Below are 243,793 nucleotides of genomic sequence, written 5' to 3'. Positions count from 1 at the left end.
GCTTCTCCCTCAGCACTGCTGCTTCACCTTGCACTTTTGTGTTATGGAGATGGCTTCTTTCCTAAACCCTCATGGACCCACCTCTAGTAGCTTCAAACTTTTCTTCTGCAGCTTCCCCACCTCTCTCAGCCTTCATAGAATTGAAGAGAGTTAGGGCCTTCCTCTGGATTAGACTTTAGCTGAAGGGAATGTTACGGCTGGTTTGATAGTCTCCCCAGAACACTCAAACCTTCTCCATATCAGCAATAAGGCTGCTTCACTTTCTTATCATTCTGGTACTCACTAGAGTAGCATTTTTAGTTTCCTTCAAGAACTTTTCTTTTGCATTCACAACTTGGCTGTTTGGTGCAAGGGGCCTAGCTTTTGGCCTAACTTGGCTTCCAACATGCCCTCCTCACCAAGCTTAATCATTTCTAGCTTTTGATTAAAGTAAGACAGGTGAGATCTTCCTTTCACTTGAACACTTAGAGGCTACTATAGGGTTATTAATTGGCCCAATTTCAATATTGTTCTGTCTCAGGGAATGGGGAGGCCAAGAAGAAAGAGAGAGGGGAGGGGAGGGCAGGACAGTGGAGGGGAGGGAAGGGGAGGGGAGAAGAGAGAAGACAGAAGAGGAGAGGAGAGGAGACAAGAGAAGATAAGAGAGGAGAAGAGACGGGAAGAGAGAAGACAGGAGATAAGACGAGAGGAGAAGCAGCCCGTGAGTGGAGCTGTCTGAATACACACATTTATCAATCAAGTTTGCCATCTGTTATGGGCGTGGTTCCGTGGTTCCCCCAATTACTATAGTAACGTGAAAGACCACTGATCATTGATCATCATCACACAGATAAAATAATGGTGGGAAATGTGAAATATTGCGAGAATTACCAAAATGTGACAAAGTGAGCACATGCTGTTGGAAAAATGGCACGGGGCCCGCGAAGTCCCTGCCCGCTGTCCCCGCAAGGTGGCGCCTTGGACGCCGGCGCATAGCCCGCGAGAGGCGCAGGAAGCCCGGGGCCCAGGAAGGCAAGGCCCGGCCTGGCCGCCCGCAGCCCTAGGGCTTCGCCGCTCCCGAAGGCCCTGAGCTCCGTTCTAGTTGTTCAGACGGGACGAGGGGCGGTGGAAGACATAATGAGAACCAGAATTTGACAAAGAAATGGCAAAATAAAGGAAAACTCACACAGGACTTCGGAAGAGAGGAAATCTTCACCGGGAAGTTTTGATGGAAAGGAACCTGCATCCACAGTGCCGACGACTTCTGCAGAGGGGAGCGTCCCGAGGAGGAAGCGGACACGATTGCCTGTGGTGCCACATTAAAGAGGCCTCAAGACACCTGCGGCCACCTGGCATTCAATCCAGACCCCCAGTACATTTAAGAAGCACAGTCGTGAACCAGAAAATCAGACTCTGGAAGTGGCTCTGCTTTTCTGGAATCCTCCAGCTGAAGGAGGATGTGATTTGTCAAGATACCCGCCCTGCAGACCTCGAATCCGCAGAGAGCAGCCCCGAGCCCCAGCCAAGCTTGCAGGACGACTTTGAAACGCGCCCTGGCACCCACCAAAGTTACACGCGTGGACTGCAGAGTGCAGGACGACTTCGATTTGAAGCTTCACTGAACCCTTGAGAGACTCATGGGTCATGAGCTAACTGCGCCACCTGTGGCCACCAAGAGAAACAGCTCCTCCCAGGTCTGATGGAAGGCTGATCAGGTAGGTGCCTACACGTGTGCGCACTTGCACCTGGAGGCTTCTTTCATCATCTCACAATAAACTGTTAGTCTAGCTTTATTTTCTTAAGGAACATTAATTTTATGGATAGTGAGTGTATTTTGCATGTTTTAAATTGTAAATGGGGCTAAATCCAAGGAAGCTCAAACTTAAAGCAGGCTTGTGGCAAACTTTGCTTAATCCCCGACCATGCTCCAAGGCAAACTGACAAGTATACTGAAATGGGTTTTCCACAAGTATTTTAAGTTGCCACTTGTCAGATGGGTTGTTTTGGATTTAACCATGTAATTCATGGGACCAACTGAGAGTAATCTTTCTTTACAGGTGTCTGGCAAACAGTGTCAGAGTCAGACACCTTTACTATCTTTATGGAAACTTAATTTTTGGCCTTTTATCAGTATGTCAGACAGTGCTCTGAACAAACATGTTAAGTTGAGCTGTTAAACTGATGGGTTTTATGAAAGTTTACATTCTTTATTTGGTACCTGTGTTACAGTAGGTAGCTAGTCAGTCATGAGCAGGACAAGAGAGGGCCCTCCCCCGGCACACACACCAGGAATGTCAGGCGACCATCACGTGATGCTCAGGAGGTTGTTAACTGTCTCTCTAAATAATAATTAGTCACAGCCAGGGCCAGGGAAAGGCAGTTTCCCAATAGATAGAAAAACCTGAGCCTAGTGATCACCGGCTTCCTGATAAGATCTCAGGAGTTGGCAATTGGGCTCAAGCATGTTTATTAAGAGACAAAATGGTGGAATTTAACTGGCATATGACCTCCAAAGGACATTCAACTAGTAAGGGAAGAATGCCTCAAGTGAACATGCGTACAACTCCAATAAACACAATGCACATGCTCACCTCCCAAGTGCTGGCAGGCCACTGCGCATGTGGACAGCACACCCCAAGGGTGAAGAGATGCAAGACGCAGGAAGTATGCCAACATAGAAAATCCCAAGTCAAAGGTCTAACAGCATACTTGATCTCTCCAGTTGTCCACTTGGCCTTCTTCCAAGTGTACTTTACTTCCTTTTATTCCTGTGCTAAAGCTTTTTAATAAATTTCACTCCCACTCTAAAACTTGCCTCAGTCTGTCCTTCTGCCTCATGCCCCTCAGTCGAACTATTTCTTCTGAGGAGGCAAGAATTGAGGCTGCTGAAGACCCATATGGATTTGCTGCTGCTAACATGCTTTGATGCTGTATGACTTGGGTATGTTCTGCTGCTAACATTTGTAAATAGAGCTAGATGCATTCTTTAGCTATAATACTCCAAGAGTTAATGCAGCAGAGCGATTTGTAAAGAACCTTTTTTAACAATCAGTGGATTTACTACATAAAATTGCTGCAAATTATGTGTACAGATTTTTTGTTCAAATATTCCACTGTAAACTTATTAAGACTATTATGTTTCTACTGCTTTTGTATTGAATGATATTGCAAAAATACAAAGAAAACAACCTTCTCTTTTAAAAAAAGAAAGAAAAATGGTACTGATGGACTTGCTCAATGAAGTGTTGCCAAAAATCTTCCACTTGTAAAAAAAATGCAATCTCTGTGAAGGGTAATAAAGCAAAGCACGATTAAACGAGGTGTGCTTGGATAGGGAGATCTCAGCAGCCTTTTGGGGTCATTATTTAAAAATCACAAATCCTCAATAATTATGGGAATGTGCTTGACATTTAGACTGAAGAGAACAAATGGTGAAATAAATAAATTTACTTAGCAAGGAGTGGAGGAAGGAAGGTATGTCATCTAGAGAACTGGTGATTCATGGATAAAAATACAATCATTGAACACATAAAGGAGAGCTATGACTTAGCAAGAGAGTTTGTTCCGATGTATGATGCTAATTTCAAACTTTAAACAGCTTGAAAAGGGAGAATGACTAAAATGAGAGGCTCAACTGATTCAGAGATAAAGAATATAAAATCAATAGCTTTGAGAAGGATCTACATTTGTCTTCCTCTCTGCAGACCTGCTAACATTGCAAGAATACTTTTTGTCTCTTTCAAAGTCAAGTATGCTGTCCTTACTAAGATGCCCACTTCTACCAACTCATGGTGCTTATCTTTCCTGAGGTTTCCCATATAAATAGTAAGAGAAAAAGAGCGGCTGACTTTCTACTCTCCTATCCAATTAATTTCTTCACTCATGAAATAAGTATTTATTGAGAATTCATATTTCTCCAAATTTGTATCTTGTTTTCTCTTCTCTGAAATGTGTTTAAGTTTTTACCGTGTTACCTGTCTTCACTTTCATTGCAACTTGCTAGGGATATCCTAAGGATAATGATAAACTATTATTCTAAGAAACATTGCCTCTTCTCTTTCTCTTCTGCATTCATGTTTCACCATAGACACACAGATAAAAAGAGATGTAATTACCCCTTATGACTCGTGTGCTTAGATTTATTGGTTTATTACATTATCAGTATGTGCTATATCAAGAATAGTTATTATATCAAATACAATCATATAGACAGTAGTTTACAAATAACCTTCACAACCTATAGTTCAAGTTATTTTTATAACAACCAAAAAAAATAAAACCAATAGATGGAAGAAGTATTATAATCCTCTGAGGGAGCAACTGAGGCCTAAATATGTTAAGAGCTAAAAAAAAAAAAAAAGCATTAACTTATAGATACATTCCAATCTATTTTGGTTATTTTAGTTTGAAAATTCCTAAAGAATAAAAACTTTATCTTTGAATGATGTATATATTTATTCATATAATTATCAGATATCAATTATTCATAATCGTAATTATTTATAGTAGTGATACATAAAGGTGACAAAATCTTAAGGGTTTCAGTGGTTGATGAGAAAGAAATTTGTTCAAGGTCTTTAGATTTAACAAAGACTAGGATGATGCAAAACAAGTAGCTGCAAAATAAACTTATCCTACAATATATGATAAAGAAAAGATACTCAGAACAACAGTTGTAAAGAAAAGCTATTAAGCTATGCTTTAAAAAAAAAAAAAAAAAAAGACACCCAAAACATGGCAGGGAATTAGATTTTTTATCATCCTTCCAATGAAGGTCTTTAGATTTAACAAAGACTAGGATGATGCAAAACAAGTAGTTGCAAAATAAACTTATCCTACAATATATGATAAAGAAAAGATACTCAGAACAACAGTTGTAAAGAAAAGCTATTAAGCTGTGCTTTAAAAAAAAAAAAAAAAAAGACACCCAAAACATGGCAGGGAATTAGATTTTTTATCATCCTTCCTATGAAGATAAGTCATTTTGCAGGAACATCTACATCACAAAAAATCAAAACATCTCTATGGATCAAAGTCAACAATGTTAGCATTTTGTAGCTCCTGAGGCAATGTAAGAAGTATAACTATTAACAAACTTCATCCAATTGGATGACAGACTCAAATAACTCATCTTGGGAGAGACGTTCATGCCTTTTATCTCAATCCCTGAATCATGGACTGTCAACCCCTCTTATAACCTTCAAGAGCTTGAGACGTTAGCCTGAAAAAGAATAGAAATATAAATAAATAAAATTTAAAAATAAATACACCATACAAATACTTTTATAAACAAGTGAACCGATCAGTTTTGCAATCATTGCAATGTTGGTTTCATTTCTTTATTTTTTGGTGTTTAAGACATTTAAGAAAACCTTAATTTTTTGAATGCCTATTTCTTTACTTGAACATTTATTTAATGCCCAAGAGAACTCCTGTGTGAGGAAAAGAATGTTCACTATTTGTACTTTGTCTAAAATCAAATTTATAAACCTTCAGGCAATTGACATCTCCAAATATTCACACATTACTAAGATAACATTAATTAAAACTTCATAAATTTAGCAAACTAAATTTCCATGTGTAAATATTGATAGTAAACAACATTTTTTCACTGAGCTGAAAGTTCAAGTATAATATGTTAGATTTCATAAATTACATTATAATTGTCAATATTTTTGCAGGTAGTTCAAATTATGGAAATGTTCCTTTTGAGCAACACTGGAGATCCTAGAATATGAAAATTTTAGGTCATGGTTATTTTTCTTTAAAATCTGTGTAAAATTTACAAATTTAAGCAATTTTTAGCTGCGCACAGTGGCATGAGCCTTTAGTTCCAGCTGCCCAGAAGGCTAACGTGGGAGAATCACTTGAGCCCAGGAGTTGAAGGCTGCAGTGAGCTCTGATTGTGCCACTGCACTCTAGCCTGGGTGAGAGCAAGACCTGTCTCTAAATATATTTTTTTTTAATCTAAGCCTTGGCAATGAAATCAAACAACTCAACAAATGGGATTGCATAAAACTAAAAAGCTTCTTCACAACAAAAGAAACAATAGAGCAAAGAGGCAACCCACAGATGGAGAAAATATTTGCAAATTATACATCAGATAAGGTGTTAATATCCAAAATATACAAGGAACTCAAACTACTCAAAAACAAGAAAACAGACTCCAATTTTAAAATAGGCAAGAGACTCAGATGTCTCTCAAAAGAAGACGTACAAATGGCCAACAGATAAATTAAAAAATGCTTAACATCTCTAATCATCAGAGAAATGCAAATTAACACAAAATGAGATATCATTTGACACCTATTAAATTCGCTATTACCAAAACAAGTGTTGGTGAGGATGTGGAGAGAAAGAAACTCTGATATGCAGGTATTGTAAATTAGTATAGCCATTTTGGACAACAATATGGAGGTTCCTCAAAAAACTAAAAATAAAACCTCCATATGATCCAGCAAGCCCACTAGTGGGTATACACTCAAAGGAATTGAAATCAGTATGCTGAAGAGATGTCTGCACTCCCATGTTTATTGCAGCATTTTTACAATAGCTAAGATATGGAAACAACCTGAGCATCCAACAATGAATGTACAGATTTTGTAAATGTGTTATATCTACATGATGGAATACTATCCAGCTTTTAAATCTCAGGAAATTCTGTCATTTGAAGCAGCATGGATGAAGCTAGGGGACATTATGTTAAGTGAAGTAAGCCAGGCACAGGGAGACAAATATTGAATGAGCTTACTCCATCTCTCTCTCTCTCTCTCTCTCTCTCTCTCTCTCTCTCTCTATATATATATATATATATATATATATATATATAAAATATATATGTGTGTGTTTGTGTACATACATATATTTACACACACACACATATATATGTATGTATGTATGCATATATTAAATAAAATGACATTTCTTCCTTCTGCTGGAAATACAAATGACATTAGCCTGACTGGTGGCCAATCAATAAAACAGTCTTCACCATGGCTGGTTGACAACTGGTGGCAGCTGCAGAGCACCCATCCAAAGAGGCCATAATTTCCTATGAGGTGAGAGTAGATGAGAGATTTAAACGATCATTAAAGTAATATTTTAGACACATACCCAAACTCCTATCCGTAGCTAAGCAGCAAGAGTAGGCCACTTGAGTTCAAAATTAAATCATAAAGGGTATATATGGTTTAGTTGGAGAAAAATGATAATCATAGAACTGAATCACAAGCTTTATGGTTCACAGATCATTACTGGGGGTTTCTTTGTTCTAGGAAGTAGAGATATAAGTGGCTCATCTGGGAATGAATAAAGATATGACCTTGAAGGTTTCTTTGGGTGTCTTAAACTTCGTTTCATTGCCAAAAAATATATATATAGAGAGAGAGAGAGAGAAACCATCAGCTCAGGGTGTTGGGATTTTCCTAATTGTTGCTGGTTTGCAGTTATTACTGATGCCTCCAAGACTACCAAATTTCTAGATTCAATCAGGCTTGCTATGATTCATCTTTGGGAAGGAATTCAATAAGACATTGCAAGTCCAGAAAACAGAAGTGGAGAAAACTCTTCTGGAGCTTCTCTCAAATTTCCCAGAGTCAGTCCTTTAAATAGGCTCCTGATTTTAGACCAGAAGTGAGATAATTATTACCTAACATTTATTATTGACACTTTCTCAAGAGTACTTGCATAGACTTTTGCTCTGGCAAAGCATAATCTTACTGGATAACAATGCATTTGGAAGCAAGAAGCCTAAGATCAATTCCCGGTTGTGCCACTGATTAACTGTGCTGCCATTGGTGGCATTTAGTTTCTTACTGAAAGGCTCTAGAGCATTCATTAAGCTTTATTTATTGAGGACCCACATGGCAGAGAGCCCAAAACCAGAAGCTGTGTTAGTATCTGTTGGTGATGTAAATCGTAGTATGTGTACTTAGTAGAGAGCACTACAGAATACAGAATTACCTTATGAATTAGCTTATATCTGAGAAGAATGTTTTATCAGATGGTCTTTACAGGAAACTGAGGTCATTGCAGTAATATTTGTGAAAACCGTGTTTTTCTGGTTTCTGAATGTGAAGCTTTCACATCCAGGGACTTGCTGACCTGGAGGATTTGTCCTTCCCAGGGTTAGCTAATTTCCAGAGATAGAAAATGTTTGCACCTTTCATATGCAAACCAACCAATTCAGAGCCTGCGTTACCAACCACCTTCTTTCTTTGGTTCTTATACTCTGTGACACTGAATCCCTTTCCTAATCACCGCTGGGCCAGGTACCAGGCAACTAGGGACAGCCCCATTGCCCCAGACCTTGCTAAAATTATTCAAAATAGTTAATTCTAAACCTGCTCACTCTGTCTTGCCTGTTCCTTCTGGAGACAACCACAATAAAGGCCCTTTCCCACATTTCCCTCTCATTCCCTCTGCTTTCTGACCACCCCGGTGCTGCTTCCCTAAAGGTCTTGCTTCTGTTTTCTAGGAATATGTGAGTATTAAAAATGTCTTCCTTTTTCTAGTTCCCTTGGAAGGGTGAGAGGGTGAGAGTGGGTGAGAGATGAAAGACTACCTAATGGGTACAATGTACATTATTTGAATGATGGTTACATGAAAAGCCCAGACTTTACTACTACATAATATATCCATGTAACAAAACTGCACCCCTTACATTTATACAAATGAAAAATTAAAATTAAAATTTCTTTCATCACAACAAAACTTTCTGTGTCTGTGTAGGATATAATAAATTCCTCTTCAAAGGAATAGCCAGTAAATTGTTAAGTACAATGAGTTCTGAGATCCTCTCCAAAGAACTAATGTATCAGTATGTTCAGCTCTCTTGTTCTTTGTTCTTCATTTTAAAGTTTAACTTCCTCGTTCTTTATGTCTGCTTGCCCCTGGTTTCAGTAAACAACCCCTCCTAGCCTCTGTCACCTGCTCTGACCTTAGTCATCCTTGGTCACCTGCTCTGCTCTTAGTCACCCTGAGTCACCTGTTCTGTAACTGTCCTTCCCGCCAAACTACTCACCCTGCCACTCTGGCTTGTGCCCCTGCTCTTTTTAAAACAGCCAATCGGAATTAGCTTAGACTATGTGGTCCAATCCTAGCCAATAGGGGAACAAAGTGGCAGTAGGGGGTACCTGCGTTGAGGATAAGAATCCGTTTTCTTCCCTTGTTCAGCTGTGCTCTCACCATTGCTCCATCCGTGAGACACACCCTTCTATAGAAGTAAAATTGCCTTGCTGAGAAAATAAAATTTATGTTTGAGTCCTATTTCTTGTGTGGCACCGAAAATTTATTTCCAACATCTGTATACACTACCGGAGAAAGATACCTACAGGAATGTCTTCTCTGTACCCCTCTATTGATGTAAATCTTGAGCCTTTTAACATATAACTGAGACATAAGGAATAGCATGTGTAGTAGGTTAGTGGGGCCCTAGACAAGTTGAGCTGTGGAAATAATCTTGTCAATGCAAAGGAGAAAATGCCTCAGTAAATCAAAGTATTGATTGTATATACAGCCCTGAACAGAGACCTAAAACATCGGGCCTTAATTAAGAAAGAGGTTTATATTTCTTACATTACCAGAAATCTTGGAAGAGGAAATCCAGAGCTGACCCAGTTCCTCAATATTCAGGTTCCTACTATTTTTCTGTTCCATCATCCTTAGCTTTTAGCTTTCATCCTTATGGCCACAAAATAACTGCTGCCTCTCCAGGTGTTATGTCTGTGTGATCCAGGAAGAAAAACGAGGGAAGGAAAAGGGCAAAGGGCTTTGCTAGCTGAGTCTGACCATTTCCACAGACACTCAGACTTTTCCACAAACCTCACCCCATTGATTTCTGCTTATGTCTGTTTGACTAAACTGTCAAACAGACATAAGGCTACTTGATCACAGGAGCCTATAAATTAGATTTTAAAATGCCAAAGCTGCATATATGATTCCTCCTGTGCAAACTGGGGTTTTGTTATCAAGGAAGAATGAGAGAAAAATGGAATCTGGTAGGCAAACTGCACTTCTGCTACAATTTTTAACAAAAGTAAGGTTAAGGGGCTTCAGGGTAGGCTCAGGCAACAGCAAACTGCACTTCTGCTACAATTTTTAACAAAAGTGAGGTTAAGAGGTTTCAGGGTAGGCTCAGGCAACAGCAGCAGCATAGCCACCTGCCTCTTCATGGATCAAAACAAAGGACAAAAAGTGAATTTATATGCAAGCTGCACTTTCAGCATAACCTAAAGACAGAATGTCCAAACTTCAAAATAATTATGAATAGAGAACAATCAGATCTCAGAACACAATTTCTCATTCCCTCACCACACCCTAGCCCTTGGGGCAAACAAAAGCAACCCCAGAGAACTGCAGGGAAGGCAACATAGGCAAGCTTGTGAAGGATCCTGAGTTTGATTTAACACCAGAAAGTCTAGGTCCACCCTAGTCTGAGATCAGAGCATGGACTTCAGGAAGGAACTTGGAAGTCTGCGCAATTTAAAGGGGACAATTGTTGAAACCCAAAAGTTCTGAGAAAGAAAAAAAGAAACAAAAAAGAAAATAAAAAATAAAAATAAAAATAAAAAAACACTCTGGCATTAGGTAGGAAGAGTTAAAAAAGAAAAGATGGAAATTTCAGGTTCCTGCAAGATAAAAGGGAAACATAAAAGCAGAAGATTCACAACTCTCTCTATCCCAGCAAATCAAACCAAAATATCCTGCCAAAGACCCAGACTTTGCAATGTATCAGGAAGAGCCACAGACAAAACCCCTCAGACACTGAGTTAAAGAAGGAAGGGGTTTATTCAGCCGGGAGCATCAGCAAGACTCCTGTCTCAAGAGCTGAGCTCCCCAAGTGAGCAATTCCTGTCCCTTTTAAGGGCTCACAACTCTAAGGGGGTCCACGTGAGAGGGTCATGATCAATTTGAGCAAGCAGTGGGTATGTGACTGGGGGCTGCATGCACTGGTAATTAGAATGGAACAGAACAGGACAGGGATCTTTACAGTGCTTTTCCATACAATGTCTGTAACGTATAGATAACATAACCGATTAGGTCAGGGGTTGATCTTTAACTACCAGGCCCAGGGTATGGTGCTGCACTATCTGCCTGTGGATTTCATTTCTGCCTTTTAGTTTTCACTTCTTCTTTCTTTGGAGGCAGAAATTGGGCATAAGGCAATATGAGGGGTGGTCTCCTCCCTTAGCAATACCAACATAAGATGATGCCATTAAACCAAAAAGTTTGAAAACGTCTTCATACCATAAAAATTAACAAATGGAAAGTAAAGTCCATATGCAGCTATAACAAAAGCTAGGAAATGGAATTTCGATTATATCAACTGAGAAAAATTCTCCTCTGATAAAATGAGAATAGGCTCAAATTAAAAGTTAATAGAATAGATTCAAAAGTTAATAAGGGGCATTGAAGAAAAGTAGGCAAACTATGAGGAGAATAAGAAAGGCATACGTGAAGAAGAAAAAAGGGCCAGAAGAAGAGTAACAGACATGGAAGACAGGCCAATAATAATAATAATAATAATAATAATAATAATAATAATAATTTTTGTGTTATCAGAGTTCCTGAAGAACAGAATAATGAGACAGAGCCAATATCTAAAACTATAATTCAGGATAACTTTATACGGTGGGAAAAGACCTATGTCTACACGTTCTGAGAGATCACTAAGTACCAGGAAAAATTTACCCAGAAGGATCATACTCCAAAGCAAAGCCCAGTAAAACTATTAGATTTCAAAAAAGAGGCCGGGCGTGGTGGCTCAAGCCTGTAATCCCAGCACTTTGGGAGGCCGAGACGGGTGGATCACAAGGTCAGGAGATCGAGACCATCCTGGCTGACACGGTGAAACCCCGTCTCTATTAAAAAATACAAAAAAAACTAGCCGGGCAAGGTGGCGGGCGCCTGTAGTCCCAGCTACTCGGGAGGCTGAGGCAGGAGAATGGCATAAACCCAGGAGGCGGAGCTTGCAGGGAGCTGAGATCTGGCCACTGCACTCCAGCCTGGGCGACACAGCGAGACTCCACCTCAAAAAAAAATAAAATTAAATTTAAAAAAATATATTTTTCAAAAAAAAAGAAAGAAAGAAAGAAAGAAACTCTCAAGCCTCCAGGAAAAAAATATCAAATAACTTACAAAGTTATTTGTTATAAGTTATAACAAATATATATATAAGTTATAAGAATTAGACTAGCATCAGGCATTTCAAAACCAACATATAAAGCAAGGCAATGCTTTTTGTTTTGTTTTGTTTTGAGACAGAGTTTTGCTCTCATTGCCCAGGTTGGAGTGCAATGGCATGATCTTGGCTCTTTGCAGCCTCTGCCTCCTGGGTTTAAGCAATTCTCCTGCCTCAGCCTCCCGAGTAGCTGGTAGGACTGTGATGACAACCCCAAGCCACAAAACCAGCAAGTTTTTATTAGGGTTTTTAAAAGGGGAGGGGGTGTACGAACAGGGAGTAAGTCACAAAGATCACATGCTTCAAAGGGCAATAAAGATCACAAGGCAAGGCAAAATTAGAATTACTGATGAGGGTCTATGTCTCGCTGTGCACACATTGCCTTGATAAACATCTTAACAGGAAACAGGGTTCAAGAGCAGAGAACCGGTCTGACTAGAATTTACCAGGCTGGAATTTCCCAATCCTAGTAAGCCTGAGGGTACTGCAGGAGACCAGGGTGCATTTCAGTCCTTATGTCAACCGCAGAAGACAGACAATCCCAGAGCAGCTGTCTATAGACCTACCCCCAGGAATGCATTCCTTCCCCAGGGTTACTCCTTGCTGGGAAAAGAATTCAGTGATATTTCTCCTACTTGCACATCCATCTATAGGCTTTATGCAAGAAGAAAAATATGGCTCTATTCTGCCCAACCCCACAGGCAGTCAGGCCTTATGGTTATCTTCCCTTGTTCCCTGAAAATTGCTGTTATTCTGTTCTATATCGGGGTGCACTGATTTCATATTGTTCAAACACACATGTTCTACAATCAATTTGTACAATAGTGGTCCAGAGGTGACGTACATTTTCAGCTTATGAAGATAACAGGATTAAGAGATTAAAGACAGGCATAATAAATTATAAGAGTATTATTAGGGAAGTGATAAATGTCCATGAAATCTTCACAATTTATGTTCAGAGATTGCAGTAAAGACAGGCATAATAAATGATAAAAGTATTAATTTTGGGAATTGATAAATGTCCATGAAATCTTCACAATTTATGTTCTTCTTCCTCAGTTCCAGCCAGTCCCTCTGTTTGGGGCCCTGACTTCCTGCAACACCCCGTCAAATTGCTTTCCCTTATATTGTTTGTCTCTAAATGGTTATTGTGACCTCCTTAATCATATTGTTCTTTCAATAGGCTAATGTCTCCCTTGAACTTTTATTTACACTGCTCATATGTGATAGCCTCAAGGACACTTCTGCTTGCTGTGGGCAGCCCTGGTTGAATGAAGCAAGTGCTCAGCTTCAAATCTGTGGATGCTTTGGGTTTCCTCTGGATTCCTGCTCCAGCCTCTCTTTGTCCAGACACTTTCTTCAGTTCTCGTTTGTTCCATTCCCTGCAGGTGCAGGGTCTCTGCCCTGTTGCTCTAAACAAGTCCAAGCCAGAGTTCCAGCTCTGGACTCACCTGTCTGGCAAGGGAGGAAAGACAAGAATAAATATTCTTTGCTGTCATGAGCTCTGTAGATGGTAGTGATATAAATACGCTTGATAATCGTATACAAAAAAAGACAAAAATGAGATTCATACTGACGTTGGGGGGTTGGTAAGGGTGTGATGATGATGTGACCCTACAAGATGAGGGAACTACAGGGTGAGGAAGTGAAGTTGACATTTAATCAAGAATGTTCCTCCATTCTGATCAGCAGCTAGGGTTGAGGCTTATGGTTTTCAGTTTAATGTAGCTGTGCTTTCAGTAGGCTCTACCCTCTCCCAGTAGACCTCCAGGCAGAGGGGCGCAGGAACTATCTTGTGAGAGCTGACTGTTACAGTTCAGGAATTTTGCAATCTGGTGGTCAAACACAGCCATTATTCAAGCTTAAATTATATGCCATTATTGTATAAATTATATAAAAATTATATATTGAAAACAAAGGTAATAAATACTCAAAAGCCATCAATTCCTAATTGTCTTACTACACTTTGCTGCTGTTCTTGAGGTTATTTTGTGCCTGTCTGGGGGAAATATCACATAATCATGTACTGCTGCATGTCTCTCCCAACTCCACATTCAGTGGCGTCAGCCATGAAATCAGCTGTGGCTGGAGTTTTTACACTGTGGAATTACAAATATTGAAAGTCAGGGCTTGATTTATTATCTTTTTGATTGTGTAAACTTAAGAAATGGTTGAACCATGGAATGCTATGTAGTCATAAAAAGAATGAAATTATGTCCTTTGCAGCAACATGGATGCAGCTGGAGTCCATTATCCTAGGCAAATTAATGCAAGAACAGAAAACCACTACTGCATGTAACTTGTAATTGGGAGCAGACATGAGTTACACATGGACATAAAGATGGAAACAATAAACAATGGGGACTATGAGAAGGGAGAGAGAGAGGGGGACAAGGGCTGAAAAACTACCTATAGGGCATTATGTTCACCATCTGTGTGACAGGATCATTCGTATCCCAAACCTAAGCATCAGGCAACATGCCCATGTAACAAACCTGCATGTGTACCTTCGGAATCTAAAATAAAAGTTGAAATTATTTTTTACGAAGATGTTGAAGAAAAATGTTAATGCAGATTAAACATGTGTCTACAGTTGTTACAATGTGAATAATACAAACACCAAGAGAAAAACTATTATTTGATTCAGTACAAGGAAGTCACTCACATCATTGGTGAATGAGTGAAGCTCCAACATACATTTTCATTATCTTTATTTTGCCTTACTTATTAAAGTAAATGAAAACATCAACCAATGCTCATGGTGGAACTACACTCAAAGATACAGTTATAAGATATTTAGCAGCATACAGCTGTCAGGAGGCCATAATTCACTCTAAAAATGCAGTTCTGATTAGCCAGCACTGCCCTCTGTGGAAGGGAGGGAGCTTTTGTTTATTGTACAAAATCTTAAAAATGTATTGATAAGCAAAAATAAAGTAAAAAGCCCCTGTAATTTCTCTACCAAGAGATAACATGACACATATGCATATGCTTTTTTTAAACAAATATCGAATTATAGCTATAAAGGGAAGACTTTTTAAAATCGTGTGTGTGTGTGTGCGCGCGTGCGCGCGCGTGTGTAAAAGCGTTTGGAGAGCATCTTTCCATGTTATTCAGTTTTCTCCTAAAATCTCATTTGTAATTATTCCATAAAAGGCTGTTGTACTGATTATAACTTATTTCACCAGTCCTCAGTGATTGAACATTTGGTTCGTTCCCAATTTGTGGCAATTAAAACTACAGCCTTAGGAAAATAAATAAATGAAACAAGTGACAAATAAAAAAGACAACCCTACAAAGCACTTCTTTGCAGCTAAATAATGCATCCTTTGTTTTCCTTAGGAGAAATTTCTAGGAAAAAGGTACACGCATGACTAGGCCTTTTCCCCCTCTTTTCCCCTTTTCTTTCTTTAGGGAATGCCATCCCAGTCCTATACTAAGTCTTTAAAAGACCTTCCCTGATAAACTGGAAGCTCCATGTGGGCAGGGACTGTGTCTGCAAATTCATCCCTCTAGCTTCAACCTGTGGCCCAGTGCCTGATGTGGGGACATATTTAATGCATATTTGCTGAATGTAAGAAGGAAAGAGGAAGGGTTGATGTATTAGTTTGCCAGGGCTAACATAACACAGTATCACAGACCAGGTGGTTTCAACAGCAGAAATTTATTTCCTCACAGTTCTAAAGGCTGTGGTCAAGGTGTCAACAGGCTGGTTTCTTCCAGGTTTCAGGTTTCTTCTGTCCTGGACTTGTAGATGACCAGTTTCTCCCTCTGTCTTCACATGGTCGTTCCTCTGTGTCTATGTCCTTATCTCTTCTTCTTAATAAGGATGCCAATCATACTGGATTAAGACCCATCCTAATGGCCTCCTCATGTTAACTTAATTGCCCTTGGAAGATTCCTTTTCCAAATACAGTCACATTTTGACAGGACTTGAACATATGAATTTTGCAGGGGATGTATTGCCATGTGGGGTTGTGGTAAGTAGAGCCAAAAAGGATGGATGTCTTTGGAGACCAAAGACATAGAATTGTATTCACATTGAGGTCATCTCTTTTCAGAATTTACTGATTGGATGCTTTCCTCGCAATTGATTCAAAATTATGAGCTTTTAGTGTACTTTAAAACAGTGGTTCCCCTAGCATGTGGGGTAACTCAGGGGAGGCAAAATTTTACCTCTACCCTCTTAGAGATTTTTTCAGTTGTGGGGTACTGAGAAGTAAATTGACATAAGACAGATCAACAGGAGAAAAGCATACAAATTTATTTAATCCATGTTTTATGTGGCACAGGAGCCCTCATAAGAAAATGAAGGCCCAAAGATGCAGTTAGGGTTGAACACTTACATACTGAATGGAACAAAGAGTAGTAAATTATGAAAATGAGAGAAAGCAAGGGGCTTGGGCTAGGTTAGTTACTTGGGTGAAATGGCCAGGAAGATAAGGGTTAGTGAAATTAGATTTGTGCTATAGTTTGGATATGGTTTGTTTTCACCAAATCTCATGTTGAAATTTGGTCCCCAGTGTTGGAGGTGGAGCCTGATGGGAGGTGTTTTGGTCACAGGGGTGAGTCTCTTGTAAATAGATTAATGCCCTCCCTGAAAGGTGGTTGGGGCGGTACAAGTTAGTTCTCACTCGATTAATATCCACAAGAGCTGGCTGTTAGAAGGAGCCAGGCACTTTCCCCTTCTCTCTTGCTTCCTCTCTCACCATGTGATCTCTGCACATGCCAGTTCCCCTTCACCTTCCAGCATGAGTGGAAGCAGCCTGAGGGCCTCACCAGAAGGAGATGCTGGCATCATGTTTCTTCTACAGTCTGCAGAATCAAGAGCCAAATAAACCTCTTTCTTTATAAATTACTCAGCTTCAAGCATTCCTTTATAGCAACTCAGAATGGGCTAAGACTGTACAGATTTCCTTCAGCCTCAACTTCTTATCCTTGAAGATAAGAATAATGCTTCCCTTCTGTCATAGGGAGGATGTCTTTCACATGGGAATTTCATCTCCTGCTTTTAAGAAACTGAAGAAAGGTCAGAGTGATCTTCTTGCACCTGCTTTTGTTCAAGTGCCTTTAACTCAAAATAATCAATATGCCAGAGCAAGATATTTTGGGGTGTCATGCTTTTAACTCCTTCGGTAATTGTAAGAAATCTATGAGTCCATAGGTGTATTGGATTTTATCTGTAAATTAGTATTAAATAATACAACCTGCACATAATGAAAACCACAAGTTAAAAAATATAAGCAGATGCTCTTATAAGTATTACCATCCAAATTCATTTAAAAGCAGTATCGAGACACTTCTGGTTTCTAGTTCAATATGAAAAGAGCTTGGAAGTCATCATTCTCATCCTCACAACAAGAAACAAGCTGAACAAACCAAAAAATCAACAATTCTTCTGACCAGGCACGGTGGCTCATGCCTGTAATTCCAGCACTTTGGGAGGCTAAGGTGTGGAGGTCACTTGAGCCCAGGAGTTTAAGATCACCCTAGGCAGCACAGTGAGACCCCATCTCGATTTAACAATAATAATAAATAATAAAAATAAATGACAAAACAAAACAATTCTTCTTAGATCCATCAGAGAATTGAGGTCACAGGGCAAATCATCTCCCAGAAAATTTGCAAGACAGGAGGATGTAGAGAATCACAACTTACCAAGAACAGAAGCCCAGGAATAAAAGGCCAGCACTGGAGGCAATACCAGTAGGAACACAAACGGCAATTGACAAATTGCTGGAGCCTCAATGTGAATGAGCTTGGGAGTTAAAAACTCTGGGGGACCCAGTCTTAGGAGGGTTCCCACACTTTTCTTGAGTCTTACCTCCAAGAGTCTCATCAAACTCTCAGGGGAAGGTCAGAGAAAAACTTCCCCTCATGTGTGGGTGAGGGAACTACTTTTTAAAAATTTTATCTTTTAATTTTTATTTATTTATTTATTTTGAGGCCAGGTTATGAGACTGTTTTTGTATTTTTGGTAAAGACAGGATTTTGCCATGTTGCCCAATAAGGCTGGTCTTGAACTCCTGGCCTCAAGAAGGGATCCTCCTGCCTCAGTCTCCCAAAGTGCTGGGATTACAGGCATGAGCCATCACATACAACCGCATGGGGGAACTATTTTGCAATATACTAGAGGCTTTGTTCTCTTTAACAAAAGCTTGACTTCAAGGGAAACTATTTTACCAGGGCCTAGCCTAATTGGGTTTTGCCAGAGCCTAATCAACCCGGGGAAGAAAAATACTCAACTCCAATCTTCTAGGCTCCTCTAAGGGAGGAGCATGGGGGAGAGCTAAGAAGCACTTGTAAATGTCACAGCCCAGGGGCACAGGCTCACCACAAGCTGAGACTTAATCAAAGGACTGTAGAACGTGTCCCCCACCCCACACCTCACTACCACATCAATCAGGCTCCTATAAGATAATCAAGGGTTTACAGCTAAAAACAATGTTGAATGTATAGTAGCTTATTGCTAGGTATTTTCATAATGTGGGATTCTGCCACTATCATATGGAGGTTCAGTAAATCATTTTAGTGTAAAAAAATACTTAGAGATTCTGAAACCACTGTTCTAAAATAAAGCTACCTAATTGCACCCGAGGATAATGTCAGGTCTTAAAGAGAGAAAAATGGAAACAATCTGTAGTGAATTTAGTGCAGATAATAAAGCTTCAAATACAAATCAGGTGATGTTTATGGAGGACAAACTATAAAGATCCAGGGAAAGATGACTCATCTTTATTGAATATCTATCATGTTTAAAGTGTGTCTTCAAAGAAATCAAGCTTCATGCTAGATTTGAGTCAAAAACAAGCCAAAGTCACTTCTTCACTCTAAAAATCAATAGCTGCTGGGAGGAAAAGGGATTCAATGTTTTTTTTCTTCACCTGGAGCTTTTCAATGTACATAAAGAGGACGGAAAAATAAATAAAAATATGCAAACAAAAACCTACCACCCCCACAACATGGGTGATATAATTTACAACTAAGAATTACTCAAACATAAACTTTATGTGCTCCACTGCATTTCTTACCAAAAATGTCATTAATGACTTCCAGTCAGCTAAGGTTAAAGGTTACCCAACAGAAATTTAAAGACAATCTTAGTAAAAACAAGTTAGCAACAGAAGGAAGTTTATCTTTGATATCTAAACAGGACATAATTAAATTTAGTCTTAATGAGACCTGGCTCTTGGTTTAGTTCCTTTCCTTTTCAGTCCAAAGAAAGGCCAATCCTGGCCAAATAAAATATGTGTGGGTCTAGAGGCAGCTTCCATTCTGTGCAAGACTCTTTTTACTTATACATTCCCTTCTTCACTAAGGCTAGGCGAATTTTGGATCATTTTTATTATATCTGATAAATGAGAAATTTATTTTCTAATTCTACAGAGACATTATTTCATGTAATCCAAGATTACATGTATTATTAATATCTTTTTATAGTTAGGGACATGGAGACTCAAAAGCCTAAAAAGACTTGTGCAAGGTCAGATTATTAATAAACGTCACAACCAGAAACCAAACTCAATGTAATCTCTCTCTGAGTTTCTGCTAGTTCCCACTAATATGGACAAGACAGGGAAACACTGGGTAGAAGAGGGCGGTTCCCTGGCAAAAGCCCCACCCTTAAGCCTGGAGACCTGCAGCCCTAAATGGGAACAGGCATTTCTGTTTTCCTGCCCAAAAGTGACCTTTTGGTCTGCCACCACACCCCCCATCCTATACGCATATAAACCCCGAACTCCAAGCTCCAGGAGCAGATAAGCAGACGAGAAGACAAGCAGATAAACAGCAGAACAACGTGGCACAGAAAGAGAGAAGAGGAGCACCTGAACGCTGAGAGGAGTTCAGCTAGGGGTGGTCAGAGAGGAGTTTGGCTCCTGGATGGCCAAACTCCATGGTAAGATTATCTTCCTACTCCATCCCCACTTCTGGTTCCACATCCATCCCCCTGAGAGCCACCTTTACCACAATAAAACCCCTGCATTCATCCTTCAAGTCCTTGTGCGACCTGATTCTTCCAGGATGCTGGACAAGAGTTTGGGATACAGAAAGCTGTCACACTGGCCCTCTGTCCTTACAGAAAGGCGGAGGGTCCACTGAGCTGGTTAACACTCAAGCTACCCGTGGACAGAAAGGCTAAAAGGGCACACTGTAACACACGCCCACTTGGGTTCCTGCACTTGTCCAGCTGCCTGCTCCCCATCCCGTAAGGGGTTTGAGCAGTGATGGTGACCAAATAGACAAGCCACAACCCTGTCAAACATCAGGCGAAGGGGTTTGGGGAACTCCTATTTCACCACCATGCTGCTTCCAGAATGACCAAGAAATGATCCAAGAGCTTAGAAAATATGGATTAGCACTTTTTCACCTTCTTACATGAAAAGAAAGTTAAATAAAATGTAAGCCTGACCATATGAATGGGAAATAACCAAATGCGTGGAATGAGCTCTTTCTATTAGTGGGATTAGTAAAAGGTTCCTAAAAGGGGCCACTGGAAGTGAATCAGCGAGACCTGGAATGATGAATGTGTGACTAAAAACCACCATTTGTTCAACACTGGGAAATGTGAACACTGCTGCCTAAGGAGTTTGTATTCAATAAAATGCTCTCTAAAGAAATAGTTTTAAAGTCGGTCCTCGGGACAGATGATTACTTTAAAGCAGAGCCCACAGCCCTCATCCAGACCACAAAATGGGAGAGGGGCTTTGCCAGGTTGCAGAAGCCTGCTGACTCCAGCCACCAGGTGGGCAGGGCTGCAGGCCAGATAGCGGGGGAGCTCCAAAAGGTGGGTCAGGAGCTACAGAAGTGCCCCTTATTATCCAAAATCCAGGATATTCTGGCTGTACAGTCTTTGAGGACACCCATGCTTGTTTTTGTCCATCTATGGGGTAGTGGTTTGGGGAAAGGGGATGACAAGGCAGTACTGAGTATAGCTGACAAAATCCCAATCCCCTCCAGCTCACAGACTTTTGCACTTGTATTGCCTTCTATGCCCGCTATTAGGGTAACCTCCCAGGTGAAACCGTCCTTACAGCTTATCCATAGCCAGGTAGGGAGGCCGTAGAGTTGCTTAGGCAACTGGGTTTTCCACAAGGCAGAGCGCATTGACATTTAAAATTTTTCTGTTTTGAGATAATCTTAAACTTTACAGAAAAGATGCAAAATTAAGAAACAGTTACCAATATATATCTTTCACTGACCTTCCCTTAAGGTTAACGTCTTACCGTCTAACCATAGGACAATTAGCAAAACCTGGAAATTAACATTGTTACAATACTGTTAACTATACTGTGGACCTTTTTAAAATTTTATTGGGTTTCCTACTAATATCCTTTTTCTGGTCCAGAATCCAAGTCAGCATCCCATGCTGCATGTGGTTTTCATTTCTTCTTAGTCTTCAATCCATGACAGTTTCTAAATTTTTCTTTGTCATTCATGACTTTGACACTTTTGAAGGTTACCGTTCAGTACCTCAATTTAGGTTTGCCTAGCATTTTCTCATGATTAGATCAAACTAAAACATTTCTGGCACAAATATTACAAAGTGGTGTGACCTTCCTTCTTGGTGCATCACATCAGTGGGTACGTGAGAATATGTCTTCTTATTGGTGATATTCACCTTGATTCTTGGTAAAGGTAGTGTCTGCTGTGTTTCTTTGTTGTGAAGTTATGGTATTTCCCTTAGAAACTAAGAAATATCGTGTGGTAAAGACTTTGAAACTCTGCAACTATTCTGTTTCTCATCAAATTTTCACCCACTAATTTTAGCATCCATCAATGGATCTTGCCTGCAACAATTATTACGGTAGAGCTCGCTCCATGGTGAGTTTCCAGTTTCTGCGTTCCTTGTACATTTATTAATTGGAATTCTTTCTTAAGGATGAATTGTCTCCCTTTATTTATATTTTACTCATTCAATTATTTATTTATGTCAGTATGGACTCATGGATATTTAACTTTTTTCTGAGGCCTACAATGAAATACTATCATTGTTTATTTTAGTCCTTGAATTAGCACGGCTTTGGCCATTAGTTGCCTCCTGTGTCCTTTTGACATGCCTCCATTATTTTTTGAGCAGTTTCTTGCTTGAATTTTACAGTTTGCCTCTTTTCAGCATATGCTCCTCAATGTGGTGGCCTTGAAGTCCCATCTGTCCTGACCAAGAAGCTGGCTTACCAAGAGTGATCACCACCAAGGGTCCCTCAACTTCACAGTGTATCCGACCATCATATTCCCTGGGCCCACCTCCTGAGACTCTGATTTAGCGAGTCTGATGTGGGCTTATATCTACATTCTGTAAATAAACACACAAAAAACTCATTAGGTGCTGATCCTAAAGCTCATCCATGTTTGGCAATCACTGTCCTCCATCATGGGCTATGGGAGTATGAACCTTATTGGCCTCTAATATGCTACTCAAAGTGTGATCCGTGGACCAGCAGCATCAGCATCACCTGGGAACATGTTAGGCTGGGCACGGTGGCTCACTCCTGTAATCCCAACACTTTGGGAGGTCGAGGCGGGTGAATCACCTGAGGTCAGGAGTTTGAGACCAGCCTGACCAACATGGTGAAACCCCACCTCTACTAAAAATACAAAATTAGCCAGATGTGGTGGCGCATGCCTGTAATCCCAGCTACTTGGGAGGCTGAGGCAGAAGAATTGCTTGAACCCAGAAGGTGGAGGTTACAGTGAACCGAGATTGTGCCATTGCACTCCAGCCTGGGTAACATGAGCGAAACTCCGTCTCAAAAAAAAAAAAAAAAAAAAAGGAAACACAAGGTTTGGGTCTCTCTGACTTGAAGCAAAATCTCTGGGGACAGAACCTAAGAATCAACATTTTAATGAGCTCTTTAGGGAATTCTTATGTATGCTAGTGTGAGGAGCACTGAAACGTGCTATGTTGTAATTACTAAAAACCACAGGCAGGCTAACAAAATTCATCCCTCCAGTCTAAACTCTACCTGAAGCAACTACATCAAGTTGACTGCTCTTTTTGCCTTGGATGTGTTTACCTAAAAATTCCCATAATTCAACATTCTCCTTTTCTTGGGTATCATCCAAACAGTTCCAAACAGATTACTTGGTTCCTCTATAAGGATGTCAAATTACAAGGAAAAAAAGTGGATTTTTGTTTGCAAAGAGTAATATAAATATTCCACCACAGAGCACCATTTCCTTTTTCTTTTCATTTCTAGTGTCCTTCTCACAGATGAAACAATGCCAAAAAATTGAAACAAAACAAAATAGCAAATATGTTAATTAAGTTGTCATCTAATTTAAACTCCTTTTGTATGAGAATCACTCTTCAACAGACATATATAAGAAGTCTTTTTTTCTGTTGTGTCTTTATTTATTTTGCATACTATTATCTATCCACAGCAAACCCTGCAGTAAATTACAATAATCCAGTTGGGGCAGTGCACACTGTGCAATTATGCTATCTGATTTAGTATTTTAAAAGATGTTATTTGCTTCATTGTTAAAGGTACATGTTTATAAAGAAAAGACAAGACAGAAATGAGTATGTTGGCTAAGTTTACCCACAGTAGCCTGACTCAATCAACCAGTCAGTGAAATGCTTTAAAAATCAGGTTTTTGGTGTGATATATGACCAATCATATACATTATTTTATTACTGCATGATCAAACTGATTTATTCAATCATGTATCCAACAAACACCCATTCTGCCAGGTACTGTGCTGAATCTAGGGGAAATAAAGATGAATAAAAGAGTCTAACACAGAAGGTTGCAGTGACCACTGCTCCAGTCTCTATGGCTATGATGACAACACGTTACTTGCCCTGTCCTCTAGACATAGTCTAAGTTGTTCTCTCTTGGAGCACCATGGGCACAACCATTCTCTTTCAGTAGTGGAGTTATACAGTGCCTCAAATAGATGTAAACATGTATTAAGAGCTCAATAAAGCAATAGTTTTAGGCCGGGCACAGTGGCTCACGCCTGTAATCCCAGCACTTTAGGAGGCCAAGGCAGGTGGATCACTTGAGGTCAGGAGTTTGAGACCAGCCTGGCCAACATGCTGAAACCCCATCTCTACTAAAAATACAGAAATTAGCTGGGTGTGGTGGTGGGCACCTGTAGTTCCAACTACTCCAGGAGAACCGCCTGAAACCAGGAGGCGGAGGGTTTCAGTGAGCCGAGATTGTGCCATTCTACTCCAGCCTGGGCAACAGAATGAGACTGCATCTCAAAAAAAAAAAAAAAAAAAAAAAATTTGCCTATTTTGTGCTGTGTACTTTGCTAAGCCTTTTAAGTGTTTATCCAATGTCATCAGTGCAGTGCTGGTAAATGGATTTCTGGGGGAAAGGGCCTGATATACAGTTTTTGCTGATTTCTGTAGGGTAAATACTCTCATCGCAGCTAATTTCAAGATACCCAGTGTTTAAAAATTGGCTTATCAAATCCTGAAAATGTAACCATTGAGTCTGCCCATGGTATGAGCTAGCTCCAGCACACCACCGAATGTAATCCTCACAACAAGCCTATGTAGTGGATGTTAGTATTACTACTGTCATAGCAATGTTATCTGTGTTTTACAGATAAGAAAACCAAGGGCACAAAAAAGTTAAGTAATTTGTTTAGGGTCATACAGCAAACAGTAAAGTTAGGATGTAAACCTGGGCATTGTGAGGCTAAAGCTAGTATTATACTGACTGACATTATACTCCTTATGTGTAATAAGTATGGAATAAGATGAAAAGTTATTAAACTTCTTATCTGCATTTTCCAGATGATTCAAAAGCAGTCCTTCACATTGGAAAAGGAAGCCATTGCTCCTTTGGCCGTGAGACCTTTTCCTTCTCAAATTCAAGTTATATTTATCCTGTGGCTCAGCGCTAACCCATTCATTGAAGAGTTTGCTTTTCACTTTAAACTGTTCTTATTATCCATATAGGCAAACATTTTCCATGAGGACGAATAGTAATCACAACTCTCATTTACTGAGTACTTGAAATGTGCTAGGCACTCTATACTCTGTGTGTTTCATTTTATTTAATCCTCACAACCACCCTGTAAAGTAGGCACTATTACCATTCCCATGGTACACACAGGAAACTAAGGCACAGAGGAGGTTAAAAAAAAAAAAAAAAAAAAAAGGCCCAAGCCACACAACTAATGACCATCAGAGCCAGGATTTAAGCCCCAGGCATATGTTTTTAGAGCCTGAACTCTTTAACTATTATGTTATCCTAGTCAGTCCTGAAACACTACAGACAGAGGTGCTGGCTGATTTTATGTCCCAGCAGCCCAACTCCTTGTTATATTCCTTGAAGTTCTTTTCTGGTACATTTTTAAAGTCTCTCTTCCTGTCCTGCCCCTGGTCACCTCTCCTTTCTTACCTACAGCAGGTGTTTGCTGTGACCAGAAGAGCTGGATGCCTCCTCATGCCCTCGCGGCATCTCCAAGTCTGCTTTGCTGTAAACCTGTCACGCCCTTTGATGTTAACCATTCTCGGAAGATGGCACTCATAGAACTCAGTAATGGGAACTGAAGCTTCAAGTTTCATATAATGGGGGCAACACATGAGTCACTGTGGGTGGCTAGCCCACCCCTGACATTTGTGGGGCCTGGGGGCAGCAATGTTAATGGAGGCCCACATACCATTTGTCTAAATATTTAGAATTATAAATCAAGCTATTAAACTGTTAAACCAAATCTACTCTGTTCTTCATAATGCTTCAGGGAGCCAGGCTGGAATTCAGAATTATTGAACTCCTCAGAGTTTCTCATGGTGGGTCAGGGAGAACTGGCCCTTAATCAAAGGCCTGTTCCATTTTCTCCCCACCCTCAGCTCTGTCCTTGCACACATGAATGTGGACATCCCAGCCCATACATCCAAGCTAGGTCCCCCTCCCCAGCAAGCAGCTGCCCCTTGGCCACCCCTTGAGTCTAGGGGTGCAAACACTGGAGATGTGGCCTGTCCCCAGGAAGATGGACCTAAGGAGGAGGTCTGCTTAGGCCTGGATGTGCACTCCAGGTATTTGGGAAGGAGATTCCAGGGCCCAGGGGCTGGAAGGGATGCCTTGAGGCTAAAAGAGGACTCAGCATAGCCGAGGCTCAAGTCCACACCTGACTCCTATAGATCTAGGCTTGGGAATGATGGTGAGTATGCTGTTCCTGGAGTACAACTTTGAACCTGTGGGTGTTAAGTTTGAATGACTCAAGTATTTGATAAATAGATGAAAGGAGGTGAAGTAGTAATCTAATATCTATAAAACTGCCACCATTATGAGGTGACAGCTATGTGGCAATGGCTAACAGTCACCTTTTCAGCCCCAATGTCCATAACACCAATGTGAGAGCTAATGCAGTATCACCATTTGGCTAATGGCTTATAACAAACATGATATTCCAAAAAGAGCTGCAGTTTAATTGAAGGGAAGACTCCCAGCACTTTCTTATATACAATCTGAGTTTACTGAGTGCTACCTCTGTCCAAAGCTCCTCTTGAATAGGCAAATTTAGGGATAATCTTATTTTAGTTCACTGAGTATGAAAACGGTTGATGTCCTAAGAGAAAAGATTTGACACTTAAATTTCCTAAATCTCAGCAGAGAAGGAGGAGGAGAAAAAGAAAGAAGAGAAGGAGGAGGACTGGGAGGAGGAGGAGAAGGAGGAGGAGTGGGAGGAGTGGGAGGAGGAGAAAGAGGAGAAGAAAGCCAGTACCTTGGCACAAAGTGCCTGAGGGAGGGAGCCCAAGATCATGGGGCACACTTGAGGATGGGACCGGCCACCCTGTCAGGAGGTCTCTGTGAACACACTAGGCCCAGCTCATTCTCTCACTGGCTTAGAAGCTCTCAAACTTCCCAGCACATCAGACTCACCTGGAGGGCTTGTTAAAAGGCAACAGAGCGTTGGGTCCCGTGCCAAGAGTTTCTGATTCAGTAGGTCTGGGGTGGGGTCCGAGATCCTGCATTTTAGCAAGTTCCCAGGAGATGCTGATGCTGCTAGTCCAGGGACACCACTTTGAGAAGCTCTGCCTTAGGGTTTTCACAGCCACTCCTACACCATACTCACAGCTCAGCTTCCTCTATAACTGCACCCCCTACCACCTTCCTAATTACATAATTGATATTCCATCTTCACACCAAGTACCCACATAAGAGATTAAACTCAACAGTGTAAGCCATTTGCACAACAAAAAAGAAAAAGCACATGCAGTTTCCCAAGGTATTGGTAAATTCCAAAAGTCTTAACATTAATAACATATCCTTTTTTTTCCTACAGTCAGACAAACAACACCATAGACACTCCATTCAACTCTGTATTCTTCCCCAATAGCAGACATCAAAACATCAAAACAGAGGTGTTTTGTGGAAATCTAATCTCCAAAAATACTGATTTTCTTTTTTTTTTTTTTTTTTTGAGACGGAGTCTCTCTCTGTCGCCCAGGCTGGAGTGCAGTGGCCGGATCTTAGCTCACTGCAAGCTCCGCCTCCCGGGTTCACGCCATTCTCCTGCCTCAGCCTCCCGGGTAGCTGGGACTACAGGCGCCCACAACCGCGCCCGGCTAATTTTTTGTATTTTTAGTAGAGACGGGGTTTCACCGTGGTCTCGATCTCCTGACCTTGTGATCCGCCCGCCTCGGCCTCCCAAAGTGCTGGGATTACAGGCGTGAGCCACCGCGCCCGGCCAATACTGATTTTCATAATTGGCCTAAACCACTCAAACATCTCTAACTTTCTTTTGGATTTGTTACTTATGATGTTATTGTTGGGGCTTAGAAAATAATGGCCCAAATGAAGGGCTCACCAGCAGCCTCAGAAGCAAAGGTTTTCTCTGATCTTCTGCCCGCCCCGCCGCCCATCTCTCAGTCCCACTCTCTCCCAAGGCCAGCCATAGAAACGAGAATTCTTCTTCCCCAAGGCAGGTCGTAGCAACCAGAATACCTTTTCCCAAAAGCCAGCCATAAAACCTAAAAATATTACTCTAATTTTTCCTTTGCCTTTTTGTATAAAAACCGGCCATAAAGAAATGATCTGGGCCAGGCACAGCGGCTCAAGCCTGTAATCCCAGCACTTTGGGAGGCCGAGACGGGCGGATCACAAGGTCAGGAGATCGAGACCATTCTGGCTAACACGGTGAAACCCCGTCTCTACTAAAAAACACAAAAAACTAGCCGGGGGAGGTGGCGAGCGCCTGTAGTCCCAGCTAGTCGGGAGGCTGAGGCGGGAGAATGGCGTGAACCTGGGAGGTGGAGCTTGCAGTGAGCCAAGATCATGCCACTGCACTCCAGCCTGGGTGACAGAGCAGGACTCTATCTCCAAAAAAAAAAAAATGGACAATTTACCAGATGCAGCACCTTACACCTGTAATCCCAGCACTTTGGGAGGCTGAAGTGGGAAGATCACTTGAGGTCAGGAGTTTAGGATTAAGCCTGGGCAACATAGAAAGATCCCATCTCCACGAAAAGGAAAAAATAATTAGCCAGGTGTGGTGGCGATTCGTGCCTATAGTACCAGCAACTTGGGAGGCTAAGGTGAGAGGATTGCTTGAGCCCAGGAAGTTGAGGCTACAGTGAGTTATGATGCCATTACACTCCAGCCTGGGAAACAGAGCAAGACTCTGTCTCAAATGAAGAAAGAGAAAGAAAGAGAAAGAAAGAGAGAGGAGAGGAGAGGAAGGAAGGGAGGGAGGGAGGGAGGGAGGGAGGGAGGGGAGGAAGGAAGGGAGGGAGGGAGGGAGGGAGGGAGGGAGGGAGGGAGGGAATGAAGGAAGGAAGGAAGGAAGGAAGGAAGGAAGGAAGGAGAAAAAAAAGAGAAGAGAAGAGAGAGAGAAAGAAAGAAAAAAGAAAGAAAGAGAAAGAAAGAAAGAGAAAAAGAAAGAAAGAAAGAAAGAAAGAAAGAAAAAGAAAGAAAGAAAGAAAGAAAAGAAAAAAGAAAAGGAAAAGAAAAGGGAAAGAGAAAAAGAAAGAGAAAAAGAAAGAGAAAGAAAATAAGGGAGGGAGGGAAGGAAGGAAGGAAGGAAGGAAGGAAGGAAGGAAGGAAGGAAGGAAGGAAGGAAGGAAGGAAGGAAGGAAGGAAGGAAGGAAGGAAAGAAGGGAGGGAGAGCTTCCCCTGTATATTTGGATCTTCATTCTCAGGGCTCCTGTGTATCCATGTGAAATAAATTTGCATGCCCTTTCTCCTATTAATCAATCAGCCTCATGTCAGTGATTTTCAGCAAACCTTTAGAGGGCCCTTGGCCCCTACATTATCTAAACTCTTCCTATTTCTATTTTGAACATATTATCACCTCTAACAAAAGCAGGTTACCTCTCCATGTAAAAGACCAATGCCTCATTGCGGTTGGCTGTGAGCAGAAGGCCACATGCTCCAAGCACATTCCTGTGGTATTTAAGCAAAACACCCTGAACAAACAAAGAAAGCAAAGAGCTGCCAGCTATTACATTTCCAAACAATTGTTTGGGTCTGTAAACATACTATCAATCAATCAAATCTCATATATATATATATATATATATATATATATATATATATTTTTTTTTTTTTTTTCCTCTCAGTCTTTGAGGCTTCTGTGTAGCCATTTGCCTTTGCTGACCTCATCTGCCAATGAGCAGGCTGAGTTCTCAGGCAGTTTTGCCTGGGGTATCACTTTTCAGGACCAGAAAGGAGGGCCCAAAGTTAGACATAGTGTCTAAACTCATATTAAACCTAAATACATACTTATGAATAAATATAAGACATCTTTTCCAGTGAGTCTCAATTTCCGTTCACAGTGTGCTAGGTAGATACTGCCCATAACTTAACTATACTAAAATGTTTACATTCTCCAGTCAGTAGCCTTCTATCCGTTGTCAAGGGGAAAATCAAACAGGATGAAGTTTAAAGACAAAAAATATTTCCTGGCAGTAGCCCATGGCCTCTATCACATTGTCCATTTGGAATATTTCTTCGGCTTTCTGGTTTGTCCACCAATTTCCATAATCCAGTCCTACCTCCTTTGTCCTCACATTTGTTTCGCCTGCCACGTAGTGATCTGTTGCTGAGGCAAATGTCACTGCTGACTCAGCCAGTGTCGATTGCTATGTCCTGTCTATGTAGACTAAAACCACAGTGATTGCGGTCATTCCTGACACGTCTCCCCTAAAGCCCACATAAAGGTTGGAGTCCCTTAGGGCAAAAGTGTGATGACAGTATTAGATCCCTCATCCATTTTGCTGAGGTGTTTTTTTGTTTGTTTGTTTTTGTTTTTTTTTTGAGAGCAAGAACTCTTGCCCAAAAGATGATGTTAATCCCTTCCTGAAGGTGGATCCCTCATGACCTAATGTCCCTTAAAAATACCACCATTTCTCAACACTGTTGCACTGGAGACCAAGCCTCAAAATGAGTTTTGGTGGCGGCAACCATATTCAAACCACAGCATATAGCACATTTAAGTTAGCATCACTTATTTTGGGAATGAAAATAATTCTACATCATTTACTGAACAAAAATCAGCATATTTTGTGGTTTTATGTTAGCTGCTTTTAATTGCAAAGAATAGAGAACTCCAGTTGTCTCTGATTAGGAGACATTATAAATCCTATTATAAATCACCTTGTAGTAATAAGGAAACGGGGATCTCAGACACGTGGCTAAGACACATGGGGACCTAGAAAAATCAAATGCCCAAACTTCACAGGAAGAAAAGAGACTCCATTAGCCAGAAACTTTGGAGAGTGAGCACACAGGTCATTCAGGATACAGGTGGCTCCTGAATTCATGTGACTGTGTAGCTCCCTCCACGGCTGCCTACATAGTGTTTAAGGCCAGTGCAAAATGAAAATGTGAGGCCTTTTTCTCCAAAAGCGGAAACATTTGCCATTAAATATACTTGGCTAGGCATGGTGGCTCATGCCTATAATCCTGCTTTTGGAGCAAAAGGCCTCACATTTTGGGAGACCAAAGTGAGAGGGTCACTTGAGCTCAGGAGTTTGAGACCAGTCTGTGCAGCATAGTGAGACGCCATCTCTATTTTTAAAAAATTAAAAAATGAAAAATTTTTTAAAAAGGTGTTAAAATGTTTTTTCTTTTCTTGTGCAGTTTCTCTCTCACCTTGTCATGAAGTTTTTATGTGCTATTTGATGCCATTCCAACTTAAAATCATAGATTATCAGCATTTTTACCTTCATCTTTATATGGTGTGATGCCAGTTTTAAATGCAAATATAAGAGTGTTTAATTTATATGTAGAATCATTTAAATTATGCAATTTGTGGCCGGGCATGGTGGCTCACGCCTGTAATCCCAGCACTTTGGGAGGCTGAGGTGGTTGTATCATGAGGTCAGGAGATCGAGACCATCCTGGCTATCACGGTGAAACTCCGTCTCTACTAAAAATACAAAAAATTAGCTGGGCGTGGTGGTGGTCGCTTGTAGTCCCAGCTACTCGGGAGGCTGAGGCGGGAGAATGGCGTGAACCTGGGAGGCGGAGCTTGCAGTGAGCCGAGATGCGCCACTGCACTCCAGCCTGGGTGACAGAGCGAGACTCTGTCTCAAAACAAAAACAAAAACAAAAAAAACAAAAACAAAAAATAAATATATAAATAAATAAATAAATTATGCAATGTGTATTTCCCCGTTCCTCTCTGCATATGTATTTCACTCTTACCAGAACAGTAGAAATACTGCACAAAACCAACTCAACTATCTGTATTTCGCTTCTTGATATATGTACATGTATTCTGCCAAGACTCTCCACCTTTGGCTTACTGCTAAGTAAGGAAGGACCGAAAGGGAAAGGACTAGGAGTTGCCCCATCTTTTCCCCTTTCCTTCAATGTCATTTTCAGTGTAAGTGATTGACTAATCCAGGGAAGTGACATGAATAAGAAAGATTCTTTGGTCATTTGTGTTCCTTAAAATGCACTGTATTCTTTCTGCTTTCACAGCAAGTTCTGGTTTTGATGCAAAGTATGGCTTCTTGGGGTAGTGACTGCCCTACTTACTCCATTGTAGATATAACTCCTTCACCTTGCATTCACTCTGAGTCTCACTGCCCCTCCATGGGTCCCCTGGAATTCTGTGCTCAATTCTTGCACTGTGAATTTTGTGTGCAAAAGGGTGGCAAGACATAGCAGACATGCCTATTGTGCCTGTCTTAGAGATTAAATTAATAAACATTTCAAGACAGTGACAGCAGAGGATTAAATCCAGTGCTGGGTTGTGTTTGTGGTCTGGTGTTCAGGAAGCTGGTCCTGGCCCCCTCAGTGGAGAACATGGTGATTCATATTCACCATTAATGTGGCCTGGATGTCTGCTTGTACTGATCTTACTGCTACCACTGACTTCCTTGCTCTCTATTTGGTATGTATTTTTTTTCAAACTGTTATTGTGGTAAAATATATATTACATAAAATTTACAATCATAACCATTTTTAAGTGTATATATCAGTGATATTAAATGGACTCGTAATGTTGTGGAATGATCATATTTGGTGTGTGTTTTCACATAGTCCTAACTTCAAATCATTCATGATCTTTCATGGCCCTTTTCTCTGTATTTCTGCTAACTTCTTCTGATACTGACTGACCAAGTCTCTCCTCATTTCCACCTAACCTACTGACAGAGACACAGATGGTCCTTCTCTGTGTGGAGACTTTCGTGCTAGGCCATCCCTGGGATGGGAGAGGGGCAAGAATGGGTTGGGAAGAGGAAGAGGAGAGAATTAAAAGCACATGAGTAGAATTCAGGAACTTTAAGTGATTTCATCCATCCACAAAAAACAGGTTTTTGTTTACAAATGAATGACTGTAGAAACTAACTAAAAGCATCAATGGTAATAAAAATACAGTTTTTTTGGCATATTATAGCTAAAGAAGTTGTATTAATAAGATTTAAGTATAGATATTTGCTAGTTTTATGCTACATATTATACTGAATATGAGCTCTTTTACGGATAAACACCATTATATAGATTTTACCTGTATGATTAATTCCACCAAAGAAATATTTTCTACATGTTACTATGTCAGCTGAAATTCAGTTAATAATTTTCAAAAACAGTTTTTTCCTCCCACTGACTTCACAGGAAGGAGGATTTTGTCTTTGGAAATGTATGTCAGCAAGAAGATAAAATGGCAGTTAAAGTTTCATTTTAGTTTGTTTTCTTCACTTGTTTATTTTTGGCTTTGTAGTAACGAGTGGCATCACCTAAGACAACTCACTCATGATAATAAAATGCCATTTTCTTCACGAGTTAATTTTTTAAATAAAAGTGCCATCTCTGACCACGGCAGCAGTCCATGGTGTTTCTTTCTTGGGCCCATACTTGGGAAGGCTGGTTGACCACCAGTTGCTTGCATGACTGTTTCTATCCAAGTAGCAATTATGAAAATCAACCAAACATGAAGGAATTTATTTCTTTAGCTTAATATTGATTTTTATCAGCTTTCTCCCTACTCCATTTAAAAAAAATAAATGCAGGTGGGGCACAGTGGCTCACGCCTGTAATCCCAGAACTTTGGGAGGCTGAGGTGGGTGGATCACCTGAGGTCAGGAGTTTGAGACCAGCCTGGCCAACATGGTGAAACGCCATCTCTACTAAAAATACAAGAAAATTAGCCAGGCGTGGTGGTGTGTGCCTATAGTCCCAGCTACTTGGGAGGCTGAGGCACGAGAATTGCTTGAACCTGGGTGGTGGAGGTTGCAGTGAGCCAACATCGTGCCACTGCACTCTAGCCTGGACGACAGAGAGATTCCATCTCAATAAAAAAAAATAAAATAAAAAAATAAATGCAGCCTATTGATGTAGAAGTAGAAAAGAGAGCAGATCAGAATGAAAGCACTAAGTTATGTATTTACTTAATCAAATCAACTAAACAGTGTTGACTTAAATGTCAATCTATAGAAAAATGGATTAAAATGGGAGAAAACAAAAAATTATTAATTATTGATTATACTATTTCTAAATATCCTAAGGATGATAAAGAATCCTGTAGACCCAAGAGTCCCAACATTTATTGATTCTTGATAAAAGAATAATTTTAAATGCGATAAGGTGTATCAGGTACAGGGCCGACTGAGGCTGTTTGGTAGGCATTAAAGGAATATTCAGTGAAGGGAAATAGGCAGAATAAGTGACCTCTGTGGATGTTCAGCAGGAAGCATGTGAAATGTTCTGAACAGTGAAGGGTCCTCCATCAGATCGTGCGTTCCAGAACACAGCACCAAACTGCTAGCATCAGGAAGCTGCTCCGGAACAGGTCAAAGTGGGAACTAAGGAATACTTGGAAACATGAACCATTTTTTAAAAGTTATCTACAAAGCTGCCTTACACAGAAATCACTTGAGTCAGTTCTAATGCAGATTCATTAACCCATTCTAGACTCTTCTTTCTCATAAGTGTTATTGAAATCCTGCAATAACATAAACTGTTATATAAACAGCTTATGTATTATAAACTGAGCCAGGGATTCTGGGAAAGTTAAGGTCTGGAGTGGGAAGGACACTTACTGTTTACCTGTTGGTACAGTTTGGGTTTTTTTCTATGTGCTATTTTGTTTGCATTGGAGGGTGGAGGGTAACAGATTGACATTGTCTGGATGTTTGTCCCTTCCAAACCTCATGTTAAAATTTGATCCCCAGTGACAGAGGTAGGGCCTGGTGGCAGATGTATGGACCATGGGGTAGATCCCTCATTAATGTCTTTGCGCCATCCTTATGGTAATGAATGAGTTCTTGCTCTTTTTTTTTTTTTTTTTTTTTTTGAGACGGAGTCTTGCTCTGTCACCCAGGCTGGAGTGCAGTGGCACGATCTCAGCTCACTGCAACCTCTGCCTCCCAGGTTCAAGCGATTCTCCTGTCTCAACCTCCTGAGTAGCTGGGGTTGCAGGTGCCCACCACCAGGCCCAGCTAATTTTTGTATTTTTAGTAGAGACGGGGGTTTCACCATGTTGACCAGGCTGGTCTTGAACTCCTGACCTCAGGTGATCCACCCACCTCAGGGTCCCAAAGTGCTGGAATTACAGGCATGAGCCACCGCGCCCTGCTGAGTTCTTGCTCTTTAAGTCACCTCGAGAATATGATTGTTTAAAAGAGCCTGACACCTTCCTCCCCTCTCTCTGCCGCCCTCTCTCGTCATGTAATGTGGGTTCCCTTCGCCTTCCTCCGGGGGTGAAAACAGGCTGAGGCCCTCACCAGAAGCAGATGCTAGTGCCATGCTTCCTGTATAGCCTGCAGAACCATGAGCCGAATAAATCCCCTTTCTTTATAAATTGCCCAGCCCCAGGCATTCCTTTATAGCAAAGCAAAACAGATGATGACACAGACTTTCTGTAGATATGTCTCATTTGTGTTCACAGGATTCTAATTTGTGGAAGTGACTGTGTGCTGACAGGGAGAGGCCAATGCCACTGAAAGAAGAATTTATTCCTTACACCTCCCAAGAGAAGAGGCCAAACCACGCCATGTGGGGCCACAAGGGAAACATCAGTTTTGGTTAGGAGGCAGAAAGGAGCCAGGGGAGCGCCTAGGTCACAGCTTTTACTGGGTTTCCACAGGAAAGCCAAGGCAAGGCGGGGGAAACAGTTTAGGATTGGCTAGTGTGAATAATTCTGGTGGGCTTTGAGCTATTGGGGTGGTGCCAGGTTGACCAGTAACTGCCCCTGGAATGATGTGGGGAAGAGGAAACATTGGGTTGGTGCCAGGTTGACCAGTAACTGCCCCTGGAATGATGTGGGGAAGAGGAAACATTGGGTTGGTGTGTGAGGTTAAAGAGAGCGGTTGGCTTGCATATGAAAGGCATACCCCCAAGTCATTTGTTCACTATGTTTAGGAATTAGCCCTGGGAGGGACAGTCTCTCCCAGAGTCTGTAAGGCCACCAAATGCCAGAGCATCAAGAATACAAAAAATAGAAAAATAGTTAATACAGGCCAGGTGCAGTGGCTCACACCTGTAATCCCGGCACTTTGGGAGGCCAAGGCAGGTAAATCACTTGAGACCAGGAGTTCGAGACTAGCCTGGCTAACATGGCAAAACTTCATCTCTACTAAAAATACATAAATTAGCCAGGTGTGGTGGTGTGCACCTGTAATCCCAGCTACTCAGGAGGTGGAGGCAGGAGAATCACTTGAACCCGGGAAGAGGAGGTTGCACTGAGCCAAGATCACGCCACTGCGCTCCCGCCTGGGCAACAGAGCAAGACTCCGTCTCACCCCCGCCCCATGGCCAAAAAAGTTAATACAATTGGCCGTGTGATAAATAGATGCCAAATAGACAAATACAGACTCTAAGAAAGTATGGTAAGAATAAAAGTATGGGAATGAAATGCATTTCTATATAATTAAATTTTACTGTGAAATAAATACGCAGTCATGTAAATCCCACTGTTTCTATAGTATATAGAAACATATAGATAGTATAGCATGTGTTCAGATAAATACTAGATGTATATATTGAACAATGCAGTGATATTGTAGACTTAAACACATATAGTGAGATTTCACTATTTCTAATGAAACAGAGTTATGCAAGTATACATTTTAGGTTGTGCTTGATTTTGCGGGGGAAGCAGGGAGTATTTTAAAAAATCAGTTTTCAGGCCGGGCGCGGTGGCTCAAGCCTGTAATCCCAGCACTTTGGGAGGCCGAGACGGGCGGATCACTAGATCAGGAGATCGAGACCATCCTGGCTAACACGGTGAAACCCCGTCTCTACTAAAAAATACAAAAAACTAGCCGGGCGAGGTGGCGGGCGCCTGTAGTCCCAGCTACTCAGGAGGCTGAGACAGGAGAATGGCCCGAACCCGGGAGGCGGAGCTTGCAGTGAGCTGAGATCCGGCCACTGCACTCCAGCCTGGGCGACAGAGCGAGACTCCGTCTCAAAAAAAAAAAAAAATTAGTTTTCAATAGAAATTTTATTCCAATGGAATAAAGAATGTTGACATTCTGATCAGAGCTCCTTCATGAAATGCAATTACAATGACTATTCATTACAATGCACTAATACACTGCAGTTACTTCATACAAAGAGGGTAAAGTTTCCTTAGCATTTTTATAAATTATATATTTTCTTTTTGAAAAGAATAAAAAAACTTATTTTTTTTTTCATTTTAAGAATAGATTGCCTTAATCAAGAGACTAGAAGGTAGGATTGAGGAATTCTTTGTACCTGAACATGAAAAAGGAAACATGTTCAAAGTTCACTGCAACAATGATTGTATTAACAAATGAGTGGAAACAATCCAAAAGTCTCTCAGTAAAGGAATTTATAAAATACTATCCAGACGTTAAAATAAATACATTACGGCTGGGCATGGTGGTTCATGCCTGTCATCCCAGCACTCTGGGAGGCCAAGGCAGGCAGATCACTTCAGGTCAGGAATTTGAGACCAGCCTAGTCAACATGGTGAAAACCTGTCTCTACTAAAAATACAAAAATTAGCTGGGCATGATGGTGCATGCCTGTAATCCCAGCTGCTCAGTAGGCTGAGGCAGGGGAATCTCTTGAACCTGGGAGGCAGAATTTGCAGTGAGCCGAGATTGCGCCACTGCACTCCAGCCTGGGCGACAGAGCGAGACTCGGCCTCCAAAAAAATATAGTAATAATAAAATAAATAGAACTACATCTGTATCTTCTAACATAGCAAGAACTAAAAACATAATGTTGAATGACAGTTGCAGAAATATCATAGACTTGGCCAGGCACGTTGGCTCATGCCTATAATCCCAGCACTTTGGCACGCTAAGGCGGGCAGATCACCTGAGGTCTCAGGAGTTCGAGACCAGTCTGGCCAACATAGTGAAACCCCATCTCTACTAAAAATACAAAAATTAGCCAGGGCTGTTGGAGTGTGCCTATAATCCCAGCTACTTGGGAGACTGAAGCAGGAGAGTTGCTTGAACCCGGGAGGCGGAGGTTGCAGTGAGCTGAGATTGTGCCACTGCACTCCAGCCTGGACCACAGAGCAAGGCTCCATCTTAAAAAAAAAAAAAAAAATCACAGACTAAAGATGTCATACAGGCAAAATTTTAAAATACATAAAACAATATTGGGAGGGTGAGATATGAGAAAGGAAAGAGAAGTAGGGAAATTTCATTTGTCATAATAATTTTATTATTAAATAAATTAAGCTAATACATAAAATGAAACTTTTATTATATTTTTATTATTAAAAAGAAGAGAAAATTGAATTGAAGTAAATATAAAATGTCGATATTTGTTCATCTGCCAGGCTGGCTTATAGGAGTTTGTTAATATATTGTGCTTTTCAAAAAATTTTAATTAAAAAAACCACAAGCAAAACATAAAAACAGATTGGCTTTAGCTACAAAAAATGGAGAAGGCCGGGTGCGGTGGCTCAAGCCTGTAATCCCTGCACTTTGGGAGGCCGAGACGGGCGGATCACGAGGTCAGGAGATCGAGACCATCCTGGCTAACATGGTGAAACCCCGTCTCTACTAAAAAAAATACAAAAAACTAGCCGGGCGCGGTGGCGGGCGCCTGTAATCCCGGCTACTCGGGAGGCTGAGGCAGGAGAATCACTTGAACCCGGGAGGCGGAGCTTGCAGTGAGCTGAGATCTGGCCACTGCACTCTGGCCTGGGCGACAGAGCGAGACTCCGTCTCAAAAAAAAAAAAAAAAAAAAAAAAAAGGAGAAATGCTCTTAGCATTATAAATTATCAGAATTAGCAGTGCATACAATAATTTGGAAAGTTAATGAGCATTTCTAGAAAATGATCAGTTTTGATTTTGATCAATTGGAACTGTCAAAAAAATGGACCAAAAAAAAAAAAAAAAAAAACCAAAAGAAAGAAAATCAACAAATACAAAATATTAAACAGGGCCAGGCTCATTGGTTCACACTTGTAATCCCAGTGCTTTGGAAGGCCATGGCGGAAGGATCACTTGGGACCAGGAGTTTAAGACCAGCCTGGGCAGCATAGTGAGACCCTATCTCTAAAAAAAAAAAAAAAAGTTGTTTTAATTAGCCAAGCATGGTGGTGCATGCCTATAGTCCCAGCCACTTGGGAAGCTGAGACAGGAGGATCGCTTGAGCCCAGGAGTGTGAGGCTGGTGTGAGCTATGATTGCCCCACTGCACTCCAGCCTGGGCAACAGGGTGAGACTTTGTCTATAAAACAACAACAAAAAAGAAAAAATATTAAATAAAAACGTATACTATATTTGTTTTTTGTTTGTTTTTGTTTTTGTTTTTGTTTTTGTTTTGAGACGGAGTCTCGCTCTGTCGTCCAGGCTGGAGTGCAATGGCCAGATCTCAGCTCACTGCAAGCTCCGCCTCCCGGGTTCCCGCCATTCTCCTGCCTCAGCCTCCCGAGTAGCCGGGACTACAGGCGTCCGCCACTGCGCCCGGCTAGTTTTTTTTTTGTTTGTTTGTTTTTTTGTTTTGTTTTTTTTTGAGACGGAGTCTCGCTCTGTCGCCCAGGCTGGAGTGCAGTGGCCGGATCTCAGCTCACTGCAAGCTCCGCCTCCCGGGTTTACGCCATTCTCCTGCCTCAGCCTCCCGAGTAGCTGGGACTACAGGCGCCCGCCACCTCGCCCGGCTAGTTTTTTGTATTTTTTAGTAGAGACGGGGTTTCACCATGTTAGCCAGGATGGTCTCGATCTCCTGACCTCATGATCCGCCCGTCTCGGCCTCCCAAAGTGCTGGGATTACAGGCTTGAGCCACCGCACCCGGCCTACTATATTTCTTTGAATCAAACCATCTTTTTTTTTTTTTTTTTGAGATGGAGTCTCGCTGTGTCACCCAGGCTGGAGTGTAGCAGTGCAATCTCAGCTCACTGCAACCTCCTTCCTCCCGGGTTCAAGCAATTCTCCTGCCTCAGCCTCCCGAGTAGCTGGGACTACAGGCGCATGCCATCACACCCAGCTAATTTTTTGTATTTTTAGTATAGATGGGGTTTCACCATTTTGGTCAGGATGGTCTCGATCTCCTAACCTCGTGATCTACCCGCCTCGGCCTCCCAAAGTGCTGGGATTACAGGTGTCAGCCACTGTGCCCAGCCAAAACCATCTATTAAAATTATATTAAATTAAAGTCTAAGTAAAGCAATTTCAGAAAAGAAGGGGAAAGGTAGGCTGTGTCAGAAGTGTATTCGTATACAAATATCAGAAAGTCCTACCATAGGAGTTGCATAGACAAAGGATGATTTAACTCATGCTACAAGCCAAGAGACAGCTGGGTTGATATTGACAGCTAACCAATGCTACCAGTCATAGAGGTTCTTTGAGTTTTCCTGTCCTTACATCTTTAGGATGTACACCTTTGTCCCCATGTGTGTTACCTCAGAATACTGTCTACATTCTAGGCAAGCAAAGAAGGAAAGGGAGGAGAGAATGACTTTCTATGGGACCTTTTTACTCAAGAAACAAAAATCACCCCTAGGGAATTTTGTCTCCATCTCATTATTTATAACCTTACCACATGGCTAACTTCTGCTGCAAGAGTCTGAGAAAAGGAATATTTTAGCTGAGTATATTGCTGTCCCAAGCAAAACTGGGAGGCCAGTCCACAATGGTGGATGTTAAGTGCACATGCACAAGCAGAGAAGGAAAGTTCTGTTAGTGAAAAAGAAAGGGAATGAACACTGAATCATAATTAGGAGAGTCGGCTATAAGAGAGGACTGTGTCTTCTAGTAAACAACACAACAATCAGTACACATCTGGCACAAGCCAAACTAACTGTGGAATAGAATGACATAGGATGGGATGGGATGGAATGAAATAGAAAAGTCAAAATAGACACGCTTATATGGTAATTTGTTATTGGATAGAGGTAGCTCCACAAAACAGCAAGAAAGGGATGCATTAATAGATGGCATTTGGAAAATTGGCCTATTGTATATACAAACATAAAGCTGAAACTTTGTCACCCTGTATATAAAGATGATTTCCACATGGATCAAAGACCTAAATGTGAAAGGTAAAGCTATGAAGTGAATACAGAATATGTAGGAGAGTATTTTTTGAGTACTTGGGGATGGAGAAGGACTTCTTAAGATTCCACAAGAGGGTGGCCGAGCGCAGTGGCTCATGCCTATAATCCCAGCACTTTGGAAAGCCAAGGTGGGAGGATCACTTGAGGTCAGGAGTTCAAAATCAGCCTGGCCAACATGGCAAAACCCCATCTCTATCAAAAAAATACAAAAATTAGCCAGGTATGGTGGCATGCACCTGTATTCCCAGCTACTCAGGAGGCTGAGGCACGAGAATTTCTTGAACCTGGGAGGTGGAGGTTGCAGTGAACAGAGGTTGTGCCACTGTACTCCAGGCTGAAAGACAGAATGAGGCCCTGCCTCAAAAAAAAAAAAAAAATTCCATGAGAGGGTAAAAAATAGGTGGACATGACCATATGAATATCAAGGATCATCATTCAATGAAGGACATGGTAGATAAGCCTTACAGTTGGATGATCATTTGGTAGAAGATAGAGCTCTCTGTGATGATGAAATGTTTTCTGTCTGTATTCTCCAATATGGTAGTCACTATCCACACTGGATTATGGAGCACTTGAAATGGGGATAGTGCAACTGAACAACTGAATTTTTAGTTTTAATTCATTTGAATTTAAATAGCCATCTGTGCCTAGTGGTTACCATATGGAGCAGTGCAGAACTAGGGTATTTGAGGGACTCTAGCAGATCAATAAGAAACACAAGACTGTCCAATATAAAAATAGGTCAAGAATATAAATAGGTTGACAGAAGGGAAGCCCAAGTACATAGTTTTTAGGAAAAGATCCAAAATCACAAGTAAATAGCAAAATACAAATTAAAACCGTAAGATAGTACTGATAAAATTGGAAAGTCATATGATCCCAAGTGTTAGTGAGGATGTGGGGAAGAGCAACCCTCACTTACTACTGAAGGTTGAGGAGTAGATTTGTGCAGCCATTTTGGAATTAAGTGGGTATATATCAGATAACCAATCAATCCTTCTCACTTTCCCTAGAACAACTCACACACAGATTGTTGAGGAGGTGAATGTGAAACAGAATATTTCCCTTCACCCCGTCACAGGACCAGCCAAGGGGTTGGCTTGTTTACTCAGCCCACAGCTTTCAAACCTTCATGGAAGGGGAAGCTCACAGGTAAAAGGGTGCAGAGGTCGGGATGAGCACTTCTGGCCAACCGGCAGGAGCAGAACTCCATGCAGGCCTGCAGCAGCATCTAGGGGTTGCCTGTGACCCCTGACGCCCCAGAGGGAGTGTTACATTGTGTTCGCTTAGCTTTGCCATCTGCAGATGGCTGTTTCATAGCTCAGTGTGACAGCCCTCTGTATCCCAAGCTCTTGTTTGGTGTCCAGGAAGAATCAGGTCACAAGAACAAATTGAAGGATGGTGAATGTGGAGGATTTTATTGAGTGGTGGCAGGGGCTCCCAGCAGGATAGGGAGCTGGAAAGGGGATGGATTGGGAAGATGGTATTCCCCTGGAGTTCGGCCATCCCCAGCTGAAATCCTCTCTGAGATCTCACTGTCAAGTCATCCCTCTGAAGTCAAGCTGCTTCTCTCTGACGTCCACCTGCTGCTTCTATTCTTCCTTTTTCTGCTGCTCTGCCACTCCACCAGTGCGGCCTGTGGGGTTTTTATGGGTACAGGATGGGAGCAGGGGAAGGGCCAGGGTGGTTTTGGAAAAGGCAACATTCAGGCAGGAAAACAGGAATGCATATTCTCACTTTGGGCCATGGGTCCAGGCTTGAGGGTGTGGCCCTCACTGGGGACCACCCTCTTCTACCCAGTATTTCCCTGCCTCCTGTCCATATCATATGTACAAAGGTGAAAGGTGCCCATCACTTTTTTTTTTTTTTTGAGCCAGGGGTCTTGCTCTGTTGCCCAGGCTAGAGTGCAGTGGCATGATGAAGGCTCACTGCAGCCTCAACCTCCTCAAGTCTCCAGCAATATTTCCACCTTAGACTCCTGAGTAGCTGGGACCAGAGGCATGTACCACCACACCTGGCTAATTTATTTTTTGTAGGGATTGGGTCTCCCTATGTTGCCCAGGATGGTCTTGAACTCCTGGGCTCAAGAAGTCCTCCCACATCAGCCTCCCAAAGTGCTGGGATTACAGGCATGAGCCACCATGGCCCACAACATTAAGACAGTAGAGATTTAGAGGCGATGTAAGTTTATCGTGGGTGGGAATGGAGATGTTAAATCTGATGGAGGTATATACTATGGAATACTCTGTTACAGTCAGAAATAATGAACCAGAGCTACATACAACAACATGAAGAGGGCTGGGAAATGTAGTGTTAGGTGAGAAAGGTAAGAAACAGAGTGAGGTGTGATAGTATGATCCTATCAACACGGGTTTTCAACATCAATTCACCCAGAAATAGTAATATATTCTTCAAAGATGTTTGTATAACCAAGGCCATATATCAAACACATTACTCTTACTTGGTACCTACCGACAATTTTGCACCACGAAGTAGAGGGTGAAAGTGAAGTAAGGGGCAGGGATCGGGGGAAGAGAAAAGGCTACTGTAAACAGGAGTGATGATAATATGCCATAAAGGAAAGGAAATAATTATCTTAACCCTTAAACATGTTATACAACTGAAATGGGTTCTACTAGCCTGGCACCATGAGACCAGACATCCACACAGAGGTTTGCAGCAGGAGAAAGGAAGGTGTTTTACTGGCAGGGTGCCAAGCAAGGAGGCTCAGGTAGCTAAGCTAACGCTTAAACTTTGACCTATGACTAGCAGGCAAGGGTTTGTAAAGCAGGGGTAAATTTCAGGAAAGCAGAAGCTATAGGCAAAATAATAAATCAATGATTTATGGCCATGACCATAAATCAAAACCATAAATCAAGGTTACACATTGGTTTTGACCTTAAAGTGCAGGATATCTTGAAGCAGGGGCTTACAGGTCATAGATACATTCAAAGACTTTCTGATTTGCAATTGGTTTGAGAAGCTTTAAGAATTTGGGGTCATGGCCGGGCGCGGTGGCTCAAGCCTGTAATCCCAGCACTTTGGGAGGCCGAGGCGGGCGGATCACAAGGTCAGGAGATCGAGACCACAGTGAAACCCCGTCTCTACTAAAAATACAAAAAAAAAATTAGCCGGGCGTGGTGGCGGGCGCCTGTAGTCCCAGCTACTCAGGAGGCTGAGGCAGGAGAATGGCGGGAACCCGGGAGGCGGAGCTTGCAGTGAGCCGAGATCGCGCCACTGCACTCCAGCCTGGGCAACAGCGTGAGACTCCGTCTCAAAAAAAAAAAAAAAAAAAAAAAAAAAAAAAAAAAAAAAAAAAAAAGAATTTGGGGTCAGCAGAAAAGAATGTTAGGTCAGCTCACAGGTGTGACTTTCTTCACCCCCTGCAGGAAGAAATTTAGACCAAAAGATGGTGGTCAGAGTTTCAAGCCCCAGATCTCCCTTATCTGAGGCCTATGTGCAGGTAGATGTGCAGGCAGATCTGTTTGGTGAGGGTTCAGTTTCTGAAAAACAACTCAGAGACATATGTTACAATGTTATCTTTGGTTTGTATAGGGGAACCAAATGTCCCTTGATTCTAGTTTCCTTGGCTCTTGCTTTAGGCTATTACCTTCTTGCTCATCAAGTTGCTTATTTACTTCTCAGGGCTAACTAGGTGCCTGGAACTTGAAGGAACTCAAGATTTTCCTTAATTCCCATGCTTGGGGGGGGGCCCACAGGCCTCTAAGGAGGTCCTTACTCCATCTCACATCTGATGTCCAAGAGAAGGGAGAACAAAATATGGTCTAGTATGTGAATTTCCTAAATCTTTTAATGACTATGTATGGCTTTCTTGATACTGTGCATATTTTTTGAGCTAAATAGAAGCATGTTCTGTGTTCTGTTGCCTCTCTTATGTCAGTGCTTCCTTTAAACATAAGCATGTTTATAATTCATCATATTGGGCTCTGCTCATTTCTATAAACTCCACCAGCTGCTGTTGCTTTGGCACAACAGAGTATTTTATGTTCCTCTGAAGTATTTCCCTGACGAATATAATGCTTTGTGAAACCTGTATTGCAGAAAATGCCTGAATGTTGAATTGAAACCATGAGAACTGAAGAGTGAATGGGCCAAGATCAGAGCTTGTGACAATCCACAGGTGGCCCTGGGTGCAGGTTTAGATACTATTCTTTCAGACAATGTTCTCAGCCCTGTGCATCACTCAATCCTCTACATCTGAAATGATTTGCATAACCATGTTGCTGGGCCTGGGACGAAATTCCTATGGCAGTGTTGCTTTTTCAGATTCTCATTCTCTCCCCTCTTTTTTTCTCTCTCTTTTAGAATTCTGCAGGAATGGAATGGATTTGTGTGGGGTTTTCTTTTCTGTAGAAATTCATGTTGTATGTCTTTTATAAGTGTTCCGACCTGAGAAAGAAAGGGTTTGAATACCGTTGTATTTTAGTGTGCCTTCTATAAGACATTTCAACAATCTCTAAATTAGTTTATCTCCTTGTTTTTTATTTCTTAAATAAATTAATGACCTACCCCAAAAGAAGGTGTGACAGTAATTTCTTTTCTCTCTCTCTCTCTTTTTTTTTTTTTTTTTTTTTTTTAGTGCCGTGGCATGATCATAGCTCCCTGCAGCCTCAACCTCCAGGGTTCAAGCAATCCTCCCACCTCAGCCTACTGGGAAGCTGGGACTACAGGAATGCACAACCACATTGGGCTAATTTTTTTATTTTTAGTAGAGACAGGGTCTCACCATGTTGCCCAAGCTGGCCTCAAACCCCTGGGCTCAAGTGATCCTCCTGCCTCAGCCTCCTAAAGTGTTGGGATTACAGGTGTGAGCCACTGCACCCTGCAACACGTTAATTTCAAACCTATATCTTTTTTTTTTTTTTTTTTGAGACGGAGTCTCGCTCTGTCGCCCAGGCTGGAGTGCAGTGGCCGGATTTCAGCTCACTGCAAGCTCCGCCTCCTGGGTTCACGCCATTCTCCTGCCTCAGCCTTCGACAAACCTATATCTTTAAAATAATGGATATTAGTGTCTATATGGATTGCCAAACTACAGAGAGAAGAACAGTTATTTTGTTTCATTATTTATAAAGCTTCCCTCTTCTCCAAAATAACTATGGCTGTTGAATGCTGGCAATACCAATATGTCAACAGAAATTTTAAGTCTATAAATTCCTTTTTATTTATTGCCCCCATTATTACTAATGTCCCTCTACCTTCAAAAGAAAAATCAAATTGAAAAGTAGCACATCTCTGACTTAGGCTATTGAAAACTTTTAACTACTTACATTTCAGATAATAAATGAGCCTCAGCAACTAATCAAACTCAGAATCCAAAAAATAAGTACACTCAGTTTCTTAACTATAAATTATTTTGACCCAAGCCAAATATATTTTTTATCTTCCAGAGATATTATAATCTCCCAAGCCAAGGAAAGAAAAAAATGTTAGGAAGAATCCAATACATGACTGTGTTTTCAAAGATTTTGAAAGATTTCTAGGTAATATTTTTACCTGCTGCAGACTCACTACCTTCAGACGTCAGTTACCACACTTGCATGGGAGGAGGATCTTTGTGATGTTTTTATGGGAGGAGGATCTTTCTGATGTTTATATTGGTTTTCTCTTTTTTTGTCACTGATTCATTCATGTCATTAAGCACATATATGTATATATGATATATATGACATATATAGATACATATACATAAAATATATCTATATATTTTTTGCTATGTGCCAGGCATTGTTCGAGGCTCTGGGAATGCAATGCCCAAGAGCCTTTATACCTCAAATCCAGAGAGGGGAAACAGACAATTAAGAAATGTAAATAAGGTGTCGTAAGTGCTCCACTAAGACAAATAGAAAGTACTATGGGAGTTCATAGCAGAGGCACCAGATTAGGATTAGACCAGACTAAATGTTCAAGGCAGGCTTACTGGATAAAGGAATATTTACACAGAGCCCCAAAAGATGAGTCAGATTCAGTCCTTGGAAAACAAGGGCATAAGAAAAATATGTTCCAATCGTAGAGAGGTAGAGCAGGGACTAGCAGGAGATAAGGTTGAAGGCAGAAAGTTACAAACAGAAGCATGATATGATTAGATGAACATTCCAGGAACATCACTCTGCCTGGAGAAAGGACACACAGGACAATTACATCTGTCAGGAAACCAAACAAAGGCTGAAATACAATAATGCAGTAAGTATAGAAAGAGAATTTACACAAAATTCTCTTTCTATCCTTCAAAAGGCAAATTCACAGGTCAATTAACTGTTAGAGTGGGGACAGGGGAGAGTGGCTGATCACAACCCTTGAATTTCAGACATACTAGTGAAGTTATATGGTGGGCTACTGTATTAGTTAGATTCATTGATGCTAACAGCTGTTATGACTCAAAATCTCAGTGGCTTAGCACAACAAATGTTTATGTTTATTTCTCTGTCACCTCACAGTCCAAAGCTGAGCTGGGAGAAGGTGGGTTCTGCTCCACACAGTCATTCATATCTCCATGTTTTGTCCCTGGATTTAAGCATTCAAAAGACATTATCAGGCTTCTGTCCCTCCCCCTTTTATTTTTTACTTATTTATTTAATTTTTTGAGACAGAGTTTCACTCTTGTTGCCCAGGCTGGAGTACAAGGGCATGATCTCGGCTCAGTGCAACCTCTGCCTCCCGGGTTCAAGCGATTCTCCTGCCTCAGCCTCCCGAGTAGCTGGGATTACAGATGCACACCACCACGCCCAGCTAATTTTTTATTTTTAGTAGAGACAAGGTTTCTCCATGTTGGTCAGGCTGGCCTTGAACTCCTGACCTCAGGTGATCTGCCCACCTCGGCCTCCCAAAGTGCTAGGATTACGGGCATGAGCTACCTACTGCACCTGGCCCTGCCCTTTCCTTTTTATTCTCAGCTCTGCCTTCCTTTTCACTGGTTTACCCCTCTCCTTATGGTGGCAAGGATGGGACCCCAGCATGTCCACTCAAATGATCTCTAGTGCAGCAGTTCCCAATCTTTTTGGCACCAGGGACTGGTTTCGTGGAAGACAATTTTTCCATGGATGGTGGTTGGGGGATGGTTTTGGGATGAAACTGTTCCACCTCAGTTCATCAGGCATTGGATTTTCATAAGGAACACAAAACCTAGATCCCTCGCATGCACAGTTCACAATGGGGTTCACCCTTCTATGAGAAGCTAACGCCACCACTAAACTGACAGGAGGCAGAGCTTAGGCAGTAATGCTCACCTCCTGCTAGGCAGCCAGGTTCGTTACAGGCCCTAGAGTGGTACCAGTATGTGGCCCCGGGGGCTGGGGAACTCCTGCTCTAGTGTATCATCTCAGGAGATAAGCTTTCCCCAACCATTCTCTTAGCATGTCTAATAATCCCTGCAAAAGGATTCTGGACTTCCTTGGGTCAGATAACCACCCAGGGCCAGTCACAGTCCAACTGGATGAAGAACTTTGATTGGCCAGCCTGAGTCACACCCCAGAGGCAGAGGAGACCTGATGATTGGTAGCTCCATCAGATGTGGGAGGAGGAGTTCCTGAGAGGAACAAAGAAAGAAAGACTCTAATACCAGAAGGCAGGGATAAGTAGCTGCAAAAACAACAGCCATCACCAAAGCTATATAAGCTTTAATTTCTCATCAAATTTTGGTTTAGGATCTTAGCAGAACTGACGGGTAGAAAATCAACCTATGCAATTTTAATTTAGGAGTGCCCAATGAGCAACCCGCTGTGCTATTATGCTATGAAGTATGATGACTAAACATTTCCATTGTGTAAGTCTAGAATGTCACATTTTTTTCATATCTATATGTTCATTGGTGTTTTATCTTTGAAACGACATGGTTTTTACTCCAGTCTTTAGCCTGTATTGAGGTTTATGGGTCTCCTGGGGAAAAGCTAAGTTTAGTGTAGAATTTGTTCTGTCTTCAATCACAAGGGAAAAACAACCTGCCCAAGCAAATCCTGTGGGAACATGATTTATGAGTGCATGCTTAGGTGTTTTATTACTACATATCATACCTTTTGTTAGTGCTTCTATTAATATTGCCAGTCACGAGCCATAAAATTGACTCTGAGTGCATCCACAAGCTTTTATAAACCTCTTTCTGAATCATTGGTTTTTCTGTAAAACATAGAACATTTTGGTAAAAAACAAAAAGTGGCAATTCACTTGGTTTTGGCTTAGCACTTGCATTTTCTAGGAGTGGAATCATAGCTGCTCAGAACTGTGGGAGCTCTCAGAAGTCATCTCACCTCATTCTCTATTTCTCTGTGACTGGAGGGTAGGCACTCTGTACACTTAGTGGAATGAATGTCTCCACTGTGGCATCACACTGCTGTTAAGCTTATTACCTCACAACAGCCCAGGTTTTCATGTGATTGTTTTATTTGCTTTTGAGACAAATTCTTTTTTTTTTTTTTTTAAACAGTCTCACTCTGTCGCCCAGGCTGGAGTGCAGTGGCATGATTTTGGCTCACTGCAACCTCCACCTCCTGGGTTCAAGCAATTCTCCTGCAATTCTCCTATATAATTATATATTATATACAAAATATATATAATGTATATATTTATATAAAAATATATTTATATGAAGGGCAGTTTATTAAGAATTAACTCACATGATCACAAGGTCCCACAACAGGCCATCTGCAAGCTGAGGGGCAAGGAAAGTCAGTCCGAGTCCCAAAACTGAAGAATTTGGAGTCCAGTGCTCGAGGGCAGGAAGCATCCAGCACAGGAGAAAGATGTGGGCTGAGAGGCTAAGCCAATCTAGTCTTTTCACATTTTTCTGTCTGCTTTATATTCTAGCCACACTGACAGCTGATTAGATGGTGCCCACCCAGATTAAGTGTGGGTCCGCCTTTTCCAGCCCACCGACTCAAATGTTAATCTCCTTTGGCGACACCCTCACAGACACACCCAGGATCAATACTTTGCATCCTTCAATCCAATCAAGTTGACACTCAGTATTAACCATCACACATGCCCAGCGAATTTTTGTATTTTTAGTAGAGATGGGGTTTTGCCATGTTGGCCAGGCTGGTCTTGAACTCCTGGTTTCAAGTGATCTGCCTGCCTTGGCTTCCCAAAGTCCTGGGATTATAGGAGTGAGCCACTGTGCCCAGCCGACACGTTCTAAACATCAGAAATGTGCTCTAGTTTTTTTTTCCTTTGAGCCTGTATTAGGCCATTCTTGCATTACCACAAAGAAGTACCTAGACTGGGTAGTTTATAAATAAAAGACATGTAATTGGCTCATGGTTCTGCAGGCTGTACAGGAAGCACTGTGGCATGTGCTTCTGGGGAGGCCTCCAGAAACTTTTACTTATGGTGGAAGGCAAAGGGAGCGCAGGCACTTCACATGGTGGAAGCAAGAACAAGAGTGTGAGGTGGGGAGTGCCACACACTTTTAAATGACCAGATCTCGTGAGAACTCACCCACTATCATGAAGACAGCACCAAGGAGATGGTGTTACACTATTCATAAGAAATCCAGCCCCTGATCCAGTCACCTCCCACCAGGTCCCACTTCCAATACTGGGGATTATAATTCAACATGAGATTCGAGTGGGGAGACAGAGCTAAACCATATCAGAGCCCCACAGAATGAGCCTGCATAGGATGACAGGTCTCACTTTCAGATTACCCTAGGTTCCCTGAGGCTTTTCTTCCCCAGACTTCATATCCTCAGTTCTGTCCAGCTTCCCTCAAATGCCATCGTTTCCACAGCCACACCTATCTTGACCATTTTCCTGTGGCCATGTTCCAGTCCTCTTTGGGCACAGTTGTTCACTGTATTATAAATCTACCTGCCCTTCTGTCTTCTGGTTCCCATTCTTACATCTTATTCATGATATTTCAGAAGACTGTCCAATTATTTGCTGAAGTCCAGATACCTATTTCAACAGCCTTTGTCTGACCAAGACAAACTATCAAAAACATAAATGAGTTTTGTCTTGCTTGTTTGACACAGGGTCTCACTCCAGACTGGAGTGCAGTGATGTGATCTCGGCTCACCGCAACCTCTGCCTGCCAGGCTCAAGTGCTTCTCCTGCCTCAGCCTCCTGAGTAGCTAGGATTACAGGTGCACACCACTACCACCTAGCTAATTTTTGTATTTTTAGTAGAGACGGGGTTTTGCCATGTTGGTCAGGCTGGTCTCGAACTCCTGACCTCAAGTGATCCACCCACCTGGGCCTCCCGAAGTGCTGGGATTACAGGTGTGAGCCACCATGCCTGGCCTGAGATCAGTTTTGTCTGGAATGTTCTTCATGTAGAACATTAAGTTTGCCCATCTACAATTTGCAGCATCCTCTTTCTTCCTTCCTTAAATGAAATTGAGACTTTTCCCTGACTTTGATCATCTGATCCTTTTTCCTTTTTCATGAGCCATCAAAGGCTATTATAAGCTTTCATGGATCTCATCACAGATCCTGTCAATATCCCTGGGTGTAATTGTGGCGGGATAATATTTTGAGATATTACCTGAGAAATCCCTCTCTAAATTTTTTACTCTTTGCCTTTTATTCATTTAGTCAATGCATTCATTGCCTCAGGCAAAGACTGTTACAGCAGAAAACCAAAGAGCTGCTAAAATTTCTGAAGCTTACACCTTTAGATGTTTAAAAAAAAGAAAAGAAAAGGAAAAAAAGCTAGGCCTAGAGATAATTCAGGTCATAAAAATTAAATGGGAGAAAATGAGTTATCGGCAGAGTGTCTGCTTTTCCTGGTCCTCTGCTTCTCTTCAGCTCCACCCCTGGTCCACTGAGCTATGGAAATTTGTTCAGACTATGGGAAGAGAGAAATCAAGACAGTTGGAAATCCAAGAACAGGAGAGAATGTGGGCACCCCTGGTGAATAAGGCAAAGCTTGAGGGTCTTCTCCTGCCCAGCAGCAAAATGAGTGCAAATGTCCACGTGATATATCCCGGCAGCCCAAGAAAACCTCACAAGGCCCTGCTCTCCCTAGTGCAGTTGGGGGCAGGGGGTGGCAGAATGATTTCCGGTAAGCCTGAGAGTAGCATACAAGTGGTGAAAGTCATGCAAAGATAAGGGCTTAAAACAGAAATGGATGAGTACCAGCAAGAAAAATCTGCGTTACTTCTTATAGGGGATACTGCAGCACTTCATCCAGAGTTGCTCCGTATGGTCGATGTACCTAACTCCAAGCTGCTGGGGATATTGGCTGCAGACCATAATTTCTTTACCCAAAGTCACACCCTTCCCAGTGCTCACTGATGCAGGAATAAAACGGCCCACTTCTCTAGCCTCAATGTGGGACAACTCTGAAAAGCCACCCCAACTCTGGAACTTCCAGAAGGATCAGCTGGGACCTCAGTTGCAGCCACACTGTAGGAAAGCTTCTTGCTTTGGTCAGTCCTGCCTGCCCCAACTTCTTCCAGGTTATTTTCTAAGAACTCTCCCAAACAAATTTTCTCAGCTCTCCGCTTAATTTTGTTGCCAGGGAATTCATCTAAGGTATCTGCTCACCTGAGCCGACAGCTTGAAGATTGCATAATTCTGCTCCAAACTTTTCCAGGTGCAGAGATAAATTATTTTACAGAATCGTGGTTTGCACTATTGTTCTTTTCTTCTTCATTCATCTTTGGCTTCAGTTCTCACACATCAATTTTACTTCTACTCTTTCCTACCAGATGATTATGAAAGTGAAGCAAAGTAGGAATGGAATGTTTTAATCTTTATTGCTTGTTGCCATCACTGTCCAAACATTGGACCAATGTATATTCTTGCCACCAACTTTTGGGTAAACTAAAAAGGACCCCTTGTTTTCGTCTTTAGCATGTTTCAAAATATCTCCTTTTAAAATTTTAACTTTTCTTTTTCAATCTTATACACTTCAATAGTTGTATATCCTAAGATGAATGATGACTTCAGGGTCCTAAGCCAGTTTATAAAGGCCTCCTTTGTATAATAAGTCCTACCTACATAGTCTATCATCTCACTATAGAATGTAGGGGTAGTTGGATGCTTTTACTTGCAGACTTGGAAGCCTCCACTAAAATTGACCGAGTCTCATTTACTGTCCTGTTACATTGCAATAGCCTAAATAACTGTGATCAAATGACTGTTTAAATCGTGACGTATCTATTATAACGGAAAACTACATAACCCCTAAAAGTGTTGAGGGTGATTTATGGGTTCTAACATGAAATATGCTTTGTAAGTAAAGGAATAGGTTATTGCCAAATAGTTTTCAGCAAAGTTTTTAAATAAAGTTATGTGTTTAATGTGTATAAATATATGTTTGCATATATATAGAAAATGTTAGAAATAATGCACAAAAATATTCAGTCATTACATCTGGGGCATGGAACTATAGAAGTTGAGAGGTTCAGAGGATGCTATGGTTTGAATGTTTGTTCCCGTCTTAACTCATGTGTTGAAAGCTTAATCCCCAATGCAACAGCACTGGGCAATGGGGCTTAATGGGAGGTGTTTAGGTAATGAGGAATCGCCCTCGTGAATAGGTTAATGCCATCAGAAAAATGGCCTGCAGGAGTTGATCAGCTCTCTCTTGATCTTCTGCCATGTGAGGATATGATGGTCCTCCCCTCCAGATGACACAGTATTCTAGGTGCCAAGAAATCTTGGAAGCAGAGAGACCAGGTCCTAACCTGCCAGTGGCTTGTTCTTGGACTTTTCATCCTCCAGAACTGTGAGAGAATAAATTTTCATTCTTTATAGATTACTCAGTGAAATCCTGTTATAGTAGCACAAAATGGACTGAGAATGCGTTTTAATACAAATTATTTCATTTAATAAGAATCTTTTTATCTTTAATAAAACATTATTTAATAATTTTTATCTATTCAATTTTCTTAAGTATTGAATTTTAAAATAATTGGCCAGGCGCAGTGGTTCATGCCTGTAATCTTAGCACTTTGGGAGGCCGAGGTGGGCGGATCACTTGAGGTCAGGAGTTTGAAACCAGCCTGGCCAAGATGGTGAAAACCCATCCCTACTAAAAATACAAAAAAATTAGCCATGCATGGTGGCAGATGCCTGTAATCCTAGCCACTCAGGACGCTGAGGCAGGAGAATCGCTTGAACCCAGGAGGCAGAGGTTGCAGTGAGGTGAGATCACACTACTGCACTCCAGCCTGGGTGACAGAGTGAGACTGTGTCCCTAAATAAACAAACAAACCAATCATTTTTATAAATTACAAAGACAGAAAAAGAACATCTTATTGGGAAAGCATACTGTATGCCATGTTCTGTTTTTCTATTGTTTTGAAGTTGACTTTCCAAGACACTACCCTGAAAGAAAACATGCATTCCACTGTCAGTCCAACCACTAGCCAATTTAGATGCAGAAGTATGCTATTCAAGAGGGAGCATTATTTTATTGCTTTTTAAATTAACCTAATTTAAAAATACTCCTAAATTAAAAAATAACCTATCACATGTAAGTAAATTATGTAGCATAAGATGATGAACCTCTATGAACTTATTTCTCACAAAACCTTCAACTTGAACAATACCATTCATTCACCTATGTGCTTTTCCCTATCCCATTCATGCAACCATTAGCCTGAGTTTTGCATTTATCATCCCCTCACCTTTCAAAAAATGTAGGTTTTCATAGGCCTGAGCACTGTTTTGTTTGGGTTTTTTTAGTTTATGGAGATATTATACAGTATCAGTCTCTCGGGAGTTCTTTTCCACTCGAAATTATGTTCCTAAGATTCATATTCATGTGTGGAGCTATAGTTCATTAACTGCTGTATATTATTTCGCTGGATAAATACAATATACCAAAACTTACTTATTCCATGTCATTGGGTTTCAAGAGTATTTCCAGTTGTTTTTGTTATTAGCATTCCAAATACGTGCAACTTTTCCTAGAATGTATTTCTAGGAGTAGAGTTTTAGGTCACAAGTTATGTCAATGTGTAATTTTACAAAAAACTGCTAAATTGGTTTTCAAAGTTATTTTATAAATTTGCACATGCATTATAATGTATGAGAGTTCACATTGATTCATATTCTCCCATTTGGCTTTCTTAGACCTTTCCTCTAAGGGATATAAAATAGTAGTACCTCAATGTGGTCTTAATTTTTACTTCCTTGATTACTAAGCAGGTTCAGCACTTACATGAGATTTCACTTTCCGGTTTTCTTCTATAAAGTGCCTGTTCGTAGCTGCGTCCCCACAGTGCTGCTTCTACTGTAGGCACTCCCTAAATGTTTGTTGACTGAGTAGATTTTCATGTAGCAAAATAAGACTTAGGATATGGACTTGCTAATTTAAGATGTAAAGATGTTCTTTTTTACAAGGTACCACAAGCTCTACTTCCCTAACCTTGTAACTTAGTAAGTCTCATTACATAGCCAATTTAGTGTAACTGATAACCGATTCTCTTGCATAATTGTTTCAAAAAGTGTTCACATAATTATTGTAAAGATGATTTTGCATAAGATATTAGTTATCCTTGGTGAAGCAGTATTTTGCTTCTATTTTTTTTTTTTGAGATGGACTTTTATTCTTATTGCCCAGGCTGGAGTGCAATGGTGCAATCTCAGCTCACTGCAACCTCTGCCTCCCGGGTTCAAACGATTCTCCTGCCTCAACCTCCCAAGTAGCTGGAATTACAGGCGTGTGCCACCACACCCGGTTAACTTCGTATTTTTAGTAGAGACCAGGTTTCTCCATGTTGGTCAGGCTGGTCTTGAACTCCCGACCTCAGGTGATCCATCCGCCTTGGCCTCCCAGAGTGCTGGGATTACAGGCATAAGCCACTACGCCCGGCCTCTACTATTTAATTTTAATGGCAGTAGAGAAGTTCTAAATTTTGTTCTAGTCACTGAATAACTCAGTGCTGTTTTCAGAACACTAAGCTTTTTTTTCAGAAAAACATGAAATATTGAACCCAAAGTTGGCAGTGATGCAAGATTTCTCTCAGCCCCTTTGCCAGACTCCTAGCAGGGGCACCCTGTCTGCTTGGCCTACTGTGCTCAGACTCTTGTGGGAGGGAGCACATGAGTGGGCAAGTGTGGGATCCAGGCGGCCACTCCACCCACATAGGAGCAAACTCTCTGCAGGGTCTGTAGCCAGACAAGGCAAAGTTATGTCCAAGAAAAAGTGTAAACAGCTATTCCTGAACGTTCATCACTGTTATGTACTAATACTTAACAGACATGTCATGAGGCATCAAATTTATGAAAAATTAATACAACTTAAAATTCAGAAAAACGTTATCTGTTACCTTAATTTTTATGAAATCTTTTTGTAAGTGTTTCTGAATTAGAAATAGATGATTGTTACAGGATCTCTGGGGTGTCAATTTTTTCTGGCCAGAGACCTCTATGGCCATGGTGCCTGAATTCTTGTTCTCCATCCAGGAAGAATGAGGTATGCAGACAAGTGGAGGGTGAAGAAGAGTTTTATTGTGTTAGAATAGCTCAGAGGAGTGGGTGGCTCCTCTCTGTAGGCAGATTATTCCATTGGGTGTTCAGTTCTCAGCCGAGAGGCAGCCCTGGAAAGGGTGGCTCCTCTCTGCAGGCAAGTCATTCGGATGCCTGCAGGTCTCTGAAGCTCTCAGCAGAGGGTAGCTCCTCTCTGCAGCTGGTCGCCCATCATCTCCAGCTATGGGTAGAGTACTTCCTCTCTGTAGCTGGTCATCCCGTCATCCTCTGCCCTGCTCTGGCTGAGCCCAGGGCTTTTATGGACCTCAGAGGGGAGGAAGTACGTGCTGATTGGTCCATAGGCAGCCATGAGCAGCACGGAAGAGCATGAGTCCCCACTCCTGTGGGAGGGACTGGCAGCCACTGGCAGCCTGGACCCCAGTCTTCAGGCCCTCCCTGGCCAGAAGGTGGGGACTTACTGGGGACCCACCCCTTCCATTCAGGACTCTGAACAGACACCCCTGAACCTGCAGGGCTAGGGGTTGGTGGGAGTGGGGGAGCCTTCCTGGGATCCCTGAGGGTGCAGGCTACAGAGATTCCCGGGTTCTACACCTGGGAGGGCGGTCACAGCTGCACCCGGGAGCTCCCACCCCATCAACTTGGAAGGGGCAGGGCTCCTGCTTATCCACAGCTCCTCCCTGCTTCCTGGAGCAGGAGACCCAGGTCTGAAGCTGTGGGTGCGGCAGCTGCAGCTGCACCCAGGAGGGCAGATCCTGCCTGTTTCCGGCTCCCTCAAGAACACAGGGAGGCTTGGATCCACGGCTGTAGTTTGGGAAGGCCAGGAGGGCAGGGCTCCTGCCTGCTCCGTAGAGCAGGAGGCCTGGGTCTACAGCTGCGGTTTGGGCGGCCACAGCAGCACCGGAAATTCCTGTCCCAACTCAGGAGGAGGAGGGATTCCCCTGGCTCCATGGCGTACGCAGCCCCAGCCACACTTCCCTGCTGCAGCCAGCATGATGGCAGCAGCCATTGGCATCATTATTACACATTTTTAAGTGGGTAGGTATTCCACAGAAATATGATTTTTAAAACCACCCTTCAGATAGTCCAGATAGGAGACTATCTGATAGGGAATAAGGAAAAAAGTCAAAGGTGGGCATGGTGGTAAACCCATAAGCTCAGATACTTAGGATGCTGAGGTGGAAGGATTGTTTGAGCTCTGGTGTTTGAGGCTGCAGTGAGCCATCATTGTGCCACTGCACTCCAGCCTGGGTGACAGTGAGACTCCACCTCTTAAAAAAAAAGGAATTAGCAGCAAAAAAGGTCAAATAAGGATTTTACTATTTGTCTTCTCCAGCATTTCTTCTTAAGTCATGGAGGTGTACTGCTCAGATTTCCCCTCAAGAATGAATGTCCAGTTTAGCTGTAAAAAATGCAAATTAGCTGATAAGCTCCATATGTCAGTTCCTTCAGGCTGTGCTTCAGCTTTCAACTCAAGGCCACACCCCTCTAGGGAAGTTCCTACCAATGACTGAGCAGGGCCAGGGTACCCTCCGCCATTTCTGCCCTGAGTGGGTATCCTCACGGGCAATCTTTGCTCCTGAGCTCCTCATGTTAGTCAAGACTCAGCTCTGCATCATGGTCTGAGGTTCTCTATGCCCAATACTGCTTCCTCCACAATTCACTTCTAAATTGTTTTGTTACCCTCCAATAAACCTTTTACATTCCTGTCTCAGCATCTGCTTCCCAGAGTACCCAAATGACACAACTTTTCTGCAGCAAAGGCTTTAATTAAAACACTAGCTGTGCCGGGCACCGTGGCTCATGCCTGTAATCCCAGCATTTTGGGAGCCCGAGGCAGGCAGATCACCTGAGGTCATGAGTTCAAGACCAGCCTGGCTAACATGGTGAAAACCCGTCTCTACTAAAAATAGAAAAATTAGCCAGGTGTGGTGGCACACCCCTGTAATCCCAGCTACTAGGGGGCTGAGGAAGGAGAACCGCTCAAACCCGGGAGGCAGAGGTTGCAGTGGTCTGAGATCACGCCATTGCACTCCAGCCTGAACAATAAGAGCGAAACTCTGTCTCCAAACAAAACAAAACAAAACAAAAACAAAACATTACTGGTAGCATTTTCTTTTACTGACATGCATGTGTAGCATGTATTTGGCTAAACACACAGAAAAACTATTAGCACATTTTAAATTGAATTTTGGATAGAGTGGTGACTGGACTTAGGAGAACACAGTGTTCCTATCACCTACGTCCATGGGTTTGAGAAATTTATGCTTAGCTTGAAAACGCTTTTTTTAAAAAACAAAAATCCTTCTAATCAATGTAGAAAACCTCTTGACATTGTTAGTTTATGGCAGTGATACTAATTACTATCATATATTGAGTATTATACGCAGGAAATGTGCTAAGCGTTGTACATACATTAGGCTCACTTAGTTCTAGAGGCTTATGTCTAAACAATATTAACTCATGAATTAGTTAATTGCTCGTAAGAGTTTCAGCTTTAGCCAGGAAGTACATTAGCGTTGGATCTGGGAATTGCTATCTTGGCTGTATAATGAAAATATTCAAATGTTAATGTATAATGGTGGATCTTGGGAATAGAAATGGTCTTTACTAGCTTAGGCCAAAAAAGTATGTACCATAGGAATAATTATGAATTTTCCAACAACATTACATATTTAGAGAAATGCTCTTCTCTGTGAGAAAACACCTTTTAACATTGTGGCTTGGATAATTATGATTTGCTAAATACGTGTTTGATTTATTCCATTTCTAGCCATGTATTTCTTACGAATTCTGACTCACTGATTTATAAGATGAGATACAAAAAAGCATTATTCTTACATCAGGGAGTATCAAAGATGGGAGAAGGTGCCTGAGGGGAGTCAGCACTATCAGATCCCAACATGGGGACCACTGGCTATTTTGAATATATGTGAATTTTGTCAAATGCTTCTATGTCAGTTGATATTATCATATGATTTCTCTTCTTCAGCCTGTTTCTATGATTACACTAATTGATTTATGAATCTTGAACCATCCTTGCTTACAAGGGATAAATCACATTTGGTCATGACATGTACTTCTTGTTACACATTAATGGATTTAATATTTTTGGGGGAGTTTTGCCTCTAAGTTCATGAGAAATATTAATCTGTAGTTTTTTTTTTTATATTGTGTTTGGTTTTGGCATCATGGTAAAACTAGTCTTATAAAATGAGTTGTGAAGTGTTTCCCTCCTGTTCTATTTCCTGGAAAAGACTGTGTAAAACTAACAATTTTTTTTTTTAATATACTGAATGTATGAAACTGATAACTTTTTTTTTTTTAATGTTTGATAGAATTCTTCAGTGAAACCATGTGGGTCTGGAGATTCCCTTTTTGAAGTTTTAAAATTACAAATTCAATTTATTTAGTGGTTAAAGGACTATGCACATTTTTTCATCCTGATTGATTTTTGGTACTTTTGAGGTTTTTGCTCCTGGTTTTATTTAAGGAAAAGATGAAAATAGTCAATGAGAGAATCACATAAAATATGAAGTTCTTACTAGTAATTTGAGAAGAAGTTGATAGAATGCAAAGTATTTTATACTCAGGATTTGACTATCAACTTGTTCATGAATTGAAACCATTGCTGAATGTGATGCTGAGGATTTTTTCCCCTTCTATAACCCGAAGTCTCTGATTTTATTGACTTTATATGCTACCAAAACCCCAAGATCCAAACAAATATTTCACTTAAAATCACACATAAATTCTACAAAATAAAAACCCTCCTTTGCCACTGAAGTAAAACTTTAGATACATGTTTTGCTATTTTTACAGCTGTATTAATCAAATAAGGAAAACAGAAACTAAGAATTTTAGAGGCTGAGTGCAGTGGCTCATGCCTGTAATCCCAGCACTATGGGAGGCCAGGGAGGGCGGATCACCCGAGGTCAGGAGTTTGAGACCAGCCTGGCCAACATGGTGAAACCCCATCTGTACTGAAAATACAAAAAGTAGCCGGGCATGGTGACAGGCGCCTGTAATCCCAGCTACTTGGGAGGCTGAGGCAGGAGAATCGCTTGAACCCGAGAGGCAGAGGTTACAGTGAGCCGAGACTGCACCACTGTACTCCAGCCTGGGCAACAGAGTGAGACTCCATCTCAAAGAAAAAAGACAAAAATTAAATAGAGATAATTTGATGTAGGAAACTGAATATACAGATAATACAAAACTGAGAAACCAAAAGGTGATTATGAGGTAACCCAAAGATGAATAACCACAGGAAAATAATTTTTCAGCCCAACCCAGAGCTGGAGAACAAAAGAAAAGACGTGTTTCAAAAACCTAGACGCAGGGAGGAGCCCCCCCATCATGCTGGCTTGTTCTGGCCCTGCAAGCTCAGATCCCACGCTCAGAGCTCTGAGAGGCATCATAGGGGCAGACAGTGCCTAAACATACTGGATACCTATTTTTCAAATAGTGACTGCAGAACAAGAGGGACGATTCAAGCAGTAGATACATTTTGGAGAAGATAAACCAAGAAGAGCCACTGTTGAGTGAACATAAACCTGAAATCCTGTATTATAGAATTAACAGCGAAGGATATACTAGATGAACAAGCTAGAATATTACAGACTAAAAGTGATACTGGCTGGGTGCAGTGGCTCACACCTGTAACCCCAGCACCTTGGGAGGCTGAGGCAGGCAGATCACTTGAGGTCAGGAGTTTGAGACCAGCAGACCAACATGGTGAAACCCTGTCTCTACTAAAAATACAAAAATTAGCCAGGCGTGGTGGTGGGCACTTGTAGTCCCAGCAACTTGGGAGGCTGAGGCATGAGAATCATTTGAACCTAGGAGGCGGAGGTTGCAGTAAGCTGAGATCACACCACTGCACTCCAGCATAGGGCCCATCTATTGCATTTGCCAGATGGATAATTCAGTTTACTTTTGGGACAATACTGCAAGTACAAACAGCAGGATAATCACGCATTCCAATGATGATGTGCACTTAAGGATACACGCATGTCCGTTTTAGAAACTTAGTGTCTGCATTTCCTTCCTTAGAGCATTTCCTTCGACTTCTTTGGGTTGTTTGGACTCTAATATAATTTCTTCTGTGTGGTCTTTATTTTATTGAGTGCAGCGGACACCTCTGTGCCTACAGCAGTAATACTCCAATTGAAATAAATCAAATTCACTTCACTTAGAATGCACCTGAGAAAAGTTAATCAAAAAAGCATAAAATTTTCTTTACAGTAAGTAAAATTTCAGATTGTGTTTAATATGATACTTAACAGAAAGAAGTCCAGTTGTTTATACTGATGAGGAGGAAAAGCTGTCTTCTACCTTAAATATACCTGACCAATGTACAGCAGTGCTCCCCTTGCAAAGACAAACCAGACAATCTCCAATTAGAATGTGCCTAATTTCCACTAAGAATCATTTTCTGGAAGTTGAGTGTCCTTGTCATAGACAGCATTCACACAGAATACCATCCTAACTTTCTCTTTGAATTGGAATCAAGTGCTGCTATCTGCTGATTGGAAACTAAAAGTGCATTTAGGGTGCTATTTCAAAAGTGTCCATTATTAACTATCTCCTTAGAAAATAAAGCTTCTAAGTCAAGCATATTTTTAGTTTTGCATAGTGGAGTAAGTTTATCTTCACTGATTTGGGACTTTATAATGATTTTCCATTACAGAAATTCAGAAATATACAATTTAATGTGGTTTATGAAAATACCCAATTACCAACATCCTGAGTGGCTGTTAAATGATAGGGGAAAGAAAAGACAAATTCAATTCCAGGACCTACAAAAGCCCATCTGCGGATGGTGGATGTCTTAGTCTTTTCCATTTCAGTGCCTTTCATAATGCTTAGTATGCAGTAGGCACTCAAAAAATACATGTTCAGTGAACGAACAATCATATAGTGGGTAGCTTTGAATTTTTTCTCAGAGGGTCTAGGTGGCTCACACAAAAATGAGTGACATATGATGCAGGAGAACATGAAGGATTTTAATCAGAAGAAAATGGAGTAAGAAGAGATACAATTCAAAAAAATAAAAGATAGTTTGGAGGTGGTAAAATGGCCACCGGTAAATCCACAGATTTGGTTTCACATAGACTTACAGCACAGTGAATGACAAACAGTTGTACAATTTAACATGATGGAAATGTAAAATTTCTTGCACAATTACTGGAGGTTCTTTCATATTCCCATTAATACTAACTTCTTCTGAGTTTACGGACATTGCAAATAACATTAGTCAAAATACCCCAGAATCTTGCGGGTGGAAGAGTAGGCTATATAATCACCCAGAATCAGAAGGAAAATGTTATAAAATAAAACGACCTTTCTTTCCTTCTGTATGTTTGTGTATTTTTCTTTGATCAATGCCCAAGAAGTAGCTGACTCCTCTTGCTATGTATTTCCATTTCCTAAATAGACTTTAGTTCCAGCAATATCATTACCATTCAGTTTCTTTTCTCCTATCTCATGCTATATGTTTGTTATAGATTGTAAATTCCCCACAGGGTATGATGGTCTTGAGTTTTCAGCCTTCTCTTCTACTTACGTTTTTGCATCAAGAGTCTCAATGTCAGTTGAGTCAAGTATTAACTAAAACTGTTATTTAAAAATCTTTATTATTCAGATTTTTACCTTATACTACAAAAACTGCACACTATCTGATAGTGCTTGGATAACTACAGTCTAACACTGAAACACAGCTCCTTTTAAAAATATCATTTCTAAGGCCAGGCGCGGTGGCTCACGCCTGTAATCCCAGCACTTTGGGAGGCCGAGGCGGGTGGATCACGAGGTCAGGAGATCGAGACCATACTGGCTAACACGGTAAAACCCCGCCTCTACTAAAAATACAAAAAATTAGCTGGGCGTGCCGGCAGGCGCCCGTAGTCCTAGCTACTCAGGAGGCTGAGGCAGGAGAATGGCGGGAACCCGAGAGGCGGAGCTTGCAGTGAGCCGAGATAGCGTCACTGCACTCCAGCCTGGGAGACAGCGAGACTTCGTCTCAAAAAAACACAAATATATATATATATGTGTGTGTATATATATATCATTTCTAGATCACAGCCCAGGAAATGTCTTAGAGTGTAAGTATACACTGGATATGGTGTACTGCTCTGAAATGGAAACTGTAGGTTTCAGATGCCAGTTATCAATGCTACGCTGCTCCTAGAGTTCCCCTACCCCCTGCTCCCTTCTGGCCCCCTTCTGGCCCTCATCCTTGGTATTGCTGAGCCTATTCCCCTAGGACCGGCTCTGCTACAACCAGATACAGCGTCAGCCTCCACTCTGAGTTTGGCCAACCTCCTTCCTAGTACCATTGTTCGGATTCACCGTCACGTTACTATCCCACTCCATTCTAGTAGTTACAAAGAACAGAGCTTGGCATGATACAACAACCTGTAGTTGTAGTGGCTGCCAAGGCAATGACAGTTGGCTTGTCTCAGGGTAACAGCAAGTCTTATTTTGGTTTGAGGCAGGCCCTGGAGTGACAAGACAACTGGAGGCATGTTGAAGCCATCATCCTTGGCTAGCTCAAACTACATCTTAGAGAATACCGGGAGTTTTTATGAAGAACTGTATATGAAACTTAGCCAATTACATTTTCACAATTGTTTGATTCTATATATATTTAAAAAAATCAATGCATTTACTATTTCAAATTTTTGTTTTAGAAGCAATCTCACTCTGTAACCCAGGCTGGAGTGCAGTGGCACAATCATAGCTCACTGCAGCCTGGAACTCCTAGGTTCCAGAAATTCTCTCACCTCAGCCTCTGGAGTAGTTGGGCTTATAGGCGCGAGCCACCATGTCTGGCTCACTATTTTGGATTTCAATTTGGGACTCAAAATATAAGCATGTTGATGTTAGTCTTTGGCTGGTTTAAAACATTCCTTTGAAGACAATATGCCTGAGGGCTAATTTAGACACAAACTGTTTCTAAAGGCTTACTCTTTTATATTTCCACCCTTATATAATTATACCACTGTAGAGAAAGATCCCAGGAATAAGACCCCAAAGCATGCTACAAAAGTGGCATGATAGAGAAACTACCACTATTTAAGGGGTGCAGGGTTTCCTTTTAAGGTGGTAAAAATGTTTTGGAACTAGATAGAAGTGGTGATTGCACATTGTGGATGTACTGAACGCCACTGAATTACACTTTAAAATGGTCATGTGAACTTCAACATGAAAAAGGTTTTTAAAAAAAGGAAAGAAAAAAGAAACTACCACCATTCTCACTGCTACCATAGAGCACTATAAGCAAGGAATTTGACTTTACTGCAGCCATTAACACCAGCACCGATGCCACTTCTGTATCAGGAACTTGACCTGGCAACCACGAAAGGTCCTCTGAAAGCCAGATGATATATATGGCAAAACTCATGACGGCATATGGGCAACTGAACAGAACTTGTGCTTCATGTTGCTGAGTGCAGATGTGGTTGCCAAGAGTTTGATTAAGTTCTGAGAGACAGGAGATCTTGGCATACTTTACCTTCCAGAGGATGCAGGCAAATTGGCTTTGCTAAAGCACCCAGTGTCTGCTTATGATCATTATACTCTTATCAATACTTCCCAGGTCTCCAGAATTAGGACACTCATTTGTTATTAAATTAGCTGTATATTTCTCCCAGGGATCATATTCTCATGAAGCATGATCAACCAATGACCCATTTAGCCATAGGACTATGCTATCCAAGAGAGGACCCAGTGATGCCACCATTGGAGGTATCTACAAAATTAAATGGTTTTAGATCTATAATAGTACAGAGTTTTAAGGTCACACAAAGTATATACAAAATCTGGCTCATGGAGTTTGGGAAGAATAGTGATTGGACTGCAGAAATTATGTATCTATCAGGTTTGGGGGAGGGGGAGTTGTGGGGGTGGCAGTTAGTGAATATCAGCATGCTGACCTTTCCAAACAGGTGGTAAATGTCTTTCCACAGATCCTGCCTCTATGCTGGTCAGAAAGAAGTAAAGCAGGTGAATGCATTTTCCAATAATTAATATTAGCATAAATGGGGCAAACATGAAAATGAAAATCTAAAGAAACCCATTCAGCACAGCTTTCATGAGCTCCGTACCGACTCAGGATTTACAGAGAGGCTGAGCGCAGTGGTTCATGCCTGCAATCCCAACGCTTTGGGAGCCCAAGGCATGAGGATCACTTGAGCTCAGGAATTCGAGACCAGCCTGGCCAACATGGTGAAACCCTGTCTCTACTAAGAATACAAAAATTAGCTGGGCATGGTGGCGGGCACCTGTAATCCCAGCTACTCGGAGGCTGAGGCAGGAGAATTGCTTGAACCCAGGAAGCGGAGGTTGCAGTGAGCTGAGATCACACCTCTACACTGTGGAGCAGAGGAGCAAGACTCTGCCTCAAAAAAAAAAATAAATAAATAAATAAAAAATAAAGATTTACAGTGTAGACCAAACCTGGGCAGTCTAGTTAGTTCCACTCACACATCTTTAAGCTCAGAGGCTCCTGAATGCATATGTGTCCTACCCAGAGGCCTCCAGTGTCCTTGACTGTTCACAGTGGAATAGAAAGAGGCATTATGGTATTTGGTTCTATCTCTTGTGCCTCTTGTTGACTGGATTCTCACTTAGAAATAAAGGCTGACACAACCCAATGGATGGGCTGGGGTAAGATGCCAAGGAGAGTAATATAGGTGTGTGACTAACTAAATGGGCCAACCAAGCCCTGTGCCTCCTTCTTAAAATGGTGAGTCTATAGAGGGAGAAGTTTTCTCTGAGAGCCTCAGGAATGTTAAGCCTGTCATCTACAAACATATCTTTGGGGCTGAGATCTTGAACCTTATAATTGCTTAATAAGCCATTTACCGCCTGCCATTTGGAAAATAAGAAAGAAAAAGGCAGAGATCAATACCCCTAATGATACTTGGATAAGAACATACCCAATATAAAGCTCCAAAATAATCTCAAAACTAGAAAAGTAGTCTGCGCACATCATATTGTGGCACAAAACAGTAACACTCAAGCAGCCCTGGACTGGGCCAGTGAAATTTTACTGCTGACCCTTCCAAGTAGTCTAAATGGAAAGGGTTAGACAAGAGGGCAAAGTCAAGTTAATGGCAGCCTGATATTGCATTGGACATACTGCCACTTCCTCAATTATGGACACCACATCAAAGACCAAGTGAATAAGGTGGAACTATGTTATTTAGTAAAACTCCAAAGGCCATGATTTTTCTGAACTGGAGATTCAAATGGTGAAATGTATTAGCAATGAACATTGGAAAGGAAACACATCTTTTAAAAAAAATTTTAAATTAGAAAAAAAAAAAAAGGAAATACTTAGGTTTAAGTCTAACAAAATATGCACGGGATCTGTAAGCTGAAAACTACAAAACACCAACGAAAGAAATCAAAGGCAACCTATGTAAATGAAGATATACACTATGTTTGGCTGGGTACCGTGACTCACGCCTGTAAATCCCAGCGCTTTGGGAGGCCAAGGCAGGTGGATCACTTGAGATGGCGACACCTTGTCTCTACTAAAAATACAAAAATTAGTCAGACGTGATGGCGCTCACCTGTAATCCCAGCTACTAGGGGAGGCTGAGGCAGGAGAATTGCTTGAACTCAGAGGCGGAGGTTGCAGTAAGCCGAGATCACGCTACTGAACTCCAGCCTGGGCAACAGAGGAAGACTCTGTCCCCACCCCCGCAAAAAAAGATATATACCACGTTCATAAGTTGAAAAGCTCACTATTGTTAAATTCTCCTCAAATTGGTCTAGAAATTTAACACATCACAATCCAAATCTCAGAACTTTTTTAGATATGTTAACATCCTTGCCCATCAGTAGTGTCAGGAGCATCCACCTTACCAGCCAAATTGTAAGCGGAGTCTCCTTCGCTAAATCCTCAGCAGTCACCTATACAGGACATTCATGTATTAGATTATGTGAAATGACTATAGTCATCTGCTAAATTAACGCAAAACATTAATAATGAAGTTTTATCAAGGCCTTCCATTCACAGGCATAAGAGATCTTACCAAGTGACTTTGATGTTACCCGCCTAGATCTAACCCTAGAGACTAGATCCACATCGACATTCACCAGAGAAAATCACTTGAGCCTTGCCCTAAGGGGCCACAGTAAGTCCTATCTATCCGCTACCACTGCTGTAAAGTGCCAGAGCTTTCAGTCTTGGGTCCATGCTTCCCACTGCCAGAGACTTCACTTATTGTCTGGAACAGACAACGTTAGTGAAGCTCTCATTAACCACTGAAGTTTACCGTCGTCTTCCATGACCTTCCCCATGAAATGGATACAAAGATAAGCATTATACATGGATATCACTTCCTTGCATTAGCCAATTTTCAGGATTTCCACTAGTTATATGCTCACTGGGTAAGGTCCTTAAAATTCAGATTTCACAAAGATTATGGGTTTTCAATTTCGAGGTCATGGACACATCCACCAAGTACCCTGGACATCAGGAATAGATCCTTCTTAAGTACTCTAAGAACCAGATTAGCAGATCTGTCTCTCCATTTGCTCTGCAACTGGTCTCAACTTTCCAGTTGGCCCTTTGGGCTGCTAAAAGCAGTTTATCTCACAACCTTTAGTCCTTTGCTACTCAAAGTGTGGCTCACAGACCAGCAGCATTAATACCACCAGGAAACTTGTTAGAAATGCAGAATCTCAGGCCCCACTCCAGACCTGCTGAACCAGAATCCACATTTTCTCAAGATGTCCAGGTGATTCGCATCAGAAGCATTGCTTACAAAGATTTAACCTTACTTTCCATTGGTTAAGCGAGTCCTTATTAAGCCAGCCCTGATCCAAGAGCAATAATCAAGTTCAGCTGTGCACCACAGCAAATGAGGCATCACCTGATGGTTCTTAATTGGTGGTTGTTTCTATTTGTTGCTTTTGTTTGTCACTGAGAGTTGGTTTTAAGATGAAAGGGATCTTCTTCTCCAAAGGAAGATTTGCCATACCAAAGCAGGAAAGGCAACAGTTTACCAAACAAAAAAACCCTAGGCCCTTTTATAAGCCTAATAATGTTTACCCAAACACAGAAACATCAGATGTTTGTTTCCTCCATGTTCCAAAATAATAGGCCAGAGTTAGAAAGGGGAATCCATAGGCAGGTAACTTTTTGTTAACACCTTGCAAATGGTGACCCTTGGACATATAACTCAACAAATTTTCCATGGCAGGCCCATGGATCCAACCCCATAGATAATTCCAGTATATCTGTCTTACATCTGCCACTATACAAGATTTATTGTAACTGGATATAATGGCTTATATAAGTGAGTTAAGCACTTTTAATTACAACCATCCCCCGCAAAAAACCTGAATTTCCTGTCTCTGTTGATGTGTTCATGTTTTTCCTCCTCTCATCTGTAGAGAGGTAAATTACATAGATTTTTAGACATTAAAACATCCTCCTGTTCCTGGGATTCTCCTTTTGCTCAATACAATATTTTTATGCACTGCTACATTCAATGTGCCAATATTTCATTGGCAATTTTTCCATCTATGTTCATAAACAAGATTGGTCTATTAATATTTCATAGTCTTTGCTCAAGTGTAGTTTTGAGATTTTACTAACTTTGAAATGGGTTGGGTAGCTTTCTCTCATTTCAAAGTTTCTGTAAGATAGGAATTATCAGTTTCTTGATGTTTTGGTAACATTCATCTTTCAAAAATTGCCTTTTGGCGAGGTGGACTTGTGATTACTGATTTCATTTCCTTAGTGGTTGATTTAAATTGTCAAAATCTTAGATGGATCTTATACTGTTTTCCTAGAAATATATCCATTTCTTCTCCACTTACAAAATTTTTATCATAAAGTTAACGGTACTCTTATGATTATTTTAAATCTCTATTGGTAGTTATGACCTTTAAAAAAAAATTGAAATACTGAATATTTGGGCCTTTTCCTTTCCTGACTGGAGGTTTATCAGAAGGGTCCCTTCTGCTGCAGCCTGCAAAGCCTCCATCAAGGGACACCCACCAGCTGGCTGCTGTTTACCTACCCCAGCTAACCCAGTGGGTATTAGTCTGTCCCCACACTGCTATAAAGAACTGCCTGAGACGGGGTAATTTATAATAAAAAGAGGATTGACTCACAGTTCCGCATGGCTGGGGAAGCCTCCAGAAACTCACAATCATGGCGGAAGGCACCTCTTCACAGGGCAGCAGGAAGAATGAATGCAGGAGGAACTACCAAATACTTATAAAACCATTAGATCTCATGAGAATTCACAATCACGAGAACAGCATGGGGGAAACCACCCCCATGATCCAATTACTTTCATCTGGTCTCTCCCTTAACATGTGGAGATTATAATTCAAGATGAGATGTGTGCGGTGGGGACAGAAAGCCTAACCACTATCAGCGTGTTTGCTTGTTTACTTCTATTTTAAACTTTAAAATAAACCCGTAACTTCAGCAGTGCTGTTTTGCTACTCCTCTTAAATTCTCTCATTTTCTTGTGTATTTCATCCTTTTGCTAGTTTTGCACTGGTTACTACTCAGTTTCTTTATTGTACTGAGTCATTTTTAAGTATCATTTTGAGAATGGAGAAAAAAAATGTTATTAAGTTCATTATTCCTTATGTATTTACTGAGCACACAATTGTTATAGAAGGCAAAAATAATTTAGGTAAACAGGGTAAAGCGAGTCCCCAGCAGAAAACTTTCTTTTTAACAAACAGCAGCTCAAAAACAGCTCCCTTTTTAACCTCATGCAGTTAACCCCAGTAAAACAGTGGCCCTTAATAAGCACATTCCTTTCCCTTTAGGGGCACTAAGATAAGGAAGCTAAAAGCAGACTAGGGGGGATGCCTGCAGCTGCAAGATGTATGGGAACAGACATAGAAACTCTCCCTTCCAGATAAGCAGGACAAAGAAACACAGACTAAGAGTCTAAGAGCCTACGTGGTCAGGGACTGGGATAAGAGCTGATAAAAAGCTCTGCTCTGCACAGATAGCACACCTGGTCCCAACTAAAGTGTCCTCCGGCCCTAGGAGAATAAGACATCCCCTCCTCATGAGCTCCCTCCTCGCTAGCCCATTTATAAAAACCCTGACATTTTTACTACAACTTGGCAACCTGCTCCCGACCCCTCTCTCTAACAGAGAGCTGTTCTTTCCTTTTGCCTATTAAACCGCTCCAAACTGTGTGTCTGCGACCTCCATCTCCTTGGCCGTGAGACCAAGAACCTTGGTATTTACCCCAGACGAGGCTGCTTCACAATTACAGGTGCCTACTACATACTGGGCATTATGGAGATACTGAGAGTAGAGTACAGTTTTGGACAAATAATTTCACACCATACTGTATTTTCATGCAATACTGTAACTGTAGAACTGTGTATTAAGTGTTTTCATACAGTACTATAACTGTTATATTCTGAATCCCATAATGAGAGACATCTAAGTACAAAACCATGGCAAGAATACTGTGGCTTTTTATATTTGAGTCAAACTTAAAAGTGTCCTGGCTTCATAAACTGTTTCCAAAAAAAACCTTCTCAGCATTTTTAACTTATAAGTAGATGGCAACACTTTAATCAAAACAACAAAATTTCTGATATTATCTGTGACAAACGCAGGAAGTGTACTTCCACTCTCAAAAAATACCCTGAATGAACATAACCCTCACGTGGAAGTTTATTTTACTGGGGTGAAACTACATTTTTGCTAAATAATCTCTAATTTAACAAAGTAAAAGATAGCTGTCACAATTCTCAATATAAACAACAGCTTTTCCAAGTCAACCAAAAAGAGTAGAGTTTTGCACCAAAAACTGACAATCTTGTCTTTTGCTATTAAAAACCTACGGTTAGCAATTGCTAAAGAACTGTGGAGACTTTAGAAAGAGGGGGGTGGTACATATGTTCAATTCTTTTTTCCAAACATGTCAATAGAACAGAAGGCGCAGTACTTTATGAATGCCAGAACTAAGCAAACTAGTGATTTGCTTTTTTTAACATGGAAAAAATCCTTCACACAGTATTAATTATATTATTTTTCAAGTGCATTGGGTTTGACTGTAAGAAAATTAATTATTGGGGCCAAAAATTAATCAGACATGATTAAAAGTTCCTCCAGCAAAAGTCATGTTTGCAAACTACCTAACTCAACCATGATTACCCATATGTAGATACTTCACACTTACATCACAATTAAAGACATAAACTGAAATTGGTTGGCTGTTTTTTGGCTTCCTCTGATTAGTCATTCACAGGGCAACAGTGTGACCTTAAAACTAACAGTTTCCCCAGCTCTTTACCTCTGGAGTTCTGTTACGGAACTTGTTGGCTTCAACAATGAAGGGAAATTGTGGTGCCTATATCCCATCAGTTAGAAATAGGATAGGAATTCATAGGAGTTTAGTTCTGCCATTCAGCTGATACAAGCAGAGGGTAATAATGCTGGTTAAATTAAGACTTTGTTTTTTTTTTTTTTTAACAGTTATACTGTGGAAAGTTATTCAAATTTCAAATTTATTTACAGTGTTTGAAAAGCACACAACAGAAGATCTTCATTTATGCAACAAGTCAATCATCTGTGGTATGTATGGAAAATAAAAATCTAGGGTAAGTCAAACATACAAACTCTACCTCTTGCTTTCTCCATTAGAATATACACATTGGAAATCTAAGTTCCAAACAGTTCCTCTCTACTGAAGATAGTGAAATTTAGTGCAAGCCCCCTAACTATCAATTTTTTGGATGCTTACAAAATGTTGAGCCTTGATGGTGGAAGAGGATTCTATTTAAAAGAGATGATCATATTTTTAAAAGGCTAAATTGACTCAGTTTATTTTCAAAATAAGGGTTGATCCATGTTTTCAGTTTATTGTCGTACAGAAAACATTTTATAAAATAATAAGGTAGACTTCCACTCCAACATATTCACGTAAAAACATCACAGTGCAAGAAAGTGATCACAATTAAGCATGAAGACATCAAAAGCCCGCCAGTATTTTAACTACAGAGCAGAATATTCTTGCTGTCCCTTCCTAGAAAATGTTGGCACATTCATTAACTGCTCAGGTTACAAAAATCACTTCGTGTCCACTTCTTGTCCTTCAATATATTTTCATAACTACACTGTGTTACATTAATGCTGGTGGACAAAATAGCTCCTGTAAAATCTAAAAACCTTTCAGGTAGCACAAGGATTTAAAACCAACTAGGAGAAAGCTCTCCCAGAATATTTTTGTATGTAATTTTCTGTCCATTACCACAATAACAGAGTAAAAAGATGTTTTACCTTAAGAAATAAGCTAAAGGAAAAACTTTAATTTTTCCTTTAAAACATTTCTTAGCTTTTAAATAGAGAGAAAAAGTTCTAATTTTCTTGAGGGAGGAGAATATTTCATAAGTAAAAACATCAAATGTTGTACAAATGTTTCATTTAGGAAACAAATACTTAGATTCAAAGGATTCTAAAACATTTCATCATTATAAGAAAAGTGTAATTTAAAGCTAAAAAATTGTAATACATCAAACTAATATAAATTACTCATTAACATGTTCTATCGTATTTCACAAAATCCATAATTAAGGAATAGTGGGTTAGGTGAGACATTTTCCCCAACATTTGGTCAGATTAGCTAAGAAATTCTGGGCAAAGGATGCCTACTCTGAATCAGGATCTTGGCCTCTTAAATGAGGGCACTGGACTAACTGCCTATTCACTAACTGCCTCTAATCCACACATTTATCACAATTGTTCATCTTACATAATCCTTCCAAGGATGAAGTGTTTCAACTCAATGGATTTTCCAGACAAAGCTCTCCCGTTTAAGTGGCAAAACTCTTCTTTGAACTTTAAAATTTTTACTTTAAAATGTTATGTCCACTGTATTTTCCTGCCACCTTAAAAGATGTTGAGGGGTAACTAACAACAAGTCTCTAAATGACACAGTCTCCTGGACTTGCCAGCTGATGACAGGATCTGCAGATACACCTCAGGGTCTGCTCCGACTCTGAGCAACTCTGGGCTACACTGAGTGAGAAAGACAATGATACCACCTACACTGCATCGCTTTGTTTCAAAGACCAATAGAGTTATAATATATCAAAGTGTTTGTAAAGTACAAATTACCATACGAATGCAAAGGACTGCTCTAATAAACCTAAGCAAACTTCTCCCTGATAACGAAATTTGGATAGTTTTAGAAAATATATGTTGTTTGTCAAGACTTGTGCAATAGGCCACGTGTAGTGGTTCACGCCTGTAATCCCAGCACTTTCAGACTCAGGCAGGAGGATTTCTTGAGCTCAGGAGTTCAACACTAGCCTGGGAACATACCGAGATCTCATCTCTACAAGAAATAAAAAAAATTAGCTGGGTGTGGTAATGCACAACTGTAGTTCCAGCTATATAGGAGGCTGAGGTAGAAGGATTACTTGAGCCCAGAAGATTGAGGCTGCAGTGAGCCTTGATCATGCCACTGCACTCCATCCTGGGCAAAAGAGCGAGACCCTGTCTCAAAAAAAAAAAAAAAAAGAAAAAGAGAAAGAAAAAAGACTTGAGCAATGATGGCTCTGATGCTTTGGTTACCTGGCATTTTGTTCTTCTGCTTCTAATTATGCTTCTAATTGCACCAGGTGTGGGATTCAGTTTCTGTCTTCTCGAGTCTATAAATCTGGCTTTAAATAGGTGGAAACCAAAACCTACAGATCTGTTACTTTAGTAAATGCTGTGTCATCACTACTTACTTTGAAAGAGTGGTTCCCAACCTAGGGTAGGCATCAGACTCACCTAGGAAGCATTTTTAAAAGTGAGATTTCTAGGCTCTAGTCCTAGGGATTCTGATTCAGTACATCTGGAGTAGGATGCAGAAAAACTCCCATTTTTTTCCAAAAGCTTTCTAGGTAATCTCAACAAGCAATCAGTTCAGTTTTGGAGACATATTACTTTGCCCTCAATTTCTTCTCTATTTTAGTAGCTGCTAGTATGTTTGTTTTCAGTATAAAAATTTCTCCTTGCATTAATCACAAGTACACTTAGAACAGACGGCCCATGATTTTGGCATAGATCCACAGAGAGATAGTCATTACACTTCTTTACAATAAAATTTAAAAATGATGAATTAACCTCATAGCTAAGACAATGCACATAGACGCCGAATGGTGGCTGGTTCTGTGATTACAGGGCAACTGTTTTCTGCTTTACTTGTAGTCAGTCACTGATAAACATGAAGACCATATTACTACCGAATAAAGATGGCAGAACTCCTCCAAATAACAGGAAGATGGCTAACCAGCTAATCACTATTATTTAGAAAATGTTTCTAGCAAACAAAGTATTTTTTTAAAAAAAAAACTAGTTTCCTATAGAAACCCAAAGATTTCCACACTTCTGAAGTCTACCACAAAGCAAAAAGTTGACCAAAACTACAGTTGTTTAAAAATATGTTCAATTACTGTGAAATATAAGTGTAAAATAGGTGTGATTTCATCCTTTAGGAGGTTTAATGGGCACAAATGGAATTCAGTTTCCATTTATTCTACTCAAATAGTTTTGTGAAAACGACAAATGAAGTATTTGGTATAATATAGTTCTGAACACCATACCTTCCAAATTTAATACAAAAGCCACATTTGGATTTTCCGGATGTCCCAAGTGTGTCTAGGCACTGCGGAACGTCGTCATGTCTTTGGGTTCTCTGCTGGGGACGCACCAGTCATCAGCCTCGTGGTTGGTGTTGTAATGCTTCCAGGCAGCTTTGTTATACACTGGGAGTCTTTCTATTGAGTCTGTTGACAAAGCCTGAAAAAAAAAAAAAAAACCTAAGACCTATTAAGTCTGGCATTTTTTAGAATTCATTATTTGAGAAAATAGAGAATGGTAAAAAGGTTATGACAAATTAGATAACATTCTATTAATATCTTATTAATCCTTATACCACCTAACTATACTTTTAAATGGTATGTATATTTGAAACATCTTATTTATTAAATCTATGGCACTGACTGATGTGCAGGTTGACTGAGTTTGTTGCTTACAGTAGTTCCCAGCCATCCTGGAAGCTCCTGTATTGAAATTTTACACAAACATGACCCAGATCAGAGTTGGCAAACTGAAGAAGTTGGTTAAATGTAAAAACATACAAATTGATATATGTATCTTAATATATGTACATAAAATTAATGAACTCTATTTTAATTATTTACTAGAAGAAATAGTTTTTGTTTTTTTTTTTCAGTATAGTCACTGTGCTTTAAAAAAACTCATCACAAGCCAGGCACAGCGGCTTATGCCTATAACCCCAGTGCTTTGGGAAGCTTACACAGGAAGATTGCTTGAGCCCAGGAGTTGGAGACCAGCCTGGGCAACATAGCAAGATCCTGTCTCTACACAAAATAAAAATATCAGCTAGACATGGTGGCACATGAGTGTAGTCCTAACTACTTGGGAGACTGAGAGAGGAGGATCACTTGAAGCCCAGGGGTTCAAGGCTGTAGTGAACTGTGACTGTACCACTGCACTCTGGCCTGGCAACACAGCAAGACATTGTCTCTATAAATACATAAAAATTTAAAAACTCATTATAACATTATTAATAAATATAAATCTATGTCTAAGGCATCTTGGCTTTTTTGTGAACTTTTCTTGGCCCTGGGTTTGAACCTGCATCTTCTGCAGCCTCCAATTTCAGTCACTGTGCACAAGATTGCTGCATCATGCATTATTTCATGTTTTCAATATATTATTACCATTAATTCTCCATTGTATTTCCTGAAAGTCACTGGAACCTGAGGTAAACTACATTTCTGGTTATCTTCTTCAAGTTAGGATTTTTCAGTAGTATTTCCACCCCAGGCCAAAGGCATTTCCTAAGATGCAGAACATCCTGAACCAGAAAATCTCATTCTGATAATGCTAAAGTCTTTTTTTTTTTTTTTGAGATGGAGTCTCGCTCTGTCGCCCAGGCTGGAGTGCAGTGGCGCAATCCCCACTCACTGCAAGCTCCGCCCCCCGGGTTCACGCCATTCTCCTGCCTCAGCCTTCCGTGTAGCTGGGACTACAGGCACCCGCCATCGCGCCTGGCTAATTTTTTGTATTTTTAGTAGAGACGGGATTTCACAGTGTGAGCCAGGATGGTCTCGATCTCCTGACCTCGTGATCCGCCTGCTTCGGCCTCCCAAAGTGCTGGGATTACAGGCGTGAGCCACTGCGCCTGGCACTAAAGTCTTTGATGTTGACAATTTTAATGATTCTCTAAGACTTCTTGTCTTCTATTTTCTCTAAGGTAGAACTAAAAACCTTTCACCTCCATATTCTCTCTAAATATTCCAGAATTTCTTGATCTATAGGCTAGATCAAGCTTGTCCAATCCATGGCCCACAGGCTGCATGCAGCCCGAGAAGGCTTTGAATGAAGCTCAACACATTTGTAAACTTTCTTAAAACATTATGAGATTTTTTTTTTTGCAATTTTTTTTTAAGTTCATCAGCTATCGTTAGTGTATTTTATGTGTGGCCCAAAACAGTTGTTCTTCCAATATGGCCCAGGGAAGCCATAAGATTGGACACTCCTGGGCTAGATCAAAATGTTATATTTTGTCATAAAACTACTGCATTGGGCCAGGCACAGTGTCCATGCCTATAATCCCAGCACTTTGGGAGGCCAATGCAAGTGATCACCTGAGGTCAGGAGTTCAAGATCAGCCTGGCCAACATGGTGAAACCCCATCTTTACTAAAAATACAAACATTAGGCGCCTGTAGTCCCAGCTACTTGGGAGGCTGAGGCAGAGCAGCTTGAACCCGGGAGGCGGAGGTTGCAGTAAGCCAGGATCATGCCACTGCACTCCAGCTTAGGTGACAGAGCAAGACTCTGTCCAAAAAAAAAAAAAATTGCATTGATGTTGCCCTTTTTCCTCACAATCGACATGGTTAAAAAAACAAACAAAAAATACCATCTGGAAAGAATTTAGTCTTTTCAGATTTTTCCAATATAAATTCTTCAACATTTTCTATAAAATAGATGCCATCTAGTGGCCAGAACAAGAAACTAGAGTCACTAAATCAGGCATGAACAGTCACCAGTTAGCTGAAGAAGGGGAACGATGGAACCTAGTGTTTTTCCAACCATGTAAAAATGTATGGATCCCTCCTTAATGCATTGAACACTCCAGGCAAGCAAACTAAGTGCTTCTGTGTCCATCGGGTAAGCTATATGCTTACCAAGAGTCACTTGTGCTTGTTCCCAAATCTGTTTGTACAGTTCTGTCATTATAATTACAAAATCTATTACATTAGCAAAGAATAAAAAAGGGAATGTTTCTTTGAAAACTAAGATGAATGTTTTGGAAAGACTCCTGAAGGAAAGTCACATAAAACTTGCTGTCAAATCAGTCAGGAGGTATCTGTAAAGGACAGCATAAAAGTCCAAAAAGAGTATGCACTTGTTTGTTTAAAGAAACTAAAATGATGCACTGTCAGTACAGCTTTTGCAAAAAAGACAATGTGACACTCCTATCTGCAGACCCATATACAGAGAAAAGGCCCTGGCAGTACATCAAAAGTTTGGTATATCAATGTTCATTCATGTGTTTTATGTTAAAATTAAACTTGTATGATATATAACTTATGATTCTCTACTTTAACCCAATTTTTTTCCTATTAATAGCCAGAGTCCTGATCACTCCAGGATACAAATCTCTTTCCCCATAGTTGAGGGGATCATCTATCAAAATTGGTGAGAACCCAGGCAAAAAACCATAATCTTTTTTCTATGTAAACAGCATGTGGTAAATTTCATTACAGTTAAGTATGGGCATCTATTTTTATCATCAAAAGAAATATTAAATCAAGAAGACTACAGCTATTACCTTAATGTAGATAACTGCATCTGTCCCGTAACCCTCTAGGGAATACAACTTCAGGTCTCCTTGGAAGTATTGTGCGTAAAGACGTGATATGGGCAATCCATAACCAAAACCAGCCTGTTTGATGAGAAAAACAAAATTCTATTCAGAGAGCCACACACTGAAATACTTTTCTAATTAAGATAGATGCCACTGAGGCTTTCAGAGCCTACATCTGAGAGAGGCATTATATTTAATATAATTAATATTTAAGCATTAATGATTAAGCTGAGGTTTACTCAAGTACTGTATCACCTAACTTCCCTCTGGTCATTTAAAACTCTTTATTCTTTCCATAAAATGACTTGTAGTTGGTCTGGAAAAAGCATATTGCTTTTCCTTGCTGCCTGCTTGATTGTATTGTGTTCGGAATTGGTTCCTTCCGGTGGGTTCTTGGTCTGCGGACTTCTCCAGGAGAGGGGAGAAGAGCAGCATAAGTAGCTGGCAGAGGCAGGGAAAGACCAGCAGAAAGAGAGAAAGAGACAGAAAGTCAGAGAGAGAGAGAAAGGAAGAGAGAGACAAACAAGGAGTCAGAGAGAAAGAAAGAAAGAGACAAAGTCAAAGAGACAGAGAGGAGGAGACAGAGACAAAGAGGAAGTCAGAGAGAAAGACACAGAAAGTCAAAGAGAGAGGAAGAGACAAAGACAGAGTCAGAAAGAGACAAAGAAGTCAAAGAGAAAGAGATAGTAGCAAAGAAAAAACAGTATACCCTATTCCTTTACAAGCCAGGGTAAATTTAAAACCTATAATTGATAATTGAAGGTCTTCTCTGTAACCCTGTAATACTCCAATACCACCTTGTTGTCCATGTAAACAAGGGCATAGCCTGAAAGCACCGAGGCCACTGACAACCCATAGCTTTCCTATCAAAAATCCTTAACCCAGCGGGTTTCCTAACAGGGGATCTAAATCTGAAGGTCCGACCACACAAAGGAGGAACTCCCTTCAGGACAGGACGATAGATGTTTCCTCCCAGGCGATTAAGGGAAAAAGACACAATGGGTATTCAGTAAGTGATAAGGAAACTCTTGTAGAAGCAGAGTTAGGAAAATTGCCTAATATTCGGTCTGCTCAAATGTGAGCGCTTAAGGTAGTTACAGAATCAGGAAGGAGCCATCTATACCAATTTTAAGTTAATATGGACTGAACGAGATCTTATTAATAGGAAAGAATAATTGAAATCCCAAACTTACAAGGTTTCAATAAAAGTAAAGTTTGCTAAAAGCTAACAGTGTAACATATATTATCCTAACTTCTAATCTCATGGAAATCAGACCCTATCAGTGCTCCTCAAAGCTCAAGTCCCTCAGCGCAGGGCCATACAACTAATACCCCTACTTACAGGGTTAGAAATGGCCACTGCTACAGGAACCGGAATATCCAGTTTATCTACTTCATTATCCTACTACCACAAACACTCAAAGGATTTCTCAGACAGTTTGCAAGAAATAACAAAATCTATCCTTACTCTACAATCCCAAATACTCTCTTTAGCAGCAGTGACTCTCCAAAACCACCGAGGCCTAGACCTCCTCACTGCTGAGAACGGAGGACTCCGCACCTTCTTAGGGGAAGAGTGTTGTTTTTACACTAACCAGTCAGGCATAGACCGAGATGTCACCCGGTGTTTACAGGAAAAGTATTCTGAAATCAGACAACGCCTTTCAAACTCTTATATCAACCTCTGGCATTGGGCAACATGGTTTCTCCCCTTTCTAGGTCCTGTGACAGCCATCTTGCTATTACTCACCTTCAGGCCCTGTATTTTTAACTTCCTTGTCAAATTTGTTTCCTCTAGAATCAAGGCCATCAAGCTACAGATGGTCTTACAAATGGAACCCCAAATGAGCTCAACTAACAACTTCTACCGAGGACCCCTGGACTGACCCACTGGCCCTTTCACTAACCTAAAGAGCTCCCCGCTGGAGGCCACTACACTGCAGGGCCCCTTCTTCGTCCCTGTCCAGCAGGAAGTAGCTACAGCAGTCATTGCCCAATTCCCAACAGCAGTTAGAGTGTCCTGTTTAGAGGGGGGGATTGAGAGGTGAAGCTGGCTGGGCTTCTGGGTTCACTGATGGAATTACCCCATGTGCTATCACCATCCGAAAGTAGGCTGCCATGTTCCTACTACAATCCCTGTCAGGGTTGGAGGGCAGACCTGAAAGACGGGGTGAAAGTAAACCCTTCCAGCATGGGCAGTGGCAAAAAGTGGCTGGCTTGTTAAAGATTCGGAAAGATCAAAACTGAGTGAAGGATGAGAAGGAGGTCTGGAAGAGAGATGTGTGGATGTTCCTCTCTGGACTTACAGTGTAAAGCTAGCCTATCCATGCAAAGACCCACCAGAAGGTATCCACAGGGAAGAAGCTTTTAGTAACCAGGTGGACAAGAAAGCCACTCCTGTGGGCATCTGCTGGCCTTTTGCCAGCTACCCTACTGCCTGCTGACTGGGACCATCTACAAAGTGAGGTCAGCAGAAAGGAGGCTCTGCAAGAAATTAGTAATAGTCTTAGCCTTGTTAAGGACATGCAGATGTATGGGGGAGCCTGTTCAGGTCAAGCCTCCTGTTTTCTTAAAAATTCACATACATTTTATATCCTAAAATAACAAACACTTACATGGCATTTACCATGAGCCAGGCACTATAAAGAGCATTTTTACATATATCAACTCACTGAATTCTCACAATAACTCCGTTTTTCTAACTGGGGAAACTTTGGCCTTCAGAGGTCAATAATTTTCCCAAGGCTGCACATCTAAGATGCAGCAGTATCAGAAATGGAATCAAAGAGTTTAGATCCAGAGTCTGGACTAGCTCACTATGCCACTCTCTACAAAAATTCTACAATATTCGTTTACTACAAAAACAGCAGCTCCTGTCTCTCCCTCTACTTTTTAGCATAAAACTAGACTTATGAAAAGATGCTCATGTTTATCATTTGACACTGTCTGTCTGCCCCTTGATATATGGATGCCAACTCCTGGAAGCCATGTATCTCAACTGGAAAAGGACATTACTAGAGCAAGCATTTCAACTATACTACAGCTGTAGCCATAGAATTTGTGGTATGCATCTGGTAAAACTGAGAGGTGAAGTTGGCTGGGCTTCTGGATTGGGTGGGGACTTGGGGAACTTTTCTGTTTAGCTAAGGATTGTATATGCACCAATCAGCACTCTGTGTCTAGCTAAAGGTTTGTAAACGCACCAATCAGCACTCTGACAAAATGAACCAATCAGCTCTCTGTAAAACAGACCAATCAGCTCTCTGTAAAATGGACCAATTAGCTCTCTGTAAAATGGACCAACCAGCAGGATGTGGGTGGGGCCAAATAAGGGAATAAAAGCAGGCCACCCAAGCCAGCAACAGCAACCCACTGGGGTCCCCTTCCACGTTGTGGAAGCTTTGTTCTTTGCTCCTCACAATAAATCTTGCTGCTGCTCACTCTCCGGGTCCGCACTACCTTTATGAGCTGTAACACTCACTGCACAGGTCTGCAGCTTCACTCCTGAAGCCAGCGAGACCACGAACCCACCAGGAGAACAAACAACTCCCGACGCACTGCCTTTATGAGCTGTAACACTCACCACGAAGGTCTGCAGTTTCACTGCTAAAGCCAGTGAGACCATGAACCCACCGGGAGGAAGAAACTCTGGACACATCTGAACATCTGAAGAAACAACCTCTGGACACACCATCTTTAAGAACTGTAACACTCACCACGAGGGTCTGCGGCTTCACTCTTAAAGTCAGTGAGACCAAGAACCCACCAATTCCGGACACAAAACTATCAGAATAAAGTCCTAGTAACTTCCTAGGAAGGGGTCTAAAATAGATCTTGTACTATATCCCATCATGTTACAGCATAATTCTACTGGAAATGTCAGAGAAGTTTCCAAGCCAAGAAGAGTAGAGCTCTTCTAGAATTACAGACAAAATTTTGGCAACATACTTTCTGTGGGGGAGTTAGAACATAAAGATAAGGATGGAATCAATTCAAAAGTTGATCCTATTAAACCTGCAAATAGGTGGAACTAAGATTAATAAAAACACCATCAAAGAAATTATAATTTAAGCCCTCAGGTTGGTGACTGAACAGATCAGAATTTTAGTCTTATTTTTCAGTCTAGGATATGAGATCATTCTAATGACAAATACTTGAGAAAAAAGTAAACACTAAAAAGTAATTCAGTGTTGACCAAATACTGCTAAAACCAGTAATTTATTCCCCACATTAGAAATAATGTGGTTAACCACATTCTGAAAAAGGGTTTTACACAGGAAAACTACTGCTATGTCATGATCAAACGTTGTAACAAGAACTCCAGATCTCTGTCTCGTGCCCATTTCAGTTGGAAAAAAAAAAGTGTTCTGAAGGTTGTTTAAATGTAGGGGAAAGTGTACATTTCTAAGAGCTTCTTTCTTCCTTGTGGAGTACCCTACATGACGGCTTAACTTACTTATTTGGCAGCTAGAGCATGTGGAAGGCAATTGACAGAAACACACTTCACTATTTCTTGATAACATACCAGGGGCACCGCGCGGGAAGTCTCAACACGAGGTCTCGGTGCAGTTGAATACATGTAGTTGAAGAGTCTGTCAATTTTCCTCAGAGGAACACCACCTCCTCGGTCACTCATCTAAGATAAGAAAAGGATCATGCTCTATGCCCAAGTCCTCAAAACAGCAAAACATCAACACATACTCATAGCATCACAGTTTAACTGCTGGTGGGAGAGTGCTGCGTTTTTTGTTTTGTTTTGTTTTGTTTTTGAGATGGAGCCTTGCTCTGTCACCCAGGCTGGAGTGCGGTGGCACGAGCTCAGCTCACTGCAACCTCTGCCTCCCAGGTTCGTGCCATTCTCCTGCCTCAGCCTCCAGAGTAGCTGGAACTACAGTCGCCTGCCACCATGCCCGGCTAATTTTTTTGTTTTTGTTTTTTTTAGTCAAGACAGGGTTTCACCATGTTAGCCAGGATGGACTTGATTTCCTGACCTCATGATCCACCCGCCTCGGCCTCCCAAAGTGCTGGGATCACAGGCATGAACCACCACACCTGGCCTGAGCACTGCTTTTGAAAATGAATACAACACAATCCAAGTTGCCAATATAAGCATTTCCCTCGCTGCTGAACCCAACCCAACTCCTCTAATATGTGAAACTCTAATACATAAACTCCATCATAATACTGCTGTGGCTTTGTATATTGCCGGGAGTCTCATTAACAGTGCATTATAGCACAGAACTGGACACAAGTTAACCCTATCTTGTATGTAACTATAATTTGTTATTCCTTTCTGGTTGGCAGCGTGGTGACTAGAATCAAACATGCACACCTGTAATCCAGCACTTTGGGAGGCAGAGGCAGGTGAATCACTTGAAGTCAGGAGTTCAAGACCAGTTTGGCCGACAGAGCGAAATCCCATCTCTACTAAAAATATAACAATTAGCCAGGTGGCACATGCCTGTAGTCCCAGCTACTTGGGAGGCTGAGGCAGAAGAATTGCTTGAACCCAGGAGATGGAGGTCACAGTGAGCCAAGAGCACACCACTGTACTCTAGCCTGGGCTACAGAGCAAGACTCCTTCTCAAAATAAATAAATAAATAAATAAATAAATAAAAATAATAAAAATGCAGGTATTAGGCTGGACATGGTGATTCATGCTTGTAATCTCAGCACTTTGGGAGACTGAGACAAGAGAATCACTTGAAGCCAGGAGTTTGAGATCAGCCTGCACAACAGAGTTAAGACCCCATCGCTACAAAAAATTTTCTAAAATTAGCTGGGCATGGTGGCATATAATTGTGATCTCAGCTACTTGGGAGGCTGAGGAAGGAGGATCACTTGAGCCCAGGAGGTGGAGGCTATAGTGAGCTATGATTGCACCACTGCACTCCAGCCTGGGTGACAGAGTGAGCCACTGTCTCTAAATTAAAAAAAAAAAAAAAAAGAAAAAATGCATATATTGGCTGGGTGTGGTGGCTCACACATATAATCCCAATACTTTGGGAGGCCATAACAGGGGGATCACTTGGGCCCAGCAGTTCCAGACCAGCCTGTGCAATATAGTGAGACTCCATCTCTACAAAGAAACAAAACAAAACAAAAACAAAAACAAAAAAACTTTTAAATTAGCCAGATGTGGTAGTGCATGCCTGTAATCCCAACTACTTGGGAGGCTGAGGCAGGAGGATCACTTGAGCCCAGGACTTTGAGGCTGTAGTGAGCTATGATCTCATCACTGTACTCCAACCTGGGTGACAGAATAAAACCCTGCCTCTATTTAAAAAAAAAAAAAATGCATGTACCTTTCACACAACGTCACTTCCAGAAATTTATCCTAATAAGCAGAAAAGCATGCAAAGCATGTATGAGAACATCCACCATAGCTCTATGCAGAATACCTAAAACTAAACAACCTAAATAGGGGATTAGTTAAGGAAAAGAAAGTACATTCTAAAATAGGATATTGTTAACCATTAATTAGATATTATACAGAACTCTACATACTGGCTTAAGAGATCTTGTTAAGCAGGAAAAAAAAAAACCCAGTTACAAAGAAGCATTTATAATACTTTGTAAAAATTCTACTATAAAAAGGTCTGAAATGATATATAATTTTATTGTCTGTAGAATGAGTAATTTTCTCTTCTTGTTTGGGGTTTTCAGAGTCTGAATTTTCTTCACAATTACTTTAACAGGAAAAAAACAGTATAATTTTCATTTTCAGGGAGAAAAAAACAGAACCGCTACTTTGTGTTTGCCTCTACAAGCAATTTTACAGCCTAGAACCCCAAAACACTTTCTGATGTGTTTGTAAGGCATGTAGGTCTTTACATTTTTATATCATTTTTCAACTCAAATAAACAGTATGGCAAATCAAATTTAGTAATTTATTTACGTATAATTTTTGTTTTCCTTCAAAGTTAACATGGACTTATTTTCCTAGCTAGTATCCAGCTTATATTCTCATCTACTATAGCCATTTTCCTTTGTCACAGAATCTGAATTGATTTTACTGCCTATAACAATACAGTTGTCATACACAAATCTGCTTTTATGTGTATATAAAATAGTAGTGAATAATATGTATTAAAAGTCAATAGGCTGAATGGCTTATAGTTAAGTTCTTATATATTTAAAAATTTTTTACAGTATGTATATATTACCTTTATAATGGTAATTATAGAGATATTTTGATTTTTATAACTAAAAAATCTGCCTTGAAATCCCATTTAAAAATCTGCCTCTAATACATCTAAAATTAAGTAATTACACTATCAAAGTATACAAGGACTTTATTAGGAATTTGTGGCTGGGTGTGGTGGCTTACGCCTATAAACCCAGCACTTTGGGAGGCCAAGGCAGGCAAATCACTTGAGGTCAGGAGTTCAAGACCAGCCTGGCCAACATGGCAAAACCCTGTCTCAACTGAAAATACAAAATTATCCAGGCATCATGGTGCACGCCTGTAATCTCAGCTACTTGGGAGGCTGAGGCACAAGAATCTCTTGAATCCAGGAGGAGGCTGCAGTGAGCCAAGGTTGTGCCACTATACTCTAGCCTGGGTGACACGGCGAGACTCTGCTCAGTTTAAAAAAAGAAAAAAAAAAAACTTTTATGTAGCATGATGCTTGAAATTGCTATTGGCCCTATAAAGCAATTTATTTTAGTAAGATGAATAAAGAGCTCTGGGTATTTTGAGAAATTCAACAATTTGTTAATTATTCATCCTTTAATGATATGCTCTGCTTCACATTTGCTAGTAACATGAATAAGAAGTATGCACATTCTATAAATACATGAAGGGAGTAAAGAACGTATTAGAATAGATATTGAGATAAAAAGGTAGACTTGAGTAAATTATTTTCTGGTTTTCCTTAACCTTTTGGCCAGGGAGACTGTAACAACAACCTGGCAAGTACAAAATTAGGAGCCATTTCCAGCCTCAGGCTGCATGGGAAAATAACAGGGGCTAAGCAGACAGGACAGAGAGGATGTGAGAAGCATCATCTTGCTAGAGGTAAAGGGGCAAACTAAGCCACAGGAATAGAGTTAGAAACTACAGTCAAAGCAGTACTTTGCTTTGCAGTCAACAATACAATAAACCGGAGCCAGTGGATTTTAAAGTAGGCGAAAGAGTTTCCAAAAGAGCAGTAATAGATTGGAGGATCCAAGTTCTTCAGGAAAAGGAAGGGAGGGAATAATGGTAGAGACAGACATTAAGTCTGTATATATTCAAGGCAAGAAGAATGGAACCTTTGATGACAAATGTATTGAAAGAGAGATGTGAAAACTAACACGAAACCCTATTAAGATAATGAGATAAGTATTGTCAACAGGAAGGCCAAGGAAGAGAAGTTCGCCAATTATTTTTAAAGTTTTCTCTTCAGCGCACAAAATCACCACATGTCAATGTCATCTAACCAAGAGCTGCCATCCCTAACTTCCTGTTCCTAGTAACACTAGGCTCGCTAGGTTAATTCATGTGAATTCCAGGCCCAGACGAAATGAACCACTACTGACTAGATGACAGCTCTAAAGCCAGGACATTCAACCAACCGTGTATTCACCCAGAGTTCCTAAAGTTTCTCAGCCAACAGCGTTTTCACTGTTAAGTTTGTAAAATTATCAACAGTAAATGAACCAAGACATTTAAATTTTAATTTAAATGACATGTAGGCCGGGCACTGTGGCTCACACCTGTAATCCCAGCACTTTGGGAGGCTGAGGCGGGCAGATCACTTGAGTTCAGGAGTTCAAGACCAGCCTGGCCAACATGGTGAAACTCCGTCTCTACTAAAAATACAAAAATTAGTCAGGTGTGGTGGCGCACGCCTGTAAATCCCTGCTACTCAGGAGGCTGAGACAGGAGAATTGCTTGAACCCGGGAAAGAGAGGTCGCAGTGAGCCGAGATTCTGCCACTGCACTCCAGCCCGGGTGACAGAGTAAGACTCCATCTATAAAAAAAAAGACATGTGGCTGTAACACATAGGTTATTTATAGATTATATATTAAACACAGAATTGAAAGAGCAGCTAGGGCTGAAAGACAGAAACGACAACTTTTGTATAGGTTTTTAGCAGAAGGATAAAAGGTAAAAAAAGTCAATTAATTTGAATAAGCTAAAAAAAAAAAATGGGAAAGAAAAAAAACCAAGCCTTGATTCTGAAAGTCTAGGGTAAGTAATGGGGATAAAAGCTCGAATGAAGAAAAAGCAAGAATTTAACATGTAAAGAGAGACTGCAAGAGGAGATGCCTTCATGTGACCTTGGATGTGAGGGGAGAAACAACAGGTGAAGGCAGAGCCTAATACAGACAGCACTTCTAGAACAGTCTTTTTGAGACCTTTACAAGCCTTTCTGTTTTATTTTAAACAGCTTTATTCAAACATAAGTAACATAGCAGGCTTCTAGAACAGTCTTTTTGAGACCGTTACAAGCGTATTTTATTTTAAACAGCTTTATTCAGATATAATTTACATAGCAGACTGGACGCAGTGGCTGATGCCTATAATCCCAGCACTTTGGGAGGCAGAGGCAGACAGATCACTTGAGGTCAGCAGCTCGAGACCAGCCTGGCCAACATGGCAAAACCCCATCGTTACTAAAAATACAATAATTAGTCGGGTGTGGTGGCAGGCGCCTGTAGTCCCAGCCACTAGGGAGGCTGAGGCAGGAGAATCGCTTGAACCTGGGAGGCTTGCAGCGAGCTGAGATCATGCCACTGCACTCCAGCCTGGGCAACAGAGGGAGACTGCATCTCAAAAAAGATAAAAATAATTTACATACCATCTAATTTATGCACTTAAAGTATATAATTGAATGATTTTTAACATAGTCATAGATATGTGCAACCATTACCACAGTCAATTTTAGAATATATTCATCACCTCCAAAAGAAACCCTGGCTCCTTTAGTGGCCATATCCCTAGGCAACCACTAATCTACTTTCTGTCCCTATATATTTGCCAATTCTGGATATTTCATGTAAATAAAATCATATAATATGTGGCCTTTTGTGATTGGCTTCTTTCACTTAGCATAATGTCTTCAATGTTATAACAACCAGTTTGTAGCATATATGAGTATTTCAGTGCTTTGTGGCCAAATAATATTCCACTGTATGGGCACACCACATTTTGTTTATCCATTCATTAGCTGATAGATATTTGGGTTGTTTATACCTGTACACTATTGTGAATAGTGCCACTATAAGTATTTGTGTATAAGTTTTTGCCTAAATATTCTCAATCCTTTGAGGTATAGTCATAGGAGTGGGATTGCCGGGTCATTATGAATTTTTCTTTCCATCATAAAGACAGATTACCTAAGCGAAGCCCATCCACCAGCACATAAGTAATCTCTTCTGAGAGTCTAAGAACTCAGTAAACCTTGATCCATGCAATGATAGATATTAGCAATAGAAATCAGCTGCAGACCAAAATGCTAAATAAAGCACTACTAATAGAAACAGAAAAAGGTATAAGAAAGAACATGCTGCAGCACAACTCAAGCCCCAAACCAGAAGACCAGTGGGTCTTCTTTTCTTTTTTTTTTTTGAGACAGAGTCTCGCTCTGTCACCCAGGCTGGAGTGCAGTGGCCAGATCTCTGGTCACTGCAAGCTCCGCCTCCCGGGTTCACGCCATTCTCCTGCCTCAGCCTCTGGAGTAGCTGGGACTACAGGGCCGCCACCTCGCCTGGCTAGTTTTTTATATTTTTAGTAGAGACGGGGTTTCCCCGGGTTAGCCAGGATGGTCTCGATCTCCTGACCTCGTGATCCACCCGTCTCGGCCTCCCAAAGTGCTGGGATTACAGGCTTGAGCCACCGTGCCCGGCCAGTGGGTCTTTTCTTGACTATATAAACCTTAATGGGCAAGTAGCTGACACATAAATAACCAAAAAATAGACACATTAGCATCTGAGCTTAAAAAAAACAAAAGTGATACATTCATATTGTTTTTACAGCAAACAGATGGCATTGCCATTTATTATTTGTGCCTAGCCCTTTAAAATGAACAACCAGGAGAGAAACAGACAAAAAGAAACTCAGGAAATGGACAATGCAGGGTGCAGAGGCAAATTAGTTTAGAAAAAAAAAAAAAAAATATATATATATATATAAAAAATATCCTCAGAGCAATAAAATAAAACTAGAGCAGAATTCTAAAAAGGGATTAATTTTAAAAATAAGAGTTCTTGGAAATTTGTAAGATAACAGAAGTAAGAATTCAATAGAAGGGCTGGGAATTTGAAGTCAAGGAAATCTCACAGAATAGAATAAAAAGTTGAAGCAATGAAAAACAGGAGGAAAAAAGATTAAAAACAGGTAATGATGTCATGAAGCCCAACATCCTCCTAATATGACTATCAGAAAGAGACTAAACACACAGTGAAAAGGAAAATATCAAGAAAATAATGGGAAGTTCAAAGACCATAGCCCAATAAATAAGAAAAGGCCCACAACAAGTCACATCACTGAAATTTCAGAACACAGCTTAAAAAAAAAAAAAAAAAAAGATGTTATAAAGTCCAGTTAAACAAAAGTAGACACCTAAAACTGGTCACATAAAAAGAGGAATTGTAATAAACGTTGTCTTCTCAAAAAGAACAGCAGGAGTGACATCAGCAAAAATAGGAGAGAAAGAACCTGCAAAAGTGTCTCCTCTATCAAAGCATCAAAAAAAAAAATGAGGGGGGGTGGTGGCACAAAAATCATGAAGAATCAACTTTGACAGAATTCTGGAAATTAACTAAAGGCATGCAGCAATCTGGGGAACATTTATTAAAGTAAAACAACTGAATCCCTAAAAGAACAGTAAGCATTTTAACTTGTTCCTATCCTGCTCCCCCTCCCTCCAATAAATATGCAATCAGAGTGAAACCAGCAGCCTGGTAGCCGCTGGGAATACTATTTATTTGACCTGACTCTGAGCTCCCCAGTACAAAAGTCTTTCACCCCACCCCCATCCCTGGAAACATCTGTCAAAAACAATTAGCAGTAACTGATTAATTTGAGGGCTGTAGGAGGCACGGACAACAGCTAGGGCAAAGAATAAGGCTAAACAAAAAGCTTGACAGGAAGGTCTAGGGAATGAGATAGCCATAGGAGCTTTGAAAAACTCAGCTATCTCCTGGGAATCTGAAAGGCCATACTCATGCCCAGGGTCATGCTCAGGAAAGACATGAGAAGACCCTAAGCTCTCACCTCTAACTGCTCTATGCAAGCAGGACCTAAAGGTTAAGGCACAGTTGTCAACTGCCTGGCTGACAGTTGAAGATATTCTCCTAAACACTTCTCCTATACACACACAGAGTCCCCCGGCAAAGACTGGGAAACTTACTGATTCCACGTATTTGAGGAAATCTCAGTCCAGTCATTAGCTGACCACTAAGCTAAATGAGCAGAGACTTCAGAGACCACACACAACAAATAACTCAAACTTAACAGAATTAACTCCAAAAAAAAAAAAAAAAAAATTACAAAACAATCACAAAAACAACCTTGGGGAGAGGGCAGTACCTGATCTCCAGAGCTGTCAAAATATATTATTTTAAATGTCTAGTTTTCTACAAAAATAACAAGATATGAAAAGAAACAAAAAAGTATTGCCCATACATAGGCAAGGAAAAATCAAGTCAATAAACTATACCTGAGTCAGTAAAGTCAGACTCTGTAAACAAACACTAAAGAACTAAAGTATGAGGATGTCTCAAAATAGAAAATTTTAAATGATACAACAATAAAAGATATGGCAATAAAAATGATATGCATCAAGATTTGGCAAAGGTGAAAAAACATGATAGACATTATATAAGATAACTAAGTTGAAATTCTGGAGTTCAGAAGTACAATAAATGAAATGAAAATTTCACTAGAGGGGTTCAACAGCGTATTTGAGCATGTGAAAGAAAAGAATCAGTGATAGTGAAGACAGGTCAATTGAAATTATCCAGTCTGAGAAACAGAAAGAGAAATGACTCATCACATATTTGCAATATTCAATAAGATTGTAACAGCTGATTTCTCATCTAAAATCATGGAGGCTGGAAGGCAGTGAGGTAACATATTCCAAAGTGCTGAAAGAAAAAGACTATCAACAAGAATTCTACAACCAGCAAAACTATCCTTCAAAAATGAAGGAGAAATTAAGACATTTCCTGATAAGCAAAAACTGAGAGAGATCATCACTGGTAGACATACGCTATCAAGAAATACCAAAGGGAATCCTTCAGGCTGAAACAAAAGGATACTAGACAATACATTGAATCCATGTGAAGAAATAAACAGTACCAGGAAAAGTAATTACAAAAGTAAGTATTAAGGATAATATGAGTATATTTTTTGTTTGTAACTCTTTTTGTGTCCTATCTGATTTAAAAGACAATTGCATAGAATAATTATACATCTCTGTAGACAGGCCCACAATGTACAAAAATGTACGTTATATGACAATAACAGCACAAAGGATGGGTGGGGAGGGGCAAAGGCCTATTTAGGAGAAAAGTCATTGTGTATTATTTAAAGTAAATTGGTATTAATCTGAACTAGATATTAAATTAAGGTGTTTATTGTAATTCCCAGGATAATCACTTAAAAAACTCAAAGAAATACAGTAACAAAAACAAGAACGAAATTAAAACAATGTAATACAAAGTATCATTTTAACAAAAGACAGTAATAATGAATAAAAAATGATATGACATATATTGAAGACAAAACGGCAAACATAAACCAAAATTACTGTTAATTACCTTAATAGTAATTACATTAAATGTAATTGATCTGACATTCCAATTAAAAGGTGGACATTGGCAGAATGGTTTTAAATTCTAACTATATGCTAAAAAGAGACACATTTTAGACTGAAAGGCACAAAGAGGTTTAAATTAAAAGTCTGGAAAGATACACTATGAAAACAAAAACAAAAAGAGTTGGGATGGTTACACTAACTTCAAACAAAATATACTTTAAAGCAAAAATTGTTACAAGAGACAAAATAGAAGATTTTTTAATGATATAAGGTTAATAAACAAAAAAGATATAATTAAAAACATGTATGTACTCAACAGAGCTCCAAAATACATGAAGCAAAATTGATAGAACTGAAGGGAGAAATAGACAATTCAACAATAATTGGAGACTTCAATACTCCACTTTCAACAATGGATCTAACAATTACAAGATTAACAAGGAAAGACAAGCTTGTACAACACTACAAACCAACCAAACCTAATAGCTATCTGTAGAACATTCAACAGCAGCAGAATGAACACTTCTCAAGTACACATGGAACATTCTCCAGGATAGACCCTATGTTAGGCCATAAAATGAATCTCAATAGATGTATACTTGAAATCATACAAAGTATGTTTCCAATCACAACAGAATGAAATTTAAATGATTAAGAGAAAACATGGGAAATTCACAAGGATGTGGCAATTAAAACCACCCACTCCTATTAACCAATGGAAAAAATCCAAATGGAAACTAGAGAATACTTTGAGATGAATGAAAATGAAAACAAAACATTAAAAACTTGTAAGATACAGACAAAGCAGTGCTTAGAGTAAAATTTACAGTTGTAAAATGTCTCAAATGAATAACCAAAACTTCCACCTTTAGAAACTAGAAAAACAGGAGCAAAATAACACCAAAGCAAGCAGAAGGAAGGAAATTATAATAAAGCCTAGAGTGCAACTAATGAAATACAGAATAGAAAAATGGAGAAAACCAATGACATTAAAAATTGGTTCTTTAGAAAGATTAACAAAATTGATAAATATTTAGCTATATTGACTAAGAAAAAAAAAAAGAAGACTCAAATTTATAAAACCAGGAACGAAAGTGGGGACATCACTATCAATCTTACAAAAATAAAAAGGATTATTAGGGAATACTACGAACAATTGTGTGTAATAATTAGATAACCTAAATGAAATGGACAAATTACAATAAAAATACAAACTATTGACACAGCTCAGGAAGAAATGGACAATTTGAATAGATAGCAAATATATTATTTATATTTATTTTATTATTATTATTTGACACAGAGTCTTGATCTGTCGTCCAGGCTACAGTGCAATGGCACAATCTCAGCTCACCGCAAACTCTGCCTCCCGGGTTCAAGTGATTCTCCTGCCTCAGCCTCCCAAGTAGCTGGGATTACAGGCACACACCACTGTGCCTGGCTGATTTTTGTATTTTTAGTAGAGATGGAGTTTTGCCATGTTGGCCACTCTAGTCTCAAACTCCTGAGCTCAGGTGATCCACCTGCCTTGGCTTCCCAAAGTGCTAGGATTACAAGCATAAGCCACTGTGCCTGGCCTATTATTTATGTTTATAAATATCTATCCATAAATCTGAATAAATAACAAATAGAGATTTAACTAGTAATCAAAAATCTTCCCACAAAGACAAGCTCAGGCCCGGAAGTCTTCACTGTTGTGTTCTACCAAACACTGACAGAATACCAATCCTTCAAAAACTCTTCCAAAATACAGAAAGAGAGGGAAATTCCCTACTCATTCTATAAGGCCAGTGTCATCCCAATACTAAAACTAAAACATCTCAAGAAACTACAGACCAATAAACATACCTTATGAACATCAATGTAAAAATCCTCAACAAAACAACATAAACCATAAAAAAATTGAGACTTATCCCAAGAATGCAAGGTTGGTTTGATGTAGAAAAAGCAATGTAATACACTACTTAATAGAACAAAGAACAAACCACACAATCATTTCAATCTCCACAGAAAGAGCACTTGACAAAATTGAATATCCTTTCATGATAAAAACACTCAAACTAAGAACAGAGGCAAACTTTCTCAATTTGATAAAGGGTATCTATGAAAAAAATCAGAGCTAACATCATACTTAATGGTGAAAGACAAGAAGTTATCCCCCTTAGGATCAGAAAAAAGACAAGGATGTTTCCTGTCAGCACTTCTATTCAACACTGCACTAGCCACACTTACATCTTTTTGCAGAGACATGATCATTTATATAGAAAATTCTAAGTAATCCACAAAAATTTATTCATGCTAATGAAGACATTTAGCAAGGATGCAGGATACAAGATCAGTACAAAAAAAATCAGTTATATTCCTATCCACTAGCAAAAAGCACTCCAAAAAATGGAATTAAGTGAACAATTCCATTATAATAGCATTAAAAATAATAAAATACTTAGGAGTAAATTTAAAAGTCCAAGACTTGTACACTAAAAACCACAAAACATTATTGAAAGAAAGCAAAGCAGACCTATAAAGATGCCCTGTGTCATAAGTGTAAAGATGTCTTGTGTTCATGAATTAGAAGAGTTAATATTGTTAACTCTAAGATGGCAACACTTCCCAAATGATGCCCATCAAAATTCTAGTTGGCATTGTTTTTTGCAGAAATTGACAAGCTGATCCTAAAACCCATGGAAATGCGAGAACCCATAATAGCCAAAATAATCCTGAAAAAGAAGTTGTAGGACTCACACTTGCAAATTTCAAAACTTAAAGCTACAATAATTGAGACAGGCGTTAAGTACTTGCATAATGAGAGATATATACATCAATGGAATAGAACTGAGAATCCAGAAATAAACCCCATACATTCACGAGCAATTGATTTTTGGCAAGGGTGACAGGGCAATTGAATGCGGAAAGAATAGGTTTTTCACAATTGGTACTGGGACAACTGGATATCCACATGCAAAAGAATGAAGATGAACCTTTACCTCAAACCATGTACAAAAATTAACTCAAAATGGATCAAAGACCTTAAATGTAAAAGCTAAAACTATAAAACTCTCAGAAACATAGGCATAAATTTTCAAGACTTTGGAGTAGGCAATGGCTTCTTAGACATAAGGCTGAAATCACATGCAATGTGAAAAGAAAACTGAAAAATTTCAAAACTAAAAACTTTGGCTGGGTGTGGTGCCTCAAACCTGTAATCCCAGCACTTTGGGAGGCCAAGGTGGGAGGACTGCTTAAACTCAGGAGTTCGAGACCAGCCTGCGCAACATAGCAAGACCCCATTTCTATTTTAAAAAGCAAAAAACAAAACAACACAACTTTGTACTTCAAAGGACACTATCAAGAAAGTGAAAAGAACACATAGAATGGGAGAATATACTTGCAAATCATACATCTCATCAGGGACTAGTAACCCCTATACATATATATACACACACACACACACACACACACACAGAATCTTTATATATATACATATACATAAGAGAGAGAACCCTTACAACTCAACAATAAAAGACAAACAGCCAATTTTAAAACTGAAAAAAGGATCTTAATCTGCATTTCTTCAAAGATACACAAAAGGCCAATCAGCAAATGAAAAGATGCTCAACATCAGTCATTAGACAAATGCAAATAAAAACCACAATGAGCTACCACTTCACACTCACAATAATGTCTATAATAAAAAAAGACAGACTACAATTGTTGACAAGGACAAGGAAAAACAGGAACTTTTACATATTGTTGATGAGAATGCACAATGGTGCAGGTCCTTTGGAAAACAGTTTGGCAGTTTCTCAAAGTTAAACAGAGTTTCCTATAATTCAGCAATTCAATCCCGAGGTATATACATAAGATAACTGAAACACATGTTCACACAATAATTTGTACACAAATGTTCATAGCTGTATTATTTATAATAACCAAAAAATAAAAAGGAACCAAATGTCTATCAACTGATGAATGCATAACCCAAAGGTGTTATATCCATATAACAGAATATCATTCAGTCATAAAAAGGAATGAAGTACAAATGCATACTATAACATTATAGTAAGTGAAAGAAGTCAGTAACAAAAGATCACATACTGCATGATTAAGTTTATATAAAACGCCCAGAAAGAGAAATACACAAACAGAAAATAGATTAGTGGTTGCTAAGGGCTAGAAGAGAGAAAAACGGGAAGTGACTTCATGGGTACTGGTATTTTCCTTTTTTTGAGATGGAGTCTTGCTCTGTCGCCCAGGCTGGAGTGCAGTGGTGCGATCTCGGCTCACTGCAACCTCTGCCTCCTGGGTTCAAGTGATTCTCATGTCTCAGCCTCCTGAATAGCTGGGATTACAGGCGCCTGTCACCACGCCCAGCTAATTTTGTATTTTTTTGTAGAGATGGGGTTTCACCATGTTGGCCAGGCTGCTCTGAAACGCCTGACCTCAGGGAATCTGCCCGCCTTGGCCTCCCAAAGTGCCGACATTACAGGCATGAGCCGCTGTGCCTGACGGAGTACTGGGTTTTTTCTTAGGACTGATGAAAATGTTCTAGAATGAGACAGTGGCAATATTTGAATAACCTTATGAATTTCACTGAATTGTACCTTTTAAAAAAAGGAACAACGGATGCCTTCAAACTTTTGCAAGATGATTATTCTCAACTTTGAATTTCATATACAAACTTAAATATTAGGATGATAGTACAGGGAAAGTGGCCCTTGGGCTAGGGGAGGGGAGCAGGTGCTCTATTAAAGAGAGCTAACTCCTCAACTACTTTAACAGAAAGGTAATATTTACTGTTTAAAATGTAAACATTAGGCCAGGCGCAGTAGCTCATGCCTGTAATCCCAGCACTTTGGGAGGGTGAGGCAGGTGGACAACTCAAGGTCAGGAGTTCGAGACCAGCCCGGCCAATATGGTGAAACCCCGTCTCTACTAAAATACAAAAAATTAGCTAGGCGTGGTGGCGGGTGCCTGTTGTCCCAGCTACTTGGGAGGCTGAGGCAGGAGAATTGCTTGAACCCGGGAGGCAGAGGTTGCAGTGGGCCAAGATCACACTACTGCATTCCACCCTGGGTGATAGAGCGAGACTTCATCTCGAAAAAAGAAAGACTAGGAATCTCTGAGTAACTCGGAGTAATGAGGCCCACAAAGGGCCAGGAACTGACACATTTGATTTTTTATAGTCTCTGCATTTATTACTTTAATATAAATTTTTAGTGATTATTAAAAGAGAAAAACACTATCATACTCTTAAGAAAGTAGGGCCAGGCACAGTGGCTCACACCTGTAATACTAGTGCTTTGGGAGGCCAAGGTGGGAGGATCACTTGAGACCAGGGGTTTTGAGATCAGCCTGGGCAACAGTAAGACCTAGTCTCTACCCCCTAAAATTATTTTAATTAGCCAGGCTTGCATGCCTGCAGCCTGCAGTCCCAGTTACTCTGGAAGCTATGGGAGGAGGATCGCTTGAGCCCAGGAGTTCGAGGTCACAGTGTGCAATGATCATACCACTGCACTCCAGCCTGGGTGACAGAAAACAATTTTTAATAAAATTTAAAAGAAGAAACTGAGCCACCTGAACAACGTAATAGAAAAGGTCTAGTCCTGGGGACAGAAGACTGGATATCATGTCCCATGGTATTTATGCCCTGTGTGATCCTGAGCTAATCACCATGTCTTAGTCTACTCACCTGTAAAAGTGAGGATAAAATTACCTGCATTATGAGAATCAAATAAAACAAACTAGATTAAAAAGCATTGTTTTAAAATTTTTAAATTATTAAATACTATCTCCATAATACTGCAACTATCCAAATATTTTAGATCTTATCAAAGAGATATTCATGATAAATTGTCTGTCTCCAAGATTTATTTTAACTTGAATCACCTGGATGGGGAACCAGACTAGAAAAGATTCAAGGAGTAACTCTGATCCACCAGCTCAATGAAGCAATGTGCTTATTATCTATTACAGACAAGATTCTTTTCCCCTGAGAGATTATGTCTTTTAAAAATTATGCGTATGGTTACCTTTGCATGTCTGTACATCAATTACAAAAAAAAAAAAAAAAAAAAAAACCACCAAACACATTTACCTTCACAGTCAAATCCTCATTACCCAACGTGACATGAACTTGAATAGGAGGGTAAACACCTCTGTTGGCATGGTGTTCCATAGTGGCTCTCATTGCATTCTGAAACACATTAGGGTTGTATTAAAAATACAGCTTTTTAGAAAGGACAAAGTATAATTTTCAAATACATATGCACTATTTGAAGTTTTCAAATTTGATGAAAATATGCCAAAGAATCACAATTCTTACAACCACATTTAAAGTTTTTTTTTTTTTAATGGAGTCAATTTGGGGGGGATCTAAAGGATATTCTGACCTAAAGATTCCAACTAAATTCTGCATATTTTCCAAAGTCAGACTTCAAAACACTTTAGTTACATTAAAGCAGAAAACTCTGTTCACACACTTTTATAATTTTAGTAAATGATGGGCAAAACATTTCTGAAAATGTAGTTTCAGCTCTATTTTCAGAACTATTTAAAAAACTGTCATACATTTCTTTAAAGAAAAGTAATTTTTTCATATAGTAGTAACAGCGATGGTCGTATTTGATGGAGCAATGAATCCCTTTATCTCTAGCTTGAAATTAAGGGTACTGACACTGTAAAGCTGCTTTGACTACTTTCTAAAGGAAATAGGGTACACAGTGCCAACATATCAGAAGCCTTGAACAATATCGTGACATTCAGCATTGCAGTAGAAAATAATACAAACTAGATGTAACTAAAAAGGCATCTGAATTTGGCAGTAAGTGTGTGTGGCCCTGGCACAGCAATTGTGATTGAGTCCCCTTATGGAGGAGATTCCATCATTTCCATCACAGGCAGTTTAAGATTAGGTTCCAGGTGAAAGCCATTATTACTGACATTATGAACAATATGTAATATAATATGGAATGCCTCAATCATAGGGCACAAGATCTTTATGCCACTGGAATTTCAAGGAAAAAATTCGTGTTAATGCTTTAAGTGCCCATCACTACTTGTTTAACAACTTGGATAAAAAGATTTTGGGGCTAGGTGCAGTGGTTTATGCCTGTAATCTCAACACTGGGAATCCAAGGCAGGACTGCTTGAGGCCAGGAGTTCAAGGGCAGCCTGGGTAACAGAGTGAGACCTCAATGCTACAAAAAATAAAATAAATATTTTTGAAAAGATTTTGTAAGGTATTAAATACGTTTTTGCTGTCTTAGAAGAAAGAACATTTTGGTGGTGTTCTAAGATATTTGGTCAGTTTTTCTATGTTTCAGTGCACTCTTCCTTTACATTATCAGATTGAAAGCCACCCCCTCTCTCTCTTCTAGTTTGCTGCTGGCTGATGAAACAGAACTAAAGAGAGACTACAAGCTTCTGATGGAGGGCAGTCGTTTTCACCCACCAGGACCTGTGCCCCTCACTCCTCACCCATTTTCCTGTCAACCAGCAAGTATCATGGGCAGGGAAAAAAGATACTCTCAATATTACTAGCATAATTTGTTTTCAAAATTTGTTGTAAAGAGCAAAGATAACAGCAAAAACCCTGTAAGTCAATATAAATGACCTCCCCCTCCCAAGAAAAGCCAGACCAAAAAAAGAATTCTGGTCCTTTGAGGGTAGCAAGTTGAGAATCACTCGTCTAAATATTGTTTAAAAATGTAAAGATAACTTTATTATCTATATGTAATATGTTGCCACTGTACTGGACACTTAGTATGTTATTCCCAATCGTCATAAACAATCCTGGACAGTATTCTTGTTTTACAGAAAAGGAAACTGAGGCTCAGAAAGGTTGAGTGACTTGCCCAAGGTCACACACATATTAAGTGCCATAATTCGGATTCAAACCCAGGTCTTTCTGACTCCATAGTCTGAGCTCACTACTACAGGGAGGTGTCTCCCTGTGTTGATAAAAGGCTGATCTCCAGCAATGTGATACGATACTGACATGAAATGGCACTTCTTAATACGAGAACCTAGTGGAATATTTGGCTTTCAGAGCAGATTCCTAACCTCAGGAAAGTACTGGTAAAGGTTATGTAATACTATTTTACAAACCTTGAAAAGTTCAAACACCATGTGATAGAGATGGGATGGTACATAAACCACTTGTATTGGCTGTCCTGGTGATTTTGCTACAGAGCAGAAGAGAAAAATATGAAAGTACAGAGAGATGTGCTTTAAAGCATTTTTAAGAAAAAACTGTGTAGTGATGAAAAGAAAACATTAACTACGGAGGACAGTATAATCTGGGGGAGAACGCTACACCATTTCTTCAATGTATTAGTGTTTGAACCCATACCCACAAGTATTTACAACTGACGATGACAAGAGTCCTGTGGTCATTTCTCACAATCTTGTGTAACAATCGAACCAACCCATGCAACCATTTTTCTCTAGGATGGTAAAGTCTTTTTAAAGATCGCTCAACTGTTGGGTAGGAATTTTACTTTCCAAATAGAGAAGTGTTAAAGTCCATAAATTCCACAGTCCAATTCACATGCATACATTGTTATTCTTTTTTTTTTTTTTTTTTTTGAGACGGAGTCTTGCTCTGTCGCCCAGCCTGGAGTGCAGTGGTGCAATCTCAGCTCACTGCAACCTCTGCCTCCCGGGTTCAAGCAATTCTCCTACCTCAGCCTCCCAAATAGCTAGGATTATAGGCACCCACCACCACGCCTGGCTGATTTTTCTATTTTTAGTAGAGATGGGGTTTCACCATATTGGCCCAGGCTTGTCTCAAATTCCTGACCTTGTGAGCTGCCCGCCTCGGCTTCCCAAAGTGCTGGGATTACAGACGTGAGCCACCGCGCCCAGCCCATACATTCTTTAAGCCATTTTCAAAATGTTTCACCTGGGCGGAATATTGTTTATTTCAGGCATTTCGATGGATATAAAGCTGAATAAAAAAATATGAGCTAGCATCAATTTCTCGAGACAGTAATTAATTCTACATTTAAACACTTAACAGGAGCCCCACTGGGGGTGGTGATAGGGGTGTGTATAAAACAGACATTTAGTAGAACAAATGATTAAGATTCATGATATCTTAGAATTCTAATTCAACCAATAAATCAGACCTTCCTCTGAATAAACTCCCCCTTGGGAACAAGAATGGGATATCTGGAAATTGCTCACAGCAGTTCAGGTTTGCAAACTATCACTTGTACATTGTGATTGTTATTTACCAAATGCTATGCTACCATCATGGCTCAAAAGAGTTAATATGGCTTTAGAAAACCACCAGGCAATGCTATTTTCAATTGCGTAACTTCACTGCTCTCTCACTCTAAGGTCCAGAATACAGCTCAGTAAAAGCCTATTTCATTTTATTCTTTCCACCACACCTTCTTAAAGTGTCATCCTAGGAAATGTTTTTCTCTGTCAAACTACCATGCCTTCAGGAAAGAGACTCATCAATCCTCCTTCAAGGCATCGAAACCCTTTTTATCCAAAAGGCACTCATCAGGGTAAAAAGAAAACCATCAGAGACAAACACATTCTCAAATAGATGAACATCTTTCTTTCCTCTTTTACAAACCCAGTCTTTCTATGTCCTCAACAACAGAAAATTATTTATAACTCAGGAAGTAGAAAAAGGGTAAGTCTTACATTATTGAAGTGCATGTAAAAGTCAAATGTAACTTTCTTGGCATCATTTTTTTCTATGACTAAACAGAAAATTAAAAATAAGCAAAGAATCAAAGTTATCAATTAAAAATAAAGAAAATGAGGCACAAAAAGCCAAATTTTTTCATAAAGAATCTGACTAAATTACATATATATTTATAGATACACTTTTTACATGATTACTATCCTTTAGCCTTCATATCCAATGAATTTGATGAAAAAAGTCATCTTCCATTAAAACATTTAAATTCTTATCCCTTATGAAGTAATCAACGCACTAATCACTGAGAAAAAGACAACATCAGGCTTACCATTTAGTTCTCCAAGTTCTAGTTCGGGAGAGTTAATATAATACAAATCACACAGACGCCTAGCATTTTCATAGCCATCTAGTGCGAATCAAAACAAAACAAAAAAGGATTTAATAAATATACTTCCCTTTCATGCATTAAGATGGCAATAGTATTGACAAATGAAAGTCTTAAACTCTCTACAGAAGAAAATATACTTTGATAGTTTAGGGAAAGTCTCTGCTTTTTTTTTTTTTTTTTGGTGGAGACATGGTCTCGCTATATTGCTGAGGTTTGTCTCCAGCTCCTGGGCTCAAGGCCCCCAACCAGGTAAAGCCTTTCTCTTTTTTTTTTTTTTTTTTTTTGAGAGAGTCTTGGTCAACCAGGCTGGAGTGTGGTGGCGCTATCTCAGCTCACTCCAGCCTCCACCTCCCCGGTTCAAGTGATTCTCCTGCCTCAGCCTCCCAAGTAGCTGGGACTACATAGGCATGTGTCACCACACCCAGGTAATTTTTGAATTTTCAGTACAGGTGGGGTTTCACCATGTCGGCCAGGCTGGTCTCGAACTCCTGACCTCAGGTGATCCACCCGCCTCAGCCTCCCAAAGTGCTGGGATTATAGGCATAAGCCACTGCACCTGGCCCAGGGAAAGTCTAAGTGTGACATGACAAAGCTGAATAGCCATAAACAATAAATGACAAATATAACTACAAAAAAATGTAAAAGTGTATATGCTAAAAAGACACCAACGACAATGCAAAAAAAAGAAAAATAACAGGTTGAAGAAAATATTTCCTATCTATATAACAAAACTTAAGAGTTGGTTAGGAAATACTCTTATCCACTGTTTGATACCTTTTTAGAGATACCAAAATTTTATATGCATTTAAATGTTTTTAATTCTAGGAATCTTACCCTCTAAAATACTAGCAAAAGTAAGCATGTATTTAAGGATGTTCACAGCAGAACTGCTGGTATTGGTGGTAACAAAAAAATTAAAACAACCTAAATGTACGCCAACAGGAGAATTAATTAATACATACTGATACATTCCATACAGCCATTCAAAATCTTGGGGTATATCCAGATGTACTGAACAGCAAGATGTCTGCAAACTTGTAGAAAAATCACAGAGCACCCCATTTTCTAAAAACAACAATGTAAGGCCAATATCAATTGTGTATGTGTACAAGTGGTATAAATAGAAAAAAGCGTGAAAGGATTCAAACCAACCTGTTACGAATTACTGCTCATAGTGCAAGGAATTAGAAACAGGGGAGCAGGGACTTGAAATCTTTTTTAAGTGAAAGATACCCTCAGCTGGGTTCAGTGGCTCACGCCTGTAATCCCAGCTCTTCAGGAGGCCGAGGCAGGCAGGAGTTCCAGACCAGCCTGGCCAACATGGTAATACCCTATCTGCACTAAAGATACAAAAATTAGCCAGGCGTAGTGTTGAGCATCTGTAACTCCAGCTACTGGGGAGGCTGAGGCAAGACAATCGCTTGAACTCAGGAGGCAGAGGCTACAGTGAGCTGAGATCGCAGCACTGCACTCCAGCCTGGGCAACAGAATGAGACTCTGTCTCAAACAAAACAAAACAAAAAAGATATCCTCTATAGTATCACCAAACTTTGCCTATCTATAATTCTATCAATAAAATAGTCATCCTATAAATAATGCACAAATAATACTATAAGGTTATTTTCAAACCCATGCATTGGTGCCTACCATTTTATCTCATGATACAAATAGTTGTTTAATAGTAAGAAATAACAGTAACTTTGATTTTTATATCTTTTTTGTAAAGAGAAATGTCAGTATTTACCTTTAATAACTTCAACTACATTGCAGTTTGGATTTATGCTTCCAATGTGTTTTCGATGAGACGGACTTCCTTTGCCTTTTCCCCCAAACAATAAAGCTATCCAAAAAGACAAAACCAACAAAATAAGCTAAACTACCTAATGCTCTTTTCCAAATCTGAAGTGTTTAAATTGTACCAAACAGTAGAACAAATATTTGCCTTTAGGATAAACACAGTATTTTACATTCAATAAAAATACCTTTCTTGATGGCAGTCTATTTACTTCTCTTAATTAGCCAAAAGGTAAAACTAAATTTTCTACCTAAATGGAAGTTTCCTAAATACATTTAAAATATGCCACCACATCTCATTTAGCTGCTTCTCTTGACTCAGGACACTTACAGTGCTGATTGAGTAACATTCTAATTGAAATGCGACTCATGTAGAATCGATCCAAAAAGTACTGAACATTCTGGCTGGTGACAGGATCCACCCCAAAGCTCTCCTTGTATTCAATCACACCCTGGGCCATTGTGGGAATGACATCATTGTGTCGGTTTCTGATCCGTATCACAGTATCTGTAAAGCTAAACAAACCCATCTGTCAAAACAGCCAAATATTTTGACAAGTAAACTTAATACAAAAATATAAGTTTAACCAACTATGCTAGACAAAAATCCCTAATTTACTAAAAGGAAAATCAGTTCATGTTTTCCTATACTTATTTAAATGTATTTCAAATCATAAAATATACCAAATCTATGGAAGTATAACGACCTCCAAAATAAAACTTTCAAAATGTAATTATTTTCTTGGTTTCCTAAGAGTAAGGCTGTGACAAAACATAATCCTAAAAATGTTAATGGTTTTAACTGCTATCAACTAAGGTTATCTGAGCACTTGCTAAGAGGATGGTATTCCAGAGATATTCTGCATAGAAGAAGACAAAGCACTTGCCTCTAGGGAACACCTGCTCTGCTCTGCAAGGAATCAAGATGAATGAGCCAATAAAGCCTGCCTGTTTTAGAACTATTCCCTAGGGTTCAAAGAGAGAAGGAAACACTTAGGACAGAAAAACGAAAAAAGAATTATCATTTCATTTATCCTATGAGTTTATAAAATGGGAGAGGAAAAGTAAACAATTGTATTAAAAGATAAATCTTCAAATCATCTAGTAGCCTTCCCATTTCTGTCACTTAGAAGACGTTGCATGGTTAAAGAACTAAATAAAAGACAAAAGAGAAAAGAAATCTTTTTTTTCTTTTTTTGAGATGGAGTTTTGCTCTTTTTCCCCAGGCTGGAGTGTAATCACACAATCTTGGCTCACTGTAACCTCCACCTCCCAAGTTCAAGTGATTCTACTGCCTCAGCCTTCCTCAGTAGCTGGGATTACAGGTATGCACCACCACGCTTGGCTAATTTTGTATTTTCAGTAGAGATGGGGTTCCTCCATGTTGATCAGGCCGGTCTTGAACTCCCGACCTCAGACTATCTGCCCACCTCGGCCTCCCAAAGTGCTGGGATTACCGGCATAAGCCACTGTGCCCGGCCCAAGAAGTCTTAATTATGCAGTAACAAAACCAATTTTCTAACATAACCCATCTGAATTTACACTTCCAAATGAGTGTTTTCCTATTCAAAGTCATCATCTTGAGTACTATTAACTTATTCCAATGATGTTTCCACTGCTTAAAACATTTTTGGAATTCCTAGTTAGTAACAAGCTTCAAAACAAGACTGTTAAACCAAAATACAAACAACAAAACTCTTCGAAAACAACAAACAACTCATCATTCTAGTCATTCCTTTATTTTTCTTTTTTCTTAAAAGAAACACAAAGCTGTATTATTCTGCTTGACTACTTATTTTCCACAGCTCTGAACGACTGTTTTCAGAAGGCTCTATAGCATGTTTACTTCTAAAGTAAGGCTGCTTGGATTCTACCATGTGCTAACTATGTAACCTTAAGCTACATGCCCTCTTTGTGCACAAACAGCATTATTTCAATGAATTGTTTTAAAGATTAAAAAACATCATTCATGTAAAGTCTGCTCAATACCTAAGCAAGGAGTAAACTCTTGCTGAACGTTATTTTCAGATTAAAATCATGTTTAAAAAAATGAAGTGTTACTGTTCCCTTTAAAGACAGTCCAAAAAACATGTGTAACTAACTGAGGACAAGAGATGGTCATTACATTGTCGGTGCCCTTCACTGCAATAAGCAGGTAGCTGCATATGGCAAATACTTTGTTCTACCAATTCCGGTATATGGGTTATTAAACTTGTCATATTACTGACATCTTACAGGCCATAGAGAATAAACTAGAAACCTGCAACCATGTTTTATAGGCCCTCTATGTTTTAAAAAATGTTTTAATTAGCTGCCAATCTTTCAAAAGCAAGAGATTTTACATTACAAACCTAGACTTGTAGCTTTCCTTTAAAATCAGAAAACAATCAGATGATATGAGCAGTATTTTAACATGGCAAAGATCAGCTGGGGCTGAAGGTGGTTGTCCATTAGAAAGAGCATGCACCCTCCAGGTTAACAATCCAACTGCAACTGAGGCCACACCTACATTTCCATTGATCATCACACCTGAACTTTGTCTTTTGTTAAAGAGGAATGCGAAGCATTTCTTATGCCTAGTCAAATTTAATGATTAGGTTATTTATCCTGCCTGTATGGGCTGCTATAGTCACATATATCACATGTTGTAAAGTAGCAGAAACCTAAAAGTTAATAAATTTCCCCTAAGTGACCTAATAATAGGTTTAAGAATAGGGTCAAAATAGTGAACTTACTCATAAATAGCTTTAGCATCCTCAGCACTTTTGTCCTTAAAATCAAGAAGCTCCTGAAGACTCTGGATATACCTAAAATGCAGACCAAGAGGATAAGTTCGTTCTTTTATATTCTGAAAGTTATCATGAAACTTAGCTCAAAAGCTATTTTTAGCATTTTATAATTTTAATTTAGAGTACTGCTATAAATTATGGTTGAAGTAGAATTTTTACACCCATGCACATTCGAGAAAAGTGCTGGGAACAAATAGTAGAAGGTACACATTTTCTCCTAAAAGCATAGGTCAAGTTTAAGAATTTTAAGATTTTCTATTCTAAGTTCTACATCCTAAAATGGCTTTTAATTTTTTTTTTTTAAATTTACCACTGTACATTACAGTATACATACTGATTATGCTGAGATCTGACTCTGTCACCAATAACTATGTGATCTTGGACAAATGACTTAATTTGTCTTATTATCGGTAAAAGGAGGACAGCCTCTCTTGCTCTGAGACTCTATCTTAAATATCTATGCTTTAAAACCTTAATTTTACGTGGTTATGTCCAACTAACAAGTATTTATTAATAGCCTATAATCTACTATATGGTTCTTTTAAACTGAACAAAAAATACAAAAGTCATAAAAATGTAGATTTTAAATTCATCTAATAATTCAAGGTATCAAAGCATCTGTTAAGATATGAGCAAAATAAAGAAGGCCAAATGATTTTCTGATGGTCGTGCAGGCAAGTACAATGGCACTGCCGGGCCAGAGCTAAAAATAACTTGCTACCACTGAATTACTTTCTTTGACAGTGTAAGGGAACTATTACTTAGCTGTAAGCACTTAATCTGCAACTGCCCTAACTTAACAGGCATCTAGGAGCAATGAAAGTGCTTTAAAAACCTGTAATTCCATCTGTTGGTTTGGAAAGCTGTTTCTGACAAGCAGCATGTCTTAATGCATTCCAAAGTTAAGGGATTCTGATAGCCGCTGCTGCTTTGCTTTAACCCTTAATTTCCTCTTAATTGGTAAGAACAACTACGCTCTCCATCCAAGAGATAGCTGAGTACCTACAACAGATAACGCTCAGACTTCATGACTGATAAGCAGTCATGAATATGCTTCAAAAAGCAGCATATTCTACTTCTAATGAAGAATTTTTTAAAAACAGGAAAAATCTTCCATGGATTATATTTTCTCCTTTATATCCCATCATAATTCCTAAACAAATGCTTCCCATTTAAGCCACACTTATAACTATTCCATACTTGGACTAGATAGCATCTGATTATCACATATATAGCAATCATACTTCTTTTGCTTTTTTTAATCGAGATTAGATCAACTTCTCCCATACACTATAATGACTACAAAAAGAAAACTTGAATCTCCATGAATCATAACTGGGAAATGCCCTGCAGCTAAACTTCTTCCATTTAAGACTTAACTCTAGACAGCTCATTTATTTGAAGTGTATAGTGCTTAAAAGAACAACACTTTTAAAGCAATAACATTAACAAAGGCTGTATATAGGTGGCTCCATGAGTGTATACCCTTAACATCTCTACTCATCTTTGGGAATAGATCACACTTTTTCTACACAATTCCAAAAACTTCTAATTGTTTTAAAACAGAAAAATAAACGTTTTAACTTTTGTAATTTATAAAAAGATACCCTTCAGTAAATACAGTTTATTAAAAATACATATACCCTTTCATATATTTCATTGTTCTGACTATAGAATGGTATAGCAGAGATGGACAAATGGGAGTTTGAATCCCAACTCCACTATCAACGGTACTGCCTTATGCAAAAGATTTAACCTTTATGTGCCTCAGCATCCTCATCTGTAAAACAGAGTTAAACCTGCCAGGTGCAGTGGCTCATGTCTGTAATCCCAACACTTTGGGACGCCAAGGTGAGAGGACTGCTTGAGCCCTGTTCACAACCTGCCTGGGCAAAAAAGTGAGACCCCATCTCTACAAAAAATAAAAGAATTTGTCAGGTATGGTGGCACATGGCTGTGGTCCCAGCTGCTCGGGAGGCTAAGGCTGTAGGATCTCTTGAGCCCAGGAGGTCAAGACTGCAGTGAGCCATGATCACACTACTGCACTCTAGCCTGGGTGACGGAGACCCTGTCTCTAAAAAGAAAATAAATTCATTTTAAAAATAATAAACAGGCTGGGCACAATGGCTCATGCCCACAATCCCTGCACTTTGAGAGGCCCAGGTGGGCAAATCCCTTGAGCTCCGGAGTTTGAGGCCAGTCTAGGCAACATGGAAAAACCCTATCTCTGCTAAAAAATACAAAAATTAGCTGGGCGTGGCACGCGCTTGTGGTTTCAGCTACTCAGGAGGCTGAGGTGGGAGGATCACCTGAGCCAGGGAGGTGGAGGTTGCAGTGAGCTGAGCTGTGATCGCCACTGCACTCCAACCTGGGTGACAGAGTAAGAGTAAGAACCTGTCTCAAAAAAATAAGTAAACGGGCTAGGAGCGGTGGCTCACGCCTGTAATCCCAGCACTTTGGGAAGCCGAGGTGGGAGGATCACCTGAGGTCAGGAGTTTGAGACTAGCCTGGCCAATATGGTGAAACCTCTGTCTCTACTAAAAATACAAACATTAGCTGGGTGTGGTGGCAGGTGCCTGTATCCAGCTACTCTGGAGGCTGAGGCAAGAGAATTACTTGAACCCAGGAGGCAGAGGTTGCAGTGAGCCAAGATCATGCACTCCAGCCTGGGTGACAGAGCAAGACTCCATTTAAAAAAAAAAATACATAAATAAATAAAAATAACAACAATGAATAAAATGGAGAGATTCATACCTACTGTGCAAGGTTGTTAAAGGGATTAAAGGCAATATACATAAATACCTAGTCATCAACAAATTGTAGACATTTTTCTCATAATATCCTTGCAGATATACTAACATAAATCCTAAATTTAGCATCTGTATTTCAGTGCAGTTCTAATTGGTTTTCTCAAAATCAAGGAGTTGTGGAGTCCAGGATTCAGGGCACAAGCCCAAATACATTGCCCCCACCTGCCCCCAGACAAAAAAAGAATACTGCTACTACCTTAAGATTCTGGCCAGGCATGGTGGCTCATGCCTGTAATCCCAATACTTTGGGAGGCCAAGGCAGGCGGATCACAAGGTCAGGAGATCGAGATCATCCTGGCCAACATGGTGAAACCCTGTATCTACTAAAAATACAAAAATTAGCTGGGCATGGTGGCATATGCCTGTAATCCCAGTTACTCGGGAGGCTGAGGCAGGAGAATTGCCTGAACCAGTGAGCTGGAGCTTGCAGTGAGCTGAGATTGTGCCACTGCACTCCAGCCTGGCCTAAGAGCAGGACTCCCTCTCAAAAAAAAAAAAAAAAAAAAAGATTCCACTGAAGAGTAAAAAAAGCATTTGCCGTAACCTTGAATAGAGTCCACAACTCCATCAAATTGTAAACACAAGATGAGAATCTTACCAGCTTTGTACCAATTGAACGGATGGTGTTCTGAGAAGATTATCTGGAAGGAGACTTATTTCTTTCATTATATTTGCCAGTCTGACAGGCAACTCTTGCCGAAGAAACATAAATGAGGTCTTTTCACAAGCATTCACTGATCCTGAAACCAAACATGATGGGTAAAGCAGTAAGTAAAAGCCATAAGGAAACCGAAGGCAAGAGGCAGGGAGAAATGAGAGGCAGTTACCTGGCAAGGCCAGAGGGGTAGAATCACCACGATGGGGCAAGGAATAGAAGGCAAAGGTATCCCTGCCTGTGGGAGGTGAGGGATGAGATAACCCAGTCTCCAGAGTTATGACATTCCAATTACTGACATTCCAATGGCTCTGTACAGCAATTACGATAACCTTGTCTCCCTAACTTGTATCCTTATAGTGATGACCCATTTTAGAAGTGAGGTAAACTGAGCATTTCTGAGCAAGGCTTTATAAAATTAACAGCAGAACCTGGAAAAGTCTAGCCTGTACACCCTGTTGCTGCTATCATTTAGAAAATCTGTTTTTTAACTCTAGTTTTAAAAAGAGTTAATGTCTAAGAAACAGAAACTTTAAGGTGGTCTGAATGCAGTGGTATTTACGACTAATTGATTACGACCAGTTACAGATTTCTTTGTTCCTTCTCCACTCCCACTGTTTCACTTGACTAGCCTTAAAAAAATAAATTAAAAACAGGGGGCCAGGCACAGTGATTCATGCCTATAATCCCAGCACTTTGCGAGGCCGAGGCTTGAGGACTGTTTGAGCGCAGGGGTTCAAGACCAGCCTGGGCAACACAATGAGACCTCGTATTTATAAAAAATAAAAAACAGCTGGGCGTGGTTGTGCTTGCCTGTAATTCTAGCCTTGGGAAGCTCAGGCAGAAAAGTGAGGTTATAGTGACCTATGATAGCACCACTGCACTCCAGCCTGGGTGACAGAGTAAAACCCTGTCTCAATCAAAAAGAAAAGAGTAAAATTTTGATGTTTGCATATGAAGATTCACTGATTCCATATAGAACCACAAATGCTAATTACAGTAAGCAAAGAGTAAGTGGAGTCCAGGTGTGGTGGCTCACACCTATAATCACTTTGGGAGGCCAAGCTGGGAGGATGGCTTGAGCCCAGGAGTTTGAGACCAGCCTGGACAACATAGCGAGACCCCATTTCTAGTTTTAAAAAATACACACACACACACACACACACACGGGAAAAAAGAGTAAGTGCAGAGGAAAGCTTTCAAGCAACAGAAAGCAAAAACCACCACTGCCTGTTAGCACCATCTTCAAGTAGGTCCTATTCAATTGTCTGGTTACTGGAAAGTCTCCTGACCCCTCCACTCCCATATCACGATCCCATATCACTTCCTAAGCAGAATCGTTGTAGAATGTCCTTTGGCAAACAGCTCCACTTAATATTAAACTAAAAGGTCTTGCTATTCCAGTAATGCATTTTAAGCTTACTATTCTTGCTGCTTTAGCAGAGAAAACGTTAGCAAAAACTAGACTGTCAATAGTAGAAATTAAGTTATTAAAGGAAAACAGCTTGTGAAAGTTTCATGGCATACTTATGACCACCACCAAATTCGCCCCTACGTCGAACTAGTGTCATTTTAAAGTAAAAACAAAAACCTAAGGCTTTGACCCAAAAATTATGCGACTATAAACCACAGTTTTAAGACAAAGTTGTCAACCATGCAGGTATCATTCAATGCAGAAGTCACAATGCAGAAGATAACCTTTGTACTCAAATTTTATGAATTCATTAAGGTTTTCCCTTTTCCCCTCATTGCCTTGATAGGTAAGTGGGAAGTAAAAGTTAAAATGCCTAACTATGCAATTCCTTCTGCAATCTGTTTAACAGCTTATCGAGAAAACAAGGATAATCTGGTAAACTTCACAGCATCCTGTCCTCATGCACTCAACACGTGCTCAAGACTTACTTGCTGATGATGAAATGCGCTGTTGGTGCAAACAATTTATGCTACTGGCAAGGAAAACATTCTAAGAAACTCTGGGCCAGTTATAACCTGCCTTGCCTATCATCACGCCATTTCTATGCAATCAGCATATGCAAAACTGGGCATTCATCATCACTGCGCGGAATCCAAAAGCGATCCTCGGGGGTGTCCACGCTCGGCCTCCCACGCGGGCGCGCCTCCTCGGAAGGGGCCTGGCCGAGCGCGCACCTGCACACGTGCGCCGGAAGGCGGGAGGTCATTCCGCGCGGCCCAGCTGGTTTGTTTTCAACAATACGATCAAAGCCACACGCCCACCGTTATTTACGCCGTCAGCCAGCGCCGGCACTTGGAGGAAGGAAGCACCTAAGGCGCTGGGGGCGGAAACACTGAGGAGGAGGGCTGCGCCTCAGGCGAGAGCTGGCCGGCACCGACCGGGCCTGGAGCAGGGGCCGCAGCTCCCCGCCTGGGACCGCGCACAAAGGCCCGAAGTCCGGGCCGCACTCACCGAAGTCCAGGAACTGCTTCATGGAGAGCGGGGACGGTGAGAAGCGCGCGTAGAAGTCCACCTGGCCCGGAACGCCGCGCTCGGGCGCCGGGCCGGAGCCCGAGTCCGAGCTGAAGGAGCGGCTGGGGCCGGCGGCGCGCAGCCCCGGGCCCGGGACGGGCAAGGCAGCTCCGCGAAGCAGCCGCGCCAGCCTCATGCCGAGCCCCGCTAGAGAAGCCAGAGCCCGGGCGCCACGTTTCCCCGCGCCTCTGCCGAGTGGTACGTGAGGGACGTGGCGGGCAGCAGGGGAGGGGAGCGGCTGTCACCGGCGCGGCCCCCACCCCTCTCGCCGGAGCCCGGCCCCCTGCGCCGCTGGGCGGGATGCAGAGCGGGAAGGAGGCGGGGAGAGAAAAGGGGGCGGGCGCTCGCGGGGCCCGCCCCCTCGCCGGATTCCCGCCCAGCCCTGCGGGGAAGTAGATGAGGAGCGCGCGCCAGGCCGCAGCCGGCGAGGTGTGGGGTGCGCGTGGCAGTTGTTCCCGTACATTTCAGGTGACGGGACCGGGGACACTAAGAGGCGAGGCGGTGTGGAGCGTCCCCTTCCCGCGCCCTTTTGAAACAAATCCCACCTTCCTGCTTCCTCTGCCCTCCTAGTCTCGGCCAAAAGGCTCAAGGACAGGGCGGCCCTCCGCTTGCACACACCGCGGTGTCCTGCTGCGAGCGCGTTCTAAAACCGCTTCTCTGTGACGCAAGCCACACATTTCAGGGTCAGAGAGCTTCAGGAGTCCCCGCTTGCCAAACAGTGGTACGTAAATACGAATGCTGAAGAGTGGGACGTGTGGCCCTAAATAGTATCACCGAGACGGCGGCCCCAGGAGGAGAGACGTACTGCCATGTACTGGCTGTGTGCCTTTGAGTTGAGCTCTTTAACCTCTCTGAGCCTCCATCTCTTTACCTGAAAAAGGAGCGTAGTATCTGCCTCAGTTGCTCTGACATGGGTAGTAGAGCTATCTGTGTTAGCACAATGCCGGGGACATACCAGATAATAAATGGGATTTATTTTTACCATTATTGCTTTTTAAAATTATGTCCTTATTAAGATTTTATCAGAACCACTTACCTGTGTTTTCCCTGAAGCACATTTTACCAAAAGTTTGAGAGAAAACAACAGTTTTTGGCCGTTTTGTAACTATTTGACGTATTCGAGTATCAGCAGTTCTTCTCCCACACTGACTGTAGGTTTTAGAAAGTGTAACGGGTACATAGTTTTGTGAACCCCGAAAGTAAGAGACAAGTCTCGATTAATGTATAAAGTTTATCTTGGCAAAGTTGAGAACACGTCCGTCTCTATATGTAAGAAGCAGACAACTTGAAGCAGGGGGGAAGGCTTCCAGGTTATAGGTAGGTGAGACAAATGGTTGCAGTCTTGAGTTTCTAAGCCTTTCCAAAAGAGGCAATCAGATATGCATCTATCTCAGCAGAGGGATGACTTTGAATAGAATGGGAGGCAGGTTTGCCTCGAGCAGTTCCCAGCTTGAATTTTCCCTTTAGCTCAGTGATTTTGGGGCCCATGTTTTCCTTTCACATTTCGGTGAATCTTCATTCTCCTTATGTTTTTCTGGACAATCACACGTGGATACGGTATGGGACATTATTCTTTTGGCCCTGACAGCTTTGTCAAACCTGGTATCAGTGTGCACCTCTGGAGTTCCCATCTCTTTCTTGGCAAATTTCCAGATATCTTTGCTGAGTGCCCGAAGGCCACACTTCTTGAAGTCCATTTCAATGGGATGTGCTTGGGAATGTTGATGGTGTCACCACCTCATTGGTGGCTGAATGGCCCCCTTCTGCTTCCCACCCTTCTTCTGCAGTGCCCAAGTTGGAATGAAGAAAACAATTTTAAGTTGAATATTACACGTTCTTAAAACAATCCATCAAACATTTCCACAGCTCTACTCCAGCTTCTCAGGTTGCCTCCTCCTTTCTTTTCTCCTTCCTTCTAGATTATTCCCTGAGCTCCAAAGTCTTGTCACTTTATCATGCACACCATTATTCAGCTTCCTCAATCCCTGTTTGCAATTTTGCTGCTTTCTGCCTGAGCATGTCAAGATGCTCGGCTGAACATTAATTTATGTGAAAGCACAAAGGCCCAGCAGAAACTTTGAGACTATTTTAGCAAGATTTTTTCCCCCAGGAAGGAATCAACTGTTGTATAAAGTGCTTTTTCTTTTCTCCAAAGTATATTCACCATGCTTCAACCAATATATGGAGAATGTGCATATAAAAGCACATATTAAGTGATGTCAACTTTTGCTTCTTAGTCAAAGACTCTGGGTCCAGAAACTGGAGAGAACTTTTGAGGACTTTAGTAAAGAGCTATATTTTCTGTTGTTATGGTCTGAATGTGTCCCCTAAAATTCCTATGTTGAAACTTAATTATCCACGTGGTAGTATTAAGAGGTGGGGCCTTTAGGAGGGAATTAAGTCATGAGGGCAGAGCCTTATAAAAGGGCCTAAGAGGGTGAGTCTGTTTCTACCATCTCTTCTACCATGTGAATGAAACTGCCTTTGAAAAATTATAACAGTGAGAAAATTCTGACAGTGAAAGAGATCTGACCTAACCAACTCCATCTTGCTTCTCACTTCCAAGCTGCCCTTGTTTATTGATGAGCATAGGCCAAACTAACTTTGGGAGGAATTTAGTTTATATATTAACTTTGAAACAAAGATAACAGCTCCTCCATGAAACAAACCCCCAGCTTTCCTGGGGACCGGAACACCTTTGTTAAACTAACAAATTAGGCAGGGCACAATGGCTCATGCCTGTAATCCCAGCACTTTGGGAGGCCAAAGTGGGAGGATTGCATAAGTCCAGGAGTTCGAGACCAGCCTGGGCAGCATAGACCTTGTCTCGACAGAAAATGAACAAAATTAGCTGGGCATGGTGGCACGTGCCTGTAGTGCTTCGTGGGGAGCATCAGTTGAGCCCAGAAGGTGTAGTTTGCAGTGAGCCAAGATCCTGCTGCATCATTTCTGCCTGTGTGACAGAGCGAGACCTTGTCTCAAAAAATAAGTAACAAACTAGCTACAAGATTAGAAATTATAACTCAGGAGTCATGCAGTCAGAGTCCACAAGATCACTGACCTCCGCAATTGCGCCTATAGATAACATTGCTATTATAAAACCTAACGTTGGTGTTTGAGTTATTTTTCAAACCCTGAATTCCAATGGACCAGGTAGAACCACACAGATAAGTAAAATGACTCATCTGGTCTTGTGGCCCCCACCCAGAAACTGACTAAGCATAAGATGACAGCTTCGACTTCCTATAATTTTATTCCTGACTCAACCAATCAGCATTCCCCATTGTCTAACCTGCTGTCTGCCAAACTATCTTTAAAAAACCCTAGCCTCTGAATTTCTGGGAGGTTGGTTTGAGTAGTAATAAAACTCTCATCTTCCATTTAGCCAGCTCCACAGGCATTAAACTCTTTGTCTTGATAAATTGGCTCTATCTGGGCAGCAGGCAAGAAAAACCTATTGGGTGGTTTACATGAGGACACAGCAAGAAAGCCCTTACCAGACATTGAATCCTGGCACCTTGATCTTGAACTTCCCAGCCTCTAGAACTGTAAGAAAACTAATTTCTATTGCTTAAAAATTACCCAGACTGAAATATTTTGTTACAGCACCACTAACAGACTAAGACACACATGTAGATATAAAGTATAATCACACTGTAAGCTTCTATAGAAAAATTTTTACGTAGCAGACATGGGCCAGCCCCTGTAAATTCACTGAGAATTTATGATCCATGTTGGACTGATGTGACTGAAAGGAATGGAAAAAGCAATAGAAAACAAGTAAACTGTCACCTTGTCCCCAGTACCCTCTGGCTTCATGAGGTTCAGAAGACAAAAGGAAAAAGAAGTCATGATATTTTCCCCCCAACACCTTTCTTCAAGGCTATAATTTGTGTTCAAGGGTGGCCACAGCTTCCTATCCCTAGAGATATAGTACTAATTTTTCTCTGTTGCTGATTGGGTGCTCACCAGCCTTGGAGGTTTAATTCTGCCCACACTCCTGTAAATAGTCCCTTAATTAATTAATCAATTTCCCTTTTGAGTGTGCTATCATTTCCTGCCCTAGAACCCTTTTTGATATGCTGGAAAGATAGTTTTCAAAAAAGGTGACATAATGACTCTCACGCAGCTATAAAATGAACATGTGTCAAATTTTATTTAATACATTAATTAAACGAGGGAACCAGTGAAGATACTATAGCCAGTTCAAAGGAGAAGTGAAAAAACAGGAATACAGAAAAATTTGCAAAGGCTGTAAAACTGGCTGTTTCCTTGGGAATCAGGGAGGGTTGCCCTTCTACCTGACAGAATTTATTTGCACATGTATAGGTAAGAATTATGTGTGGTGTTACCATTCATCTGCAATTTATAGAGTTGTAAAATAGCTCAAAGACAGTGAATCAGAATCAGATATCCTGAAAAGTTGTGCTCTAAACAATACATAATATTCCACTGAAGCATAATTTTTCTCCATATACATTTGCCTTCTTTCTTTAAAGGGTACTTTGATTCAGGTAATTACATGTGTAGTGATATGAGGGCATCCTATTCACCAGGATTTATTTAGCAAAAACATAGTTTTTTTCTGGAGTAAGTGCTTTGAAATGCTGCTGGAGTGGAAGGAGAGATCTCTAGGGAAGGCTCAGAACAGCTTTACAGGAAGCTAGGAGAGGAATTCACTTTGTCGAGCAAAGGGGAAGGGGAGGAGGCAGAAGATTGCAAAGACTGTTCACAACGTGAGCACTCCTTGTAACCCAAACCCTCAGTAAAGTTTGCAAAAAGAGATTATTGGATACTGAATCTTTTATGTGTTGTGCTTTTGTGAAAATTGGAGGAAAGGATGATTTTTTATGAGAGTTTGTGGCAATGGGGATAGACTTTGCACATAAAGAGTCTGAGTGGTAGTGGGGGGGGCATAAATGAGACTATGAGCCTCAAGAATTTACAGACATGGACAGGGAGAACTCTAGACTTTCACAAACTGAGACTGGTAATGTTAAAAGATAAATTTGGGCACATTAAAAGTTTTAAAAATTTATTTGAACTGTTGATTTAAAAAAGAAGACTCAGACTCTGTAAAATATTTTAAGAGATTTATTCCGAGTCAAACATGAATGACTAAGGCCTGAGGCACAGTCTCAAGAGGTCCTGAAAACATGTGCCCAAGGTGGTTGAATTATAGCTTGATTTTATACATTTTTAGGGGAACGGAAGTTGCAGGCACACATCACTCAGTACATGTAAAGCGTACACTGCTTTGGTCTGGAAAGGCAGGACAACTTTAAGACATAATATAGGGGGGTTGGGAAACTTCTGGCAGGAGGGGGCTTCCAGGTTATAGGGAGAGTCAAAGATTTTCTGACTGGCAGTTGGTTGAAAGAGTTAAGTTATTATCTCAAGACCTAGGATCAATTGAAAGGAGTGTCTGGTTTAAGGCAAGGGGTTGTGGAGACCAAGGTTCTTATTACACAGATAAAGGCCCCACGTAGCAAGCTTCGGAGAGTACAGATGGTAAGTGTCTCTCATCAGACCTAAAAAGGTGTCAGACCTTAAAAGGAAAAACCTGGAAAGGGAAGGCGATCCTCTACAGAATGTAGATTTTTTCCCCAGAAGAGGGAGCTTTGCAGGGCCAGTTCAAAATATGTCGAAAAAATATGTTTTGGAGTAAAACACTTCAATTTATTTCAGGACCTGCTATCTGTCATGTGATGCCACTGAGGAGTAAATTCTGATTTTTTTTATCTTGCCCAAATTCCTATCTAAGAATTCTGGGGAGTCATGCCCTACAAACCATAAATTCTCATCAGATGGGTTTTATTTAACCCTGTATATGGAGACTTACTTTTCAACCTGACTCTGGAATAACATTTACAAGACAAGGAAGAAAAGCAAAATATTTTACCCCAAAACATGTTTCTTTGCCATGTCTTGAAATGGCCCTGCAAATCTGTCTTTTGTGGGGGAAAATTTGCATCAGTAAAGAATCTCTATTAACATAGCTGGATCTTTTACTTCCAGGCCCTCCCAATCCTAAAAAGATTAACTTAAAGTCTAGCACCTTTTAAAGATCTGAATAGGAAATGTTTGTCATCTGTTGTCTCTGAGAGCAGCACAATAAAACTTCAAAAGAACTTTGGTCTCCACAATCCTTTATCTTAACCTGAACATTTCCTTTCTATGATCTCAGGTCTTTAGATAAACTCAACCAATTGTAAATCAGAAAATGTTTAAATTTACCTGTAGCCTGGAAGCCTCAACTTTGAATTGTCCTACCTTTCATGACTAAACTAATATATTTCTTAAGTGTATTTGATTGATGTCTCATGCCTCCCTAAGACGTATAAAACCAAGCTGTGCCCCAATCACCTTGGGCACATGTTCTCAGGACCTCCTGAGGGCTGTGTCATGGGGCCATGGTCACTCATATTTGGCTCAGAATAAATATCTTCAAATATTTAACAGAGTTTGACTCCGCCTCAGCCTCCCAAAGTTCTGGGATTACAGGCATGAGCTACTGCACCCAACTTTGTAAATGTTTCTTATCAGACTTTAAAAAGGTGCCAGAGTTAGTTAATTCCCTTCTGAATCAGGGAAAGTACTTGGAAAGGGAATAGGATTCTCTATAGAATGTAGATTTTCCCCACAAGAGACAGCTTTGCAGGGCCATTTCAAAATATGTCAAGAAATATATTTTGGGATAAAATCTTTGGTTTCTTGCAGAGCCTGCTCCTTGTCATGTTGGTATCTTATGCTACAAACAGTCTGTTTTGTCAGATGTAAAGTCTCTGTGTTAATGTTAATGCTGATCAGCTGTACCTGAATTCCAGCAGGGAGGAGAGAATAATGAGACATGTCTGACCCCAGCTTCCCATCATGGCCTGAACTAGTTTCTCAGGTTAACTTTGGAAAGCTCTTGGCCAAAAGGAAGGGTCTTTTCAGTTGGTTGGAGGGTTTAGAATGTATATATTTTCTGAGACAGAGTCTCACTCTGTTGTCCAGGCTGGAGTGCAGTAGTAGCATGATCTCAGCTCACTGCGACCTCCACCTCCTGGGTTGAAGTGATTCTCTGACCTCAGCCTCCCGAATAGCTGTGATTACAGGTGTGTGCCCTCACACCCGGCTAATTTTTGTATTTTTAGTAGAGATGGGGTTTCACCCTGTTCGTCAGGCTGGTCTTGAACTACTGATCTCAAATGATTTGCCAACCTCAGCCTCCCAAAGTGGTGGGATTACAGGCCTGAGCCACCACCTCCAGCCAAATTTTATTTTTGGTTTACAAGGGAGAAGCTCATTGGCTAAACCAACTAAGGAGGGGCAGAATAACCAAATACTTATTTTAATTTGTTAATCATTTCAGAGATGCAATGGTGTTGACAGATTTTTATTTTGTATTTGCCAGGCCTCTTTCAGACTCAAGCACAAAACACTCAGTTCAAACTTCTTTAAATAACTGAGCTGCAGCCAGAGATCACTGGTTAGTTCACAGGAATAAGCAGGGTTAGTCTAAAATGCAGACCAAAATTTAAAAAACTAATTATGAGACTAGAATATAATGACAAGTATATGATAAGTTGTGAAACATAATTGCTCTCTCTCCAGTCCTCAGTTTTGTTAAATCATGATAGGACTGAATTGTTTGCAAAACAGAGTTTAGACTCATACTTGGCCTGATTATTTGCATAAAGTGCAGCAAGAATAATTATTTTCACATAGACTTTTAAAAAGTGGCTTTGATGAAACCCTGTTCTCTAAGGAATCTCAGTTGAGACTTTTTAAAGCCAAGCCCAGCCATGGGTTTGTACTCTTAAATACCTGAGTTGGGTACATTTCTCTCTTCTTGAGGGCCCGAGATGACTTGGGGCTCCTAGCCCTGTTAGAAAGTGACATTTCTAACTCACCAAACCTGTACGGAGATTGTACAGACAAGGCATGAGGCAAGTTTTCCTAAGGGAAAACTTGCAAGTTTTATGCCTCTGCAAGTCAAGCTTGATTCCCTAAAGGGAACCACACCCTTTTAGTAAAAGCCTTTGTAAAAGAACCAGTTTCTCCAATTGCATCCTGTTGCAAAAGAAAATGGATTCTTATTGCACTTATGCAGAGCATTATATTGCTATAAGTTAAGAATATTCACATCTAGCTTCCAAATTTTGGAGAAACCAGGCAGAGAGAAACAAATATTGCTCCAAATTTTGTTCACAGGAATATACCTTACTCAATTGTTAAAAGTTGTAAGTAGCTGAAAATGAAAGTTTTCCTGACTTTGGAAAGGATCAGCAACATTTTAAGCAAAAAATTGAAAAGGATTTCTTCAGTTTTCTATTAGTTCAGTCCATTCAGTTAACTCTTATTCTGCAATTCGGCTCTTCATGAATCCTGTATTGTTTTCCTCTATTCCAATGTCACAATTTCCTAAGTTATCAGAAATCTTTATTTAAGAGCACCTGTCAAAAAGTCCTATAGCTGATTATAAACCATCTTTTGAAAAGGATCAAAACAAGACAATTGTCTCTGAATAACAAAATGTCCAGTTTAGTTACAGTCAAAAACAGGATTAACAAAGAAATTTGGTTATTATTGTGGTTTACAATAACTTAACATAGTAACCCTAATTATGATTGGTAGCATATACTCAGACATTAGAATTTTAGAAATCCAATACAATTTTGGAATGTATTTTAATATCATATACTAAAATATAACCTGAAGAATTTAAACATAATTTTTATTTTGACAATGCTGTGTAACTAAATATGTCAGATAATCTCGTTTATTTCTCTTGGATGCTTCAGGGGCCCACTGTAGCAGCCCAAAGTTAGGAGTCAGGAAAGACAATTTTGAAGTTGAAGTTTGATTTTGGGAAGCCTATCAAATATGGTAAAGATTTAGAATACTTGATATTATGAAATAGAATTCCAGGTTATCATAAATCATTTATTTACCTAAATGATGACTGAAAAATCTTTTTAAAAGGCAAAAACCTTTACTCATTTAGAGGGAAGACTTAGGTTTCCAAACAGTCTTGTCTCTTATCTCTCCCTTCCTTTTTTTTTTTCAGTAGCTTATTTGCAAGGCAAACAAAAGTCTTTCATTATCCTTTAATTGTATTACATGAAAATCTTGTTTAAGAGAGAGAAAGCCAAACTCCACCCTTACATTAGTCTATTAATGTCAGCCTTAATGTTTAAAAAATGAAACCTTATAGGCTGGGGGTGATGCCTCACACCTGTAATCCCAGCACTTTGGGAGACCAAGGCAGGTGGATCACTTGAGACCAGGAGTTTGAGAACAGCCTGGCCAACATGGAGAAATCCTGTCTCTATTAAAAATGCAAAAATTAACTGGGCATGGTGGTACCCACCTGTAATCCCAGCTACTCAGGAATCTCAGACAGGAGAATCACTTGAACCCAGTAAGTGGAGGTTGCAGTGAGATTGCACCACAGCACTCCAGCCTGGGTAGTGACAGAGTGAGACTCTGCCTCAAAAACAACAACAACAAAAAAAACCTTATAGATAATTCTATCAAATCTTAACCTGTTTGTCTATGAGGTGAGTTTCTTATAAACCTTTTTTTTTTTTTTTTTGAGATGGAGTCTCGATCTGTTGCCCAGGCTGGAGTGCAGTGGCCCGATCTCAGCTCACTGCAACCTCCACTTCCCTGGTTCAAGCAATTCTTCTGTCTCAGCCTCCTGAGTAGCTGGGATTACAGGCACCCACCACCATACTTGGCTAATTTTTGTATTTTAGTAGAGATGGGGTTTTGCTACATTGGCCAGTCTGGTCTCGAACTCCTGACATTGGGTTGGGTGATCTGACCACCTCAGCCTCCCAGAGTGCTGGGATTACAGGCAAGAGCCACTGCACCCATCCTCTTATAAGCCCTTTATAACTCTATGCAAAGTTTTGTTAAAGAGCAGATCAGTGCGTTTAGAAAACCTTGTTTTCCTTTTATTCCAATGTTCTATTTGTGGAAAAACCAAATAATACTCTTTTGAATTTAGTCAATACATTTACACACAAGATTTCTTTTACAAGGTTAATTTTTACAGACCTTCCACAGCTTGTTCAAACCTTGAGTTTAATTTAATTTAATTTAAAACAATCCTTTAACCCTCTAGGCAAAAATTGACACTGCCATGCCTTCTTATAATCTTTTACTAAAAACATATTTTACTTTTTTCACACACCTTGCATGTAAATCTATTTTCGGTAGCCTCAGTTATATGTTATGGTAACTTTTAGATATTTTTAGTGTTGATGTAAAACCTGGTAAGTTATTTTAATTATGTACTAGGCACAGATAAGGTATCTTTCCAGCATAGTTAGGGGCACAGTTAACTCCATATGTCCCCAGGCCTTAAACTGTAAAGCAGGCAAGTCAAACAATTTTCAACAGCCAAAGAAGCAATTTTTGACCTTAAAGCATTTAGTAATCCTAGTATTTGACCTGCATAACTTAGACCATGTATTTACATTTTGAAGACATTTGTCATATAATCTTTAAGACTTTAATTTCTCTAAGATTAAAGTCACATGAACTAAAAGGCATTACAGCTTCTATTTTTTCTTGAAAAATATTTGATCTAAGTGCTTATTTTTATTTAATCCAATTAATTGGAGCTCTTTTTAATATAAACATCACACACATATCACATGTATAACTACACGGACAGAAGAAGATCCAGTAGATATAAGATTTTTTTTTTTTTTTTTTGAGACGGAGTCTCGCTCTGTCGCCCAGGCTGGAGTGCAGTGGCCGGATCTCAGCTCACTGCAAGCTCCGCCTCCCGGGTTCGGGCCATTCTCCTGTCTCAGCCTCCTGAGTAGCTGGGACTACAGGCGCCCGCCACCTCGCCCGGCTAGTTTTTTTTTTGTATTTTTTAGTAGAGACGGGGTTTCACCGTGTTAGCCAGGATGGTCTCGATCTCCTGACCTAGTGATCCGCCCGTCTTGGCCTCCCAAAGTGCTGGGATTACAGGCTTGAGCCACCGCGCCCGGCCAAGATTTTTTTTTTTTTGAGACAGAGCCTTGCTGTGTTGCTCAGGCTGGGGAGCAGTGATATGATCTCAGCTCACTGCAACCTCCGCCTCCTGGGTTCAAGTGATTCTCCTGCCTCAACCTCCTGAGTAGCTGAGATTACAGGCACCCACCACCATGCCTGGCTAATTTTTCTATTTTTAGTAGAGATGGGGTTTCACCATGTTGGCCAGGCTGGTCTCAGACTCCTGGCCTCAGGTGATCCACCCACATCAGCCTCTGAAAGTTCCAGGATTACAGGTGTCAGCCACCTGGCCCTGCCAGATTTTTCACTTGGCAATCTCCTAGTTGGATTACTGGACCTGGGGTGGAGCTCTTCAAGAAACAGGGGTACGAAAACATGCCGTTTCTAGGGCCTAATAAGTAGGTATAGCTTGAAGACAAAAACAGATTTTGAGAAGGATCTATCTGACTTTGATTATTGGGGTTCCCTGAGGAAAACAGATTTTTCCCAAAATGGGTTCTGTGGTGCCTTCTCTGTTTATCCTAAGGAATCCCAGGCTATCAGAAATTATCTTAAGCTTCTCAGGTGTGCATTGAGAGTGGAGAAAAACAATTCAGTCAACTGAGAAGAAAAAACCTTTTTCCAATCAAACAAGAGATAGAGAAAAAAAAGACATAAAGGTGTTTTAAATATACTTATAGCTAGGATATCCAATTTTTTTTTGTTACAGACAGAGTCTCACTCTTGTTCAGGCTGGAGTGTAGTGGCACAATCTCAGCTCACTGCAACCTCTTGGGTTCAAATAATTCTCATGCCTCAGCCTCCCAAGTAGCTGGCATTACAGGTGCACGCCACCATGCCCAGCTAATTTTTTGTGTTTATAGTAGAGGCAGGATTTTTAGATGTTGGCCAGGCTGGTCTTAAACTCCTGAGCTCATGCAGTTTACCCACCTCGGCCTCCCAAAGTGCTAGGATTACAGACGTGAGCCACCACACCCAGCCTGTCCCCTGTTAATATAAGCTGACTTTTAACCATGGTGCTCTTTTAAAAAATATTTTTAAATCCCTTATTACTTGAGTTAGTCAAGCAGCCAATATTTCTGGCTTTTGAACTTTACCAAAAGCAACCTCACAGGTGAAACCAACAAACCTCAACTAAGGTTATGACTTAACCACAAGTGTTATGAGGTATTTTCAAAGAGATGGTAAGCAGTTTTTAAAAAATCTAGAATCTCTAAATGTGCCTCACAGAAAGGAAGATTTTAAAAAGGAAGCTGAAAGTTGTGGATGGATGGGAATAGAATAAGCAAATGTAAAAGTCACACAGATAGGGCTGGGTGCGGTGGCTCACGCCTGTAATCCCAGCACTTTGGGAGGCTGAGGTGGGCAGATCACATGGTGAGGAGATCGAGACCATCTTGGCTAACACAGTGAAACCCTGTCTCTTCTAAAATACAAAAAATTACCCGGGCATGGTGGTGGGCACCTATAGTCCCAGCTACTCAGGAGGCTGAGGCAGGAGAATGGTGTGAACGTGCGAGGCGGATCTTGCAGTGAGCTAAGATGTGCCACTGCACTCCAGCCTGGGTGACAAAGTGAGACTCCGTCTCAAAAAGAAAAAAAAAAAAAAGTCACACAGATATTAACTGGAAAGTACTCATTCCCTAAGGCAGGACTGAACCTGGGATGCCATTGTAAAATGGCAGAGAACAAGAGAAAATACTGCCGTGTGGTTACAAGGTCAAGCTCCCAGGGATGTAAAATAAGATGGAGACCTCATCCAGTGTTTGTTTTGTTTTGTTTTGTTTTGTTTTGTTTTTCTGAGACCTGTAGCAAAGATTGTAACTATCCAGTTTTCTGGCCTGCTTGAACAACAGGCTTATGGGATGCTAAGCCCAGGTTGTATTTTAAGGTATTCCACCTTATGACAACTATACAGAAAGACACACAAAGTATACCAGATTAGCTATAGGTTAAGACTAGCCTCACAAATCTTTTTTTCCATTAATCAAATCTACAGATTATATAAACATTGAATTTTTTTTTCCCACCGTTCATTCATCCAGGTTTTACAGAGAGAGGGAGGCCAGAAGTGTGACTGGTAAGAACTTCTACGCTTCTGCTGGCATGTCAGGTTTCTAAGTTCCCTTCCCCTGGGCTATGGAGTCCTATTGACCCTGGAGTCCTGTGAAGGGAAAGCAGACAGAGAGGTTATCTACATACTGTAAAAGTTGTCCCTCCTCAAGAGATTTTTCAGTTAGAGCTGTAATTTCTTCCTGGTTCATTTTTAGGCCAAACAGTTTAAAGTTTGGGGAAATGATATTTACCCCTGTTTGGGGATACATGTGAATGGGAGTTTCCTGTGGTATGGAGACACAATTACCCATCCACAAAGAGAGGACAGAGAAGGAAACAGAAAAAAAGGCTTTTTTTTTTTTTTTTTTTTTTTTTTCAAAGGAGTTCCAATGGTTCAGGATACACTGGAGAGAAGTACAAACTGAAGATGGTTTTTAACCATCCGGGAAAGAGGGGAAAAAGGCATCCCTTAATTTCTCTTCCCAGCAAATACCCAGGGTACATGAGGGAGAGGGAAAAAAAGGCATCCTCTTTTTTCTTCCATCCTTCTATCCCCACGTTTCACCAACCTTGGCAGGTGCTGCCCATGGGTCCCAATATGGCCTTCACCCATGTAGCAGGGAAGCCTAGAGGGTAGGAATATCTGCACTGGCCTATCCTCCCTGCTGTTGGTAACCTTCGAGTTCCCTAGACCTCATTTATGCCTTGGATACACACATGACCTCCTTCCATGACGCTGGGGGGAGTTGCCTAATTGGCAGGAATTAGTCATACTCGCCTGTGCTGTTCCGCTAGACTTCTGCTGTTGTCTGATCTAAGACCTAGTTTCCTTTTCTAGGGCTTCAGCCTGAAGGTTGGAATTGAGTTTGGAACAACAAAGTGCCCCAGGAGGGTGCATGGACTCATTAAATTGACTCCCATATGGGCCTTGCCAAACTGTAGTCAGTGACTGGCAGTGACAGCCTGGGCCATTCCTCCATTGTTTCTCTGCCATAAGCAGACTGCTAAGGTGAAGCTGTGGAACCAGATCCTCCTCTAACAAGGGAGAGAAAGGGAGTCCCAAGATTTGGGGATGTGGCCCAGTAAGGTGCCTCCCAAAAGGAAAAAAACAACTCTCGCATAGGAAAGCTCTCTGTATTTGCAGATCTGTGTTAACTCCTGACATAGTGGGGGGGAAGAAAAAAACAACAGCTTAAGTCAAGGAAAGTGTAGGCACCTGGGTTAAAAAGCCTCTTGCTCTTATGCAAGTGGGTTCCTTCAATGGGGAAAAAACTCTTAATCACTGCCTCCTCCTTGCCTCGAAGAATGGATGGAAACCACATTGTTCTGAATTACATTTTTGATGACTGGGCCACTTGCCCATCCTACCCAGTAATATCTCTGTAGTTTGCAACAACACCCTTAATATTATAAAAGAAGAGATAGGAGCCATTACAATCCATAAAAGAAAGAAGAGAAATGCCACAGCAAAGTCTTGGCTGACACCCTAACAGGTGGTTGGGTACTGGAGCTGATCTGGGGACTTCAGGCAACATCAAGGTGTGGCCTTGGCTGGATGCCTTCAGTTGCCCCAGGACCTTATTCTGATCCCCGATGATGGCCAGACCTTTGTGAGGGGAAACAAAGCCAGGATTCCCTACACCTGAGTGCAACAGGGCAGAGGTGAGTGTGGCAGGTTCCTCCCCAGCATTGCTCTGTAGCTGTGCTGTTTGCCTTTAATTGGCTAATCAGAGGATTGGTGCTTCATCTGCCTTCAGAAGAAAGTCTGAGGACGAGAAGTCTTGGGAAAAAGTGAAGCATCATAGGTCCACATTTACTCACCCTTCTGATGATCCTGGATGAGCTCTGAGAAATGATGCAGGATTTTTCTCAGTCACTTTGCCAGCAGGGACCTCCTGTTGGTGACCCACCCAGGCCTCATTTGGGCATACTACCTGCTGGAGGTGACTTACCCACTCAGCACACCCAGTCTGCACCTAGCTTTCACATACGGCTGTGTTATAGCTCATACGTGCATTTGGTGGTTCCCAAGTTCGTGTTCTGCATGAAAGAAGAATGAGGATATCCTGACAATTGAAGGGTGGGGAGGGTGGAGAATTGTACTGAACAACATAATGGTTCTCAGTGCAGAGGGGGATGCAGGGGTGGTACCCCACCCCAAATTGGGTGGTTTCTCTCCCAGTGTGGCTGAGTCTGGGGCTTTTATGGGCCCAGAATAGGGGAGTGCATGCTGATTGTTTTGTGAGTATGCAAAAAGTTCAAAACAAAGGCACCACTCAAAGGTGTGCATGGCTGTGGAAAAAATCAATTGGGGAAGGGTGAGTATATGTAAGATAGGTGAAGGTTGGTGATCAGAGGCCAGTGCACCAAATGGGAAGACAGGTTCTCAATTCATTCTGTGGATTTGACTTGTGGCTTGGCTTTCAGGCTTTAAACTGTCTTTGGCATGAAGGTGGGGTTTCACCAGCGACCCGCCCCATCTCCCTAGGCATTTGTCTGACTCCTGTGCTATCAATGTCACTGGAAACTCTTCAGTTATGTTGGACCTAAAGCACCAGAATGTGTACTGCCCTCACCTTCCTTCCTTTCCTTATTTCAGCTCTGCTTTCCTTGGTATCTGCTTTCCTCATAATGACGGATGGACAGAGTAGCACCAGGCTTCAATAGTCCTAGCTGAGCAAAACCTTGGTAGTGAGCACCTCTTTCACGGTCAGTTTTGAAAAGCACCAGGATAGTCTCTGGCCAGAGTTGGACCATGTTTCCACTCCTGGAAACTGGGAATAAGTAGAGAGGCAGCACACACACACACACACACACACACACACACACACACAGACTCTCTCTCCATCATAGGATGCTAGGCAAATAAAAACCATACCCGTTCATCACCCATTTTGATATTCTGCAGACTGGACATACTTTCTTTTATTGTACTTACAAATTTTTACTAACTGAAGATTTTCAAATTTTTCTGGAATTTGTTAGTGGGATTTAATAAACATATTCAATTCAAGAAATGTGACATTCTTTAAAACTTGAAGAATAATGATTCTTTACACTTTTCTCTACTTTTATTCCTCTCATTTCCTGATTGCTTCTTTTGTTGGGATTTCTCAGACTCCAGGAACAAAAGACAGATTAACAAGAGTAAAACACACAGAAGTTTATTAACACATATATCTCATATATACATGGGAGATAATCCAGAGAAATGAGTAAGTCTCTAAGAGGTGGCTTTCACTTAGGCTTAAATACTGTGGTTTTCTGAATCAAATAAATGGTGTGGAAGAGACTCAATTATGACATGGCCAGGAAAATCATGGTAAACGAGCAAGGTTTGTTGTGTAGATTTACACGAATGCCTTCTTCATTGATAAGCTTCTAGTGATTTTACAGTGCAGAGAGGAAGCCATCCTTACAAATGGCGATTTCCTTTATAGATGTATAATTTCTTTTACAAAAGGGTAACAGCTCTTTTTTCAGAGCTTCCCCTGTTTCTGCTGTTTTCCAAAATAGCTGAAAATAATCTTTATGCTAACAAGGTAAATTTAGAGTGCTATATTCTCCTACAGTCATATTTTTGGGTGGTATGTCCTGAACCCTATCTTTTATTATTTATTTATTTATTTATTTATTTATTATTTTTTGAAATGGAGTCTCACTCTCTCACCCAGGCTGGAGTGCAGTGGTGCGATCTCAGCTTACTACAGCCTCTGCCTCCCAGGTTCAAGTGATTCTCCTGCCTCAGCATCCTGAGTAGCTGGGACTACAGGCACCACACCCTGCTAATTTTTGTATTTTTAGTAGAGAGGGGGGTTTCACCATATTGGCCAGGCTGGTCTTGAACTCCTGACCCTTGTGATCTGCCTGCTTCCCAAAGTGCTGGGATTACAGGTGTGAGCTACTGCGCCCAACCCCTTTTATTATTTTTTAGTTAAGTAATGTGCATATTTTCACCCTTCTTAGAGATTTAGAAAAAAGAAGAAACAGAATTCACTGTGATATGAACTTACTAGACATATCTTGAATAATCAAGTTGATCTTAAAAGCAGAAAGCATACCGTGAATTCAGCATTAGCTGGAAGAAGGCAGCTACCTTTTGTCTACATATTTTCTCTTTCAATTTCCCAGATCTCATAACATTTTCTTTGGGTGGATGGCCATATCAGTAGAATTTGATGCATAAAATAGAAACCAGTGTAGATATTATTGACATGAAGAGATTTAATTCAGGGGATTGATTAAATGTAAACAAAATAGACTAAAGTGGTCTCTAGGCTGTGCCACTGAGAATAATTACTAAAATAATAACCCAGCTAGGGAGTTCTGAGGCAGTCACTGAAAATTGCCAACTGAAAATGATTAAGTTAAAATTGCATTTGCAAAAATTACGAGAGTGGGTGGTGGCTCACACCTGCTATCCCAGCACTTTGGGAGGCTAAGGTGGGCAGATCACTTGAAGTCAGGAGTTCAACACCAGCCTTCTTGACATGGTGAAACTCTATCTCTAAAAAAATACAAAAATTAGTCAGGCTTGGTGGTGCATGCTTGTAATCCCAGCTACTCGGGAGGCTGAGGCAGGAGAATCACTTAAACCCAGGAGACGGAGGTTGCAGTGAGCTGAGATCATGCCACTGCATTCCAGCCTGGGTAATAGAGTGAGACTCTGTCTCAAAAAAAAAAAAAAAAAAGGCCGGGCGCGGTGGCTCAAGCCTGTAATCCCAGCACTTTGGGAGGCCGAGACGGGTGGATCACGAGGTCAGGAGATCGAGACCATCCTGGCTAGCACGGTGAAACCCCGTCTCTACTAAAAAATACAAAAAACTAGCTGGGCGAGGTGGCAGGCGCCGGTAGTCCCAGCTACTCGGGAGGCTGAGGCAGGACAATGGCATAAACCTGGGAGGCGGAGCTTGCAGTGAGCTGAGATCCGGCCACTGCACTCCAGCCTGGGCGACAGAGCGAGACTCCGTCTCAAAAAAAAAAAAAAAATACAAAAAACTAGCCGGGCAATGTGGCGGACGCCTGTAGTCCCAGCTACTCGGGAGGCTGAGGCAGGAGAATGGCGTGAACCTGGGAGGCAGAGCTTGCAGTGAGCTGAGATCCGGCCACTGCACTCCAGCCTGGGCGACAGAGCGAGACTCCATCTCAAAAAAAAATAAATAAATAAAATAAAATAAAATTACGAGAGTGAAAGGGATCTAACATAACCAACTCCATTTTACGTTTAACCTCCAAGCTGCCCTTTTTCATTTCTGGGCGTAGGCTGAGAGAGCTATAGGAGGAATTTAGTTTATAGTTTAACTTTGAAACAAAGATGATAATAGTGCTTTCCCTAAACAAATCTCCTTCTTGCCTGGGAACCAGACCATCTTTGTAAGACTAACAAATTAGCCACAAGGTTAGGTTTAGAAGTTATATAGCTAGAGGCCACAAGATTCCTGACTTCCACAATTGCTCCTAGACATAACATCAATGTCTGTAAAAGTTTTCAAGGTATTTTTGAAACCCTGCATTCTGATGCACCAGCTGGCACCACCCAGACCAGTAATCTGGTTCAACCAGTTCTATGATCCCACCCAGGAACAGGATGGCAAGAACCCACGTAGAACCTCCTATGATTTCATCTCTAACCCATCCAATCAGCACTCCCACTCCTTAACTCCCTATCCACCAAATTATCCTTAAACACTCTGTCTCTGAATTTTGGGGGAGACTGATTTGAGTAATAAAACTGTTCTGCCCTTTAGCCAGCCCTGTGTGCAGTAAACTCTTTCTTTATTCAATTCCCTTGTCTTGATAAATTGTCTCTTATCTGGGCAGTGGGCAAGGAGAATCCGTTGTTCAGTTACAAATCTGGGGGATTGTCTGGGATAGCTCTTGTGGACATCTGTTTGTGATTTGGCAGTCCCTCACCAGTTTCAGGTCTGCAGGCCAATCCAAGTGGCTGCTTAGTTCTCTTGGACTAAGGGCTGCCTCTGGTGTTGTCTCTGCCAGCAGGCTGCTGCCAACCCAGAGTGCATGGATCTAATTGCAATGGAGACATAGTTCCTGGAAGACATCTTATAACCTGGCTTGGTGAGTATTCCAGGTGCTGCCAAAACCTTTGTTCTCCTGATCTACTGACCTCTCTAGAGGCACCTGTGGCCCCATCACAGGGACTATCCAGCTTTCCCTGGAATTGTAAGAAGAGTCTCAGTTTGTGGCAGTCTCTCCCCAGCTGGATGAAGAATAAGGAACCTGTTTAAAGAAATGCTCTTCTAGTTTAGAATCTGGTCTGGAATTGTGGTTTCGAAGGCCTTCTCTTTGTCATTACTTTGTTGTATATTTATATATATATGGAGGGGATCCCTGAAGGAATTGCTGACAGAAGTCCAGCAGGCCTAACTCAGGGTGACATTGCTCTTCGATCTTGCCCAGAGTTTTTATCCTTAGAAAACCCAGGTTTAGGATTTATGTAGCTAGAGGACACACACACACACACATACACACACACACACAAGAGAGTGAAAGGGATCTAATATAATCAACTCCATTTTACCTTTAACTTCTAAGCCACCCTTGTTCATTCCTGGACACAGGCTGAGATAACTGTAGGAGGAATTTAATTTATAGTTTAACTTTGAAATAAAGATGATAATAGTGCTTTCCCTAAATCTCCTTTTTGCCTGGGAACCAGACGGGCTTTGTGAGACTAACGAATTCCTGGTCAGAGGTCATACCTCCCCACCTTGAGTGGAACAATGATAGGAGTCAATGGGGGCAAATTTGAGCCTTTCCAGGTAAGTATTTGGGCCCTGGCAAAGAAACTAATGTCTGTGTACTGTTTTGTGTGTATTCTCTGCCTGGGAATTTAAATCTAATATTGGAGAGTTTCGTTCAACCTGTCCTGTCTGTAGATAGGTGTGCGTGGCCGGGTGGTAGCTGCTTTGCTTTGACTGTGGCCCCCGACCTTGGTTGCGTCTGCCCTCTTATGGCTACTGTTGGACAGCAAAGAGGTTTCTATACTGAGATCAACAGTGGGAACACATGTTCCAGAATCCACTTTGGGAGGGTGGTTATAAGTTGCTATGTGGTAGGTGGGGAAATACCTCATTCCCTCTTGTATGCCTGCACCTTCTCTTAATGTGCTGTTTTATACTGGGGGAAACAGCCCCCAATATTTCAACGTAGGTCCTTTCTGTTTTCCCTAAGTGTCGGCCGGTCTGAGAAATAGAGTACAAAGAGAGAAATTTTACAGCTGGGCCTCCAGGGGTGACATCACGTATCGGCAGGTTCCATGGTGCCCCATGAGCCACAAAACCAGCACATTTTTATTAGGAATTTCAAAAGGGGAGGGAGGTATGAGCAGGGAGTAAGTCATAAAGATCACATGCTTCAAAGGACAATAAAAGATCACAAGGGCAGAGAGGCAGAGCAAGATCACAAGGCCAGGGTGAAATTAGAATTACTGATGAGGTTCCATGTCCCACTGGGCACGCATTGTCATTGATAAACATCTTAACAGGAAACAGCGTTTGAGAGCAGACAACCAGTCTGACTAGAATTCACCAGGCTGGAATTTCCTAACCCTAGCAAGCCTGAGGGCACTGCAGGAGACCAGGGCCTAGTTCATCCCTTATAAGTGTCAACCGCATAAGGCAGACACTCCCAGAGTGGCTGTCCATAGACCTTCCCTGGGAATGCATTCCTTTCCCAGGGTTATTCCTTGCTGGGAAAAGAATTCAGTGATGGTTCTCCTATTTGCTTTCTGCAATAAGAAAAATATGATTCTGTTCTGCCTGGCCCCACAGGCTGTCAGACCTTGTGGTTATCTCCCTTGTTCCCTGAAAGTTACTGTTATCCCGTTCCTTTTCAGGATGCCCAGATTTCATATTGTTCAAACACATGTTTTACAATTTGTACAGATAATGCAATCATCCCAGGGTCCTGAGGCGACATACATCCTCAGCTTATGAAGATGACAGGATTGAGATTAAAGACAGGCATAGGAAATTACAAGAGTATTGATTGAGGAAGTTGATAAATGTCCATGAAATCTTAACAATTTAAGTTCTTCTGCTGTGGCTTCAGCCAGTCCTTCCGTTCAGGATCCCTGACTTCCTGCAACAGGGAAATACCTCAGTCCCTCTTGTATGCCTATACCTGCTCATAATGTGCTGTTTTCTTTGACCCACTAGAACCAAGTTCACCCTCTGGCATATTGGGCTTCCTTTTGGGCCAAGAAAACGGAAAACTTGTTTTGGGCTTGATCTGATGGATGGGGTGTCCCTACAAACCACTGGAGACTCTTATTTGAACATTGGAGACAAAGTTGTGATAAAAACACAGAAGTATGGGGACCCAAATGTCTGCTATACTGGAGGAGAACCCATTGGTGTGTATCCCCAAGAAGTGGAAATTTTGGGGATATTACCCACTGACCTGTAAGCAGTTTATTTTCTCTGTAACACCACTTGGGCATAGTTTCCTGTGGGATTAAGAATGCATGATGGCCTTGTCAGGGTTCTGTTTGTCACCACAGAATCTTGGAGTTAGATTTGTTTTGTAAAAGGAAAGAGAAATGGGATGGGACCTCCTATGTACAGTGTTTAATGGCACTTTGGCAAAATAAACCAATGCAGAAAACGTGTAAGGTTGTGGCCCAACTAACTGGCAGTGGAAAAAAGCCTTTTTTTTTTTGAGTCACAGGAAAAAAATGATGACATTTTGATTGCTCGGTTAAATGAGCCCTCAGTTCCTCCTCCTACCTATGGCAGCTGGGGCTGCTCTATGAGCACCTGAGCTGAGGTTCCCATCTTCCCTGATCTCCCAGTCTTCCCTGATCTCCCCACCTTTGCAGGAATAGAAGCCAGGAGCAATAGGAATGGTCTACCCCCACACCTCTGACAGGAAACCAGATTCGGCCATAGTGCCCCTCCAGCTCAGGGAAGGCAATTCCCTCTTCAGCAGATTCCTATAGGAGGCATTGACGCTGTCACAGGTCAGCCAGTGGGGCTTATCTGGGTTTACTCTGCATTTCCACGTTCAATTTGTTTAATTGGAAAAATAACGTGCCCACATAGTTGGAGAATCTGAGGAGGATGGAAGATTTGTTCTTGATATCTGCAACCCAAGCACATCTTGGGCAGATGTACAAAATTTCCTTTGTATTTTATTGACCTCAGAAGAGCAGAGAATGGTCCTGAATAAGGCCGGGGAAGAAGTTGGTTGCATGCATGAGGTCCCAGGTAACCTGGTAAGAATGGCTGCACAGGTGGCTGTACCCACCTCAGACTGGGAATGGAATGTAAATGGAGAATGCTTTATCAAGATTTAGTCTTATCAAGACTGCAACTGCATTCTGGCTGGCCTCTGCAAAGGAGTGCTGAAACAGAAAGGTTTTTTTTGTTTTTTTTTTGAGACAGAGTCTCGCTCTGTTGCCCAGGCTGGAGTACAATGGCACGATCTCGGCTTACTGCAATCTCTGCCTCCTGGGTTCAAGCGATTCTCCTGCCTCAGCCTCCTGAGTAACGGATTACAGGCACGCACCACCTCGCCCAGCTAATTTTTTGTATTTTTAGTAGAGATGGGGTTTCACCATGTTGGCCAGGCTGTTCTTAAACTCCTGACCTCAGGTGATCCACCTGCCTTAGCCTCCCAAAGTGCTGGGATTACAGGTGTGAGCCACTGTCCCCGGCCTACAAAGGTCTTAATAAAGTTCAGGAAGTTAGGCAGAAACCTAATGAGAGCCCCTCAGAATTCTTGGAATGGGTGTTTAAAGTGTATAGGTGGTATATAGACATGATCTAGAAGTACCAACAAATGATAAATAATGACCTTTATCAGCCAAAGTGCTCCTGGCATTTGGAGAAAGTTGGAGAAGATGGATGGGGCTCTTGGGTATATCCCTGTCCCAGTTAATGGAGATTGCCTTTAGAGTGTTTGCCCAGTCCAGATAATTTTTTAAAAGGAACAATGGAAGATGAAACATCAGGCTAACCTTCTGGCTGTGGCTGTGACTCGAGGGGTCCCAGGACCACAGCGTGAATCTCCTTCAGATGCTTCATCCCAGGTAGGACCCCTACTGAGCCCCAGACCAACAAAGGGTGACATCCAATGTAGGTCCCAAGCAGTGCACTTACTACAAGCTAAAAGGCCACTGGAGAAAAGACTATCCACACTGTAAAAAGAACAGCGTTAGGGAAAACCCCCTCCCTGTTCACCAGATGCCTGAAATAGCTGAGACGTCTGAGGTTAAAGATACCTAGGATAAGGACCAGGAATGATAGGGCCCTGTGGTTCCTCCAGACCCAAGCATCACTCTCCATATTCCCACATGGAGTCCCATGTCATGATGGCAGTGGGAAATCAACTTTTGGACTTTTGGGTGGACACTGAGGCTAGTTACTTGGCTGTCTAAACGCTTCAGAAACTGTTAAAGTGACCAGGGTCTTGGGAGAAACCTTAACGAGACCATCCTCCAACCTTTAGAATATCAGCTGGGCCAACCCACCTGAAGCACAGCTTCTTATATATGCCTGAATGCCCCATTCCTCTGCTGTGACATGACTTCATAACTAAAGTAAATGCCAAAGTTACTTTCATCGCAGTACAAGTAAATATTTTCGTACCCTCCAGAACAAGCCTATGCCCTGCAGGTTGCCGTGGGAAGCATAGGCAGATGGGAGACCAGGAAGGGCCAGAACAGCCGTCCAGTACAAGTCAAGGTACAGGTGGGAACAACGTAGCCATGCTTAAAACAATACCTGTTAAGCCAACAAGTGAGAAGGGACATCCAACCTCTGCTGTGTACTTTCCTTCAGTTTGGACTCATTAGGCCTTGCTAGTCCTCATGTAACATGCCTATTCTGCTTGTTCAGAAGCCTGGGACTAAGAAACATAGATTTGTTCAGGACTTGAGGGCTGTCAATCAATGGTAAAAGGTATCTACTCAGTGGCCTCTAATCCCTATACTTTACTCACAACCCCAGCTGGTGAACTCAGTTGGTTCACAGTCTTAGATTTAAAAGATGCCTTATTTTACGTCCCCCTGAGCCCAGAGTCACAAGAACTGTTTGCTTTTAAATGGGAAGACCTAGATACTGAAGCACAGTAAAAGTATTGTTGGACAGTTCTCCCTCAGGGGTTTAAAAACTCCCTACCATCTTTGGGGAAATTCTTGCTAAAGACCTCCCAGACTTGCAATTAAAGAATGAGACTCTATTGCAGTATACTGATGACATCTTAATTGCCAGCACCACCCAGCAGCTGTCCGACCAAAACACTATATTGAACCTAAAGTTTTCTGGCCGAACAAAGGTACAGGGTATCCAAGAAAAAGGCTCTGATTTCTCAGCCTGCAGTAATATCTTGGGTTCGAGCTTTCCCAAGGGCAGAAGAACCTGGTCCCTGACCAGCGGGACACCTTCACCTAGGAAATATTAAAAGACCCATTGCTTGTTTCCTAAAGCAATTGGACATTGTCACAAAAGGATGATCTCCTTGCATTTGGGCTGTTGCTGCCACTTGTGACCTTCTCCAGGAAGCAGAAAAGTTTACATCAGGCCAACCAACCACAGTGCACCCACCCCACTGTGTGCTCTCCTTGCTGGAACAGAAGGGAGGATACTGGCCGACTTCTGGGAGACTCTGCAGGTGTCAGGTCATCCTTTCAGACAACCCAAATGTAATGCTGAAGGGCCATCTCTACTCTTAGTCCTGCCCCCTGCTTCATCAAATGCCATCTGAACTTGTGCACAGCTATCTACAAACAATCGAAGAAGTTCATTCCAGCTGGCCAGACCTGACAGACGTACCCCTAGACAGCCCAGACCTAGAGATGTTCACTGACAGGAACAGCTTTATGGGCCAGGGACAATAGAAAGCTAGGTGTGTGGTGGTAACCCACTGACAGACTTTAGAAACCAGAGCACTGCCCTCCAGAACATCAGCACCGAAAAGGGAGCTCAGAGCCCTCATTGGAACCTTCCTTCTAGGTAAATGAGCACAAGTGGCCATGTACACAGACTCTAGATATGCTTTCTCTGTTTTTCATGCTCATGAGGCCATCTGGAAGAAAATGGGACTACTAACCTCTAATAATTAAAAACATGCTAGAGAAACTATAGTCCTATTAAATGCCATTTTAGCGCAGAGGAAGTAACTTGGGCACCAGCAGAGTTTGGTGGCAAAGGACAATATTGCATAGATGAGGCCACGAAGAAAATAGTAAGGAAAAAGGCCCCCAAATGCTATTGATACCTTTGCTACCTAAAATAGATTGTGGCCCTGAGCCTTCCATATACTCAGATGAGTACCTAAAAAGAGCACTCGATTGGGGTTTTGACCCCAATCAGAGGACTCAGGATGGATGGATATACAATGAGAGAGGAACAATTCTGGCACTGGAATATCTTAGGAATGACATTGTTGAATGTAATCATGACTCCACCCAGTGTGGTAGGGATGCCACTCTCCAATTGGATAAAAAAATACATTGCTGGTTCACATACAAACAGGACCATTCGGAAGGTTATAGAAAAATGTCTCTTTGCCCAGAACAACACCAAAACTAGCCCTCCCCACTTAACACAGGCGTTCAGACCAGGGGTGAAGGAACAACAGAGAACTGGCAAATTGATTTTACTATGATGTCAAGGATAGCAGGTAACTTGAAATACCTACTCTTGTTTGTGGATACCTTGGTTTGGGGCTTTTCTTTGTTGGACAGAAAGAGCTTCTGAAGCCATTAAGGCCTTAATAAAAGAAATCATTCCTTGGTTTGGAACACTGGTTTTCATCTAGAGTGACAGTGGTGCAGCCTTATGGCCCACATCTCTCAGGGTATTTCTTAAGCCCTCGGTATAACTTAGAACCTACATATAACCTGGAGGTCACAGTCCATAAAGGCCATAAGATTCCCGACTTCCCCAGTTGCTCCTAGAGATAACATCACTATTGTAAAACCTAATATTGGTATTTGAGATATTTTTGAGACCTCGCATTCTGGTGCACCAGCTGTTGTCACTCAGACCAGTAATCTGGTTCAAGCAGTTCTGTGATCCCATCCAGGAACAGAAGACAGCAAGAAGAACCTGTTTCAACCCACTATGATTTTGTCTCTGACCCAACCAATCAGCACTCTCCACTCTCTAATCCCCTGCCCACCAAATTATCCTTAAAAAACTTCAGTCTTCGAATTTTTGGAGAGACGGATTTGAATAATGACTCTGATCTCCCCTTTGGCTGACTGGGCATGTGCAGGGGTATGTCCTGCAGACACTGATCCACCAACGGATGAATAAAGTACACTGACACAGATATGCTGCTTTGCCAGTCCAGCTGAGCATACAGGCCACTTACAGATTCCAAGAAGAGTGCTATCAATAGATGCGACCATGGCCTCAATCAGAGAGACTTGCATTTATTCAGTAAAGGTTAATTGACAAAGGTTGTGAGTAAACACCACTAGAGGGTAATTGACATTGTGGACCTCCTGAGCAGAAAGCAATTAAGCACCCACAGTAAATCAAAGGCTAGTCTTAGGACCACATGAGTAAACAAGCTAGTTAAATAAACTCTACACATTCCTTTGTTTCTACTCTAATTTATTTAAGGGGACAAGGCTGCCTTCAGCCAAGTTCATTGCTGGAGCTTATGCAAACACCTCAGACCTTCCAAGAAGGTTTGCGTCTTATAATTTTCCCCACCATCCTGACTGAACACCCACATTTCCCCCTTTTTTGTTTTCTGCATCAGGTCTTTTTGACTGGAGAGTGTACATGTATGCAACAACAGGTTTGTCCGGTGTGGCGGTTATTGCTCTTATTCTGGCTTTGCATCCTAGAATTAGCAAATAACATAATACAATCATGAGTACAGTTAGCAACATTCTTTTCCAGTCAAAGAGTGACCCCCAGGAGTGGGGGTCTAACCAGGAGAGATGATCTTGCACACCCTTCTATATGGCTGTTGGGTGTGTAGGTATATGGTGTGAAGGGATTCTAAAATTTTAGTTTTAGGTTGCTTTATGTCTGCTGTTAAATTGTCATGAAAGATTCCCCAGTGGTGGTGTTTTACCTCATCCCAACTATGTATTGATTGATTCCAAGGTAGAGAAGTGACACAGATATGTTTATGCCCCAGTCACAGTTTAATTGCTGTTGGAATGCCAGTGCCTCTTGTCACTCCCCCACATATTCTAAGGCAGCCTCAAGGGCTTACAGTCATGCAGGTATCTTTTGATCCATACATTGCTGTAAGAGAAGTTCATTAGACACATTTTTGGCCAGATTATCTACAAAGCTAGCTGTTTATATTGACTCAGTAGTAGATGCAACAGCAACACTAGCAGTTGCCAGGATGACTATGGCTGAGATTATAAAGGCCATAAGTGTAGCTATGAATCTTTTGTGTCTGACCTGGGACAGAGGACGTTCTAACGTGACAAGGGCAGGGAACCTTGCCAATCGTGTGTCAAACTGACTGGTAGAAATGCCTCAGATTGTCTCCTTAATACCATAATACTAGTGATTTTTAAATTAGATGTATTGTGGTTAGTGATATATGAGGAAAACCAGCCTATCCCTGCACCTGGGTTACAAACATGGAGTTTTGGGGTATAATGGAAATGTTTTTTCCCATAAGGAAAACATATGGATGGGTAGTGGAAATCAGGCACTGATGAGTGTGATTATGAATAAAGGTTATAGTATAGTTATGACTGGAATTATGATATGTCCCATGCCAGATGTTAAGGGAGGTGCTGAGATGTCCCAGGCACCATAAGGTGCCTTGGGTTGGCATGGACTTTACCTGGGGTCTGAGATATTCCCCCGTTGGCCCAAAATATAGGGGAACAAGACGTGGCTATGAAACTGTGATTGATGCTATAATGGACGAAGACATTAGTAAGGCTGCCCTGCAATCGGCCATGGGGGCTTCAGTCTAAGATGTTATAATTGCCTAACTGGAGGCTGTGGGCTTGTTTCCCATGACGGACATTCCAGCTAAAGTGGAATCCATTACTTTTCTGGCTTTGTTCTTTAGCACTGGAAGGAATGTTTGGGAAAGCAGCATTGATTGCATTGCCTGGTTTGAGGCTACCTGCAGCAAAGAATGTTAAGGCATTTCCTTTGCCATGATGTAGCCATACTTGTTTTTGGGCAGGTACAGGTACACAGTAAGGGTTAGAACCTTTATAACTTACACACAGTGGGAGGATAGTGGAGTGTTATGTAGTGTTATTTGGCACTTTAGTCCAATGTGTGCCATTATTGAGGGACCCTACTGGGAGTAAATCTATCCCTCCTAGCCAAGTAGTCACATTATTAAAGGCTGGGAAGGGAGTGTCTGCCCAGGTGACAGGGCAAAAGAAAGGCAGGTCTAAGATACGAGCCCAAAAGAGTGTAGCAGGTACAGGTTGCAAACAAAGCGAGAGCATAAAAAGGATTAATACCCTACGTAAGTTGCAATGTGCAACGGAAAGCATAGCAAGAAACAAATTATCTGGAGTAAATGCTGTCTGTGTCTGGAGCATTTGTTCAGCCTCCTGAGTTGTCCTCTTCAGCATCCCCCAGGTAACATCTGGGGCTTGTGTCATCCACGGAAGCCGCATCTTCTGGGTCTGTGGGTCTTGTAGGGTTAACTCTTTCATTTCTGGTACCGGGTTGGGTCCTAGCCATGCCATGGTATGGTTTGATGTGTCATGCTGGAATCCAAAGAGGACCTGAGGGGGTGTGAACACAAGCATACTGTCTTCCCCATGTTAATAATTCATTTGGACCACATTACTATTTACATCTTTCCATCAAACTGCAGGTTTTATGCCTTGAGAGGTTTTAGCAACGTGCTTTTCTACAGCTGATTGAAATTTGTCATCTAAATTTAAAAAGTTAAGGGTAAATAAGGCTTGTGCCAATAGTGTTGCAGGGTCTTTTACCCATACTCCTTCTTTCCTGTTTTTTTGAGCATACTTTTAAGAGTGGGCACGTTCTATTGCTTATCCTTGGGGGTTATATGAGATCCCTGTGGAATGTTGGATATTCCACATGTGACAAAATTGTTGAAATTGTGAACTGGTATAAGCTGGACCATTATCCATTTTAATTTTTGTGGGCCATCCCATAAATGCAAAACTTAAAAGACGATGTTTAATGACATACCAAATAGACTCTCCAGGAAGGGCATGTACACTAATTAGATGGGTGTTAGTATCAACAGATGCATGTACGTATCTAAGTTTTCCAAAGTTAGGGACGTGTGTAACATCTGTTTGTCATAACTGGTTAGGTTCTAGTCCTCTAGGGTTAATACCTGTGGAAGGAGGGGATGTGCCTGTGAGCTGGCAATCTGGGCATTGTAGGATAATTTGTTTAGCCAGCCTTTGTATATGTTGACATTCTTTAGATAAGTTTCCGTAATTTTGGTGGAAAAATTGATGCGATTGGGTGGCTTGCTCAAGCAGTGATGTTATAACCTGAAGGTCTGCTTGTTCATTGCCATAAGCCAATGAGCCAGGCAGAGAGCTGTGGGCTCGAATGTGTGTAATAAAAAGAGGGTGTGTATGCTGATCTAGCAATTGCTGAAGTCAGAGAAAAAGAGCACACAGGGCTGGCTCCAGAGTGGACTTAATTAAAGCTGTTTCAAGATTTTGTAGCAAATATACTGAGTAAGCCGAGTCACTTAAAATATTTATGGGCTGAGTGGAAAAAGTTTCCAAGGCCGTGGAAGTATCAGAGCCCCAATGTCAGCTCTCTGATTGCTAGTAAACCCAGATCGAGTGATTGAATTGTGTAGTCTCCACAAGGCTGCCGCTTTTCCATGTTTACCAAACCCATCAGTGAACACTGTTAGAGCATTAGGTATGGGGGAGTGAACTATTTTTGTGGGTAATATTACCTGCGTATGAGATAAGAAATGAAGTTGTTTATCAGCAGGAAGCATGTGTTCTATTTGTCCTATATAATCAGAGAAAACTATTTGCAGATCTGTCGATAAGGACAATACTGATTCGCACTGCTTTTTGCTTAAAGGAATGCTGATGACATCAGGGTCATAACCTAGCAACTGATTGCATAATTTACAGCCTGAATTGATGAATATACGGAGATAGTGTTTTAGTCCTGGTATGTGAGCAAAAAACCCATTCTAGAAAGCATAGCCCTGGGGTTATCTGTCCTATTAACCCTGTAGGGGGGTGTTTGGTGGGAAAAATAAACAACTGAATTGAATACCATGGATCAATGCAATCTAGCTGCCTCTGAGAGATGGCTTGCTCTATTTTCTCAGTTTCCCTTTTTTCTGCAGGGGTTAACTATCTGGGAGAATCCAGGGCCGGATTGCCCTTTAAGATAGAAAACAGATTTTGTAGTTAATCAGTAGGAATCCTCAAAGTGGGGTGGAGCTAGGTAATATCACCCAATAATTTCTGATAATCATTTAAGGCGTATAAGTTGCTAGTATTTAATTTAACCTTTTGAGGTCTTACTGACCAGGAAGTTAGTATGTACCCAAGATATTTCCAAGGAGAGGACATTTGTACTTTCTTAGGTGCAATGATTTAACCTCTTAGCTCTGAATTCTTTATGACAGAGGAATATAAATTTAAAAGTATTGGCTCTGTTCGGGCTGCTAGTAGAATATCATGAATATCATCCATAAAATGAATAATCTTGCAATCAGGAAATTCTTTTCTACTAGGGAGCAAAGCTTGATTTACATGATACTGACACATGGTAGGACTGTTTAGCTTTCCTGGAGGAAGCACTTTCCAATGAAATTGACAAGCTGGCTTTTCATTATTGATAGCTGGTATTGTAAACGCAAATTTTTATCTGTCCTGTTCTGCTAGAGGAATTGATAAAAATCTTTTAAGTCAATAATGATTATAGGTCAATCTTGAGGAATCGCCATGGGGGATGAGTGGCCCTGTTGAAGGGGTCCCATAGGCTGTAAATTAGCATTAATGGCATGTAAGTAATGCAAAAGTCTTCATTTCCCAGACTTTTTGGGAATGACGAAAATGGGCCAATTCCAAGGGCTGTTAGTAGAATATTATCCATAAAATGAATAACCTTGTAATCAGGAAGTTTTTTGTTTTTTGTTTTTTCTGGAGTAAAGTTTGCTTTAATTGCTCCTTAACTAAGGGCCGTTGGTAACTTCTCTCCCTTTAGAGGTTACTGTTTTACTTAAATTGGATTTGGAGAGAGTCACCTTAGGGGTAAAAGAGAGGTAACAGTGGGCATTATCAGAAGAGGTTTTTCAAATTCTGAAATTTTACTTAAATCTTAGCATAGAATTATAATTTGGGATGTCTCTCGTCTACAAGGAGCACATGAAATTTTGCCATGGGCCGCCTGCAGAGCTGGAGAGCTGATCAGGCGGGTCCTGGGGTGGCGGCTGCCTTGCGCTTGCAAAGGCACTGCTTTTTCTTGGGCCGCTTTTCGCGTGTGACACTTCCTACCCTTGCTGCCAGGTGGCTATTGCCCACTGGGCTGACTTTCCCGCGTGCGCTTCCTGGCCTCTCCCTAACAGGCTAACTTCGGAGTGCTAGGCCTGGCTCTTTGTTGTCGCTGCCTCCGTGTGGACAGAGTTCCCAGGAGCACTTGCTGGCTCTGGTTTCGCGAACTTCCTTGCTGCTGAGCCTCTCCTTCTGCTTACTGCTCGCTTGACCGCCTGGCTTTAGCCTCTAATGCTTTTTTTTTTTTTTTAAACAACTCTTTAGGTACCTGATTGCCTTGCTGATTTTGCATTTCTGGGCAGGCTAAGAGCTCCCCTTTTAATGCTGCCTGCTTAAGACAGGGTTTCACAGCTTTTTTCTTTTTCTTTTTCTTTTTCTTATCTATTGGAGGAGGTGGCTCAGGCACAACCTCTGTTTCCTCTTTGTTATTTTGGCCTGGTGATATCAGGGCTGAGGGGAGAGGAGGCGATAAGATGGTTCTTCCTCCTTCCCCTTTTTAGGCTCTTCCGTGTATAACAGAACCAGGGCTGCTCTAATTAAACCCCATAGCGTTAAAAGCTGTTCCTGGGACGCTTTGCCTTTGTGCATAACATTGTTTAAGATTTCTCCCCACTTCTTGCCAGACATCTACATTTAGCGGTCCTTCTGGGAACCATGGATTAAGTGAGACAACAGTTTGCATTAGGTCTCTTAATTGAGCCTACAAAACTGATGCTCCCCTAGCCTTAAGTAACTGTTTCAACACTTTTATATACTGTCTCTGTTGAACTGATAACTGTTGTCCCATGATGAAATCTCAGCCTGAACAATCCCCCACCAAACTTGGTAATCCCAAGCGGGCACCAATGACTAACTGTTTTACTGACTTGACCACGCCATCCTCTCCACCTTCATTTCTGGGAGTCCGTCGCGCTCCCTTCGCAGCAATCCCCACACGGGGCATCAGACCCAACAACGGATGAATAAAGTACACTGACACACAGATATTCTGCTTTGCCAGTCCAGCTGAGCATACAGGCTGCTTACAGATTCCAAGCAGAGTGCTGTAAACAGTTGCAACTGCGTCCTTGATCAATCAGTCAGCCAGACTTGCATTTATTCAGTAAATTGACAAAGGTCATGAGTAAACACCACTGAAGGGTAATTGACATTGTGGACCTCCTGAGTAGAAAGGAGTTAAGCACCCATGGTAAATCAAAGGTTAGTCTTAGGACTGCATGAATAAACAAGGTAGTTAGATAAACTCCCCACATTCCTTTGTTTCTACTTTAATTTACTTAAGGGGGACAAGGCTGCCTTCAGCCAAGTTTATTACTGGAGCTTATGCATCTCTCCCAGGCCTTCCAAGAAGGTTTGCCATCTCTCTTCCAAGAGAGCTTATGCATCTTTCCCCACTATCCTGATTGAATCCCCACAGGCATGCATTAAACTCTTTCTCTATTGTAATCCCCTGTCTTGATAAATTGGGCTCTATCTGGGCAGTAGGCAAGAACCCATTGGTTGGTTACAAAGCTTATAAATTTGGAAAGGAGAGCTTTATTTTTCATAAAAGCTTGTAGCTGGCAGGGTGACCATTCTGACACTGGGAAGGATAGCCTCTGGCCAGGAGCTAGAAACAGATACTTTGAGGGGGGCAAAGGGAACAGTAGTCTATGCTGAACAGAGTGGCCAGCAATAAGAATCATGAATATTTACAAAAGGAGAAATGTACACATATGCAATGGAGCTTCATGCCCCTTCATGAGTCACATGTAGACTAGCCAGAGCTACTTCAGTGGTCTCTTATCAAGAAGGAATGCTGGTCAGTTGTGTCAAAACCACAAAAGGGAGATGCAGCATCCCTTAAACTCAGAGCGTTTTCGAAATTACTCGGGGGTCCCTATGGGAAAGAGGGGGTCCATTTATTTGGTTGGGGGGCTTAGGATTTCATTTTTATTTTTCAAAATAGGATTGAAGGCAGATACTTGAAGTTGTAATCCAAGGTCAGGAAAACGGAATCAAGAGGTCACAAGCCTTCTCTGATGATGGCTCAGAAAGCTGGAAGACACTCAACATTGAATCGTGGGGCTCCATGCCATGCTTGCTAGGAGAAACAGCCACCATGAGTCCATCTTTCAGATCTCAAGTGAACAGGTATGCAAGTCATAGAATTAAATTTATTTCAGCCGGGTGCAGTGGCTCACTGTTGTAATCCCAGCACTTTGGGAGGCTATGGCAGGCAGATCACTTGAGGTCAGGACTTTGAGACCAGCTTGGCCAACATGCTGAAACTCCCATCTCTACTAAAAATACAAAGATGGCCGTGTGGGGTGGTGGGTGCCTGTAATTGCAGCTACTTGCCACTTGGGAGGCTGAGGTGAGAGAATCACTAGAACTCAGGAGGCGGAGGTTGCAGTGAGCCAAGGTTGCACCACTACACTCCAGCCTGGGCTACTAAGTGAGACCCTGTCTCTAAATAAATTAATTCATATGTACAACCCTAGCTGCAAGGGAGTCTGGGAAGGTATTTTTAGCCCCTCAGCCCTTCTAACTAGAAAAAGTGTGGAATAGAGCAAGCCGTTCCACAGATACGTATCACAGTGGCTTTAGGAGTTTTATTAATTTATGTGTGTTTGTTTTCTGGCATGAGTACTTGGGTTGATCGTGGTGGGCACAGGCAAAGAAACACTGAATAATTGCTGCTTGAGAAAGGAAATGTCAAATTGCAAAAGCTTCTCTTTGAGTCAGCCTGAACCTTTTCAATGTTTTTGTTTTGTTACTGATTTAGAGAAGTCTTTATAACCAGATCAACATGTTACTGCTTCTATGGGTCAGCTACTAGAACTGGCACATTGTTTCCCATTCCGTTGTAATGCTATTCACTGTCATGGGATTTTACTTCTCACAGGGCAGGAATCTTAAAAGTATGGCCTATAAGAGTAGCCTACAATAAACGTCAGCTATCCTGTCAAGACAGTGAAAGCTATATATTTACATAAACCAAAGACTTAACTGCACCCCAGTCAGTCTTTATTCACACATTTGAGCATGTTAGGGATTTGGAAGTTGTGGAGAGGTATATAAGTTGGTGTATATTCCTTGGCAGCCTAGGTTATAATCTTACTTATACCATTTTACAGGTGAAGGAATTAAAGCATCAGGCATTTAAACTTGCCCAGGTCATACAGTAAAAAGTGACACAGTAGGGACTTGAATAAAGACTGACTCTAGAGACCCTTGATACCCAAAGAATAATCCATAGATCAGTAGTATTGTAGCACCTGGAGCTTGTTAGAAATGTAGACGCTCAGGCTCTTTCCCAGACTGTTTAAATCAGAACCTGAATCTTAACAAGATCTTCAGGTGAGTCTTAGGCATGTTAAATTTTGAGAAAGACTGCACTTAACTTCTCTAATTGAGATTTCCTGACCACCAGTGACTTCCTCAGTTACGTAGGAACCCCAGAACTTCAGTTCCATCAGCAATTTGAGGACATCTTGGCATCAGGTAGTCCCCCAGTCTTCCTAGGGAAGAATGCATGTATATATATGTTTTTTGCCTTTACATAGTCTTTCAGTCCATGCATTATTGTGACATGTGGGAGGCAGGAGTTTTCAAATCTGTTCTTCGAGTAACGAATTCTGGTCTTAACACACATGGTGTAACTGAGGTGCATGATGAGCTCTGTGAGCATTTCCTCTTCTGCACAGCAGTAAAGGTAATAAGCAGTAAAACTGCGGCTTGCCTTCCCACTAAAGGAAACCAAAGAAATCAATGGTGTATAAAGAACTCTGAGAAAAGGTTCACAGAGAGAATCTGTCTTTTCACACTCTTTCATGTTGGGGAGAAAACAACACAAAGAATCAGTACCTAGCAATTTCAAGATGCTTTTTTCATTATCTTAACATGTCGTTTTTCTGACCCCAACCAAAGACAGCATTATGGTCACTGTATTAAGGGCAGAAACAGAATTTAACATAGAAATAAGGTCACTCTTGTCATTCAAAATGATCTATGTTAATAAGGACTTTAAAGAGTTCACCTTTTTTTTTTTTTTTTTGTAGTTTTAACACCCACTAATAAGACTTAAGTTGGTAGACACTGAAGAATGAGGAGACAAAAGGTTCCTGTGACAATAAAAATAAACTATCTCCCCATCTGTGAAATGAGGAAGTAAAACTAGATTTCCATGCTTCCTTCCCATTTTAACATTTTATAGTTCTATATAATAAACAAGGGTAAATATAAAACTAACATTTAATAAGCACTTCCAGATGGTCCAGTTTCCTCTTTACAAGAACCTCTGGGCTGGGTGCAGTGGCTCACACCTGTAATCCCAGCACTTTGGGATACCAAACAGGGGTGGATCACCTGAGGTCAGGAGTTCGAGACCAGCCTGGCCAACGTGGCAAAACCCCATCTCTACTAAAAACACAAAAAATTAGCCACGCATGGTGGCAGGCGCCTATAATCCCAGTTATTCGGGAGGCTGATACAGGAGAATCACTTGAACCCAGAAGGCAGAGGTTACACTGAGCCAAGATCACGCCATTGCACTCCAGTCTGGGCAACAAGAGTAAAACTACATTTCAAAAAAAAAGAACCTCTGAGTACTGTAACCAATCTTATTTCATAGGCCGAGAAACTGGGCACAGAGATATCAGTAACCCACCCAAGGTTATGTTCTAAGAGGTGAAGCTAATTCACACCTGCAGCATGGCTCCAGAGCCATGCCCTTATGCACTGCTCAGCTGCCTCCCTGCCTATAGCAAATGCATCTCTAGCTTCTCAGCTCCTGTTACTGGTGCAGTGGAAGTACCACAAACAGGAATGAGGCATTTCACACAGTGAGCATATTATTTTGATAAATATTCACAACATCCAATAATCTCTAAAGCAGTTCTCAATCCTGGCTGCACTTTACAGGTCAGCTGGGGAGCTTTAAGCAGTGCTAATTCCTAGGTCTCGCACTCAGATTCTCATGTAGTCAGTGTGGCAGATTGTCTAGCCATCAGGATTTTAAGAAATATGTATTTCTTTGGTTGAGAAGGACTCTAAATTTTCTGGGAATGGGGTTGTTCTAGGGGCAAGTTCCACCCACAAAGCGTCAGGTATTGACTTTTTCTTTTTTTTTGAGACAGAGTTTTGCTCTTGTTGCCCAGGCTGGAGTGCAGTGGCACAATCTTGGCTCACTGCAACCTCTGCCTCCCAGTTCAAGTGATTCTCCTGCCTCAGCATCCCAAGTAGCTGGGATTAGAGGCATGTGCCACCACCACACCCGGCTAATTTTTTGTATTTAGTAGAAACGGGTTTCACGATGTCAGTCAGGCTGGTCTTGAACTCCTGACCTCATGTGATCTGCCTGCCTTGGCCTCCCAAAGTGCTAGGATTACAGGCGTGAGCCACCACGCCCGGCCAGGTATTGAATTTATGTGTCAGTCATTGATATATTAACTCAAGGTTTTAAATTCTGCTACCTATAAAAAGTGAATTCACTTATGCTTGTCAATACCATCTGTAGTTTTAGATTATAAGCTTCCTATAAAAGGTCAGAGCCAGTGTCTTATGTATATCCCCAGAGCCTAATTTAGCATCTGTAAACATCTGTTTACTTCCAACTGGAAAATAATGATTAAATCACATCCCTCTCACAATGACAGAATCTTAACAGAACACTCACTTAAATCCACTTACTGGTTGTTGAACTGAAAACTTAATTGCTGGTTTTTGAGATAACAAAGGTAGCACATTCTGACCCTGTAGTTTCTTGAGATTTTTGGCACATGTTCTAGAAGGCTGAAGAGTAAGAAATTTATCTGACCTCTCCTAGCGTGGAACTGTTTCCATGACCCCAGCACAGGCAGCCTAACTGGGAGATGGCTACAGGGGAAGAGAAGATTGAGGCACTTACACTTTGCTGACTGCTACAAAAATTGCACTTGACCACTTGATTCCCTCAACTCCGGTGTAATCATCAACCATTACTGGTTAGTTTTGCCCTTTGTGGTGTCTGGTCCACCCTTGCACTGGACCACATCAGTTTCCTTCCTCTGGCTTGTGTTTTACAGTTCATTTACCCTGAGTCAAGAGGATTTGGCTATGAATCCCGTCATGATTTTCCTCCTAGATGAGGTCTGTTGGTAGCACCTCCATAGACCTGGCCTCAGCTCCTAGTGTACAGCTCTCCCACCTTCCAACAGCTGGATGAGATGCCTTTTGGAGCTGGCAAAACCGGTTTAAGGTACAGGAGAGAAAAAGCACTTATTGGCTACTAACTGTAATCAGAAACTACGGGAAGAACAGATGCCCACTAGCATGCAATAACCACTCTTTTGAAATCATTCTGAAGTTAATTTTCTTCACCTCTTTGACCCTCACCTTTTCCTCATTCCAAGTGGTCGGACCCTGTCCTTTGGTCTTGAGGAACTGCCTGTAATCACTTACTTTATGCTACCCAAGTTGATCAGACAACTCTTCCACATTTCTGTTTTCGCAGCCCTGTGGATGTACTTATGTGGAACCCAACCACTGACCATCTCTTTCCCTCCTTGAAAACAAGTCTTTCAATCCCAGTTTGTCTTCCCACATTGTCCTTTTGTGGGATAGTGTACTAGAGACCAGTTTCTCATTAAGATGTTTTCGTTTAGAGTAGAAGGCTTGATCTTATCCTTACTTCCCTGGTTTGGACAATTTTTTTAGAGATAGGTTCTCATTCTGTTGCCCAGGCCAGAGTGCAGTGGTACAATCATAGCTCACTGCAGCCTCAAACTCCTAGGCTCAAGTGATCTTCCCACCACAGCCTCCCAAGTAGCAAGGACTACAGGTGTACACCACCATACCCGGTTAATTTTTAAATTTCTTGTAGAGATGGGGGTCTTGCCATGTTGTCCAAGCTGGTCTCAACTTGTGGTCTCAAGGAACCTCAGCCTCCCAGAGTGCTGGGATTACAGGCATGAGCCACCACAGCTGGCAGTCTGGACTATCTTTAAAGCATTCCCCATTTATGTCAACACCACATGCTAGAATATTCTCAGCCATCAGGGAAAAGCATAAACCGTAACTATGCATGACACACTGAATTTGCAGCAACTAATTTGCAATCAATAATGAAGTATCAGTGTTTGCAATGATTCCTCTGTGAATCCAAATAGATCCAAGGATAACCCTGTAATAATACAATTGCTGGTAGACGTTCCTGTATTTTTTGAGAGGGAGGGGAAGTGCTGGAATCACAGGCACTGTGACTGGATGGGCCGTGACTTAGACTGTCATTTATGCCATAGCCCTAGTCAAACCACAGCTACTGATAGGCTCTATGAGGTTATGATGATTACATATTATTGTAGTGATTTAATCTGGGTATATCCAATATGTGAACTGAGGCTAAAAAGGTTCACAGCCACCTGCCCAAATCATTAAGAAGTGCCAATCACGTTTCTTTGGGTGGTAACACTTGTTTGATCTTCAAAGAAACGAGAGGGCCAAAATTTTATGTAATGCCAAGTATAGTAGAAAGCTATTACCTAATATCTTGGACATTTATTCAGGCCAGGGCATGCTATATTGTCTAGGCATTATATATATATATATACACACACACACACACACACATATATATATACATTTTCTTATATTAGGTTGTGATAATCCAGCTAGAGAAGTTTCATAAAACGCAAATCTAAGATCTTTTGCTAAAGAAAATATTTTCTGACTAGTTGATTCTGCCAAACCAGTCCTGGTGATTAATATGACACATGTCACAGCTAGCCTGCTCCCACATCCAAAACGTGTTCTAAGAAGGAAGCAGCTTAGCCATCAGAACTTTAATGCCAGGTTATCATTGCTAAGTAATTCCCTATCCTTACAAGGACAGGCAGTGAAGTGGAACATTCAATCCAAAGACAACTCCCAATTTGTAGGTTGTTAAATACCTGTAGGTTTCTTTTAATCATAAGGAAAATTAAAGACTTGAGGATCAACTAAACAGTGAAAAGAAAAAACCCTCAGTCCCATTTGCTTTGGCATTAATATCTTTGGCTGATCTGAGATTACATGAGACACCAAAAATAAAAACACTGAACTTTGGTTTGATGAAATAGACAATTCGGGTTGTCATTTATAATTTTAGAGTTTGCTTCACATATACAATGCTTGTTATGAAACAATGAACACTTTTATAAAAAATTTATTTCACACTTTTATACAAATATCCACAGGTAATTTCTAATCATGAAATAATTTTACAATGCTAGTTAGTATAAAAATGTATCAAATGCAAACAGACCAGTGACTTGACTTGAGATGACATTTTTAACAACTATAAATTTGAACACCGTAACATCTTTGTTTCTTTGTTGAACCACCCTCCCAACACCCTTTTTGGGACTTTTTTTTTTAAATAACACAGGTCTAAAAACTGTCAAAATATCAGCTCCTTAGCAATCTAAACACATTAGGGACACAAGTTCCCCAAGCAAGAAACTGAGACTTTATTTACAGACATTTTTGTAAACAAAATATATTTTGTGAATAAGAATTCCAAAGTATAACCAAAACAATGTCCTTAGTTTCTTAAGGTTTAAGATTTCTGAAAAGAAAAAAGCCCCCCAAAACAGTGGCACTACAACTGTGTTCTGTTCTTTCAAAAGACAGACACTGTTTATACTATATCCAAAACAAATTAGCACCTGTTTGCCGTTGCTCCCCATATAACTTAACATTGTGAAGCATGGTAATTAAAAAAAAAAATCAGGTTTCATATCGAATGTATAGAGTGATAATTCCACCCCCTGCCATTTTTACAATTAAAAACACAATTCAAAGTTCTGGTTAAATTAGTCCCAAAGTAATTTTGGGATTACAGATAGGGGAGGAAACAAAATAAAAAATGGAATATCGACTCACTGATTAAATGGTTCCAATAACATTTAACAATGTAAAAGCCACGATGCTCTGACTGGAATCACTGTTTTGGTAGCAGATTCAGTAGTCTTATACTGGATCGGTTTGGATCCACTAGGCATTCACCATTTCTTTCAAGTCCTGAACATACAGTATTTGCAGCAGTACTGCACTAGAGTTCAGTGAATAAACCCATTTTCTCCAAGAATTCCTGAATGTTACAATATGAAATCCAGAAACATTACGCAGGCTTCTAAACTAAAAAATATCCAATGCCTGAAATAATTAAACATCTTTACAGTTATAATTCTGTTTCTTAAACCTTTTGGGTTGTGGGGTGGAGGTTGTCATGAAGGAGAGGTTATAATTTATAGATAAGTTATTAAAACAACTCTGGTACATTTATAAAGATTTTCTTTTTGTAGTAAATAATTTAGGTCAACGTGATGACCTCCCATACTCTAATGCTGATTAAACCAACCTGAAGGGTAAACTGGAGACTCTTTGGCCTGTTAGTCAATAACAAAATGGTTTGTAAAGAAAAGAAAAAATAAATACCATATACAAATAAGTATAACTAGCATTCAAGTCTGTTGCACCTGTGTGTTTTAGTGAACGGGAGAATGAAACCTGTATGCATTTGACGTGAGCAGGTATTCACACAGCTAGGAAATGGGAAAAGATGGCAGGATGGCAACATCACCTTCTATTGCACATTTAGTTTAAGACAGCACTTTCCATTGAAACACAACTACCCCAATGGCATAGTCTTGTGATGTGTGACAGCTAACGTGATGGATGTCTGCGCAGCAGTCCCGAGGTTAGGACGGCCACTCTGTTAGTGTAGCTGAGGAGGCACCTACACTCACCTGCACTATCGGGAGGATGTCACCCGAGTGCAACTAGGCAGGCCCTTCCCCAACACATGTAAGTCAGCCACGCCAAAAACAAAGGCAACCCAGAAAGTTAAATTAAGGCAGTTAAAGAATAATCCATTTCAACAGTTGTAAATTTGGCTGTGCAAAACAGGAGCCTTAGGCTACGTAACAATATCCACAGTTAAAACTGTAGGTTCGTACTGTGTGTAGTCACTCTGAAATCAGTCCTCAGGGATTGAGTAGGCTTTTAAATCCAAATTGAATTTCTGAGTTGGAAAAAGCAGTTTGGGTACTGTGAAGCTTTTTTTTTTTTTTTTTAGGCCCCCCACTATGAGTAGCTTTCATTTTCGTTCCACTTTGTGATCCACTGTTTTTTTTCAAGGTTATCAATATACTTTTCATCTTTGATCTCTCGCTCTTCTTTCCGGATCCTTACAGCATGGTATCGGGGAACACTGTCATCGTACCTAGAGCGTTTGAAGAATCCACACTGGAGAAGAGGGAAAGAGAAAGAGAAACCAATTAATCTCGCAAAGAAGCAAGTGCACTAAATGGGAATGTCTAAGCTTTCTGTTCAGCTATGTCTACCTCTGGACTATGGGGAAAAAGACATGGTTTTCTTTTAAGAAAGAACTAAGAGGTTGAAATGAAAGAACAGCCAGTGGGGATCAACGGAAGAGAACAGCTGTAAAACTGGAAGAAAAGTCCATTTTCATCTTCTCTTTACATTTTATAACAAAATGTAGGCTACCTCTTTACTAACAATTTAAGACTATGAAAACAGTGCTTCCATATTTTAAAATAATCACTATATGTAAAAGATCTAATTATCAGATTAGAATATCATTTTAAGAATAATTTTTAAAAGGCATAAACCAAAGATTATTTCATGCCCCTCTCCCACTAATAAAATGCAAATCATGTCACAAGTATTTTACTAATTATTATTTGAATATGCCAGAGTTCCAGCAGGTCAATTTAATAATCTTTTTTTCTCCTCTGAGGCTCTAGTACACATATCACTGCTCTCATTAGCTAGGATGTAATTTATGTTGCCTGGATTTGCTATTGTGCTTCTAATTAAGCTATTTCATTAATAAATCACATAGTGACTGTTTCCTACAATAAAAATCATATGCTGCATAGGACTTGAGAAGTGTATCACTACACTGAATTTCAGAGCACTCCCTAATTTTTCTTCTTTAAATTGTTAATGTGTATATGTGTGTATATATATCAATCATTTAATATTCAATCTGATCCAAAGTAATTTTTACTGAATATATCTGAAAAAAATTGAGATTAAATTTTTAATGAAATATATTACTTTTCAGGAAATGAAAACATTTAATGAAATATATTTACTTTCAAAAAAGGTGTGTTTGACTAAAATGCAGTTTTGAAGAATGAGGAATAGTTATTAATAGAATGGTTGATTAATGTGTTTATTATGTGACATCAACAATAACAGGACATTTACACTGAATGATGTTATAAAAATGCCATGGAGCAAGATAAAATTATATGCATAGTTATCACTAAATCAGTAGGCAAAATGGACCAAGATGTTTTGTTCCAGGTCATTTCTACATGGATTTATTATTCTGTGCAATAAAAAAAAAAGCCAAAGTACCTATCTGTTACAAAATATGACTGCTGCCTACCCCATTTAAACAAAGAGGGAAATTAAAGGTGATCTGTTAAGCTGAAATGGCAATGTTGTGATTCACTGTGATAGTGCCATGGAAAGGATTACAGGAGTAATTCTGTCCTATAAAATTTTGTGTAAAATTTTATACACAAGAATTTTACAGTCTTGTGTATAAGAATTAAACAACAGAACATCTCAGATTTATGCCCACATAAATGGTGAAAGGAATCACCAGCAATTCCTATTTCCATAGATTTACAAATAAGAGAAACTTGAATTTAAAATCAGTGAGACCCAAGGTTGAATAAAATGTCTGGATACATGAAATATGGTCAAACTCCATCACAACATATTACAATAAAAACTTTTCAGGGCATTTTTTTGTACTAGAATTTGGTAGATAGAAGGTAACTTTGGTAGAGGATCATCTTCTGAAGTTGGCCATAAAGCCTGTCATGCTGATAACCATAGTTTGTTGTAATGGTCTTTGACCTGTAGGAGATACGCAGGAAATGGAAGCTGCATGCTTAGCTAGCAGAAAACGATTCCTGAGCAACAGTAAAAAGCATTCCAAGCCTTCCCCATCACTTTATAGCAAAGAAAACGAAAGGATGACAGTGAGGAAGCCTCAACCAAGAGAAACACATTTCCAACATGCAACAGGTTAATTAATTAGGCAGTCGACACAGCTTCTATCTGTGGGAAATTCCAAAATGAACAAGAAATCTGGAGCAATTTCTTATGCATCTTTGAATTCCCTAGTAGGATGCTACATACCGAATTAATAACACGTGGCAAACTGGGCTACTATGGAGGGCTAAAAGCCTCGTGTGTGTGTGTACAAAGATTGCAATTTTCTTCATTGCTGTGGGTAATGTTTAACAACAACATAAAATAACTCACCTGCAACGAAAAATTCTTTGTGCATTTAAAAAAAAAAAAGGAGCTTTCAAGTGAAATAAAACAAATCCAAGCAAGGCAAGCCAGTGTGAACATTTGGAAACATCTGTTAATGGGACACACACAGCAAGCTGTTGTTCTTAAAGTTAGCTACCACAACCATAGCGGGTCCCACAGCTAGCAATTAAAAAACATTGATCAATTACCAATTACAGAAGTAGATCAATACTATGCATCAGAAGTAAGCCTCTCTTTATCAGATGGCTGAGCATGGATCTCAGCCTTGTGATATGTGGCATCATAATGATCTTTCTTATTTCTCTTGAAGAAACCACACTACAAGGAAGCAAGGTATTTAGTCAATTTTATAGTTTTAAGAACTAAACAACAGAACATCTCAGATTTTAATCTGCTACTTGTGGCTTGTTTATAAACAGACCACTTTTAGTCAACCAACAGTGAACAGCCACTGCATTGTTTCATTGTCACATTCAATACACCCTTCACCATACATCTCTGGTCAAATATTTATATGGATGACACTAGCCAGCTCATTGATTTTTTTTTCCCTTTGTGACAGAAATCCTGAGGACAAAAATCATTCTAATAGGGAAAACATGTATACACTGCTGATTGTAGCTTTGGGTAGTTTCTTCCTGCAGGAGAATATGAACTCCAAAAGAGGCAAAAGACTGACTTTGGCAGTTTGAGACAAAGGTTAGAAAATAAATTCTCTAAGTAAAAGTTAGCACAAATCCAAATAAAATATAGATATACTGTGGTTATTTTTCTGCCTTTTACAGTAAATTTTATGGAACAAATGCCATTTACTTGAGGCCTTTGGATCTGTGGGGTGAATCACAATACAAATTCGAATACACCATCATGAAAGAATGATTGCTGTCATTTTCCCAAACTCTGAGCACCATATAACCCTTAAATGGTAGGGACCCCATGCTCCTCAAGTTAAGTCACTCTAAATGAGTATAAAAGTATAATTCCACTTTCTACTATAATTTCCTTCATTCAGTGATAGAGAACTTTTCCTATTTTATCTAGTTCATAAGGCCATGGAACTGTCTTTTATAAAATTTAACCTGGTCAAATAAAATTTCCTGAAAAACTGCTTCCTAGTCCAGCAACTCATGAAGGTAAAAGCCTAGATTCACTTTGTACAATATATGGGAGCTGCTGGCTCCATGAGGCTATTCAGATTGAAATTAATTTAAATTACATTTAAAACTATGCCTCAATTGAACCAGCCATATTCCACGTGCTTAACAGCCACACATGACTAACGGCTACCATATTGGATGCTGCAGCTCCAGAACATTTCCATCAGTACAGAGTTTTGTTGGGCAGCTTTCAATAATATGTGCTAGTAAACAGGGTGGGAAGAATGAACCAGGAACCAAGAGGCCTGGTCCTGCCTCCATTGGCAACATTCTTTTTTTTGGAGACGGAGTCTCGCTCTGTTGCCCAGGCTGGAGAGCAATGGCATGATCTCAGCTCACTGCAAGCACCGCCTCCTGGGTTGGGTTCACATCATGCTCCTGCCTCAACCTCCTCAGTAGCTGGGACTACAGGCACCCGCCACCACGCCCAGCTAATTTTTTGTATATTTAGTAAAGATGGGGTATCACCGTGTTAGCCAGGATGGTCTCAAACTCCTGACCTCGTGATCCGCCCGCCATGGCCTCTCAAAGTGCTGGGATTACAGGAGTGAGCCACTGTGCCCAGTTGGCAACATTCTTAATATTCTTGGTCATGAGCATCTTTGTTAGCAAAATGAAGGTGATTAGACCAGCCCAAGGGACCTTTATTTTTTTTTCTGCAAACAAAATCCTGTACAGAATCCTGATATTTAAAATGGATACAATCTGAACTACTGTGGTTGAAGTAGGGATCTCCATCTGTGTAAGTTTAGCTTTGCCCTCTACATGGATATACAAAATCCAATTTAAGGGCCATTGAACTGTAGTTCTGACCCTAAAATCCTATGACTTTAACATACTAAATAATTCAGTTGAATAGAAGTATAAAGTAATAAAAATGCTTCTCATGTGGGGTTGTATAAGTTGTCTGTATTTTAGAGTCCCCTTGACAGCCTGGATACTTCAGAGCTTCAAAAAACAAAAACAAAATAAAAACTCCCAAAATAATGAAGTCATCTAATCTAATCAATTTATTTAACAGACGAGGCAAAACAGAGGCCCCAGGGAGATGGAATGATTTGACCAAGATCATATACAGCTTAGGTTTCTTAACTTTAAATCCACTGCTGTCTCACTCTCATTAAAGGCTGCCAATGCTCTGAAAAAGACCATCCTATGACCTCTTCCAGAAAACACAATATCATCCTCAAATATCAAACCCCAACTTCAGCTTTTAATATCAAAATAATTTTCAAGGCCAGGTGCAATGGCTCACATCTGTAATTACAACAATTTGGAAGGCCAAGGCAGGAGGATTGCTTGAGCCCAGGAGTTGAAGACCAGCCTAGGCAACACAGCAAGGCCTTATCTTTATAAAAAAAATTTTAAAACTTGCTAGATGTGGTGGCATGTAGTCCCAGCTACTCAGGAGGCCGAGGTGGGAGGAATGCTTGAGCCCAGGAGGTCAAGGCTGCAGTGAGCCATGATCATGCCACTGCAATCCAGCCTGGGTGACAAGAGTGAGACCCTGCCTCAAAAAAAATTTTTTTTTTCTTCAAGGCATCTCCTTGAAAAAAATTTTTATATTGACTGGCTATGTTTGCCAGAGGAACCTACTGCCCGAGGTAAACATTAGAGGTAAAACTGGCTGAAACTCCCTACCAGGAGGAGTTTTGTCATGAGCAGATACCAAGCTTCAATCCCATGTCTAGAAGACATCAGAAAATTATCTCAAATTGGCAAAAGTCAGTCGGAAAAAAAAAGCAAAAACAGATGCTCAATATTTGCAAGACTATTTTGAACCCTTATGTATTATATTTTTGGATCCAGCGAAAAGAAAAGGATAGTTTGATCCTAGGGGGTTGCTGGTTCATACAGAACCCTCCAGACCAGACATGTTTGAGAATCCAAAATTTTTGTCCTTTAAAAAGAGTAATGCACTGCATACCTAATGCTGCTATAATCAAAATGTTAATATTCCTGCAGTGAAATTAATCATAAGGGATAAAGACTTCGAAGTAGCCTCTCTTTACATCATGTCAGGTTTTATTGCCAAATAAAAGTCATTATACACCTCAAGGTTTCAGAGCTTTTTGGAATTGCAGATAAGGGACTGTAAGCCTCTATCACTCACTGGGAATAATCTAAAATTTTTAAGTTGTAATCTTTGGGCATTAAGAGTTTGTATCCATCTCATATGCAGTTTTTCATAATGTAGATTCTTCACTGGTAGAATCAGGGGAAGATATTACATTTTATTTACAGTCAAAGGGCCAAATTCTAATGAGGAAAATCATATCAAACCTAGACCTTCCTTATGTTTGATACATGTTATAATGACCCCCCTTGAGATAGAGTTATTCATTCATGTCATACTTTTCTACTCCAAATCTAGCTGTAAGCATAACCAACTCCAATGGCTGCTATGAACATTCTTCACAGAAACTGAAATTAGCAGGGATACAGATTCAGATTATTACGACACCCTAACAATTTGGCTTAGATCCAGGCTTCAATCTTAGGTGAAGAAAATGCTAAAGTAATAAAATCTAAATTTGTTATTTGCTAAACATGCTAAATTATGTGTGAGAGACACCAACATTCATTTAAGAAACTCATTATGTACAAATAATAACTTTAAATACAAAATAATCGGTAAATATACAGGTGTTCATGGAAAAATTTTCCTCAAATTTGCTATGTCAAAAGAGTTTCATAATGTTAGAAAAAAGGAAGCAATGAAAAAGAAAACATACTACCAGTGCTGATTCCCATTTGTTCAAACATGAAATAAAGTTTGTTATGAAATTCAAATGCCAGATATGACTTACCTTCCATAGTATAAACACTAACAAAGCAAGCATCAAAATCCCAGCGAGAACAGCCACTAGGATGATCCACCAAGGTACTCCTGAATACTGAGCTACAGTCTTTGAGGGAAACACAGTCACACGAACCTATAGGGCAGAAAAGAAAGCAGCATTACTACACACAGCGGAGTTCACACCAGGAGTTTATGGTTCTAATTCTGCTTTTGAATTATATTTTGGACAATGCAGCCTGTGAATGGATGAGATGACTTTCTGATGCAAGATCCTTTCTCTTAACAAAATATTGCTTCAAGAGACATTGCTTGAAGATCTTTCCCCAGAATCTTGAAAATGCTGGGTTGTATTCTGACAAAGTGGTTACTTTTTGTTAATTTATCTTTAAAAAACATTATTTTGTTATCAAAACAACTGTATAATGAACCCTTATGTATTCATCATCCTGTTGCAGCAATTATCAATACACAGCCAGTCTGTGTATCTATCTAAAGAAATTCCTCTCAAAAAGATCCCCAATTAAACAGATCTAACAGCCAATCTGTTCCATCTATCTAACCTAGTATCTTCTTGAGAAGAATAATACCTGTGTTTTTTTGTTTTTTTGAGACAGGGTCTCACTCTCACTCTGTTGCCTAGGTTGGAGTGCAAGTGGTGTGACCATAGGTCACTGTAGCCTCAACCTCCCAGGCTCAAGTGATCCTCCCACCTCAGCCTCCCAAGTAGCTGGGACTACAGGCGCATGCCACCATGCACAGCTAATTTTTTTTAAAATGTTTTGTTGAGACAAAACCTCGCTGTTTTGCTCAGGTTGGTCACAAAGTGCTGGCTTCAAGTGATTCCTGCTTTGACCTCCCAAAGTGCGGGGATCATAAGTATAAGCCACCTCACCTGGCCTATACTTTCTTTTAATTAATTTTCAGCAATGGAAAGAAAAGGGCCAGTTTAGGCACAAGTAGCCAACATTTCCTCATTCAAACTTTAAAGATGTTGTGAAATACAAGAGTAGGGATGGGGCTGCATGACTGATGGACACCATTTTACCTTTTTCTTAGGATATCACACTAAAGACCTTCATAAACAGTAACATTTCCTGAAATGGCTTGGTGCCATCTTCTATAAAAAGGTATATGAACAAACTAGACCCTGGACCCACTCAGAGGCAGCTTAGCGCTTAAGTTGCTGCTGCTGCTGAGAAGCTTAAACTCTAAACATAGGATAGTTTGCAAATACCAATTAAATAGAAATAGTGTTTACTCAGAAACCTAAAAAGCTGCTTCTGGCAATTCCAACAACTCAGTTACATGGGTGTAGAATGCAAATGAACTTTTGTGATACCAGGAACTATTTTTCCAAGCATGCTAAAGACCTGGTGATTACTGTGAACATGATTTTGTAAACGACACTGATTAGAGATCTACTGGTTTGAAGTTTCTGATATTTCTGAATTAACAGAATGTAAAATAAAGGGAAACAAAACTCAGGGGGAGCATTTAACTTCTGAGGAGCATTTTCAGTCAAATATTCTATGTCCGTATTGAACCCTGGATGCTGCTATGTCTACACTGTGCTTTAATACTTCTATGCAGTGGTGGTGTTCTTTAAAAAATCTCTCATCAAAGTACTTCCCTTTCCACTTCTAGGAAACAGTTTCTCAACCTCACCTGACTTACAGAAAATACTTAAAAGCAGTAAAACTGCTTTTCTTTAAACATTCAATAGACAGCAACCACATCTTGAGATCTAGCCAATTATACTGACGGTAACAGGCAGGCATAACACACCTTTATCAGCCACCATGTTTCCTGTTATGCTCTAAGTGAGGTTTTCTACAAGCTCTGAGCCCCAAGGTGGCCTCGTGGCTCACTTCCCCTCTGCTTCCCTCGCCTGACAGAGAAGGGGTTACTGGGTTCAGCACAGGGACATCCACAAAGAAGGGAAGAAGAAACAGCAACAGACCAGTGAAGCAATAGAATAGTTATGTGGTTGGTAAGCTGACTACAATGAAATAAACCAAATAGATGATTTCAATTAGCCTAAACTGTATCTTGTTTAACTTTGTTGCCCTATTATCTAACACAAGGAAGGCATACAGTGTGTCCTTAGGGCAAGGTGGTCATGTGAAAGGGCCATCCTCATTTGTAAGAATAAGTTCCAGGAAATCTGGAAGTGGAGAGTGGAAACTGGTCTTCAGCAAGGGCAATCAGCTTTATTATAATGACACTGTGCACAAGTGTCTTTAAAACAGCTGACATAGGGGAAAGCCACCCCCATAAATGGTTGGGATCCAACATTGTAACAAATGAGCAAAGTACTTTTTGATTTTGCAGCCTGAAGTGGCAGGGTGGATGGGAATCCAGCTGAAGCTCTAAGCCCCAGGCCTGGCACCATTCACAGCAGAACTTCCACATGTTGTTAAACAACTCACTGGGCATCAAAGACTGAGCACCAAAGTCAGGGACTGGGTTGGGTACATATTTAAAGGGCAGATGTGCTCTGTGGTTCTGGAGGGTGAGATGGGCCATTCAGGAAGATTTTATTGGTTGTTTGCTTAAACTGTTAACTGAAGGTTTTTTTGTTTTTTGTTTTTGTTTTTGGTATGACAGTCATTCTCCAGCTGGGATTGAGAACAAGGGGCAGCTGGCCATAGAGCCAGGTGACCAAAGATGGGAGACAGGGCAGGCTGTGATTCCTAGAGCTCCAAGCCCTGTTCTGTCTTGTCACACCAACTGTTACTGATGAATAGGTGAGTAGAAACTACTGTAGAACTTTACAACTCCAAAAAGAATTTCTTACCTTTGGTTTCATTACAATGTAGTTATTTCCATGGGGATGACACACACCTGTGAAGCTCATCCACCATGTGCCCATAAGGGGAAGAGAGATATAAGCTCTGTTGATGCATTAAATTTGATTACCAGTGGGCAGGCTTAGACCACATTAGCTTGTCAACTGCCAAAATACCTTCTCTAAATTACTCTGTAATGTACCACCCACTATTCTCACTGAACTTCAGTACAGGAAGTCACCCAATGAAAACAAAAGATAGTTTTGTATCTTTTACAAAACTATCTATTAAGGACATCATTCACTCTTGGTGTTTCTCATATAAGAAGCCATCTTATAAAAGGATCCATATCTTAAGTTCTCTGAATTTAGAGCCAAAAGGGAAAATCTTATTCCCCTGAAGAATTACACACTTTTTATGGTCATTTAAAAAATATTTGACAGCTTGGATACTCTCTACTTGCTTCTTTAGGGATAAATGGGGACATATAAATACAACCAATAAACAATCCACCTCAACTTCCTTGGCTAATTTGACAATGTTTTCCTGGTTATGTCTCCTACAGCATGACATTCTTAACAACTGACACTGTATCTTACCCAACTTGGCGTCTCTAGCATTTAGCACAGGGAAGGCATACATGTGCCTTTCATAGGTGTTTATTAACAAGATGGATTTAATTTAATTGATGCTAAAATATAGCATGGCTTACCTGGCTCAATTATGTGACTTCTGCTCTCCCTGACTTCATTATAATAGTATCCTAATTTAAAAGTGTTTTTTATGGTTTGTGTTGAGACAGGGTCTCACTCTGTTGTCCTGGCTGGAGTGTAGTGGCGCAATCTTGGCTCACTGCAGCCTCGACTTCCTGAGCTGAGGTGATCCTCTTACCTCAACCTTCCAAGTAGCTGGGAATACAGGCATGTGCCACCCCACCTGGCTAATTTTTGTATTTTTTTTGTAGAGATGGGGTTTTGCTATGTTACCCAGGCTGGTCTCCAACTCCTGGGCTCAAGCAATCCGCCTGCCTTGGGCTCCCAAAGTTTAACTGTGTTTTATTAAAAGGTAAACACAAAACTCTTGAAATTGGTTGGGTTTTAAAGAAACAAAGTTTTTTTTTTTTTTTTGCTTTCTTAAGCCAAATTAAGCTCAGATCTTCAAGCCCAGAAAAACTACAGCTTAAACTACTAAAGAAATGTGCAGATATGACATCTGAGCTATTGTATTTCAGAAAACAGAAAAGGTATCAGAAGACTAGAAGTTAAGAAAATGTCTCAATTTTCAAAAGACATGGGTTCTAGATATGAGACCAGTAACCCATTCACAAATCTACCAATTTGTGAAGACATCAATTCCCATTGGGAGGCATGAGTTCTCCAAGCTCTAAGAACATAAAATGCCCAAGATAACCTCATTTTCATTTGTGACCCAGTCATTAGACTGGATACCGGGGCCCCCAGTTCCATCACCTTCCAGAAGAGAGCACTCGAAGAGGAGACATCAGACCCAAGGTCTGGTCTCAGCTCTACTTGCTGGTAGAGTGACCCTGAGGGGGAGATATCTTTCCTTGGATTCAGTTTTCTTACCTAAATTTGAGATTTGGGGACCAAGTGTCACAAAGTCAAAGAACAGAAGCCCTGAAGTCAGACAATTATGGGTTTCAATCAAGGGTCTCAAATTATATCCCCTCTCTGAGTCTGCTTCCTTATTTGTAAAATGAGTACAATGTCTACCCTTGGCATTCTTCTGAAGTTTAAATGATAGAGTATAAAGTATCTAGTAAGTTGTAGACATTTTATTAAGGCTTCATTAATGTTAGTCCCGTCCCTTCCCTCTGAAGTGTTCTCTGTCTAGCTCTGAAATCTCAGTGGTTTTCAGAGTTGCTGATTTACAGTTATAGAAAGCTATACCTGCTGCCTTTATAGATGCAGAGAAAAGATCCTTAGGGAAGGTGTGGTTTATCTGAAAGTCTCTTATGATGCCTGTTGATATGTCCTGGAGAGACCGGGGCAGTGCTGGTTGATACCATTTATCCCAGCAGCTTTCCCAGTACAGCATTTTTCTCAGGCACATGTATCCTGAGGCTGGGTGCAGTGGCTCACACCTATGATCCTAGCATTTTGGGAGGCTGAGGCAGTCAGATTGCTTGAGCCCAGGAGTTAAAGACCAGCCCGGGCAACATGGTGAGACTCTGGCTATATAAAAAACTGTGGTGGCATGCCTGTGGTCCCAGCTACTCAGAAGGTGAGACAGGAAGATTGCTTGAACCCAGGCATTCAAGTCTGCAGTGAGCCGTGTTTGTGCCACTGCACTCCAGCCTGGGTAACAGAGAGCAAGACTCCATCTCAAAAAAATAAATAACAAAAATGTATTCTTGTTTGGATAATAAATTATAAGGACCACTATATTTCAGAAAACAGAATGATTAGGGAGGCTCCCTGAATTTTCAGCTAGTTAAATGACTGAAGCCAGAACATTTCCGTAAGTAGACTGGCAGATTAAGAGCAGTAATTCACAGTATTTCTTTCTCTAGTCTCTTTTGCAAAATATTCCCATTCACGATTCCCACCATGACATGCAGTCATTCTGCCTCGAGATCTTTATACAAGTCCCTGTGGGTTCTAGACTCCCACAGGGAACCCCTCACTATTGGTTCACTGCAAGATTCTACAACTAGTCCTGTTCAACATATTTGTCATTACCTGGATGAAGAGAGAGAATATGCTTCTCAGTTTTTAAAACTTTCAGGGATAGAAAGTTGAGAAAGCAAATGATGAAGCAAGATGCAAAGTTACTTTGCAAACTGAAACAATGGACCGAAAGCAAATCACATAAAATGTAAGGATACACTTAAAAGGCATACATTTAGATTTTTACAAATAGCTCAAGGACAGGATACTGGAAACACAGCTTGACAACAAATTCTGACGAAAACACCTGGAAGTTTCGGTAGAACACTAACACAAAAATAGCAGCTGCTGGAAATTCAAACATGCTGCTCAGCAATGGTTTGAAAAGCCAAATTCTAGGTAGGTCTGACAGAAGTGTGGTGCCGAGATGCTGAGAGGTAAAGGCCCCAGGGTAAGTGGGACAAGCAGACCCCACCTTAGCTGCTCTGTCCACGTGGGAGTCACACTGCCCAGGAAGGGAGAGGCCAGGAGCTGGTTGGGCTGTGCCCAATGTGACACACAACTCAAGAGCTGGGTGCGTAAGCTCTGAGAAGAATAAGAAACATCCAAGGAGGCATGATCATTTCCTTCAATTATTTGAGAGGCTGCTCCATGGTCAAGAGACAGAACTTATTTTAGACTTGTTTGAGGGGCATAACCAGGGACTTACTTCACAAGGTTCAGCTCAGGATTCAGCTATGAAGAGATCTTTTCTAATAATTACAGCTGGCCATGGCATGGGCCATCACTGGGGCATTACACCAATGGCTGCAGCATTGGAGATGGTAGAAGATACAGGTTTCTAGAGGGCTGTGAGGTATACCCTTCTTTCAATTAAGCCAATAGTTCTCAAACCTACCATGGGCACTGCTGAACTGGATGACCCTAGGATTTACTTCTTTTTTTTCAATGATTCTATTAAAATACAGCTTGTAGTGCCAGTACCTCAAGACACTATTTTCTCCGTAATGGGGCTACGAGGGAAATGAGCACCAAAGCACTTCAGGACATGAGTGTGGGGTATCAGGAAGAGAGACCTATTCTGAACCTGAATGAAGCTGGGGAACCTCTCACCTGAGTGCCTGCATTTGGCAGCTTGATATTTTCGGCAGCAGCAGTCACATCAATGAAGGCTCGCACGAGAATGTCCAAGTAGTTCAGTTTGGAATATTCCTGTTTGGAGACGGTTAGTGAATGCATTAGGGAAGTGAGAAGTGTCCTAGGCAGAGGCAAATTAATTCCATGGGACATCCTCACGCCAAGGTCATACCTCTAGAAATGTGCTGTTCCATAACCTCGAGCGCAAAATAAGAGACGCCTTGCTGTCCAGCCCTCGCAGTGGGCATCTGATGTTCACACAGTTCACATTCACGCTACAGTTCTAGAGAGAAAAGGAAGAATGGTCATCAAAAGACATTGTTCTGAAGAAGTCCTTCCCCTCATCCTCTCAAATATTCACAGCTCTTGAAAAATACTTACAAGAGTCTGGTATTTTCTTTCAGCAAATAAAGAAAATTTTCTGCTATCATCTATCTGTTTTTCAGTAATTTCCCGTTTCTTTCTTGAGTTGTGAGACTCCTAAAAAAAATTATATCCAAAGTAGTTCCAATGTACATAATTCTTTGTCGCTACCATACAAGCCTCTTGAGCATACCCTCCTGAACAGTACCAGATTCACACACTCAACAATATTTGCCTCTCTCCTGCCAAAGGCACAGAAATAAGTGTAAAACCAGCAAGTATTATCACTCTAAATTCAAGTTTATTGATTTACTCATAGGACTAAGTAATGCATTCCCACTCTGACCTAAAAACTCAGAGAAAAAGAAATATTCTTTCTTTGTTTCTCTGTATCCCCACCAAACTGTGGGCATACTGAGATCAGAGATCAAATATTCCTGTATCGCTAGCCTCCAGCTCTGTTTCTAAAACATGGTGGTCAGCACATCTTGAAGGAATAAGTGACACTCAAGAACAGAGAAAGAAGGAAAAACACCCATTATATAGCTCATTCAGAGCAGAGCAATGAAAACTAAGCCATACAAGAACTTTTAAAATGGCATTTTCCTTATAGCAAAGATTAGTTTTTTGTTTTTTTTTTTCAGACGGAGTCTCGCTCTGCCGCCCAGGCTGGAGTGCAGTGGCCGGATCTCAGCTCACTGCAAGCTCCGCCTCTCGGGTTCACGCCATTCTCCTGCCTCAGCCTCTCAAGTAGCTGGGACTACAGGCGCCCACCACCTCACCCGGCTAGTTTTTTGTATTTTTCAGTAGAGACGGGGTTTCACCGTGTTAGCCAGGATGGTCTCGATCTCCTGACCTCGTGATCCGCCCGTCTCGGCCTCCCAAAGTGCTGGGATTACAGGCTTGAGCCACTGCGCCCGGTACAAAGATTAGTAATAATGGATTATCTTGATTTTTTAACATTAATGAGTAGAAGATCATGCTAAGCCATCAACTCCGATCACTGATCATACCCAGTCACCTTAGAATTTAAAATAAAAGAAATAAACACACAAACCTTCATCGAACTGGAACAGAAATGACAGGCCAGTTATCTAAGCATGGAGCAGTATAGAGAGGGGTTAAGAGTACAGGCTTTGACATCAGGCAGAGCAGGGCTTGAATGTGGAATCTGTTTCTTAACACCTGAGTGGCTGAGAGAGTTACTTGCTCTCTGAATCTTAATGTCCTCATCTATAAAATGGTGGGGATAATGACACTCCCTCATAGGCCCATCCAGAGAATGAAATGAGAAAATGCAAACGAAATGCTTAGCATAGTTCCTGAGACACAATAAGTACACAGTAAATAATTACTATTTTAAAACTAAGCATAAAAAGCTTTCAAGGTTACTTGCTAAGATGCCATTATCTCTTCCAATGAATCTGGTTCTACTTGGAGTGAACACTGGCTGGCCCCTGGGTAATAGCAGCTACTATTACCCAGGAGCATCCCCCAGTTCTCCTTATTATGTAACATACTGCGTCATGACGAGACGTCAGAAAATGCCATTTGCCTCACCAAACACTGAATGACTCTGCCTTATGTACTATAATGGTCACTAACCAGCAAAAATGCCTCAGCCTGCCTCAGTTACTCAACTAGAAAAGAGAAATTGTGACAACCAAAGAAAAAACCCACCTGCCAGAATGCCAGTTTCCTAAGGACAGTAATGATTTTCCCCCAAAAAGTGAGTTTCTCTAATTTGCATTTATGGAGATATTAGATAAATCTACCAACATACCTTGAGGTTCAGGAAGTTTATCTCCTTTTGTGGCTCACAAGTTATCTTTTCCAATCCTTTGGATTCTACTTTCACCAAATAAAGCAACCATTTGCCATTGCTAATTTCTTTTGGCCACTGAATGTTCAAGGTTGCTGTGCCGAGGTTTTTAAGAGGTTTACCTAAGTTAATTACCTGTTAGAAAATAATACATATTATCTCAGTCTAATCTTCTCAATGTAAATTTAAGTAGCAGCTCCTATTACCAAGGGAAAGAAGCTAAAATATCTAGCATAATCCTTAAAGCACAGGCTCCAAAACTGGACTATAGATAGGGCATTCAAAATAAAGACTTGTACCTAAAGATTTTTATAAATAAAAACAAAAAGGTCAAAGGACAAACGATAGCTAACTCATTCTAGGAACAACTGCTGTATGCAACAGAATCAGCAGATATACCATGTTCTCAACATATGCCCAGGGAAAATCATGTGTGGATTTGTGAACTGCCCTGTAACCACCCGGCTTGGCCAATGACAAGGCCTGGGCCGAGGCAGTGTACCAACAACCTGCTTCTGGAAAACCCCATCCACTGCAAAAATGAAGCTGCCTCTGTCCCAGAGGAGATTCTGCAAAACCATCAGGACAGCCACAAATCTGAGAGTCCAAGCTGGGAACAGAGCGACGTCCTGCAGCAGAAGCCAAACACAGGTGGTAAGAGCCCTCTTAGTGTGGAGACTGTTCCAGAATCCAAAGACTTCTTTTCCAACTGCACCTGCATAGAGATCATAACCACCACCACCACCTGCCCCAGCTGTGTCTATAATGCTAAGAGACACACAGAGGAGAATTCAGCCTCTTCATTCTGCTGGAGTCAGAGGTGGGCCCATGCTTGCCATTTGAGGCTTTCACCACAATGGTCACTATGCCTTCAGGAATGTGATTTCAGCCACACAGACCTAAACCCATGTGTGAGTTACGAGCAGACTCCGTACCATATGTTTATGTTTATTCAACAGGACAAACAGTCACTGATTGCCTACTTTGAAATGGTTCAGAGCCAGTCACTGCCTTTCCTACAGGCATACACCAAATCTACATTCACCACAAAACTGGGCTTGTGAAAGGCAGGCATAACATTAATATTCTTTCAAACACAAGCAATAAGAAAGATGACCTTATAAAGGAGGAATAAATCATAACGCATTCTAAACTGAACTGGATTCTGAACAGTGACAGTTGTTCTCCATCCCGGAGCATGAAATTTTCACTAAAAGCCAGTATGTTCTTTAAAAGCTGGCAAACTAATTTTTAACTGATGATTTATTTATAATGCTTATTAATATTACTGATTTATTAAAATGACATACTCACGACCATACCTAGTATATATCAGCTTTTGGTATAATGAAAAGACCAACTGCTCCAACTTACCCTGAATTCATACTCTATTAAACTTCCCACTTCATCTTCAGATTTCATAGCTTGCTCGCCAACAACTGTACCTCCAAAATACACCTGGGAAGGTTTAGCAACTCTGTCAAATTAAAAAACACTAGTTTTAGTGAGGATTGTAAATGGTTCTTTCAAACATTGATTTGTTATGCTAAACACAAACACTTACCCCGAGACCGATAAAAGCAGTTCAATAACCACTTTTGCTTTAGCTGTAATTGGAGCCAAATTATCTTGATTGCTTGTTCTGAAAATGAAAAGGAAACAATAGGGTTGTACTTTACCAGTCAGTTTTCTCACTACAATTAGACTTCTTTTATGAGGTAGATCAGGGCCAATTCATTGACTGCCCATGTTTTCATGAAATAATTCTGAATGGAGAGGTTGATGTAACTCTTACGTTTCTAACTTCAGATTAATATCCAGATCTGGGGTGTCAAAGGTGACTTCAGTTGTACTTAAAACCAAATAAAAAGTAACCTATAAAAACATAAATAGCTGTTAACACAAGCCATGCGTACTGACACTGCAATGGTATTTAAAACAGTAAAATATAGTATATGAAGGCATCACCTACACTTGAATTTCTTTTAAAAGGATTTCCAAGCTCACAGTCAGCTTGCGAGCCATTCTGGTTGGCAACACAACTCAACTGTTTCTCCTGTAAAAGAAACACGCACTAGGTCACAATCCAGCCATTTGCCGCACAGTGTTGGCTTTTTCCCTCGCAGCTGGTCTCTAACAATACTTACAGGGAAAGCCCTCAGTTCTCTATATGCAGAATATGTCAAAGTGTCTGGAAACGTTGCAATCAGTTTAGCCTCATGGGCGTCATCGCCATCTTTTGTGGGATTCCTTGGGTTGGAAGGGCTGTTTGTCACTGTTATTTCTAAAGCAATATCCTTCTGATCTTTTAGAACTAGTTCTGGTACACCTTTTTGACTATTAAAAAAAAAAAAAAAAAAAGAACAAAAAGGCAAAGTCCTCAATATGTTTCCAGTAAACTTTCTTAACACAAAGCTATCGTGAAGCCAGAATCATTTTTGCTAGTGCTACAGAGCGATTCTTACATTGGTAAATAAGAAAATTTATCTTGATTTCCTTCTCGGGTGCAAAATTTGTATTCTAGTTTAAGGTTGCTGTTACATACATTGTCGTCTCCACATCCCTCTTTTAAGAAGTGCACCTGTAGGAAAACGAAACTATTGTCAATTTACACCATTCAGGACTTAGGAAGGCATCGATGTAGGTGACTGGCTATTCCACACAGTTCATTTCCCTGTGTGACAATTACCATTGCAGAATTCAAGCTTTAAATGTACTCTGTCACACATCGAATCCCCATTCTGTCCTTTAGTAAAATTGTGTTTGAAGAACACTTTGACCAGGGCATGGTGGCAGTGTGATATAGAAGAGTGTGACCCAGCAGCCACAAAGATTTGGGTTTGAAACCCAGCTCTACCCCTTACTTAGCTAGCAAGTCACTTAACCTTTCAGAGTCCAAGTTTCATCATAGGTCACGTGCAGATACCACCATTCTAACTTTATAGGGCTATTGTAAGAAGTATCAATAATAATGATCATGCCAACGATTATAATACTCAATTTACATATCTTAACTCATTTAATCCTCACACCAGGCCTCTAGAAAGATACTATTATTATGGTTCCCATAATAATAGAGATGAGGAAACAGAGAGCTTAAGGTCAGGTAGGCAAACGGCATGCTAGTACCATGCTAATGGGTGCTTGATAATCATACTGATAAATAGGAAAATCATCTCTAGCTATGGAGCTGGGAATGTACACAAGAAATATTAACATGATAATAACAAAAGTACATAAAGATATACAGAAATATAAGGAACTATATTTGGTGACAAAAATGACTGACAATGTGCAGATGTAAGCATCAGCTCCTGAGCCTGAGACAGTGAGGACTCACTTCTGCAAACCTGCCTCAGTAAGGCACCAGTACCAGGAGCCCCAGAGTGGACAGACGCTCATCATCAATTACATTTTTTTTTTTTTTGAGAGGGAGTCTCACTCTTTTTGCCCAGCCTGGAGTGCAGTGGAGACATCTCGGCTCACTGCAACCTCCACCTCCCGGGTTTAAGTGATTCTCCTGCCTCAGCCTTCTGAGTAGCTGTGATTACAGGCATGCGCCATCATACCCGCTAACTTTTGTGTTTTTAGTAGAGATGGTGTTTCACCATGTTGGCCAGGCTGGTCTCAAACTCCTGACCTCAAGTGACCTGCCCGCCTTGGCCTCCCAAAGTTTTGGGATTACAGGCATGAGCCATCACACCTGGCCATCATCAATTAGATTTTGAAAGCAAGAACATAATGCCAAATCAAGCTGTCATAGCTCCCCGGGCTAACCTTGCATCTTAACCATCCTAAACCCCTAGCAAACAGACCCCACCTCATATGAAGTATCCAGCAGACCATCTAATATACATTTTTCTTCCAAAGATGACTTAGGCTGTATTAGGCACTAAATGACTACTGTATGCTAATAATACTTTTTTGCTTTGCTGAATTTTGCTATTCCTTGATTTAAATGTTCTGACTAGCAATATATTTGCTTTCTATATTTCAGTGTTCTCAATTGTAAAACACAATGTATTTTTCTTTCTATGTACAGCTAACGGAGAAACAGTGTGAGAATGTAAGCTCTACCATTTATAGTCTCAATAAGTTATAATGGCCAAAAATGAAGAAGGAAAATACATTCTGGCCCCAAATCATATTTCATGTTTTATGTGTCTATTGCTAATTTGGGAAACAAGTCTTCTCTAACTTTGCATACATTAAAAACATATTAACACAAAAGAACGGCCTTTAAAGCAAATCACTAGTTCTATTCCCTTCAAAGACATTTGATTTAGCACCATAAATGGCAAAAACTTTGGCAAAATGAGAGTCAGAGAGACTTACATCAGTATGAGCTGTCTTGGGTTCATCTGAATTCAGAATTGGAAGAACTTCTGGAAGTGAATTAACTCGCCTACGAGAGCTTGGTTCTTGGATCTCCACTGAAGCAGTTATGGGAATGGGACGCAGTTTATCTCTGATATTATCCTGAAAAGCATGCAGTCACAGTTAAGTGGGGGTATAAATCCTATTGGGGAATTCCAAAACAATGATTTTGTATTGATTAAGAGGTTGCTAGAATAAATTTCAGAAATCTGTATATCACCATATAACCTTTTTCTGTCCCCTTCATAAAACAGATGTGACCGTCCACAGCCCTCACTCACCTGTAGCCAGAGGGTTTCCTCCATGCACACTTTCTGTTTCTGCCTTTTCAGAGTTAGTTCTTGAGTATATTTGGGCTCAGAACCTTGGTTTCGAAACTGAACTCTTGAGGATAGCCCAGATTTTCTTCTTTCTTTTTCAGCTTCGAGTGTGCCCACAATTGCTAGATAAAATTAAAATCATATTAATGTAAGTGCATTCATGCACAATCCAGCCACAAGCATATTGAACTCCTTTTAAGATTTTAATTTCTTATAGAAAACATTGCCATTGTTTCTCTTCAAATTTCCTGGTAATATGCATTCACACAACTGTGATGGTTCAAATCAAGCTGTCTTTTCCTTCCTTTTGCTGTTAACAATGTTTCAAAGTTAAATTTTCATTGTGCCACCTGGGGGAGCTCAAGAATAAGTTAAAACCTTTCAGCAGTTATTAAGAATCAGTTTCTGGCTGAAGCTCATGAACCCACAGAATACTAACAATAAGTAGAAGAACCCAACACTCCCCCTGAGGACCTAAACTGATTTTCTCCCTTTTAACAGTCACTGCTTATTCAAGTGGCCTCGTGCCTTTACTATTTGGAAAAGGTCTCTCTAGAACAGCAGCATCTCCTGAGGGCCTGTGAGGATGCAGAACCTCAAGCCCAGTTACACCTACAGAACCAGAATCTGTGTTATTAATCATCAGATGATTGTTATACATATTGAAGTTTTAAGAAACACTGATAAAGGATAGTTGTCTAAAAAGAGGAATAATATATTTTAGAGACGGAGAAGTCTTTCAACAGTAGGATGAGACCTTTACCTTATAAAATAAAAGAGGCCGGGCGCAGTGAATTATACCTGTCATCCCAGCACTTTGGGAGGCCAAGGTGGGTGGATCACCCGAGATCAGAAGTTTGAGACCAGCCTGACCAACAACATGGTGAAACCCTGTCTCTACTAAAAATACAAAAATTAGCTGGGCGTGTTGGCACATGCCTGTAATCCAGCTACTCGGGAGGCTGAGGAAGGAGAATTGCTTGAACCCAGGAGGCAGAGGTTACAGTGAGCCAAATTCATGCCATTGCACTCCGGTCTGGGCAACAAGAGTGAAACTTTCTCAAAATAATAATAATAATAATAAAGATAAAAAAGAATTAAGAGGTAAATTATATATTTTTGAGTGGATAGAGGGCCTGTCAGCATAATATAGCTCCTACAACTAAACTGCCTACCCTGCACTGGGCTAGAAGGCACAGCCTGTTCTTGATAACCTACACTAATGGAACCTGTAGGGAAGCCAGGACGTGGACGATCAGAATCTCATTTTTTGACTTCAGAACACATTCTTTGTTGGTTCATTAGATGTGGCTGCTAACTGTGTTTTTCATGGGCCAATACTTAAATTACTTACATTCATTAAGCACTCACTAACCATCAAAAGGGAAAGCAAACCAAAGTGTGTGGAGGGCTGGAGAAGGCAACCTCCAGGACAAAAATCTGCTATAGAAAACACAGAAAATTAATAACTCACATTCTAATATTCACTTTAGAGTTGGAAGAGACCTTTTCTGGGGAGGCTTGGGTCATACTGAGAGGGACAGAAGCAGCACCAGCTTCTAAGTCTCTATCACAAACACAAAAGGTGACTGCTTTCCACAGGGTCTTAGATGCCCAGGTCTCACTTGCCTCTTGGCCACTGCAGGAGTCACTCCTTCCCTCAGCCAGCTGTCTTTCCCTTCTTTCCCCTTCCACCTCCCAGCTGGGTTGGCCTGCTTGGCTAAGCCCTCCCCCTTCCCCTTCAAATCTCAGCTTGGACCTCATCTCCTCCAGGAAGCCTGTCCTGGCCTCTCCTCGCGATCCTGGAGTATTCCATCTCTCCAGTCTCTACACCTAGACCCACTACGCTGTGATTTTCTGATTCTCTCCCTCAGTGGGGCAAAGCCGAGGACAAGGACAAGGATCCCATCAGTCTTATTCCCCACCACAGTCCCCAGCAACTAGCACAACACCTGATAGACATATGATTTACAGAACAGATGAACAGAAGTGGAAGTAACAGGTTCCCCACTTGCACACTCATGCACACACACATGATGTGACATTCTTATGCTGAATGTGAGCAATTCAGACCAAAATTCAGAAACACTGACAGTTTCAATAGTAATTTTTGTGTCCATCTGGAGAATTCTTAAATGTCACAGCTGCCAAATGGAATGCTCCCCCATTTTAGGCCCTCTGCAGCCTTGACATCATCCATTTGTAAGTGACCTGCTAGTTTCACAATGAACCAGATAAAGGCTCACATGCTGAGTGCCCCTCACAGCAAAAGTATGGGAGGTGTGGGTGCAGGAAAACCGCTTATCTGCCAAATTTACTCTAACCTTCCCTAACCCTCCAGACAGTCCACATCATCTTAAAATCTTTGCAGGCCACCTTTGCTGACCCCTTGAGGGGCAAGCCAAGTAGAACACTCATTACGGCTCAATTATAGATATCTATATTTATGGAATACCACATCTGAGGACTGCTGAGTTAAAGCAGCCCAGTCAAACAATAAGCTCACGTTCTTGGATACTGGGAGGAGATTTTAAATGTATTAACTTATGTAGCTTTGTAGAAGTTCTGTCTTAGTTCATTTAGAATTTACTGTGGACGTAAAAGCAATGAAAGCAAATGTTCTTTGAATGTCTTCAAAGGAAAGTTTCACCCATAATAGGCCATTCATAAACATTTGGTTAATGGAGTAGCTACATAACGTAAAAGTAATACACATGGCATCAAGTGCTGCGCTACAGCTAGAAGAAAGTCTGTATTTTATATAGGTGATTAATTTGGGGGAAGACAAGGAGTGCTCTAATGAGATTTCACATCTACAGTCAAACTGAGAGTGGTTTGAAAAAATGGCCATCAGAATAGAATAAAAATGTTTCCCCTTTTTCTCTGGCTGCCTAGTCAAAGAATCACTGTTTTCTTCTGGTCTCTCTAATCATTTCAAACACTGGCAAAGGGCTTGTTATCCAAGTGGGGTAGTATTAAGGTATGGCATTTGGGTAAAAATAACACAAATGATACTGAGGGGATGACAGATCCTGAAGAGTCACGGAACACATTTTCTCGTCATTAAAAGTCACACAAAGAATTGCTTTCTACACTCGACAAAATGCCGGCTGTGTCAAAAAGCAAAGCAAAAAGGCCACAGCTCCCCCTGTGCACGAAGTCATAATCCGTCCACTCTAAGAATGCTTCGTGCAAGGTCTGCAGGTCCCGTGGAGAGACCACACAGCAGGAGACGACCCCACAGATGGGGAGACGGAGAAACCACCTGCAGACAGCTGGAAATCTGGAAAGATGAAGGCTAAGTGAGCTTATGACAGTAAGAATCGGGTGAACGGGGACTTAAAAAAAAATTAAAGATAGTACATTTATTTAAACTGTCCCTTTTCTTAATTCATTGAACTTTATCAGAGGTCAGTATCTTCATTCTGTTGCCTTAGTAGATACATTCATTAGTGTTACATAAAACTTCATATAAAATTAAAGAAGAATTAGAGTACAGCTAAGAACAGAGCTGTGACATGTGAGAGGATTCACCATCGCAAACCCTAGTCCTTACGTGGCTTTTTTTTCCTGTTTCAAGCAACAACTTTAAGGTTATTTGAATTACATTACATTCTAGAATATTATAAGGGACACCTTTTTAAAGAAAGAAAACAGCACTACTTTAGATAACAGAAAGAACACTTCAGAGGACTCATTACCTCTTAGTATCGTAAAGGCTAACAACCATATCAAAGGACAGAATGACCCTGGTCTTCACAAAGTGTCCCTTGGTGGCAGATACAGTACACCAGTATCCCAAACTGCCAGGAGCATGGCCAGACCTGGGATGAGAATTTCCTCATACTTTTCACTTTCCTCTTTGGAGAAAAGATTTTCTTGGAATTCCTATGCCCCTGGCCTTGACTCTGGAGCCAGGGGCCAGGTGACTCACAGCTGAAGAAGTGTGGCTGCTATTAAAACATGCCAGAGGCGAGCTTACTACGGCCACTATTGTTAAAGAGCATCATTAACGGTGTCAAAATTCTTGTCAAAAATCCTGTCTTGCCCCATAAATATATACACCTACTATGTACCCACAAAAATTAATTTAAAAAATCTTATTTTGAATTACAAAGAAAGGAAGCAGAACAGTATCTAATAAATGACAAACTGCTTTTCATGTCTTCTCAGTTCATCTCCAGCACAACTGTATGCCCTAATGACTATTAGGTATTGTTCTGAACGGATGAGAAAACAAACTCAAATGTTAAGGGACTTGCCCTGTGCTGTAGGGCCAGTCAGCATCAAAGCTGAGACCAGGCCTCTGACCTCTCAGGGCTGGCCTGCAAATTCCCCAGGGGCCTGCTCTTGGGACACAGGGCGGGTGTTCTGGGAGGGAGAGGCGTGGGGAACAGAAGGCAGCCTGGCAGCGAGCCTGTGCCGTGCTCTGGCTCATGCCGTTGCCCTTTCACAACCACCAGCCACCACCCACCACCTCACAACCACAAAATCAATTTTCCACACTGCTTTTCAAAGACAGAAACGGAGGAAACGGTTGTGGTGGCAAATAAGTACTTTTCCAAGCCATTCTGTCCTAAACCATCTGCTCTGGAAAACTCAAGCGGCGACCAAGTGGAGTTTTTTCCTCCCTCACTGTGCTGTGCCCTCCTGATTACAAGGGAGACAAAATATACACTTAATTCTTTACACAAAAATTGACAGACCCATGTTGGCCACTACAGTTTTATTTTTCTGTGATTTATGCAGAACTTTCAACCTGGCAGACAGAAAATACATATATTTTAAAGGTACTAGGTACTTACATATTGAAGGATTATAACCAGCGGGTTTAGCAGTATATTCAAAACAGGCTTTAACCTGGAGGCTGAATAAAATCAAACACATATTTCTTAAAAGATCCATTATTGCAGTGGAAAAAACCCAACATGTTCCCTAGCTCTCCAATCCCCCCATTGCCCACTGATGATCAACATGTTATAGAAACACTTGACAGACCCTCTTCCCTTTGCCCAGCTCTCCCGACATCTTCCCTGGGGCTCCTCAGGACAACAGAGTCATCATGAAGCGGAGGTGGGAAACTGAGGGGGATCCCACCAAGACAGAGAGACGCTCACCATATCCCGCTAGGCGCCCCACACGCTGTTTTCTGGCGGAGGTCAATTCTATTAGGAGTTACTGTGATGGTTTTCTGAATATTAATCACAGGCCGGGATCTGAAGACCAAAGGAGTGAAAAACAAGCTCAGCCTCTTGTTACCTTGAATGTGAGACTAATTCACATACTAGATGGCATCCTTAGCTGCCCAGCACAGCTTAAAGACACAGGAAAAAAATACACGTGACGTTTTCCCCCATTGCTGAAGAAAATAACTGTTAATAGATATAAATATATATAATGCACAGCCTCATTATACAATATTTGTTTAAAAACATACACACTTATGAGTACATGTGCAACATGTAGGAGTTTCAGAGTTTTAAATACTTTGTCTCCATTCCTACCCAAACACCCAAGTAGCCTTGTATGTTCTTCCAGACACATGTCAGTCTGTTTCTGTTCAAATTATCTAAAATTAAATACTAAAATATATGTATAATCTCAACTAAATGGGAACTTAATTGCCATTGTTCTGTATGTGGCTTTTTCTCATTCATTTCAGAGGTCTTGTCCTATATATACACATAGATCTAGTTCATTGTTTTTCACACCTGATGGTGTTACACCGTATCAGTGTAACATTATTTAACCAGTACCTAATTGGTAGACATTCATGTTGTTGAGCTTTCTGCTTTCACAATCATCATCTATGCACACACTTGAGTTTATCTGTGGGACAAATTCCCAGCAGCAGAATTTCAGAGTCAAAGAATATGTGCATTTTTAATTACGAGTAGTCTTGCCAACATACCCTCTGGAAGAATTACACCAATATACACCTAATACCTGAGATGCTCATGATCAGCGTGTCTACAAAACGTGAATTAATACAGGCAGTCCTGAACTTGGGCGTCTCCATCGTACAAACACTCGCCCTTCTCTTCAGCCTCCCTCGGAGTCTCCCACCCACAACCTTCAGTCTTTGCCTTCCTATTGCCAGGATTGACAACTTTTCTACCTACGTGATATCTCTGCAAGCAAAAACTTGAACTTTTAAACCTCTTCCCACCTCTGTGCTGCCTACTGCAGCCCCGCAAACACTTGAGAAGCTGGGATCCAATTCCACGCCCTACTACGGTTCACCGTCTGAAAACACCTTTTCGTATGTTTTGGCTGCCCTGCTCCCAGCAGCCACAGGGGTCTCCAGGGGTCTATGGCCCAACTGCTGCCACAGGCACAAGAAATGCAAGTATGCAGTGGGTTGAGAGGTATTAGTGGGTGGGGAGGCCCACCTCCATTGCTCGCCACCAGAACTCAGAATGGGCCTGGGGTTTCATTACCACGTGGATTCAGTTAGGCTGACTCTGGTGGGCTTGTGGTAAACCCAGCCATTCTGGAGAACAGTGTTTCTATGAGAAAATGCATTCCAAATCCCAAACAACTAGCTCAAACTTCTGGAATCAATCTGTTGGTAGGCTAGAGAGAGTACAAGTCCATTCATGGTGAAGGTGGGGGAAATAAAGGGTCAAATACTGCCCACATTACCTGTTTTTCTATTTTCCTTTATTGTTTATCACTCTGTTTTTATTTTACATTTAGACAGCTGCTAGGTGCTAAGATACTAACTAGATACATTCTTACGGTTTGAGAGCATATTTAAAAGGCAAAAATTCACAAGTATTTTAAAATCAGTTGCCACAGATATAGTATTTTACATGTCATAGTATTAATGCTTTAGGGTGGCATAAATTTCAAAAGAAAATATTTTAACAGACATTTCTGCCTAGGACATATTTTAATTTGTTTTTTAAACATACAACACACAATTTTGAGGGCACAGTATACATGAATTATGAAAACTATGTCTTTTAACATAGAAAATAAGTCTTATTGGCTTGGCTGCCTCATGTTTAAAATTGGTGTTTATTTACACTACCCTAAAGTGTTAGTACAATTTAGTAGAAAAAATGCCCAGGATTCAAGTCGGGAAGATTTAGGTGCTACATTCTGTCTCTCAGGCTCCAGACTTAAAAGCTCAAGCAAGTCCTGGGCCTCAGTTTCCTCATTTGTAAAATAAGGGGAGGTTAATGCTATTCTTATCAAAGGGTTGTTGAATTTTACTTTCATACTATCTGCAAGTAAAGAGGGAACAAGTGTACAGGGTTGATAGTCAGCCTACTTATGAGGACACGAAAGTAAGGATATTAAAATATCAATTACACATAGACAGAGGCAAACATTTAACTGACTAAAGTTAGGTCATCTTTTGTATTGACAAGGAAGAGATATCCCAAGATTAAATAAAAACCAGATTAGACAGCAGAAGTTACAGTGTAGCCTTTTGATGATACCCTAAAAGTAGAGAGATGCTCAAAAGTTTTGTGGAAGATGGGAATAATGTACTGTACTTTCTATAATTCTATATTATTAACTTTTTTTGTTGTTGTTGAGACGGAGTCTCGCTCTGTTATCTAGGTTGGAGTGCTTTGGTGCGATCTCGGCTCACTGCAAGCTCCGCCTCCCAGGTTCACACCATTCTCCTGCCTCAGCCTCCCGAGTAGCTGGGACTACAGGTGCCCACCACCGTGCCCAATTTTTTGTATTTTTAGTAGAGACAGGATTTCACCGTGTTAGCCAGGATGGTCTCGATCTCCTGACCTTGTGGATCCGCCTGCCTCAGCCTCCCAAAGTGCTGGGAACACAGGCATGAGCCACCGTGCCCGGCCTATTAATTAAAAAAAAATAAGAAGAAGAACCTGCTACTTTTTGAAAATTAAAAAACAAACAAAAAAAACCCCTCCAATTTTTAATGGTGATTTCCAGCAGTGATGAAAGCGCTGGTTAAAGGGAGACTCAAACACCACTGATGGGAAATGTCACACCCTTTCAGGAGGTCATCTTGGTGAAACCGAATCAAAAGTCTTGAAGCACATATATCAATTTCACATCCAGGAATTTATAATAAGGAAATAATCAAGGATATAAACAAAAGAAAGAATGTTTTCCACAGCTTTTTATATCATGGGGGCAAAAAAAATATTGTGAAGCAACGTAACCATCCAGTGAGAGCCCAGCAGTTGGTTAAATAAGCTCTGAACCAGTCAGAAGATGCCTCATAGACAATTGTTAACTTCATTTTTGGAAAAGTACTCAGTGACATAGAAAAAGTCCACTATGTATCCTAAAGAGACAAAAGCAGGTTACAAAATTATGCACAATTATGATCTTAATTTTGTTAAATATACATGGTACAATCACAGAAAATAAAAATAGAAATCAAGATCTTGGAGTTTAATAATGTATGGTGAATTATAGGGGATTTCCTTCTGTATGTTCTTTGTACTGTCACGTTTTATATGTGTTTTGTTTTTTCATCAAAATTGGATCTATGTTTTCCTCAAATACTTTAAAAGATTTTAGAAAACAGGTTTTTATTACATTGTTTACTACCTTCAAAAGACAAAGAAATAGCTTTGCAATTCATATAAACCTTTGAAGTGTAAGTATGACAAATTTCAACCCAAAAGGTCAACATTTTAGTGTAACCTGATTATAGAACATGCTTAACACTAAAATCATAGATAACAGACCTGAAAATAGTTACTGAATCTGAGAGGGAACCAACAGCAACATCAGGGTAGGAATTTCGATCAAGGTCCATGTTTCCAGCAATTGAATATCCAAAATAAGGTGATTTACCCTTGAGAACCTGAAATACAGAGGTCATCCAAATGGACATTATGCTTGCAACATAAGCTTCTTAACTATGCTTTGAAAAAGACACACAAGTTTCTTTTGAACTGGAATTTGAGAGTTCACTTATAAGTAAATTATATGAAATTATATATGAGTCATAAATATCTACATGATCTAACACTTCATACATTTAATTTCATAAAAGTCATCTGATTTACACAGTCTCTCAAAACATAAAAGACCCCATTTCTGATTAGCTTGTTTACTGTATTAAGTCAATCAGGCCATTTCAAACCAAATCTCCCTACCCTCCCTACAAGTCTTATTTTTCTCAAAAGAAATTTTTAATTTTTTGTATCTACGTCCTCCATGTAGTTACAGTAATCTATTTTGTTTGCCCAGTTTCATCTCTATTTACTATGCTACTAAAGAGAATATATCATGTCTCCTCTCTTTATGCCGTCAGGGTAGAATAACATTCTTTTGCTTTGGATTACTTTGATTCCTAACTTAGATATCTAAGAAATTTTACAATTAGAACAAGCAAGTAATTGCATTTATATTTTCTGAAGGTATCTTCTAGTAATACATTTTTAAAAAATCTATACTATTGTGGATTTGTAAATAAAATTTGTGTGAAAAGTCACTTAAACCTAAATATTTTATTACAGGGCAAAAAGTTGAGACTGTAGCTGTAGAAATCCAGGTTATGTGGTTACCTGTGTAGGTTTGGTATTTATTCCATTTGCAGATCCATGATAGATAAAAACCTTTCCCATGTCATCATACGGAGCTCCAACTGCAATATCTGTTGACAACATGACATTTTAACATTTTAAGAAACACTTTAGAAACACTCCAGTACAATGTTTTAAAGTAAGATGACATAAGCACTATTATTTATTCGTTTGCCTTTTTTTTTTTTTTTTGAGATGGAGTTTCGCTCCTGTTGCCCAGGTTGGAGTGCGATGGAGCAATCTTGGCTCACCGCAACCTCTGTCCCCCAGGTTCAAGCGATTCTCCTGCCTCAGCTTCCCAAAGCTGGGAGTAGCTGGTATTACAGGCATGTGCCACCACACTCAGCTAATTTGTATTTTTAGTTTCCCCATGTTGGTCAGGCTGGTCTCAAACTCATGACCTCAGGTGATCCACCCACCTCGGCCTCCCAAAGTTCTGGGATTATAGGCATGAGCCACTGTGCCCAGCAGTGCTATTATTTAAACAATCAAATTATCTATAATCACAGCCATTTCATAATCTATTATCTACCTGGGTAGCCATCTTGATTAATATCTCCAATATTTTTTACTGCAATGCCAAACATAGAATCTTTGGTTCCATTAAGACGAATTGGCTTCACATTATTCCATCTGCCTTGCTGGTTCATGTAGACATACACTGCACCTCCAACTTCTCCATCTCTATCAAAATACTGTGGGGCTCCAATAACTATATCTTGCCACCTAAAAACATAATGAGGGGAAAGAGCCATGAACCAACAGCTAACATACCAGCAACACCAGTCTAGGTACTAAGGTTACAGAGAGATATAATAGAAAGGCCCTCAACTCAAGAATTTATGACTCAATTATAGCATTTTTTAAAAACCAAGGTAGCCTGTAAAAAATGCCCCAAGAAAAATACTAAGGGTAAGAACGCAAAGCAAGTTCCTCAAGTTAGAACCACAGTGCAGCAGGACTCCCATTAACACCTCACTATTCTACCCCACCCCAACTGGCACCAACAGCCATGGATCTGTTTTTGACTTTATCACCAATCCCTATTTTCAACAGGAGTTGATGCTCCATCAGCCCCATATGAAGCCACAGAACAGAATCATGCAAGTGTTTTCTGAGTTCATTTTTTTCAAATTTTAATTCTCATGGACCCATAATCCCAACATGCAAGTAAAAACTGAAAATCAAAAATATAATCCTATACCCTGGGGGAAGGAGATGAATGTCTGTCTGCTGCCATCATACAAATGATAAAGATGGGTTGGTAGAAATGTGGCAGTAAAAATATTCTTTACATCAATCAACCTGAAAGGACGGCTCTTCTCAAGGCCTACAGAAGCTAGTCAAAGCAGCAATGATTTGCAGCATAAAATAACCTGAGGTATTCTCACCCATCCTTGTTGAGGTCCACCACCGCCACATCATAGCCAAATGAAGAGGCCAGACCTTCTCCATCGAATATGTGCTCAGGGAGGAGATGTGCAGACTTCATATCTCTCCTTAGCAAAACCACGGCTCCACTGTGATTGGCTCTGGGAGCACCAGATACAAAAGTGATCTCATCTTTAGAAACAATACCTTTCCCTGAGTCCAAAGAAAAACCTAGAAAAACAAAATATATACAGCCCCTCACATCAATCCATATATTTTAGGCCTATGACATGGGTAACTCCATCATTACCTCTTCCTCTGGCTTCCCACCCCTCTCTCCTCCTGACCTTCCCACCAGCTATCACATTTGTAATATGAGTGACAGAGTTCAGATTTGACCCAAGGACAAAGTCCTGGGGCTAGCAAATTTACTGCTTTCTATGGATATTAAGACTTTCAATGAAAAAAACTTATGTATAACTTGAATTTTGAAGTATTCATACATCTTAAGAATCAATTTGCACCTGATTTTAATATTAGAACTATGGTAAAAGGAGATCAAGCTAGATACTGAATTGTCTAGGAATAATTTGGTTATGTTACATCATTTACACAGAGAATACAACCTGACTTGAAGCATAATTGACTGCATATTATAGGGTTCTGCTATAATTTAATGGCCAGTATTTTTACAGGAATAAAATAAAATTGAAGAAAAAGTAATCAAGCTTGGTAAGAGGCATCAATCTCTTTGGTAATCAGACAAAAACAAATGCTATCACCACCATAGATAGCATTTCATTGTTTTGGACCAACTTAGTTCTCAGACACAAACATGCAGACAAAACAATGACTGATGATACATGATATTTGAGAACCTAGTATAAACAACAGAGGTGAGGAAGTTGTCATTGGTATCAGCTATATACTTGTTCAGAGGGCAGAAAACATTAGGACACTCCCATTATAAAGCATCAGGTAGGATGTCAGATTACAAAAATAAGAGATCTGGTGAAAAGCAAATAGAAGTGCCCATATCAAAACCGTTCAAATTAAGTAAATGTTTATATAGAAAGGTGAAGCAGATGCAGAATAATATAAGCTCACCCTCTTTATTGGGTTTTACTTATGAAAAACTTCGCCACTACCGTTACAGTTCTCAAATTGTGAAGTGAATTAAAAAACATGAGCCACCAGATTAGAGAGGGCAATATGGAATCCAGCCATCTGGCCACAGAGCCCCAACCATGGCATGCTTTTTGTGTGTGCTTCAATGGAAACAAAATAGGACATAAAAAGATTTATGCTCCGTATGGATCAAAAAAAAAATGTTAATGACCACAACCAAGACAATTTATTTGTCATCGCAGAGGTCACAAACCTAGGTAGCTATTCATCATCACATCAGGGAATGTGTCAGGCTGCTCCCGGGGAGGCCGTGTTTTATAAACAAACTGATCAGGATCTGTATAGGAAACGCTGGTCAAAAACAGCAAGCCTGTACGCATGCACGGGACGGAAGAAATTGAAGAAAAAGTAATTATGCTTGGTAAGAGGCAGGACAGCCACTGCTGTTCTCGCTGGATGAGGAGGCCACCACTGCATCCGTCAAGCTGCTCTCATTGCCAGCTTCCAAAACCTCAAGCGGATCATTTTATTCCCCCAAACCCTCCAATCTTTTGAAGTGACAGATTCACACACAGCACAGACAAGCCAAATGTAACAATATGAGTTTGATATCTTTCTCAGGCATTCACTTTTGAGGGAATCCATTCTATAAGTGGCAAATGTATTTCAGAAAAAATGCTTCATATTTTCGTATGTTCTGACAGCAAGCACATTTATAAAATCCACAGCCATCCATCTTAAAGACCAAAGTATTGGTTTCTTGGCCAGTGTAATTACAATTAATTTTTGTCATAAGTAATCCCTAAATAAAACATTCTGAGGCAGGGTCCTGCTCTGTTGCCCAGACTGGAGGGCAGCGGTGCAATCACAGCTTACTGCAACTTCAACCTTGCAGGTTCAAGTGATTCTCCTACCTCAGCCTCCTGAGTAGCTGGGACTACAGATGTGCACCACCATGCCTGGCTAATATTTTTGTATTTTTAGTAGAGAAGTGGTTTTGCTGAATTGGCCAGGCTGGTCTTGAACTCCTGGCCTCAAGTAATCTGCCCACCTCGGGCTCCCAAAGTGTTGGGATTACAAGTGTGAGCCACCAGGCCGGGCCTGAACAACTTCTTAATGCGTGTTTACTAGCACATTGTTTGAAATTATTCATATATCTATACCTGTTTTTTCATTTTTTACCTTCCATTGTTCCAGTAATACCCTAACATCTGGGTACATTTCTCCATTATTTTAAAAAACAGGTTACTATTTAGAAGTTTTTTATATTTTTTCCAAGAAATCCACAGTAATTATTCTTTATGTCAACTCATACCAAGAATTAAAGCTTTTAAAAGGCTTTGTGTAATTACCATAATGCACATGAATAACTTAGGACATCCATTAGTCATGCAAACAAGCCTTAGGAGTTAAGGAATTGGCCCTTAGACACAGTCTGGGTGTCCTGAAAGCCGCTTTAGCAGTCCTGCTCAACCTCCACTGGGAAGCTTTTATCCATCTGCGGGGCCCTGTGACATGGGGGTCCCAATCCAGAAGCAGGGCCAATCCTCGGAGAACCACAATCACAGAGGGAGGACCTGGAGGTCTTGACTTGCCACTTAAGAGTAACTTTATTAAATGCAGTTCTTAAGAGTATCTCTGGAAAGAGGCACTGAACAAAGAGCTCAGCTTACTGTGAACACCCATGCACATTTTCATGGCTGCATGAACAAACTGTTTCAGGTTACGGAGGCCGCCATTAGCTCAAGAGACAGACTTCCAAGCAGGAAGAAGGACGGACGATTTTAGGTGACAATAGGTTTCTTCCCCCCTTTGAGGGAGCCCCGGTCAGAAAGAAAGGATCCCAGGCATCGGTCAGGTTAATAACGCCTCTAGATCACCAAGTTTATCAAGTTGCAGCAAAAGTGGCCACAGGTCCCGGCCCCACCTGGCCTCTTCTCAGCCTAGAAGTCCAGGGGCAGTAGGCCCTGCGAGGGCGTTTCACACAAAGTATCTGAGAAGGTGGGCAAAGGCAGCCATCTGTGCCTGCTCCTACCTAAGTAACTGTTAGCAGGAACAGGAACGAGACTTTCATCATGCTCAGTCTCTCCACCAACTTCATAAGGCCCATCTTCATAGATGTTCATGTCAAAAAAAGTGTTATTCTTTTGCTCTACACGAACAATCCCTAAAGGAATGAAATGGTAAAAACAACAACAAAAAATGAAGATGAAACAAAAGAAAATAAATGGTTCCTAATAAACATCCCCCATGCTATCACTAGTTACAGGAAAAAAAATTTGAAGGAAAAAAAGGAAGGACAGAGATAACTTTTATGGTTGTTAAGTATGTTTGCGTAAATTTTTATGAGAAAGAAATTTGAGTCATTAAAAAATGTCCCATGCATTTTCATGAACTGTCTTTATAATGCCATGAAACTAGATGAAAAATGGAAGGTTTGCTTAGTTAACAAAACCTACAGAGAACAAATTTTTAAATGACATGAACTTGATACATATATTTTACGTTCTCTGTAATCCCGCCTCAAGTTGTCCTTTTTCAGCAGTGTAAAAGTGACATATTGATCTTTTCTTCAATCACTTTAACCAAGATTTCATCTTCTAAATATTCTTACAATTAGTAATTTAAAACATAAGATTTCATATAGTAAGCCCAAATCACTATATGACTTTAAATGGCAACATTTTAGGTCAGGGTTTATAAAGCAAGAAAACCATATTTTCCGTGAATTAAAATATACATAATTGGTGGATGTTTGTGTTTTGTTTTACCGTATATGGCATTTATTCAGGCTAAAATAAAACTAAATTCAACATGTAATTTCAGTTAGGTCAAAATAACCTGGGAAATACTGTACATGAAGATCCTGTTGGGGTGAGGTGGGGGGCAAAGGGAAATTACCCTTGAAGATTGCACACAGAGAACGGTGTTGAAAATTCATTTAGAACCAGAATTAAAACACATTTTTGAATGGAAAGGGGAACATTTTCCTAAGTTCTCCCTGATGAGTGAAAGTGTTATGTGACTTATATTAATAAATTTCTCAAAAATGGCTTATTTTCAAATCAGCTGCAGTTCTCTTCACCATGGATGACAGGTTAATTGTCTTTTATGATACAGCATTTTCTATGCCTGCTTAATTTCTTCAGAGAATTTAAACTGCTTAGCAGGAACTGACCAGGTTCACATAGTCAAAAAATGTGGGCCATTTTCCTCTTTACCTCTCCACATCTCCATTTACTCACATCACAATAATCAAACAACTTTTCCTCACATATCTGAAATTATACCTCAAAATTCCCCAATTTGTCTGTAATCTGCCCTTCTAACTTTACTGAATTATTAGCAAAGCATGGCCTTTGAAAATAACATATACAGAGAGAAATGTCCATATTAATACAGTTATTAATGTCCATGTTAATACACTGTTATTTATATATACCATTATTTAATTCTCCTAAGTTTTCAGATCACTAACTTAAAATTAACACTTCTAGCTTCATGAGCCACACAAATATAAAACAGCAAAAAATACTAATGTTAATTATTATATTCCTACTTCAAAAAGTTAACTACCTGAATTAAAGTACTGGTAGAGGAGAAAAGAACGTCAACACTAAAACATACATTCTACTATTATTAGCTTTTAAAAATCATATTGTTTAGAGATTTTTAATAGCCTACCCAACTTTCATAATATACAAATGTCTTCTAACACATTTTAGCTCAAAATGTACTAAATCATGGTACAAAATCATATTACAGAAATTAGGGAGACATTCTAATCTCTATTTCTATAAATACAAAGGTCATACCTTTCCAGTTGTAAGTACCCGGGGCTCCAAATACAATGTAATGAAAGTCTTTAGTAAAAGTAGCTGCTACACCTTGCTGGCAAGAGCCAAATTTCTCATGGCCTCTCAATCGCCCATCACAAAAGCTCCAATCTCCCCCATCCATATCGTCTTCAATCCTGAGATTCTGGCTCAGGACATAACACCGCCCAAAGATGTCTCGGGATTCCTGCTTCGTATTAACATGCTGCCTTTTTTCATATCGGTGAGCACATGTCTGCAAGCAGATGGAAGAAAGTAGCCCATTCTTGTCTATAAACCTTGTTTTTAAAAAATTACATATAGATAAAATGGTCAATACAGAGGTTAATTCTAAAAAGGATGATTAAGCATGTCCTCATCTTGGGACTGGATCCCAGACCAGCAAATATTCCCCAAAGTGGCACTAAGAAGACCATTATCAAGGCATATAGAAACTAGAATGTGTCTTATTCTCACTGAGAATAATGCTCCAATCCAGGTATTGAATGACAATCTGTATCCATAGGCAATTCATTTGTAAATTTACCTGTCACATAAACAAAGGGAAACACCTTATTTCATTTTCTTAATTCAAATTGGCTTCTAGTGGCTGTATTAACCTTGAGAACATCAGTGTGAAAGTGGGTAATTATGTTCTAGAGGAGAGAAATCATGGACCTGTTTTCATAGGGATCAAACAAATACAGCTAAAACATTTCCTTTTCCCCACACTATTTCCTTGAACTCAGTCCTAACTCACACCCTGAGCTCTGAGATTATTTCCCAAAATATGCCTACTTTTACAAGGCAGAGAGAATTACAAGACCAGAAGAGACAGAAATAATCTCTATAACTTCTACAGGGTATGAATGGCTACCCTCCATGTAAACACAGGCTAAAAATATAATATCGACTCAATTTCCCAAAAGTGTCATTCCTCAAATATCAAAACTCAATGTTCACTAACGTTTTTTCCTCAAAATTCTGTAGAAATTTCATTACAGCAACCAGATTTTGAAGGAGACAAAAAGATTATCATATTCCAACCAGGAAGACATTGCCATGACCATCTAGCCCAATCCACCTAACAAACCCTCTTTTCTTTGCTATCCCTTCTATTTGAAAAAACTCAGAATAAGTAACAAGAGTTTAAAACTACCTGGTTATTACTTTCCAAGACCATGCCCATATTTTTACTATCTATAAAGCTATAAAATTCCAAGGATAGAAATGATGTCTAGTTTTGTTTTGTTTTTAATACCATCTAGAGTTTTAGGAATATATAGTAAAGGTTCTTTAATAAGTTATTCAAATCTGAAAGTTCTAAAGAAAAGTAGGTTGTGTGATTGCTTCAAAGTATATCAGGAATCACAGGAGAAATAAGGCTTTGATTACTTCTTCTTCTTTTTTTTTTTTTTGAGACAGAGTTTCACTCTTGCAACCTCCGCCTCCCAGGTTCAAGCAATTCTCCTGTTTCAGTCTCCCAAGTAGCTGGGATTATAGGCGCATGCCACTATGCCCGACTAAGTTTTGTACTTTTAGTAGAGATGGGGTTTCATCATATTGGTCAGGCTGGTCTCAAACCCCTGACCTCAGGTGATCCACCCGCCTCAGCCTCACAAAGTGTTGGGATTACAGGCGTTAGCCACCACACCCAGCCTGATTTCTTCTTAACATCCATTCCTGCTTTAAAGCAGTAAGTTCGCTAGAATGTATGCTCCCTGCTTTGTCCCCTGCTGTAAGCCTGGTGCTGCCATGTAACCAGCAGTCCAACAGTATAGGATGAACATGTGTCTCTACACTTACCACGACCTTGCCCCCCGGACCTTGGCTCTGGACGGTGACCCCCATCCACTGATCTTCCTTGCTTTCTGACGTGGGGTCAGCTGTAAAAAGGAGCACAGTTAGCCTTCCAAGTGACTGCACATGCTAGAAACCATCACTGAACAAAAATACAAGCAACTGTTTCCAAATGGCCTTGACTCTGAGTCTAGCTACTCGATAAATTCAGTTACTCAATCCAGAAAAATTACTTGTCATCTCAAGGAAACAGAAAAGTGGTTTTTGGTAAAAATCTTTCAAAAATTTGAAACATAAAATACTTAACTCTATATAGTCACCTATTTTGTCCAACAATACCCTTTGCCCTCTCTTGATACCCAGGGTCCTGAATGCAGAAGGTAAGTGAAAGTGTAAGACTAAGGGAGCCCTCCAAAATACATCTCTAAAGGCAACAATGTAAAATCTAGTATTCAAAACTCCAGCTACCATCTAAACTAACAAAAAAATGGGTACTTCTCTATATACTCCCCAATTTTTTTTATGTAACAGCATTAAATGTTCTTTACTGGAGATGGGAGAAAAAGACTCAGATTTACTTTAGGATCTTGTAACTGACAATGTATCAATGCCAAACAGGCGAGTTATTGTTAGTCAGAGAGAGGGGGACCACAACCACCACCATGTGCTCATTTCAGTATCAATTTAAACCCACTGTGTGACCTATATCCAAATTTTTGCACTCCTGGATGAGCAGTAACACAGATACAAGTTTTAATCTTGAATCATTACAAAAATATGAAACTAAACAACTTTAGCCAGAGGGAAAAACGCCAAAATGTTAAAAAATAAGTCTATATACTGAGATTGTCAGTGGATTTTGTTTTTTATTCTTCATAGGTGTATTTTACCAGTTTCTTAAAATTAACACACATTATTTTCTAATAAATGAACACGTTATTTCTTTTTCTTTTTTTTTTTTTTTTTTTGAGATGTATTTTGCTCTGTCACCCAGGCTGGAGTGCAGTGGCACGATTCTGCCTCACTGCAGCGTCTGCCTCCCAGGTTCAAGCAATTCTCATGCCTCAGCCTCCTAAGTAGCTGGGACTACAGGCGTGCACCACCACACCCAGCTAATTTTTGTATTTTTAGTATAGACGGGGTTTCACCATGTTGGCCAGGTTGATCTTGAACTCCTGACCTCAAATGATCCACCCAACTCGGCCTCCCAAAATGCTAGGATTACGGGTGTGAGCCACCGTGCCTGGCCAACGAATGTTATTTCTAAAAGATGAAGAAGCAAGAGAAGAACATAAACACGAATCTGCAAATCTACTTAGACCGAGCATATCAAATGAGGTTTGGCTAGAGCTTCTCAGTACACTAATAGCTCTGCTCAACCTACAAGAAGCCAGGTACACTGGATGTCAACATGCCTACCTCATGGTATCTTCTACCTATCCAGAGTCCTTAACAAAACAAGTCTCTATACGAGACAGTAGGGAAAACTTTATCTCTGTTAGCCAGCTCTCATTTCAAAGGGGTCTGATATTTAAAACTGTCTTTCTCCCAAATAGTTTAACAGCATGTGAGAACTTTTGGCTGATGAATACAAGATACGCTCATTCATTCTCTTCATTGCTATGAAATCAGTTTTTCCACGACCCCCTGCAGAATCTCAACACATCACTAGGTGGCAACATCCCTACACCATATTGGTTTAGTAACCATGGTTAGGAGGAACAGCAAAACACGTGGCATCCCAGTATGATTTAGAAAGTAAAGTAAGTATTTTCAGGGCAAATAAAAAACAGTCAAGGTTGATGCAATTGAAAGAGGTCCTCTCTACAAGAATAAATGTTTGTCCCCACTCTCCTCCCTCAGGGAAAAAGTACGGGCAAGCTGCCGGAGTGAAGGCTAAGTGAGGGACAGGAACGCACCATCGTTATCAAATTCGATGCGTGTGCATGGCCCCCGGGCGGTGATGTCGCAGCTGTACAGCCCTCCAGTTCTGTTGGCTCTCTGCAGTGGAAGCGCTTCTGCCCGCGGGGCCCCCACGAGCAACCTGTTGATGAAACAGAAACAATTTGGAGATGTGAATTTAATATACATTTAACATGTAAATCAGTCCGAACTAGGAGATAATGGGATTATTCTCTGTCTAAGAGTCCACTAATTCTTCCACAGCTTAGGCAGTGAGTGAGAACAAACGTAGACTCCTATGGCTGGTTCACGTAAAACGCACAAACACAACTACACAGGGAGGCCAAAGAGGGGATACCAAAACGGGGAAAAGAGGCCTGTCTCTGATGGTATCAGCATTTCCTGCTGGATATGATCTGGTGTTTAAAACACACCCTCTTCATAGAATACAACCTCTAAGCCCCTATGATGCCAGGGATATCATATGAAACTCAAGAGAAGAAACCAAATACTTGTGACAATGGGAGGAAAAAATGGCCACACCAAATGTAATAAGCAATAATATGTCAGTTTCTAACACTGTGCCTTCCTGAGGTAGTTTGAGAGTAATTCTGACTGTATCTTAGATTTTCAGTTTATACACTGATTGGGAGAACCTAAACAGTAAGTAAGATACAACTCAACTGAATTATTCACTTGCAGCCTTGGCCTCTTTCCAATTCTTTTTTTACCTCCAGTTTTATTAGGGTAGAATGGACAAATAAAAAGCAGATATATTTGAGGTGTACAAGTTGATTTTTGTTCTTCCAAGTCAGTTCTTACTTCCTTACAAGAGTTCGTCCTCTCTCATCCTATCAATCTCCCACAAAGGATTCAGGGACAACTGGGGTAGCTCCACTTATGTACTAGGCACTGTAATATTCCTTCTTCTCTCCAACCGCGTGTTTTTATCTCCTATAAGGAGGCCCCCAATCCAAATCCACAGTCCTTAAAATTTCACCATCTCACAGCTGGACAGCTCTTTAGGGACAGCTCTTTAGAGACCCAACGACCTTGTTGCTAGGTCTCTTTTGCTAACAGCTTTACTCACCATAGGTTTACACAATCTTTGAGGCCTGGCTGACTCATGGAACAACTAGGACAAGAAACAAAGACAAAGAACACACACCTGACTGGACAGAGATAAACCAAGGGCTGAGAGTTTTGGAAACAAGGCTGGAGCTGAGGAAAGGACTGGAAACACGAACCTGTACAAACAACAACCTCTTACAACAGAAAACAAGCCACTCCTGGCCGTCAAGAAACCCACAAATCTCAGACGCAAAAGCAAAACAAGTGAAAGAAAATACAAACCAAATAGTCTATTACCTTCCTGCCTGTTGGGTTCCAATAAAGGAATCATTCCAATAAAGGATTCAACATTTTTTTTAAAAACCATTATCATGCAGCAGGTGCCATGGGAGGCAAGTGTACCTGGAAAGCAGGAAAGCAGGGAAGGGGGCTAGATGATGCCTGGACAGAGAAGGAGGGGTGGCTCATGGAGAACATATAGCCCCAGCACTGTCCTTCCTCCCAGATCCCTGGACAGTCAGAGTCAGCCTCCACCTCCAAACTCACCCTACATTTGAAGGAACAAAACAGCACACACCAAGGTACAGAACTGACACACAGAACTGGAGCAGTGTCCTTGGTGCCTGAACCTTCTTGACAGAGGACAGAGGCAAGGTTGGGGCCACAGGGTCCCCACAGGTCTGCCCCACACCTATTCCAGTGATGTCCCTGATCCCAGGAACACCAACAAACAAGTACCTGGGAGGTGAACTGGCCCAGACTATGAGGTGAATGTGTTCAATTACTGTACTTGGCAGATGTCAGAGGTGGAGTCATGTGGTGGGCGCTGGAAGAGATAAGTGGGGTGCCAGAATCAGAGGCCCAGAACCCCAGGACTTTTTCACACTGGAAGCCCCTGAGAGAGACCAGTCCTCCAATTTTACAGATAAAGAAACAGAGACCTTGAGGAGCTTCATTACTCATCCCCCAAGATCTCACAGCTAGTGGGTGGCCATGACAAAAATTACCTTGGTGCAATGTTGCCTCCATTTCTTTACAAAGCTGCTTAGGAAGTAAAACCCAGGATTTCAAGTTTACAACCTAGTTGAAAGGGCAAAACTTACACAAGTAAAACATCACAATCAAAACTGTTCTGTATGTTGATAATGTTGATAAAGTTAAGATAATAAGAGATAAGTAGAGGGAAGGAAGGAAAACATTATTGCATTTGGGTGAAGGCTGGGTAAGAGATTTCCTGTAAAGGTAACCACCAGCAAAGAGAAGCCTTAGAAAAAGTAGCACAGGAGTCCCAGTGTCTTAACGGTGTGTCTTCTCTAACCACTTCCTCTTCTCACCCACACCCAAGCTACCTAAGGCAGACACAGGGCTTATTTCCTGTTTACCCCATTCCCACATTCGTTCACGTATTCACTCAACAAACACTGATGAAGAGCCTCCTAGGATGAATAAGGAATTGCCCCCACTCCTCAATCTCTGGCCTGGGGAAGCCTGATCCGTGAACAGGTCATGACGTCATGAAACCACAGGGAGCTAGAGGTAATGAGAGGACGGAACAGAGTGCTGTGGGCACCAGCATCTGCTGGAGAGGAAGGGAGGATGTCACTAAGAGATGACAGTGGGGCTGGAGGTGGCCAGGTAAGGAGCACAGCACATGCAAAGGCTGCAAGGGAAAGAGCCAGAGGAAAGGGAGAAGCACACGATGGGGTGACAAGAAGGGGTCGAGGATCGGCAGCCTGGTCAGCAGCGCTAAAGGATAAAGGGTCAGAGACCCTGAGACCCAGGCTTCTGCAGCCTGCCGTGCCCTGCAGGGTACAGCTGCTTTTGGGTGTCCTGTGGTTTAAAAAAAGCTGTGGATGTTGTCCCATTCACATGCCCAGTCCCTCAGAGTGGGTTGGCTTCCCCCAGCTACTATCTGCTACTTGTTCTCCACTCTCTGTAACTAATATGTGTGGGACAAAGAACAGGCATTTAACTCGAATTTGTTGGCTGGTTACAGGGGGTGTGGTGACAAAATTTCACAAATGCCCACACCAAGCTCTTGCAGAAGAGGTCTTCGTGTCTTACATGCGGTGGCTACTGCAGATGACAGCAGACCACACGAAAGGATGGGGGCAGCAGGGTGGTTTGGGGGAAAAGGACAACAGATTCGAGAAGAGACCTGCAAGCAACAAGAGAAACGTACCCACGGAGAATAACTTTAGCTGTTGCACTGCTTCTGGGCAGGCTTTGCCTGCACATGGTCCTGGCACTGTCCTTCCTCCACGTGGGGTGGTCCTGCAGGGGATGGAGGAAGCAGGGGTGTTCCACTGCCCCTCACAAATCCCCTGGGCGGCTGTGGGAAGAAGAGCAGACACCCAGCAGCAGAGGGCGCCCCTGCTCCGGTTGCACCTGGTCTCCTGCAACCCACTGCGATAAGGTGGCAGAACCCATCATCGAAAGGTAAGGTAAAGCTACACCTTGATGAGAAACACAGTAACCCCAACCACATTCTGCAACTGGAGGTGCCTTCATCTTCAAGGTAAAGCTGTACTCCCTGGTTCAGGAAACAAGCAAAGGCTCTTAAATTCTGCCTGGAACCAGCCTTAAAGGCAGGAGAACACAGCCCATTAGCTGAGGCTATGGGGAGCAGGAACAATAAGTAAGGTAAATAGAGCTGTGTCCAAACAATGACAGCAGAGAACAACCTATCTACTTCCTAATCTAGGTCATTTAGGGTCTGGGTGCTGGTCGAAGCTGTTCAGAACACAGTTGGCTCCTGAGCTAGCACAGTGGGTACAGGTCCAGCAGGGACAGTCTACACCTAGGAAGCCCCTCAGCCCACACAAAATCCAATTTATGCTCAAATTCCAGCTTTCTTCCCTTTCCCTCCAAGGCCCTTAAACGCCAAAAACTGGACCCAGGCCACCTAGATGGTTCAGTGTGAAAAGCAGGTACTCTCTGGGCACCACCAGGATGCTTGCAGCAACTCCTAGGACCAGGGCAGCGGCAGCACTCATTACTGACCGTCCCAGTACGTATGAAGGAAGTAAGAGCTATGTGACAATTCGACCTTCAGTGTGACAGGGACCAAGGGATATGAGTTAGGGCATTTGTAGGGAAGTGGTGGAAATTAACAGAGCAGAGCCTAAGAGGTCTATTCCCATATCCAGTCAAGGCAAGAAAAACTAAACACAGGGCAAGAATCTGGGTGTGAACTAAGATCATTTCACAACCGGCCAGTGGACAATGACCTCCACTGAATTTTAAAGCTGCACTGAAATAAAAACTGCCTTGGAATTTCAACATATCAGAAACCCACACTTAAAAGGCAAAACTCATAAACCACAATATCATCTTTAAAGATAAGAAATAAACATTGAAATTCTTAAATGGAACGTAAAAATCTAACGATATAAGTTTAACAGTAACTGGGGATATGATATAAATTCAGATCTTTGGAGTATAATCAGAGCTGTGGACACAAAGACTCAGGACTCACTATCATGCTATGAACACAAGGTTATTTCAAAATTCTTCAAGTAAGCCACACCCGTTTCATATATTCAAGTTCTCCCCCAAAGAGAGCTGGTATACTTTTGCAAAAATACTTCAAAAGTTCTGAACACTGGGACACTTTTAAAACTCCAAGGACAATGGCGGCTTTGCTTCACTGTCTTTGGCAGTAATTCATTTCCTCAAGGATTAAAGATTCTGCCCCTAGCTATGCAAGCTAGTCAGAGGAAACATGAAATATTGCACCATTAGAACAAGAACACTATTATTGCTTAATTTAAAACACAGCCTTCTTAGTTTGTCCAAATTAAGACCTAAAAAGTTAGAAAGTAGAAATACTGTGGCAATTGTGTCACCTCTACATTTAACCCATTTTCAAACTCAGGATTTACTTTTTGCTTAAGTAATAAGTACAAATGATAGGAAATCAAAAATAAAGGACTTAATGGTAGAAAGCAACAGATTCCAAACTCATCCTAAGCCCCACACTCTGGATAAACCTCTTTTCATTCTGGATTTACTTCTCCATAATTCTGGATTATTATATATGTATTGATTTATCAGCTTTAGGCAATTACTGTTGGCCCCATAATATGAAAAGGAAAGAACAAACTGCTTGCCACTTCCCATCCTATGTTTAATAACTAGATTTAGTTCCTCTATTTGCTACTCTGAGTTTTGAAGATTTAAACCTCTATTTTCCCTTCAACTTTTGACAAAAATCTTGATTCCCTAGTTATTGAGACAAAGCTATCAGCACTTGGATTCTTCCTTCCAAACTTTCCTGTTAGTTTCTCCATGTCTTGCCATCTACCAGCTATACCTTTACACTTACAGGACCTATTACCACTCACATTTTGTCTTTTAACCACAATTCAGTCATCTATTATTTTACATAGCCAAATTACTATTATTCAGTGCTGAACCAAACTGTATTTAGATTTTCCTTTTTCTGTCTGGAAGCAGTATCAGAAGCCCTTGGCCTCAAAGGAAACTGTTCTTAGCATTAAGGTCAAACAGACTTGCTATTCTTACGTTCTATCAATTGCTTTATGTACTTCACATTTGGACCATGACTCTTGCTTTCCTTGGCTTTTCTCATTGCCTTTCTTTTTTCTTATATCGTTCACCTTTATCCAAGCCTCAATCTTCTCTGAGCTCCCAAGCCATACCCGCATTAAATCAGGATCTCATCTTGGCTCACACTCCCTTCTCAGAGCCCCTGGACCCTTCTGCTGCAACATAGACCTGATTCTCTGCCGGGTCTGCTACACAGGATCATGCTGGAACAGTCCTTCATGGCTATCCTGGGGTGACTGGATTTGATCTGGGACCTGATGTTCCCCTTTGTTTGAATTACTTTCTTAAATATTGTCCTAACAGCATATGACAGGTAAACTGAGTGACTGCATATACAAAAATGTCTTTATGCTGCTCTCACTCTTGAATGATAGTTTGGGTGTAGAACTCCAGGTTAAAAAACATTTTCTTCAGAAACTTGATAGCACTGCTGTAATTAATTCTAGTATCCAGTTTTGCCAGTGGAAATTCTGGTGTTAGTCTGATTCTCAAAAGGATAACTTTTTTTTTTTTTTTTGAGACAGAGTCTCCCTCTGTCGCCCAGGCTGGAGTGCAGTGGCATGATCTCCACCTCCCGGGTTCAAGTGCTTCTCGTGCCTCAGCCACTCCAATAGCTGGGACTACAGGCATGCGCCATCATGCCCCGGTGATTTTTGTACTTTTATTAGAGATGGGGTTTTGCCATGTTGACCAGGCTGGTCTTGAATTCCTGGCCTCAAGGATCTGCCTACCTCAGCCACCCAAAGTGCGTGAACCACCGTGCTCCAGAGGGTGACTTTTACGTTCTCTACTTCACCCAAGGCATTCTGAACAGCATGATGGTGAGCCTATGTGTGACCTCTTTCACTCCACAGACTTAGGACATGAATTTCCCAGAAACTTTTTATTGCGTGTGGATTGTTTCATTCCTTACGTTTTCTGTCCTCTTTCTGGAACCTCTGTTAACTAGTCAGGTGGTGAACTTCCTGGGTTAATCTACCCTCTCATTTTCCCTCCTTCTCTGTGGTTCTGAGATTTTTCAACTGTATTTTCTGGTATTCATACTGAAATTTTTAATTTCAGCAGTCACATTTGCAGTCTTCAAGAGCTCTTTGTTCTCATTGTGCCTTTTACATAACAGATCCTAATCTTATTCTGTGGGTTTAACATGTTCCGAAAATTCTAAGCATTTTGCCTAGAAGTTTTCCTACAGTTCTTTGTGTTCCTGGATTATCTGTTTCTTGTAGTTTTTCTGTTGGTTTACTTCGACCACTGCCTTTTATGCTGCTAGCTCTCATCACATGCCTGATAATCCCCGTTCTCTTTTGTTCTGATGTTGTATAAAAAGGTCCATTTCTGGCTCAATCTCACCCTGAGCAGGAATTCTGAAAGGGAGTCCTGGGTGGGGCTGCTGACTCCAGGGATTCGCTTTAGGCTGTGTGGGTAGCCAGCTAGCTGTCAGACTGCACACCACTCTTCAAATGCCAGAATGAGGACAGCTGAATTCTTGGAGTCCCAGCATTCACACTAGAAGCCCTAGTTTTGGGGGTTATTTTTAGTGTCATGACTTGGCCTTATCTACTTCTATAAAGAATTCATTCTTGGCCGGGTACAGTGGCTCACGCCTGTAATCCCAGCTATTCGGGAGGCTGAGACATGAAAATTGCTTGCACCCTGGAGATGGAGGTTTCAGGAGCCGAGATTGCACTACTGCACTCCAGCCTGAGTGACAGAGAGACTACCTTTAAAAAAAAAAAAAAAGAATTCATTCTTTATTTTTGTGCACTGTAAGCACTTTAAGCTTTGTAAAACATGTACATGTCAACATTCTCCTATCTCCCCACCCCCAAAAAGTGCTAAAAAGTGCTATGGGTTTGGTATTTTCCCACAGCCAGGGTGTTAAGTGCCAGCAGCCCCTACTCCAGACAGAGGTAAGGAACCACCTGGTCTCCGTGGTCCCCTGTATGGTCCTTTACCTCCAGACCCACTCCTCTCTCCTAGTCCCTGCTTTGCTTGATCACTCTTGGTTGGGGGGTAGGGGAGGGGCACATGATGAACTCTAGACTCAGCTCCTTCCCCTGCTAAGGTCATAAGCCCAGATCCCATCTGCTTTCTGCTGCTTCATATTCTCTGAACTATTAGGGAGCCTTGAGGAGCCAGGAAGCAAACCCATATACCTACTAGTTTGTCATCTGGAACCACAAGTCAAAACACAATCATTTCTTGCAGGCATCAGATTTTCACCCCAGCCTAGTTTCCCCCAGTATGAACAGGAATGCCTTTCCCCAGCTGTTACCACAACGTCTCTCTTACCATGGCTACCACTCCTCAAATACTGTGTATGCCTAAATAAGTGAATATATGGGGTAAAAACATTCCAAACTTTTTTTTTTGGCTAACATGTATATTTAAGCTTCATGAATGCAGATGAAAGTCAACTGACATTTGATCATTTAAATTTATGCAAACATTTAAAGTCACACATTCTTAACAGTCATTTAAAAATAATTTTATTTGTATTTCATCAAGCAATTTTAATCAAACTCTGTTTCTTTGACATTACTTCATCAGAGAGCAATGCCTAACGGAGTTTCCAGAACATTTCCAGGATGTTTTAAAGTTTGTAACATCCAGTACTTGCAATTACGATGTTAAATCCTGAGGAATGAGTACTGAATGAGCTAAATTTCTCTTTTTTTGGGGGGAGACAGAATCTTGTTCTGTCACTCAGGCTGAAGTGCAGTGTCAATCTCGGCTCACTGCAACCTCCACCTCCCAGGTTCAGTTGATTCTCCTGCTTCAGCCTCCTGAGTAACTGGGATTACAGGTACCTGCCACCATGCCTGGCTAATTTTTGTATTTTTAGTAGAAATGGGGTTTCACCATGTTGGCCAGGCTGGTCTCAAACTCGTGACCTCAAGTGATCTGCCCACCTCAACCTCCCAAAGCGCTGGGATTATAGGTGTGAGCCACCACAGCAGCCTGCCTCCTTCTTTAAATTATTTATTTTTATTTAAAACCAAAGTTAACCTCTATCAGCGTCCACAATTAAAATGGATTGAGGTCTTTTTAGATTAAGCTGAGGTGTTTAGAACAGATGACTGTGTCATTCCAAAATAAAGTAGTCAGAAGGGCAGCTCTCATAAGAGAACAGTTTTGTAATGTTCCAATACAAGGAGAATAATTTTGGGGTAAAAAATCTTGCTTTGTATTTAGATTATAAAGAAAACACCTATTCTAGACCCCTACCTCAGAGAGCTGTCTATGCCATGGGTATGTATGCTAGCAAGGGCACCTGGGACAATCCCTGTCTTCCTGGGGGTGTTGAGGCCCTCCCACACACAGGCTATGTTGTACTGAGCCATTTTGGGTCATCAGACCATCCTATGGAATGGTTAACGCTTCTAGCCTTAGCTAGGCTGGCCATATGTCCAGGTTTCCCCAGGAGAGTCCTGGGTCATACCTGTTGTCTCAAAACTGAACATTCACTCCACTCCCTTTCATTAAAAGTGTCCTAGTTTGGAAGATGAATGATACAGTCACCCTAGCCTCAGATCGAAAGCTGGCAAAGAAACCTGACTGATGCAGCAGCTTGAATTCAATAGCGCCACACTTCAAATCTCAACAGTGTGGCTGCATCTGGTCCTGGTATGGTTTCACAGGCACAGGTGAGTTATTTTGGTCTGGGAAGCCATATGACCAGTCTCCACATGATCAGGATACCCGAGGGTAAGCTCATCTGGTCAAAACTCACTGGCCTTATAGGAGTCCTTCTCCTTTCCCGCAGCTTGACCCTGCAGGTATCCACTGACAGAAGTACTGTCCCTCCTCTGGCTACAGGGGGAAGTGCCTGCTCTCTAAGGGCCAGTGATTAACAGGGAATGTCCACAGCCTCTACCACTTCCTGGCTGCCCTCAGCAAACCTGGTAGGCTGCCTTGACTGCTCAGTGTTTACTCTCCCCTCTTTAGTTAAGGGTCCCCCTTCCCTGCCTTCCCCACTTGGTAAAAAAAAAAAAAAGCGGAGGAGGTGTTAAAGCTTGTTTGTGCGTTTATCCAAAACCTGTGCCTCTGCCTCTATAAACTCTTCTCCCTTTGAGCAAGAAATCAATCTACCAGACTAACACCTCATATCAGGCTTTCTAGCCTGTATGTATGTTGGTGTGTGTGTACTTTATGAAAAAACTATTTTCCTTATTTTGGTGACTGACTTGGAAATCTAAAAAGACATCTGAGAACTCTGTACTCACAACAAGTTCTATCCAGCAGTAATGAGCTATGCTTCAGCAAATATTGTATTCAGTTTGTCCCATTTTATCAGTCCCAAAGAATCATTTCAAAATAACCTGGAAGGAAACTATGTCAGTATATGTTTTCCTACAAGTAGTTAAGGAAGGGACTTCTTTTTCAGGGAGAAGTCACTGCTATTCACAACTGTTTAGCAGCAGCCGCAGTCAGGATTGGTGTCTGGATGTGAAATTCATACTCTTGCTGGCCCTTCTGCATGGGGCAGGGCTGAGAGGCATCTAGAATGAAACTTGGTGAGGGCACACATCTTACTGTTTTCACCCAGAAGTTATCCCAAGCTTGGAGAGCAGGGTCTGGCACGTGACAGGCCCTCAATAAGTATTTACTGAGCAATATTTACCTGGAGGTGTGATTAGTAAGAGCCACTCTCCACTGCTCTGTGAACAGCAAAGCAAGCACCAGAGGTCGTCACTGCCAAGTGACTTGGTGGTAACACCCACCTATGCAATGAGACTTTGAGTTGGGTAGGCAGAATGTTTTCCATTGCTGCTGTAACAAATGGCCGCAAACTTAGTAGCTTAAAACATAGTTATATAATAGCCTTCATCTTATTATCTCACAATTCCTTAAGGCCAAGGGCCAACCCAGGTCTCATTGGGCTGCATTCTTTCCTGAAGGTTCTATTTCCCTGCCCTTTCCAGCCTTTTTTTTTTTTTTTTTTGGTTCGGGAGTACACATGCAGGTTATATAGGAAAATTCATGTCACAGGGGTTTGTTGTACAGATTACTTCGTCACTCAGGTACTAAGCCTAGAGCCCAACAGGAAAATTTTCCCTGACTCATGGTTCCTTCTTTCATCTGTAAAGCCAGCAGGCTAGCATCTTCAAGTCTCCCTCTTCCACATTACAAGAATCCCTGGGCCCATTTGGATAATCCAGGATACTTCCCGGATTTTAACATCAGTTGATGAGCAACCTTGATTCCTTCTGCAACCTAACTCCCCTTTGCCATTTAACCTAATGTAGCAGCAGGTCTGGAGGGTCAGGACATAGACTTCTTTGTGAATAGCATCCTGCTGTCCACAGCAGGAAATCCAAACAGCCTCTTATTCACATTCAGTTGTGCTCAGACACCAAGAACTCAGATGCTAACAATGGCTTAGGTAAAAGTATTTCAGGTTAAGTATTTCCAAAGGGCATGTTCTGGGTTAACCCTCTCCATCACTCTCTACCCTTGAACTGCACTGGGCTTCTTTCACACCCCTCCAACCACCAGCACTCTCCTGGCTCAGGACCTTTGCAGTTTCTTCTCTCCTCCAGGCATCCTCCTACTCACCCCTTCATGTCTCTGCTTAAAAACCTTCCCCGAGGTGGGCGGATCACACGGTCAGGAGATTGAGACCATCCAACTGGCCAACACGGTGAAGCCCCATCTCTACTAAAAATACAAAAATGAGCTGGGCATGGTGGCGCACACCTGTAGTCCCAGCTACTCGGAAGGTTGAGGCAGGAGATTCACTTGAACCCAGGAGGCAGAGGTTGCAGTAAGCCGAGATGGCATCACTGCACTCTAGCCTGGGCAACATAGTAAGACTCTGTCTCAAAAAAAAAAAAAACCTTCCCACACTTTCCAGGCTAGATCAGGTCCCACCTCTTCTAATTCATCATTTGCCTTTCCTGCAGAGCAATGGCCACAGTTAGTGATTATACAACTGTGTGTGAGATCACTTACTCACTGTCCCTCTCCCTCCCTAAGAAGGTCAGCTCCGTAGGGGCAGGGGCCACACCTGTCCTGGTCACTGTTGCATCACCTAGCATCCAGCTCAGTGTCTAGCACTTAAAGGACATTCAATGGGGTATTTGTAATGAACAAGCCAAGTAATTTACACAATTAAAAGACAAACTCCAGTTTTAGTAATTTCAACACAGCAGACTTAAAACATTGAGAAACCTTAAACCATTTCGAAAGTAGACCCTCTAAAGGTGGAAGAAAGTAGGGAATATCCCTGTCAATGTCCCTGCCCAGGAAAGTATCTTGGATTATCCAGATGGGCCCCACGCAATCATCTTTCAGCCCAATACCAGCAAGCCACATGCTCCTTCGAAGGCTCTAGTTCTTAAAAACAAAAACAAAAAACCTTTGTATTCCATGTGTACTGTGATTTTCCTTTTGAGACAGGGTTTTGCTCTGTTGCCCAGGCTGGAGGGCAGTGCGTAATCATGGCTCACTGCAACCACCTCCTGGGCTCGAGCAATCCTCCCACCTCAGCCCAAGCAGCTGGGCCTACAGGCGTGTGCCACCACACCTGGCTAATTTTTTGTATTTTTAGTAGAGACGGGGTTCTACAGTGTTGCCCAGGCTGGTCTCGAACTCCTGAGCTTAAGCAATCCTCCTGCCTCAGTCTCCCAAAGTGCTGGGATTACAGGCGTGAGTGACTGTACCAAGCCCTGTATTGTGATTTTTTAAAAAACAATTGTGTAAGAGTTAGATTATAATTAATGTAGCATTGTTTTAAACAAAAAGTTTTGTCTGAAAATCTTTGAGTAAAAGTGACGCAGAAATGCCAGCTGCCAGGCTGAGAACATGACCTTTCACTTCTCCACTCTTCATTCAGCAAACATTTCCTGAGCTCCCTGCTAAGTGACTGCTCTGCCCTGTGCTGTGACTGGGCACACCTCCCCACCTTAACTAGACTTATTAGAGGAGGCAGTGGTTCTAATTTCCAGCAATTCCTACTGGGTAATACATTTGTAAGAGCTGCGAAGGAAACAGGGCTCTCAAAATCGAATGCTTACTAACGGCTTAGCCATACAGCAGTTTACTCCAAATACCCACACATTTGGGAAACCAAAGCTAGGGCTGAGGGGTTTCAAAAGGCAACTCTAGTTAACGCAAATGCCCTTATCTGGAACTCACCAGGTTACAAACGCCAAAATGAGCCCGTTAACATGGGTTTTGAGAGAACGCTTAGGAAACTTCAACTTGGCAGATGAAGCTTGAACTTTGTTTCTAATTTTACACTTGCAGAACTAACAGCACTAGTAATTTTGAATGTTGGTAACTGGTTTTTGGATTCTCCACATGGCTACTTATAGATGAGAAAATGCAAGAGAATCACCCTATTCCTATTGATGGGGTCACCATCTGGAGCTGGTCCACAGGCTTTTGGTTTGTACTTCCACACTGTGCAAATGCTGCCCACTCTCCAAAAAGCACGTGCCCAGCCCTCAATCCCCTCTGCATCTCAGCTCAAGCTTCACCTCCATCAATGAAGCCTGGTCCTTTCCTGCCTCCTGTGTTGCTTTGTTGCTGCTCACACCTTTAGACAAGACTTGCTGCCATTGACTCTCACCAGTCCCTATTCCCTGGAAGAGACCAAGGAAGCCCAGCTTGATCTCATTTGAGCTCCTAATTTTACAGAAATAGGGACAAAGGTTCAAAGGGAACCTCACAGGTCACATGATCAACTATGCAGCCTGCATTTAAGCCCTCTGGTAATCAAAGCAATGAACCACCTGTAAAGAACTGGAAGGTTGAGGGAAGCCAGAGAAAGAAAACGGACTATACTCCACCTCTTTCTAAATCAAATTCCAAAACCGTATTTCATCGCAACATCTACAAGAAATCCCTAAAATGTCAGGTTCCTTCACAACCTTAATAGGTAAAATTACCAAAGTAAAAATGAAGGGAGGAAAAGACGATAGAGAAGATAATATACATGTTTAAGTACCGTGTGATTTCAAAAAGAACAGATTTTTTGAATCATAAAAGTAGACACCAGAACAGTACACCACCGCTCCCCTCTGTCCCTCGGATTATCAGGAGTCTGCGGGAGCTCAGAGCAGACAGTGAAAGTAGCCATCTTGAGGCAAAACACAAATGTAAGGGTCGACCACCAACCTGATTAATGTTAGCAGTGAGAATAAACACCAGGGGCTCCTCTTCACTGCTGGAGCTTCAAACAGTAACAGTAGGAGGGTACCGTGCAAAGAGCCCTTTCTAATTTTTTCTTCCCCTAACTGAAAATGTACCATTGCCTGTATATTCTTCAAGGTTAGAAACTATCCACTATGATCATTCCTATCTTGCCCCCACGATAAATTTTTTTTGGGGGGGGACAATCTCATTCTGTCACCCAGGCTAGAGTGCAGTGGTATGATCACAGCTCACTGCAACCTCCACCTCCCAGGTTCAAGCAATCTTCCCACCTCAGCCTCCCTAGTAGCTAGGACTACAGGTACATGCCACCACACCTGGCTAATTTTTCTTTTTGTAGAGACTGGTCTCAAACTCCTGAGCTCAAGCAATTCTAGGCCTCCCAAAGTGCTGGGATTATAGGCATTAGCCACCACACCTGGCCAACAAGCAATTTAAACTGTGGGCTCACTGCTCCGATTTAAGAGCAGAGAGATCTAAGTGTCTCTGTGACTTCCCACATCCAGTTCACTTTTGGCCCTCTAATTCGATTCAGTTGGGAACTAGACCAAATAGTGGGAGGAAGGACAGCAAGGTAGAGGGATGTAAGTCAGTCGATACTTGCCAATTTCTCCTCAAGCTTGCTGGTTGCTTCTCTCCTCCATCCGATCTTAGCCCTTTCCCTTATCTCTAGCTGAGCACTCTCATCCTGGGGCTGGAAACACCATCCATTCACTGATGACTCTCAAAATACCTCTTTCCATTCACTCGATGACTCTCAAAACACCTCTTTTCAGCTCCAGCCTCTCTCCTGAACTCCATACTCAGATATTCAATTGCCTACTAAACATTTCCACTTAACATCTCGTACTTAATACATTCAAAATAGAACTCAGCTTCTCCCCCAGCCAGGCTCGCCATAAGCATTCCCTATCTTTTTTTTTTTTTTTTTTTTTTTTTTAGAGAGTCTCACTCTGTTGCCCAGGCTGAAGTGCAACGGTGCAATCTCGGCTCACTGCAACCTCTGCCTCTTGCGTTCAAGCAATTCTCCTGCCTCAGTCTCCCGAGTGGCTGGGATTATAGGTGCCCACCACCACACCAGGCTAATTTTTGTATTTTTAGTAGAGACAGGGTTTCACCATGTTGGCCAGGCTTGTCTTGAACTCCTGACCTCAACTGATCTACCCGCCTTGGCCTCCCAAAGTGCTGGGATTACACCACCACATCTGGCCTCCTTCCGTATCTTTAAAATTTTTTTCTTTTGAGACAGTCTCTGTCACCCAGGCTGGAGTGCAATGGTGCAATCTTGGCTTACTGCAACCTCCGCCTCCCAGGTTGAAGTGATTCTCATGCCTCAGCCTCCCAAGAAGCTGGAATTACAGGAATGTACCACCACATCCAGCTAATTTTTTTATGTGTATATATATATATACACACATATATATACACACACTATATATTTATATATACAAAATATATATTTATTTACATTATATAGATATATATGTTTATATATTTTTATATAAATACATAAATAATACACATGTATATATTATATATATACACGCACACACACACACACATACTATATATATATTTAGTAGAGATGGGGTTTGAGATGGCCACATTGGCCAGGCTGGTCTCAAACTCCTGGCTTCAAGTGATCCACCTGCCTCAGCCTCCCAAAGTGCTGGGATTACAGGCTTGAGCCACCATGCCCGGCCCACTTCTCTATCTTACTAAATGTACACCATCTACCCAGGTGCTCAGGCCAGAAACCTAGGAGTCATCACTGATTATTCACTTGCCCTTACATCCCACATCCAATGCATCAATAAAGTCTACAGGCTCTACCCTCCACATTTTACTCTGACTACTTCTCAGTAGTTCCTTTCCAGCTTTCTCACTGCTAACTTTAATCCAGTTCGCGATCAACCCTTTCATTTGTGTTTTGCCGCAAAGTGGCCACTTTCACTGTCTGCTCCGAGCTCCTGCAAACTCCTAAAACAACGGCCTGAGCCACCATCACGTCGTACCTAAACAACTATAGTATCATTTTAACCGGTTTGCTTCTACTCTTGTTCCACCCCAGCCCACCCTCCACAGAGCAACTGCCGTTCTTTACACATCTCAGGTCGTATCACATCACTCCTCTGCTTATAGCCCTCCAGTGGGTTCCGATGGCCAATGGAATGAAATTTGAATTCCTGCCACATTCTACAAGGCCCATGGTGAGTGGCCCCTTCTCTGCCTCTCCAGCTGCACCCCCTCAAGTGTGCACTCCTGCCACATTGACTCTGTTTCTGTCCTTTGAATATAGCAGCCTCATTTCCATCTCAGAGTCACCGTAATCACTTCCTTTGGTTCCAAACACTCTTGACTCAGATCTTCGCTGGTTGCATCCTTCATATTCCTCAGGGCTAACTCCACCATCCCCTTCTCTCTCTCTCTCTTTTGTTTTTTTGTTTTTTGGAGAGGGAATTTCACTCTCGTTGCCCAGGCTGGAGTGCAGTGGCATGATCTCAGCTCACTGCAACCTCTGCCTCCCAGGTTTAAGCAATTCTCCCGCCTCAGCCTCCCGAGTAGCCTGTATTACAGGCGTGCGCCACCATGCCTGGCTAATTTTGTATTTTTAGTAGAGACAGGGTTTCTCCATGTTGGTCAGGCTGGTCTCAAACTCCCAACCTCCCAAAGTACTGGAATTATAGGCGTGAACCACTGTGCCCAGCCAACCATCCCCTTCTCACAGAGGCCCTTCCTTGAACATCCTAGCTACCAGCTCTCTCTAAATCACTCCCACATTTACCCGATGTAATAATTTTCACAATCTTCATCAGTATCTGAGATCATGAAAGTCAGCTGTCCATCTGTCCTCCCCTGGAATGCTCTTAGCTCCATGGGCACAGGGACTCCTCTTCTGTTCCCTGAATACAACACCTAGAGCAATACCTGGTATATCCTTGGCATTCAATAAATGGGATGAATACAACCCTAGGTATATATTATTCATGCATCCCACTATTTTTCTTGGCCAAAAAAGTAGCAAACAAACTACTCACATTTGCAGGACATTCTATAATTACAAAGTCCTTCACATACACTTTTATTCAAATATCTCAGCAATTGGGGGGCAAGTATCTTCATTCTAGAAAATAAAAATCCAAGGCTCAGACATTCCCTGACATGGGTAGGGCTTCCAGCCCAGTGCCCTTCCCACTGTGCTGCATTCTTCCCACCACAACGGGAGCGCCCTTCCTCCTCCATCTGGCCACACCCTGGCCATCCACCAGGAGCTGGCCTTCCTCCCACTTCCCAGGCACACAAAGACTTTGACGCCTTTGCTTACATTTTCCTGCCACCTTGCCCCCAACCCCATAAACACTGTCTCACCACCAATTACCAAGCTCCAGCTCCAGCCTTTACCTATGAATTTGCCTTCAAGACCTCTACTTAAGTTTCATCATCTCTAAGGGCAAGTGCTTCTCCCAATTTTACTTTACTAGGCTATAAACTCCTTGAGGGCAGGAAGCAGATCCTGCTTTTTTTTTGTAACCTTAAGGGTGTCTGGAGAAGAAAAACCAAACCCTATTTTTAAATTATACTAACTGGATAATCCAGTTGGGCAAGTATGATCTGAAATTCACAGTGGAACAAATCTAGCCTGGAATTTTCATGTATACACAGAAAGTTGGTTAAAAGGCTGAGGCTCTCTTTTGACTATAAACTACAACTTCACATTCAAAAGACTAGATTTCTAATAACCTTCTAAGAAATCACAAACATAGCCTACTGTCAAAGGAGGCAAACAAGCTATTATTGTTAATAATGCCCCAACAGCAATCATCTCCCATGCTCTCATATTAGGTACTCTGCCTAATAATATGAGACACTATAAGAAACAATAGTATAAGAGACACTATTGCCACCACCCATTTTACACATGTGGACACAAATTGAGAAGACAAGTAACTTGTCCAAGGTCACACAGCTGCTAAGTGACAAAACAGGAGTTGTGGCTAGCACTCCCTGGCTCCCAGATCTTGCTCTAAACCATACACCGGGTCTCCTTTCTGCTTGATTTGATGACATCACTACATCCCAGTTTACTCATTTAAAAAAATCTATTGTACCAGAGCATGGTCAGTTATAATTAACGTCTATTAAGTACTTTGAGATCTGTGCTAAAGGCCAAGTTAAAGGCAAAGAATACCTGTTACCTTTAACTGGAGCACAAGACCAGCAATTTTATCTTGGCCTTCCCGAAATTTCACAAGATGCCTTCTTTCCTGCCTCCTTGAAAGAGCATGCTAGAACTAAACCCATTTTCTAGTGAATATGATGCTCATGGGACATTTGAGCCTGAGGGTTCTAGTTCTTAACCTGACTCAGTGCACTTTACTATGGGTGTGTCTCATTAAGAACAAGGGAGTTCACGCAATAAAGGAACATCCAAAGCAGAACGTGTTTTTAACATCCACAACTTTCAACTTCTTCAGTTCAAAGTCTTTACTATGTACTGGGGGAAAAATGTGAAATCACAACCATCAATTTCAACTATTTAAATGGAATGCTAATAAGAGTCGTCAGATCAGGAAAATGGAGAAAACAGGAAAAGAATTCTGGAATTCTGGTTCTATCCCTAGGATCTATTTTTGGTGTGACCTTGGTCCAACAACACTTGCTTCTAATCTCCCAACATAAGAATTTCAATAACCTCAAGGACAAAAGAGTAACAACAGCAACAACATAAAAATCACAAAAGCAACTTGCCTGCATTTAAAATGATCAAGAATTCCACTTCGATTCAACACAAATTTATGAAGTACAGAAATAAATATATAACTAATTCATTTTAAAATAAAATTGGGGCTGGGTGTGGTGACTCACATCTGCAATTCTAGCACTTTGGTAGGCTGAGGTGGGCGAATCGAGATCAGGAGTTCGAGGCCAGCCTAGTCAACATGTTAGAACCTCGTCTCTACTAAAAATACAAAAGTTAGCTGGACGTAGTGGCGGGCACCTGTAATCCCAGCTACTCAGGAGGCTGAGGCATGAGAACAGCTTGAACTTGGGAGGCGGAGATCACGCCCCTGCACTCCAGTCTGGTTGACAGAGTGAGACTCTATCTCACAAAATAAAAAATAAATAAATAAAAATAAAAATAAAACGTGGCTAGGCGTGGTGCCTCACACCTATAATCCCAGCACTTTGGGAGGCCCAGGCAGGGAGATCACTTGAGGTCAGGGGTTTGAGACCAACCTAGTGCACGCCTGTAATCCCAGCTCTCCAGAGGCCAAGGCACAAGTATCGCTTGAACCTGGGTGGTGGAGGTTGCAGTAAGCCAAGACTATGCCACTGCACTCCAGCCTGGGCAACGGAATGAGACTCTGTCTCAAAAAAAGTAAAAATAAAATTAGCTCAAAAGTTTTTCAGCTGACCAAGCAATTCACACCAGTAAGACATCTCTCAAAGAGCCATAATAAAACATTGTCTACTGCAGTAAGGAAAAATGAAAGCCCAAGTTCTGATAATTGTCTCCAAGCAATCCTGTTCTTTCGGTTTCACAAAGCAGCTGCCAGATCTTGTCAAATGTGGCATTTAATCATTTCCTGTGCTTCTGAATTACCAGATACCCGACTTATCAGTCGCCAAACGACATCTGTGATTTGGAGTCCAAACTCTAGTGAGTTTTCCTTTCAAGAAACCAAGTCTAAGAAGCTGTATACACTGGATTGTGAGCTCACCATTTCTATCCCTGACCTTTGCACAGTGCCTGGCACATAGTAGATGCTTAGCAAATTTCTGTTATGGGAATAAAGTTTTATCATTAATTCATCACTTTTAATAATTTTAAATTCTAGCATGTTGTGACCAAGCAGGTTTTTATATTTCAAGTGTACCAAGCATAAATATTATCAGTGTTAACTCAAACAGTAAGATTCACTTCTTAAAAGCTATTATCAAATAGTTCATCTGCAAAGGAAAAAGTGACTTTTTTCCATCATTTTTCAATAAAATAATTTCAATAAAAAACAACAGAAAAGGTAGTCTTAATGAGCTCACACCTGGTGGGTCGCCATACCCATTTTACTATTCCAATAGTTTAGGAAATACAAATTTTTCAATGTTTTGAAAAGGAAATTAATATGGTCACAGTTTATTTTCTAAATGAGATAAATGAAACAACAGGCTTAGTAGCTCTGCCAGAAAGTGCTGGCTGTCACCCAATATCAGTTCTCCTCTTTCCCAGAGTAAGACTTTTTAGCTGGGCATAAGGCCACCCTGAATAAATACTACTCAACTGAACCTTCCTCTTTAGCTGGACGTGCCACACAACTCAGTCCTGCTGAACAGGACCGTGACAAAGCATCACACCGCTGCTTCCAATGTTTTCCTTAGAAGACAGCATGCGTGTGCCTTTGGCTCTGCTCTTTGTTCCTTTCTTCAGCAGCTGCCTGGAATGTAGGTGCCACTACCTTGAATTTGAGGTGAGGCTCCAATGGTGGAGCAACAAGAGAGCGAGTCCTGGGTCCCGACATCTCAGACCAGCTACCCAGATTTTGAGAGGACGGGAAGACAAAGACAAAGCAAAAAGAAAAACCAAAAGAGGTCTTTCAGGCTTTTCTTTAAAAAAGAAAAGAAAAGAAAAAGAAAACAGATTTAGAAACAGGATACTGTGAACAACAAAGGCAATTTAGAAAACATAAATACCGGCCGGGCACGGTGGCTCATGCCTGTAATCTCAGCAGTTTTGGAGGCTGAGGCGAGCAGTCACTTGAGGTCAGGAGTTCGAGACCAGCCCGGCCAACACAGCAAAACCCTGTCTCTACTAAAAATACAAAAAAATTAACCAGGTGTGGTGGTGGGCTCCTGTAGTCCCAGCTACTCGGGAGGCTGAGACAGGAGAATCGCTTGAACCCAGGAGGCAGAGGTTGCAGTGAGCCAAGATCCTGCTGACACAGGAGAATCGCTTGAAACTGGGAGGCGGAGGTTGCAGTGAGCCAAGATCCCGCCACTGCACTCCAGCCTAGGTGACAGCAAGACTGTCTCAAAAAAAAAAAAAAAACCTACAGAAATCAAGTTATATGCCTAAATGTTTAAATTGTTTACTACTCCATTCCTGCACTTAGATATTCAAGAATATTTAGGGACCAGTATGGCTTGGGAACCAATTAGCAAGCACAGATGGTGGCCATAGCACGGGAGCACAATGCAGGGGCTCCTTGTTTATGAGGGCATTTCCTCTTTAGTTGCTGGGTTGTGGGGGGAAATATGTGGCGATTAGGGGGGTTCCTATGTGAAAAGTGGCCAGGGAAGTAGAGAAGGAAACTCAGGGGGTTTGGGACAGAGCTATTTACAGGTTGAGTATCATTTTTCTGAAATGCTTGGGACCACAAGTGTTTTGGGTCTTTGGGTTTTTTGTTGGTTTTTTTTTTTGGATTTCGGAATATTTGCATTAATACCTACTGAGCATCCCAAATCTAAAAATCCAAAATCCGAAATGCTAAAATGAATGTTTCTCTTGCATGTCATGTTGGCAGGCACTCAAAGACACTCAAAAAGTTTCCAGCTTTGGAGCATTTCAAGTTTTCGTTGTTCATATTTGGGATACTCAACCTGTACCAACTAGAATGAAAGTTATTTCAATATTTCAGCAACTACTACTTCTTTATTTGTGTATACCGTATCAGTCCTACTTGGACTTGTTATTGCTGAGATAATACAGTGTATGCCTGTAGCAGCTACCTCCAGAAAGCGTCCATCTTCTTTTCTGCCCCGTAACAAACCGGCAGGCCACAACCACAACCAGAAATACCAAGAAAGTTACAAGAATGGTGGGTTCAAGTCCTGGCGGTACCACCCGTTAGCTGAGTATCACTAAGCATTATCTGTGAAATCGTTCTATCTAAATTTTCTCATAGGGTGTTGCAAGGATCAAATGAAACGATGGGCCAGGCACGGTGGCTCACACCTGTAATCCCAGAACTTTGGGGGCCAAGGTGGGAGGATTACTTGAGCCCAGGAATTTGAGACCAGCCTGAGCAACATGGTAAAACCTTATCTCTACAAAAAATACAAAGATTAGCTAGGCGTGGTGGTGCATGCCTGTAGTCCCAGGTACTCAGGAGGCCAAGGTGGGAGGATCACCCAAGCCCAGCGGGTTGAGGCTGCAGTAACCCGTGATTGCGCCACTTGTACTCCAGCCTGGGCAAGAGCGTGAGACCCTGTCTCAAAAAAGAAAAAATAATGTCAAGTAACTTTGTAAACTCTTAACACAGTGATGAAACATGAAACACTATATGCAATCTTATACATTCCAACAAGCCACTCTAATTTTAACACATACATTTTAACAAGAGTAAAGTACAGCTAGGGCACAAACACTGAAGCCTTCAGGGATCCAACAGCTTGGGCATAAGGCTGGCAACTCTATTGTTGAAAAGACTCTACTAAACCCACTGATAGCGTAGCCTTTGGTCGTATCAGATGGTTAGGATAGAAAGGAATGAGGGCAGTCACTCCTCCAGAATCAGCCATGACCATTAAAACAACAACGCTGGCCAGGCCACTCTGCACTAGGAATTAATTAATCCCCCATTTAAGGTGAAATGAGGGAAGCACAAAGTTCTTCACTGCAGCACTGCTTTTAACAGCAAAGGATTAGAAATTATCTGAATACCCAAACGGGTTAAATAAATCATAGTTCATCCTCAAAACTGAGTATTATGCAGAGATTAAAAATACTTAGGAAGCTCTTTATTTACAAGATTGAACAGGCATTAAAACATACCAGGAGAAAAAGGGCAAGGTGCAGAAGAATCTACATGGCAAATGAGTAAAACAAAAAAAACAAAAAGAACCACTATGTACATATTTGCTTGTAAATGTATAGGTGGCTCTGAAGGATTCACAGTAAGCTGGTGAAACAATGGCTGCATCCAGGAAGAATAGGGTGACTGGAGATCAATGGTGGGAGGCTGACTTTCATTCCATCTTCGTAGTTTTAATATTTGTATCATGTGACTGTACTACCTATTCAAAAATAAAAATGAAATTTTAAAAATAGAAGTCAGTCCATGGACATGGGGGTCACCAAAAATCTTGCAGAGAAAATGACAGAGATAATGAGGTTAAAAAAAAAAAATCAGTGCCCACGAGTCATGAAGCAAACCTTATAATTGCATAAAACAAGCTCACACATGCTCTCTTTATGTAGGCAGTTGCTGGCAAAAAGAGTCAAAGATTGATTTTTACAGCCTGTTCCAGAGGCATGACAACACATCAGTAAAGCAAGCTCACAAAAACGTATCTACTGTGGGCCAGGCACTGTGCTGGCAACCAGGGCATTACAATAAAGAGCGAATGTAAGGCAGAGGCCAAACTACATAGAAGAAAAGAGGTGCAACAGCTGAAAAGTAGATAAGCCTTCCTACAGAGTCCCACAGTCAAGTGAGCTACGGCATAAAATGCAATGACATCAGAGAGAGGAACTCTAACCTTCCCTATAAACATCCATGGCACTGACAGCACTCAGGGGAACGTTTCAGCTCTGAAAATACATCCAACACGAACTCCTCACCCTTCGTCCATCCTCCTTTCAGAAGGGACTGAATCTGTCCATTCCAGGGGAGTCCCACTATTCAGACGGCAAGCACTGTAAAGTGCTGTTTATAAATAGCTGCAGGGTCCAAATGCTTTAGTCCTGGATACCATGGGCACTCCTCAACCTGCCTGGGGCAATCACTTCCTACTGGGAGGAGCTGGGTTTACCCAAGCAGAGTGAGTCGTGGCCTGAGTCAGGCGCCTCGCCTTTCATCTAATCTAAAGCAATGAATGAGGGGTGTGGCGGTAACCAGGACTCCTTATTCAGAAACAGGACGCAGGCGTTGGTGACCAATATGGGGAACACACAGCTGCTTCTGGATTTGTGGCCACAGGCAAATCCAAGCCTAGTTTCTAATGGAGAAATGTTTATCATCTGAGCAACTCAGGATGGCACCTCTCTATGATGAGAAAGAGATTCAGACAAGTTTGGTGGGACACGAACAGATGTGCTTAAGCTTCTGGTGACATTTTATAAAAACAGACACATCAGCTAGGTGGACCTCTGCTTAGGGGTGAGGGCAGGATGGGGTTCTAGCAGGAATGAACCAGAAACAACTCAGGACAAGGGAGCTGTGGGCACAACTGTGTCTGTAGCTGTCTGCAGGACTATGACAAATCCTAGGTCTCCATTTCTTATTCTATGAAATGACGGTGATGGTCTACCTTTCTAGGCCATTCCCCAAGTTCCTTCCCAACTTCTGCAAGTGGCAAATAGTTTCAATTGTAAACAAATTCACAAAAACATTGGGTATTACTAGAATGTGTCTACTCTCTTTCACAGATGAAAACACCTATGTCTTACGCACTGGGATCCGATTTTTTTTTTTTTTAAGAGACAGTCTCCACTCTGTTACCCAGGCTGGAGTGCAGTGACACAATCATAGCTCATTCTCACCTGGAGTTCCTGGGCTCAGGCCATCCTTCCACCTCAGCCTCCCAAAGTGCTGGGATCACTGGCATGAGCCACCATGCCTGGCTGAATTTAGATTTATTTTAAAGCATATTTTTAAGAGTTTCAAGTGTCAGGCTCTGTTAAAGCTCTAGACAAACACAGAAAAATCAGACCCAAGCCCCTGCCTTCAGTGGCCTCACAGTTCAGAACCCTCAGTAAGCTTTTATTCTGACAGCTAATAGATAGATAATATTTATCAGTTTCTATTCTCATAGCTCCCAAATAGCTTATTAGAAATCTCATCATGAAAACATCAGTACGAAAAAAGACAGCCTATTAAACTCAACAGGATGAGAGCAACAGAGAAATTAGTCATTACAAACTCAAGAATCTAGAGCTGCTCCCAGGTAATAGATTAACATGGCTCTAAAGGAAGCAGGGTGGGGAGCAGGAATTAATGAACAAGGAAAGTATTTGCAAGACAAGCTAAAGATGACCTTCCTACAAAGGACAGCTGTTAGTCCAATTGGTGTTCCCTGAACAAACAGGCACTTCCTTTCAAACTTCAAGCCACAAATCAAGCCTCAGCTTCAACCGAAACACAGAATGCAACTGAAACCACTCTTGGTTTCATCTTAAAGCTACCAAGAGTTAAGGAGTACTAACAACATATAAATGACAAATAAGCTAATATAGCCAGGCATTTTATCAGTTGCAATTTTCTGTTACTCAATTAAAAACTTGAATTACTTGGTTTTTCAAAGGCTGCTGGTGCCAGGTATACAACTGCTGAATTCAACTCATAGCAGTCCTTAACCAGATTGGAAAAACACACAATAAGCTATGAGACTACATTTCAACTTGTACCATAAATGTTAAACTTTTAATTTCATTGCCACTAATACACATTAGAATATAGTATTAAATGATATATGATTTAGCACAATCATATATTGAGTTAAAGTTTGCTTAGCTTATCAATACTTTATGGCCTCATAATATGAAACATCATCATTTCCAGGCAAGAAATGATGTGAATATACTTAACAGTACTGAATCATACACTTTAAAATGGTTACAATAAATTTTGTCATGTATATTTTAAATTTTTTTTCAAAGTACCAGCGTGTAAAAGATCATTCTAAAGAAATGGTTACCCTGGTTCTTATTCTCTAAAAGTCTTTAATGTATTTGGGGAATCAAAGAGCTCAACAAATACCTACTGAATGTCCATTTCTATGTATTAGATTTGAACCAAAAATGAACAAGACTGACGTCTTGTTCTTAGGAAGCTCACAAACCAACAAGAATCATATCCATCAGGCAGACATTTATAGGGTGCCTTCCATATGCACAGGATTTAGAAAGGCCAAGAGGGCAAACAGGTGCTGTCTTATTTGCAAATACCCACACAACAGTGAAGGTTGACCAACACTGACCTGAAGAATTCTGAGACTCCACTGAAAAAATGTTTTATGGTCATTTGGAGTGCCCTAGTAAGCAGGGAAAGGGTGACAGTGGCTGTATTTGCTACCTCTCCCAGCCCACTATATAGGGCACATTTAAAAAACCCAAGATACTGTTCTATCAAGGGCAAGATTTATGTGGCACAAGTTTAACTCCAAGAATGGGCTATTTCACCAAATGGAAGATGTGTACGGCATACCATCAGGTGGACTGGGCACTGGGAGCTAGGTTTCAGGGCCCACATTGCCACCGACTAGCTGTCACTTGACTTTTCTGGGTCTCAGTCTTCTTTCTATAGAGAAAAGGTTGAGCTGGTCAGTGCTTCCCCGCCATTTTCACAAAAGCACTATATGATGGAGGCAGATGAACATATATAGAGGCAGACTGCAAAGCAACCACCAAAAGCTTGCAATGTCTTCAAAGACGTGTTTTATATAAGCACACACTTCATTCTGTACTATAATGAAGCTTTTATACCATCACTATGCCACCTCAGGCAGATGTTTCATATCTGATTTGCAGCACACCAGGGGAATGGATGCCCAAGTCCTGATGACTCACACTTTTGCAAAATTCCAAAGATAGTCTCTATTTCCTTCTGGACTCAGCTTTCCCTCAAGGTCTATACCAATCATCTTGAAAAGAAGAAATTTGAAAAAGGACAATATTTTAAAACCCAAAGTGCTGATTTAACCTCATTTTCTACACTCCTGAAAATTCAAGAAGGCCATGTGTCCTTTTTTATTCAATATATGCAATTAGACGCTGGATACATTGACTAGGATTACAAAGACAAATCAACCAGGCCAGCCGGAATAGGAAGCACAGCCTTGGCTCTCCTGCTGCGTTCCCGGAGCTGGCTTCCACCCTGTACTACAGGCACCCCGTGTCAACCCCCTCCTGTCCATTCAGTCTGCAGGATACAGCAATACTGTGCCATCCAAGGCACTAACCAATTCTGGACCTGCAGACCCACATGGGAAGAGCTCTCTCCACACCTAAAATGAGCCTTGTAAGAACTCAAAATAAAAAGCCGTGGTTCTCTGTAGCTCAAATATAGCGCAAAGGTCTGCAGATTGCCAAAGAGTTTTGACATGTTGCCATCTTCTCTTTCTTCTTCCAAGTCCTGTACTTCCCCTTCCTGTCTTCATCAAGACAATGTATACTTCACGGCGGCCTGTGGACTGCCCTCCAGTTGCAGTCTTCCATAGGGAAAGTTAACCTTGGACCTGGCCCCCAAAGGGTAACCTCTGCTGTCCACCGGACTGAAAAGATAAGAGAGCTACAAAAACTCCCCAGTGTGAGGGAATTATGTTCATATCTTACTTTAGGAGACCCATAACAGTAAAGGTTGATGTTGATTGGATGTGCCAGGCACTCTGCTAAGTGCTTTATCCTCACCTTTAATGTTCACAACCCTTTGAGGTAGGTGCTATTAGTACCTCCATTTGACCAATGAAGACAAGTAATTTGTCCAACATCAAAATCCATAGAATGTAAAGGAGCTGGGATTCAAACCCACATCCATCTGCCTCAGTGAAGTTCTTACTCCTAATGAGGCAAACTTTTACACAACTACCGAGTAACTTAGAGCTAATGACTTATTATTCACTGAGAAATTAGAAGCAATGGAAAAACCTGGTACCCTTCCACCAGGACAACTAGCCACCTACCTGCATCGGTGCCCCTCATCCGGCTTTTCTTCCTCATGACTGTGATGAGCTACCCTTGCTCCAGTCATCAGGCCAGCTCCCCGACAGTACGTTATCTCTCACCTACTCGGTTGGTGAGGTCACACCAACAGTTCTCCCCTCTCTTGCATTAACTTTTCCTTTTTGACTGAATCATCTTCATCAAACCAGCTCACTATAATCTTCTCCCATGTTAAACAAAACAAAACAAAAACCCACTATTTCCCCTTCCAGTCCCCATGGCTCTGCTCCCCTCTACAGCAAAACCCCTCAAGAGTTCCTATGGTCTCCAATTCCTTCTCTCCTGTTCTCTCACAAACCCACTCCAATTAGGCATTGCTCCCACTCCTCCCCATCAGTGCTCTCACAAGGTCGCCAGTGGCTTCTACGCTGCCAATCTCGTGATCAAATCTCAGTAAGTGTTATTTGATATAAATGATCTTTCACTTCCTTTCTGAAACACCATCGTGTGGCTTCCAGGACCACACACTCCCTCCCTCTCCTCCTATCTCTCCTCCTGCCATAGGTGTCAGTCTCCAGGGCTCTCCCTAACCTCCATCTGTAGGAACACCATAGGGCTCAGGCCTCGGTCCCCGTCCTTGGTGCCCTCATCAATTCATCATTCTAAACACAACCTAGAGGCTCCTCTACTTGCATCACCAATCAAACCTTTCAAACTGAATTTCAGGCTTTTAAATTCAATTTTTTAAATTGACTCAGATGCTTATCCAACTGCCTAAATAACTCGCTTGGCTGTCTAGACACTCCAAACCTGACACATCTAAAACCATACTCCTGCCCCGCCCCCAAAATCTATTCCTCTCACATTTCTCCCCAAACCATAATAGAACTCCATCCTTCCAGCTGCTCAGGTCAAAAACTTTGGACACATTCTTCTCTACTCTGTCTGTCCCAACTGATATCTAGTCCACAGGAAATCCTGTTGATTCTACTTTCAAGACATATCCAGAATCCAAGCACTTTTTACTATCTTCATTGCTGCCACATTGGTCCAAAGCACCATCTGTTTATTACAGGAGCCTCCTAGTTAGTATCATTACTTCTATCCTTGTCCTCATACAGTCTACCCTCAAGGCAGCAGGCCAGAGAAATCCATGTAAAATCCAGGTGAGGTCATGTCCTACTCTTCTCAGAACCTTCCAATGCTCCCCCCAATCTCATTCATGAGTAAAAGCCAGTCATTCGATGATCCATAAGGCCCTATACAATCTGCCTCCAAGGAGACTTGCTGCCCTGCCTGAACATGCTCCTGCCTGAACATGCTCCTGCCTTAGGGCCTTTGTGTTCGCCATTCTCTCTGCCAGGAATGCAGTTTCACCTTCTTAGCAAAGTCTTCCCAGGTGGCCCTATTGCCGACTACTTCCCTCCCCATCTGCACCTCCCTGTTCCCTCTCTCCACTTTATTTTTGCAGATCACACCAACCATTCTCCCCTCCCTTGCATTAACACTTCTGCATTAATTATTACTATCTAACATAACACACCTTTTTGTTTATGATTTGTCTCCCCAGTCAGAACATAGGCAGGGATGTTGTCTATTTTGTTTGCTGCTGTAGCCCCAGCACTGGAACCATGCCAAATACATAGTAAATATTCAGCGAATATCTGTTGAATGAACAATTTCTATAGGAAAACCCCAAAAAGCTGGCCATGGTTTCTCTGGCAGGTCTAGAGCACATTCCCCTGTTGTTCAAATAAAGACAAAAATCCCTATTTCTTTTGGGTTAAAACAGAAAACAAGTATAAATCAACATGTACACACACACAGAGAAATAAATGAGCTTACAAAGCTTATATATTCTACGATATTGAAAAACCACCTCAGCTGGCTTCTGGCATGGCTGCTAAGCTTGGGGAGAGGGATCATTGTCTCTCAGACCTTACCTCCCAGATCAACCTGAATGAGGGTCCTCACAATGCCTCTCCAAATTCCTACAACCCCTTCTCAGTTAACCTCTGTAGCAGCCCTTTCTAAATAGAGGGCAAGCCTTAGAAGGTACTTTTCTTTCTAAGCTGGCTTATCTGATACAGTATCTGAAATGGCTTTCCCATGTTCTTGGCATTAAAACACTTCTCTAGTCTGGGATTCCCAAAAGTCCTCCCTCAGTCTTGACACCATCTAATTCAATAGGTGTCTCCTTCAGCCTTCCCCAAGGCCACTGTCCTTGCGCCTCTAAAAGGCCCAGCAGTGCCCAGACCCATCTCTCTTTGCACTTGTAAATTCATGGAAGTCTTCTTCATTCATCACCCAGGTCTTTAAGCCTCTCAACTTTTTCAAAGTATTGTCTTAAGTCAGCACCTGGGCCTAGTCTCAATAGCAGTAACGAGGCCTCACTGGCAAATATTAATAATATCCCTTTCCTAGAATTATGTCTTTGCATGTCCACCTGATCACTTCTGAGCCTCTTGGAACTCTTCCTTTTTTGAAAACTCTTGGGGCTGGGCACGGTGGCTCACGTTTGTAATCCCAACACTTTGGGAGGCCAAGCCGGGCTGATTGCTACAGTCCGGGAGTTCGAGACCAGCCTGGCCAACATGGTGATATTCTGACTCTACTAAAAACAAAAAACATTAGCTGGGTGTGGTGCTGCACACTTGTAGTCCCAGCTACTCGGAAGGCAGAGGTAGGAGGATTGCCTAAGCCCAAGAAAGTCAAGGCTGCAGTGAGGTGAAATCGCATCACTACACTCTAGCTTGGGCAAAGAGAATGAGACTGTTTTAAAAAAAAAAAAGAAAGAAAGAAAAAGAAAGAAAACTCTTGGGTTTTGTGTCACAGCAAAGCTGGATTCCTTAGGTCCAATCAACAGGTTTTCAGCACCTTTGATTGGAAAACAATGGCCTTTTTCCTACCTATCTCTAATCTCTCTGGAGCCTTGCAGAATTCTAAACATTTTCCATTTCACAACTTTTATTGTTTCGATACCTTTGTTCTAAAGGGACATACATAATCACACTGCCAGTAACAGGCCATCACCCAACAAGATATATCAGGGGAATGGGGCCTAGGGAGGATTTCTTACTACCTTCAGCAAGGAGGAAGGAGAACAGAACAACTCCAAACTCTCAGAGCTGCTGAATGGGGCATCCATACCAGAGGCCAACCATTCCACCCCTTGGCTGTGATTCAGTTGGATAAGGATCCTCTTGTTAACTTTACATCACAATACTTTATCATAATGGCAGCATATCCGCAAGAGAAGGGCTCCTGATTCTGCAAGGACAAAGGAGGTATTTGGCTCAGGAAAGCTTAGGTTCGGTGACATTCTACCCTCTGGGTCTGAAATGTTTATTATCATTTGCATCTCTCTCTCTCTCTCAAACACACACACTTAAAACAACCTCAGTACAAATGAACGTCCTTTTCAAAATGAAGAAACCACAGTGACATTGATATCACCGAGCAAAGCAAACACAGCTCTTGGGTAAAGAGGCATTACCGGGTGCTTCCTTACTCTTCAAATCACTAACCAGTGTGCCCCTTTCAAATTATTGCAAAGTTTATTTTTATTTCTATACTCCCAGGCTTAGAAAGCATGTTTCTCTCAAAGGCTTTTCTTACACTATATCTGAAATGGCTTTTCAAAAAAGTAAGTTTCAGATTGTATGACATGCAAAATATACTAGCCGGTTGGCAAATAAACATGCAAGCGGATACCCATGGCTCCACGTCACGAGTTTTTGCCCTTTGTACTTGCATTTAGTGGTACTTCCTCCCATTCCCCTAATTCAGAACAGTCGTCTTCACCATTTAATTGGTTTGAGACTTAGTTTTCTAAACAGTCTTTTTGCCAATTTAGGATGAGATGAAGCGATAGTGGGACCCAACGTTGGAACCTGGCATGGGGCTGAACTGGGGAGGGTCTGCTGCCACACTGTGGCCTGTAAACAGTCTTCTACAAACATGCCAACCTCGGAATCGGTACGCTGGTTTGAGATCATCTTGCTTTGTTTATCTAAACGGAAAAGCCAGACAGCAGATCTGATGGTGGTTATCAAGCCCTGTTATTAGGTTGACAGGGACCCACGCCGGTGAGAGGCCCATCTACCTGCCCCAGTTCAGGGCTAATTAACAATTAGCCTTTTAACTCAGTTCCAAGAGATCAGTGTCTGTAAATCTAAATGCCAGTTTAACAAACAAACCTGCGAAGGAAACACTACTTCCATACTCTGCCCACATACTTTCCAACCTTAGGCAGTCTTGCCATCAATAATCCACAAGCTCCTTCCTAGCAAACATTAGTGCCAAGCAAAAAACTAAGAAAAATAAATCGTCTTCAAACCTGCCCTGGGTGTTGTGCAAGTTATCCAGCCTCCTAGGGATGGGGGTGTGGGGGTGCTTTCAAGGTCATAGAGGTCTAAGAAGGCCTGGAAACCAGACAGGTGGTATTCCTTAGCAGTAAGCCCATCCTGTAACTGCACCACCCACCCTCCTTGGGTATCCAGCCCGCAGTCACTGCCCCGCCATGTCTGTGCACCCATCTGTCCACTCATCGCTGAACACTGAGACCTCACTGGGATTTATCTATGGCTTAGTGGCTATGAAGGGCTGCTAAGTAGAAGGCACGGCTCTTCTGAGACACTTTCCAACTGGAGAATGGAATGGAAGAAAGGGAGAATGTACACTTAAACATGATGAAAACCAAACCTAAAAGGAGAAAGCACACACACAACACAGACCAGGAAGCAGGGAAGATGAAGACTTTAGACCAAGTTTGCCCAACATGCTACGGCCACTGCACCTCTTACAGTCTTGGTTTCCTCACCTATTTAACAAACACAAAGTGTTCCCTCTGGACCAGGACTACTCTAATGTGCAAGGATCCTAGCTTCACAGCTGAAGGCAGGAAGGCCTAGGAAGGTTAGGAATCCTGCACAAAGTCATAGCTAGTCAATGGCAGAAAAGGGTTTGATCCCACCTGGCTCTAGGCTCTGCTCTTAGTCGCTACTTTATACTCTGCCTTCTGTGTAGAGGAGAAAAGCTAGTCTGACTCAAACGAAGAAGACTTTGAGAACAGATTCTTGGAGCATGCTTATGGAAACGGATGTAACAGATCTGGGCTGGGCTGAGAATCACACTTTTATAAAAGGTTGCCCAAGTAGTTACCCTGAAGACCAGCCAGGTTTCAGAACCCCTAAGCTTCCTTCCAGATATAAAGTTATTTGATTCCTGAGTTGTACCCAAGCCCAGAAAGGGAAGACGGGCACTGGGGACTGAGACTACATCCACTTCCCACTGCTGCAGTACTTAATCTTTACCATCATCCTCCCAGGAGCCAGTGGGGGTGCTACAGATTCCCAGATCCCACACTATGGCTCCCAGGCTCACCCCTGGAGTGGGGAAGCAGTCTTCCCACCATCCTACCGAAAGAGTTAAATACATCCAAGATTCCCTTACTATCCTTGAAGAAATAAACCTACTGCTATCAATTCACAAGTGACTTCACACATGTACTACACACACTTCCATTTGACTCCCACACTCCCGTCAAGCTGCTCTCAGAAGGATCTCTATTCCACAGCCATCCTTCTCTATCCAGCCTCATAACAACCAACCACCTCAGCAAGTCCTGAATAACCACTGCAGTGTAGGTCAGTCTGTATTTCTGGGGTTAGGTTCTAAAGTCTGCCTTTAGGGCAAAAGCCAAGTGTAACTTAAAATCACTCATGAAAATCCCTTAGCTGGAACCCCCGCCTTTGAAAAATCAAAAACCAAGAATTAACTTCTTGTACATTTCTTTGCTAAGCTTATAGCTTCTGTTTCCTCGGAGGCAGAAGACACCAAGGCCTGAGCAAGGAAGGGCAAAGGGTTAAAGAAAGGGATTTCTCCCTCTCCACCCTCAGCAGAAAGAGTTGATTTCACAGGTTAAATTGAGTGTATAATATCAGACTCTATCTATTGTATTTGCAAGGCATATGCTAGGTGCTAGCAGGCAAAGAAATGAATGTAAGACCCCTGCCCTCACACAACCTATAATCCAGTTGGGAGAGATTAGATCATCTCGTAAAGATAGTGGATATCAGTTAAGCACAAACCATTAGAATTGTCAGACACAACGTGCTACAGACATCCAAAGGAGTTAAGACATTGCTTTAGTGTAGAATGGGGAAATTTTAAACTGATTCTTAAGCTATGATTATATTCTTAAAATGGGCCAATTCAGCACTAAATCAGTGTTTCAGGCACAACTGACCCTGTCATCTAAGCCTACGACAGTATTTTCTGTTTTGTCTCACTATCCCTCTTGAAAATACCAAATAATTCACTGGCCTCACTGTCCACAGTAATATGGTGAGCCGAGGTCTTCAGGGAAGCATGCGCCACAATTCTGGTACTATTTGGTTATTAAAGCTTAAATTAAATCTCAATATATTGTTATGCTAAGAGAGTCTATATAACTGAGAACACAGGATAACCGCTTCTTTATAATAAAGGAATCCTTTTATATAAGCATTTAACCTGACTTCCTCAACAAATTATTTATACCATATAAATATGTTGACCTTTTTTTCCCCCAACCCTGTCATTACTTGCTCTCACACCAGCCTGTGTTAAAATTAAACTTGCCTATTTCTGCTTTCTTGCAGAGTCCTAAGACTTCCTGTAAGTCTTGCTGCCCGTTTTGGCTTTTTCTCTACTCTTAGCATTCAAGGTGACCCAGCAATCCCTGGAAGATGGCCCTGGGCCACATGGCACTCCGAGTGAATAAATGCAAGGAAGCAAGTGCTTAGGTACACATCCTGAATACAGCTCTGATTCTTGGCTAGCTATAGCCACACTTCACTGGGCTTTTTCAGAAGGGAATGGGGTGGGGGCAGGCAAAGAAGGACGGACCCAGAACTTGTTCCAAGGCCAGCTGGAATAGCATCAATAGTAAGAGTCCAGGCACCAATACTTAAATAGATAGCCCTGGCCTATGCATATAGGAAAGCAGTTTGATAAATCAGCACAATATAGTACACTTCCAAAATTCAGACGCTTGCCGATTTCTCCAGGTCTGAAGAACATTTCTGGCTTTTCTATTTAAAGATGGTACCAGCATGGGTCAGACACATCAAATTCAAATCCACATTCTGTTAAGATTCTGCTCAAGCTGAACTTTCAGCTTCGGTCTGTAAAGAGAGGCAGTTGGACTAGATAATCTCTAGTTCAGAAAACATGATTTTAAGAGACGGAACATGAGAAGTCTGAGAAAAGTCAAGAACAAACCTAGTAAGGGTCAGAACAGAACAGAGAGTGGGCCTGGAGCATTTCTGGAAGACGGTGGTGATCAGAGAGAGAGACCCCATAAAGAAAATGATGGTTGGCAGAAATCCAAAATGACTTCATGAAACTATCTCTTATAGATCTCCTTCTTCTAGGTTCTTCCCTGTGGTCATATTTAGATCCATCTCTTCCCAGAAGAGCTAAGAGTGATGATTCATAGGCTGGATATACCCACCGTCATCATCATATACCTTCCACCTCTGGAGATGACTCAATCTTAACTACCTAAGAGAAATTAAAGAGTCCAAGGTGCTCAGCCCCTGACCTCAGTCACTCGGCAGACCAACTCGGCTGACCATTGAGTAATCTTTTGGAGTCTGAAACTTCTTTAATATAGAGCCTGAAAACCTGGATGAAGTTTTATGGTATCTACTTCAATTTTATAGTCTCCAAAGCTTTAGGAACACCCGACATGTTCTGAGGCTCTCTGACACAATATTATTCTGTCATAAAGTCATAACTAGAGTTTAAAATGTGACTGAATAGTTAAAGGCACTATAGAAAATTTAAACTACAAAAATTTATGATAGGTCTTCTGTGATAGTGCATTTATCTGACGGTCCCATGCATCTTTGATATTTTACTTCTCCTTCCTCAAAGTCCCCTATTCATTAAACTCACTTTTGTTATAAGTCTAATTAACACCTATTAAAGTTAAGTTGCTTTGAACATGGGTTTCGTAAACATGACTGAGTTTAAAATATCATTACCCCAAAACAATAACCTTTGGCTTTACTCTGAGGCAATCTTACAATCACAGAATGTTTAAGACACCTTGTAAGGTACCTGACACACAGTAGGTACACAATTACTGCTTTTTAAATGATCATTAACAGCTACCATTTAGCAAGTACCCATGCCAGGCAGGCATTAAGCACTTTGCATATTATCTCTTAATCCTCATAATAACCCCAGTAAGCAGTAATATCTCCATTTTACAGATAAAGAAATTAAAGCTCAAAGTAAATTAACAGCTGCTAATAAAAGGCCAAGAAGGAATCTCAGCTTAGGTCTCTCTCCCAGCAGGTCCCTGAAAGACCCCCACTGAGTTTTTCCATAGAATTTAGGAAGCTGGTCCAGAAGTTTTCTCAATCTTACTGGCTCTGCCATTTACACCCACATTCTTTACTGTCAAAGGTGACAACTGACCTGTGCTATGGCCTGTGTGTGCTGGTTCTCCTGGGAAGACCAATGCTACTCCTGAAGCTGGAACACTTTACAAAAGCATGGGGGTGGGCAGCACGTGACATAAACCACAGCCTCTTTAAAGCGTGGACACTGCCTTTGGACTCTAGGAAACATGCAGTCTTCCTTACATGGGGCCTCTCCCCTCTGTCAGCTGCTAAAAAGAGCATTTCTAGAAGGCACCAGACCCCACTGCAGGCTTATCCTTACCTCGGGAGGAGTTGCCTCAGCTCTAATACCAGAGAAGCCCAGCAGCAGTAACAAGTTTTAGCAAGCATGCTGCTAACCTTCACGACACAGATTCCTGGCAAAGTCACGTTTTGCAAATCTCCACTGCCAGGATATTTCTTGTCCCAGTACGTTCCCTTCACACTTTTTGCTTGAACAAGTATTTCAAGGAAGCCACCGGTTTCAGTGGGCCTCCGGTGCAGAGAGAGAATGCCCAGGAGAATGAATTCCCTCTGCTGGCCCACAATCATTTCTGCACTGACCAGCTCAAATTCTACACACCAAGTATTCCGAGACAATAAACGTCATCCATTATCTGAGTTAACAGGAACCTTTCATTTCAGATTTACAGCTTAACAACAATTATTTCTGAGAGAAAGCAGAGTATAAGCAGCTGGCCAGGCATACAGCCTCAGACCACCCTCCTAGAGCTTCCCCACCCCCAGCTAATTTCTGTGCTTCACCTAGCAGGTGTTACAGAAAAAAACTACTGACTAAAATTCAGGGGCTGCAACATTCACGAATTCCAAAGTTGTTAACCGCTGAAATCAAGAGGTTTCCTCCAGTTCTAAAATCCATTCGCCTCTCCTAAACACAAAGTCTCTTCACTGTGGCTGCACTTTGCTTTCTCCGGTCTGTTGGTCCTGGAAGGTCCTGGTTCAACTCAAGGCCTGGGTGGGGAGGGGAGACCTTTTGTTGCTAGAGCCTATTTTTCAGTAGCACAGATCAAGAATGCAGCCCCATAGCGATTAAGGCGACTAAGCGCCAAAATACCCTCTCCGGCTTAAATAGCTCGATCATGTGGGAACCAAACACTGTTTAAGAAATAAAAGGAGAGGCCCGTAGTGCCAGTCTCCACTTTGTCCTGGGAGGTTTACCGCTACGGTCGGGGGTTGTCCCTTTCAAACCTTGTTTGCAAAGTCCAGGCTCAGATCGGACATTTTGCTTTAACCCCTTGGCTGTGCCTGCCCAACGCAGGAGCCGAGCGGGTCTCGGGTGCGGCCGAGTACTTTGGGGGCTGGGCACATCACTCAGACTTGTTTTCTCAGCTGATCTAGCCCAGAGAACAGGTGCTTGGTTAATTTTTTTTTTTTTCAGGCGCGTAAAAGTATATCCTAAGGAGCGCCCCCGCCTTGCTGGGAAAATCATGCAGGACACATGGAAAGTGGCTTTCCAACTTGTGCGGGGCGCGCGAGTCTGCGAGGGAGACGGGGTGCACTGAGAGTTTGGAAAGGCCTGAACCATCCTGGAACTACGCTCCCTGCAAACCCACAGCAGAGCTGCGGTGACCCAGCACCCCACCCCCGCCCCAAACACACACGTGAAGCTCAGCAAAGCGTGCCACCTGCCGGGGTCTCAGCAAACATGCCCGGAGGGAAGGACCGGCGGAAAGCACTTTGTTTAAAACAGAAAAAAAAGTAAACTCTCCCGGGGCCCAGCCTAGCCCTCGGGTGCTCCTCCTTCCCGAGCTGAATGGGGGGAGGCGCCGCGCGGAGCGGGTCAGGGCGGGGAGCGGAGTGCGCTGAGCGCTGGGTGCGCCTCCGCCGGCCCGGGCGCGACCCACCGGCCAACTCCTCCCCGGGGCCGGCGGGAACAGGGCGCGCCCTCGCCTCTCCTCGCGCTCAGGCCGGCGCGCCGGTGGGGGTGGGAAGGGTCGGGGAACTCACAGCCGCTTGTCCTCGGGCTGCAGTTGCCAGTGCATGGCCAGCGAGAAGCCGAAGAGGCTCCCGGGGTCCCCATATTTCCGGATCACGTTGTCCTCCTCAGCGTCCAAGTTGAAGGCTGAGCCGAGCCGGGGCAGGAGCCCGGCCGACAGGTAGAGCAGGCACAGCTGCCCCGCGGCAGCCATGGGCGGACGCACGGGGAAGGGAGCGGGGACCTGCAGCGGCCGCCCTGCGCTCCGGACTGAGTCCGAGGCTGCCGCGCTGCTACCGCCGCGGCCACCTTCGCCTCCTCTTGCCGCTGCGCCCAGCCCCACCCCCGGGACGGGTCGCGCTCTCCGTCCGGCCGCTCCCCCTCGCGGGCAGCTCGCGACCGCTGAATGAGCCCGTTGTTCTCTGGAGACTCGCAGGCGTTTTATCAAGTGACGAGGACGCCGGCCCCGCCCCTCCCCACCCTCTCGCCCCTCCTTGCGCGCCGGCGGCCCGGCGCACCGCCCGCACCTTACCCGCCGGCTCTCGCCTCTCCAGCCGCCCGGTACCTGCCCGGAAGCCACGACGTAGGAGACCCGGAGGCGAGCTCGCGGCGAAGCAGCCCCACTCCGCCGCCCGCTCTGGAGAGAATTGTGGTTGCCGAGCAGCGCAGAGCAAGGGAGACTTTACTACCCGTTATAAAGAAAAGTGCAGGTGATGCACCGGGCCTCATTGCCTGAGCAGCCTGTTCTCGCAGATGTGGGCCCACGTACAGATGCATACGTCATTCATTCATTTCTACAGGTGTTTGTGGAGTGCTTAAGGCGTGCCCAACACTTCGGGACTACAGCTGTGTAGACTGTGCTGGGTCCTCAAAGACCTAACCCTCAAAAATGATCACAGCACACACCTTGATCGTGCTGTATAATGTACACAACCCAGCCATTACCTCAATTCATCCTAACAGTCCTACGAGGTGGGTGTTTCTTTTTGCAGATCAGAAAACCGAAGCTCCGCCTTGCCCCCAGATCACCTAGGATTTTGCCCAGGTGACCAGGAGAGCTTGTGGGAGAAGTCACACAAGTCAAGGATAGGTTGTTTAAAGTGGCGCCAGGAGCTCAGGCGATGATGCCTTTCTTTCCTAGCCCCGAACTTTAAGAACTAGTTGTGGAGAGAACTGCTGGGCCAAGAGACAGCTCCGAGTTCTGTGTGGGTGGCATGAAGGTTCCTGCCTCTAGGACATGAGGCGGGGCCCCAGTGAGATGTTGGCCCTAGGGGCAACCTTATCCTGCAGGGGTTCTTAACCCGAGGAGAGAGAATTCATTCAAGGGTACTGTGAACTTGGATAAGAAAAAATTTACATCTTAATTTTCACTAACCTGTGACATTTAGCATGTTTTGCCATTACGAACGTAGACAACAAACTGCAGTAGCAGTAGGATAAGTATTTATGACTTAGTAATCACTAGAAACCATTGGTTTTACATCACATCACAGTTGTTGCAAATATCTCAAATTACAGTAGTTATTAGACAATTAGCCACATATGTCAATAATGAAGCATATATATTGCTCTAGCAGAAATTTTTAAAAACATTTTGTTAACTGTATTTCAATATTACTGGCTTTTTTGGTAACCTCTTGTGGTTTCTTTTATGTATTTAAAATCCTTATTCTGAGAAGAAGCCCATGGTTTTCAGCAACCTGCCAAAGGGGTCCCATGGCATGAAAAGGTTGGGACGTGCTGGGCTGAAGCCTCTGGAGTGCCTTGGGGAGCCCTCTTTGGAATCTGACATCCCTGCATTGGAAACACAAGCAGGGTGCAGCCCCAGGAAACAGCAGGAGCTGTGTGTGCACAGGGGTAGGGGGTGTCCTCTTCTTCACCTCAAGGAGTATTGAAGGGAACAGCATGTGCCACTCAGAAAAGCTGCGTGAACATCATCAAGGGTCCCCACAGGTGGTAGCAGCTGCCAGAGTAAGTCCCTCAGCATATTAGGGGTGTTTACCACTTCCTTTCCAATCAGTAACTCCAGTCAATTATAGTCCAAAGTGGGGTGCAGTGGGTTTAAATTCAGTAGATGATTTTGGAGAGCACACAGTTTTAACGAATACATCTTGATAAAGTTGAGAAACTATTGGAGAAATAATCTAGTAAACTAGGAAGTATTTGTAAAGTGATTTTTCATGCAAATAAGTTGCAAGTTAGCCTTTTCCCTTCATGTAAAATATGTACTATTCCAGAAAGATGGGGTCCACACTGTTATAGCCATAGTATAATGAACCTCACTGCAGAGTGTACTCAGCCAGGAGCCAGTGATGTGGCTGTAATGGTTGCTGAAATATTCCGAATTGGTTGATAAAAGCTGCTGCCCTTAGCTTCTCACGGGCAACCATCCCTGCCCTTTCCATTTTCCTGGGACTAAGCAACTTCCTCACAGCCTAGCAAATGAAAGTTTAAGCCCTTAAGCCCTGGTGCAGCAAGGGCTCCTTCTGCTTGGATATCCCCATGTCATACCAGCTGTTAACTATTCTGAATATCACCCCTTGCTTCTAAGAGGAATTCTGTGGACCATTCATTCCTGTCTTCCCAAGATGTGTTCAGTGGATGATGTATGAATGACCAGAGTTATTTACTTCATCCCAAATACAGATTGCGCTCAAATTGAAATTCTAAATAATATTAAATTTAAATATCACAACTACATGTATAGCACTACTGAAGCAAATTATGCTTGTGTGGGAAGAGGTTCAGATAAAGAAAAACAAGGCTGGGAGTCTTGTTCTGGGATATGTCAAGTGCCCATCGCAAATGGAAAACTTATTAGCCCAAGTCTCCTGCCTACTTGAAGTTGAGTCAAACTCTCACTCTTAACATAGATGCCAAGGATACTTGAAGTTGAGTCAAACCCTCACTCTTGACATAATTTATTTGAAGATTGTCAGCTCCTTCTGACTATAACAATCACATTTTGGCCAGGCGCGGTGGCTCATGCCTATAATCCTGGCACTTTGGGAGGTCAAGGTGGGCGGATCACCTGAGGTCAGGAGTTCTGGCCAAAATGGTGAGACCCCCCAGCCCCCCCCCACACCCTGTCTCTACTAAAAATACAAAAAGCTGTGTCTAGTGGTGGGCACCTGTAATCCCAGCTACTTGGGAGGCCAAGGCTCGAGGATCACTTGAAATGGGGAGACAGAGGTTGCAGTAAGCCGAGATTGTGCCACTTTACTCCAGACTGGGTGACACAGCAAGACTCTGACGCAAAAAAAAAAAAAAAAAAAAAAAATCAAGTTTTGTGACTCAGTCGTTTTTTCCATGGTAAAATAGAGTTGAGTGTTTTACAAAAGTGTCTTACAAAAAGGAGGTTTAGAGGTCATTCTGGATCCACAGAGGACATGTCAATCTCTGGGGCCAAAGGAATAAAAGAATTCAGAGCCCTAAAAATTATGAAGAATTCAGAGCCCTAAAAAATTAAAGACCTGGGGAGGGAGTACACAGTTTTAATGGGGAAAACAAAATCTGGGACAGGAAGATACTTGACTGGAACCAAAGGGAGAGAGACAGCTTGGTGATAAAGGTGTGCTGAGTATATAGGGCACAGGGCATATGCGTGTGTGTGTGTGCTAGCACACATGCCTACAAAATATATGCACGGTGCAAGAAGGGCCCTACAAATCCAGTTAACTGGCAAAACTGCATCTAAAAAAAAAATGCTGACTAGAAAACAAAATAACATCACAGAAGAAATTTCTATAAACTGAACACTTTTACTTAAAAGGCAGTGAAAGCTATGAATAGAGGCATTTGCTCAGGTGAGAGCTTTTGAATTCTTATGTTTTACCAGTACACTCTTCAAAATAAAATTACCTATTTGTCCTATAGCCCACCGTCTGTAGGGGAGCTTTCAAAATAATTTTAGAATATTGTTCACTCATGGAGAAGTCTGAAGAATCCGTGTCATGCCTAATATATTTTCCATTCCCTGAGACCTACTTTAATCATTTTGTTATCAAGTTCACTATTATATTGACTTCATCATCACCAACAGCAGACAATATATTTGCTTTTTTCATGCAACATAAAAACTACTTATTGGGCCGGATGTGGTGCCTCATGCCTGTAATCCCAGTACTTCTGGAGGCTGAGGCAGGCAGATCACCTGAAGTCAGGAGTTCGAGACCAGCCTGGCCAACTTGGCGAAACCCCATCTCTACTAAAAATACAGAAATGAGCCGGGCGTGGTGGTGGTGCCATAATTTCAGCTACTCAGGAGGCTGAGGCAGGAGAATTGCTTGAACCCAGGAGGCAGAGGTTGCAGTGAGCCTAGATCGTACCACTGCACTCCAGCCTGGGCGACAGAGCAAGACTCCATCTCAAGAAACTAGTTATTGAAAACATCTCTTTATTCTCCTTCTGTGGTTACATTATCCCAACAGTTTTACATATTTCCTGGAACCCTCTAATGTGAGGCCATCCATGAGAGTGGGTAGCACATGGTCTCTGGAACCTGAGTTCCTTATTTCGGATCCTGCCTCTGCTCCACACTGGCCACATGGGCATTTAATCTCTCCATGTCTCAGTTTTCCCAGCTGTAAAGTGGAAATAATGACATGTCATCTACCCCTCAGTAGTTGCCTTTTCTTTAGGATTAGTAGAGTTGATGTTATCTAAAGCCCTTAGAATGTTGCATCAAAACCAGAGCTCCCACCTATGTACAGTCTTTCAAGATATGGCTTTTATGAGCTATGCATTGACCACAATATACTTATAGTTTCGTGAACTAAACTTAATAAACTAGGCATTCTTCTATTCAATGGCAGATTTTTTGTTCCAGAGAAAGAAAGAGTTTTCCCATACTGTTTTTTTGTCTTTTTATATTAGTGTTCAGAGTTTTCTCTTCTACACTGAAACTTCATGCTTTTGTGTTTAAAAAAAAAAAAGTGACACTTTATTCACTCTAAGTCACAGACCATTTAATAGGGGCAAACCTGCCTTTGGTTGGGATCAGGAGACTCCATACTGCCAGCTGTTCCTTATAACACCCAGATCTATTTTGAAGTAAATTGCATTTCAGTGTTCCTAATTCACTTACAATGAGCTCATTAAAATGTGACGTATTTCACGCTGCCATTTTAGGTGGGCAAACTTTTTTCAAGTTTGTTTTGAGGGAATTTTTCTAAGCCAGGAAGCCACATTTTGCCAGCCAGAAATAAACTCCAACCTTAAATGAATCAAGTTAAATCTAAAACTGAGTTCACAGGGCTGGGGTGAAATCCCCCACCTGGCAAATTTGGTTTTCCATCCCCATCTTCATTAGAAACAAACGTGAAGCTATGTACATCTCATGCCACACACAATGCACTCTTGAAAGACCAAAGATGGAGTAGACATTTTAAAATGAAGTTCTTTAAAGAAAAAAATTCATTGCTTTCTATAAAAATGTCTTCTGTGGAAAAAAAAAAAAAAGGCTGATTTTGAGTTAGGACTTAAACCAGTGATCTGTGGAGTGTATTAGGTGAGATTAAAGCAAACACGCTTAGACTCACCCTCTTCCCGACCGAGGGCTTAGAGCAAGTTACCCAACTTCTTTAGGACTCAATTTTTTTTTTAGACTGAGTCTCGCTCTGTCGCCCAGGATGGAGTGTGATGGTGCGATCTCGGTTCACTACAAACTCCGCCTCCCGGGTTCAAGCGATTCTCCTTCCTCAGCGTCCTAAGCAGCTAGGATTACAGGTGTGTACTACCATGCCCGGCTAATTTTTGTATTTTTAGTAGAGACGGGGTTTCACCATGTTGGTCAGGATGGTCTCGAACTCCTGACCTCATGATCTGCCCACCTTGGCCTCCCAAAGTGCTGAGATTACAGGCATGAGCCACCTCACCTGGCCTAGGACTCAATTTTCTAATCTGTAAAATAGAATTCTTACCTCATCAGGTTGTTACAAGGATTAAATGAGATTATGTGAGGTATGTAGTACAATGTCCACTATTAAATGCGTGCTGAATAAAATAGTAGCTGTGAAAATTAAGGTGAAGAAAGCATACTAGTAAATATAACAAGAGAGGACTTCAAATAATGGAGATTAAACATAGGGAGAGGGAATATGCAAATGAGATTACTTGTGCTCCATATTCACGTCATTTAAATGGTCAGGATAAACCATTCCTTATCATTATAGCTTGGCAAATATAGTCGTCTCTCAGTATACACAAGGGGTTGGTTCCAGGACCCCTGCACATAACCAAAATCCATGCATATCAAATCCTGAAGTCTGCCCTGAAAATCTGCATGTAGACAAAGTCGGTCCACCACATTTGCTGGATTCATCCTGCAAATACTGTATTTTCAATCTAAGAGTTTGTTTGAAAAAATCCATGTGTAAGTGGGCCCCTGCAGTTCAATCCCATGTTGTTAGAGGGCCATCTATAATCTCTGTCATATGATAGTTTCCTGGTGCCAAGATCTGCATAAAAACAAGTTTGTGCTTCACTCTGGGTCTGAACCATTTCTGTCTTTTGCCAGGATTTGGAGAATTAACAGTGGGTCCCAAACTCTGTGTCCACCTGAACTTCAAAAGAGACAAACAGTCCAGAGGACAAGCCAGCTAGGAGGCCTGGGGGGATACAGAGACAAAAGCAGAGGGACATTACTGAACACGTCCTTATCACCCCCTGCTCAGCCAATGAGAATGTTAGCGCTATGAATTATCCCAAATCACAGCCAACTTATCATTATTTTGTTTGGAGCTTTATCTTCTTGAATACATCTTGCTGCTAATATTAAAGCAGCTTATACTACTTAAAATAAGCTGACAGGATGGTTACGAGAACATGTCACTTGATAGGGAAATTGAATCTTGAACTTTAAAATTTCTTCAACATTTTTTAATCTGGAAAGCAAGTCACTGGCACATGAAAAGTTAAGTAGTCACTATATTTATGTGTCCCTTCTTATGGCACATTAACAAAACATTTGAAGCAATGCAATAAATTCTGCCCTGTGAACACACTACTCTATAGAACAAATAACAAAGAAAAGAGGAAAAGAACATAGAAATCTGAACCACCTAATAGCCGAGAATGTCCCTATTGCAATGGCTTTGTTGTCCCAGATCACATGCCCAAAAGTGAAGGGCCAAACGTTTCTGCATTATACAACATATTTCTGAACTTTCCCTGGTGAAACAGGAGAAAAATGCGTTCACAGATACTTATATCACATTTCATGTTCAAAAATCTTTTCAAACACTAAAGTCAGTGCATCTCCACAAAGCAAAAGCCAGTGTCCTAATTTTATGCCTGGAGACACTAAAGCAGGGACTTTTCCTAAAAAGAATGTCAGTTTCTCTGACCAAATTAAAATTTGAGATTTCCCGACTTCTGATTTCATAACCCAGACCACTCCATTGAACCCTTCTTCAGCCTTGGCAGACAAATTCTCCATGGAGACCAAATCTCCTGCTTCCCAAACAAGGAACTGTAGCAGTTTGCAAAGTGTGATCTTGAGCCAATGTGTTTTCTGGCAGGGAAAAAAAACACCAGTAACACGTTGTCAGTTAGGTTGGGATGTTCAGGCGTTATAAACACATGCTACTTGTTCATCCTGCTTACAGAAGGATGCAAAGCACAGAAAGGCTACTTAGGGGGATTTGTGCCCCCACTTAATCCAATAAACCAGAGTGAATTTTTTCAGCCTTGGACCCTACTAGGAAATAGAGCCTCCAATCCATTGCCCCAGAAGTTTACTTTCCCTGAGTAGCCAACCCACCCCAGTTGCTGCTGGTTACAGAAACAGTTGGGTAAATGCCACGTTGGTTTAAAAGGAGGTAAGAGTATGGGAGACAGTCACCTCTTTGATTTTGAAGGGCTTTTAGAATTTCCTAATTTACACTCTGTAAATAACCAAAATGCATCTATTTCTCTGAGACTTTCCTTATGTGCTGACTACAGTCAGCTAGCGATGTCTTTAGTGCTTATAAACAGTTCTCATCTGTATTTTTAAAATAATTCAAGTGCAGGGAAAATAAATTGAGTGTTATGTGTATTTTGAAAATATACTCCAAAGTTGAAACATTTTCAAATGTTAATTAAAAGGATTTATAGCTATAGATTATACTCCAGCCATCAGCCACTTATATAACAGTGAAACAGTAAAAGAACTAACATAGCAAACTTCATTTTTAAAGAGCCTTTAGCCTGCACGTAAGCTAGGATAATTTTAGAGCACTGAGAAAATATGCAAAAACAACAATCATGTAGTTTTTGCAACTAACTCTGGGATTAAAGGGAAAGTATGTAAACAATTAACTATGTTTTGTTAAAGATTTATATGAGTGTTGTGACCTGACCAAGACAGAGTTGTTCCCAGCCTCCTCAGACCCTCATTGGCGCCCAGATGTCTATGGTCATTGGTCACCTCTTGATCCCAACCCTCTCTTCTTCCCTCTGCCTTTAACATAGAACCTGAAATTTGTACTGACTTAATATGGTACTTTAAGATGCTAGTCCACCATCTTCTCTGTTTACTGAATCTCCAAATAAACCTGCTTTTCCTCCCACCAACTCTTGCCTCTCAAATTTTGGCCTTTGGGCAGCAAGTAGCAGAATCTAGGTTTGGTTACACTTACGATAAATTCAAAGCGGAAGGTGGGCATTAAGTAGACACTCTTTCCATCTGCCCCAGCTCTCCCTTCCTAGTCAACAGTCTGCATATCCCTCTCTCTTATCTCACACTGAAGGACACTGTGATTTATTTGCCTACATAGATGCCTATTATTAAATCCTTAGTTCCTTCAGAGTAGGGACTATGCCTTGGTCATTTTTCTATGCCTGATGCCAAACACTGGCCCTAGAGTACAGAGGCTACCAAACAATCACTATGTTACCAAAGGGTTTTTACCAATCATCATTTTTATGCCAGAAGACTTCTTTGAACTTGAAAGGATTTTTTGTTGTTGTCGTTATTTTTAGAAAATGTGTCATCCTTGCATCACATTCTTAAAATGGAGCATACCCAACAGTGTACTTTATCCAAAGGGTACATGCTGTCTACATAGGTAATTCTCATGGAAATGAAAAACTGCATCAAGTCAGCTGATTACCAAGGCACCATTTTGGACTCAAGGTCTCTGGTGCTATAATGCTGTCAACAATCCAAAGATATCGAGGAAAAAGTTAAGATGAGCTGCATAATCTAGAATGGAAATTCCTAGCGCAGGACTTTGGGGAGGTTGGAGGGAAAATGGGGAGAGGAGAGTAGATTGGAAAGGGGGCCATGATGACCACAAATTGAGAAGCCCTTTGAACAAAGCAGCAGAGTTCTGGGAGGGGTAGATTCCCTAAATTGGGTAATGTATTTGTTTCACTCTTTGGTCTCCTGTGCCAAGATACTTATAAAGCTACCATCTTCAGTGTGTCCCCTCCTTTAGTCACCATACAAAGACATGGTAACATGAACTGGAAAGTAAATGGTTGAGATGATAGACTCCTCTAACCATTTCTCCCTCCATTGTCCAACCCACCCAATGGTAAATAACTGGGTCAGTCTCTGAACCCTGCCCTCTCCCTATTCTAACTGTACATATCCAGATGGTAAGAGGCTCAATGCCAGCAAGGTCTTCTCAGGAAAATATTTGGGAGAAAGCATACATTGAGTATCACAGCAGACATGGCTGAGGTTTATGAGCTTGGAGAATACTTCAAGTGTGCCTTTTCATTGCAATGAAAATGAAAAGACTGAAGGAAATGGCCTCTGTTCACATCTGCAAGGATGATATGATATCCTTCAAAGCCACAGCTATAGTGTACACAGAATTCTGTAGACATCGGAGATGTGTGAAGGAGTATGGTTATAGTATGAGATAGCAGACCATGATGTGAGGAATGGGAAGAGGCATCCAATGTGTGAGTCCCAGAATTTAATATTTATGGGCTCTGTTGTTTTACCTAAACATCAATTTTCTCTGTGATTTATTCAAGCTTGACAGTAAAATTTCCAGCCAAGAGTTATCCATTTGAAAGCTAGGTTATTACTCTCAGTCATATATTCCATTTAATGGATCTCTCAAGTGTACTGAATATTATTAAGTACTGAGTTCATGATAGAATTAAAAGCCATGGGCCAGGCGCAGTGACTTATATCTGTAATCCCAGCACTTTGGGAGGCCGAGGTGGAGGGATCACTTGAGGTCACTTCGAGACCAGCCTGGCCAACATGGTGAAACCCCGTCTCTACTAAAAATACAAAAAATTAGCTGGGTGTGGTGGTAGGCACCTGTAATGCCAGCTACTCGGGAGGCTGAGGCATGACAATTGCTTGAACCCAGGAGGTGGAAGTTGCAGTGAGCCGAGATTGGGCCACTGCACTCCAGCCTGGGTGACACAGTAAGAGTCTGTCTCAAAAAAAAAAAAAAAAAAAAAGAATTAAAAGCCATGTTGGTGGGGAGAAGAGCACCAACAAAACCAAATTTAGAGCCTATGTTCTAAGAAAAACCAAGCCTGGCAGAGAATATGGCATCTTTTGAATAAGGAATATGCCTTTTTTTTTTTTTTTTTTAATTTGGGATTATGTGAAGGTTTCTACAGAAAAGAAACCTTTTTTTTTCCATTTTTCGGTAAGATAAATGAAAAATGACTTGATTTAGAATACTGAATTCTTTTTCTAAGGTCAAAAGAAAGTGTTTGAGGCAGATTCAAGATGGCTACAGATTTTTTGACACTCCTCTCATTAAGAAGTGGGGTCTACCTCCCTTTCCTTTGAATCTGAACTGGCCTTAGTGACTTTCTTGACCAACAGAAATTAGCAGACATGATGACCTGGGAATTTCAGGACTGAAATATAAGAAATCTCATGTCTTATTCCTGGGACTCTTGGGAATGCATTCTTGAACCTTGAGCCACCATGTAAGAAGCCCAGCTTCCATGGTGGAGTAAATATGAGGCCACATGGAAAGGGAGAGGTCCAACTGAGCCCACCCTGCTAGCTGTCCAGGCCAAGGCTGTGGAAGTGAAGCTGTCTTGGAATCTACAAACCTGCCTACCCACCGGTTGAATAACCGAGTATCCCCAGCTGACACTAAACGGAGCAGAAGAACCACCCAGCCTGAATCACAGACTCACAGACTCACAGATTTAAGAGGTATTTATAAAATGGTTGTTGCTTCAAGCCACTAAGTTTTAGGACAGTCTATGATGAAGCAATGAATAGCCAAAACAGATATGGTGTAAAGTTCCCACAAGGGACTCTTCTGATGGTAGCTGTCAGCTTCTATTCAGCTGGCCACCTCCTCTGCCATTGTCACAGTGGGAGCAAGTCTGAGTGCTAGGCCAGGGTCTACAAAGAAATTGAGTCATGCTTTTTGAGAAGTGAGATCAGTTATGCTGGCTAAAAAGGGACTAAAAATTGGGGGTGATGACTTTATGGCTCCATGACTAATTCCTAACCACTCAATAATAGGTCCAAGGCATGTGCCACTGGGATAGGTTTTACACACTTCCCCCAAGCCTCTTGTTTAGGGTGGGGATGGGAGATAGCTGGAAACAAAAGCCGCTCTGTCTGACATCGTGTGGTTGGTGATGGCTTCCATGGATCCACACAGTGCTCCCTGACCCACTTCATCTTTATTTTAAAGAGTCTTTTCCAATCCTTAGTTGTTGTTAGCATTAAACATATCTACGATCACAAAGAATCTGAAAACAGCACTGTAGAGTTTCTGGTGGGCAGGAGGGCAAGTCCCGAAGTGTCAATTCAACACGGAGCCTAAGAACTCCAGTACAAGGGAGGCACAAACTTAAAAGTTCTTCCACCAAAGTCTCAGCCTACCTCTTCATTAAAGATTTTGTGTGTTTTCCCCCCTCTCCAGCTCTAGTTTCATTTTGTGAAAAGGTTCACTGCCTTATGTGCCATGAGCAGACAGGCTTATCGAATGAACTGTAAATCTAATCAGTTTGGCTCAGGGGTTTCATGGGAGCCATGTAAACAATAGCTGGAGTTGTGTTAAGCTTCAGTGACTCCAACTGATTCCCAGTTTGGTTCATTTGTGAAGAACAGTTGGAGATACAAAGCCAAGCCCATTAATTTCTAAAGAGCAATTCTAAGAGAGGAATGAGCTGTCATCCCCAGAAGATTTTCACTCCAAGCTCTAACTACAGGATTTTATTTATGGTATAAGGTGTGTCTTCCAGTTACTGTTTCCTTCCATTTCTCCAATATTCTGTATTTCTAAGGCGATCCTGGCAACTCTTGTTGAAATTGGAATCTTGTGGAGGAATTGAGCAGAGAACTTCTCCAAGTTCCTATAGTCTCTAAAATAGTGATCAAAGCATGGTCCTGGATCCCCCACCTGTGTTTTCTTTGAAATGTAATTGTGCCCTAGGTTACTTCTGACAAATGGACTTAATTAGTTTCAGTTCTAGTTCTCATTCGATACTTTTACAGAAACACATTTTTGATTTTAATTTCACTCTCAAGACTGTAAAGTTTATATAGTTATAGTGCTGAAGTCACACCAGTTTTTAATCTCCCAAATTCACACATACTTAGTTTCCAGATGGAAAAATGAATATTCAC

At 41.3% G+C, this 243,793-nt stretch overlaps 2 protein-coding genes and 3 long non-coding RNA genes across 43 annotated transcripts; 3 read left to right on the top strand and 2 right to left on the bottom strand.

The window, feature by feature from the left end:
• Window positions 1-4,100: 4,100 nt before the first annotated feature.
• On the bottom strand, window positions 4,101-112,958 carry PDK1 (pyruvate dehydrogenase kinase 1). 35 transcript variants are annotated; one of them, XR_012421225.1, is made up of 14 exons: window positions 112,632-112,958; window positions 110,150-110,291; window positions 106,688-106,759; window positions 104,284-104,468; window positions 103,903-103,998; window positions 102,099-102,176; window positions 100,216-100,292; window positions 98,204-98,302; window positions 82,882-82,992; window positions 78,321-78,434; window positions 75,059-75,254; window positions 67,331-67,378; window positions 49,091-49,193; window positions 46,683-47,585 (listed from the first exon to the last, which is right to left on the bottom strand). XR_012421225.1 is itself a non-coding variant. In XM_074009463.1 (12 exons), exons 6-12 carry the CDS (start codon window positions 103,218-103,220, stop codon window positions 75,114-75,116), a joined length of 720 nt encoding a protein of 239 aa, XP_073865564.1. In that variant the 5' UTR covers window positions 103,221-103,223; window positions 103,903-103,998; window positions 104,284-104,468; window positions 106,688-106,759; window positions 110,150-110,291; window positions 112,632-112,958; the 3' UTR covers window positions 72,265-75,113. The 35 variants fall into 35 exon arrangements, 11 of the variants coding, with proteins under 11 accessions (XP_073865564.1, XP_005573542.3, XP_073865566.1 ...); XR_010579917.2 differs by lacking the exon at window positions 67,331-67,378; XR_010579919.2 differs by lacking the exon at window positions 49,091-49,193 and having other exon boundaries at window positions 47,475-47,585.
• On the top strand, window positions 112,515-146,251 carry LOC101925725 (uncharacterized). Its single transcript, XR_010579923.2, has 3 exons — window positions 112,515-112,889; window positions 131,742-131,822; window positions 146,135-146,251. It is a non-coding gene; the product is annotated as an uncharacterized lncRNA (long non-coding RNA).
• Window positions 146,252-150,265: 4,014 nt separating this feature from the next.
• Window positions 150,266-154,439, top strand: LOC141408189 (uncharacterized). The gene is made up of 2 exons (XR_012421241.1): window positions 150,266-150,406; window positions 154,383-154,439. It is a non-coding gene; the product is annotated as an uncharacterized lncRNA (long non-coding RNA).
• Window positions 152,252-231,898, bottom strand: ITGA6 (integrin subunit alpha 6). 5 transcript variants are annotated; one of them, XM_074009459.1, is made up of 26 exons: window positions 231,764-231,898; window positions 193,478-193,602; window positions 191,565-191,644; window positions 189,759-190,014; window positions 187,979-188,110; window positions 184,836-185,046; window positions 183,977-184,170; window positions 183,427-183,515; window positions 182,602-182,720; window positions 179,029-179,127; window positions 178,717-178,778; window positions 173,873-174,033; window positions 173,550-173,693; window positions 171,680-171,795; window positions 171,362-171,551; window positions 171,187-171,270; window positions 171,010-171,089; window positions 170,779-170,856; window positions 170,589-170,691; window positions 169,176-169,349; window positions 167,411-167,509; window positions 167,202-167,312; window positions 167,006-167,104; window positions 160,481-160,606; window positions 156,702-156,831; window positions 152,252-154,434 (listed from the first exon to the last, which is right to left on the bottom strand). In XM_074009459.1, exons 3-25 carry the CDS (start codon window positions 191,607-191,609, stop codon window positions 156,724-156,726), a joined length of 2,880 nt encoding a protein of 959 aa, XP_073865560.1. In that variant the 5' UTR covers window positions 191,610-191,644; window positions 193,478-193,602; window positions 231,764-231,898; the 3' UTR covers window positions 152,252-154,434; window positions 156,702-156,723. The 5 variants fall into 5 exon arrangements, with proteins under 5 accessions (XP_073865560.1, XP_073865561.1, XP_005573549.1 ...); XM_074009460.1 differs by lacking the exons at window positions 156,702-156,831; window positions 231,764-231,898 and adding exons at window positions 186,197-186,313; window positions 231,264-231,648; XM_005573492.5 differs by lacking the exon at window positions 231,764-231,898 and adding an exon at window positions 231,264-231,648.
• LOC141408188 (uncharacterized) lies at window positions 163,081-173,813 on the top strand. Its single transcript, XR_012421240.1, has 2 exons — window positions 163,081-163,220; window positions 173,257-173,813. It is a non-coding gene; the product is annotated as an uncharacterized lncRNA (long non-coding RNA).
• Window positions 231,899-243,793: the final 11,895 nt, after the last annotated feature.

Source organism: Macaca fascicularis, chromosome 12, assembly GCF_037993035.2.
Source record: "Macaca fascicularis isolate 582-1 chromosome 12, T2T-MFA8v1.1".
NCBI classification, from domain to species: domain Eukaryota; kingdom Metazoa; phylum Chordata; class Mammalia; order Primates; family Cercopithecidae; genus Macaca; species Macaca fascicularis.
The sequence above is the reverse complement of the archived record's forward strand: the minus strand, read 5'-3'. Positions and strand labels throughout refer to the sequence as shown.

Excerpts from the sequence above, each read along its gene's own strand:
- PDK1 (XM_005573485.5), bottom strand. The coding sequence starts at position 112,827 with ATGAGGCTGGCGCGGCTGCTTCGCGGAGCTGCCTTGCCCGTCCCGGGC. Across the intron at positions 106,760-110,149 it reads GTTCAATTGGTACAAAGCTG|GTATATCCAGAGTCTTCAGG; the intron begins GTAAGATTCTCA and ends TCTGCATTTTAG. Across the intron at positions 104,469-106,687 it reads GATGCTAAAGCTATTTATGA|CTTTACAGATACTGTGATAC; the intron begins GTAAGTTCACTA and ends GGGTTTGTTTAG.
- ITGA6 (XM_074009460.1), bottom strand. The coding sequence starts at position 231,445 with ATGGCTGCCGCGGGGCAGCTGTGCCTGCTCTACCTGTCGGCCGGGCTC. Across the intron at positions 188,111-189,758 it reads GGGTACTTACAACTGGAAAG|GGATTGTTCGTGTAGAGCAA; the intron begins GTATGACCTTTG and ends TCATTCCTTTAG. Across the intron at positions 178,779-179,028 it reads GGGGCGCCTAGCGGGATATG|CCTCCAGGTTAAAGCCTGTT; the intron begins GTGAGCGTCTCT and ends GATTTTATTCAG.